Source organism: Rhinolophus hipposideros (assembly GCF_964194185.1).
Source record: "Rhinolophus hipposideros genome assembly, chromosome: 4".
Taxonomy (NCBI): Eukaryota; Metazoa; Chordata; class Mammalia; order Chiroptera; family Rhinolophidae; genus Rhinolophus; species Rhinolophus hipposideros.
The window spans coordinates 13,264,927-13,553,284 of NC_138050.1; the positions used below are offsets into that span (position 1 = coordinate 13,264,927).

General features: G+C 37.9%; 3 protein-coding genes across 8 annotated transcripts; 1 reads left to right on the plus strand and 2 right to left on the minus strand.

Annotated features, from left to right (window-relative positions):
- Positions 1–15,673: 15,673 nt before the first annotated feature.
- On the minus strand, positions 15,674–131,845 carry LOC308496833 (spermatogenesis- and oogenesis-specific basic helix-loop-helix-containing protein 2-like). The gene is made up of 19 exons (XM_081046639.1): positions 131,669–131,845; positions 130,107–130,186; positions 118,716–118,826; positions 118,588–118,628; positions 95,127–95,225; positions 94,849–94,902; positions 90,288–90,364; positions 83,437–83,488; positions 66,156–66,284; positions 51,350–51,561; positions 43,249–43,310; positions 43,064–43,168; positions 41,415–41,514; positions 39,601–39,711; positions 22,711–22,858; positions 22,466–22,557; positions 21,714–21,835; positions 18,172–18,428; positions 15,674–16,772 (listed from the first exon to the last, which is right to left on the minus strand). Exons 1-19 carry the CDS (start codon positions 131,749–131,751, stop codon positions 16,752–16,754), a joined length of 1,956 nt encoding a protein of 651 aa, XP_080902765.1. The 5' UTR covers positions 131,752–131,845; the 3' UTR covers positions 15,674–16,751.
- A 2,984-nt stretch (positions 131,846–134,829) lies between these two features.
- SPART (spartin) lies at positions 134,830–203,912 on the minus strand. Of its 4 annotated transcripts, XR_013993253.1 has the most exons (10): positions 177,949–178,245; positions 164,122–164,927; positions 160,456–160,653; positions 155,030–155,197; positions 151,787–151,910; positions 148,203–148,397; positions 146,905–147,063; positions 146,717–146,807; positions 136,022–136,500; positions 134,830–135,761 (listed from the first exon to the last, which is right to left on the minus strand). XR_013993253.1 is itself a non-coding variant. In XM_081047049.1 (9 exons), the coding sequence occupies exons 2-9, from the start codon at positions 164,923–164,925 to the stop codon at positions 136,239–136,241; spliced, it is 2,001 nt and encodes a 666-aa protein (XP_080903175.1). In that variant the 5' UTR covers positions 164,926–164,927; positions 203,878–203,912; the 3' UTR covers positions 134,830–136,238. The 4 variants fall into 4 exon arrangements, 3 of the variants coding, with proteins under 3 accessions (XP_080903175.1, XP_080903174.1, XP_080903173.1); XM_081047049.1 differs by lacking the exon at positions 177,949–178,245 and adding an exon at positions 203,878–203,912 and having other exon boundaries at positions 134,830–136,500; XM_081047048.1 differs by having other exon boundaries at positions 134,830–136,500; positions 177,964–178,252.
- A 28,584-nt stretch (positions 203,913–232,496) lies between these two features.
- CCNA1 (cyclin A1) lies at positions 232,497–243,592 on the plus strand. Of its 3 annotated transcripts, none has more exons than XM_081046308.1 (9): positions 232,497–232,898; positions 233,657–233,845; positions 238,454–238,700; positions 238,882–239,006; positions 239,451–239,674; positions 240,723–240,927; positions 241,881–241,994; positions 242,850–242,983; positions 243,330–243,589. In XM_081046308.1, exons 2-9 carry the CDS (start codon positions 233,681–233,683, stop codon positions 243,379–243,381), a joined length of 1,266 nt encoding a protein of 421 aa, XP_080902434.1. In that variant the 5' UTR covers positions 232,497–232,898; positions 233,657–233,680; the 3' UTR covers positions 243,382–243,589. The 3 variants fall into 3 exon arrangements, with proteins under 3 accessions (XP_080902434.1, XP_080902433.1, XP_080902435.1); XM_081046307.1 differs by having other exon boundaries at positions 232,707–233,303; positions 243,330–243,592; XM_081046309.1 differs by lacking the exon at positions 232,497–232,898 and adding an exon at positions 233,207–233,303 and having other exon boundaries at positions 233,660–233,845.
- Positions 243,593–288,358: the final 44,766 nt, after the last annotated feature.

The window sequence follows — 288,358 nt, forward strand, 5'->3', positions numbered from 1 at the left end:
GGTGCCTACGATGAAGGTAATCAAGACTTCAGCCTTTGCTTTGCTTTAACCCCCTCTTTAACCAGTGTCTTTTCACATGGTACATTAACTGGCTCCCAACCCTCTTGACCATCTTCTTCTGATACAGGTCCCTCACCCTTTCATAATTATTGTGCGTCTTCTTCATATCCCCACTATGCAGGAAACATTTGCCAAACATTATTTTCAGAAGTTGGTGTCATAAAAACATTGGGATTGTATTTATTTTTTTATTTTGGACACCAGTCACTGAGAAACACTGCCCTCACCTGAGCAATTCCTGTTCTCTACACAGGTTCTGATTGCTAAAGAGAAAGAAGGAGACCTTTAAGCTCCTTTTGGTAAGAAAGGTTCTGGTCCTGTAGGAGGGTGGAGCTGAAAAGGCCCTGTACCACTTGCTGGGAAACACAGATAAATCTCCCCATGTTCTCCTCATCCTACCTCCTTGTAGATCCTGGTGTCACTGTTTAATCATCAAACCCAGAAAGCTGCTCGTTAAAATGGTGAAGAGTATCAGTGGGAGGTGTTAAAAGTAACTTATTACTAACCATAAATATAGGCTTGCAAATTATTTATTTTTTTGAAAAGTGAGTGGGAGCAAACGAAAATGTACTCCTATATTAATGTCGTTCTTTCTTGCATTCTAGAGAGAGAGAATAGGGTGGGCTGATAGCTGGCTCCTGGGCTGGGAATATCACAGAATCTCTGGCATCCCCAAGAGGGTGAACGCTCATGTGAATGCTGCCATTACGTAAAGGGCAGAAAAAAGACTGAGAGCAGCTGACTTAGCTACCTAAGGACAGCAGTGTTCAGGGTCTCGGAGGAAACAGAAGACACCTTCTCTGTCTTTGCAAAGCTTAAAATTTTATTAGAGACTCCAAATGTAAAGAGACAAAGGCCAATTTAATGCTAGCATTTCCTACATCTGTGCAGGTGCTGGGTTTATAGACCTGCCCATGCTTTTTCAGCGATCACTCCACTCTCTTACCATCTCCCTCCCCTGCCTCAGCTCACACACAAGAGCAACAGCTATCATCAAACTTATTGATTGGTGCCTTGAGCAGGCAGCAAGTCCAACAAAGCCACTGGATAAAGAAGCAGAGGCAGCTACATACCCAGTAGGATTAGTGGGGAGGAATCTACGGCACAAAACTCATGTGCCCCCACTGGCCTCAGATGGTGTGGGGACAAAACCCCAAAAAACAGTTTCCAGGCTCTCGGCCTCACATAGAAAGGTGCTGGCTCGGGTAGTAAATGGCCATCAACTGTGATCAGATGCCAGCAGCTGTGGCTAGTTGGCCGTCAGCTGTAACCCGTAGGCCATTGGCCACTAATATAACGGCTGTGGCTACGCTAGCAGAAAAAAGGAATGGGGGCTAGCGAGAAGATGGTGGCTGGCAAGCGCGGACTGCTGTTAGGCAGATTATGTAGATCCTGCTTCCTGTGTCTCCAGCCCAGCCGCCAGCGAGAATATATTGGTTTGACTCCCCTACTTATGGCTCCATGGGTGTTCCTTTTTGGCCTTACCGTGTCCTGCGTTCTTGGGCGGGGAGTGGGAGCTGAGACCCTGCACGACAAATGGCGCAGCGAGCAGGGTCCCCCGTGTGACACATGGCGTAGTCGGCAGGATACGGTGCTGGCGAGAGCTTTCCGAGGGGCAGTGGAGCAGTTTGTGCGTATGAAAGCTCAGTCTGAGGAAGACCAGGAGGAGCAGCTGCTGGAGAGCTCGATTCCCGTGGAGGGGTGGAAAGATGTGGATGGTTCCCCAACCAGCAGAGGCCGGAGAAAGTGGAGAAAGCGGAGAAAGCGAAGGTTGTTGCCGCCCTGTGGGCTGGGAACTGCTTGCTGAGGCAGCCCGGACGCGGGACTTCTCCCAGGAGGAAACGCTTGCTGAGTCCTCCGTGGGAGATGAGGGTGAGGTCAAGGTCATCATCCCTCACCCCCAGGACAGCCCTGGCGAATGACTATGGACTATGGGGAATTGCCTTCTATCCCTAATTTAATGGACGCTTGACTGTTTGGGAACATACCACCATGTAGTGGGACTGGTTTGATGTTTGCTTTTGTGTCTTGACTGGCCGCCATTGATAATATGTAAGCACCTTGATGTGAGCCGCTGTTGTTCCAGCACAGTACCCCGAGAAGCCCAGAGAGAGAGTGGCAGTGCCCTGAGGCCCTGGCTGTGTCCAGGAAGTCTGGCTGTGTCCAGAGAGTGGCAGTGCCCTGAGGCCCTGGCTGTGTCCAGGAAGTCTGGCTGTGTCCAGAGAGTGGCAGTGCCCTGAGGCCCTGGCTGTGTCCAGGAAGTCTGGCTGTGTCCAGAGAGAGTGGCAGTGCCCTGAGAGGCCCTGGCTGTGTCCAGAGAGAGTGGCAGTGCCCTGAGAAAACCTGGCTGTGCCCGGGGAGACAGGTGGTACCCTAAGAAGCCCAGGAAGTCTGGCTGTGACCAGAAGTACTGTGGTGGTGCCCTGAGAAAAGCTGGCTGTGCCCGGGGAGACAGGTGGTACCCTAAGAAGCTCAGGATGTCTGGCTGTGCCCAGAAGTACTGTGGTGGTGCCCTGAGAAACCCTGGCTGTGCCCAGAGAGCCTGGCTGTGTTCAGGATAGTGCATTCACCTCCAGGCTCCTTGCACAGGGCCCCTCGCAGAAGACGCTTGTCGCGTAGATTGTGAGGCGAGACCCTGTAGGGGTGGAGTGTGGGGACAAAACCCCAAAAAACAGTTTCCAGGCTCTCGGCCTCACATAGAAAGGTGCTGGCTCGGGTAGTAAATGGCCATCAACTGTGATCAGATGCCAGCAGCTGTGGCTAGTTGGCCGTCAGCTGTAACCCGTAGGCCATTGGCCACTAATATAACGGCTGTGGCTACGCTAGCAGAAAAAAGGAATGGGGGCTAGCGAGAAGATGGTGGCTGGCAAGCGCGGACTGCTGTTAGGCAGATTATGTAGATCCTGCTTCCTGTGTCTCCAGCCCAGCCGCCAGCGAGAATATATTGGTTTGACTCCCCTACTTATGGCTCCATGGGTGTTCCTTTTTGGCCTTACCGTGTCCTGCGTTCTTGGGCGGGGAGTGGGAGCTGAGACCCTGCACGACAGATGGGAATCACAAGACATCATCAACAACCATAACAGTAGCAGTTAAAACACAAGTAATGGTTACTGTGCGCCATGCTCTTTCTATCATTTAATTTTACCAGTCTTGAGAGGAAGGTTCTAGTAACTCATTTTCACAGATGAGAAAAACCAAGGAGGAGAGAGGTAGCTTGTTCATAGTCACCCACTAGTAAATGATGGATGTTGGACTTCAGCTTAAGTGTGTCTGACAATTTGGTGTGAACATTTAAGTTCCACTCTTAGCAAATTTCAATTTGCAATACAGTGCTATCAATTATAATCACCATGTTACATATTAGATCCTTGGATCTATTTCATCTTATAACTGCAAGTTTATACCCTATTACGAACCATTCCCTATTTCCTCCGCTCCCCGCTCTCACCCGTGGCAACCACTTTTCTACTGTTTCTACGAGCTTGACTTTTTTTTTTTTTTTTTTTAAGATTCCACATGCAAGCAATAGCATGAAGTTTTTGTCTTTCTCTGTCTGGCCTATGTCACTTAGCATAATGCCCTCCAGTTTCATCCATGTTGTTACACATAGCAAGATTTATTTCTTTTTAAAGAATGAATATATATATACATATATATATATATATATATATATATATATATATATATATATATATATATACATATAGTCTATATTATCTCACATTTTCTTTATCCATTCATCTGTTGACAGACACTTCAGTTGTTCCATACTGTCATGCAGGGACTCTGGTCCCGCTCGCGTTCTCAGCGGGTGGACACCGAGTGTGATGAGGCCAAAAAGGAACACACATGGAACCATGGATAGGAGGTTCATAACACTATATTCTTGCTAGTGGCTGGTCAAGACACAAAGCAAACATCCACCAGTACCCCAACATGGGGTCTTCCTGCACCCTAGTCTCGCTGGCAGCTGGGCAAGACATAAGTAGGATCAACATGACCTACAATCCACAATCTGCTTGCTAACCGCACTTGCTAGCTGCAATCCGCTGTCTGCTTCTCTACCAACCAACCAACCAACCCCACTGCCAGCCATAGCAGTTATATTCGTGGCTACTGGCTAACCAGTAACAGCTGATGGCCACCTGCTACCTGAGCCAGCACCTTTCCACGTGAGGTCGAGAGCCTGGAAACTGTTCTGCTGGCTCTGTCCCTACACATACCTTGGCTAGCATGCTGCAATGAACACGGAAGTACAGAAATCTCTCTGAGATAATTGTTTTATTTCCTTCAGATATATACCCAGAAGTGGGATGCTGGATCATATGATAGATAGTTCTATTTTTAATTTCTTGAAGAACCTCCAAACTCTTTTCCATAGTGGTTATACCAGTTTGCATTCCCACCAGCAGTGCACAATGCTTCCCTTTTCTCCACATCCTTGCCAACACTTATCTCATTTTGGTAACAGTCATCCTAACAGGTGTGAGGTGATAGCTCATTGTGGTTTTGATTTGCATTTCCCTGGTGTTTAGTGACGCTGAGCACCTTTTCATGTACCTGATCGCAATTCGTATGATTTCTTTGGAGAAATGTCAATTCAGATTCTTTGCCCATTTTTCAAGTGGGTTATTTATGATTTTTTGCTATTGAGTTGTATGAGTTCCTCGTATATTTTGGAAATGAGCTCTATCAGATACATGGCTTACAACATATTTTCTCATATGTTGCTCTTTCCTTTTGCTCTTTCGGCTTTCTTTGCTGGATAAAAACTTTCGAATTTGCTATAGTCCCACTTGTTTATTTTTACTTTTGTTGACTTTGTTTTAGGTGTCAAGTCCAAAAAAATCAATACCAAGACCAACATCAAGTTGCTTACCACCTATGCTTTCTTCTAAGATTTTTACGCGTTCAAGTCTTTGACCCATTTTGAGTTGATTTTTGTGTGTCATGTAAGGTAGGGGCCTATCATGTTCCTAGATTTAAAATCCATTAAGTTCCAGCCTCACTTCCTGCCCAGAGTGCTGTGAAAACCAACACAGCACCAAATATTTGTGTCTGAGGAAAAATGTTAAAACTTCCATTTCCACCGAGTCATTTGAAAACACTTGTTACCAAGAAAAAAAATCTTTGCAATTCCAGAAGTGCTAAGAATAACAAAGATAAATGTAAATAGTAATGCAGAACCGTACAGTTGGAGAGTGTGTTACTGTATGTTGGAGAGTATGTCACTGTATGTTACTCCAATATGTATGTCCAGACAATCCATATACTGAACACTGTTTATAAGTCACCTTTGATGAGTCATCACCATCCTGTTCTTCCCCGTGGAGCTGAAATTTGGCTTTCTGACCTTGAGTATGCTTTTTGTGATTGATAAAGTATTACTTTTAAGACCCAAAGTTTCAGATTTTTGAAGCTTCTATTTATTCTCAGCCATAAATTATCCTATTTTAATTTTCAAAATTACAGTTGCTTCCAATGGCTATTTTTGTTGTGAGGTTGTTATTTTCTGGGCCTAAATTGTGGTAGCTGGCCTAATTATTGCAGGCCCAACACTGCGCTTGATTTATTATTGCTTTGTTTAGCTTCACTGAGGGACTGACCTAAAATGCCTTTTCTAAAAAGAAAAGCTGGAGAATTTAATAGTGTGATTGGATTGTTGTAATGGCTTCCTAACCAGTGTCTCTGCTTTTATGTTCACCCTCATCTTTTGTGCAGTCTGTTCTCAAGGTAGAAGCATTTTGGTGCAAAAATTATATCATATCATTCTCCTGTTAAAACTTCCCAAGGGCTTTATTTCACTCAGAAAAAAAAATGAATAAATCCGTAGGCCCTATTAGGCCCTGTGTGGTCTAGTCCCTGCTACACACCACAACTTGAATAAATACAATGTTAGACAAAAGAAAAAACTCACAACAAAAATACAATTGTGTTATTCCAAAGCAATTTTTCAAAAACAGGCAAAATAATGTGCTGTGTTAGAAGTAATAATAGTAGTTATTTGGGGGGAGGAGGGAGTGTAGCGGGAACAAGGTTTCTGCACTGTGGACAGTGTTCTCTTTCTTGACCTGGGTGCTGGTACACAGTATATTCACTTTGTGATAATTCATTGGAATTGTATTCGTATTTGTGCACCTTCCACAAGAGTAATTATACTTCAATAAAAATATTAGCTAGATAGAATGTGAGGTGAGGAAGTGAAGAAAGCAATCGTAAACAATTCTTTCAAGGAGGTTTACTCTAAAGGAGAAGAGAGAAATGGGGCAGTAACTGGAAGGAAGTGAGGTAGAGTCGAAAAAAAATTTTTTTAGTGTTGTTTTGATTTTTAAAATGGGAGATATTAAAGTATGTGTATTGTGTTATGGGCTCTATCCTGTATAAAGGGACTATTCAGTGTTCAAGAGGCACAGAAGACATTTGCTAGAGGAATGTCCCTGTACAGTTAATAGGGGATGTGACCCAGCATGGGACAGGAGGGGTGGCCTAGACGGGAGCATGGTTTAAAGGGACAGAATGATCATGACTGAATTTCAGAAGAAGAGTCTGGGGGTCCAAACAGATGTCACGTGCTATAATGGTGGGAGACTGACACGAGAAGCTTAGACTTCTAGCGGCAACTGAATTAAACAGGCATGGAAACAGTGACAGGACTAGTCCCTGTACCGTTTTAGGGGAAATTGGGCAATCATTTTTAATTATAACCTCTTTGGAGATTGGTTTCAACTTACAGTGGTGGGGCCAATTGTGTTGTGATAGGAGGAAGAAAGGACAACGGTTCTCTTTGTGGCCCTATGTCACCTATGGAGGAGGAGGAGGTCTTGAACTTATAATGAATTCCTAGATATGGAATTGTGGAATTAAAAGTATGTAGATTTAAAATCTTGATGATGAATGTTGCCAAAGAGGTGATGCAAAATTAAACCCCCATCCACACATGTCATAGTTTTTCCCCCACTCCCTTGCCAACACTGTGTTTAAGTTTATCCTCGTTGCCAACTCTAGTAGAGAGAAAATACCTAATTGTTTTATCAGTGATTATTGTAAACATCTTTTCATGTTTGTTTTTTGTGAAATGCTGTTCATGACCTTAGCCCATTTTTCTCTGGTTGCTTGTCTTTTCCTTGTTAATGTAAAGAGCTTTTGTATACTAGGAAACAAGTCGTTTGCCAGTCATATCAATATGAAAATATTGAAATCATGAAAATATGGCGTGTGTGTGTGTGAGTGTGTGTACGTGTGTTTAACCACATGGGGCTGGGTTTCATTGGCCTTCTTTAAAAGGAGTCATCACTTCAAATTTATAAAAATATATGTCGGTTTCCTTTAATGATTGTTTTGTTTTTTAATTCCTAAATCTTTACTGTATCAGGAATTAATTTTGTTGAGGGAGGTAGGAATGCAGCTTTACTGCTTCTATTTTTTTCTTCCAAATAGCTAGCAGTGGTCCCATCACGACTTCTAGAATAATTCACTTTTCCTTAACCTACTTTAAATGCTAACTTCATCCTCCTCAGTTTATAAAGTGCTCACCATTTAACTCAAGACGAAGGCTCATCTGGATCCAGTCACACTCTATCAATCTAAGGATTTCTTCCTCCTCAGCATATTCAGTACCTGGCACTTACTCTATAGTTTTAAACTCTGCATCTGGGGTTACATTATTCTGAGTCTCCTATGTTTCTTAATCTTTTACTTCTTGCTATTGACTGAAAATAAGAGTGAAAAGCGAATAATTAATTAGAGTCCCCTTCCTACATCTGTTATAAAAATAGAAATTTGTCACCCTATAAGTGCTTCGTTAACTCACTGGAAGTGGTTTATCTTTGAACCTATTCACTGATGGTAAACTCTTCCTTCAAGTTCTCACACAGGCTCTCACTCTCTTGGGCTCTTTCTCTGTACATATTCTACTCAAGTACAATCTTTCTTAGTAATGTGACTGAATCTACTCAGTTATCCGGCCATGAGAAATAATTCTATCAAAATCATTACAATATATGCTTTTTATATTTGTTTTCTGGAACGTTCACATGAATGAGATTCTCAGTTGCTGGCAATGGTGGATAACGGGGACCTTGCTGTAGTTATGGATTTACGTGTTCTCCCAGTAACGTCATATGCTCACACTTCACTTTTCCACAAAGAAGGAACACTCGCAATGTTATACAAATTGCAGTACCCACTCACATTCACCACGCTGAGCATCTCATTCTGACCTTCACATCTGACATTGCCCCCTGCCTTACCCTTTCATCTCATCCCTCTGTTTAGTGCTATGATGCCAACGGTTTCTCACGCAGACAGAACCGAGATTTGGATCCACTGACCCCCTTTCTAGTGCCTCCGCACCCTCCTTCCCTAGCCAACATTCCCTGGGTCTTCATTATCCTGACTCTCTTGAACATTCCTTAACTTCCTGGCCCCCATCTTCTCTGTCCAAGTGCTCAGTGAAAACTTAGTTAAATCTCTGCCTATTAAACACCAGCATCCAGGCAGCCAAATCTGTCTGGAGAAAAACACGCAAACTTGTTCCGACTGCTCTCACGTTACATTCATGAACAGGTACTCAAGTTAACTCTCGTGCTGCAGAGCAACCCTATGGAGCCATAGTTTATTCATTCTCCCGCTCTCCTAGAACCTTATTTCAAACTTTCTCCTCTCTTCTCCACCCTCTCCTAACTCCCACCACCAGTTGTCATCTCTCCTGCATCTGAGCCCAGGGATGCTGCCTTCTTTCCTATTACAGAGAGGGCCACACCTGCTGGCCTCCACAGCCGTCTGGCTTACGCAGGTACCTTGCTGCAGCAATAACCTTCCTCTCTGTGTATTATAAATTCTTTACAGAATAATTTCTATAAGCATATAGACACACAAAAATTTCTCCTGTTATAAAAGCAACTTATTCTAGCCCCATATGCCCCAGCAACTGCCCCATTTTTCAACCCGTTCATAGCAAAACTTCATTAAAAGCTGTCTTTTCTTCTCAACATCTTCTCCCGTTCTCTCCTTGACTCCTCCAGTCAGGATTGTATCCTCTATCAGGCCACCAAAACCATTACTTTTCAATCACTGCTTTTCATACCCACAATGAAAGTACCACCACGAGTTGCTAACTTCTCAAAGAATCTCCCCTGGCCTCCACTGTAAAACAGGATCCCGACTACGCCCTGCACCTGCTTCCTTTCGTCCTTATTTACTGCAGCTCATGACTAGCTGATGTGGCATTTTGTAGTTACTTATCTTAGAAACTAAGTTCCTTGAATTAGGGAATTTGGTCGAACAGTACCTGTTACATAGAAGGTACTCAATAAATATGTGTTCTCTGAATGTATCATGCAGATATATTTTCATAACTGCAAAGATGTACTTGTGATATTTATTGTTATATTGTTTGTAAGAGTTAAAAAATGAAGAAAACCTAAATCTCTGACATTGGGAAACCAAATAAATATATTTTGCAATAGTCTTAAAATAGAGCACAATTGTCAGTTATTAAAAAGAGTGCAGTTTGACATACTGGTATGGAAAATGTCCACAACTGAGTTCAGTAGAGGGGAAAAGAAATGACTGCAGAACAATACAATTCCAAATTTTGTAATAAATCTAAATGTTTCTACATTTGCATAATGTATGTTTTTATGTGCATCAAAGATAATCTGGAAGGAAACACACCACTTTGTTAAGAGTGGTTACTTCCAAAGAGTGGAAATTCAGGGGAAGAGGGATGTTTTACTTTATTTTATACAATTTTGTTTTGTTTCAATGTTATAAACCGATATTACTTTTATAACACAAGTTAAAATATCTTTCAAAAAATACCAAAGAGTAATGTTGTTTGTTGGTGGTGTGTACAGGTCTGAGTAGGAGATGCAGGGGGTGGAAGGTAAGGCAATGAAGACTGGGATGCCGCATGCTTTCAGCCAAGGAGACAGCAAAGCTCATGCAGAAGCATGTTTAAAGAGCAATACGAAGTTCTGATAATTACGTTCGCGAACTTGCTGCAATGATGTTGCTAACTTTTCTGATAGAGAGATTATTTATTACGAATTTGTACCAACTGAAAAACAGTTAACCAAGTTTCGGGAAGTGCTGAAAAGGTTGCGTGAAAAAGTTAGACGACCTGAACTTTTCGCCAACAATTCATGGCTCTTGTATCACGACCATGCACCAGCTCACACGGCACTGTCTGTGAGGGAGTTTTTAGCCAGGAAACAGATAACTATATTGGAACACCCTCCCTACTCACCTGATCTGGCCCCCAATGACTTCTTTCTTTACCCCAAGATAAAGGAGATATTGAACGGAAGACATTTTGATGACATTCAGGACATCAAGGGTAATACGATGGCAGCTCTGATGCCCATTCCAGAAAAAGAGTTCCCAAATTGCTTTGAAGTGTGGACTAGGTGCTGGCATCGATACATAGCTTCCCAAGGGGAGTACTTTGAAGGTGACTGTAGTGATATTCAGCAACGAGTTATGGAGTACTTTTTCTAGGATGAATTTGTGAACTTAATTGTCAAACCGCATATGTTTACCAGCCTGTCCTATGGGTAAACTGCTACCTTAATGACATGTTGCGTGCATTTCCTCTCTAATCCTCAGAATAAACTTTTAAGGTAGGTATGAGCTCTACAGAGAAACGTGAGGCTCGAAGAAACCAACCGCTCAGGAGCCCTGAGTAAAGACCAGAAGCAGTGGAGCTGGGATTCAAATCTACCAGGCTGCCTCTCAGGTGAACAGCCCCTAAGGCTGAGGTGTGATGGCGGAAGAGAAACCCTGGACTTGGAGATTTCCAAGTCAGGAGCAGGCTCCTTAGCAACCTCAGGATCATGTGGAAAACACACAAACTGCCTATTCCCTCCCTGCTAAAAAATGCTTTTGCTTGACTCTGGTGGGAGGTGCAGGTAGTGGCAGAGGGTGGGAAAGACGGTGTCAGATGTAAGTGTTCTGCTCTGCTGGGTGGAGAGTCACAAAGGAACAGAGGCACCTTGCGCCAGACTTTACAACTCACCATTAGAGAGTAAAGAATCCCAGCAACTCCTGGAAACCTAGGCACCCTTGCTGTTTAGGATCCTACAAAGCTGAGGAGAGTGACATCAAATGACACGGAGCATGGTGATTTTCCCTCCAGCACAGTGTCCTGGTGAGCAGAGAGGCTCCAGGAAGGAAAGGCAGCAAGATAATAGCAGCTACCTTTTGGGGGAGGATCTACTGAACGCCAGGAACTTTATAAAATATTCTCTAAATCTTCAGAACCTGAATAAGTAAATGAATATTGTGACTACCATTTTATAGAAAACAGGTGCCAGGAAGCAAATAATTTACCCAAATATATGCAGCTAATGAGGGATGGCACTGGGCTACCATTACATCATTCTGACTTCTAACTTCTTGCTCTTTCCAAGACACTAAGCTGCCTCTACGGGTAGCTTAGGGGCTCAGAGCTGAACAGTGAGCAAGCGTATCAGGCATTGATGATGAAGAGTGGAGGGCCAGGGAAAATGTAAAGAACAAGCAGTACTAGAAACACGTTGGGGGAGGCTTGGACTGGCCATGGGGGAGTCCCCAATGGTTTTGCCTTGCCTTTGTTTAGGTGGTAGCAGAATATCCATGTGTAGACAGTGAAAAATAATTTTCAGTTGGAAGCTTGCCTCATCTAACTTGGCTTTACCAGGGGGATCTGATTAGTATTCCTGAGCTTTCATTAGCATTTGAAGGAAATACCCAAATGACACAAAGCCAATTCTAGCAGCTGAGATTTAACATTTTAATTCAATTTCTCTAATGCAGTTACCCTGGTAAGGCACTGTTTCACAAACTCTTTTGGGCCTCAACAAGCAAATCATTTATACAAGCACCTTCGGTTCACCTCCACCAAACCAGGCCAGAGGATGTGCAGCCTCGGAGAGTGGATTTATATCATTTGCTGCTGGGCTGGAGAACTGGGAGTATTTTTCCCAGCCTTCGCTGGACCAGAGCCAAGGTTGTAAGTGCAAATCCCTTAACATGATCTCCCTATAACTACCCCTTGGGCTGACACAATCCTGCCCCAGAGAGTGACATTTTATTGCATCGTTGTAGGTTTTCCATTTTCTGGAGAATTGATAGTGATATTAAGTATAAATAAACACTTTCTCTGCCAGTCAAATTCTGTGGCTAGGTTTTTAAAAAGGAGCTGAGAAATCTTGGGGCCAGCAATAATATTTATACTGAAACTCAGCTCTTGCTTCAGAGGGTGAGGGCAGTGATGGTCAAGAAAGGAATTCCCTTCCCATAAACAACTTGTCTCACATGACTCAAGAAAGCAGGGGAGTGTTTGGAGCTCAAAGCAAATCGTGCAAGAGTTTCTGAGTTGCCTAGGATTAGGATTAACCTTTTAAAGTCTTCTGTGCAAGGCACTATGTTCATATTCAAATGTTTCCAAACTCTACTATTTCCTTCTAATGGAAAAAAAATGTACTTGATACCTCACCTTCCCTTGACTCTCTCAAAGGCTTAGAGGCATTTTTGTCCAGGTTTTGACTCACTAACTTTGTAGAAAGAGTTGAACTTCCTGATACACTGGGGGCGGCTGGGGGGGGGGGAGTCTGGAGTGTCTCCTTTAGCAAAATATTTAAAATCATTATTTTACCAGTTAAATGTCATAAAAGGGTAGTTCAATCATAGTGCTACATTAAGAGATAAAAATCAATGCTTAAACCACACTAGCCTTCATTTTGATTATAATGCAATCTAAAAATATTAAAGAAAATAAGTAATTACTCACAGGAAAGTGAATCCTATGGGTTTTCACCCCTTAATGCTTTCTAAACAGTAGGTTCAGGAATATTAGAATACCACATGAGAGAACTAGGATTAGTCCGAAGCAGGAGGGAAAACCCGTGTTTATTCTTGTTCCTGTGCACCCACCCTAATGTATACACGACTATGATAAATATTGTCTACTTTCCAATAGTTTCTAGTTCAAAACTGAGATCAACTTTAGGTCTATGGGGAAAATAAACTGCCAGCTTTCAGTGCTTGTAATGCTGACGCCTGTTATTGAGGATTTAAAAAGGGCGTGGAATCTCCTAAGTCCTAAATCATAGAAATTTTAAAATTTGGCTATTATTTGAAGAATGCAAGAACATAGCCTGAGAGAGGATGAAAGGAGTTCAGCGTTTGAGACACTACACCACTCCTAACATGCTCACATAGCCTTGACTATTTGGAGAAGAAATAAGTAGAAAGGAGTATCTGCTTGCAAAGATTTCTTCGCAGACCACTTTTCAGAATGAGTTTGTGCGTTTTAGAAGTCTAACTCCCTGAAATTTCTTCCAGCAGTACTCATCCCACTTAGGTTATAATCTGACTTCTCGAAATCTTTGCTTTGAATAAAAATGAGCATGTTTACTGGAGTCTGATGTGTAAAATTCGACAGCATACAACATACTCTGTGTGTGTGTGTGTGTGTGTGTGTGTGTCTTCCTGTTGTTTGTTTTCAGAAAGGACATTATGTTGGGATGCAAAACGACCTTGAAAAGTACAGATAAGAGGCTTCTCTCTCTTTTCCATAGGAGTGTCAAGTTTCCCTTGACGCCACTGATTAACCATGGTGATCTGTGGGCTTCCTGCTTCCTCATTCCATGTAACAAGGAGACAGCCAGAGGGGAAGGGGAAAACCAACCACATGCCTGGTAGCTGGACAGAAAACTGCCAGGAGGCTCAAGTTCCAGTTTCAAAATTTTATGATATATCAGTGCCAAGTATTCAGAGAAATGACGTATTTTACCAATGTCATTGTTTTGCAAAAGTGACATTCTGCTTTTAACAATACTTTGTGAGTAATTTCATAAAACATGAAAGATTTAACAAAAATATGAAAGTACCTCCCTTCACAGAAGGCGTTTCCAGTACCATCTAGATAAACTGAAGAAAATGAAGCCCTACCTCTTTCTTGTTTTCACTCACCTTAGTCACACTTACTCCAAACTCCCGGGGTCGGCTTCTATCTTCAGATTTCCCCACAACAATACTCTGGGCACAGAACGTTCTTACCTAATCACCTTTCTAACTTACCAAAGCAGCACAACCTTCAGTCAACCAGTGCGGACGGCATCATCCTCTCCGAGCTGAACTGTCAAGATTGAGGAGGGCTGTGCTCCTTGGGCTTCCTCTCTTGATGTCAAGCCTTAACATGAACGTGGTCAGCATGGTCTAACCTCACAGGGCCTTCCAGACCTGGCTGCACATCCCTCATTTTATGCAGAGGTCTAGGCCCCACTCTAGACCTGTGACATCAGAATCTCCAGAATAAGGTCCTGGTATGCATGGTTTGCATAAATCTACAAGTGCAGGCTGGGGAGTCTACCATTATGGCTTCAGTTTGTGTCTGTTTTTGTGTCCCTTACGGGTATCTGCATCCATTTACAAATGTGCACTGGGTGTTTTTAGGTAGGATCTTCAGAGACCTGCAACACATCTGGCACCAGCCAAGTTTACCAGCCTGACCCTGTGGTGTATGACCTAGGAATCTGCACTTTAGTATGCTGCTACAGCCCCCCCCCCCACCCCCAGTGGTTCCCCTGTATAGGAGTTACACTAGATATGCCTATAGGGACCAGGCAAGTTACTTCCGTGAATGAGGCAAGCTGGGAGTGACCAGAGGGAAACCGATGCCCTGTATAAAGAGGTTGGTCCTACTTACCTGAGTGTGTTGCTATTTGACATATTAGAAATAGATCCAGTATTGCCTAAGTTTTGTATTTTTCTTAAGTGAGAAATTTAACCACCAGAAAAACCACCAGTAAACAAACACAGCTCTCCTGCTCTGCTTTCTCATAGTCATTACCCAACATCAGACCCTTCCTTCCTCTTGGCTCATTCACCCAGATATCCATCCAAGAATCTGCATCCATCCATCTAACGAGCAAGATGGTCGACACTGAGAATATAACCATGAATAAGACTAAACCCTCTCCTCAAGGAAATATCTAATAATTTTCCGGGACCACAGAAAAGGCTTGATAAATGTTTGTTTCTGACCCCCTACCACCAGTGAAAATGCTGCAAGCTCTCCCTTTTCTAGGCAAACACCGTACATCTTTTTCATAATGAAAATAATACTGGCACTGTCTCATGACCAGCCAACTTGATTTTATAAAGGAAAAAAATTCTGCTCTTTTGCTATGGGCTAAGGCCCAACTAACCTTTCCTCCTTGGCTGAGAGTTGAACTTACCTGGAAGAATATAATTTATTAAAAATGAAATTTTAGTATTAGAAATGAATTTGGACACTGCATGGAGTTTGGGATCATGGGAACCAACTCTGAAAAAAAAAAAACACCAGAGCTTTAACAATAGATCTGGTGGCCTCCTCTCCATGTTGAAAGAAAAAGGGGACTGAGACTTGCCAGTAGACAGGATCTATGGGTCATACTCTATAGGTCCCCTGTTGAAGTACCAGCCATAGTCTGTCTCCCCCGGTCCACAGTGGAAACTGTGATACAAAGCCAAAGTCCCAGTAGCAATTAAGACCAGCTGTGAATGTAGGAAGTCATCTCAGTGCCCAAAATACCTCAACAGGTTCTCGCACAAAGCCAAAGCAATTACTCGTAACGGCAAGAGTATGAAGAGTCAGCACACATTTATAATAATAAGCATAGAATCTTAGAAACTTCTAGTTCCTTTATAAAGTTTGTCAAACATCTACAGATTCCATCATCAAGGCATCCTCAAAGGAAAACTATACAATTTAACATGAAAATTAGGCTGTGCCTAAAGTAATTTTTAAACTTCTCAAAAGTCTAGTAAAATTAAATTCCCTACATAGGATTACTAAAAGAGGGAACACATATTTATTAAACAAAACAAAAATGGGTTACCATTTTCAGGGTCAAAACTGAATATTTAACAATAAAACTTATATTATGCATAAGAACACTTCACGGAAATATAAAACAAACATTTTTCTCCTTTTACTTTCAATAGTCTTTTCTAATACCTATGGGGAAGAAGAGATGAAAAACAAAGAAGCACCTTCTAGTCTGTAACTAAAGGTCCAGAAAGCAAATTTTACCTATTAGCTATTATTTCACTCAAGGGATTATGAAATATAAAACAAAATATGTCAATTTATTCATTAGTAGTCAAGCAGGGAGGTAAACACCTCTCTCAAACTAAGACATCTTAGTTTGTATGGTGAATAACGAAGCTCTCTAAAATGTGAAATCTACAAAAGAAACTACCCAGAAATAAGTGACAGTAATTCAGTGATACTAAAAATAAGAGTCAAATTGCAATACCTGTACTCAGGGACACCAGAGTATCAATGCACTTCCCCACGTTTACCCCTTTATCAAGTCTATATGGGTATTTTCTATAATGCACTTTTTTTTTCATAAATTGTGGAATACTTTTTGAGAAAAACAAAGAGTCTAGGTCACCTGGGACATTTGTTCTTGTAGCTTTCTGGGTGTGGGAGATCCAAGTACGTAGGAAGATAAGTGAAGACGTGTGGCTAGCGCTTTTGCTGTCTTTCTGTCTGTAGAAGCTTTTAGCACATTTATCAGAAACCATGCAATGCAAACTCTTTTGATATTAGGCCTCTGGATGTAGCTTTCAAGATCATTCTTTGTTCCATTCTTCATGTATTATCAAACTGCGCCCAATAGGTGGTCTAGAGTGAGAATTTCAAACATGTGCTATTAATATGCCCAAAACTGTTGCTGCAAAGAGGCGGAAAAAAAAAACACATTAATTGAATCCTGGCCTGTTCTTACTCATAATGTCATAAATATGTTTTCTATGTCCTAAAGCAATATGAAATGATTTGTAAAACCACATGAAATCTTCACATCAATAAACCTACAGGTTTTAAAATATGTACTATTTATTGTTATTAAAAGTAATTTTTTTCTTATAACAAAAACGATAGGTCAACAATAAAAAGTTAATGTTGAAATCCTTTTTTCATTTCCTTGGGTTTTCCTGTTGGTACCCTGATGATCGTCAGCAATAGTAATATATTTGTAGATACTTCATATTGTAAAATTTCTCTACGATTCTGAAAAATATTTTTCTCAAACAATTGTTCTGGTAAGGTCACTATTATTCCCATTCCATACATGTCATGGAAATAATAATAGCTAGCTCAATGGATTGTTTCATATAGTCACCAGACCATCCACATTAAGGACATACAAGATTAGGCACCGTTCTTTAATTATTGAGTGCTCAAAACATGTTAGCTACTATTAATATGCAAAAGTATTAGCAACTATATTAAGATTATCAGAAGTACATGTTAAGCAGGCCAGTCTGGTGTGGGTCTTCCTCTAGAACTGGACAGTTCTTCCAAAAAAAACCAACAAACGAAGACACTACTATTTATATATGCTGATCCATCTGCCTGGAATGCTCTTCCTCACTCCCAACTCCTACCGCCCTACCGGGCTAATTCTTACTTCTCACGTCTCGGCTTAGACAGTACTTCTTGCAGCGGTATGCAGTCCCTAACCTCTCCCAACGCTACATTATATTATATATCCGAGGTATTCCTCCTACGTGCTCCAATGTGCATCACAACTGCCTGCCTCTGTGACACTAAAGCTCCAAGAGGACACGGACTGTGCTATCTTTATACATACACTACATTCTCAGTGGTTAGCGCAATGCCAGAACATCATGGGTGCTCGATAAATATATGTGATATGAGGACATCTGGGATCTGCAAATAGCCTAGCTGGTATCAGAAGAACAGGTTTTCATCTAGTGTGAGTAACTGCCAGCCTAGAAGACAGAGCAGCAGCCACTGATGGGGCAGGCTGAGCAAGAGGCTGGGAAATGGGATGGGGCATCGGGGAAGCAGAGGGTCCGAGAGGAGGGGCTCTCAAGGAAATCATGTTCCATCTGGTCACTTAGGGTCAACCAGCAGAGCCACCTTCAGATGCACTGACTCTGGGTACACAGAGTCCTGCAGCATGCAGAATGAGAGCCTGGGTTAACTGCTCCTGGTCCCAGTCTAAGAGATTTCTGACCAGAGTATTAGCAGCAAAATGCAAGTCAGGAGCCTTGCTGGCTGGAATGATAAGAGTCTGATGTGATCCGAGACCCCAGAAGACTTACCAGGCAGTTGGCATGTGCTGTGCACGTCTGGCCCAGCACAGAATTGCAGTGCTGAGGAAGAAACTTGGACACTTTGGGCACAGCGGATGGAAAATGAACTGAGATGTTCTGATTTGTTACGGCTGCTGCATCATAGGAAGGGATGACTTTAGAATAGTATCTGACAGCATGGAAGGAATTGAGAGAGAGAGCTGTGCTGGGAACTAGACTTTTATACATATCACCAATAGCATTCTCTGAAGTGGAGCTAGACTGACCTTTAAGAAAGAAAAAAAAAAATCTGTCAGTATACACGACTGTAACTCTGAACTACCATATGAGTATATGAAATGAACTGTCCTCTATTTCATTCCCTCATGTTACAAACTTATACTACTGCTTCACTTAAATGCTGTCGGAAAAACAGTGAACTTTTTAGTAGTGACATTTAATTCAATATATACACTACAAATTAGTGTTCACATGTCATTAAAAGACAGACTTTAGAGGAACATCAGATCTCTGTGCCTTTGGGAGTGTGTGTGTGTGTGTGTGTGTGTGCGCGCGCGCGCTTCTATCATAATCGAAATTGTGACCATCCCTATGAAGCAAGAAAGCATGTTGAAAAGAACTCCATTCAGCCATGAATAAAGTTTGGTTGATTTTCTATTGGTGAAGTGGCACAGAGTATATACCTATACTCTGTACAGTACACAGAAGGCAGAAAAATATTTTGAAATACATAATGAATGTTAACAATGTAATCTCAACATTGTGAATACTTACTTTCTTGTGGACATTAATATTAATAAAAGTAATTTTATTTCCACTTTAAATGCAAATGTATCTGGAATGTTTGTGAATATTTGCATTTCAGCACACGTGTACATGTGCTATACACATGTGCACATGTACAGATTTATGGGAAAGGACAAGTCAGGTCCACCTAATGAAGTCTAAACACTGACTCAGATCAGCATTTCTGTGTCACGAGTCAGACTTGAGCACAGAAACCTGGTGACCTCAGGTGGTTATTTAACTTCCCCAGCCTTCAATTTATTGACCAAGGTGATGAAAGTGAAATTTGAAAGACATAACTGATTTTAACTGTCCCAATCCTCTTTCCAACCCAATTTGGTAACATGGGTTACGAGCTATATATGTGCTCACATCACAGACCCATTCATCACAGACTTCCACCAGGTGGCCAGTCCAAGGAAAAGTCCAAAATACAGAAAAGTCTGTCTGTGGGGAAATATTTCCTGTCATATTATATATAAAAGGGCTCTCTCCATAAAACGGGAAACATTAAATGTCGCAATTGGAGGATGGCTAAGAAAATCATTCTGTAAATCATGTGATAAACTACTAAAACAATTAAAATGGTGATGAGGGCTGCATAGTAAAAAATTAAAGTATATATGACATGATCTTAAGCAACAAAAGCAGAGACAAAGTTTGATTTTCCATATGATTACTACTGTAGAAAAATATGCATAAAATACTTAAAATGAAGAAAATACATAAAAAATGAACAGAGTTATTATCTTGGCTGGGTTAGTAAAAGACTAATATTGCTTTTCAAATGGTAAAATGTACATAAATAAAAATGGGGGGGGGGGTTGACTCAATGACCTTTAGGCTGAATGTGCCACAAGTCTATGGCCCTCGTTAGCATACCTGGGTCATCCCGGGAGCAGCTGGTTTAGGTGCTGTGATACAAGAGAAGCTGGGACACAGAAGGCCTGCACTCACTACCCTGGCAGGAGTATTTCAGAGTGTCTGCAGAACATAAATAATGAGAATGCCGAAGTGATGCACGTACAGGGGTACCTCGAGTTTCGAACGTAATCTGTTCCAGACCGTTCGAGTTCTGAAACGTTTGAAAACAGCCGACAGCTCAGCCTTAGGGTCTTGCACTCAGCGGAAGCCGCATGACGTGTTTGACTTCCGAGGCGTGTTGGAAAACCAAAGCACTTACTTTCGGGTTTATGGCGTTCGTAAACCGAAACGTTCGCCAACGGAGACGTTCTAAAACCAAGGTACTACTGTATAAGAAGTAACACTGATAGGCGTATGCCTGTGCCCTGACCGCTGTGTGATGTAACCACTCAGGTTGGCATCCAGGCACAGCTACGTTAAGTAGATTAGCCATAGCTCACGGCTGCTGTTTTCCTACTCTCACTCCCCTCGCCCCGAGTCAGGAGAAAAGTCTAAATCGCTAACAAAGCACCCCGAGGCTGACTTGATTACATGAAGAAGGAGGGCTATATTCTAGTTTTGGCCTCCTCTCTCTTTCGACTTTAGACACCACTCCTAGTCACCTCATCGGTACCTGTGGCATCTGCTGTATCCCCGTAATATGCACAGTACCTCCATGACGGCACTTCAATTACTAGAGGAATCATAGGCGGCTGTGGTGACCCTCTCTGCTAGAAACTGTGCGCTCCGTAACAACAAGAACTGCATCTTGTGTGTCCTTGTGTCCCCATCTGTGAAGGAGGGACCCGAAGGCAAGAGCTGGGAGTTCCTCAGGGAGAGTGTAGGAAAGGGCATTCCCAGCACAGAGAAGGTGCTGAAGGGAGAGAGCGCAGTCCCTTGGCAAAGCCAGCAGCAGGCTGACCTCAGACCAGGGCACTGAGGAGGGGCATCAGTCACCCAGCGTCTGCCCTGCAGGGTGGCGGTGCAACCACACTGGTTTCTCCCTGAAGAGTAACCTTCAGGGATACCAAGGCACAAACTGCTGGCAGTGTTCTTCCACTCGGGCCCTGCTTTCTTCCATCTTCTTACTTCTACAAGTGTGCGGCATGTCTAGACTATATAACCCCAGTAGCAAAACGCCTTGTGGTGGGCAAATGTTTGTTCCACAATGAATACGCATGTAATGGGCGTTTCTTAAGCACCGATTGTGAGCCCATCATTGCTCTAGGTACTAGAAATACAGCAATGAACCAAACAGGCAAAAAAAACCAAAAAACAAAAAAGACACTCCTTGTCTTCATGGAGTTGTTACGTTAGTGGGAGACGACAGGCAATGAGCTAAGTATGCAAGTACAGAACATTAGGCGGTGAGTGCTGTGGAGGACACAGCAGAGAACGCAGTGAGTAGCTCCCCCATGTGAGGTGGTGCTGCCCAGGACGGCGCAGTTTAAGTTGGGCGGTTGAGAATGACCCTGAAAAGGTGACATTTACGCAAAGACAGGAAGTCAATAAATGAATGTGTTATGTGCTCAAGACATAGTTAGTCCTACTGAATTAATACGAATACTTCCCTTCCCTTTAGATTCTAGTAGTCACATAAATAAAGTCACCAGTGTACTCCTCATCAGTAATATGAGCTTTCTGGTAATGATGGCTGACTGTGAGCCCCATTTCTGGGATACAGGTGCCTGTGGGGCCTGCGGCCAGGTGTGCTCCCAGCGGACAACACCAGGACTCCTGGCGGAATCTGCCAGCCTCGCTCCTTTCCCTGTTTGTGGAGATGAATGCCTGGGAACCGGGCTCCACACACCGGGCATGCAGACCCAAGCGCGCCACAGCGGCCCTGGGCATGTGGTACTCACCTCTCATGGCGTCATCCAAGGAGCCCCCTGAGGCAGGAACGGAGTATACGTTCAAGCACTTATTAGCCAGGAATCTGATCCCTCTCACAGGTGAATACGTGCTTGCCAATACACTGTTTTCCCTTAAAAGGACGGAAAAAGCACACAGTTCTCAAGGAAGACAACACGAACGTGGCTCAGTTCAACTGCTCTATCATTCACATTCTAAAAAACAGACAAGAGCCTAAACTATGGATTATTTAAATAAAAGAACAAACTGCTGAACAGGACTCATGATAATTCTTCAAGGTTGTAAAGGAATGACCTGCTTTTCCTCCCTCGATTTCCTTTGTTTACATATTCTAATCAATTTAAATAGGAAGCATTCCTTTGGCAGGTCCCGTTGTACTAGCAACGTAAGGACTCCCGGTCGCAGCAGGACTGGACTGCTCCAAAGCCTCTGACCACCTGTGACAGAGGAATGCCAGACTCCATCACGCGCCCACTGGATCGCTCCAGTCATAACCAACTACTGGTAAAGCTCCATTTTTAAGATCCTCAGAAATAACAAAAGAAGAGTAAGGCAAGTGATGAAAGGATCATGAGCCTGAGCAACTACGTATTTTATCACTGTGATTCAGTGGCACACGTCGGCAATGGGAAAAGCCCACTGATTGTTAACACATGCCTGAGTGCTCACCATGGCTGGGTTCCATGCCTGTCTACACTTCCGGCCCTAGCACTGAGGGAACTAACAGGGGCCCTTATCATACCTCTGGGCCATGACCGTGCCTGGGAGAGAGACCTGGACAGGCATCGGTTGTTTCTTACAAAACCTCCTATTGCTCTGAAGTGCTTCTGTAATCTAAAAAGTAGAGAGAAAGATCTATTTAGATAGAGATTTTTTTTTTCATCTATACAAACACATACATTTCCAGTGATAAAAAAAAGAGAAAAAAATTGTAGCATTAAAGCATGATCTATGACAATAAAATTCAAGGGCTGGGGAGTTGAATACCTGGCCCATCACGGCTGGAGGGATTTTCTCCCGGATATACTTCACATAATCAACTGTTGCCTCAAGAATCGAAGCAGCATCGTTCTTTCTCCCCTTTATATATGGCAACAGAGTACGCAGCTGTTCACAGCAATACTTGATTCGTTCTCTGAGCGGGGAATGGTAATAAAGAATAATTAGTCTCATTTTCTTCCTTGAACACAATTCTTCCTCTTGGGTTTACTTATAACAGAAGTGCCCCCTCTCTACCCTGTCTCCCTTTCAGAGGAAGCTCGAGTCCCCACAAGACAGCAGCTTCACAACCCCTGGAATCACAAAATCCTGGAGTGCCCACTGACACGGCTGCCCAGTACAACGTCTGTGCTGATGGCAGCCCCAGCTCACTCGCCCCAGGCCTGCTGCAGTGCACGGCGTGCCCTGCCCCTGGGCTGATTACAGTCGTCCCCCCTTATCTGTGACTTGGCTTTCTGTGGTTGCAGGTACCTGCAGTCAACCCTGGTCCAAAAATATTAAGTAGAAAATTTCATAATTCAACAATTCATAAGTTTTAAAACTGTGTGCTGTTCTGAGTAGCGTGATGAAATCTCACACCATCCTGCTCTGTACCATCTGAGACATTGTGAATCTCCCTTTCTCTAGAATATCATTGCTACATATGTTACCTGCCCATTAGTTACTGAGTAGTTAGTTGTCTTGGTTATCAGATTGATTATGGGAGGGAGGGAGGGAGGGAGGAAGGGAGGGGGAGAGGGAGAGGGAGAGGGAGAGGGAGAGAGAGAGAGAGAGACAGAGAGACAGAGAGAGAGAGAGAGAGAGAGAGAGAGAGAGATCCCGTATTCACATAACTTTTATTACAGTATATCATTATAATTGTTCTATTTTATTATTAGTTACTGGTGTTAATTTCTTACTGTACCTAATATACAAATGAAACTTTATCATAGGTATGTATGTATAGGAAAAAACACATATATAGGGTTTGAAACTATCAGGGATTTCAGACATCCACTGCGGGTCATGGAACAGTATCCTCTGTGGATAAGGGGGGAAGATTGTACACATTTCGCTGCCTATGGAAACCTACAGACGACTCTTTTCTCAGAGGAGAGAATCACACATTATATATGTAAATCCTTTTGCAATTCACACTAGAAGGCTAAGAGTAGTCAGAATATTCATGCCACATTTCCAGCAATAGATCAATTAGCATGTTGTAATGCATGGGCTTTACGTGTAACTCTGTGTTCTGAGCCAAGAGAAAATCAGAAGCAGTAGGTGCAGACAGAACAAAAAAAAAATAATATGCAAATGAGAACAATGTCCTGGCTAGATCAGAAAGAAACCAAACTGTTTCGTACTTCTGAAGGGAAATACATAGGAAATAGAAATTTAAGTTGATATAAGCCTTTGGTACCTTCATTTTTCCATGTGTTCACTTAATAAACATTATTAAGCACCTGTTTTTACGCTGAATACTGCCTGGATACATGTAGTATCCAGTGGTAGTTCTGCCAATTATTAGCTAGGACCATCAACAAGTTACTAAACCTCCCTGAATGTGAATAACTAAAATATTCTAGCTCAGTGGTGCTTTAACTGGCTATTGAGTTCTGGGGGTCTGTGAAGGTGTCTCAGGAACTGGATGGAACCGTCGATAATTTGACAATGTGTATGAAGGGCTTTGAAACTTTTCACACATTTTAACATGGTATTTCCAATTAAAAGGATCTAAAAACAGAACAATGTTTCTGTTATCCACTGTAGTAGTATATCAGTAAAATATGAAAAACAATCTAAACATGCAAAGTAAGTGAATGCTTAAGTAAGCTTTGTATACTAGCTCAATCGAATATGATCTCACAGTGGAAATGATATGTTATAAAGCTTATTGGGGAAAAATAGGATATTTTTATAGGATACAAAACAGCATATATTAATAAAATATGATCATAGCCATTAAACAAAGCAAAAATAAAGCACAGAAAAAAGACTAAAAGCAAAAAACAATAACAGTTATTTCTGAATGGTTCGGCTATGGAAAACATTATTTCCTCCTTTCATTTACTATATTTTCCAAATATTTTTGCTGAGCATATGTCATTTTTATCATGAAAAATCATATTAAATATTTTCTAACATTTATCATAAAAATGTCCAAATACATAGATTGAAAGAATTAAGAATTCTTAACTCTTAAAAGTTGAAAGAATTAAGAATTTGTATAGGGAGTACTTATATACTCACTACCTAGAGTCTGCAATGAACAGTTACTGTCCTTGTTTTGTCATATATGAGTCATCCCATGGGACATATATTAATCCATTTTATTATATTGAAGCATTTCTAAGTAAGTTATGGACTTCAGTACACTAAACCCTAAACATATCATTAACTAGAGTTCAAGTTATTTTATTTTCAGGTAAAGGTTACATAAAATAAAATATGCATAGCCTAAGGGCACCATTCTATAAGTTTTGACAAATGCACAAAATTATGGACCACAGCCCTAATCAACATTATCTTAACTCCAGAAAGTTCCTTATCTTCATTCCCCCAGTCAATCGCATCCCATGTAAGAGGCAACCACGTTTCTAGTATTTTTCTATTCCACATTACATAGTTTCATCTGTCGTTGAACTTCGTATAAATCAAATCTTACAGCCTGTGCCCTTTTATGTAAGGTTTCTTTCACTCAGTATAATACGTCTGAGACTTGTCCATGTGGCTCTTATAATATCAGTAGTTTGTTCCTTTTTATTGAGTAATACTATAGTATCCCATAGTATAAATATGCACAGCCTATTTATCCATTCTCTGATGGATAAACACTGTAGCTGTTTCCAGTTTTGGGTCATTCTGAATCAATCTGCTGTATCATTCTATATGTCATTTTGTGAATGCATGTTATTTTGCCTGGGTAAACGTCTAGGAATGGAACTAATGAGTTATTCATAAGAAACTGACAGAACTTTTCTCAAAATAGTATCATTTTACACTTCCACTATCAATGTATGAAAGTTCTTGTTGTTCCAAATCTTTGACAACATTTAATATTGTCAGTTTTTAGTATTTTGGCCTTTCTGAGGTACATATACTAGTATTTTATGCTTTAATTTGCATTTCCATGACAAATTGTGTTAAGTACTTTTTCTGGTGCTTACTGGGCACTTGTCTATCTTCCTTTGCAAAGTGTCTGTTTAAATATTTTATCTAATTTTAATTGGATTGCAGGTCTTTTTATAATTGAACTTCAGGAGTTCCTTATATATCCTTAATATCAGTACATTATCAGCATATTTGTTTTGCAAATACTTTCCCAGTCCGTGGCGTGCCCATTTATTTTCTTAGTGCTGTCTTTTGATAGTAAAAGTTTTAAGTTTTGATGAGTAAATTTACCATTCGTGTATGGTTATTGCTTTCTGTGTCCTGTTTAAGGCATAGCTGCCTACCCCCCAGCTTGTGAAGTCATTCGTCTATACTTTCTTCTAGAATTCCACTGTCCAATACAGCAGCCATTAGCCACATGAGTATTTAAATATAAATAAAATTTAAAATTCATTTTCTAATTGCAATAGCCACCTTTCAAATACTCAATAACTACATGTGCCTAGTGGCTACCTTACTGAACGACGCAGATAGAGGCCATTTCTATAATACCGCAGAAAGTTCTACTACACAGTGCTATTCCAGAAGCTTTATACTTTTAGGTTTATAGTCTACCTCTGACTATGCTCCATCTTGAATTAACTTTTATGTGGTATGAGGTGAAGTGGGTCATACAAAGTTCATTGTTTTTCCATATGGATACTGTGTTTCCCCAAAAATAAGACCTAGATGGACCATCAGCTCTAACGCGTCGTTTGGAACAAAAATTAATATAAGACTTGGTATTATATTATATTATACCGGGTCTTATATTAATTTTTGCTCCAAAAGACGCTCATTAGAGCTGATGGTCCGGCTAGGTCCTATCTTCGGGGAAACATGGTATACAGTTGTTCCAGCAGCATCTGTAGAAAAACTTGTTTCCTAATTTGTATGCTTTGGTGACTTGCTTAAAATCAAATCACCATAAATGTGTGGGTCTAGTACTAGGTTACTGTGTTCCATTAATCTATTTGTCAACCTTTATGTCATAGCATACTGACTATTGCAGCTACTAAGTCTTCAAGCAAGATAGTGCAAGCCATCCCAATTGGCTGTACGTTTTCAAGATTGCTTTACTCGAAGTCCTTTTATATTCTAAGTCTTTGTCATAGATTTTTAAATCAGATTGTCAATTTGTACCAAAAAAAAAAAAAAAAAAGCCTGCTGGGATAACGATTTAGGTTCAAATAAAGTTTTATTTAAATTTAGTGAGAACTGACATCTTAACAATAGTGAGTCTTTCAATTCATGATTATGGTATAATGCAAGATTTAGGTTTTCTTTAATTTCTCATAGCAATACTTTGAGTGATCAATGTATAGATTCTCTGTCTTTTTGCATAATTGTTCCTAAGTATATTCTTTTATACCCTGCTGTAAGTGTGATTATTTTTAAATTTTCATTTTTCAAATGTTTGCTAATCTATAAAAATACAGTTGACTTTTGTACATTGACCTTATATGCTGCAACCTTGTTATATTTATCTTGTAGTTCTAGCAATTGTTTTGTAGGTGTCTTAGGACTTTATACATACGCAATCATGCCAGCTATAATAGGAGAGTTTTGCTTCTTCCTTTCTAATCTGTATTTCTTTTATTTCTTTTTATTACCTAATTGCAATGGCTAGGATAGCTCATTTAATAATGAACGGAAGTGGTAAGAATAGGCATCCTTATTTTGTTCCAGACCTTCTTTTTAAGGAAAATGTGGTCACAATTACATTATTAAGGACAGTGTTAGATATGTTTTTCATAGATGCCCTTTAACAGAGTGAGGAAGTTCTCTTCCATATCTAATTTGCTGAAAGTTTAATTTTTTTAAATCTTGAAATGGTATTGAATGTTGAATAATTTTTCAGAATCTGCTAATCATATGGGTTTTCTCCTTTATTCTGTTTAATGTGACGAATTACATTTTTGTTTTTGTTTTAATGATACATCAGCCTGCTTCTCAGGATAAAGTTGGTGTAGTCATTATGGATTATGTCTCTACATATTACTTAATTTGATTTGCTAAAATTATGTATTTTTATGTCTCAGTTCATGAGGGATACTGGTCTGTAATTTTATGTTTTTATAATGCCTTTATCACGTAAAGGTTATGCTGGCCTTGTGAAATGGGTTAGAAACTGTGCCCTCCTCCTCCATTTTCTGTAAGATTGTTTAAGATTGGTATTACTTCTTTAAATGTTTAGCAGAATTAATCAGTAAAATACCTGGGCTTCGTGTTTTATCTTTGGTAAGGTTTTTCATAGCAAGTTCACTATCTAATCTTTTCTAATATTTTTATCTTTATTAAATTTATTGGGATGACATTGGTTAGTAAAATTATATAGGTTTCAAGTGTACATTTCTATAAGTCATCATCTATTTATTGCACTGTGTGTTCACCATCCAGAGTCAGTTTTCCTTCTGTCACTATATATTTGATCCCCTCTATATCTTTTATCTACACTTTAACTGGATTGCAGGTCTTTTTGTAATGAGTATTCTGTTAATATATAGTGTTATTCATATTTGCTGCTTCATCTGGTATCAGTTTTGATAAATTGCGTTTTTCAAGAATTTGTCATGTCATCTAAGTTGTTGAATTTATTGGCAAACTATTCAAAATATTTTATATTAAAATGTTTATAGGATCTATAATGATAATCCCTCTTTCATTCATATTGGTAAAGTGTTTTCAGTCTCTCTCCTCACCTACCTGCCTTGCTTCCTTTCTTACTTTGGATTTACTTCACTTTACTTTTCCAACCTTCTTAAGATGGATCCTAGGGTCACTAACTTTTTGACCTTTTGCCTTTTCTAATATAATAAGCATATAAAATCATAGGGTTTTCCATAAGCTTTGCTTTAGTTAGAACTCACAAATTTTGAAAAATATTCTATTCTCATAATCAGTTTGAAATATTTTCTAATTTTTCTTGTGATTCTTTTTCACCCATTATTTAGAAGTGTGCTTTTTAATTTCCAAATATTTGAGGTTCTTCTTTGATTTCTAATTTCTTATTGATTTCTAGTTTAATTTCATTGTGGTCAAGGAACATACTCCTTGTGAATTCAACTGAAAAAATGTATTAAAATGTATATATCCCCAGCATACAGTTTATCTAAGTGAATGTACAGTTTATCTAAGTGAATGTACCATGTGTCTTTGAAAAGAATGAGTATTCTGTTGCAATTTTTTGGGTACAGTGTTCTATAAATATCTATTAGATCAATGTGGATAATAGCGTTCACATCTTCTATATCTTGTAAATTTTTGCTGTCTAGTTGTTTCATCAGTTGCTGAGAGAGGGATGTTTAAACTTCAACAATGCTTGTAGATATTTGACCCTTTAATTCTGTGAATATTTGTTTCAAATACATTCAAGCTTTGTTATAGTCACATACTATTTGTGATTGTTATAGCATCTGAAAGGTGACACTTTCATCATTATGAAATTCCGCTCTTTCCCTCAAGTGATACTGTTTGTGTTGAAGACTACTTTATTTCGTTTTAACATAGCTAATCTGATGGTCTTATACCTACAGCCTCATGGTATAGATTTCCTATTAATTTACCTTACTGTACCTGTATATTTAAACTTAGTCTCTTCAGACAGCAGATTGGTCTTATTTGTTCATTTATTTTTATCCATTCTGACAATCTGCCTATTAGATATAGTCTGATAAAGGTTCACCATTTTACTGTTTACATAAGTAGCAAACTATTTGACATTGGTCTTAGTAATATCTTTTTGGTTATGTCTCCTTGAGTAAGGGAAACAAAAACAAACAAATGGACTTCATCAAACTAATAAGCTTCTGCACAGCAAAGGAAACCATCAACAAAACCTAAAAAACAACTTACTGAATGGGAGAATATATTTGCAAATGATATACCTAATAAGGAGTTGATATCCAAAGTATATGAGGAACTCATAAACTCAATAACAAAAAATAAATAAACAATTTGATCAAAAACAGGCAGAGAACATAAGGAGACATTTCTCCAAAGAAGACATACAAATGGCCAACAGACATGAAAAGATGCTCAGTGTCACTAATCATCAGGGAACTGCAAATCAAAACCAAAATGGGACACCACATCACACCAGTCAGCATGGCTATTATCAAAAAGTCAACAAATAACAAGTGTTGGTGAGGATGTGGAGAAAAGGGAACCTCTGTACACTGTAGGTGGGACCGCAAATTGGTGCAGCCACTATGGAAAACAGTATGGAGTTTCCTCAAAAAACTGAAAATAGATCTACCATACAACCCAGCAATTCCACTTCTGGGTATTGATCTGAAGAAAACGAAAACACTAATTAGAAAAGATATGCACCCCTATGTTCATTGCAGCATTATTTACAATAGTCAAAATAATGAAAGCAACCTAGGTGTTCATCAACAGATCACTGCATACAGAAAATGTAGTATATATACACAATGGAATACTACTCAGCAACAAAAGAGAATGAAATGTTGCCATTTGCAACAACAGTGATAGACCTAGAGGGTATTATGCTAAGTGAAATAAGTCATACAAAGACAAATACTATATGGTTTCACTGACATGTGGAATCTAATAAAACAAATGCACAAAGCAAAAACAGACTCATAGAGTGATCAAACTGATGGTTGACAGAAGGGTGGAGGATTGATGAAAAAGGTGAAGAAGAATATACAAAATCTGACAACTGAGTTCATGAATTCATCCAAGAAAAAAGTGCTATATACCTCATTGCTGAATATCACTATGGTCACCTCTGAAGTACTCCCCTTGGGAAGCTATGCACCAACACCAGCACCTAGTCCACTCTTCAAAGCAATTTTGGAACCCTTTTACTAGAATGGCCATCAGAGCTGTGGTCGTTTTACCCTTGATGTTTTGAATGTCATCAAAATGTCTTCCTTTCAATATTTCCTTTATCTTTGGGTAAACAAGTCATTGGGGGCCAGACCAGGTGAGTAGGGAGAGTGTTCAAACACAGTTATTTGTTTAGGGGGTGAAAACTCCTTCACAGACAGTGCCGTGTGAGTTGGTGCATTGTCGTGATGCAAGAACCAGGCATTGTTGGCAAACAGTTCAGGTCATTTCGTTTAACTTTTTCATGCAGCCTTTTCAGCACTTCCAAACAGTAAACTTAGTTAACTGTCCTATTGGTACAAATTCATAATGAATAATCCCTCTGATATCAAAAAAGGTTGGCAACATCATTTGACTCTTGATTTGGACTGACAGAATTTTTTGGTCATGGAGAGTTGGCTGACTTCCATTGTGCACTTTGACGCTTTGTTTCAGGGTTATATTCATACGCCGAAGTTTCATCAGTGATAACATGGCCCAAAACATCATCTTGCCTCTCCAAAAGGTCTCGGCAAACTTTGAGTCTTCTTTGCTTTTGTTCCTCAGTGAGCTCCTTCGGAACCATTTTTACACGCACCTTTCTCATACCAAGATTTTCAGTTAAGACTTTCCTAACTGTTTCTCTATCGATGTTTACTTGGTCTGCTATGCTTCTCACAGTCAGCCGACTATTTTGATGCACAATGAGATGAATTTTTGCAATGTTTTCATCAGTTCTGCTCATTACTGTCCGCCCTGACCTCTCTTCATCAGTGACGCGTTCTCTCCCCTCAGAAATCCATTTATACATTGCCGTTTTCTTCATGGCATTATCCTCATAAACTTGAACCTCATTTCACTTCCACTCAAGTTTAACAAGAAATTTAATGTTTGTTTGTTGCTCTAATTCAAGCTCAGACATTCTCGCATCAGCACACAAAACCACGCAAAAATAAGGAACACCACTCAGAAAGATACCACCACATATTGACACAAACACAGCTGTGAGACACTGATATACAGAGTTTATGAAACCTTACTGAGCTATTTGTACAGTGCTGCCAATGTAAACTCACGGTGGCAAGTTCACGAACTTAACTGTCACACCTCATAGTCGATAATATTGTGGTAAGTTTGCACAGTGACAGATGATTACTAGACTAAGTGTGGTAAACAAATTGTAAGATATATAAATGTTGAATCACTGTATTATACGTGTAAAACTAATATAATGTTATATACCAACTATACTTAGTAAAAAATAATCTGAAGCATTTTAAGTAGGAAAAAGGTTTCTTTTCTAATATTTATCATTTTTATGATATTTAGCTCACATATTTATCATTTCTGATGCTATTCAGCCCTTCGTGGAAATCCCAGTTTCCATTTGTTGTCATTTCCCTTTAGCCTAAAAAATTTCTTTTAACTTTTTTACCCTGCAGGTTTGCTGGTATCAAACATCTCTAAGTTGTCTTTTATCTAAAAAATGTCTTTATTTTACTATTTGCTTTTGGGAAGTAATACCTAATGGAAATATGATTTAAAGCAAAACAAATAACACGAAATTGATAACATATGATAACATATGCATAACAACAATAACAAAAAATAGGACAGGATAAGCAGAAATACACTGTTGTATATTAAGTGTTATAATGTCAATCAAAGTAAACTATGATAAGAATGCATATTATAACCCTAGAACAACCTTTAAAAAAACAGTTCGAGCTAAAAAGCCAATAGAGGAGATAAAAAGAAACGCTAAAACATACTTGATTAATCCAAAAGAAGGCAGACGATGAGAGAAAAAGTAAAAAGACAATAGATTAGACTAAATGAAAACAAAATCATGGACCTAAAATCAAACTTAACAGTAATTATATGTAAATAGACTAAACACTCCAATTGAACAGCAGATATCGTTAGTATATGCAAATAAAAATAAGACTAACCTATACGCTATTTATATAAGATACTTTTAAATGTAAACACATATTAGGTTACAAGAAAACTATGCAAAGATTAATCACAGGAAAGATACATTAATATCAAAGTATATTTTAAGACAGAAAGCATTAGCATAGGTAAATTAGCATTTATCATTACACAATGATAAATGCTCAATTCATTAAGAAGACAGGCTCCTCACAACAGAGTTTCAAAATTCATGAAGCAAAAATCGACAGAAATAAATTGCAAAAAAGACCAATTTATGGTTAATCACTGAAGATTTTAACATTCAAAAAATCAATAAGGATACAGAATATATGAAAAACACTACCAACCAATTCTACCTAATTAATATTTATAGAACACTATACCCCCAAACAGTATATACATTCTTTCAAGTACATATAAAATATTCATCAAGGGAGACCATACTTTGGGCTATAAAACAAGTCTCAGAAAACATAAAAAATAAAATAAAATAAACCTTACAGAATATTTTGTCAGTTGACAACTGTAATTAAATTATAAGCTAATAACTGGAAAATTTCCAAATGTTCATTACACGCTTCTCAATAATCATTGGTCAAAGAAAAATCCCAAGGGATATAAGAAAAATATTTTGAAGTGAACGATAGTGAAAATATATCAAAATTTATGAGATGCAGCTAAAGTATCTTAAACTACAAAACATTGCTGAAATAAATTAAAGAAGACCTTTAAAAAATGGAGAGACGAATAGGAAGAATCAATATTGTTCAATATTAATTTTCCCACAAACTAGATCTATAGATTTACAACAATCCTAATCAATATCCTAGCATGATTTTTAAAAAAGAAATCAACAAGCTTATTTTAAAATTTACTTGAAAAGTTAAAGTACCTTTAATAGCCTAGACAATTTGAAAATGAAGAACATATCAGACTTTATCTTATTTCACAACCTATTGTAAACCTGCAGCAATAATAACAGCATAATATCAGAGTAGAATAGATACATAGTTCAGTGGAGTAGAACAGGGAATCCAGAAATAAACTGATAATTATATGGTAATTGATTTTTATGAAAGTACCACAGCAATTATTCACTGCAGAATAGAAAGTTTTCTCAACAAAATCTTGAAACTATCCATCTGAAAAAGAAAAAAAAAAACCTCAACACTTACTTCATTATATATATATATATACATATATATATATATACACACACATATATGTATATATATATGTATATATTTATATTTATATATGATGATTAAAATAATCATAAAGGCTAGAACTATAAAGCTTCTTGTTGACAAGACAGGGACATATCACAACTTGATGGTAGGCAACTGTAACAGGATAGGGAAAGCATGATACATATTTTTAAATACTGATAAATTGAATTTCATCAAAATTTTAAAAAAACCACAAAACTTTTGTTCAAAAGACACTGTTACAAAAATAAATAGTGAGCCACAATGTAAGATATATAAATGTCGAATCACTGTTATACATGTGAAACTAATGTAATATTGTATGCCAATTTAATATACTTAATACAAAAATAATCTGAAGCCTTTTAAATCAAAAGGACAATTTTCTTTTCTGGAATAAAATATTTCAACACATAAATGTGACAAAGGATTTGAATCCAGAAAATTAAAGGGCTCATAGAACTCAATAATAAACACACAAGCAACCAAGTATTTTTTTAATGAGCACACGATCTGAATAGACTGTTCATAAAAGAAGATACACAAATGGCCAAAAGCACATGAGAAGGTGTCATCAGGAAAATTCGAATTTAAAATCACAATTAGATTACACTCCACGACCACTAGAATGACTAAGATGAAAAAGGCAAACAATACCAAACACTGTTAAGGATATGGAGCAACTGGCACTCTCATATATTGCTGGTGGGAGTATAAATGGTGCTACTGTCTTGGAAATCTGCTTGGAAGTCTCCTAAAAAGAGAAACATCCATCCATCCTATGATATGCAATTCAATTTCTAGATATGTACTCGAGAGACATGGAAATTTAGATTCACAAAACATACATAAAAGAATGTTAACAGCAGCTTCTTCTTAATAAACAAGACCCAGAGAATGATTAACCACATACAATGGGGTCTGTTTACACAATGGAATACTCCTCAACAATAAAAAGGAACAAACGCTTGATACATAACAACATTAATGAATCTCAAAACATTTGCTATGTGAAAGAAGCTAGACATAAGTGTATATATTGATGATTCCATTTATACAAAGTTCTAGAACTAGCAAAAGTATGGTGATGGAAGTCAGAACAGTGGCTGCTTCTGGGGAATGGGAAAGGATAGACCAGGAAAGAGTACAAGGTGGTTTAAAATGTACGTCGTATTATTATTCAAATATGGTGAGACCAACAGATCAGGAAATGAATGCCATTAAAAACATGGTTACTCACAGTTCCCAACAGGAGGGGCACCTCATGCCAGCTACATGGGGAAGCCCTGAGTAATGTAATGTACCCCTCTTCTTGTAACAAACCATCTCTTCAAAACTCACCAAACACATACAACTTATCTCTCACAATTTGCTCTTCTGCTATCTAGTAAATGTAACTATCCTAAATTCCCTAATATTGCTGAGACTCTGAAGGGTATTAGTAAACAGTATGGATCTAGCCTTCTTCATTGCTTCTGGAATCTTTCTGGCTCTAACATCAAGGTTAGGAACTTGAGGCTCGGGCAGGGCTGGGGAGTACGTGACCTGTGTCCTTCAGTGGCCATAGAGCAAATACATGAGTGAAGTGTCATCCTTTTGGGCATAAGTCAGAGTAACCTCTAAGAGCAGAATTTCATCCAATTCTTATGTATTAGCTAAAAATATGTGTATGTCAGCACACAGTCTGAGAGAAGATATTTGCAATATAAATATTTGGCAAAGGGCTAATATCCAGAATATCTAATGAATTTCTAAAAATCAATAGGAGAAAAAAACCTAGATAGAAAAACCCAATAAGAAGATAGACAAAAAATGAACACTTAACCAAAGGAAATTAAAGAAAAACCATATGCTTAAGATTTCATTGTGTATTAATTATGCTACAATGTTTTAAAAAAGAAACAAAAAATTAGAAGAAAAGAACAAGGAGGAGGAACTACTTAGTGAAACTTTTGGAAGGACGTTAGCGTTGGCTCAGGAGCAGGAAAACAGGCTGCAGAGGCCCCATGTGGTCCTGTATTTTCCTTTGCCCATGGTGTATGGGGCAGCAGTAAGCAACAGGTCAGGGTGCGTTTTGTCTTTGTAATTTAGCACAGAAGCCAGATCGGTTATGACCCAATCCACATAACAGGAAAGAACCAACCTGGTTTCATTCGTTCCCAGGTGACAGTGATTGTAAGAGGCTTGAAAGAGATCTGAAACCAGAAGTCTTGGTCCAAACCACGTCCTTGGGCCTCTGCTCTTGACAAATGTGTCTCAAGCAAACAAGAACTCACAGCGCGCGGTCTCTCAGTCAGATATGTTGGGACCCTTTGAAAACGTCCTGTTCCACCTTCCTTGAATATCTAAGACTTGACCAGTCCTGGAAAAACTTTCATTTGTCATAGTTTCTACTACGGAAAACTTACTTTCACTTCTTTTCAAGTGAGTAGACATCCTGAAAATGACTAAACCACCATTATTTGGACTCATGGACACATAAAATGATGGCATCACTTTGAAAAACATGCACCTTACCAAGATAAAGACATACATATTTATGTTTCTAAAACATGAGTGATGAAAGGGATTTCACCAAGAATATTACATTATGTAGCTAATTTTTATTAATCTGTTCTGATAAAGAAAACAGAGGTATTTTAAAAAGAAATTCCCAAATGCAAATATTCACAACCATCGGCTGGGACCATTATCTCCTTCACATTAGCAAACATCAAGTTACCCTATGTTGCTTTACAACAAAACAAAGCAAAACACAACAAAAAAGACAAAACCATATATAAAACAGCTGATTGGGAGGAGGAGAAAGAAAGGAAATAGACTAGAAGCATCTATTTGAAGATTCATGGGCATAATCAGAAGGGTTAGGAGGAAAAGGCAAAATATTATTTATGATGGATTGTGTACTTGCTGGTACTTCTCAAGAAAATCTCTACAGGGAAACAGAGAGGGTCCTTGTTACAGCTTTTATTTTTGGGAAACAAAGATTTTTAGTCCTTTAAATAAAGCCACAAAAATGGACACCCCCCCCAAAGTGTAATTTTAGTCTACTAGATGAGTCGTTCTCCAATGTTAGTTTTCATCAACCATCAAAATTTAAAAATGAAACGCAGAACTTTGGGGGACCCAGAAAGCATTGCCAACATTAGATCTGGACATGAAAAACAATGAAAGAAAGGTACCATCTCCCAATATCATTTTGTGGTCATCATTTACTAATATTACCACAGTTTTAGCACCAAAAGAAGTATGGCAAACACAATCTGAGAATATAAATTATGCAATATATAGCTTTAAAAATACACATCACACTGTACTTTTCTCATTTCACTGCAGATCAGTGAACTCTATAGGGAAGCACTGGCCAGCAGGCCCTAAGTTTTTACTTGGCCAAGGCAGCGGACATGTGAGTGAAGGGTTTGGACTAGACTCTCCCATCCATTGGCCCATTTTATCAAGCCCCAAACCCCACCATCTTCCCACTCATCTTCAACAGATAATGGAAGCCATTTGGCAGAACTTGCTCAGCTCCTTCCCCCTATTTGGCCCCCATCAAAAGACTCATCTTTACCTACACTTCCTCTTGGCTCCTTCCCTCCATTTTCAGTAGAAAAGGTTGACTCCTCAGGGATGCTAAATCCATCCACAATCCCCTTATCAGCTATAGGGGATTAAAATTCTTTGACATTCCTCTTACTGAGGGGTGGGATCTATGCACCCTTCCCTTAGATCTGGCTGAGCTCTGTGACTGTTTTAACCAATAGAATATGGCAGAAGTCGTCCTGGTCCAGTTTCCAGTCCCAGGCCTTCAGAGAGAGATGGGCAGCTTCCTTTTCCTGAGTCTTGGAACACTTCCTCTAGGAGCCCTGGGCTGCCACATAGGAAGTGGGTAACCCTGAGACTACCATGCTGGGGAAGCCTCAGTTGAGGGCACTCGTCATGACTTGGACCTTCCTGACTAGACCAACCACCAGCTGATTAAATACTAACAAGCGACCCCAGTTAATGTCATGTAGGCAGGAGAACTGCCTAGCTGAGCTCTGTTCAAACTGTTAACCCATAAAACCACATCTCAAGCCAACAAATTTCAGTTTTTCTTTCTTTCTTTCCTTCCTTCCTTCCTTCTTTCCTTCCTTCCTTCCTTCCTTCCTTCTTTCCTTTCTTTCTTTTTTTTTTTTTTTTTTTTTTTTTAACACAACTACAGATAACCAGAACAGGAATATCTTCAAGATCTCTCTCTCTTCTAGCTATTTTCTTTGGAATACAAATATAAACATATTCAAGTCTGGCCCAGCCTTATCAAAATTTCTCATTTTACCTTAAATACCCTTTATCTTTCTTTCATCTATGCACCCACATTTCATTCTCCATCTTTCTGTAATGGTGTCTCTTCCCTAACCATGCCAATAAAATTATTTTTGCCAAGATCGATGACATTTAGGTTTTGCCCACTTTATCGGCTCTTACCTTACTTGACTTCTGTGTCACATGATAACCCCAGACTCTCTTCTCCCGTGGTCTCCTCAACACCACTCCCTCTTGCTTTTCTTATCTTCCTAGTAACTTTTTCCCCTGATCTCTTCTCAGCTGCCTAGGCCTTAAATATTGAGATTTTCCCCAAGGTTCTCTTCTCCACTTGTCTCTTCCCTCCATGCTTTTCAAAGTCATCGTATCCATCCTACATCCATGCTTCAAACAGATGCTGCATCCTGATGGCTCTGAGTCTATATTTCCAGCCCAAATCCTTCTCTAGAACCTAAGGGCCAACTCCCTACTGGACAGCTAGCTCCATTTAAATCAGGAGGTATTCAAACTCAACAAGAGCAAAAATTACCTCCACTGCCAGACTGCCATTCCACTGGACTTCCTATTCAGGTGATACTTGAAAGTTACACTTGACTCCTCCTTCAGCCATGCTCATACTGATTCTACCTACTTAATACACATAAAACTGGCTTCTTCCTTCCTATCCCATTTCTAACACCACAGTTCAAGATTTCATCTTTTCTTACTACAGACTCTTCTGGCTTCCAGATTCAACTCACTTTCTAATGTTCTCCTAGAGTGTTCATTCTAAGGTATAAATCTTATATCACTCCTTTGCTAAAATCCTTTAGTGCCTCCCCAGCAGTTTGGGTTAACTTCAAATTTCTTAACATGACACAACCAGTCCTTACCTACTACTTCTTATCTCTTGCCTCCTTCCACTTGTGCCATCATAGCCAACCATGTGAAAATACTTCCAGTTCTATAAATTCACCATACTTTCTCATAATGCCAGCCTCTGTACTTGCTACTCCCACCATGTAAAACATCCCTCTCTGATTTCTAAACCAAATTAATAGTAACTTTTGGTTTCAAACTCAATTTCTCTTTCACCTTCTCAAGAAAGCCGTCCCTGCCCCTTCATTCTATTGTAGGTAACGTTTCTAATGTGCTGTATGTTCCTCTCTATCGTGACATGTATTAAAACACAGATTTCTATTTAATAGTTGCTTCTTTAGAAGTCTGTCTGAGCACCAGACTAAGACCCCTTGAAGGTGAGGATTTATTTTTTATCGCAGGTCTCTCCAATCATATTCTGGTACACAGTAGATACTCACAGCTACCTATTGAGTGACTAAGTGACTGAATGAGTGGCATGTATTTAGCTGCCAGATATACCAGTTTCACACAGACTTTTAACACTATTACAAAAAATTACGAAATGCATGAAAGCAAATTCTTCCTACCAACACATAATGCTAAAAAGAGCTGTATTCACCTTCTCAGCTTTTCTTTGCTTGAATGAAGAAGGGAAATCTTCTTGCTTTTCCCAAAATCAGACAACGGAGTGTTTAATTGAAGCCCAATGTCATTTCTTAGAGAGTCAGAGCTAGAAACAAGAGAAAATCATACTATACATTTAAGAGGAAAATTGTCAGGCAATATTAAACAATAAGCACCAGTACATTAGTCAAGGTGTGCTTCTCTAAGTCTCTCGCTTCATACAAAGATGCAGTAAATATCAAATCACTTTACCTTACATGTTTGGTGCAGAATATTTTATTTCAAAATTTCAAAAGAATTTATTGTCAAGATCATCATAAATTCAATGACTGATCAAAATTCTAAAATATACTGATAAACAGACACAAGCAGGCTTAAAATAATCCAACCTCACTGATTACAGCTATCCCAAATCATACAACTTATCCAAAGGTGCATTACAGGAAAAAAGAACAAAGGATAAAAGGGCCCAAGTATACTATGCCAAGTTGATCAGCAAAGGGTAGGTTACTTCCATATCAAAATCTGTCAATTAACGGACATTTTCTAGCTCTACAATTCTTCTAAAACTTTTCCAGGCATTTTGATTGACTGATTTGATTGAATTTTTTAAAATTTCCCTAAGAAACTTACAAACTAATTTCTTTTTATCCCAAGGGACATAACTTGCTTTGAAAGTTCACTTTTTAGTGCTAGGATTCTGAGGAAAAACAAGATTCGAGATGAGTGGGGCTCAAAAAGCAGTTACAAGTAATACAAAAATATCACAAAGCCTTCCAAAAACCTTTCCCAACCTCATATTCCAGTTAAGGTTGAACACAGTAAATCTCTTTGAGATTAAAACATTAAATAAAATCAAGAAAGCTGGTGCTATCTCTGCACTGCTTAAGTGAGTGCATCTTTGGTTTAACCCCACTTATTGGTTGCCAAGTTTCCTCCTTGTTTAAAATAGTAGACGGTCGCATTTCTACAAATAGTAGACGGTCACATACTACAAATTCCAAGAGTGACTGACTCACAATTTCCACGATCACCACCCATGTCCTCAGTAGTTATGTCTATTGTTTGTAGCCTTATGCTCTATTCGAAACCTCCTTGGAAGTCAGTTTAAAGTGAAGGAAAGAAATTCACGAAAACTCAGTTTCTATAAGCACACAATGCTAGCATTAGAAGAGTCTGACCTCCAGTTCAACTGCCTATCCAATGCAGGTTTGAATGCTATCTCTGATATAGAGAAACACAGATGGAGAGAGAGAACTTTTTAAGGGTTATTTTCAATAATTGGGGGGATAGGTTAATGAGTTCAAAAAAGATCAGGGAGAATAATAGTGGTAGGTGGGTAATAGCCAAAGCTGTTCTTACCTGTTGAAATATTGGAGTGTGCGTAAAATTTTTGTTTGAAGAGTCTACTGTGTTAAGAAGGTTTGAACACCACTTCTATCATTTAACTATGATTAGTGATAATCCAGACTCTACTTTAACACTTCCAGTGACAGGGAACTTACTACCTTACAATTCACCTGCTCCCTGTGGACAACTATGATTGTCATGAAGTGCTTCCTTATATTGCACTCAGTACTTTGTAATGTGTACCCCTCTCCCAGCTCAGGATTCTGAAACACAGGAAAAGTTGCATCCCTCTTCCAGAAAACAGCCTCTTCTGTCTTTTACATCACCCCCAGCACTTGAGCTAGTGTTCCACAATCATTAAGTTCTCCATAAATCTCTTAATGAAATGTACACAGTAAAAATCGCTCTTTTGAAAAAGTAAAAAAAAAAAAAATAATAAACAAACAAACAAAAACTAACCAAGCAAATAGATCAGTAGAAAAATATCCCAGGTGTTCACTGCTGGTTTTCTGCAGGGGCAATCCAGATTGCTCAGGCTTCATAGAATTTTCATTCCTAACTGAAAGTTTTAAAAGGGGGACAATTTTAATTCAAAAATCAGTGGTGCTGTTGATGTTCATCACACATACACACCCTAATCAACAGCAGTTGTCACATTTGATTCGATAGATTTTACAAAGCAGTATCCTGAAAATAGAAAACAATTTACAGATTTCAGCCTGTGAAGCATGAAGCCACCCAGGTTAGAAAGCAAAATTAAAAGACTACATACTGTTAACCCCAGGACATCCTCTATCAACTGGATTCTGGAAACTTAGTGACTGGTTTGCTTAAACCACATGCAACTAAGTTTACCTAAGTTCTTATTTATAGATAAATAGTATGAGGCAGAAAATATGTATGAGTCTTCAGTAAACAGCTGCATTGTCAAAATATGGCATCTGATGGTTTTATTGAAGATGTTTTGGTTTGGGGAGTGTAGCTTTGTTTTCTTGCAGCTGCTCATCCTCGGAGCAAAGATGAGACGACTGGAAACAGACGTCATTATGACCAATAGGAAGGGTGCTAGACAGGTGGTGATGAGCAGCTGCTCTATTTCTACTGAGACTCGAATAAGAAGAGTTTGCAGAAAGAACTTGGTCACCACAGTGAGCCATTCCCGGAAGAACTCTGAAACTGCAGGGGCTGGGAGCCAATGGAATGTTACAAAACGGACTTACCAACCTTTCCTCCATATTAAAAAAGAACATAAAAAAAGGAGGGGTGTACTGAATCCTGTATCATCTGAAGTGTGAGCTTACACAGGATAATCCTGAAGGTGTCGTTCAGGCCCATTTTCAGAAAAATATCACCTTATTTTTAAAGTATTTCCTAGCTACTAATCCGGGCCTAGAAAAACCATAGTCATTGACCGACAATGATTCCAATAGAATTTAATTTCAGAAATTGGAGCCTGTCCTTTCACAAGACAAATTAAAGCTAATTTAATTAGCTTAAGTGTTTAGATGTTGGCAATACACATAATACAGAAGAGGTGAAGAGTTTAGACATGTTAGGTCTAATTGAAGCACAGACATTATCTATGTCTAAAAGATGTAAAAAAGAAAGGATAACCACTCTATTAACTTAAAGAAGTAAAATAATTTATAAGCATGTGTTCTGCAAAGCACAAAGTATGACAGGGTCAAGGTCAGTGGCCCTGGCTTTTAGATAATCATACAAGGACACAGCATAATTAATTCCACTTTGATGACTAAGACATGATGGCAGTCATTAGGCTACCAAAAACAAAGTAACAATCTCACTATCAGAAAATAACCCCTACGTCTACTATAACACTATACTGGTTCTTGTATAACACATTTTAATCCCCATAAGACATAAATTTTTTCTTCCCAGGTAGAGAACAAGCTTCCCTTTCTTCACACTTGTTTTCCTCAGACTGTGATTAATAAGGATTACTTGTTCTCTACAGTACACACAGCAACCGTTAATCCTTTGCAAATAAAAGGCTTAAGTGGAAATCCAATTTTAAAAGGTATAAATACAGTTTTTGTAGTATTTTAATCAGAATTTTTCAAACTTTTGGAAATTGGTTTTTCACTCACCGGTATTTGAGAAATATGTTTTCCAGTATTTTACCACAATACTCAGTTTCTCCACTGTCAGTGGTTCAGTTAAAGTAATATCAGCTCCGTGCCCTGAAATACAACCTAAGCATCTTTGTATTAAATATTGACCTATGGTTTCTATTTGGAGGAAAAAAACAAGTAATATATGCAATAGCACATACCTTTAAAATTTTCAGGGATTATAAAAACAAACAGCAAATGTGTATTTTTCTTCTTGCCAAATCTGAGAGAGAAAACAATGTTAAAGTAAAGCAAAATTGTCATTCAAAAAATTGGTATTCAATAGTTTAGCTTATTAGGAATTAAACTCGAGTGATTTTTCTTTATTTCTTTAGAATCTAAAATGACGGCATTAATATAGAAATTTAGTACAAGTCTTTGCATGTTAGAAAGACCACTCTGCCTGCGGTGGGATACCCTCAAAGCAGTGAGGGTAAAGATGGACCCCCCCCCGTTTTTGTTTTTTTTTTTACAACTTATAAGGATTGTATTTTTATTTCATACAATTGCATAAAGAGAATACTGACGTGTGTGGCACAGGTGGATAGTACAATTAGATTTTCTTGAGAAATACACGGGAAAGAGATACTTAGCTAAAACTAATATTTACTCTGTTTAACACTTTATTTATAAGAGATGCTTAAGGTTCTCTATTTCAGTTTAATAGACAAGGAAACCCAAATTCTGAGTCTTCAGTCAAACCCATGGCTTCTCTGAGCAGGAATTCACTTTGTTAATAAGAATAGTCCTTTTATGATGCATGTCTGTGGCAACCACGGATGTCTGTTCTTTACAACCGGGGAAGGGGTGAGTGAGAGAACAGATGACTTTGTGAAAAAAAACCTTTAATTTTATAATAATTTTATATTTACAGGAAAAATATGAAAATAATAGAGTTTCCATGTATCCTAAACCCAATTTCCTGTATTGTTGCCATCTTACATTAGTATGGCATATTTTTCACAATTTATGAGCCAATATTGATACACTGTTATTAATTCAAATTCACACTTTATTCAGATTTTCTTAGTTTTCACTTATTGTACTTTTTTTTTTCCTATTCCAGGATCCCATCCAGGATACCACATTACCTTTAGTCATCATGTCTCCTTGGTCTCCTTTAGATTGTGACACTTTTGCTGACTTTTTATTTTCTTTTATGATCTTGTAGTTTCGAGCATAGTGCTCAGGAATTAGGTAGAATGTTAAGACGGACCTTCTTTTTTCTTGCTTTAAAATAAATGAGCCTAAATCTTATCCAGCTTCTTGATCTAACCACCAGTATACAAGACATTTAAGGAAAAGAGGAATATTTTAAAGAATGCTATGAGGGTGAAATGAGCAAAATCCAGAGTGTGGGAATTCTATAAGAAAAATAACCCTTTTTAAAAACATATATAAAGAGCAAGATAAAAAATTAGAAAAAAAGGAAGTAAAAAGTAAATCCTGATTTGTAGAAACTCGCAGTTTAAAAAAGAAGAAAAACGAGAAATTTCAACATTTGGATATTTGACATTAAGGAATTGTTATTAATTTTTAGGTGTGATATTGGTATTGTGGCTATTTTTTTTAAGACTCCTTATCTTAGAGGGTACTTATTGAAATATTCTGGATGAAACGACATGGTATCTTAGATTTGCTGAAAATAATCCACCAGTGAGCAGGGGTGGAAAGACAGGAAGGCGGGGGAGGGCAGAGATGAAACAAGCCTGGCCATATGTTGATAACTATTAAAGGTACATTATGGGAACACGGGTGTCGATTATACTAGTCTTTCTACTTTTATACACTTGAAATTTTCCAAAATAAAACTTAAATTGTGGCATTATTAATTACACTTAGGAGTTCAGTAAGTAGGAATTTCTGATAATTTGATGGATACAGAGCATTGACAGTAGCTAGAAGAAAATGATTTGCCAAGGAGACTGTTACTGTGAACCTGACTTTAAAGAGGAGAGTTAAAACTGTCTTTCAGAAAAGCAAACTGCTCTTAAATATGTAAAGCATCATTTATTAGTATGTGGTTATATATGGTTATTATTTATTCCTTAAAACAAGACCCAGAAAACCTCCACTGTATACTATCTTTAGATTATCTTCTATATGCATTTGAAGGTAAATATACATTACTCTATGTATGACTCAGATATATAAATTGGTTCTAATGTAATTTATGAGTAAGTTATATATCAGTCATTTATACAGTATAGAGAACCTACTGCATGCCAGACTCTGCGCTATGCTCTGGGGGACACTGAATAGACAGAGACAGACATGGTCCCTGCTCTCACGGAGTTAACAGTTTCTTGGAGAGGACAGACATTGAACAAATCACTGTAGATAATTAAGTAAGTGGCCAAATACGTGCCCAGTGCTGTGAAGGAAAAGCTGCAGGGTCCAATGGAAGCACATACCTGGGCACCAACCTACCCTGCAGCCTCAGGGAGGCTTTCTGGCAGAAATGCCCCAGCCGTTGGCCAGGACTTAAGCCACCTAAATGGTAGGGGTTGGGGGAAGGGAGGAAGCAGACAGCAAAGTACATTCTGGGCAAAGGGAACAGCAGGTGCACAGGTCCTGGGGTGTAGAGAACAGGTGAGTTGGAGAAAGTGAAAGAAGTCCAAGATGGCTCCAGCACAGAGCATCTTATGGAGACACAGAGACCAGTAGGGCTGGAGTCTGATTACTGTAGCCCAAAGGTCAAAGTAGATTTGATATTTAATATTTAATCATAATGGGTAATGGGAAACTATTAAGCTTGGGAGTAACATGATTATATTTGCATGTTAGAAAGACCACTCTGCCTGCAGTGGGATGGACTGAGGGTGGCGGGCAGAGGGTGGATTTTAGAGCACCCTGCAGTTATCCAGGCGCGAGCTGATGGTAGACCAGAGTAGGCATATCCAAGAACTTTCTTTAAAAAATAAATAATTCATAATATTTGCTAAGTTAATTGCTTCAAATAAGTAGGATGTTGCTAAAATTCACCTAATTGAGGTCTATTCAGACGTAATTCTATTCTATGAATCCTGAGGAGTTTGGGCGGAAAGAGAAGAAAAGCAAAAATGTGTGCTTTCTACGAGGAAATGAGAAGCTCAGGCAGAAGTACTACCATCCACACAGGGAAGCTAGGAGGGAGGCTAGGATGTGACTAGCAGACTGAATGTGGTAAGAAAGGCACATTAGGATACTGGTGCCATAGAGCCCGGGGGGAATGGGATGAGAAGAACTATGCTTGCCACAACGTAAGCACTGCAAATATAGTTTTTAAGTGATGAAAAAACACGGGGTACGATGAAGGTATGGATGAGGAAAGAGAGGTAGGAGGGGGAAATGGACTAAACAGGTAAGACCACTGAAAGAAACTTGTTGGGTAGTTTAGTCCAACTTTTGAAATAAAAATATGCTTTTCAAATTCACAAAAATTAATATATCATAAGTTAAAATACTCTAGAATTAAAGAATTTTTAAAAACAGATTCTTTACTTTTAGAAATAATCTTGTATTTTTTTTTATTTTATAAATGTATTTTATGGACACAAAAACAGGTTAGATTTGGATATATGGATATATATGCCTTAATGGCATTCACATTTCAAGCTTTACATCAGACAGAATTGAATCCCTGGATTTTTGTCATTAGCACAGAACCAATACCAACCCAAACACTTCCCTTGCCAGTGAAACCGTAATTGTAACACTGTACAGAAGTCCTGCAATCAAAAGTTCCCAGAATCCAATAATGCTCTGGCCTGAAGCTCACCTGCTCATTCACATTCTCTACAAATCAATAGAGTTTCTAGTTTCCAGGATCACCATCCCCCTTCCCCCTCACAAAAAAAAAAAAAAAAAAAAAAAAAAAAACACCTTTTTTTAAAGTCATTTTTCTAATGAATGAATGTTCCTTAAGAGAAACATCCCAGCTCATACCTCTTCTTCCATAGAACAAGACCAAATTTAAGGTTCTGAGACCTTATGAGTACCTTTCTCAACTGAAGTCTCTTGGGTTTTAAAAATTTATATTTCTCATGTTTCACAGAATAGACTATTTAAATTCCATGATGGTTCCTGAGACTATGCTCCACATACAAAACTGAATATTGATATTCAAGTGTCCCTTTCTATGCCTGTCTCCAGTACCCTCCGGAACTGGAGGCAGCCGTAAGCTCAAACTGCAGCAGTACCCATTCCCAGCCTTGCCCCCATCCCCACCTCTGGTCCCTGGTAGCTGGAGGGGGGCAGGGGAAGATCATATAAAAGTATTTTGAGCTAAGCTGCACATTCTGCTGACCAAAGAGCCTGAGGAAAGTCCTGGCTTCTGAAATCTATCATGTAATAAGATGATCAAAGGAGTCTTATAAGTCCCTATGAAGCTGGGGAACATTGCTAAACTCCCTTTAGAGCCTCAAGGACTTCTACGTACAAAAGCCAATGTCATTTTGGGGTTACAGACCTCTTGAATACACTTATCCATTATGCTGTCTGTGGCCCAATGCAGCCAAACTAACCTGGTGTGGCCTATTTGGGACTTATAGCAAATAATGTTCGTTAATTAATTAAAATAACCATTTTCAATAAGAGAATTGAGAGTTTTACTATAAATTTGAAAACAGTGAGTTCACTTTGCTTCTAATAAGGCACCTGCAATAAATATGGTCAAGTTCTGAGAGTTTATTCTGGTCAAAGTGAAGGTGGGTGAGCCCTGCCCCAACTACGTATGCTGTTCCTCAGAAGAGTGCCTGCTGCGAACCTCCTAAATCAGGGTCACCATACAGCATGATGCTAGAAATTGTAAAGATCTAGATTTGTCCTCAGTTCCTATTTATACCCACCATAATTTATAGACTAATGTTTTCAGTAAAACTACTTAGCTGTTTGGTTGTTATTGTGTATATTGCCAAGTATTCAGGGGATTAGGTCATGCAAACTGGCTAATCAGATTTGCTGAGTTGCATGGTCAAGTCCAGGAAATTTTGGAATCAGGGACATAACAACTTGTTAGATCCCTGTGGCTCACAAGATTGAATTTTCTTAGTGAACTAGTAAGTTAACCAATCAAATAAGTAAAATTACATGGGGAAAAGTGAAGTCAGAGCCAAACTTGTTTTGCAGATTGAGCAGATGGAACCACATTTTGCATTCCTTTCCTATTGCTGAACTGCTCTGAGCTCATGAGAATTACAGAAGTTTAAGAACAGGAGAGACAGTTCATGGAATGGAAAATCGCAACTTCAGACAGGATCCAGACAATGTTGATGAGTTTGAAACATGTTTCAATTTTCCCTACCTGCCTTTGGAAGATAAAGTCTGAAGTATCAAGTGTCTGCTCTTTGCAGGTGGCTCAATTCTGAGAAATGATCTAAGCCAAGAGTCAAATATCCCTGGAATTCTGAAGCAAACCATATGAATCTTAGGACAATCTTAAAATATTTTACAATTGGGTAGTGCTTGAGTGCATCTGGCTCAAAAAAAAAAAATGTATTCATGAAATGAAATCTAATTAGAGACTACTATTAGGAATGTTAACCTATAATTGAGTTGTACCATAACTCTTGAAAATGCTAGTCTGTAAAGTGCCATGATTAAAATTGATCAAAGATTAGCTACAAGCTGAAAACATAGTTTTTCTCTAAGAATAAATTTAAGAATCTTTTTAAGGAGGCTGCTTACATTTTATTCTAAAATAAGCCTAATGTTATAGTTACCAGGCTATACTTCATTCTCATTTTCAATAGCAGTCTATATATCTTATATAGATTTATGATCATGTATGCTAATACTTAAAATATTAGGTTGGTGCAAAAGTGCAGCTTAAAAAGGTTAAAAATAACTGCAAAAACCGCAATTACTTTGCACCAACCTAATAAGTGTGGTACTCTATAGTAAGTTCCTCATTCACTGGCAAGGCACATCAAGTACGCAGAGAGAGGAGAGTAAGGTCAATCACATATTTTCCTGTACCTATCCAGATTTTGAGATATTACAAAACAACGAAGATATAAGGGAAAATCTAAAATACAGCAGAAGAAAAGCTAAACCAAGACCTTTTATTTTGGTTTAGTCATTAAATGTCAGTGCTTTAGGAAAGGTAAAGATTTAAATGCCTTATAAATGGGGCATTTATAAATGTTTATAGGACTAATTACTCTAAGAAAAACTACAGCTCTAAAAATATAAACATGCCGTACGAGGGTTTAAATAATTCATAAATCATAAACTCATAACAGTTCTGAGGGAACGAGAAAGGGAATTTCACAGCTATTTCTAGCCTCTGAACCATCATGAAAGCTTCCGCAAAGAAAGCTTTGTCCCTTTTTCAGAGAGGAACACAAAAGCCTGAACTCGTTATCTGCCCTAGAAAGGCATTTCTCCCACTCGTCCACCCACACACTCGGTCATACCTCCAGGCGCTGAGTACCTGCGGTTAGTCAAGACCCACCCGGGGCACTGGGAACAGAGGAACAAGAGACAAGAAAATGAAACCCAAGTTTATTCCACATATTATCCCGGTTCTTTTTAAACAAATGCTTTTACAGCAAACTAGTAAACCGGCCATATGCATGTCTGTACAGTTAGTACCTTCATCTACTTTCCTTTCCCTGCTAAGAAATCGTAAGTGGTGCTATTCAGAGCAAAGAAAGCAGCAATGGGGAAAGCCACAGACGTGAGCAGCGGACGAAAACTTCTGTCCTCTAATCTCCTAGCTTTTAGTACCGTGACTACACATAAAGCTCGCTTCTTAACGGAACTCTATTCGTATCCTGTTCAAAACGTAGCTTCAGTAATGAGCAAATCCAAAGGCTTCACTACATTCAGAGAGCGAGGCTCCTACTCTGGAAATGGGACAGAGATCAGCCCGACTGACTGGTATGTCCAGCGCTCTTCCAAAACCGTATGTACATTTAGTTTATACTAAGTTTGGCATATACTGAATCTCAGAGGTATAAATGAAGGGACTTCAATATAGAATCCAACTAATTACAGACTTCCAGAAAGAACAAGAAAAGAGTTCTAGTCTAGGTTGTATGAAAACAAGCTGTGTGGTCTCCAGAAAGTCACCTCAGCCTCAGTTTCCCAATCTGTCAAGTAAGAATTATGAAACTCTGCTCTGCCTCCCTCATAAAGCCATTACAAAAATTTAAAAATACTACAAAAATGAGATATTATGAACCCCCAACCAAGAAACTCTACCTATAGGAGGTTTTTTATTTGCTTGTTTGTTTTTTAAGGTATATAATAAAACAGGCATATCTTGAAGGAGGACAGTTTACATGTTTTGGAGTGAAATCCACTTTGATGTAGTTTGCCTGGTTTGTGCAGATTTCATATTCCCAGTAAAAAGCCAAAAGAAATGCAGAAGACCAACTGTTCTAAGAAACCCCAGGAGTAATGTCTGTCTGTCTATCTGTCTCTCTTTAACAAGTGGCTTTGACTTCTTGTTATTCCAACTTTCTTTTGCCCTAACCTAATATGCTTGCTCCTTTTGATTCAAGGGTCACAGTATTGTCTCTGCACTTTCTCCTTTAGTCGAAGAAGGCCTATTCTATAATTCTGAGAAGTCCTTATATATTTGAAAATTATCTACAATTACACTTTCTCTATTAAGTCTTCTTGTAGAAGGGGAACAAATTTTTTCTAACCTAACCCTGTTTAAAAACATCCTAAATGGCTCAAATCCTTGGTAGTCAGGCCAGAAGAACCTAACTGTCCCACCACCAGGTTCCAAATCTCTAGAGTGAAGTGGGTCAAACACAAGCAGAACTTCTACAGAGTTCCAAGAAGAAACAGAATCGTGGTGGTGTTGGTCAGGACTCAATGGATCCAGAGAGTTCAGGGCTCCTTCACATTAGGATATCTCCTGAGAGAGACACCTTCAGTCCACAGCTAACATGACATGGAGCTAAGAGCACTCACCTGCCTTAGCATCTGCCGTAACAATTACAGAACTCTGAAAAGATATACCATTTTCATGACATAGTTACTAAAAGGGGAGTACCCAAAGGATTAAGGTAAGTATTATATACCAAATAAACTTCCACGGACAATTAATTCTCCCATTCTTACCCACACCTATAACTTTTTAGGTTAAAATGATCATTGTTAGTATGCCAAACTGGCAATAAAAATAACATGTATGTAGATTCTGCCCAATCCTTCATCTTAAAAATTAAAGTAGAAATAGTATCATCTTATAAGGATTTTTATAGAAATAGGTTCTAATAGAAGCTGGTTTAAAGGTATAGAGTCAAGGTTTTTGGAGTCTACCTAATTAATTTGACAGCTTCCAGCTCCTGGACAGTCGGTAGAGTCACCTTCAGGAAAACCATGTTGAATGCACACGCATCCAGAAGTGCCGCCGCCTTCCTCACATCACTAATGGTTATGGTGACTTCCGCCATACTGTAAAAGAATTTCTGTACAATATCAGCCAGGTACTGAGCCGTGACATCTCCAACTAATAAGAGGTCTATTTTTGCCTGAAAGAGAAGGAAAAAAAAAAAAAAAAACAACACACACACAAAAAACAACAAACCAGAAGTACCACATAATTAATATCTGGGCACAGAGTAAATGTCATAGATGAGAGGATAGAACCAAACACGGTTATAAATAACGCAGTGACTGAGTATGCAGATGGAATCACTGGTCAGCTATAAGCACCTTAAAGGCAGGACCTATTAATTTCACATCCTCAGTACCTAGGGTAGTAAACGGATTTGAAGGCCATGCTATTTTAAGAAGTTTTGCCTACAAATACCACTCTACTGTGGTTTTCCTGCCAGTTTCTTTCTCATCCTATAACAATAGATAGGATTCTATGGCCTAGTCTCCCAATCACCTATTCTGCTGGAAAATCTGTTTACTTATGAGAGAATCAAACTGGTGACTCTCCCAAACTATTTTGATGAAACACACATTCCATAGAACAGAGTAAGATCTAAATTCCCAAATCTTAAGAAACACTCAAATAAAGTCCTTTATTTGAAAGAATTACATGCTACTCAAATCCTAATATTAGGAACCAAAAAGCTTCTTTATTTCCATCTGGGGATATTTTCAAGCACATTCAATTAGGAAAAATATGAGTTCCATCTTCATCTTCTATTTCTCTATGTTTTATTCTCTACAGCTACTGAACACAATCCACTGAAACTACTAAAGAATGGGGATGCTTGAATTAATGGAAATTGTAAGCAGACAGTTGGAAATGCCAGGCCATAGACAGCTTCACATGAAAAAACAAATTTGGGAATTGACCAGAATTGAAGACATAAGAGGAGGTGAAGGAGTTAGAAATACCTGTGTGAAAAGAAAGGCAGCTTGCCAAAGATAGAACTCTCTAGGGCAGGAAGCTGGTGTGGGTGGCCCGCCATGGGGCTTCCCTTCCCCTTCAGCCTGGTTTCCCAAGGGCTGCTGGAAAGAACACGTGAGGTGCAAGAAACTAGGCAAGTTCAAAGTAAGCAAACCTTCTGCACTTGCCACTTCTGCCTTCTAATTTTCTTCCTTCTTTTGTTAAAGAAAAAAGTTAGTCTTCTATTACCCATCACTCATATCCAACCTAGAAGCAACAACTGTCAATAGTTTGGTCTATGTCTTCTCAGACAATTTCTTTGTCAAACGTAGAACACAAATATACAGCTTTTTGCATGAATGAGATGGTATATAGTTTTAAAGTAAATTGCTTTTCTCACTTAATACAGTTCAACAACTCCTCAGAAATTCTGGTTCACTGGGAACATTCTCATTTTTCCAGCTGTTACAGATTTATTCTCTTAAGTAAATGTTTTCTTTCATTTGTTGTGACCTGGGGTGGAAGGCAAACACGTGTTCATCTGTCACATCTTGATCCAGCATCCTCATTCATCATGATAATTTATCGAGTCATTCTCCTAACGTAGAATTTTGATGTTATTCCAGGCTGTGATGAATACCTTTGTAAATATATCTTTGTGCAAATAAGTATATATCCTAGAAGCAAAACTAAGTTTGAAAGGTAAGGTTTTGCTTTTGTTTTTCAATTTAGGTACCACCAAATCGTTCTCCCCAAAAGATACAAAATTTTACATCTACACCAATAGTATATATGAGTAACCATTTCCCCAAATCCTTAATAAGGTTAACTTTTGTTTTCCATTTTTGCTGATATCGTGGGGAAAAAAAACCCTCAATTTTCCTTTTCATTCTCATTTTTCTAATTAATATTGCTGTATCTTTTCATTTTAAGGATAATTTTCATTTCTATTGTTGCATATTCTATTTATTATGCTTACCTATTTATTACATTTCTTTTTCTATTGCTCTGTGAGCATTTATATATTCTGGACGTAAGACAACTATTTTTTTCTAGTCTGTTATGGCTCTTAATTTTTATTATAAGGTCTCTTGTCACGAGGTATCTTGTCACAAACATATATTTAATATTTAGTAATAAATCTACCAACTCTTTCCTTTAGAGCTTTGGTGGATTTTGTCTTGCTTTCAAAGCCATCTCTATTTATATTATAAAGATACGCTTTTCCTAGACAAGAAAAAAAATAAAGAAATTATGTTAAAGGAACTTCTTTAAGAAGATAAAGAATATGAGTCAGAAAATATAGGAAAAAAGTTCTCAATGACAAAGGCAAACACATAATAAAAGCAATGAATCAACCAACTATAAAGCTAGTACAAAGGTTAAAAGGCAAAAGTAGGAAGATCATATGTAATTACAATATTTTAAGGGATACACACACATATGCAAAAGATGTAAAAAAAAAAAAAATAATGACCCAAACATAAAAGTGAAGAAGGTGACTTTAAAACCTGTCCAATCTTAAGCAGCCATCAACTTAAAATAGACTGCTATAAACAGTTTGGTATGTAGGAAGCACATGGTAACCACATACCAAAAATCTACAAGATATACCAGAAATAAAGAGAACAGAATTCAAATGCAACACTATAAAAAGTGATCAACATACAAGAGAATAAGAAAGGAACAGAGAACAATAAAAACAATTAAGAAAATGGCAATAACTACATACCTATCAATAATTACTTTAAATGTAAATGACTAAATGTTCTAATAAAAGACATAGGGTGGCTGGATTAAAAAAACAATACCTATACATGCACTGCCTATAAGAAACCCACTTCAGATCAAATGACAGACATAGACTAAAAATAAATGGATGGAAAAATATTTCACACAAATGGTAACGAAAAAAATGCTGGGATAGCAACACTTATATCAGACAAAACAGACTTTAAAACAAGGGCTGTAACAAGAGACAAAGAAGGGTATTTCATAATGATCAATCCAACAAGAGGATATAACTCTTGCAAACATCTACAAACCCAAAGTAGAAGCACCTAAATATATAAAGCAAATACTGACGAACATAAAGTAATATAGTCACATTAGGGGACTGTAACACCCCATTGATATCAATAGATAGATCATCCAGACAAAAAATCAATAAGAAAACAGCAGCCATAAATGACACATTAGACCATATGGATTTAGTTGATATTTTTAGAGCATTTCACCCCAAAGCACCATAATACACATTTTTCTCAAGTGTACAAAGACTGAAGTCGTATCAAATATCTCCTCTGACCACAATGGTATGAAAATAGAAATCAATTACAAGAAGAAAATGGAACCATACAAACACATACAGGCTAAATAACATGCTACTACACAATGGATGGGTTAACAACAAGGTCAATGAAGAAATCTAAAGATACCTTGAGACAAATGAAAATGAAAACAATGACCCAAATCTATGGGACACAGTTAAAGCAGTATGAAGATGAAAATTTTGAGCAATACCTCAAGAAATAAGAAAAATCTCAAATAAACAATATAAACTTACCTAAAGGAACTAGAAAAAGAACAAAGTGAGTAAAAGGAGGACATAATAAAGATCAGAGCAGAAATAGAGTATAAAAAAACAACAGATCAATGAACTCAAGAGCGGGTTATTTGAAAAGGTGAACAAAATTGATAAACCTATAGCTAGATTCATTAAGAAAAGAAGAGAGGACCCAAATAAATAACATCAGAAATGAAAGGAAAAGTGACAACTAGACACCACAGGGATTATGAGGAGGTACTACAAACACTTATATGCCAACAGATTGGACAATCTGGAAGATATGGATAAATTCCTACACACATACAACCTTCCAAGACTAAATCAGGAAGGAACAGAAAATCTGAACAGATGGATAATTCCTAATGAAATTGAATCAGTAATCAAAAAGCACCCAACAAACAAAATCCCTGGACCAGACAGCTTCACAGGTGAATTATACCAAATATTCTAAGAAAAATGAATACCTATCTCTCTCAAACTATTCCAAAAATTGAAGAGGAGGAAAGGCTCCCAAACTCATTTTCCGAGGCCAGCATTATCCTGATTCCAAAACCAGACAAAGACACTAAAAAAATAAATAAATACACACATACATACATACATAACAAAAAAGGTATAGGACAATATCCCTGATAAACATAGATACAAAAATCCTCAACAAAATATTAGCAAACCAAAGTCAGTAATACATTAAAGAGATCATACACTACGATCAAGTGGATTTAGTCCCAGGACGAAAGGCTGGTTCGATATCCATAAGTCAATTAACATGATACACCACATAAGCAAAATGAAAGATAACAATAATATGATCACATCAATAGATTCAGAAAATGCATTTGACAAAATTCAACATCCATTCATGATAAAAACTCTCAGCAAAGTGGGGATTGAGGGAACATTCCTCAACATAATGAAGGCCATATATGACAGACCCACAGCTAACATCATACTCAATAGTGAAAAGCCGAAAGGTTTTTCTTTAAGATCAAGAACAAGACAAGGATGTCCACTTTCACCACTCGTATTCAACAGAGTATTGGAAGTCCTAGCCACACAGCAATCAGACAAGTAAAAGAAATAAAAGGCATCTGAATTGCACAGGAAAAAGTAAAATTGTCATTATTTGCAGGTGACATACATATAGAGAGAACCCTATTGAATCCACCAAAAAGGCTATTAAAACTAATAAGTGAATTCAGTAAAGTAGCAGGATACAAAACTAATATTCAGAAAACAGTTGCATTTTTATACACCAATAATGAACAGAAAGAAAATATTAAGAAAAGAATCCCATTTACAACTGCATCAAAAAGAATAAAATACCTAGGAATAAATTTAACCAAGGTGGTAAATGACATGTACTTGGAAAACCATAAGACATTAAAGAAAGAAATTGAAGAAGATACAAATAATTGGCAGCATATGCTGTGCTTATGGGTAGGAAGAATTAACACCGTTAAAATATCCATACTACCCAAAGCAATCTACAGCTTCAATGCAATCCCTATCAAAATGCCAATGGCATTTTTTACAGAACTAGAACCCTAAAATTTATGTGGAACCACAAAAGACTTCAAATACCACTGCAATCTTGAGAAAGAAAAACTAAGTTGGAGGTATCATGATATCAAACTATACTACAAGTCTATAGTAATCAAAACAGCCAAGTACTGGCATAATAACAGACTCATAGATCAATGGAACACAATCGAGAACTCAGAAACAAACCCACATCTTTATAGTCATTTAATCTATGACAAATGAGGCAAAAATATACAGGGGGATAAAGGAGACAACACTGGTAAAAAGATGTAAACTGTGACATCAAAAACGTAAAATGGTGTGCAGAATAAAAATGTAGAGCTTAGTTAATTGTTAATTGTTCATAGTTAATTGTCAGCTTAAAATAGACTGTTATAAATGTTTTATGTAAACCTCATGATAACTGCAAAGCAAAAACCTATAGTAGACACACAAAAGATAAAGGACTAAGAATACAACTACAGGAAATCATCAAATCACAAAGGAAAAGAGCAAGAGAAGATAAAAGAAAATATGAAACACCCAGAAAACAATTAAGAAAATGACAATAAGTATATACCTATCAATGGAGAATGCCTGTGCACTGTTGGTAGGAATGCAAATTGGTGCAGCCACTATAGAAAAGAGTATGCAGGTTCCTCAAAAAATCAAACAGAACTACCATATGACCCAGCAATCCTACTAATGGGTATTTATCCAGAGACATCCAAAACACTAATTCGAAAAGACATATGCATCCCTACGTTCATTGCAGCACTATTTACAATAGCCAAGATACGGAATCAACCTAAGTGTCCATCAATAGACCAATGGATAAAGAAGATATGGTACACATATACAATGGAATATTAGTCAGCCATAAAAAATGAAATCTGGCCATTTGCAACAACATGGATAGACCTATAGGGAATTATGCTAAGTGAAAACATCAGACAGAGAAAGACAAATACCACATGATTTCACTTTAATGTGGAATGTAAAAAACAAAATACACAAACCAAACAGAAACTCATAGATACAGAAAACAAACTGATGGCTGCCAGATGGGAGGGGGTTAGGGGGATGGGTGAAAAAGGTGAAGGGATTAAGAAGTACAAATAGGCAGTTATAAAAACAGTCATAGGATGTAAAGTACAACATAAGGAATATATAGTAGTCAATAATATTGTAATAACTATGTATGGTGTCAGATGGGTACTCGATTTATTGGGGCAATCACTTCCTAAGTTATACAAATGTCTAATCATTATATTGTACACCTGAAACCAATATATACCGTGTTTCCCTGAAAATAAGACCAAGCCGGACCATCAGCTCTAATGCGTCTTTTGGAGGAAAAATTAATATAAGACCCAGTCTTACATAAACCCGGTATTACATTATATTTATTATATTATATTATAAGACCCAGTGTTATATTACACTATACCTGGTCTTATATAAGACCAGGTCTTATGTTAAAATAAGTAAATCCCATATCTATGTTAAAATAAGACCGGGTCTTACATTAATTTTTGCTCCAAAAGATGCATTAAAGCTGATGGTCCGGCTAGGTCTTATTTTCGGGGAAACACGGTAGTGTGTATCACTGTAATTAATTTTTTTTTAAATGTCTAAGATATGTTTTGATATTGTATTCTAAAACTTTTATGGTGCTACTTTTGCAATTAGTTTTTTATCTCATCTGGGATTTACTTGGTGATTAACATATATGTTTTTCTGGGCTTCATTTTGATACATTGATCTATTTCCCTATTCCTGCTTAACAGCACGCTGTTTAATTTCTAACTGTTTATAATATATTTTATGTTTAATGGAATGTATGGTTCCCTCCTTGCTGTTTCCAATTTAGTTCTTAGATATTTCCCCACAATTTGTCTCTCAACAGAATTTTAGCATCAGCTTGTCAAGATCCATAAGAAACCCTGTTAAAACTTTTACTACAGTTGTATTTATTTTAAAGATTAATTAGGAAATATCATTACTGCATTAAATGGCCCTATTTAGGAAGTATGATTCAGAGAATTCAGGACTTTTTTTTATGTCCTTCAATTTTACAGTTTCCTTCATATGAATTTTGCATATATCCTCATATATTTATTCTTAGATATTTCAAGATTTTGGAGTTACTATGGACGGGATAGCTTTTCTCTTTCACATTTTGAGATTGATTATAGCTGACATAGAGAAATACTATTGATTTCTGTATAAGGAATTTGATTCAAGTTCTTTATGATACTCTAGTTAGTTCCACCATGTTTTATGATTCTTCTGAATTTCCTAGGTAGATAATCATCCTGTCTTCAAAATGAACTCTTTTGCCCCTGTTGCCAGAATTTATGCCTTTTATTTATTAACCTGTTGCCAGAATTTATGCCTAATATTTGTAATAATAATATAATTGTAAATAATAATTATTACATAATAAGCATTGGCTAGAACATCCAAAACAATGGTGACTAGCTGAAGTGACAGTGGGCATTCTTGCCTTGTTCCTAACTTCAGTGGAAATATTTCAAATGCTTGTACCACTAAATATGACACAGAAGATTTCTGGTCAATACCCTTTATCAAATTAAGGAAGTCTCTTTCTACTTGGAGGCTGAGAATTTTAAATCAGAAATGGGTGTTGAAATTTACCAAATGCTTTTTCAGTAAGCAACATGATCATGTGTGTGTGTGTGTGTGTGTGTGTGTGTGTGTGTGTGTGTTTAATCTGTTTAGTAAATTACATTAATAGATTTTCTACTGTCAAGCCATCATTGCATTACAGGGATAAACCTATACATAATGTGTAATAAATTCAATTCATTCATTTTATTTTAGATTTTTGCATCTATACTCGTAAGTGAAACCAGAGTCAATTTTGTTTTATTGTGTGTACTGTCTTACCTAGTCTGAGTATCAGGGTTACGTCAACCTTGAAGAATGAAATAGAAGGCTCCAATATCATTCTATGAGTAGAGTCCTGAATATAGAAACTATCTGCTTTTTGAAGTTTAGGTAAAACGTGTGAAATCTGGGCCTGAAGCCATTTAGAGAGGTGAGTTTTACTACCTTTTGTTGTTCCTTAGGATTATTAGTAAATTTAAGTTTTCTACCTTCTTTTAAGTGAACTTTGTTCATATATATTTTTAAAAATTCACTTATATATCTTTTCAAATGTACTAGTTTTTCAATGTATATAATATTTATTACTTGCATGGAGTTCATCTTGCTTTCTTTCTAACTAGAGATTAATATATAGTTATATTTTTTCTATCTTCTTTCTCTGGCAATGCTATTAGAGACTATAGAACTGTGTGGTCCAATATGGTAGCTACATGAGGCTATTTAAATTCATGTTAATTAAGATTAAATAAAGTTTGAAATTCAGTTCAGTAACACTAGCTACATTTCAAGTGCTCAATATCCACATATGGGAAGGGGCTACCATATCAGACAGTGTAAAATATAGAACATTTTCATCACTGCATTAAGTTCTATTAGATGACACAGTTCTCCAAGGGGCGCTCTGTTGTAGCCTACAGATTTTGACATATATTGCATTCTGTTGATTCTTTGCCAGTTTGTAACTTCAGTTAATATTTCCATTTTAACCTAAGAATTATATAAAACATGTATCTAAAGATGTTTTGAATTTTTAAGAGGATAGTGTTTCTATTTTTGGATTTTTTTTCTTTTTCTGGCTATTGACAAGTGGCTCCTTTCTTACCTCAGTGCATCGTCAACAGTGGATGTACCCCACGACTTTTACTTTGTAGAATCTGTTGATATTTTGTGGCCTAATACATAGTCAGTTATTGTTAATGTTCCGTGGATACTTGAAAACAATCTGTATTTTCTGTTGGGCATATATTCCTTATACATCTTTGAGATCAAACTTGTTCATTGATTTCTTGTTTATTTTAGGTCTACTTGATCTTTCAGTTTGTGAGACAGATGTGTAAAAATCTTCTGTCTCTAATCATGGTTTGTAAATGTATTGATTTCTCTAACTACAGACTCTATTTCTAATTATGGGTACATAAAGGTTCACAATAATTATACAAATAAACATATAACAGATAAATATATAAATATATAGTATTAAATATATACAATATGATCTACAATGTTTATAGTTTATATTAAATAATATATATCATATATTGATAATTATTAAAAAACTATACATCTATGAAACATACCTCTGTCCAATTTTAATCCTTTTCACCTGAAATTATATTTTTTCTGATATAAAGCACTTAGTTTTTTTACATCCCTTTACTTAGAGCCTTTCTGTATAATTTTGATTTTGTATAAATTTTGTAAATAGTATATATTTGAATTTTTACTTTTTCTTCACAATCTGAGATTTTCATTTTTAATATAGGAATTTAAGTTATTAAATATATTCATGACATTAACTAGTATCATTAATTCAATGTAATTAACTATTATTAACTGTGAAACATTTACAACTTAATGTGAAATGGTCATATTTATTTCATTTATTTATTCGGGTTTCCCATTTACTGTAATTTTATTTCTCTCATGCTTTCTGTTAAGCTGATCACATTTTCCCTTCTTCCTCCTGCTGCTCTTACAATACTGAGGGAGTTAAATCCCTTATTTCTGTTCTTTAAGTGGCATTAGGGTTCACAATTCAGTGCTAGTTACCTGATAAATACTTCTAATGGTCAAAATTTCTGTTTCTGAACTTTGAAGCTATTGGGCCATTTTGTTCTAGCATGCAGAGTTTCTGATGAAAAGAATAAATTGCTGTTTTCCTTTTCATGCTTTTCTTTTATGCTGTTTTCTAGGATGTGTTGGGAATGGATCTCATTCATCCTACTTGGCACTCGGGATCTTTGGCTCGGGAAATTTCCTTCTATTATTTATTTGATTATTTCCTTTTCTCTGTTTCTCTCTCCTTGGAAGTCTTCTATTAGATGTTGGACATCCTAAATTGATCCTTCATGTCTCAACTTCTGAAAGACTTCCTTAACTTTATTTTTCATATCACCAGCTCAGTTTTCAGTCCTTCTAAAGATTTTTACAATTTCAATAAATTTAATGTGAGTTGCTCATTTCGAAGGTGTGTTTGGTAATTTTTAATAACCCACTATTTTTAGGATATGATATCCTCCCTCATAATAAAAATTAGAATTTTAAAACTTTTTTTCTACCCCCTCAATAATCTGTCTCTGGAAGAGTTGTGTCTAATGTCTGTGACCTTGGTGTGATTGGTGTGGCAATGGAAGCAGAGGCTGGAAAGCAGAGTGGTTGGGAATAGCTATTTGTCAAAAAAAGCAGGCTTTACTCTGAAAACCAAGCCTTTTATTTCCCTTCTGGGCAGAACTATCTTTCCTTTAATACTATTAGTTACAGAGGTCTGGAAATTACCGACACCAGGGACCTGGGTCCCTCATAAAGCTCATTTTCTTTGGAAAGAGTAGTTCCCAGGTTTTATCCTGGGGTTAAAAAACTATGGCCCTGGCTGTAGTAGGAATGATCTGGAACTAAAGAAATCCAGGGGCCCAACTGACCCAAGTGTCTGGTATACAGCTAACTCACACCAGGTGAGCACCCTCTGGCCCAATTCATTTTTGTTTCAGCTAATATTCTGCCTGCACTGTCACTAGAATTGTTTTACCTCTGCATTTCTTCTCTGTGGCTTTTAAGCTGTGGTTTTTCTACTTTTGTTTTACTGGCAATTTGATCCCATCTGTTTTCTAAATTTCAAGTTTCCCTGTGGATGTTTTTGTTTTTTCTGTTTTTGTTTTTTTTTTAATGTTCAGAGAAAAGCTACTTTGTTCAAACCAAGATCCCATTAGGGACTACACACTACATTTGATTGTTCTGTGTCCTTGGACTTTTCATTTGGAATCCCCCACTTCCCCCTGGATATTTACTTGATGAAGGCATCACCAAGGTTTTTCAAGTATCTCCTTCCAGAGCCTGGAGTTGATGGGGATATTGACATGTGTGCTCAATTCACTATCATAACCCAATTTCACTCACCTGCCCCACTTTATTTTGAAGAAGATAAAATTCAAACTCCTTAGCATGGCCTTTCAACCCAAACATCAACCCATGTCAGCAACCTTATTTCCTTCTACTTCCCTCAAATATCCTATGTTCTAACACGACAGCATAACACTTGCAAATGACCTTTGAAATTTAGAATTTCTACAGTAGTGAGCATCAGGACCCTTCTAGAGGGTTTCCTCCTCATTTTATAAATATTTTTCGTTTTCAATGGCACATTAGCAGCAATGTAGGACTCTGAGCCACCGCAATGCTTCTGCATGCACACTGCGAATCTCCATCGTAGCACAGGATACCTTCTATACCAATATAGTATATACCCTTGTGAATAAAACACCAAGCAGTGAAAATAGTCATTAACAAGTAGTCATAAAAGGAGTGATTATAATTTTGTTTTTGAATTAACCGGGTTAACCAAAGCAACCTATAAATGTCCCATTGAATTTACATTCCAAACTGAGGCACTTTTGAGAATGAAAGGGGGGTGCTATTAATAATTACAGTAAAATAACACATATAAACCAGGTATCCTGGGCTATGAATAATTGTACCACTATTAGATTTATTTACTTTTTCTTCAACACAACCTGTCACTTTGCATTTGCTTAAATATGGCTGATACCTATTCATCCTCTCCATAGATTTTTATTGAGCCCCTACCACAAGGGAGATGCTATGCTGAGACTACAAAGTGAACAGAGAAGGCCACTGCCTTCATGGGGCTTATCTGCGAGTTGTGTTTTTTCCTGCTGATAATAAAGGATGGCTTTCAATCCTTGAAGAATAACATATGAGCTTCAGTTCTACCAAAACTGTTATTACTGATCCTCTTTCTTTTTTTTTTTAATTTATTGGGGTGACAATTGTTAATGAAATTACATAATTTCAGGTGTACAATTCTGTATTACATCATCTATAAATCCCATTGTGTGTTCACCACCCAGAATCAGTTCTACTGATCCTCTTTTAAACACTCGATCCAGTGGGAAGAGAAGAAAGGCTTTCAAGACACACAGACCACGGTATGTTGCCCTAGTTCAGCCACTTACCAGTGGCTTCCAGTAATGTGATCCTCACCTGGAGAACAATAATACATCGCAAAGCTGTTATCAGGAGAAAGGATTATACGACGCCCTGTAGGTGGTAATTATTGCCATGTTTTCTCAAGTTATACCAAACCTGAGCACAAGGAGTACAGAAAATGTCAAATCAACCTTAATGCAGAAAGAGACAGGTGGAATTAGAGAGGAAAACGTGTCCACATCAGGCAGCGAAAACAGCCCTAAATCAAACTGCTTTCTGCATTACTTGAGTCATAGGGCCTGGGAAACAAAGCACTGAGGAGCAAAGGTAAGTTTTGAATAACAGACATCAGCTGCTAACTCGAGCCCTTCCCTAGCTAGTCCTGGTGCTTCTGGGTGCAGTATGCCCCTCAGAGGCTCAGTTCCGGATTTGCCCAAAACTTTTCAGCTACTCTTTTGGAGCAAAGGGCAGAACACAAGACACAGGTCCTGGATGGAGGGAGGGGGAAATCTGAGAGAAGGTGGGAAAAAGATCCAGAAGGATGAGGAAGTGTATCCACTAACCAGTCCTCTATGTGCCAATCTAAAAAGTTCTACAGAGTGCTTTGCACCAGGACAGAGGGAGCACGAAATAAAGCAGCTTTGAAAAGAACTGATTTGCTCTCCTGCCAAAGGTTTCCTTCCCTGCCCTGCAAAATCAGTGCCAGCACACTTGAAATCTGCATCAAATTAGAACACTCACTGCCCTAGCCCACTATCCCAAGGTAATTCTAATTAATTGAAAGCTTCTAATCAACTTAAACTGAACATTTATTCAGTTAAAAATATCTTGTTGATGGTGTAATGTGAACACACTTGATGAGAAGGACCCACTGATAAGAATAATAAAAGGAAAATGAATAAAACTTCCTAGGATATGCTGCTCTAGAGAAACTGCTTTTGAGTACGACTAAGATTTTAACCTGTAAGCTCCACAACTTGATCTGATGCTAGACTTTCTTTGGCACAAGTTTCTTTTCCTATTTGAATTGCTTACTGCACCTTTTTTTTTTTTAATAAAAGCAATACATTTTCATTGGGAAATGGAAAATTTAGCCTAATGAGAAAGTAAAAACCATCTGCAATTCCAACAATCAGGGATAAACACTAACACCTTGGTGGAGATCTTTTAAGTGTGGCAGCTTTTATAATGCAATTCCCTCATCACAAATGCTCTTTGTCCACTCCCTTAGATTTCTGAAATCAGTAACTCCAGGGCACTTCAGTCTCTACAATTTTTAAAACGCTGGATTTCCATTTGCAATCTGTGGCAGGTTAAGCCCTTAATTAGTAACAGCAGGTGCTGAAGGGCATCAAGCCAATCACCCTTACATTTTAGTGAGTTGTTATTTATGTCACTCTTATCAGCCGGAGCAGTGCTGACACTCAGCAGCAGCTGGAGGGGCTGATGTTCCCACAGGGCAATTGTTGGCCTCCAGTTTCCCCAGGGGCCAAGGGGCTTAAACAGCTCTATCTGGAGAGACTGAGCAAGCTGCATACAAAAGGTTCAGTGGGGGCTTCAGACTGTCTTAGGGATTGAAAGCCATAATCATTTACTACGAGATTTTTGGACAGCTTTGCCTAATTCTACACCATAAAATACTATTTCTCCTGAGTTTAAAAAGTGCCTCCACTTTTAAAATAATTAAGAAAACTTATTAAATTGGCCCACTTCCAAGTGGCCACAATTCCGTTTCAGAAAGTTTGTTCCTAAGAAATGAGGATATTTAAGTATGTAGAACATTCTAAAACTTCACACAGCACAAAGGGTTTCCCTCTCACGTTTGTCTATCAAGGTATGTGAAAAACTCGCTAAGAAGAAAGCCAACACCATTTGCCTTGCTTTCTGGGGTGGTGAGGTTTTCTTTATGCTTTTTTCCTAGTGGATTAATAATCACATTTCATTTTTGGTGTCTGTAAAAGGCCGGTGGGCCTTGGGTTCCCATGGAGGGTGGGAGGGTGTGGGGGTGAGCTGCGGAGGAACGTGCAAGGACACTTTGGGACGCCAGGAAGCAAATGGGAGAAGAGCACGCCAAGTTGTGCAGAGAATGCTGAAAATAAACTTTCCTACCTTGCAAATACTGCCCTATATCCAAGCTCAAAATTGTGCACATTTTGTCCGGCCACCAGCCCCAAATACCTACTGACTTTTGCTCCTAAGTAACTACCAATGGTTTCCTGCCTGAAAAATGATTTTAAGGCTGGCAGGCGTCAGGGCTGGAGGAGGGTTTCTCTGGGCAAGAGTTCAGTCCACTTTCCTCCTTTGGTCTCCTTTCCCCGAGGGATCCAGCCGCATCCCCAGCCTCGAGGGGGCGGTGGCCCAGAGGGGCCCTCCAGGACCTAGGGCTGGCCAACCTCAGACGCCCGGTCCACACTTCCCCTCTCGGGGCACTGACCCAGGACTCGCTCGCGCCGCGGGAAGTGGCCCTTCCTGCCGCCGCCCTCCCGGGCTGTCCCCGGAACGAGGAACGTCCGCGCCCGTCGGTGCGGTCGCGGGGGCCACCGCGGACCCAGGGCCCGCGCGCCGTTATACACGCAGCTGCCTCCCGTTCCTCCTCCTCCGCCTCTTACCTGGCCAGAGATTTGGCCCAGCTCCTGGCCGATAATTGAGGCCGCCATGGCCCGTTGCCCACGTGCCGGGTGCCGGGCAGCCTCCCAACAGGAGGAGCTCGCCAACCCAGCCGCGTCCCGCCCGCCGCGCTAATGGCTGGGGGCCAGCACCTGCGGGCGCGCATGCCCCGGCCGCCCTTAAAGTGGCCCTGCTGCCCAGCCCTAGGCACCTGGGGGAGCAGCAGGGGGTTCCGCGGGGGAGGGGCGCAGCTGGGTGGGGAGCGGGAAGGGAGGCGTGCTGCTGGGGTGGGGCTGCCCAAGGTGCCCTGGAGGCCCCTAGGGGAACCGGTCACTGGCAGGCTGCCCAGCCTGAGCTCCATTCCCCATTCCCTGGGAGATCACGCAGGTCTCAGAACTGCCATGGCCCTGCCTGGGGAAAGGTGAGCTCTGCCCTGCCTCAGCTTGGTCTAAATATCTGAAGGCTATCTTATGAGGAATCTTTCAGGTTTAAATATTATGAATTAGAAAACAGGTGTTTGTTTGTTTGTTTCTTTTTCCTAGACAAACGTATGGTACCGGATAGGGAAGGGGAATGCTCTTATGGTTTGTTAGTGGTTTCTTTCCAAACCACTAATCAATTAAAAATCTTAGAAGCATTTCATTTTGTCCTGTGATTCAACAAATATTGTCTGTCCCATTTTCTCAACTGAGAAAGTGAGGCAATAACATCTCCTGGTGGCTGCTGCTAGCTACCGTGTTTCCCTGAAAATAAGACCGGATCTTATACCATATTTCCCTGAAATAAGACCGAGACATATTAATTTTTGCTTCAAAGGATGCATTAGGGCGTATTTTCAGGGGATGTCTTATTTTTTCATGTACAACAATCTACATTTCTTCAAATACAGTCACCTCATCTTCTTCTGGAACATCTCACAACATACTAAATGTACCCGTCTGGCTGACAATTTTAACTAGGGCTTATTTTGGGGGTAGGTCTTTTTTACGGGGAAACACAGTATCTAACCCACTTTGTTCAGCCTTCACATTTTATTGAGATCTATTGAGTGCCAGGACCTGTGGGGGGTGCTTCCTCTTGTCGATCTTTATTACAGTTCCTAATTTTTCCGTCGCTAGAATTTGTGGGGGTGGAGACTGTGGGAGGTGGGGGAGAGGATGGTCTCTGATAGTGTTTGTCACTTTGGATTTGTCTAGACTCTTGATCTCACTTGAACCATCAGTACCCGTGATCTCAGGGCAAACTTCCTGTTTCCTGAGCAGGTGGTGGTACGATCTGGGGACCTGATTTAGATAATGAGAGCATGCAAAAAATATTATTGTGATTCTGTAGGACTTTGGTGGGAAGGAAAGTTGCAAATAAATTTCTGATGACATCATTCTGCATTATTTTTGGAAGCAAATGTACACATATTAATAGATATGAATTTTGGCTCTTTATTGCTTTTTCAATTAATCAGGAATTGAGAGTATCCACATAAATGTCTGTGAGGTGGGTGATAGTTTGTTCATCAATATAGGACAAAGGCAAAGTCATGCCCAGACACAGTGTGGAGTGTGAAGTGAGGCAGTTTTGAACATTTCCCCCTTTTTGGTAACCAGGTTTGCATTGCCCCATTGGGCTAGACTAGCAAGTCTGATACAAATCATAGGTCTAAACTAGGAAGTCTGATACTAATTGTGACAAAGACATTGTTGAAACTGACAGACTCATTGCTTTTAAATTTGAGTGGACAATACCCCTAAGTTTACGTGAGAATAAGTAAACATTCCTATGTTGAAAGAAGCAGAAAAAGATAATAAATCTCCAACCTTCATAAGCATCAAGTTAAGGATTTTAATAGTTTCCAATCTTTGTCACTATTTAACTTTCTTGAATCACACTCATTTATATTATTAGAGACAAATGGGCAGAAGGATGCTTTTTGTGATTCCCAAGAATAAAAATATGCTACTTATGCTCTTGATGGAAACTTGAATACTATGGATTAGGAAATATGACAAAAATAATTCTACATAGAGAAATATATTTTAAAACTTGTACTCAAAATAAATAATTCAAATTTATCTCTTAGAAAATAGTTTTTGCATCACTTAAAAATTATCATTCGTAGTATATGCTTTATGTTATTTTCCCCCAAAATTAAATTATAATTGTGTATTTTTCACAATATTCATATATCCTGAATAGTTTTGTAAGTAGTACCGTATACATGGTCCTTTCAAATTAATTCTTATTAAGAACCTGTACTTAAAATGTTTGGAAATTTGCCACCTAGCTATTTTAAGGAACTGTTGTATATAAGCTGTGTCCAATATTGTTGCTTACTTGGCTTGTTCTCAGAATTACAGAAATTTAGAACTCAGTGGGGCCCTGGAGATTACCTAGCTGTCCTTCCCTTTTCGAGCTGCTGAGGCCCAGAGAATGTTCTCAGAAGGACTATAACCACAGAAGCTGAAGTCAGAGAATTAACTAATTTCAATCATTTTTACTAATTATCTTTACATTTAACAACGCACTAAAGTCACTATTTAAATACATACGCTTTGAAACACCATGCTTTCTCTACCTATGGAATATTAAATCGAAGAGTGTATCATAACTCGACTAACCATTAAGTTCCATTACAGAATTAAAAACAAGGGCATTTTCTTAATGTTAGCTGAGATGGTGATTTTTGCTTCCACTTTTGCCATCTTTCCCTCCTCCTTTCAGACAATTCATCATAGAATACCCAGAACGGTCTTCTAAAATACAAATCAGAATATTAACTTCCTTTCTCAAAACCATCCACTCAGAAAAAAAATCCCGATTTATTTCCATATCCAACAAGACTTCTCTGACTCTACCTCTCCAACCTTATCTCTTGTCATTATTACGACCTTTCATAACCTCTCATCACAGTGCATTCTTCTGAGAAAACCGAAAAAGTGCAAAGCTACACTGCCTTTTTTCTTCCTTCTGTTTAGAATGTTCTTCCCTGTTATGCCTTCTGATTTCTTCATTTCACCTGAATTTCTTATATGATGTCACCTCCTCAAATGCTCCCTCTCAGAATCTAATCTTTTACTCTATTTTTCTTATATCATTTTTCTAATGTTATATGATTGTCAGACAATGAAGTTCACGAACTCATCCTAGAAAAAGTGCTACATACTTCATTGCTGAATATCACTACAATCACCTTTGGCATACTCCCCTTGGGAAGCTATGCACCGATGCCAGTGCCTAGTCCACCCTTCAAAGCAATTTTGGAACTCATTTTCTGAAATGGCCATTAGAGCTGTTGTCGTATTACTCTTGATGTCATCAAAATGTCTTTCTTTCAATATTTCCTTGATCTTTGGGTAAAGAAAGAAGTCACTGGGGGCCAGATCAGGTGAGTAGGGAGGGTGTTCCAATACAGTTATTTGTTTACTGGCTAAAAACTCCCTCACAGACAGTGCCTTGTGAGCTGGTGCATGATCGTGATGCAAGAGCCATGAATTGTTGGCGAAAAGTTCGGGTCATCTAACTTTTTGATGCAGCCTGTTCAGCACTTCCAAATAGTAAACTTGGTTAACTGTTTGTCCAGTTGGTACAAATTCATAATGAATAATCCCTCTGATATCAAAAAAGTTTAGCAACATCGTTGCAACAAGTTCTTGAACTCAATTGTCAGAGCTTGTATCACAGACATATTTGTTTTCATTTGTCTTTCTCCACCCTCCAGAACAGAGAATTTGTCACCATCTCCTTGACCTAGAAAAACACATGTACATAGCAGGCCCTTAAATATTTGAATGAATGAAGGAAAGAGTTCCCTGTAGATGACTGGTATATGTTAACTAGGATCCAGGTCTCTCTGGCTCCAAGCCTATGATCTGTCCTCCAATCATAATACCACTGATTTTGTAGTGGAAAGAAAAAGATAAGGTTTGGAGGAAAGGAAAAAATATTGCATGCTCCAAAACAACAAGCTAGGTATCTCAAGGTTGCAAATGTGTTTGTGGGGGCACAAGAAAGACGGAAAGGTCAGTTTTAATCCTGTTCTTTCCTGATTTAAAAATGTGCAGGGTTCTTCTGTTAATCCATTTATCTCTTGGTCTTCTTTGGTTCTGACCTCAGCCTAAAACCTTTTTCTGCCCCATTTTCCCTGTGTCAAAGAGGCTAGGACCCCAGCCCTCATGCCTCTTTTTTGCCTCTGGCTTAGTTCTCCTAACCATCAGCTGGGACAACTGCATTGTGTAAAGCGTAGCACACTTACCCCTGAGCATTTTCATTTGTCCTGGCTTGGGGGTCTCTCCCACACTACCCTCTGACTCACATTTTCCTTTTGTGGGTAATCTGGGATGACAATAGGAAAATTCTCAAAATACTCCTAATTCCATCTCATGCCTCTGCTAGAGAATTAGAACTATTTCAGTAGCATAAGGCAGAGATTTTTTTTTTAACTAGACTTCATCTATTTTTTTAACTAGACCTACTATCTATTATATAGAGATAAATATATCTATATCAATAAATACATGACCAATAAATACTTCTGTTCCCCAGTGAGTTAGGGAACCATTGTCCTTAGGCCGTAATAAAGGTCAAAGAATAGTACCAGCTTCTAATTATGCCTAGTAATCATTTGTGTGAAGATGTGACAGTTTTCTCATCATCCAATATGCAATTCACTTTCAGCAACAGGGTTTAGTTTTACTGAATTTAAAATGATATCTGCCTCATTTTAACCACAAGTCTTTGCTAGGAAATGTGGAGCTAAAACAAAGATACACTGTAACTCTGTGTCACACAAGGTCTAGAGTGAGGCTAGGCTCTGCCACCTTGATTAATTTTAAAGAAGCCCACCCAGGGTAACAGCACAACAGAACCATGAGAAGCCACTCAAGTGGAGTCATTGATTACCTACTACCTGACGAGATCACGTAGTTACAAAGGAACTAATTTTCCTTTAGCCACAATGCGGAATGGAAGTCGGGAGGAATTTATACATTACAAGCAAGTCAGACAATCTTAAAGGAGAGAGGTTTCCGGTATGTGAAAGTGGGGAGTGAGGTGAAGAGGAAAATATGTTGTTCACACTTTTTTGTGAATACTTAGATGTATACTAACATGATTGAAAAGTCAACTGGGGTAATTTTTATTATGAATAATGTCATGCATTTCCACGAGCACATATACTACAGCCGTACAATATAAAGTATATGAACATAGATGTGCCTTTCACCTACCAATGATTTTGAAAAATCCCTTATGCCTTTCCCATTCCCAGTCCACTTTCTCTCTCAAAATATATAGATTATTTATCCTTTATCTTTTTTTAATGATGAAACCTGAATAAATTGTGCTGTGAGACAGAAATAAACCTTTGTGTTAGGCCTGTAAGGCCTGGAATTGTTTCTTATAGTAATAATACAGAGATTGATAACTTGTCCTTAAGTACTGCACTAACAAAATACTATAATAAAAAAAAAAGTGGTCTAGTCTTAGCAGATCTGGTGTGGACTCAGGGAAACAAATATGCAGGTGGAAGTCTAGACATCCCTGTGATGCCAGAGCAGACCAAGTGCTCACCAGACCTGTAGGTCAAGGAAAAGATGTTGAAAAAAACCTAATAATAATAATAATGTGTGCTGGATGTTACTGGCTGCCCTTTACAAGGCAGAAGAAAAAAAAAGAGCTTGGAATATAATTAGCCGGTTTGCAAAGAGAAATAAAACGGAATAAAGAGAGTCTAAAGAAGAACCTAGAAATGGTGGGCATCGAAGGGCATTAAAGGCTTAAAAAGGACAATGACTTCTAGAGGAAGGAAGAGGTAAGAGTGAGAAGGGTTTTGAGCAACAAAAGGCCACTACGACAGCCTGTGGCAGAGATCAGACTATGGGTGTTAACTTTACACCCGAACTTATTATTTCAAATACTACAAGGTAGCTGTTATTAGGTAAAGAGAACTATAGGCCAGAGAAATCAGTCATACCCTGCTATTATCATTATTACATATGGAATTGGCTAGAATTTTGATAAAATTATGTTATCCAAGAAACCATAAATTGGACTAAAAAGCTTTTCACTACTTGAACTGTCACCTCTGGGCACTAAAGTCTGTTTAACCAGAAAATGAACTCTAAAAGCTGTACTCACCTTCAAAGAAGCTTGAACAGGGAAGAAACTGCCAGGGAGTAGAGCCAGAGGCAAGTGGACGAGAACATTCCTCCTGGGAAGCAGAGTCAGAGACTGATGAAGGGACCTACCCCATTCCCAGGGAAGAGGGCTTTCATCATGTCTGTCCAATGGGATTCCATAAATGCATGGACCAGGGATGCTGTGTGTGCCCCCTTTTCTGAGTGAAAGTTGTTATGGGTATCCTTCCCTGCTCAGAAACTAGTACATTTCACAATTATTTGGGCCCAGCCTGTATTTGGCTGTCACATGGTAAATCATTTGGACCAAGGCTTCAAAGAGCAGTAGCTTAGAAAGACACTGATGGAAATGTAACAAATTCTGCTTAGTAAAAAAACAAACAAACAAAAAGATTCTAGTTATGTTCAACAGACTAGAATAGAAAATACGCTGCATTAGAATCAATTTTAACTGTCAATCAAAGTTCTAGAATCTGGCTCAATGATCACTTTCAATGAAAAGCTGAATTTATCTCTGTAGTTTCAAAGAAAGATATTATTACCTACTGAAAAAAAAATCCAAATGTCTGTAAGCCTTACTGAAAAGATTGTTTGATATTGTATTAGTGAGCAGTCTGACTGCTTCAACAAGCAAAAGCCAAATTTCAGTCATCATACACATACTCACTTACAAAAGGATTTTACCTTTCACACACACCACAATCAAATGAAGGTTAGCAAGATGAGAGAAATGTATCTGCTATATGCAATGATTCAGGTACCCAATTTTCTTCCATCTCATGGCTGAACCATCCCCTGGGGCCTGGAAGTCAGTCACGGGGCCACACCTAGCTACAAACACCTATATCTCTACACACAGTAGCATATACACCACATACTATTAAACTGAGTGTTTCACATATATATCACTAAACAAAGTCGTGTGTGCACCATGCACACATGGAAAATGTAACCTACTTCTGTGTCCCATAGAAAAGGAAACCATTCGGTAAGCACACGGCAGTTTTTGCCACTGGCCATCAATTTTATCGCCAAATATCCTTTCTTCTCAGAATGTACTTACCTCCCCATCAAGAAGACAAGACAAAACCCTGTCCATTTTATCTAGTGCAAATTTCAATGATTAATGTGAGAAAAAATATATTTAGGTGATAATATAAAGAAAATGTTATAGAATCAAAGTAAAATGAATTTTTCTATTGGATTTAAAAAACATTTTCTTGCTGTTTTGATGGTTTAAGTTTAAATGGATAGATCTTTTACATCCAGCCTTCATGAGTATCAAAGGCAATATTTACCCTCTTCCTGTGAAGAAACAGCAAACTGGACAAAAGATATGTGAAACAGTTATTTGCAAACAGTATGAAACATGCACCATAAGACTGTGATCCCTGAGAGAAAGAAAGTGGGCCTTACTTTCACTCTAGATTTTCGCCATGAGGTCCATTGCAGACCTCATAGCAGGAAGGAGATCCCAAGCAAAGCATCGTAGCTTCACATAGTTGAGGTGACAGAGATGAGTTCACAGAGCCCAGAGTGACTAAAGTTGCCGAGTGCTGAAGAGCAAGGAGCTATGCAAAAACAGAACTCCAGAAATCTACACAGGTGTCTCTGGAGTCTGCTGGACACTAAGACACGTAAGTGTAGAGTGAAACTCTACAAGATCAGACAGAGTACTCACATTATTAGGCTCAGAGGCACTTGAGTTCCAACCAGCCAGAGTTGAGTGTCCCTGTTGCTCACTCACAACATTTAGTAGGGACCACAATAGCTAGGCCTTAGTGAAGGGGTTAAACTATCTCTAGGGCAAAGATTATACACACACACACCTTAGCAAAGTTCTGAAAAGGTTAAACTTAACTGCAAGTAACCTAACTGCCTATAAGAACAAAGCCCCATGAAAATCTATAACTAACAACAAGAAATTACCCATGTCCAGCATCAAATAATAAATCAGTAGGCATAACAAGAAGCAGAAAATGAGACCCCAAAAACAGGAGAAAAATCAATCACTAGAAATAGACCTAGAAGTGACAGAGGTAAAGATAAAGGAATTTGCAAATAAGCGTGTTAAACAGCTATTATAATTATATTATTATTCAAAGGAAAACATAAAAACAGTCAAAAATAGAATATATAAAAAAATAACCAAATGGAACAATATCAAGTGTTCTACCACAGGTTGTAATTCAAGTCCTGGAAGGAGAGGAGGGGTGGGGCAGAAAAATGACTTGAAAAAAATGACCAGCTAAGTGAAATAAGTCAGACAGAAAAAGTAGAGAACGATATGATTTTAGTGATATGTGGTATATAAACCCAAAACAACAAAAGAACAAGACAAACAAATGAGAAACAAAAACTCCTAGACGCAGACAACAGTTTAGTGGTTACCAGAGGGTAAGGGGTGGGGGCTGATGGTAGATGAGGGTAAAGGGGATCAAATATATGGTGATGGAAGGAGAACTGACTCTGGGTGGTGAACACACAATGTGATATATAGATGATGTAACACAGAATTGCATTACCTAAAATCTATGTAACTTTACTAACGATTGTCACCCCAATAAACTTTAATTTTAAAAAATGACCAAACATTTTCCAAATTTGATGAAAACACAAAACCCACAGATCCAAGAACCTCAATGAACCCTGTACAGGATAAATGCAAAGCGACTAAGGTTAATTATAAGCAATTCTTGAAGACCAATGAGAGAAAACCTTAAAATCAGCCAGTTATAAAAGCCAAATTATATATATAAAGGAACAAAGAAGTCCAAACATTTCTCATCAGAAACTGGATGCCATATGACAATGGAATGGAATCTTTAATGTGCCGAAAGACAAACTAACCCTTATGTTCCCTTCTCGTCCAGGATTCCTCCTCTCCCTCTCTCCTGCAACCTCTAGAATCATCAGTTAGGACCCACTCCTCTTTCTCTGTAGAGTTGACCATTAAACTGTACACACAAGTAAAAATATCTTTTAAAAATGAAGGTGAAATAAAGACTTTTTCAGACACACAAAGGGAGATTCATTGCCAGCAGAACTTCACTTCAACCAGTGCTAAAGAAAGTTCTCCAAGTGGGAGGAAAAGAATGCCAGATGGAAACTTGGATCTACAAAAGGGACTAAAGTGTGCCAGAAATGATAAACATGTGAGTAAATATAAATTTAAATGGATGTATTTCCAAGGCAAGTTATTGTGGTTTATTAGAATAGGTTTATTATAATACAATAGTTACTGTGGTTTTTTAGAATAATGAACTATAAGAATAATACTTTGTTATCAAAGTAGATTTAAAAAGTGACAGTAATAGTACCTCACATTGGATTAGACTTGGGTTTACAAGCACCTTCATATACATTAACTTATTATATCCTCATAAAACCTGTAAGAGAGATATTACCATCCCTATATTATGAACGGGTGTGTAGTGAAGAATTAACCTTACCCCAAAAAAGGTCTGGCCTTTGTTCTCAGCCCCTGGCAGGGGATTTCTAGGCCCTTAGGACATTTTGCCTGATAGGAGTATCTTCTTTTGCCTACTGGCTTTGGCTACCAGACAGTCTAACCATGTAAATTATGATGTTTCAAGCCATATGGTATCAGCTCTACCTCTAAAGGTCAGCCATGCAGCGAATATGTCATTGAGCCCCAATAAAAATCTCTGGACATCTAGGATCGAGTGAGCATCCCTAGTTGGCAGTACTCCATGTATGTTGTCAAACATCACAGCTGGGAAGAGTTATCACTGTCTAAGGCTCCACGATGAGAGGACAACTGGAAGATCATGTTTGGATCTCTGCTGGACTCTGCCCTATGTGTGTCTTTCTTCTCCGATTTTAATCTCTATCATTTCTCTATACTAAATTGTAACCATGAGTATAAGAGCTTTCACTGAGTTCTATAAGCAGTTTCCAAATTATTGAACCTGAAGGTGGTTATGGCAACCCCTGAACTTGCAAGTAGTGTCAGAAATGAGGGCAGTCGTCTGTGGACAACTGTTCTAACTTCTCAGATGGCTAATGTCTCAAAATGGAGCAAATGAAAGGATGGTAATATCAAATGATTATACAGCACTTCTTATGTGCCAGAACCTCTTTTAGGTATTTTATATATTTAAGAATATAAAATGGACCCAGTGCAGTTACTAAATGGAAGATACTCACAATGGCTAATTATTTGTTGCCACCTCTCAAGAGACAAGGGAAGATTTATCTTTTAAATCAGTATCCCTGCATTCATTGTTTTCCCTTTCACTTCTTTAGTGCTCTTTTTTACCACATTATACAGACTAGAGCTTTATTTCACATAAAATTATTTTACTGCAATGTCCCCATACTTCTCCGGTCACTTTAGCTCTTGGCATATTATCATTATAAGAGTTACTCCCAAACTGGGGTTCCTATGCTTAAGGTCTTAATCCTTGGGTTGTTAGTTCATACTTTGGTACTCTCGTGTTACAAGGTTGGACAATTAAAATCGTGAACTCATCCTAGAAAAAGTGCTACATACCTCATAGCTAAATATCACTATGGTCATCTTTGAAGGACTCCCCTAGAGAGGATATGCACTGACACCAGCACCTAGTCCACCCTTCAAAGCAATTTTGGAACTCTGTTTCTGGAATGGCCATCAGAGCTGTCGTCATATTACCCTTGATGTTCTGAATCTCATCAAAATGTCTCCCTTTCAATATTTCCTTGATCTTTGGGTAAAGAAAGAAGTCACTGGGGGCCAGATCATGTGAGTCAGGAGGGTGTTCCAATACAGTTATTTGTTTACTGACTAAAAACTCCCTCACAGACAGTGCCGTGTGAGCTGGTGCTTTGTCGTGATGCAAGGGCCATGAATTATTGGCGAAAAGTTCAGATCATCTAACTTTTTCACACAGCCTTTTCAGCACTTCTACATAGTAAACTTGGTTAACTGTTTGTCCAGTTGGTACAAATTTATAATGAATAATCCCTCTGACATCGAAAAAGGTTAGCACCATCATTGCGACAAGTTCAAGACTTAATTGTCAGACCTGGTATATTTCTTATGCTGCAAATCTCTTTAATTCCCTAGGTCCTTAAGGCTCCTAATGGAACTTTTACCTTGTGTGTAGGTCTACCTTTTCATTGCAAACATTTACCGAGTGTCCAAAATATTCAAGTCCCTGCTTTAAGTCCTGATGGAGATGCAAAGACGAATAAGACATGGTCTTACCCCCTCACACCTCACTGCAGAAGCTAACTCTCTTGTAACAGAGAAAGTCATGCAAAACATAACAAAATTAACCTATCTTTAGGATAGAAAATGATTAAAATCACAAAAGTGGTATAAGCAAGGAAGTTAATCATAGGAGTTCAGTTCAATTCTAGTTAAGGAGATTAAGGATTCTCCATGTCCATCATCAGTAAGTATTATTAACTGATTCTTAACACCCCAATATGACATTTTTACTGCCTTTTTTCTCCTATGCTTAGCTATGAGGCTATAATAAAGGCTTCAACTAAGTTGCAGCAGTGAGAAGAAAAAGGAAAGGATGGAGGTAAAGGAAAATACTTTCCTTGAAAGCTCGTAAATCCTAGTGTGGTTATTTCATTGATTAATAGTAGGAAGGCACTATTTACTTATTCTTTTCTCCCATTCCTTTAACATTACCTAGACAAATTACTGCTGTTATCTGCTTTCAGGACTTTCTGAACTATTTATACACTGGCAAGTCAATATATGTTTTCTAGATAACTTATGACATTCTATTCATTTCTATTGCTTATTTTTATTACATTAAGATATGAGAATAGTTTCAACAGAGGTTTGCTACCCCCCTTCCTTGTCACACACACATATCTTTAAAATCAATTAGTTTTATCTTCATTCTACAGAGTAAAACGTTAAGACAGAAAAATTAAGGAAGCTTCCCTAAGTTATATAGCTTGGTAGAACATGTTCTCTTCTACTTCACAAGTCTCCTTTCCCTTTCCACCCATCTCTAGGTCATCATTTGGAGCCAACCTCTGTAGAGTTGTGTAACAGAAACACATCTTTTGCATCAGCAGTAGACTTAAGTGGTCTCTTTGTAGCCTCTCTATAGATATTTTTAAATAGTTAAAATCATATAGTATGTATGACTTTGTGCCATTGTGTTAACATTCTAAGTCCTTCCATCATATTATAACTCCATTTTGCAAACATCCATTTAAGTTAAACAAAATAAATTAATATAATAGATTCTAAGCTATCTGATGACAACTGATGAATAAGATGGCTCATTACATTAAACTGCTGAAGATAAATGACACTGCAGTGCTTCAGAATGCAGAATATATGAGAGAAAGAACTTTAATACAGGGTGGCAAGTGCTAATTGTGTTTAATATTTAGCCATGTGAAAGAATATGCACTCCCCTATAACTGTACACTGAGGAAGGCTCCATTTCTTGGTACTGTAAATAATGATGATAAAATGATTGTCCTTCTGTGTTTTTATATGCAGGAATTTTCATTAGAATAGATTACTAGAAGTACAAAGATTGAGTCTATATGTAAATATTAAGGCTATTGAAGAATATAATCAAATTGTTTGCCAAAAGAATTATATTAATTTACACCTCTACAAGCAGCATATTAGAACTTTTTAACTTCGTATTAGCATTGAAAATTTTTTGAAAACCACTGTTTATTTTATAAATGAAAACTAGCATCTGATTTCATTAACAAATGGCCATTAGTAATTTTACACTTGATTTTGTTAGTTTTGACCATGAAACAATGTTTTTGAAAGTCCATATTTTCAGTCTATATGATGCAATCCACATATAGTTTAGGAAGTTATTTTTGTTTCTAGTGGTAAATAATAAATGAGCAAGGAATCACAGCATCTTAGCATCAGAAGGGATCTTGGCCATCATCAAATCCAACTTCCAGCCACTGCAAGAATCCCTTTATAATATCCCTGACAAAGGGTCACCTGGCCTCTGAACAATTCCAATGATGATAAATGCACTGTTGGATAGTTCTCCAGATAATAATACTTTCCCTGTAACTGAGTTAGTAAATATGAAATTGCTTTGAAAAAGTGAAAAGGATGCTCTATAAATTTAAAATTTTTCTAATACATAGATCAGTTTAATCTGATGTTAACTTGTTTTAAAAATAGTGCACTACTGTCATAATGATATGATTTTACATTTAAACAGTTCTTTATTATTTTTAAGATACTTTTTCAAACCTCAATCATGTTTAGTTATTTTAATAGCAAGTTTTAGCATTCTGGCATACTCTGCTCTCTTTCAATACCAAAATCCTAGCACTGTTATTGTCATAATTCTGTTATTCTAGTATTTCTAAAAATCTAAATTATTTACATCTTGAAATAAATATCTATAACTCAATTACTCAACTTATAAAAGAAGCATATAACATGTGGTCTATAAATCTATACATGTCCTTACTTGTGTGCATAGCAATAAGAAACCAAATCATGTTATTTATAAGCTTCTGTTGCAAGAATAAGTCTTAGTCCAAAAATAAAGAATTTCTGGTCCAGTAAAATATGAATATCATAGTACAAAAATTGATATATGTAACTCTGCTATAGAATCTCCAGCTATACATGATAAAACTAATGAAGATAATGAAAACTAGAAATAATTTCTTTGAAACAAAAACTATATAGCTCTTAATAAGAGGGTAAGGGGCCTGGGGAGAGGGAGATGAGGGTAAGGGGGATCAAATATATGGTGATGGAAGGAGAACTGACTCTGGGTGGTGAACACACAATGGGATTTATAGATGATGTAATACAGAATTGTACACCTGAAATCTATGTAATTTCACTAACAATTGTCACCCCAATAAATTTAAAAAAATAAAAAATTTAAAAATTAAAAAAAAATAATAAAAATTAGAAAAAAGTAAATTTAAAAAATCAAATCCTAGTCAAAAATCAAAAGGTGTTTTGTAAATATCTCCACAAAGTTATCAAGTAAGAGACAGGGAGATTCAAAAGTCAAGAAAATATTGGGGAGTAGCATATAATTATTATTTTTCTAACTAGTGTAGTATGTGAAAAAGCTTTCTAGTTGAAAAAATTATGCTCCAAATTCTGCTCTTGACTTAATCATGGCACAAATGACAAATGTATTTTAATTTTTTTAAGATCACATTTTCTGAGAAAGATCAAGTAATATTTCATTAAAATTTATCTGTTAATTTATATTAAAATGTTGACATATGTTCAACGCTTTTTTATAACAGCTTTATTGAGGTATATATCATATAACATGAAATCAACCCATTTAAAGTGTACAATTCAGTGTTTGATAGTATATTCACAGTGTTGTGCAACCACCACCACAATTAAATTTAGAATATTTTCATCTGCATTAGCAGTGATTCCCCATCATCTACCCTTTCTCTGGCCTTGCCATGCTTTGGCAACTACTACTAATCTATTTTCTGTCTGTGTGTATTTGCCTATTCAGGACATTTCATATCAATGGAATTATACATGACATGATCTCTTGTGACTGGCTTTTTTTACTTAGGTTCATGTTTTCAAGGTCCATCCATGTCGTAGTGTATGTCGATATTTCATTCCTCTTAATTGCTAAATAATATTCCATTGTTTGGATATACCACATTTTATTTATCCATTCATCAGTTGATGGGCATTTGGGTTGTTTTCACTTTTTAGCTATTGTGAATAATGGTGCCACAAACATTTGTGTACACATTTTATGTGGACATTGGTTTTCATTTCTCTGGGGTATATACAGAAGACTGGAATTGTTGGGCCATATGTTTACCCTTTTGAGAAATGAACAGACTGTTTTCAAAGTGGTTGTACCCTTGTACATTCCCACTCGCCATGTAGGAGGGCTCCAATTTCTCCACTTCCTCATTAGTACTCATCATTATCTGTCTTTTCACTATAGCAACATTTGTTTTTGTAAATGGTATTTCTTGATATTTTGTAATGCATTTAGACATATAAAATATTAAGTATATTAAATATTGTTTACTTATATTTTGCTTTATGAATTCTGAACTCTTTAAAACAAAAAAACATCAAATACTGAGGTTAATACATATGTCAGTATTAAAATAAATACACTAAACTATCATTTTTGCACTGGTTATTTCAATAATAATTGCATTTTCTTATAAAACTTTACATGATAAATTACCTTCAGAATTTAGAATTAGGTAAAACTCTATACCTGTATATTTCTCATTAAAAAAAATGAGAGCTGTAAAATCCATTCTTTCTTTGTGCCGATTGCTAGAAGCTTAAAGCTAGAGCTTTTCTTAGTTGAGAATTCTTGCAAAACTTTAACTTTTACTTTCATATTTTATCTTATGGGTGTTGTTTTTATACCTCTGTATTTAGTAAAAGCAAATGCAATCCTTTTTAGAGGGAAAGAGTGTATAAAAAAATAAATATGTAGTAACTATCTTTGATCTGCACAGCGATTTATTTCCAACTCTATAAATGATGAAAGTTAGGCAATGAAAAGTGATTTACTCAAACTCAGAAGCTTAGTGCAAAACTACTACTAGAGCATAGCTCTTAAAGAATGCCCCATTTAAGTCCCTTGTCCTACCCCACCAACAGTCCACCATTCTGCTACAGACAGACATTTTCTGACATTGGAAAGTATCCCAAAGCAGCTCCTGCAGAAATAACATTGAAACATGGTAGAATCCCAGTAATACGGTGTTCAACTAATATACCATCCTAGTGATTGAGATCAATGCTAATGCTTTCCCACAGTGGCTTGGGCCTGCATGATAGAAACACAGCTGTTCATTTTTTAGTGATGACTCTGTGATTATTACAAATATTACTAATATTTAAATTATCGATTTGCTGCTAATACTAAGAAAGATTGTATAAAACCTAAAAATCTAATATGTGTTTAATAATAAGGGTACCTGATGTCTGTAGTTAGCTTAAGAACGGGGAAAATATTTCCAAACAGTACGCATTTGGAATAATTTACAGGAAGTTACTTTATATTTCTCCGCATTACTTTTAAAGTCACCTAAAAGAATTATTTGGCTATATGAAACTTATGCATTCTTCCTTAAAGAAAGTGAAAATCTATAGAAATAGTTATAGAAATACATTTGGTTTTCATTCCCTGTGATGCTGAATAGAATTTAGGTTTTAGTGCCAGATACAACATGAGAACATCATTAGCTGGAAATTATACTTAACTTTGAGTGATTTCTGGAAATTTAAAGTCCAATAATTTCACTTATTAAGTTAGGCAAATAAATCATATGTATATTCCAGACCTAGGTGATAGTTACAAAACAATCTAAACATAAACAGGAGAATTCAATGAATTGTATAAATGCCTTAAAAGAACATTTCTCCCATCCTCATTTTATATCCACTTCTAAACTTGTGTATTGTGAACACTTGCAAAGTTAGGTCAAAAGAACTAGGTAATCGCTATGAATTAATAAACATTAGAAAATGACTTAAATCACCATGTGCTAAGTGGCAGTACCTTGTAGTTGACTAAGTGCTAGTATTCTAGTAATAAATCTTGTTTGCCTCAATCATTTCACAGATGCCGGGGAAAATAATGAGGGAAGGAATTTGCCCAAGATCTCCTAAGTTCATGGCAGGATGGGAACTATCCAAGCTGTTTCCTTACCGAAGCCTTTTTACACAGCACCATGAAAGTCCAAAACAAAGTTTAAAACGCATCGGACTTGCAGCTTTGTTTAAACTATAAGTTTAAAAAAACTCAACATGATGTAGCCGAAAGTAGCAAAAAGTGTTAAACTCATATTTTTAGTTGATAGCCAACTAGAAACCAAATATGATAGGAATGTTACTATTAGAGCAGATCATGGGTGTATTGTTAAAAGCAAGTATAATAATGTCCACCTTCAAGCTTTCTAAGATATTTTAGGGTCACTTGAGAAAATTACTTTCATACAGACAAAAGAACAAACTTCTGCAAGAAGAGCTAAAGAGAAATTTGATGGCTCTTTCTTATCTATTTCATTCCCTGAAAATTGTATTGATCATTCACTTTACAAATGAATATACAGATGAAAGAAAGGAAGATATACAGAAATCCACCCAGTTCTGGAATCACGGATTGAGTTTCGGAAGATAATTAGAACTTGTAATATTTTTTACTGGTCCTCTCTTGGCATTCATTGTCTTCTGAACAACAGGATTACATCTTCCCCTGAAATAAAATAAGTGTTTATCATGATTTCTCAGTTACCATCGTGTACAACAAAAAACATTATATGCCATATAGAGAGACCTGTATATTGTACCTAGTTCACCCAGCTAGAGCTTCACAGGGAAATCTCCCTGTGCAGATTTTCTGCTTACAATACATCCTAAACAGCCATACATTATACCAAATCATCTTGTAACAGCTAGAGAGGCAACCAACTCGGGGGCAGGTAACCCAAAGGCTGGGAAGCAGCCCAAGAGGTTGCCTAATGTGGAGAACTCTGTCCAAAGAGGGATAAGTTGGATCATTCTGATACTTGCCTCTGGAAATATGAATTAAAGCTAAGAAAATATATAAGTAAAGGCCATGAAGTAGAGTGGGGACAATAAAGAAATAAGAGACAATGCATGAGTAAACCAAAGATATGTTATCTAAAATTACAATAAAATTGATACTATAATATACTATGGTTTGTGATATAAAAGAGATATAGAAAGTAAAGATGGCAGTTGGTAATGAGAAGTGAAGCAGAGACTAAATTAGTGGTTGATTGTACTACAAATAATAATAGCAACTTTTATTTAATCTGTGTCAGGGGTTGTTCTAAATTGTATGTATATATGTATGTATGTATGTATGTATGTATGTATATATGTATGTATGTATGTATTTGCTCATGTCAACCCCACAAAATCCCTATGATGTAGGCACTCTTATTAGCCCTGTTAGATATATGAGAAAACAAGGTTATGTGGTTAGTAAGTGGATCTGGAATTTAAATTCAGGAAGGCTGAGTTCAAAGTCTTCCTTTAATTACTGTTCTATATGGCAGACCACTAATGTGAAGACCTGTGAACTTCTGCGGTCTTTAAAGCTTCCTGGAATTCTAATATCTTTGGGCCCAGTTATATTGAAACTCCTGTTTTCGTATTTCCATGGGACCACCTTTCCCTTATTGACTCTGTCTTTATAAAGCCAAAATCCCCATACTCTTATTTTAAAAAGTAGGAGTCAACTTCAATTTCCTGCAAGGTCCTTTAAAAAAATATTTTACTCAGGGAGTGATGGAAGCACAAATGACAGAATAAGAACCTGCAAAAATTCTCTCCTCCATAAAAGCAATGAGAAAATTGCCAAAATGGTTAGAAGCAACTTTTTCAGAACTCTGGAAATTAACCAAAGGCTTGCAGCAATCCTGGAGAATTTATTAAAGACATGCAGACACATACGTGCGCACAAGTGTGCATAACTAAAACTCGCAAGAACACTGAGCTTTGTAGCATATTAGCTCCGCTACTCCCCTCCCCCCACCCCTGTGGTATCCCTGTAAAGAAATTGCCAACCTGGTCCTAAAATTCATATGAAAATTAAAGGGACTCCAAACAACCATAACAATATTAAAAACAAAGTTAGACGACTCACACTTACTGATTTCAAAACTAACTGAAAAGCTAGTCATCAAGACAGCATGGAACTGACATAAGGATAGACAGACATCAATGGAATGTAGAACCAAGAATCTAGAAATTAACTCACGTTTATGGTTAATTGATTTTTTTAAGAGGTGTCAAGACAATTCAATTGAGGAAGGATAGTCTTTTCAACAAATGGTGCTAGGACAACTGAATAGACACATGCAAAAGACTGAAATTGGACCCTTATCTCATACCACATGCGTATACAAAAATTCACCCAAATGGATCAAAAAGGAGCTAAAACTATAAAACTCGTAGAAGAAAACATATGTATAAATCTTTGTGTTCTTAGGTCAGGCAACAAATTCTTAGACATGCTATCTAAGCACAAGCAACCAAGAAAAATAATCCTAGGAAGCCCTGATCAGTTGAACCTCATCAAAATCAAAACTTCTATGTTTCAAAGGACATCATAAAGAAAGAAAAATAAAACAAAGAATGGAAGAAAATATTTGCAAGCCATATATCTGGTAAGGTCTAGTAATAGAATATATAAAGAATTCTCCAGACACAACAAGACAAACAATCCAATTAAAAAATGGGCAAAGGTCTTGAACAGACATTTCTCCAAAGAAGATAATACAAATGGCCAGCAAGTACATGAAAATATGCTCAACATCATTAGTCCTTAGGGAAGTATAAATCAAAACTACAAGATATCACACTTCATATCCTCTAGGATGGCAAAAAAAAAATAAAAGACAATAACAAATGTTGATGATGTAGAGAAATTAGACCTCTCATACATTGCCAGTGGGAATATACAATGATGCAGCCACTTTAGAAAAAAGTTTGGCAGTTCCTCAAAAAGATAAACAGTTACCAATTGACCCATCAATTTCATGCCAAAGCATATATCCAACAACCGAAAACACAAAATGTTTAGCATTATGCACAATAACTCATGCAGCAATGTTCATATTCATAATACTCAAAAGGTGTAAACAACCCAAATGTCCATCAGCTGATTAATAGATAAACAAAATGTGGTATATCTAAAAACTGGAATAAAGTACTGATACATGCTCTTACATGGATGAACCTTGAAAACATTATGCTAAGTGACAAAATCACACAAGGCCACATATTGTTTGCTTCCATTTATATGAAATACAAGAATAAAAAAATCCATAGAGACAGAAATTAGATTAGTGATTGCCAGGGGCTGGGGGAAGGGAGAGATAGGGACTGACTGCTAATGGCCATGGGTTTTCTTTTTTAGGGTGATGAAAATGTTCTGGAATTATATAGTGGTGATGGTTGCACAGCCTTGTAAATATACTAAAAATCAATGAGTTGCATGCATACTTTTAAAAAAGGTAATATTTTTGGTATGTGAATTATATCTCAAAATATTTTTAAAATGTAATAATTTGGAAATAAACCACCTCCCGTGTTAATTTTTTTTTTTTAGTTAAATAATGTTTCAGGATAATTACATCTTCTGGTGTAATATGGAATTAACCGCAAACATTCAATTATATCATATTTTATTAATAGATTATAGAATATTTGCTTTATTGTAATTCATGGAGTTGTACATTTATGTTTTGTGCACTCTTTTATATGTGTTATACTTAAAGCAGTGTTTTAAAAATCAAGTTTTAGTGGCTTTTAATGTTCGGTTTGGTTGCTATTCTGACATATGCTAATGTTAAAATATTGATTTATGAAGTTTACTTAATGTTCAGAATAAACGAAAGCATTAGAAAATACCCATTTGACTGTGAAATTCTATTTTAAAAGGTCTGTCATGGTCAACAAAGTTTGGAAACCATTTTACACTGCTGAGCAGTGTAGATTTTAAACAAATGACAGTGGCTAAAACCAATGCAAGATTATATTAGCATAATAATGTGGATTTGTCACTTGCCGTTTCAAATCATTGTCGTGTGTCTTATTCTCTTTCCACAAATCAATTTTTTTTTTTACTTTGCTGATTATTTTTATTCAACAAAGTACTATACATTGAAGAAGAAGAAGAAGAAGGAAAAGGAGAAGAAGGAGGAGGAGAAGAATCACTAATGTTTATTGAACTAGAAATTTTTCAGTAATCTCTAATATGCATACTAACCATTAATTTGGTTTCACCATCCGCAAACTGAGTCTGAAGAAGGTTACTTGTAGAAAACCTCATTAAATAATAAGTGGTGAAAGCAAAAATTGATTCCAGTCTATCTGCTTCAAAGCCATTGCAAATTTGCATTTACCACCTTATTTTTCACTAGTTTAAGAAATACTGTACTGTATTAACAACACAAATATTTACACTGCTATTTTGTCTTGAGGGATTCCATAGTCTGTTTCTAGTAGACGGACTTTAAGTTGACTTTTTTAATTTTAATACAGAGGGTGCCAAAAAAATGTATACACATTTTAAGAAAGGAAAAAATGTATTAAAATTGTAATACAATGAATGACGCTAGCATTCATTTGATTAATGCCATCTTTTGAGTGAACGTCATACTACACATTGCTACCATAATTCAATTCAACTTCGAAAAGTAATATATAGATAACGTCTCTTAAAATGTGTATACATGTTTTTGGCACCCCCAGTATAAAGTAAAAATAACTGCAAAGAACACATTGTTTTTTTATTGGCTATCCCAGTCCTACCGTAGAAAAACAGACATTAACAATTAAGACACAAGTAGTTCAATAGTTATTACTTTGACTTTTCCTATATTTGAGTATTAAGAAATTCTCAAGGTTAAAATTTTTTCTGCACCTATTTAAAATCTTTCTTGTTTTTTCCTTAGTACAACCAAAAGAACCTTACAAAAATAACTTCATTTCTTGAATAACTTTTATGAGCCGGGTACTTTAAATTGTGTTAAAAGTCAACATATCTTATAGAAAATACTAAAAATGTAAATAAATATGTCATCCATAATCCCACTATACTATTTTGTATTACAATTTTTATTTATTACTCTAGGCAAACATTTTCCTATGTCAGTTATATATTTTTAGAACATAATTTTTTGTAACTTCATGATACCATCATAGTTTATTAAATTATTCCATTAATGTTGGATATTTCAGTTGTGTTTTCTCTACCTAGCTACTTTTCTTATAAAAAGGAGGTTCCCTGAAAAATATCTGTCTCATAATGAGTCCTAGAATCCATTTCCCTCAGGTTCTTTGATTCCAGGGCATGAAGGATTGCCTTGTTTTTTTCTTCCTCCAGGGCCTTGAATTACTCTAAAATATTTCATGAACAGGACAAAAAAAAAAAAAAAAAAATGAGGCTGTGCCTTAAAAAAACTAAATAAATTGTACTGTTTCCTATTTTTAGGAACCACTGCTTGTGGTATCAGCTTTTGAGTCCTTGCTTGCAGGAATATGATTTCTCATAGTTATTACATGCCATGGTCCATAGTCAATAAACTTACCTATTAACTTGTCCAGAAGCTTTTGGCAATTTCCAAACCTCATCCTAAAGAGACTATTTCTCTCGTTTACTTAAAGAGCCTTTTTTCAAATCAGTATACATAAAGATCTCTAGAATATATCTTTCAATAGCAATACAGATAACTTGTTCATTTGTAGCCATGGTTCCACAAAGTAGGAATATAATAGCTAATATTCAATCAGGCACTATCCATCTTTGATAGACCTTTTAGAATAGAATTCACAGTCAAATGGGTATTTTCTAATGCTTACATTTATTCTGAACATTATAAAAACTTCATAAGTCAATATTTTAACATTAGCATATGTCAGAATAGCAGCCAAACCGAACATTAAAAGCCACTAAAACTTGATTTTTAAAACACTGCTTTAAGTACAACACATATAAAAGAGTGCACAAAACATAAATGTACAACTCCATGAATTACAATAAAGCAAACACTCATGTAAACACTACTTAGCTCAATAAACAGAATATTGCCATCACGCTGGAAGACCTCCTGGTGCCTTCCCAACTATCCCCTTTCTACTTCCCTTTGGTAATCACTGTCCTGTCTTCTGGCACCACAGCTTCGTTTTGCCCATCTTTCAACATTATGTGACATTATCTGAATAGAATCACATTGTATGTTTCGTGTTATTTCTTGCCTTTTTCACCCAACACTGATAATTATCCACAATGTTGTATAAGTGGTAGTTTTTTTTTATTGTTGTCATCATTCACATATAGTCATGTTATTCACATATATATATTATTATTTATGTATATGGATAATATATATGAATATTTGTCTTTATTGCTGTATATAAATTTCAAAAGTCTTTATCCATTCTACTACTGGTAGACATTTGAGTTGTTCTCAGTGCTGTTTTGGGCTGTTATGAATAAGGCTGCTGTGAGCATCCTTGCACAGGTCTTTTGGTAGGAACGCATGCACCATTCTGTGAGGTATATAACTAGGAACTGTTGGGTCACAGAGTACGTGTATGACACCAGCCAAATGAAGAAAGCAATACTAAACAGCATTCCAAAAAGGTGGAATAAATTTACAGTCCTACCAGCAGAGTCCTTTTCCAGAATTCACTTTAAATGTTTTAACAGTATTATATTTCTATTGATGAAAATGTACAAAGATAATGAGTTATAACGTAAAGTATTTATGACTACTCAAGGAAGAATAGGCTTTCATCCATCTAGCCAAATACTGGACAAACATTGCTATCCCATGAATCTCCCCCAATGAAACTTGATATATTGTGTACACATCGAGTACTTGTGTTTGGAAAGGATTCTGACTTATATAGGTAGCTTATATTTTGTTTTGCTTTTCTTACATTGTTAAGTTATATATGAAGAGATTCCCCTAATGGGATAAGATCATTTAAGACAAAGATTGCCTGACTAACTCTTCTGTATTTAGTACAGGACTAGGAAAAATTGTGTGAGATATAGCCTCCTAAACCTAGAAAACATTCCTCTGCTCTTTATTCACCCTAAATTGTTTTTGTTTCCATAGGAAAACATAGTTTGAACTTCACTGTCATCTACATTTATTTCAGTGTCCACATTTGCTCACCAAAAATATTAAGGCTGATATTAACAATTTAATTGTATTTATATTGCTGTTAATGGTGTAGTTTTAAGCCCTCCTTGGATACAGTATTGTTTTAGCTTAGAAAATATGAACTCATGTTGGAGGACAAACAAATGTTCCTGGGATCTACAAAAATGTATATAAATAGTGAATAGAGAGCAGAAACATCTTTAAATTCTCTTACCATCTGCTACTTTATATAACTGCTATACAATCTAGAAGTTCAACGTCTAAAATATAATGGACACCTGTTTTGTCAGTCCCATACACATGCAAATGTAATTAATTAGAATGGAAAGATAGAGTTAGACTTACGTTTTCACTAGATTATCTTTCTTTCTAGGTAGTTGATCCATCTGTTGCCTTTTAGAAACATGGTATGAGCCTGAGACCTAAAATACAAACATCTGAGCATTTATCCTGTTATTTCAAAATTGATTTTGGAGATAAGAGGAATAGTCAATTTTCAGCTCTTTCATAACCAGGTCCTTTAGTAGCATGTATAAGAGAGGCTAGGATAATGGAGAATTCTAAAGAGTATGGAAACCTTTTTATCTCAACCCTACAGTCCACATGATTTTTAAGATAAACATTGAGGAAAATTGTGAAAGTCATATTATCCATGTGGTATAGATGATTACAATTTTTTGTAATAGCCTCTAAATATAAGTAATGCATGCACTCTATCATTAAAGTAGGTGAGACAATAGAAGCTGGGGTTTGTTAAATGGAAAGGCAAGATCATATTTTCATTTTTATCTACTTTGAAATACCACCAGGATACAAAAGTGGAGATTTCTGGTGGGTGGTATAAATATAATCTGGAACAAATATAATTCAGGAACAATTGGGGCTGATGACCTTAGAGATGGCAATTGAAGCCAAGTGTAAATGAGATCATTTGTTAAGAGCACACAGAGAAGAGAACTGATGATGCAAATTTGGGAAAGCAATTTTTAAAGCATAGGAAAATCACTAAAGATAGAAAGGGCCATAATTTAAATACTAGGAACAATAGGAAAATCCAGGAAAACATACTGTCATGGAAGTCAATAGGGGGGAACATTTTAAAAAGTGAGCATAGTGAGCAGTCTGAAATGCCTCAGAGATGTCTACTACCAGGAGACTTAAAAAGGACTCATTGTATTTGCTTGTTAAGCCGTTTGACCCAACGGTAGGGTCAAAAAGGAGCTGAGAAGGTCAAGGAGTGAAAGACAAAGGGAGTGAGTATATCCACTCGTTTATGAAGTTTGGCTGAGAAAAAGAAAACTAAGGTAGTATTTTATGAGAACAGTCAGAGTGAAATGAAAGTTTATTTTTGTGGAACAGGTGAGCATGTTGCAAACAAAGGACAGCCACAGCCAATGGAAGAGAGATTAGAAATATAAGAGGAATAATAAGTAAGTTTTAGAGGCAACAGCTAGACTTGGAAAGAAGTTGGGATATTTTCTCTGTAAGACAGGAGGAGGAACAAGAATGGAGGATAAAGATGTGAATACATTTGAAGGCAATAGACCATTGGATTTCACATCCAATGAACTCTCTTTGTGAAGATGTTAGACCATTTGCTAAGAGTGACAACTTTGGGCACTTTGGACAGAAGGTGGAATTCACTCATTTATTCACTCAGCACATGTTATTGAACATCTCCTATGTGTCACCACCAGATTAGGCATCTGTATAAATCCAAGTCATGGCTCTATAATCTGTCATGGAAACAGCAAAATCAATAGCCTGTAGGGTTCAATGCCTTGGCAGAGGTTTGCACAGGTGCTTTGTAAGCATACAGGAGAGGGAACTGATTCAGGCTGTGGGTGCTCCATGTCGAAGAGTAGCCATTTAAGCACTAGGGAAAGGGCATTCCAGGCAGAAGGAGCAGCAAAGGCCTAAAGGTATAAAGCAACATGATAGATGCCATTGGTCTGGCTGCAGGACAGGTTGTGAGTAGGGACAGGGCCGAGAGGCAGGCACTAGTTGTCAGAGAGGACCCTGGAGATCACACCAAGCAGTTCTGCCGAGACCCTTTGGACAATGCAGTCACTGAAGGTTTTTAAAAAGGGAACGACACCAGAATGTTTGTATTTCAGAATGATTGCTTGGGCAGCAGAGATGAAAAATGAGCATGGTGGAGACAAGACTTTAATAGCTATGCTGTTGAGGTTATATCTCATGTCTGGATTTGAGATTTCGAGAGCTCTATTTTCAAATGAACAATAACAAAATGAGTTGTCCAAAATGGCAACAGGAATAGCTGGATAGCCTAGAAACTACGTTATGAGGAATGGCTAATATAACAATATTTTAGCTCAGAAAAAAAGAAACAATGGGAAGACTAATCAAATTCAAATCTTGAAAAACTGTCATGCAGGAGGAGTGTAGACCTGTTCTGTATTCTTCAGAGGATGGAACTAAGCCCAGTGGGTTTTAAGGAAGTTTCAAGGAGGAGAATAAGGAGCAGCATATGAAGCTTCAACAAGTCCACCAGTTAGAACTGCCTAACAATGACAGAGAATGGCCTCAGGTTCCTTATCTGCAAACCAAAGCATGACATTCACCAACCTCCCAGATCCATCGATTCAATTCTATGTGTTAAGTTTACAATGTGTTGCAACAAGCTCTAGTCAGTCTTTCTGCCTGACTTTTAAGTAATGCAGTGTACCTGCATGTGCTTCTAAAGCTATGTGTGTACTGTATACACACTGTATAAACTAAAAGAATCCTGAGATGTGGAAACTCAGTTGCAGTCAAAAGAGTGAAGGCAGCAGAAGAATAAACAACAGACTCAGCAAATAGCTCTTCATCTACTAAGGAATCAATTATTTATGTATTCAGTGTGGAAAGAATTGCAAATTACCCATTGACCTTTCTAGTCACCAGAGTATCCACATGGTCAGAACCATCTTTGACTATAAAGATTAACAATTCACTCTAGAGTGAAAATCCTTATTAACATGTATACTGGAGAACAGGATTAACATCTTCTTGAAAAGCTGTTCAAATAGGCTTTGATTGTAAGTTCAGTGATCCTGTTTAGGGCTAGGAAGTATTCCACCTAAATAAATTTTTTGTAAAAACAAAGGTAAAGGAAAAAGGCTAAGCAAGTAGAAATTCTGATGCCCCTGTCACAGAGAAAGAGGGTAGGGAGATCGGGGAGGGAAACAAAACAAAACAATACAAAACAGGAAATTAGTATTTACCATTTAGAACCTGGAATTTAGAACCTGAATTCACTGGAATTTAGAACCTATTGTGTGCCAGGCATTTCATTCAACACTTTACATACATGAGATCTCTAAACACTATAAACCCCCTGCAAGGTACTACTACCATTTCCCTTCTACAGAGAATGAATAAAATGAAGACCCAAAAGGGTCTTTGCGGTAAATACAAAGTTGGAATTCAAATCCAAATTTGCAATGGCTCCAAAGTCTGTGGTCTTCCATCATATCATGGCCTCCTACCGGAGGTAGCATTTATGCTAGACATTGAAGGAAGAAAAACTGGCATGTATGAGAAGCAGCATTTTCCAAGTGGAGTCCATAGTCTAGGGAAAGGCACAAGGGTGGGGTGCCTGCATTGCATGAGGAAGCAGGGTTTCCAACCAAGTATCCAGGACCATAAAGTTAGAACCGACTGTCCATTTTTATGGTTAAGTGACTACAAGGAGTGATCCTATTTTGTCTCAATTTCCTGCTTACCTCAGTCAGCACTAGAAAGCCAAGCCTCCCTCTTTACTAGCTATTGCCCTGATGTTCATTCTCAAATTGTTCCCTACATCCCCTTGTCAGCTCCAATCCCCAATCCTAACTCCCTTTCTCTCAGTCCTTTCCTTGATCTTCTGGAGTTGTCCATATCAGTAGTTAGCAGATTATCTTTATGTCAAACCCAGCCCCCGTCTCCTCTATCTCCTTGCCTCCTCTAGCTATGTCCTGAAGTCTCCAACCCTCTTTTTGGCTTTTCAACCCTTGGCTATCACTGTTGGAACTCTTCAGAGCTAGACCATCTATCCTTCTTACCCTGTGTGTTCTCCCTGATGCATACCATTCATTCACATGGCTTCATTTATTTTCTACATGCTAATAACTTTCAAGTCTCTATCTCCAATCTATATCTTTTTTTTCTAAGATTCATATACTCACCTGCTCTTTGAACACTTCCATTTGGATAATACACATTGAAAACTGAACTCATATCCTAATCTTAAAGCACACACCAAAATAAATAATAAGGATTAAATGAATAAGGATTAATTTTTTTCAATGTCAAATATTAAGCTATATAACTACGAAAAAAATATGAATGCTACGAAACATTGAGATGAAGACAAATCTTTTAACGTACGGCATCAGAAGCCATAAATAAAAGATAGCTCTGACAACATCAAAACAAAAACTCTGTAATACCAACAACATTATAAATAAATCTGAAAGGCAACTGAAAAATGTGTGTGACATCTTTCATAATTTACTGATCACTTTTCTGTCCTGTCCTTTGTAAATAACACCCTTTCTGGCAATAGCAATGCTGTATCTGTCCTGGACCTCACCATGCATAATAATGAAGTAAAATGCCTTGAATTGCATGATAGCAGAGGGAACTGCTTGAATTCTAGCAATTATAGATTAAAAGGATAACTAAGGAAGCAAATATGCCAAATATTCTCTTAATTTGGAAATGTTTATCTCCTTTTTACCTTTTTGTAAAAGTTTTATATTTTCCTTTTCGCCCTCCATCTTTACAAACTTGGTAACTTTCCTCTCATAAGTCCAACATTTCTCTACCAAACCAAACCAATTAAAAAATCTAGAAAAATTAAAACCATAATTTACAGGAAGAAGAAAGTCTTAGAATTTGGAAGTACAAAAACAAAGATCACCTGAGACATTTCAGCTAAGTACGCACGGCGCTCACTGTTGGTCTTGTGGTAAGCCTACATGAAAGATAAAAAGTACAGAACACAACATCAGAGAAAATGTGCGATACTAGCAAGACTAGTACTAAGTTAAGTTAGATCTCTATTCTGTTTTTATATTAAAATAGTGTAGGAAATAGTTTTCTAAGTGTTTTATGATAATTATATAGTAGGTTTGTATCTAACATGCTAAAACTCATGGCAGTTTCAAAGGAATTTCTCAGTATAGAATAAAAACAAACCTTTGACTCCTGTTCCAATTTCAGTGCACAGACTTTCACTTGATTTTCAAGACTCCTTTTTTCTTTTTCTAGCTGTTTAAGTAATGTATTTAAGGATTCCTGAAAGTATAAACAGTAAATTTTTACATGGATTTACATTCTAAATGACAAGAAATGACCATCAGCTTCTTCAATGGCAAATGCCTTCTCCCCCACATCATTCTGTGATATTAAAATTCAATAATATGTACCTTTTGAGTAACAGTAATAGTAATAACTACAATATTTATTGAACTCTAACAATATGCCATGCATTGTGCTAAGTGCTCTGCACAGATTACTGTATTTCATTTAATCCCTATTGCAGCCATGGAGATGGCTAATATATTTATTTCCATTTTACTGTTGAGAAAATAGCATCTGACAGAGATTAAATAACTGTCCCAAAGACACACAGCTAATAAATGGTAGAGTTGGAATTAGAACCCAGGTAACCTGACTCCAAAAGCCACATGTGCTAAATAATGATTCTATGTGTATTCGTATGATTGCTACCAGTGTACAAAAGTAGTGTGGTAAAAGAGGCAATAAGGTTGATAACCAGGGGAACTGTAAGAACACTGCCGAGTAGGACAGTTCTGGAAACTGGGGCCTCAATCCAGATACCCACCCTCATCAAATAGCTGACGCTGAGTAACAGGAGCAACAATGCCTTGCACCGGTTTCGTTTAAATTTTTAATCACCAAACTAATAACTGATCATTTCAACAAGTCTGATTATTTTTCATTTTCTTACACATTAAGTAAAAAAATCTCCAAGTCGAATTTTATACAACTCTTGGTCATGATCTAGGCCACTGAATCTGTTAAAAGAAACATTCGAAGAAGAATGGAAGCAGCTGATTTAACTCTCCACAAAGCAAAACTCCAAGATATTTTAGAGCTCATACTCTTCTCCTGAAACAGCTAATTCTCTAAAAACTTCACTTATTTTCTCTTAGCTACTTGTTAATAATTATTAGAATTTTTAAAATTGTATCCATAGGACAATTAGATCAGCTGAAACAGAACAAGCTCTGGTCTCTAAAAATAACACCAGTGGTACAACAAATCCCTTGGAAGTGACAGTTCTCCACTGTGCATATCTGATTAACATCCCTGTTAAAACAATCAACTGATGTTTCTCAGGCAGGCATTATTTGTCTTTAAAGATTATGCACAGCATCATAAATGGCTTTCAGTCTCCCTTCCCCAAATACAAACTTGCTCCAGAAGAAAAATCAATGAAAGCTTAACAAATGTAAGAGGCAAAACTGGGTTACTTTACGGAAAATTTAACCCTTGTGAAATAAACCACTGCTTGAGTATGAAGAACGTTCGAAGGATAAGCAGACAACAATAAAAGTAGCTCAAAATTTTTCTGCCTGGACCCTTGCTCCAAGGAACCCAAACTTAGCCAACCATACATAGTAATACAATTCAGTTACATCATTTCATAAATACATTTTTACAGATTTAGAAGAGAATCTAATACTATTTAACGTTTTTTCAATGGGAAAGTGCACTCAAAGTTCTAAAAGAAATTAGCTTACAAATAAACTACTAGAATGGAAATTATTTTTATATTAAAGCTAACCTGAATGAGCTATGATCCAAAACTCTAGAAGCTTATACAAGAAATGCACATACGAAACAGGTACAATTCACGGTCATATGTGATTGAATGCCAAAATGTGAAACATCGACAATAAATGCTTCACAAGTTTTTAGAAGAGGTCAGTTGATACGGGCTCGAGCATTTAGGGTCCCCCAAGTGGGAAGGATTAGATGTGCAAAAAGGAGACGGTAGGAGCTTGAGTCAGAAATGATCAATCTGTGGTAATGAAAGAACTGAAGCAAAATGTTTAAGCAATAAGCAAGAGGTGGAGCAAAATAACTAGGGAAGGGCCTGGTGACAGAAGGCTTCGAATGCTGGGCTCAGGAGTCTGAACACTGGAAGCTACGGGAATTAGTAAAGGAGTCACGGGATGAAAGCAGGGGTTTAGGCATGTTAACCAAGTGGCAGTTTCTATGACATATGTTTTGTTGTTTGTTGGTGTGGATTTGCACTTCTAACCTTTGAGGCTTAAACGTTTCTAACAAACGTGCTTTGTGTTAGACTATATCTTGCTGCTAGTCCCATCCTGACTAGGTTCCTTGTCTTGTTGCCTAATTTTACAATTCATTCATTTATTCATCAAACAGTCATCACATACCTCCTGCCTGCCAGGCATTGTGCTGGGGGTACCCCAGTGAGAAATACAAACCCTGAACTCCTCCTCATGAAGCTGAGAGTCTAATAGGGGGGCCAGAATGTCGTTTCTCTTGGTGAATGTTATACGTGAGCCTGAAAAGAATCTGTTTCTGCTGGTGTTAGATGGGATATTCTATAAATGTCAATAGATCAAGTTGATTGATACTGTTCTTCAGGTCAACTATATCTTTATTGATTATTCTGCTGGCTTCATCTGTCAGTTACTGACACAGAGGTGTTGAAGCCTCCAACTTTAATAATAGATTCGTCTATTTTCCCCCCAGTGATTCATCCCAATTACCATGTAAGTGTTGCTACCAGTTTATGTTTCCAGCAGCTCTGCTCCAGGCAAGCAGATTTCGGTGACTGACCGGATTTGTCTATTGATACAGATTTCAGGGTGGGAGTTTGCCCTGCAAACTCAGTTCTCTAATGGATCAAGAAGAGTCATTGACGAACAGGTTATCTCCCTTTCACTGTCGTGAAAATGGCAGGATCAATAACTTCTAAGTGCTACACGTATGAGAGGTAAAGCCAGAGGTCGCAAACTATTTTTGACCCTATTTCTAATTGGAAGGGAAAGATCACATCCTGCAAATCAATGGCTGCACTCCCTGTACCTGAAGATTTATCAGTCTGCTTGAGCAGTGAGACTACATCTGGCACAGCTGCTGCCATTGGGGCTACTAAGTGGTCAAGTCTGCGGGAGCCTACAGGCTTTCTCCAATATCCATCCCATGTTGCAGGGGCCAGACTGGCAACTTAAACAGCTCAGATTGGCACCTACACCCTTGCACTTTTTAGGTCTCTAACTGTAGGGCCAATCTTTGCTGTCCTCCCTGGTGTGAGGAATTGTTTTTGGTTTACGATTTGTTCTTGGGTAGGGAGAGCACAGTTTTCAAAGTTTCCATTTGGTCTTCCTCTCCATGACAGCTTTTACTTCAGTGATGACAGCCTGATGTGGCTGTCAACTTCAACTGCCATGTGTATCTCTTTCAGTTACGTCCTTGGGAACTGTGGAGGGAGGGAGTCTGTGGGCACCTGGGCCCAGAGACTTGGACTTAGGGTATCGATTCCCATTCTGGCAATCAATGTCAACTCAGACCTCAAAATGCCTGGTTACTTCCTTTCCCACAATGTACGTCACCTGTATAAGTGGCCAGAGGTCCCTTGGCAGGAAAGACCAAGAACACTGTCATGACATATACTCGGACTGGTATAGAACAATAGTGTCCCTTCTCCTAGGACCCCAGCCACCTCTTTGGTCAATGATGTCTGGATCTGAAAATACATTCAGGTCTGGGAAATGAACAAAGAATTATGCTTTCCATTGTGTTAACCGTCCTGAGCCTCCTGAAGGCTTTCTTTCTTTCTTTTTCTTTTTCTTTTTTTTATTATAGGTGTTCAACAGCACCCTCATTAATTGGCCTGGCAGCCAGGAAAGAAGGTGGAGGCAGCTCCTGGTGGGAACCTGTTGCCTTGTTGAGAAGTGGCCTCTGCAGCATCTTCCAGGACAGCAAGTGTTCTAGCCCTTAACGGTGCAAGAAGTGGGCCCTCTCTACACACCCAGAGGGTCCAGGTAGAGCTGTAGGGTCAATAGCCTCAGGGGCATCTATCCAGATGTCCTGTCCTGATTTTCAGGACCCCTGTTTGTCCCTGCTGGGCCCTGCCATTCACATAACAGACCTGCAAGGCCTGAGCATTCAAATGCCTCCGAAGCTCTTCAGCCTTGATGTTCTATCGTGTCTGCCCTTCCACTCCTGGTACAGGAGACCACTTTGGTACAGGAGGCCACTTTGGAGGCTAGTACCAAGACTCTGCCTTTCACTCTTCAATATTAAGTGCTTGTCAACTGTTCTCCGTCTCTCATTATCCTTACGCAGGGAGTCAATACAACTTAGCGATAACCCAGTATTTTCGAAATGCCTGCATCATGGCTTCTTCCACAGCACACCCCTACACCAGAACATTTTCTGAAGTCCCCATCAGTGAAACCTTTAGCAATTGAGCTGTTACACTGGTGCCACTTCTACCAAACAGAACAGCATCCTCTGCCTGCCATACAGTGAGCAAGTCAGTCCCAAATCCCCATATTTCCTCCAGTTTTCTCAGTTGATCATCTGAGAAGCAGACAACAAGAGGGGTTAAATGTGATTATCAGAAATGCCTGCATGAAAGGGACTATGGAGGGGTAGGAGGAGGCTGGGAAAGCAGTTCATTGTGATGCCAGTCTGAGCCCTGGTGAAGGTTGTGTGGAAGCAGAAGTATCCTAGGCTGCATGTCACCTAAGCAAAGTTTGGTGAAGCCATCAGGGAATCTGTAAGCCCATGTCAACCAACAATGGAGTCCCTTGTATCCCAGGAATGGGTCTGCCTTAGTATCCCCACTGCACTCGATCAAGGGCAATAGCCTGTGGGAGGTGTGGTCTTGATGCAAAGGCAGTGATGGATTTTGAAGCCCAACACTTGGGGTCCTTCCTTGTCCTGGGAAATCTGTGAGGTGTATTTTCTGGGCCACCACACTAACTGCCTTTTCTTTAGGCATGTAAGTTTTTCAATTGAAGAATCCCCCAATTTCCTAGTGAGGTTTAATCCCAGCTGCTGGTTGTCTGGGAGTTAAGGCAGGGGGAAGAGAAGTGAGAGTTCCACTATTCAGATGGCATGTTTTTACTTAATTCCATCATTCTTAGACGTGTATCTCACTCTCACCCTTCTGAAGCCTTGCAGCCCCAAAGTCCACAGCTATTGCAGGTTAATTTCTCCAGGAAATAGACTACTGACTAAAGGAGAATATCCTGCCATGTAGGGTGGCAGAGGCGTCCCAGTGGTCTCCTGCTTCCTGTATATATGTACAACTAATCTCCCAGTTTCCAGGTCCTTCCTCACCCCCACCCATTTTTTGGTACCTAGTGCAGCCCAGTTCTAAAGCACGAAGCAGTTTTGAAAAGTGACCACTTTGTTTTCACTGATGAATTCCTCTCTGCGGGCACTTTGTTGTTGCTTTCTCAACTCTGTCAAATCAATGACTATTCCTCTCACTGTTTAAATCTTCATTTGCTGAGATCTGTCTTTATTCTTTTTATCCATTCATTTCAGTTATCAACTATCATTTCTCTGCTAATAAATATCATACGCAAGTCTAAAAATAGAGTACTAGGTGCTTATGCCTGACATTTTCTCAACACCTCAAACTCGACCAAAACCACAATTTTTAAAGCACCATACTTCAATAATATTCCTTCAATAATTTTATACTCAAACACTATGAATTGCCAAATAGATCACATTTGAGATATTAAACAGCTGTCCTGGTACTTTAGGTAGGAATTCCTAAAAATTTTTTAAAGTTAAAAAAATTTTGCAATGTATTAATTTCATAAATCATATAGACACTATGAGGAGAATGTATTATGCAGCAGCTTTTTAAATTTATTTAAAAATTTTTTTTATTAGTTTCAGGTGTACAAAACAATGTAATAACTAGACATTTATCATTTATATCCCTCACACAGTGATAACACCCTCCCCTAAACTACTACCCCTCTGGCATCGCATACAGCCATTACATTTCCTCCCTCAACTCAACTCCAAAAAAACAAACAACCCAATTAAAAAATGAGCAGAGGACATAAAGAGACATTTTTCTAAAGAGGACATGCAGATGGCAAACAGATATGAAAAAATGCTCAACCTCACTAACCATCAGAGAAAGGCAAATAAAAACCACAATGAGATACCACCTCACCCCAGTCAAAATGGCTATCATCAATAAATCAACAAACAACAAGTGCTGACGCGGATGTGGAGAAAAGGGAATCCTTATGCAGCAGACGCCTTGCCTCATCCTCCTGACTTTCTTCATTACCACCTTCACATTAACAGCTTGATTTCTCCTCTGTTTAGCCTCTAACACACCAATTTGTCTTGAGCTCTGTGTTTTTTTGTATCCTGTAGGCTCGTAATAGAGACACAAACTATTTTACCTTCTCTGTTTAGCTTTAGTACTGCCCCCCACAAGCAGAATTCCTGGGACCCATCTCATTCTCTTTCCCTGCACCTGCTCCCTACAAATTGAGTTTTAGACACACTGTACTTTGAAATTATGCTATAACTCAGAGAATTAGGATGGCTCATTGGGCCGATCTCATGGGAATAAGGCAAATACAAAAATAAACTGCCTCAATTAATATACCCATTCACATCAGCAGCTAAAAAACAAAAACTGAATGAGCATATCAACAGATGCAGAAAAAGCATTTGACAAAACCCATTCATGATTAAAAAGACAAAACAAAACAAAAAAAACTTTCAGTAAACTAGGAATAGAGGGATATTTTCTCAACCTAATAAAGAATATCTGCCAAAATCCTGTAGTAACAATGTACTTAATGGTGAGAAACTTGAAGCTTTCTCACTAAGATCAGGTACATGGCAAAGATGGTCCTCCTTCACCACTCCTTTTCACATTGCACTGGATGTCCTTGCTAATGCAATAAGGCAATAAAAGGAAAAATGTATATAGATTAGAAAGGAAGATAAAGAACTATCTTTGTTTACAGATCACATTATCTTCTATGTAGAATATCCAAGAGAATCAACAGTAAAAACCTCTGGAACTAATAAGTCATCATAGCAGGGTTGCAGGATACAAGGCTAATATACAAATAGTCAATTGCTTTCTTATACACCAGCAATGAACAAGCATAATTTGAAATTAAAAACATAATACCATTTACATTATCACCCCCACCCCCAATGAAATCCCTAAGTATAAAACTAACAGTGACTATTGTGAGGAAAATTACAAACTCTGATGAATAAAATCAAAGAACTAGATAAATGGAGAGAGATTCCACTTTTATGGATAGGAAGACTCGATACTGTCAAGATGTCAGTTCACCCCCACTTGATTAATAAATTCAATTTTGGAATCCCAATCAAAATTCTAGTGAGTTATTTTATGGATATCAAGAAACTAATTCTAAAATTTATAGAGAGAGGCAAAAGACCCAAAATAGTCAACACAGTACTGAAGGAGAAGAACAAAGTTGAAAGACTTACACTAACCGACTTCAAGACTTATTATAAAGCTACAATAATCAAGACAGTGTGGTATTGGCAAAAGAGCTAACAAATAGATCCGTGGAACAGAATAGAGAACCCAGAAATAGACTCTCAGGACAAATAGATCCTTTGTCAACTGATCTTTGAAAAGTAGTAGAGGCAATAAAATGAAATAAAGATAGTCTCTTCAACAAGTGGTGCCAGATAATGGCACATCCACACGCAAAAACATGAATCTAGACTAATGTCTTACACCCTTCACAAAAATTAACTCAAAATGGATCACAGACCTAAATGTAAAATGCAAAACTATGAAACTCTTAAAGATGACATGGGAGAAAACATAAATACCTTTAGGTATGGTGGTGCGTTTTTAAATACAACATCAAAAATACTAGCCATGAAAGAAATAATACATAGCTGGTTTTCATTAAAAATTAAAAACTTTTACTCTGTGAAAGACAGTATCAAGAATCAGAAAACAGGCCATAGACTGGGAGAAAATATTTGCAAAAAAAACACATCTGACAAAGAACTGTTATCTAAAACATACAAAGAAACTCTTAAAACTCAAAAACAAATAACCCAATTAAAGAATGCACCAAAGATCTTAACAAACACCTCACCAAAGAAAATATATATGTAGATGATAAATGAGGATATGAAAAGATGTTCCACACCATACGTCATCAGGGAAATGAAAATTAAAACAACAATTAGATACCAATAAACACCATTAAAATATCCAAAATTTAGAACACTGACAACATTGAATGCTGATGAGGATGTGGAGCAATAGGAACTGTCATTCATTGCTGGTGGGAATGCAAAATGGTGCGGCCACTTTAGAAGACGGTTTGGTGGGTTTCTTACAAAAATAAACATACTCTTACCATATGATCCAGCAATTGCTTTCCTGGGTATTTACCCAAAGGAGTTGAAAGGTTATGTTTACACAAAAACTTGCCCATGGATGTTTACAGCAGTTTTATTCATCGCTACCAAAGCTTGGAGGCAACCAAAATGTCCCTTAGTAAGTGAATAGATAAACTGTGGTACATTCAGACAATGGAACATTATTCAATGCTAAAAATAAGGGGGCTATCAGGCTATGAAAGTTCATGAAAGAACATTATGTGCATACTACTAAGTGAGAGGAAAAGACTTTTTCAATCCGAAAAGGCTACATAATGTATGATTCCAACTATATGACATTCTGGAAAAGGAAAAACTATGGAGGCAATAAAAGGACCAGTGGTTGCAGGGAAAGAGAAGGAATGAATAGGCAGAGCACAGAGGATTTTAGGGCAGTGAAAACACTCTGTATCTGTAGTATAATGATGGATACATATCATTACATATTTGTCTGAACCTACAGAATATACAGCACCAACAGTGAATCCTGAGGTGGACCTATGGACTTTGGGTGACAATGACGTGTGGTGTAGGTTCATTCTGGGTGATGTTGATAGTAGGAGAGGCTATGGCTATGTGGGTATGGGGGTAAATCTCTACATCTTCCTCTCAATTTTGTTGTGAACCTAAAACTGATCTAAAAAAAATTAAATATTAATTAATTAACTAATTTAAAAAGGTATCCAGGGAGAAAATGAGAACACATTCTGGATTTTGTGAAAACTACGTTAGTCATTAAAAGCATTGTGATTATCCACTTATAAAATTGTTACACATATCAGAAGTCCATTAAAAATTAAGAAATTTTAACAATTTTAAGGTTCATTCCAGATTTTGATTCTTTATTTTACTAACTCCAAAATTAACTAATTATTTTGTTTTTATTTTATTCATTTATTTTTTAAATAATATTTTATTTTTCAACTGCAGTTCAGATGCAATGCTGTATTAGTTTCAGGTGTATGAACTAATTATTTTAAAAATGATTTTATCAAAGACACATACTCTCTTATCCCATCATTTCCAATTTATTGGAAGACCTTAAGGTTCTTCATCTTCCCAAGGAGCTGATTGTATCTGATTATATAATCAGATGGTCACATACTAGAAAACTGTAGCCTGAAATGACACACTAAAGCTTTAGCCAAACAGCAGTACTTTACAGTGAAGGCCATTACAACAATGGAGGACACAGCATCCTGCATGCTTAAATACCAGTGCCCCCTTGTGGACATTTTTATTAGATTTATATATAAAATCTGTTTATTAACTGACTTTTCTCTGATTTGAGGCTACACCCTGCAAACTGATCTTTGAGGAGAACACAAACCCGGTGATATCTGTGACAGAATGTCTCCGGAGGCAGTGTCATTGATTTTACAGATCTACCACCAAAACTAGCCGAATAGCTGTGGGAATTCCACTTCTTGTTTTGTTTATATCACGCCCTTGAGAATCCAAGATTCCTTCATTAGGTAATCTTGTAATATGGCCGATATATCATTTAATCACAAATATATTTATGGGTGTCAATAGTGCTCTAAGGTCATTAATTTTAATGTCTGGTTATCAGGTTCTAAAATGTATACATGTGACTTAAAAAAACAAAATTTTAAGAAAGTTCTGACGGTGGAAATGACCAGTGAGAGCCAAGTGGGGACGACTGATTAGATGCTGCAATGAGGTAGTGGTTCCCAAGAAGGTCCCAACTGGGCTGGATCTTTGTCCAGGGTCCCATGAAGCAGCATAACTAGAAGAACAGTGAATTACAATAAAGGAGGGGAATAAACATCACAGTCAGGAAAATGGCACGGAGCATCAAAACAAATGGATGAACAAAAGATAAAAGAGTAGGGGGATGAGTAAGGAGGTTGGAAGTCAGTGTGTGGAACATAAATGGACCAAAAATAGAGGATGATATTGGGAGACAGTCTTGTTTCTCTTGTTGACTGGCCAAATAATTCCCCAGATAATCCACCAAAAGAAAACAGTTTATTCAGGAAAAGAAAAAGAAACAGAACCACCAAGGAGCGCATGCTCACTCGCCTGCAGGTCTGTCTACCAACCACCCACATGGGAAAAACGATTCAGAGCCCAACATGGCTTGTCCTTTTATTTGCATCCCTTCCCTGGAAGTTACCATGAAGTTCAACAGGAAGTCAAGACTAGAGAGTTAACAAGGGGCCCAGCTCCACCTATAGTCCTCCCAGCTCTATGGTTAAGAAGCCAGTTCACTTTTATCACTCTGAAGGGTCAGGTGCATGAAAAAGAGACTAATGCAATTATTTGAAAGATTTTTATAGGACTTAAAATCATCTCTTCAAGTCTCTCCTGCTTAGCAGGGCAAGCACAATTTGTCCTAAGGAAACCTGAAACATACTTCGGAGGGGAAACTAAACAAATACCCAAAATTAATGTTTCAAACAGTCAACTTTTCAAAGGACTAATGTACAGACAGGCCAACTTCCCTAGGATTACAAATTTATCAATTTACCAAAAACTTGCTTTTTGGGGAATTCTTCACACATGAACTTATGTGTGAACTTATAACCTGAACATATTCTTTTTCTAAATATATTTTTCAGTGATGGCAGTACATGCTAAACCATTTCCAGAAATCTTAGTTTTTAACAAGTTGAACATTCCTTAAAATGCTACTAAGATTATACCCATAAGACGTATGTATTCAAGGATTTGGGTTTCAGCAAATTGGCTTCCTATGAATTGATTTTCTACAAATTGATCAAAAGTCCTCCAGAGAACCTTTGATGTGAGACTAAATCTCTTCCTAAATTATGTTTCTCTGTTTCTACACCTTCTCCTCCAAACCTCCCACAACCAGCTAGTCTTGTTGGCTGTGGGAGCAGGATCTCCTGTGCTTATCCATCAGACTGACAGAGTGTGTGTGCTGGTGAGAGGTTCCTTAAAGGATCCAATTTGTCTAGATACAGTGGGAAAACAAGGAGGTGTGCACTGGTGGGGAAATTAGAAGCAGAGAGGAATAGAGCACTGTGTTCTGAATGTTTGCGTTCCCCCAAATTCATATGTTAAAATCCTAATGCCTCATGTTATGGTATTAGGAGGTGGGGCCTTTGGGAGATGCTTAGATCATGAGGGTGAGAAATAAATTTCTGTTGTTTACAAGCCACCTGTGGTCATTTTTCAAATAGCAGCCCACGCAGACTAAGATAGGAGTCATCAATTTTAAGCCTCTGAATGAGTCAAGGAACAGGACTGCCACTTTGCAATAGAGTTGACTGCAGAGATAGAGTGGGACTTGATAAAGGCTTTACAGTAATGCTTGTCACAATAGAGGCTGCCTTGCACAGTTTTCTCTGAAGGATACAGATCCCCTATATCTATTTTTTTTCAAACTGTGCTCCGCAATAGACCTTATTGGAATGTCTACTAAAAAAATACAATGCCTCACAAATGAGAATCTCTGGGGCTAAGACTAAGAATGAATACTTTTAACAAATTATCCATGTGATTCTTATACAGTTTGAAAATTAACACAACCCTATATCCCGTATTTACCAGCAACTAGGGATGTGGCAGTGCCAGAGAGTAGAGGGAAGCAGATGGCCAGTAATCTTTCCCATTTGAGGCATAGAGTCATACATACAAAGCTTGAGTGGGCCTTAAGAAGCTGATGAAAGAAAGAAGACATGCACCACAAAATGCTAGTAGTGACAGCAAAGCACTGAAAGATTGCTCAGAATATTGTTGGGGAAGCAGCCGTGGGGCTGTATACTGGGCGCATCGAGTTCTGACAAAGAGGTCTGCTGTGGCCAGACCTTCATATGCTAAATGGAGATTAATGAAGAAACCTGGAGTGGCTATTTTTCAGTCAGCACCTGAAAAATAGTTATTGGTCATCAGAAATGACAGAGCCTCATTAACCTTAACTTTTAGTTATTAGAATTGCTTAAAAAACATTCTGGCCTTCCAATGGACAGCCATAGAACATTTGGGAACACACCTGGAAATTCTTGGAAGGACCATTAGGTAGGCACTAGGTTCTTTTCCTGGTGGATGCAAACAGAAGGGGCTAGAAAATGTATACTTAGCTAATTCAGGAAAGTAAAGTTTCTGTGCTTTTCTTAAACACACACACACACACACACACACACACAAATTTATTATCTTAAAGTTCTGTAGGTCAGAAGTTTGACATGGGTCTCACTGGGCTTTATTCAAGGTCCTGGCAGGACTGCATTTCCTTCTGGGGCTGCTAGGGAAGAACGTGTCCTTGCCTTTTCCATTTCGCAAAGGCCACCTGCATTCCTTGGCTCATGGCTGTGTTTTGAATTAGAAGTACTAAATCTCTGCTGAAGCCCCTGCTTGCTGGACAAGTACTAAGAACCACAAAATCCTACTATAGTTTTAAGAAGGTACCAGGAGATTCACAACTTACATAACAGCACCGTTTAATAAGTGAAAACAGGCTGCACATCTTTGGGCCTTAACCCTGCCCATATTCCTCCAAATGGATTAAGGTTAATTTCACAACAGACTTGTTTTAATGAAATTTTTACTTCACCTTTATCAAGGGAATGAAGGAAGGAAACTAACACAGTGCTTACTATGCCAGGAACTATGCTATTCTTTGTGCATCTCTAATACTCTTCACAACAACCTTAATTAACTGCATTTTACAGATGAGGAAATTAAGCCTCAGAGAAGTAAAACAATTTCCTTAGTGTCCCATAGACTGAATTTGAACTAGGACAGTCTGATTCCAAAATCCATGTGTCTAGGTAAAGTAGGTTACACTAGTTCCATTTTCTCACCCCTACTTTTCCACGACGCCACATTTCTCCCAATATCCTATCTTCTAATTGGCACTTGCTTAGTTTCTTTACCTTTGAATAATTTTGCCTGAACTTTGGACTATCAGCTTTATCTTACCCTGCACCAGAAGCTTCTTGGAGAACATTCTGCTGTATTTTCATAAAACCTTCTCCTCTCCTGGCTTCTGAGATGCCACTCTTTTCCAGTTCTCCCCTCACCCTTTCTTAATATTTTTCCTTCTCAGTTGTCTTTACTGAATTGCCTCCTCAGCTAGCACTTGAAATGTTCATATTTCCCAGGGTTCCATGTTCAATCCTATTTTTCAGACTACATATTTCTTTCCTGATCTCTTACAGATTTTTTTTCCAATCTCTTATAAATTCATGACTTCAAGTGACACTAATAACTCCATGCTCTTTACTTTCAGAAACTACTTCCCATAATCTGAAACTATTACCAGTTATTTACTGATCATTATCAACTACATAATACACATAAAGCTAAACTCCTTATTTCCTAATATCCCAAGTAGTTCTGATTTCTATCATCATGTTCACTGTAATTTACAAAGTTATTCAAGTTAGAATCCTAAATTGTCCTCAAATCTTCTCCCACTTGCACCTCGGCCTCCAACTATTCATGAAGTTATCGCTCCTAAATATCTCTTTAATCTGTCACCTTTGCTCCATCCCCATACCCTACTGGCCATGCTAAAAAACTCACCTTTCCTTACCTGGACTATTACAAAAACAACATAACTGGTTTTCCTGCCTCAAGTCTGATCTACCCCTCGGGTGGGGGGAAGGCTTTTCAACTCTATAAAATACTTCAATAGCTTCCATCACACATAAAAATATTCACACTCCCTAACATGGATACAGAATCCTTTATTATCTAGTCCCTGCATATATTTCCAGCCTCATCTCTTATCACCTTTTTTATTTATCCCAGACATACTGAACTAACTGTAGACCTGGGTGTCTTTAGATAGACTGATCAAGGGACTTCATTATTTGAAAATTTGAAAATGTATCTGTTCCACGATCTAAAAATTCCACGTTAAGTCTATGTACGCCAGAGCAGTGGTTCTCAGACCTTGATGTGCATACGTATTTCCTGGAGAGTTAATAAAGAACACAGAGGTGGCAAACTGGATAAAGGACAGTCTGGCTCTTATGTTTGTATGAAGTCCCCTTACGTAGTTCTGTTACCTACCAAAGTTTAAAGCCAGGGTCAGGAAACTACAGCCTAAAGACCAAATCTGCTGTGGCCTCTTTTGGTAAACAAAGATTTGCTAGACTACAGCCCCATCTATTTGTTTACATGTTGTCTGTGGTTCTGTTTGCATTACAACAGCACAGCTGACTAACTGCAACAGAGATCAAATGGCCTACAAAGCCAAAAATATTTGCTATCTAGCTCTCTATAGGTACGTGAACTTAAGTTCACATTCGTGAACTTAATTGTCCTACCTTCGTTAAGTTAGCCAACCTTAGAAGAACTCTGTTCCAAGAGAAATGTATATGGATGTTCACTGTGGAAGTTTGCCATTGTGAGATTTTTAGAAAAATTCTCAGTGTAGGGGTATAAAATAAATAAGGATGTATCCATACATGATCTGACAATTAAGTTCGTGAACTTGTTGCAATGATGTTGCTAACCTTTCTTGATATCAGAGGGATTATTCATTATGAATTTGTACCAACTGGACAAACAGTTAGCCAAGTTTACTATTCGGAACTACTGAAAAGGCTGCGTGAAAAAGTTAGACGACCTGAACTTTTTGCCAAAAATTCATGGTTCTTTCATCAGGACATCAATGTACCAGCTCACACAGCACTGTCTGTGAGGGAGTTTTTAGCCAGTAATTAAATAACTGTATTGGAACACCCTCACTACTCACCTGATCTGGCCCCCACTGACTTCTTTCCTTACCTGAAGATAAAGGAAATATTGAAAGGAAGATATTTTGATGACATTCAGGACATCAAGGATAATATGACAACAGCTCTGATGGCCATTCCAGAAAAAGGCTTTTAAAATTGCTTCGAAGGGAGAACTAGGCACTGGTGTTGGTGCATAGCTTCTCAAGGGGAGTACTTTGAAGGTGACCGTAGTGATATTCAGCAATGAGGTATGTAGCACTTTTTCTAGGATGAGCTCGAGAACTTAATTTTCCGACCTCACATAACAGAATACTATACAGCAGACAAAATTTACTAGATCTTTATATATTAATATGGACAAAATAAAAAAATAGAAGAATTATATGTACAATGATATTTTATATGCATTTTTAGACATAATATATGTAGAAAAGTATTTTAAAATAAACTGGAATGACATATACCAAATCCATGATAATACTTGCCTATAAAGAAGAAACAGAGGGAAGGAAACAGGGAGACAAACAACAAAAAAAGGACCTCAACTCTATCTATAAATTATTTTCATTAAAACATTTGAAATCAAAAAGTGACAAAAATCTGAAGATTTGCTAATACTAGAACATATTATTTACCATATTAGCCTCTGTGGATTTTGTTTCATTCAAAATTAAAACCAGCAAAAACTTAAAATACTCAACTATAGGGAAAAATAATTGTGAACATTAATAATCCAATGCAACGGAATAGAATGTAGCCTTTAAAAATGTACATGAACAGGGCCGGCCCGGTTGCTCAGGTGGTTAGAGCTCCATGCTCCTAGCTCCGAAGGCTGCCGGTTCGATTCCCACATGGGCCAGTGGGCTCTCAACACACACATACACACACACACACAAAAAGGCAAAAAAAAATGTAAAAAAAAAAAAAAATGTACATGAACAAAACATAAGAAATAACTAATTATCCATGATTAGTATAGGACACAAAATTGTCCATGAAATAAGGTGAAAATTATATACATATAATGCTGTCCTTTCTTGTTCCCTTTTTTTGGCTAATTTATTTATTGAATTATTTTTTAATCAATTTATATGTGTATAAAATTACTAAAAATAATAAATAAGCAGTAGGTATGTTTGATTTAGTAATATTTTTCTTTGTCTTTTCCTTTCCAAATAATATTAAATGAATAGATATTACTTTAAAATTAAATGGCATTAATTTTAAATGACATTGTGTGGCAGATATAGCTAATTACATGCCCAATATCCATTCTGCCCTCCTTCCTACTATGCTCAGTAAAACACCATATTCCCCGTCATCTTTGCAAATAACAGGTGGTCATGTGAGACAGCTCTAACCAAGGAGAGGTAGACAGCATGGAGCAACGTGTTAGAAAGTTCCTTGAAAGGAAGCTGCCTTGGCTGGCCCTCACATTTGCCTTTTACCCTTCACCTACTTCTTCTTTTAGTGAGAAGCAGGTGAGAAGGTGAAGCAGCCTTCTTGTGAGCATGGAGACAAAAGTCACAATTTAAAGAATGGCAGAGGGGAAAGTCAGGAGGAGCCTGGGTTCCTAAAGGCATTAGAAAACCACTGTACCAACCCTGGACTACATACCTCTAACACTTCCTGTCATGTGACAAAGAAACAAAATGAAACAAAAAACACCTTATTTCACATCTCCAGTCTTCTTTGTCTTACATGCAGCCAAATGCAGCCTTTAACTGATATAGCTTGCCAAAATTAAGTTTTAACAAATTACACCACTGAAAGTCACTTTAAAGAGTATCTAATCTCTATTACCTTAAAATGAGAAAATAAATCTTCAAAAAGGCTGAGGGCTTGAAGCTAGTCTGTCAGAACAAGGACTAGTACACCACTCTCTTTTTAAAATATTAAAATTAAGTTCGCTTTAGTGATCCTGTTTGAAAATAACTGATTTAACATTTAATATTTTTTCAAATGATAAGATTTTTAAAAATTACACATCCAAAACCTAGTTATTTATCCCTTTTGTGGCCCATAAGCAAACCTGCAGTGTGAAGTTACTCAAAATCAGTATTCAAATGAACTGACATCCATTTCTTAAGTATGTGTGTATAGGTTACTGCTAAAGACTCAACAATCTACAAGGTACATTTACAAAGTGTTTGAATTCATACTCTACCCCTTAAAGACAACTAATATAAGTCATTTTCTCTAATTATCAAACTAATAGAAAACAAAAAAATGTTTGTATTATACAAACAGTACATGTCTGAATTTCACAAATATAGTTTTAATATAAAGAATATGACTTATATCTATGGTCCTTGGATAAGACAGATTTCTTTACTGGATGGTTATAGGATTCTTGGAACCCAGTGCTTTTTACTTAGTAGTTGGCTACTTCCATCACCAGTTCCCTGGCTAGGTTCGTAATCCCTGTATTCCAACAAAACCTCCTGGATCCCACTGTGTAAGAAAACCCAAGTCGTTATGCAGGACTCCCACCCAGATGATGGACAGGACCGGCTCCTTAACAGCCTGGACTTTTATCATCATTCCTCTCTGCTGGGCATGTGGCCCCACTCTTAGCTCTTCTTACATATCTTTAGTCTTTTACTAAAGAGAAATATAACTCTCTGCCACCAGATTGAAGCCTCTTAGAGAACCACATTTTCTTTGAGAATAACACAAACTCATCAAGAGAAATAAATGCATTTTATGTAACATGAATATGTTACAGAGTCTAAGGTAGCAGTCAGAAAACTGATTGAATGTTTCTTAGATGTGCTATGAAGTATTTCACCATATTACACCAGCACTTGTCGCTACCCTTCATGAAGCCAGATACCCCATTTCCTGAGTTGGACTGGGGATGGGTTATCAAGAATCAAGTATCCAGAAATTGTATATTCTGTAAATAGTATTTGATAGTTTATACTCTATAGGTTCTATTAAAATTCTACCTATAGCTAAGAAATATTAAGCTTAAAATAGCTTGCAGCAATTTTGAAATACCACAAGATGGAGATATGGCTCCATGCAAGAGGGCAAAAAACGTTACCAATTTTCCAAAAAAGCAAAACAAATATTATTTTCCTGACTTCCCAAGATATAAATAAGAGTATATCTGGGTTGAAAATAACAGAGAGGTGTGTAAAAAGTTTCTTTCTCCCCCAATCTGTTATTAAAAAAAATACAAGAAGCTTTGCAGTTAATCAAAGAGCAATAAATGCTCCGGTCCTCAGAATCTCTGTGAATATAGCAATGTACAGGAATAAAAAACCTATAGCTATTAAAAAACCTGTAATTGAATTCTCTTTCAGAGAAATCTAAGGTGGATGAGTATATAAACACTGTGCCTGCTTCCTTCCATGAACACATTGAAATTACAACTGAACTATAAATGATCACCCTGGAGGACCATCTGAAGTCTGACTAAACAAAAGTTTTATAACAAAGGATATAAAGAAGAAGCCACATCAAGACTTGTAGAAGGGGCAGAGATGTGAAATGGGCTGGCCCCAAACCCTTTGTGGCAGTTGAGAATCAGGAGGGTGTCTTGGCAAAGGAGGTCCTCCCCAGAGGAGCAAAGGACCCCAGCCCCACACCAGGCTCCCCAGCCCGGAGTACAAGTTACAGGAAGAGGAGCCCCCACAACACTGGCTGTGAAAAAGAGTGGGAATTCTGACCATCCAGGTGAGACGAAAGGCTTCAGAAACCCAGATATCCTCTTAACTGGCCCATGCAAGAATCTTTCACCTGGAGGCACTTACCCTGGGCTCTGGCAGATGGACGGTGACTTGGGGGGCATCAGAGGCATATAGGGAGGCATGTGAGGTGTGTGGCTTCAGGGAAGCACTAGAGGACAGTCACAGTTTTTCCTGTGTGAGGTTCTTCTCCCATGCAGCCAGCAAGTGGATGCCATCTTTCCTATATTGAGTCCTCCCCTTCTGGCCAAATCTGAATCTGATTGGCCTGGTGAGCTCTGTTGCTCCAAAATGCTGACTCATGGGGAACCCACCCTACCCAACTCCCCCAACACCTGAGGCTCTTTCTAAATAGCAGCTTGCCCCACTTACATTTCACTCTTTCTTGGAAAATGATCAGAGTCCACAGGCCGCAGGCAGGCAGCATATGGCCACAGTGTACTCTGAGACTTAGGCTGAGTAACTTTAGGCTCAAAACTAGCATGAAACCAGAGTCTACATTAACCTGGTGACCACAGTTCTTCCCACTCTAGTGACTCCCTGAGACTGCCTCACCCAACTTTCGTACCACATGAGCCTTTATTAGTGGCTGAACCTTAAGGGAGCCAGCAGGTGACAGGAGGCCTTGGGGTCTACTGGCTTTTTGCGGAATTACTGCAGGCCTGTACTGGTGGTAGCCATCCTCAGTTCTCAGTGTATCCTCTCATACTGCCTCCAACCTTAGCACAGGCAGTGAAAAACTTAAGATAACTTTATAGCTCCTACCAGGTAGTCCCCCAGCCAGTCACAGGCAGTGGGTGACCTGGGCCTCACTGCAGCCCCTCCCAAGAGGCCCCAGACCAACATACTTGGAGGTTGGCTTCAGATCACTGCAGAGCACTGTCCAATTAGGCTTACAAGCAGCATACAGAAAAGGCAGTCTCAGCAGGCACCAGAGCCCACCGGGACAAATCCCACTCAGTGGAGTAAGCCCCCTGCACAGCAGCCCATAAGCTACACATGTAGCCAAACCCCACAGCCAATCAGCCTGAGGACCAATTCTACCCAATGACATGCCAATAGCAACCAAGGCTTAATTATAATAGGAGGGCACACATAACGCAGACAAAGCACACTCCTGGAGCACCCAGACCAGGTGACCAGGGAGACTGTGCCACTGGGCCCCACAGGGCACCTACTACATAAGACCACACGACCAAGACTGGGAGACATAGCAGACCTACTTAATACATATACACACTCATATAAATAATCAGAGAGGCAGCCAAAAAGAGGAAACAAAGAATACGCCCCAAATGAAAGAACAGGAAAAAACTCCAGAAAAAGAACTAAACAAAATGGAGGCAAGTGACCTACCAGAGATAGTTTAAATACAATGGTTATAAGAATGCACAAGTAACATAGTGAAACTTCAACAGAGAGGTAACTAGCATAGAAAAGAACATGGAAACCATAAAAAAGAACCAGTCAGAAGTGAAGAATACAATAACTGAAAATGAAAATGCACTAGACGTAATCACCAGCAGCTAGATGAAGCAGAAGATGGAATCAGCAATTTGGAAGACAAGGTAGCAGAAAACACTCAATCAGAACAGCAAAAAGAAAATCAATCCAAAAAAAAAAAAAATGAGGATCGTTTCAGAGATCTCTGGGACAACATCAAGCATAACAACATTTGCATCATAGGGGTACCAGAAGGAGAAGAGAGAAAGCAAGGGGTTGAGAACGTATTTGAAGAAATAATAAGAGAAACCTGTCCTAACCTGGCAAAGGAAATAGACATTCAAGCCCAGGAAGCACAGAGAGTCCTAAACAAAATGAACCCAAACAGACCAACACCAAGACACATCATAATTAAAATGCCAAAGGTTAGAGACAAAGAATCTTAAAAGCAGCAAGAGAAAAACCGTTAACTACAAATGACCTCCCGTAAAATTGTCAAATGATTTCTCAACAGAAACTTTGCAGGCCAGAAGGAATTGTCACAAAGTATTCAACACGATGAAAAGCCAAAACCTACAACTAAGGGTACTCTACCCAGCAAGGCTATCATTTAAAATCAAAGGACAGATAAAGAGCTTCCCAGTCAAGAAAAAACTAAAGGAGTTCATCATCACCAAACCAGTATTACAAGGAATGTTAGAGGGGCTTCTTTAAGAAAAAAAAAAAAAAAAACCTAAAAAAACACAAAATTATGAATAATAAATGGCAATAGCTATATATCTGTCAACAATTATTTTCAATATAAATGAATTAAATGCTCCAATCAAAAGACCTCTAGAGGTGGTTGAATGGATAAGAAAACAAAACCTTTCCACATGCTGCCCATAAAAGACTCACTTCAGATTGGAAGACACGCACAGATGGATAGTAAAGGAATGGAAAAAGTTATTTGAAGAAAATAGAAATGAAAAAAAAAGAAATATGTCGCAGCAATATTTATGCCAGACTAAATAGTCTTTAAAACAAAGGTTACGACAAGGGACAAAAAGGACCCAGTAATCACACGTCTGGGTATTTATCTGAAGAAACCTAAAACACTACTTCAAGAGGACGTGTACATCCATATGTTCATTGCAGCATTGTTTACAGTGGCCAAGATGTGGAGGCAGCCTGGGTGTCCATGAATAGAAGAATGAATAAGGAGAAGGTGGTACATATATACAATGAAATGTTGCTCAGCCATGGAAGGGAATGGATTCTTGTCATCTGTGGCAGGATGGATGAACCTGGAGCGTATTGTGCTGAGTGGAGTATATCAGACAGAGAAAGACAGATGCAATGTGATTTCACTTATATGTGGAATCTAAAGAACAAAACAAACAAAAAGAACAGAGACAAATTGATAGATAAGAAAAACATTTTGATGGTTGCCAGATGCAAGGGGGGTTGGGGGTGTGGGTAAAACAAACGAGAAGGGATTAAGAAGTACAAATTGGTGTTAAAAAGTAGTTATGAGGATGTAGGGTATACCGTGTTTCCCCAAAAATAAGATCTAGCCGGACCATCAGCTCTAACGCGTCTTTTGGAGCAAAAATTAATATAATACCGTATTAACTTTTGCTCCAAAAGACGCGTAAGAGCTGATGGTCCAGCTAGATCTTATTTTCGGGGAAACACAGTAGCATAAGAAATATAGTCAATAATACTGTAATAACTATGTTTGGTGTCAGATGGGTACTAGATTTATCAGGGTGATAGGTGGGAGGGGGTTTGGGGGTAGGGTGAAAAAATGAAAGGATTAAGAAGTACAGATTGGTAGTGACAAAACAGCCATGGGGATATAAAGTAAAGCACAGGGAATATAGTCAATGATATGGTAATAACTATGTATAATGCCAGGTGGGTACTACATTAGTCAGGGGGATCACTTCTTAAATTATATAAATGTCTAACCAGTACACTGTCCACATCAAATTAATATAAACTAATATTGAATGTCAATTGTAATTGAAAAATTTTAAAGGGGAGGAGTGGTGAAGGGAAATAAAGGTCCAAATTTCCAGGTATAAAACAAGTAAGTCATGGGGATGTAATGTACAGCATGGGGAATATCTTCAATAATGTGATAGCTTGGTACATTGTCAGATGGTCTCTGGACTTATGGTGATCACTTCTTTAGGTATATGAGATGTTGAATAACTATGGTGTACCCCTAAAACTAATATGTTGTATATTAACTATATTTTTAATAAAAATCTTTTTAAAAACCCTGTTATTTCTGATAAGCAGGACAGAAGGCCTATGTATTGTTATAGCACTGTGTAGTTAAGTGGGCACAGATTTTTTTAGATGGAGGGAATCTGGCTCCACATTTCCAGGTTGTGTGATCCTGAGCAAATCACTTAATTTCTTTAAGCTTAGTGTCACACGTATTAAAGGGAATAATATTAAATTTTATCTCATAGAGTTGTTGCATGACAAATTACATAAAATTTGCATATAATACATGCTTAATTAAGGTCAAATTACTATTATTATTAGTGTAATGTTAAGTCCAATTTAGCTGAATATTGTATGTTCATTTTCATATAAATTACCCTTGATTTTTTTTTATATGATTTCCATGTTGTTCTTAGTATTCAGAATAAAAATTCAGCAAGAATTCTGAGGAAAAAGCTCTTTCTAAGCATGCTCTGGACCTAGTGTAAATCATGCTTTGGGCCTTCTCTACATTTTAAAAAATAAATATTTGAATGAATGAAAACCAAATGAATGTGCTTTGAAAAAGTGTAACACATACAAATTTAAGTAATTTATCAGGGATTATAATTAACTCTCAAAGGAGAAAAGATGTCACTAGGGTAACCAAAAGAAAAAGTAGGTGGACCAGTCCAATGAGGTTTCACATTATAGGGTAATTTTATGGGTTCTCTGTTATTGGATTTTGTACAGTTTGTACATGTGTGTGTGTGCGTGTGTGTATGTAAATGTGTGTGTGTGTGTGTGTATGTGTACACGTGCCTGTATATTCCAGAGGGACTAGAACAGAAATGTCTTGAGATATATATAAGATAGGTACTTCTGTATTAGAGAGGCTCTTTTAGGCGGCAAGGAAGAGAAGCACTCAGGTTTCCACCCAGTCCGACCATTGATATTCTTTGTATTTCATTTTGTTAGTACCTGCAACAGAATCCTGGCCCGGCTTTATAAGGGGGTAATAAGCTGAAGAAAGTCCTTTTTATAGAATGCCTCGCATTCTAGGAACTCCAGTGAACAAAATATTTTATTTGGACCTTGCCACAGTCTTTAAACTTTTGCTTGGAAACTGGGTAACGCAGGGGGTGTCCATAATTTCCTTCAATTATTCTTTTTATTTAACCATCATTTACTCACCACTGGCATTCGTTCATAGACACGAATGGAAGACAGTCTATCTACAATAAAACAAATATGAGCATTGATATTTTATCAGTTTTAACTCAACTTAGGAAACATATAATCCATATACTTTCTGTGTTTACCTGAAGGATTTCCGCGGATTTTTTCTATTTTCTCTTTAAGAGAAACAATTTGCTTTTCTAGTTGACCATTCAGTTCAAGTTGAATCTCATAACGAGTTTTCCATTCACCACCTGGGTGAAAACAGGGGGAAACCAAGATCACCTCACCAAATCCCATTTGTTCACTAAAATAATATTAATCACCTCAATGTTGCTCTGTTACTATACTTGACTTTACTAGCAATACAGACGAACGACAGCAAACCAGTTTTTAACATGTATTTCTGTTAGCTAGGATCCTTCAGACTGCAGAAGCTAGCCTCACAGTCAGGCTCCCAGCGACCAGACCTCACTAGGACTATTATGACGCCTCGTCTTCTCACTTCCTACCACTCTTTTCCCTTTAGTTCATGTGTCCTCATAAGGAATTCTACCTGAGGGAATATCCAGAACATGTTTCTTTCCTTGTAACTTGAAATACCCATATGTAAAAGCCCAAACAATATTAGCTTCCATTCAATGTCATTGTTGTGCGGGGCGGCAGGCGGGGTCTCAGTTCCCGCTCCCCACATAAGAACGCAGGATATGGTGAGGCCAAAAAGGAACACCCACGGAGCCATAAGTAGGGGAGTCACACCACTATATTATCACCGGCGGCATCCGCCTCTCTGCAATCCGCTCTTGCTAGCTCAGCCACCATCTTCTTGCTAGCCCTCATTTTCTCTGCTAGAGTAGCCACGGCAGTTATATTAGTGGCCAATGGCTCACTGGTTACAGCTGACGGCCAACTAGCCACAGCTGATGGCCATCCAATCACAGTTGATGGCCATTTACTACCTGAGCCAGCACCTTTCCACCTGAGGGCAAGAGCCTAGAAACTGCTTTTTGGGGCTTTGTCCCCACAGTCATGTTCATTATTTTTTTCCTTTGCAGAAGAATTCTGAAGTCCATTTAACATCCACCACTTACAAATTTGCTATGTGTAAAGCACACAGTACTTTACAAATATTAACTAATTTAATCCTCATTTTTAAAAACTTAGTTACCTGTTTTATAGGCTCAGATATGTCACATAACATTCTTAAGATGACAAAGCTATAAATGGGGGAACCGAGATTTCAACCCAGTTTTATCTGACTTGAAAGCATATCCTCTTACCTGCTATGCCAAGTAACATTACTTACATTTAGCTACCTATTCAGGCATCTTTTCTTACCCTTAAGTAGGTTTCTGTCACTCAACCCCATGTGTCTTATTACTCTAGTCAAGGAGAAGAACACAGCCGAAAACTAAAATGTCTTCACTAGCTTCAAAGCCCAAAGCTAATGTTTTGGAGCCTTGAAAGTCATGCTTTGTAGAGAGAAAAAGAGCTGGCTTGTTTCTAAACCTTAAATACTCTTTACGTGTATGAGGCAATTTCTGCTACCTACATACGTAAAATTGATGACAGAGTCTAAGCAGAAAGAGTATGAGCACACACAACTGCCCGCCTCAACACTGCACGGGTCTCCGTATGCCCTCATCTCGAAGCAAAGGCAGCCTACCAGAGAGAGGGGCAGGAATACCCTCCCAATCTGAAGCTGAACGTCATTAATCCAAATGCTTTAGGGAATAAGACAGAAGGAGAAGCCCTAAGAGACTGTCATTTATCCAAAAGATGCCATGGAGCCCGAATAGATGGAATTATCTTTATAACTGACAAGCTAAAGTTTCTCTTTGTAATCAAACCCCTTTCCCCACTATAGGAATGGGGGCTTCAGAACAAGATGAGAACAGCTACCAAAAAAATCAAGAATGCAATTAATTTTTAGCACATCTGAGTATAGTTTATAAATGTTTGACCCTCCTTTACTTTAAAATACTATTAACCTAAAGATGATCAAAAGCAGCCAACCCTAGCAGTAGATGTGATGTATTAATGTTAATCCTAAGTGAAGGCCTTGAAGGTAATGACGTCTATATACACATTCTCCAGTGTGGTGAACACAAACGTATAATTCCTTGAGTGTACACAGATGGCTCTGGATTATAGAGGACAAAGGAGCAAAGCAAAAAGCATATGGACCATCAAATTGAAGAAGAAAATTTCAAAACAATAGTGGCTATAAAAAATGGGAAGAAAAAAGTCATGTTGCTCTGGGACCACATTGGGACTTTCCTGGGCCCTGGGCATCTTTGCTTTTGTGGGCCACTTCCTCCATAAAAAAATACTTAAAATTCTATTTTATTCCTGGGTGGGATAAAGATGAATACAGTCCTGTCTGGGTCAGACTCATTTTTTCTTCTGATTTTAAAAGATATTAAAACATCTCATGGGCCTGTAAATGTATCGTGGGCCCTTTATAATGCGCCTACTGTGCCTAATGGATACGTGAGCCCCGAGTGGAGGAAGAGACAACTGTGAAAGCAAACTTAACTCATTCCAGTTTCCAGGTCAACTTTCTAATAAAGAATACAAACTAATCAGTTTACAGCGAACAATAATCTGTTCCTAAGCTATCTCGGTTATGGGTAATCATTGACACTGGTTTCCAGAGTTAACTTGGAATACCTTTGACATCTTTGCAAATAGTTCATACCTACATCTGACCTAACCTACCTGTACTAATTATTGTACATCGCCAAAATTAACCTGAGAGTGCATTTTCTGCTGTCTTGATCTCACTATGAGATGAGAGACACATAGAACGGGAGACTCTGCTTTAGAAAAAGCTTAAGAGGCTTTAAATAATGGGCCCAACTGGTCAGTTGCTGCTGTTGAACTGAGAAAAAGACAAGACAAAGCTTTCAGTTAAATCCATATCATTGATTTGTCCCAGGCCAGTTACGTCCCTAACCCTGGTAAGATAATGTGTACATTATTAACAATTCATTAACTAGTGATTAATTAAACAACTAATCAATTAACATTCAACTGCATAAAAATAAAGACTATATAACTTACCAAAATCTGCAGCCATTACTGATTTACATGTGTTAGAATTTCTAATTTCTTACCATTTAAATGGAGGACCACGAAATGAGATTAATATTTTTTTCTTCACAAAACAGCATTGGATCTTACAGCTCAAGTCAGCTTCCTACTTATCAACTATTTTCTTTTTCTTAAAAAGGAGTACATAGCATTTTACCTTCCCTACCATACTGTGTTCTGTGATACCCCAAAAGTACTAAAATTACTAAGGTTTGTAATTTTCCCATCATTCTTCATGTCTTTAAAATGTAATAATTTTAAATTGTTTTCAGCTGGGAATAAGATTGGCTGTTAAAAATAGCAAGTTTTTGAAGTGGTCTTGATACTAAGGGAAGTTAAGAGCCCTCTGAAACCAGCCCAAGTAAGAGATGAGGTACTGTCATTGAGAGAACCACAATAAACCTGACACCAAAAACAATGAATCTTGACCTTGGGCAAACAACAGCCCACCTATTAAGGCCTAAGATACACTTACAATATGTCATTATTTAAACTATAGATTATGGGTATAAAAATCCAACAAACATTTGTGTCTCTGGGGAGAAAAACAGCCTGAGCAATAACTCCATGAAACCATTGCTCCTGCAGTAATTCTAAAAACAAACCAACCAGAAGAAAGAAAGAAAAAAGAAAAAGAAAACACGCACTGGGATTTTTAAAAGAAAAATAAAATTGCTTTGCAATCCCAAAGAAGGATCTTGGCTAGAATCAGTATGATGAAAAGTAAACCCAAATCAAAAATTGAAAAATTCTGGAAGTTATGGATTCACAGTTAGATTTATGAATTTACCTTAGAAGGGGAAGTTCATACAGTAAGAGAAAATTAGGTGGAACGCTGCCCTATCTTTTAGATATGGATTTTTTTCTTTTTCTTCTTTCTTTTCTTTCTTTTCTTCTTTTTTTTTTTTTGGCCAGAAAGACAGCAATGTTAGCAAAAACAAAACAAACAAAGCTCTACGTAACAACACCATATATATTTTAAAGTGTGAAAAAGAACACAGTTGAATTGATTGAAACTTGACTCTATATGGAGTTTAATAATTCAGTCATGTTTCATTGTGTTGTTCACTATAATGATTACAAATGATAAAGTTATGTCAATTTGAAAAGACTCTGTAAAGTAAGAAAATGTTAATAAGGAAAGGAAAATGCCTAATAGGTGGCACTGTACGGATATAAAAATAAAACAGACATAGTCCCTGCTGTCAACCATCAGTAGAACAAGTGTAGGGGAGGTGGGAGACATATAGCCAAAGCACCTGAGAAAAGTTTTGGTTAAGTGGATGTTAAGGAACAAACAGAAGGACATCCAATCTGCAAGATGGTAGAAGGGAATGACAGATGGAAAGATCAAGACTGAAGAAGGTCAAGAAATGCTTCTTGGGGGAAATGATACCTGTTCTAAGCCAGAGAAGGTGAGAAAGGATATTCAAGCAGTGAGAACATGAATGAAAAAACAAATGTGTCAAAAGAAGAAAGAGAACACAGTGGTGCGAAGAGTACCTTTTGTGAGTAAAGTTATCCCCAATCAAATTTTCAGACGACTTCATAAGGAAAAAAGAAATTTACTGTAAAATTGTTTTCCGAAAGGGTAACATTACATTGCTACCAGTAATGTGTAAAGTTCCTATTTCACTTAAGAAAAAAAAAATCTCTACTTCTTCGATAGGTAACAAATTCTATTTCAATTCAAAATTTATTTCAATTCAAAATTTTTGACTAAGAAACAAGGTGGATATTTTTTCCATACTCATGAATTGTTTTATATTCTACTCATATTTATCTACTGGAAATTCAATGTTGTTCTAATTGAATTGCAGAGGATATAGATGCAGTGAAAATATAATGACACACTAACAGAAAAGATAGTTTAAAAAAATAACAATAACCTAGCCCTGAATGTCACAGCATTATAATATGGTTTTAATAAACTAGAATCTGTTTCTATTCCATCTGTGATGGGCTGAATTGTGTCCCCCAAATTCACATGTTGAAGTCCTAGTACTCCAGAGTCCCTAGTACTCCGAATGTGACTACGTTTAGAGAAAGGGCATTTAAAGGGGTAATTAAGGTAAAATCAGATCATATGGTGGCCCTAATGCAACATCTCCGTGTAAGAAGAGATTAGGACACAAACAGGTACAGACATGTGAAGACACAGGAGGAAGACAGCCATCTACATGCCAAGGAGAGAAGCCTTGGAAAAACCAACACTTCCAACACCTTAATCTTGGACTTCTAGCCTCCAGAACAGTGAGAAAATACATGTCTATGGTACTTTGTTATGGAAGTACCATAGACATGTATGTGCATGTCTATGCACAAACCAGTACACATGTGCAACCCAGTACACTAGCTATCCTGTTGTATTGATTTGTTTCCAATTTTAATAACTGTAGCTGCATTAGGTGTATCTTGTAGGAGTCCCTCCCCCCAGCAATTTTTTATCAGTTATCTCTATTTATTCAACCAGTTAACTTTAGAATAAATTATTCAAATTAAGAAAAAAATCTGTGTAGTTCAATAAGAATTACATATCAATAAATTAACTGGATGAGAATGAGCGTATTTATAATATCTGGTTCTCCCATATAGGAAAAGTATATGTCCCTCTTGTGATAAAAATCTTAATAATGAAGATGGTAAGAATCGCTACACATTGCATATTTATTCGTCAAACAATTCTATGGCTAATGTATTTTTTTTCACCAATTTACCGATAGAGAAATGAGACCAAGAAGGCTTTAAGTAACTTTCTTCAAGTTACACATTTAAGTTCCACAGCTGTGTTTTAAACCCTGGGGCTCTCTGATTCTAAGTCCTGGGTTCTTTACACAGACTAACTTCTGGCAATTTTTCCTCTCCAGCACAGGTTTTCAGAAGCACAGGGACTTGAGCACAGCTGAGGCTGTTACATATTCATTAATTCACATGGCGTCTCTACAGCAGAAATTTCCTGACATTTAGTAAGCAATGTTTAGCTCATTAACTTTATAAGAAGGCTCACAGTGAGTTTTTGGTGTTATGTGTGTCAACCACTGATAAAGATATTCAGAAGCTCAGAAAGACATGTGCTAAGGCAGCAAACTTTCCCAATTTCATTTTATTCTAGTGTTTCTCTCCAGTATGAAATCTCATAGATTGAATAAAGTAAGAATTCTGGCTGAACTGTTATTACTCCCTTATACCGGGTTTCCCTGAAAATAAGACCTAGCCGGATCATCAGCTCTAATGCGTCTTTTGGAGCAAAAATTAATATAAGACCCAGTATTTTATATTATTATATTAGATTAGATTATAAATACCCTGTCTAATATTAAAATAAGACCCAGTATATTATATTATATTGTATTATATTATATTATATTATTGTATTATATTATATTAGTATATTATATTATATTATACCTGGTCTTATACTGTATTATATAAGACCTGGTCTTATTTTAATATATTATATTAATTTTTGTTCCAAAAGACGCATTAGAGCTGATGGTCCGGCTAGGTCTTATTTTCGGGGAAACACAGTAGTCATGGTCTTCTGTTATCTCTTTGCATATGTTCTGCCTATCAAGGATATTGTCAGATATTTTATGGCTTAGGGCTGGAATTGTGGATGGGATCATTTAAAAACCCTATTTTCTAACTTGTTATTGCTAGTGTTTGGAGTTTTTAAAAAACAAACATTTCATCCATTACTATATCCACCGATTTTCTAATTCTTTACTAGTATATTAGTTTTTCAATCAGTCCTCTGGATGTTTCTGCATATCAAATTTTAGAGGTTGAAAATTATAATAATTGTATCTCTTCCTGTCTAGAGCTATGACTCATGTTTCTGTTTCATATATTATTGCTTAACACTGGAACTGTCAAAACATTAAGTTTAAATGGTGGCAGCAGGCATCTTTTCTTTCCCAGGAATGGAAATACCTCCAATGTTTCATCATTAAGTATATGCCAGTTTGAGATAAATAAAACTATTTTTTTGTTTTAAAACAAGGAAGACTAATTGAATTTTATCAAAACATTCCTTAGCATTTACTGAGTTTTTAAAACATATTTTATCTATTAATCTATTACTTAATAGCCAAAGAAGTTTAGGGATAGAAATCAGCCTATAAATGAAGGCTCGAAAGAGTTCAAAGGAGAGGTCCAAGATGAAGGTGTAAATTTGTGTGTTGCCAGTGTACAGTCGTATTTAATACCATATGGCCAGAGAAGATCACTTAAGAACTGGGTGCATGGCTTGAAGAACAAGTTTTCAGAAATCATGATGATGAAGAGAAATGAAGAGTGCCCAATAGGTACGAAAGAAACCAAGAGAGTGTAGTGTCCCGGAAGCCAAGTGAGCAAAGGGTTTCAAGGACGAGGGTGATCGGTTGTGGCAATATTGCTGATAGGTAAGATACGGACTGAGTGTTGACATTGGATTTAGCAAATTGGATGTTACTGGTGACCTTGACAAAAGAGCAGAGCAGTTTCAGTTGATTACAGGCAAAATGTCTGATTGGGAGGAGTCAAGAAAGAATGAGACAGTCACGCTTGTGCTGGGCAAATCCTACCCATTTCTATTCCTAGATGAGCAAATGTCATGGAATCTCAGTAAATCAAGGTTCTACTGAGAGAGAGAGAGAGAGAGAGAGAGAGAGAGAGAGAGAGAGAGAGAGAGAATCTTAAGAGCTGGAAAGAAGAAGAAGCTAAGAGTGTGAGATTTGATGCTAGAATACCTGTATTCAAATTCCCTCACCAACTCGGTAGCCTTGACAGAGACATTTAGAGTCCATGGTCTCAGTTTTTCCATCTGTAGAATGAGGTAATACTTTTTTCAAAGGGTAGTTGTGAGGTTTCAATTTTTAAAAGTGCACTGAAAGCTCTACACAAATACTGACTCTTTTCAGTTTTGGAAAAAAAAGTCACCTGAACATCTTCTTTCCAGCTCTTTGTCTTGTCCCTGAGCTTTAAGATGATGAAATTCAGATTTCATTAAAACATAAATCACTTTTTCTGTATATAGTTTTCTTTGAATCCTAAAGGGCTTCAAGAGGCCACTATGGGAATGTGAAGCCCTTTGGATCTGGTTGTGTTCGCTGTTTCACCTAAAAATTAATCCAGTTACAATTAATCCAAACACATTACATAAGAATAAGCAGGTAAGAGTGGAAATAGAGCACCACTCTTTTGAAGAGTTTTGCTGTACATGGAGCAATGAAAGGGGGTAATGGAAAGGGAAATGTGGGCAAATGAGGTTTGTCATGTTTTTTAGATAAAATAAGTTCAGCGTGTTTGTATGCTGTTGGGAATGACCAGTGGAGCAGGGAAAACAGATGGTGGCAGGAAAGAGAGAAGATGATTGCTGGAGTGATAAATCCTTGAGTCGGGGAGAGGAGAGGAGCTCTATCACACAAGTGGAGGGATTGACCTCAGATAAGAGTAAGGGCAGACCATGCGCAAGGACAGGAGGAAAGAAAAAGGATGAGAAAGATGCAGATAAGTGCGTAGCTTTCTTGGTGGAAACATATGGCTCTCCTCTTCTGATTGCTTCCCTTTTCTCTTTGAAAGAGGAAAGTACGCTTATTAGCTGAGAGTGAGAATGGGGAGAGAGGTGGCAGAGATTAGAGGGTGGAAATTTCTATAGTTGTCACTTGTGCACGTGTAATGTTAAAATAATAAATTTATTTGACAACTCCTTTAATATCACCCCATTGCCTTCCAGATAAATATAAATTCATTAGCATCATATTAAAGACTATTCTCCATTTGTCTTCTTCATAAACCTTCATCTCATCTCCTATCACTTATGTTCCTTCTTTATCAATTACCTAAGAATTCTCCTCAAATGACATTGTTTCATACTCCCTGTGGGAGATGTGTTTTCCGAAGATGACTGCAATAATATATCCCATTTGACATGTAATGTAACCGTCACAAGCATTGTTTACTTCCCCATCCCCTTGAATTTGTGACTGTTTTGACCAATGGAATTGAGTAGAAATGACACTGCACCAGTGCTGGCAGTAGCCCTTCAGTGGCCTGGCAGTTTCTGTCACTGATGTCTTTCAGAATGCTTATTCATGGCTTACATCCTCTTAGGAGCCAAGCACCATGCTGTGAGAAGCAAAAGCTACAAGAGCTATGTGGAGGCACTCTGGCGGGCAGTCCCAGAGGGGCTCCCACCCAGCAGCAGTGTCAGATGCCAACAGGATGAGTGAGAGGCATCCCGGAATGTCTAGCCCAGCTGAACCTTCAGGTGACTAAGACCGAGACAACATCTGACTGCAATCACATGAGAAAACCCAATTAAAAACCTCCCAGGTAAACCCAGTCAATCCACAGAAAATGTGTTATTTTGAGCCCCTAAATGATAGAGTGGTTTACTGTGCAGCAGTAGAAAACCAGAACTGTTGAGTGTTGATGTGGTGATAGTAGGAGTGGTAGATAGTAGCTAAGGGTGCAATCATGGCTCTGCCACTCCCTGGCTATATGACCGTAGCAAGTTATTTAAATTCCTGAACTTCATTTTTCCCTAAATGGGGATAATAGTAATAACCTCACCTCACACAGTTCTTGGCCTTAGTTAAATTTAAGAAAGGGGTAAATGTTTCTGCCCTTGGCCTTAGGCTTTAGTGTCAGCTCACTGAGGAAAGAACTTCCTCACCTACCGTTTACCTTTCCTCTTTATATCCATTACCAGCTCCTCTGCATGACAAGAACTGTTGATAATAAGCCTTCTGGGCTTACATTTTACTAGTGGGCATATTTATTGCATTGCATGTGTCTCTGTGAGCATGACCTGTTTAGTCAGTAACCAGATAGATGAGGAAATTCCAGCTATCTGTGCCAATGCAACTACTGGGTAAGTGTACTCACAGTCTGCCCCCACAGAGCCAAGTATATCTAAGATACAGACATGGAGACATAGGAAGGAAGCTCCTTCAGCCTTGGAACAAAACAGCATTTTCTTACCAAGCTTTAACAGAGCACTGAGTACTTATAGAAATAGCCCTTTTATTTCTTAAATGGCTACTAATCCTTTTTGTTCATTGGCTTCCTCGGTAGAAGAAAAGAGAAGTATAAACGGGTTTAAGAACCAAAGCCCACCACCCTAACCCTAATAAACTCTTACTGTTTCTTAGCATTCAGTTCAGGTACTGCCTCCTCTGGAAAGCTGTCTGTATGCCCTCATTCGAGTTGTATTAGGTCCCCTCTACTTGAGTTTCCATTTCTCCTTATGCAGAACTTAGGTCACTTCTCATATTCATATTTTAGTTTGAGACTTTCTCCTAATAGTCAGTGAACCTCTTTAGAATAGGGAAAAGAAAGGTCTTCTACTCAAAATGTTCACATATGGCAAGGTCTCAATCGATATTTGTGGAATGAATTAATGTCTTACATACATTATAAATTTTAAGTACACGGGTATGTGCATGTGTATGTATGTGTGATGTGTGTTGTGTGCAACACTCACACTCCCATTCTTCCAACACAAATAACCAAAACCTAGATAAGAATTTTAAGTTATACCCTAAATCCAGAAATTAAGATACGAAGGGCATTACTTGAGTTAAATAGAAAACTTATATTTTATTATTTACTAAGGAACTAATATGTTGATGTCATGTAACAAAAGTTTTGCTAACTGAAGAACAGTTTGAACTCATAAGTAGAGTACAAGGTCTGACAATTAAGTTCGCGAACTCATCCTAGAAAAAGTGCTACATAGCTCATTACTGAATATCACTATAGTCACCTTCGAAGTACTCCCCTTGGGAAGCTATGCACCGACACCAGTGCCTAGTCCACCCTTCAAAGCAATTTTGGAACTCTTTTTCTGGAATGGCCATCAGAGCTGTTGTTGTATTACTCTTGATGGCGTGAATGTCATCCAAATGCCTTCCTTTCAATATTTCCTTTATCTTTGGGTAAAGAAAGAAGTCAGTGGGGGCCACATCAGGTGAGTAGGGAGGGTGTTCCAATACAGTTATTTGTTTACTGGCTGAAAACTCCCTCACAGACAGTGCCGTATGAGCTGGTGCCTTGTTGTGATGCAAGAGCCAGGAATTGTTGGTGAAAAGTTCAGGTCACCTAACTTTTTCACGCAGACTTTTCAGCACTTCCAAATAGTAAACTTGGTTAACTGTTTGTCCAGTTGGTACAAATTCATAACAAATGATCCCTCTGATATCAAAAAAGGTTAGCAACATCATTGCAACAAGTTCACGAACTTAATTGTCCAACCTCATATGTACAACAGGTTTGATACTCCAAAACTTCAGTTTTATAAGCCACTATAATAAATTATTACTAATGCTGCTAAAAAGTAATACTGAAATCTTGGTACTATTATTCCACATTTGTAATTTAATGTACTATAGGTATCTTGGTAAAATGAACAGTATTTATACAGAAGTCACATATAAAAATATTTACTTATATACCTTCATCGTCAGTATTGAGTTTGGCTTCCAGTTCCGCTATCTTGTTTCTTAATTCAAGTACTGATAGTTGTACCTTAACCCTATTAAAAATATCTTGTTAATTACAGTTCAGTTAAAAAATAACACGAGAGGAATACAGAGTAACCCACCACTATTTCAGGAACAATTTATTCTGAACCATCATTTATTGAAGACATGGTTGAGAATCGGGAATCAGACAAATGGAGGCTTTGATTATCCAGTTCCAGAAGGACATGCACTAAAGCTCAACATCCCCCAGGTAACAATTTACTCTTAAATATGATCCAAAGAGGTTTCTCAAAGCCTAGCAAATGAGCTGCAAATCATTATAGAAAGAAATAGCTACGGCAACAAGTAACAACTGACAACCTGAAACAGAGGAAAAAAGAAACACTACCAAAAAACAAAACAAAAGCAAATAGCATTCCAGAGATTACCTACTTAGGATATCATTAAATAGCACATTATCAAAATATCACAACCATTTATTCAATGCATATTTTGAAAGCCTGTTATGTTCACAGTACTGTGCTAAGTGCTGAAGATACTACAGTGAATAAGTGCACAGAACAAAAACAACAGCAGCAGCTAACTTCCACTGAATGCTTATCACAAGCCAATGCTAAGCGCTTTACATACATTTTACTCACTTCCGGCAATAACCACATGAGGTATGAAAACAATTCGTACACCAATCTTAGAGTTAGGAAAGCTGAGGCTTAAAGAGGTTCATTAACTTGCCCAAGGTCATATAATTACTGAGTGATAAGAGCTGGGGATTTTTGAATTTATGAAAGATTCCTCTAAAGTACTTGCTCTTATACTCTATTCCCTCAGGAAATATAGAACCTGTCCTCAGCATCCTTATAATAAGCACCAGACCAAGAATTAACCGAGCAATTAAAATAGCGTGGCATTCAAGCCTGGGAGAAAAATGTTAAATAAAAAAATAAATTAAAAGCGTGGTTGGAGCTACAATAGAGGAAAGCACGGGAAACTATAGGGCGCACAGGAGGGTCTACATTCTCGTGGCGCTTGGCGGTGGGGCTGGAGGCATCATTAAAAAATACTTGAAATGTTTGAAAGATTTCATACAAAGCACTGACACGGAATATTAAATATATATATGGCATCATTTTTCTAAAATGCCACCATTTCTGAAGTTCTTCCCAAAGGATGAAAGAGAAAGCACAAACGAGAACTTTGTAATGGGAACCAGAACATTCGAATTTGGTGGTCCATGAAAACCAGACGCATGTCTTAGCATCACAGGTAGTACATGCAGACGAAGCGCTCCGTGTGATTTGACCCGAAGGTCAGCGCCTCCTACCTCAAAACCTGTCTATTTGTAATACTAAGTGCTTCATCAAGGAAGCCGAGGAATCTTTCCTGCGAGTTGTTAGATGTCGCCAAACCAGCTCGGGTACTGAGTACACCGCTGGTGTCCCTTCCAGCTCGGGGGCCGCAGCCGGGAACAGCAGAGCGCAGCCGGGCGGGCGCTCGGGCGGCGAGGCCCTGAACCTGCGCGTCCTCCAACTCACTTCAGGTGGGTTTCTTCCAGTAACTCCTGTTTGAGGCGATCGGTGCTCACACCGTCGAAGCTTTCGCCTCTTTCTTCCTCCATAGTGTCCTATCAGAGACCTCCCACCCCCTGCTTTTCTCACAGCTTGGAACGCGAGACCGACAGGGACGCCCAGAAGCTGGGAAGAAGAAAGCCTCGTCCGTCACGAGCCGTCGCCATGGCGACCTCGCCGGCGCCGGCGCCTCGCGGTGACGTCACAGGGCAGGGACGCAGGGGAGGGCGGGGCGGGGCGGGGTCGCGCAGTGCCCCCCGAAGCCGAGAGGGTCCCCGAGCCCCGGAACGCGCCTCGGAGAAGGGCTGCGGCCCGTTCCTTTTCCCAAATGGGTGGCGGGGCGAGCCCTGTTCTGGGATGGCGAGGGGTTGTGCGCGGGCTACGTGGCTGAGAGCAAGCGGGTCCAGACTGCTGGGTTGGTTGCTGTCTTCAACGCTGACCCTCGCCCCGCGTTTCCTTTACGCTTAGTCCTTCCTTGGTAGGAAAATGCCGAACCCACGAATGGCGGTGCCTTTTTCTGCTTCCGTTGACCGTGCTGAGGAGTGTCTGATGAGTAGATCTTAAAGCACTGCCCGAATTGAGTTTCCAGTTCAGATCACTGAGTTTAGACGAATCTGAGAACTGCCCACTACAACTTGAAATTCCCTTGTTGTGATTGTAATCGTTAGTTTTGCATTCTACTCATCTGTACAGTAGTGTCACTTCCGGCTCGACCTCTGACTTCTCTGGTACATTTCTCAGACCTTGAATCAATTTGAGAAGTGTGAGCATGGGACCATGGTGTTTGAAATCAGCACAACTAGACTGTCTGCTAAAGAATTCCTTTCTTCTGTCTACTGCTCCCTCTTTCGTGCTGAGAAGAGCGATCGTTAGTGGTCAGTAAATATGTATACGCCTATAAAAGAAAACTATTTTTAAAAAGCACATTTGGTTAATGCTTGTTTCATTTGGCTTTTGTTTACCAACATTTTTTTGGAAAACTAGTAATTTTGGGGAAAAATATTAGAAAATGACAGCAGAAAATTGGGACCCATGGTTGCTATATTTAGTTTGTATAAACTGTACAATGGCTGGTTCACAAGGTAGATGTTGAAGCTAAGGAAAGTCTTCACTTAGCAAGTCTTTCAAAAGAGAAAGGAGATTCTGGAAATTTGGAGAATCTCTGTATTGGGACAGGTTTTAAGCGTGGGAGTTGTTTGGAATTGAATTGAATAGAAAATAAACATAGTAGCCCATTAGACTGATTAGTATGTTTAATGTCCCAAGAAACCACCCAGATTTGCAGGCAAAAAGATATTATTTGGAGGTGTTTTTTTAAATCTGATCTATGTTTTTAAAAGATTTTATTCATTTTTCTGGATCTGTAAAATATATTGTGAATATAAAAAAAAACTTTCGGACGAAAACAAGCTATTCAGAAACAATGCAATGTTCTCTTTTAAGCATTTCTGTTGCTAAATACAAAATGGAAAAATCCATTAGTAAGTCCATTTAAAATCACCTAGTCTTGAGTTCAACAAGAATAGACCAGAAAACTAGTTTCTGACTGAGCAGAGCAATATGTATCAGACATACCTGAAAAGTGCATATAAAATTACTGGATAACAAGCCCTAATGCTGGCTTTTCTTAGCTTATGCTAATACCTAGTATGAAGACCAAGAAAAAGAAAAGCTCACACTATGACCGAAATCTAGGGCTGATGATCTATTTGCTAATATCTTGGGAAATTTTCTACCATCAAGCCAATGGAATTATAATAAAAAGTACTAACAGTGTTAAGCAGCTGGAATCAGAGGAAATCTATAAAAAACCCTTTATCCTTCCCTACATACCTCAGTTTAAGGAAGACAAGACAGGTATCTGGCCTAACAATCACTCCACTATGTAGGTCCCTCCTTTTTGATGCTAGTGTGTGACTACTTCTTTCACACTGCTCTCCCATCTTAGGAAAGTTACTTAACCTCACTATACCTGTTTTCTTATTCTGTAAAATACAGATTGCAAGAGCATGCAGAATAGGCACCTCATAGGAATGTTGAGGTTAAAATGAGTTAATCTGTGTAAAAGCACTTACTTAGAACACTACGGTTCATAGTAAGTACTATGTAACAGTAATGTACATAGTAAGTACTTTAGCTAATATTATTTCTATAGCTAGTCAGTTCCTGGAGGCACTCCCAGAAAACTACCCAGCACAGATGGGGAAGGGTCTCTGTAGAAGCAAAGTGAAGAAAATCCCTGGTAGCAATAAATATTAAAAACTGCCATTTTTCATCAACTGTATCTGTTGAGCCTCAAAGAGCTCAGCAGAGTTAGGTGAAAGGCCTCTAGACAATGAAAACTGGGATAAGAAGCTGTGATGGTTAATTTTATTTGTCAGCTTGACTGGACCACAGGATGCCCAGACATTTGGCCAAATATTATTCTGGATGTGTCTGTGAGGTTGTTTTTGAAGGAGATTAACATTTCGATCAGTAGACTGAGTAAAGCAGATTGCTCTCCCGAAGGTGGGTGGCCCTCAGCCAATAAACTAAATACCTGAATAGAACAAAAGGCTGAGTAAGAGAGAACTCCTCCAGCCTGCTTTAGTTAGTATGGTCTTTTTGGCCTTTGGGCTCAGACTAAAAGGCGCTCTAATTCAGTCACCAGCCTCCAGCTTTCAGATGAACTGACACCATGGCTCTCCAGTTCTCAGTTCAGATATGGACTGGATCAACAGATCAGCTCTCCTGGCTCTCCAGGTCACCAATTGCAGATCCTTGAGCCTTCTCAGCCTCCATAATCATTGAGTGAGTTATAATCAATCAATCAATCTATCTATCTATCTATCTATCTATCTATCTATCTATCTATCTATCTATCTATCTATCTATCTATCAATCTCTCTCTCTCCCCCCTCCCCACACACACATTCTATTTCTTTGGAGAACTCTAATATAGAAGCTACACGTACCAAAATTTTGTCTTGCTGTTAATCTGAAAAGGCAACCCATGACCAAGTGAACAGAGTAATGAAGTGAAACAACCAACTAGACAGATACCTGTTGACAAATCCAATTTTGCTGACCTCTGGTCTAAGGTTACTTTTAAGCTCCACTATTTGTCATTAAACACAGCAGAGACTGACTGGAAGCTATTTACGAATTCAATTTTATTTCCATTTTAACAACTAGTACATTATCCTTTGCCTTAGGGAAAGACTCCACCAATTCTGTGTTCCCGAAATACAAGGCCATGAATACATTTGAGACAAAGTAATTCAGAGACAGTTTCTTCACAAAGTGCATTATTCAGACAGTTTAAAATAAGGTCTAATAACCTAAGTAGCCCATTAGAGGTTCAAAAATATTAGAATTGATGATAGCTATGAAAACCAATACCATTCTTTTAAAATCAGTAAACAAAAATAAAATGCCATTAGGTATTTACCTACATATATGTAGCATATATAGGTCTGTGAGTATTCTTCCTCCGGCTAAAGTGGAAACTGTTATGCCTGCCCAGCACAGATTACACCTCAAGTCTTCACATTCTTTACCTTGATTATGAATAAAACCTTTTCTGTCTAATAATTTATTGGCTTTTTAATATATAAAATTTCAATGACTGAAATCCAAAATAAAATTAATTTACCATTCATAAACTTAATACTGTTTATATTTGTTTTTATGAAATTTTAGCCTTTTGGAAAAACTTACAGAAGTAGATATGGTAAAATGATTTCATAAAGTACTTTTTGGTCCAATTAAGTTGATTAATAACTTCAAATTTTAATACAATACCAATCATACCCCCAAATTCCTCAGGCTCCTGATGGATCAATAACAGTCTAAATCCAGAAGATTTAAAAATGTATTTGTATTCACTTTAAATTAAAAAAGCTATCACATTTCCTTCCAAAGAGGTAAACTACTAAGTAATTTTATAGAACCTCATTTTATTTGTCATGATTAGTCTACTCCCTACTTTGACAAAGTGTTTTAAATGCTATCTGAGAATTCTTTTAGTTTAGGAATATAGTTTTTGTTTTGCTTACATACTGGAAATTCTGACAAGCACCTAAAAAACAAAAAAATCTACAATTAGTGCAAAAAGAGGAAACAATATTTTAAGTCATTCCTTTCCAGTACAAATAAAACTAAGGTTACTAAATGCCAAATTTTATGTAAATATATAATTTCCTACTTTGCTTTCTGAAAGATAGCAAATATAAAAATAGTTTAACATTAGATATAATGAGGTTTATATAAGCACATGTATTATTAATCTTATTTTAACTGCAAAAATATTTTTTAGCCATTTAGAAAAAAAAAACTTACTGAGAATGTAACTTTTTATTTCTGAAGGCCAGATGAAAGAATACTGATTATTTTCCTTGCAAGTAGAATATATGCCATAAAGCTTATGAACTGGTCACTTTGTACAAATGAGTATTTTTTAAATACTGGTTAATCTGTGGGGAATCCCACATTTGCCTATTAACACAACTGCATCCATCTTGTAAGGCTTTGGTATAGGTGAGGCACAGCACTTCCATCATTTATCTTTCTTCTTTGCCTCATTTTTCTCTAGCTCCTCCTTCTCCCCTTTCTCGTTTACATTTGCTCTCCCTCCTGGACTTCCCCCCTTTGAATTATCAACTATTTTATAGTCCTCCAGGATGGTATGTCCAGTTTGTTTTGCAGTCTTCTTCACCATCGCTTTGATGCCAATGTTGTCTATATTATAGGCAGTTACACCAACATTGATGGCAGAGTCTACTGCAGCATGTGTAGCTTCTCCCGCAGGATGCCCATATCTTTAAAAGAAAGATTAGAAAAAGTACAATGAAATTATAAATTAAGGTCTTTTGAATTAGTATTAAATAAGTCACATGATTAGCATGTTATCCCTGAAAGCAAAATGAAACATTGTTTCAATTTAATTAATAACTTAGAACATAGTAAAGAATAAAATCACAGTGTGCTAAGGCTGTATTTTCTCCTTAGCAAAAACTATGTGAAAAAGAGCTATGGAAGGTAGTGTGGAGGTTCCTCAAAAAATTACGAATATAATTACCATATGTCCCAGCAATCCCTCTCCTGGGTATCTACCCAAAAAATCTGAAAACATTTATCCATAAAGACAAGTGTGCTCCAATGTTCATTGCAGCTTTGTTTACAGTGCCCAATACATGGAAACAACCAAAATGTCCTTCGATAGATGAATGGATAAAGAAGTTGTGGTACATATATACAATGGAATACTATCCAGCAGTAAGAAAAGATGAAATAGGACCATTTGTGACAACTTGGATGGATCTTGAGATTATAACGCTAAGCGAAATAAGTCAGACAGAAAAAGCAGAGAACCGTATGATTTCACTGATATGTGGTATATGAACCAAAAACAACAAAAGAACAAGACAAACAAATGAGAAACAAAAACTCATAGACACAGCAATAGTTTATTGGTTACCAGAGGGTAAGGGGGGAGGGGGATGGAAGATGAGGGTAAGGAGGATCAAATATATAGTGATGGAAGGAGAACTGACTCTGGGTGGTCAACACACAATGGGATTTATAGATGATGTAATACAGAATTGTACACCTGAAATCTATGTGATTTTACTAACAATTGTCACCCCAATAAACTTAAAAAAAAAAAAAAAGAAAAGAAGCCCAGGCTGACTGGCTGAGGTTAATGTAATAAAGACTGTTTATGCTGAAGACTTTGGTTAAGTCTTTTAAACTATGAGAATCTGAGTTTGTCTTTATGCAGAGATGGTACAACCACTCTCCCTCACTCCATTCCACTGCAGACTCACTGATTGGCTGCGGCTGGTCTGTGAGCCCACCAAGCACACGTGTGCTCCTCAGGACCTCTGTCCTGCCTGGTATCTGCCTAGGCTGCTCTCATCCCAGGTAGTCAACACGGCTAACTGCCTCACCTTCAAGTCAGCAAACTATTATCTTCTCAGTGTCTAACCTATTAAATTGTCTGAGGCCACATGCCCCACCCCACTGCCAGAGGATCTGCTTTCTCCTTCTGTAATTTTCTACCTGCTATATACTTAAAGAACTTATTTATGCCCATTGTTTTTGTTTTGCTTATTGTTTGTCTCACTAGAATGTCAACCCCATTAGAAAAAAGAATTTTTGCTTTCTTCATTAATGTATCCTAAGCACTTAGAACAGTACTTGACATTCAATATTTGTTGAATAAATGAAACGAGCAACAGCTGCCCTATCCATCTCAGTTTCTTGAGCATCAAATGTATAGCAAAGAGCTTGAGAATTATAAAGCACTATATAGAAGTAGTTATTAACAATATTCAATATTTGTGTTTAGTATCATTTTTATGAGAAAATACAATTCGAGGTCCTATACAAGGATACTAAAACTTATCCTTTTTTCCCTCTTTACCTTTTTGTAAATACCAGCCATTTAAATCTTTTCTTTTTTTTTTCTTTTTTTTTTTTTTGTATTTGAAAATTTATTATCCAATAAAGATGGCACCAGAAATAAATGAAGAAAGCTCAATTCTTTAATGAATGGTAAAGGGGAAAATGATTCAATTTATGGGGGAAAAAATCCTGGATTCTTGCTTAACATCACATTAATGGATTAGTCCAAATGTAAATCTTTTCTTGTCCACAGGTTTCCTCATGTAAAGGACTGCTTAAATAAGCAATAACTACAAAAAGGCAAAATTGTATCATTTTCTCCAGGACACAACTGAAGTATCCTAGGTGCTTTGTGATCTGTATCTGGACATTTTATACTAACCCTAGATCTGTCCCTTTGCACTAACAAATCCTCTATCACTGTTAGCCTGAGCTAGAACAGTGCTTTGTGATCCTACTGGCTTGCTCATGCTTGACTTTTTTCAACCTCAGTGCTAGAAAAGGGAAGTAATCTTATTATGTATGCCCTTTGCCCTTTGTAGTGTTAACTACAGCCAGAGCACAGCAGAACCTACAATCTGTCAAACCCTACCAGTCAAATCTATACCAGCCTTGATTTGGGCTTTCTCACTAGTTACCAGACAAAAAAGCTTCCTGAACTGCTTTCTGCCAATCCCTGTTGCTCCACAATCACTCAGCATTCCACAGGGTTTGCTGATGTTGCAGAAGACATGGGCATTCTCACTGTCACAAATACTATCTATCATCAAGTGGCCATGGCTAAGGCTAACTGAGAAGAAAGGGGCGGTGGCAATTTCAGCAATGGAAGAGTTAACCATAACAACTCATGGTTAAGCAGGTTTTTCTCTCAGGGTTTATCTCTCTAGGACTGTAAGCTACAATGAAGTGACACGATTAGTTAAGAATTTGGCCATATTAATGTTTCTGAGTATAGGAAATTTTTTCCAGAGTCATAAACTTTCACTTCTGAATATTTGGAATGTCCCCTATTCTACCCACACAGCTTGATACCTCTAAATGCACTCATAATATTTCTGTATGTACCCTGTCTCCCCGAAAATAAGGCTTAGCCAGACCATCAGCTCTAACGCGTCTTTTGGAGCAAAAATGAAGACCAGGTCCTATATTATAGTAAAATAAGATCAGGTCTTATAGTAATATAAGACCAGGTCTTATATTAATTTTTGCTCCAAAAGACGTGTTAGAACTGATGGTCCAGCTAGGCCTCACTTTCGGGGAAACACGGTAACAGAATTCTAAGGCGATGTTATTTTTAATAATGTACAAAAAAAAAGGGGAGACTGTGTTGGTGCCCTAATAATCCTGTTTTTCCTTCTCCACTTCAGCAGCAATTCCTGTTCATTTGGAAAAAAGTGTGAAACGAAGAGTCAGAAATCTAGAGTCAAATACAACCTGTGTCAGTAACTAGCCACATGACCTTAACGAAGCTCTTTGCACTTCATCAATTTCCTCCTTTATCTCATACAATGAGAAGTATACGTTAAAGCAGTTTAAAATTTCCATAGTACTAAATGTCTACTTGTTTTTAAAACTATGTCTACTTGTCTACTTGTTTGTAAAATGGCTCAGCAATAGTGTTCATTTATTTTTTTAGTATATCCTCACCTATTACCCCTGCTTCCCAATACGCCTGAGAACCAGCATTCCTGGCAGGCATCGACCCTTCTCTTCCTTGACAGGTAACTGGTCACAGTTCTTTTTTCATTCAGATTGAAACTATACTGCTTAAAACTCCTAGGAAGCTATCTCTGGCAAAAAAAATAAATAAATAAAGCTTATTTTTGATTTGTTACTTTTTAAAAAGTTAACTTTATTTAGAGCTTATTAAACAAATTTTATATACTGAATAACAGTACCATACCAATTGAAGAATAAAAAGTGAATATAAAGTATGCCCTAAACAAGGCATACTTTGGGATTCAATTTATAATTTGAATGCGATTTTTCAGAAACTTCCAGTGCACTCAGTAATATCTACAAAGACATACTGACAATGATTATAGATTTCACTAATTTTAACAAAATGTCAGTCATATTAACTTTCAAATAAATCTGCCTAAAATTCAATTTGCATACAGACTTCAAAACTATTCTGCCTCAGAGTTAGTGATTCTGTTGGTGGTTTTTTTGCAGTCTTGCAGCAGAAGGACATAGCAGCTGTGAAGACCAGAGAGTAATAACAGATTGTCTGCCTTTTTGGAGCTGTCTTGAAAGACTGACAACTTCTGGGGCTCGGCGCATTCATGGAAGCTGCAGCTTTCTGTTCAACATTTTCTCATCACCAGGGCATAAGTGCCATCAGGGGAGGTGATCATCACTGAGAACGAGTCCTTCTCAGCACCAAGAATATCAAAGTATTTACTCTGAAGAGCTCTGGAATGGGTATGGAAATACCTCAGTTACAAGTAGACAGCCCTCTCACTTATTATTTGAACCCCTTCTTTAAATTATTGGTATATAAGAACAAATCTCTGAGACTCTTAGGAGTGTGGACTAAATCTTTTTTTTTTAAATTTTATTGGGGAATTTTGGGGAACAGTGTGTTTCTTCAGGGCCCATCAGCTCCAAGTCATTGTCCTTCAATCTAGTTGTGGGGGGCGCAGCTCAGCTCCAACTCTAGTTGCCATTTTCCATCTTTAGTTGTAGGCAGTGCAGCCCACCATCCCATGTGGGAATTGAACTGGCAACCTTGTTGTTGAGAGCTCGCGCTCTAACCAACTGAGCCATCTGGCTGCCCCTCCGGCAGCTCAGCAGCAGCTTGTTGTCTTCAATCTAGTTGTGGAGGGCGCAGCTCACTGGCCCACATGGGAATCGAACCAGCAAACCTGCTGTTCAGAGCTTGTGCTCTAACCAACTGAACCACCCAGCAGCCCCTAAATCTCATTTTTGAGGACGATTAACTGAGGATTCCATTATCCTCGAAGAGAAGGCACTAAAAGGCCAGGGCTCAGGGAACCCAATTCCAATCATCCTATTGCCAAACACTTTCATTGAGAAGGACATCAGGCATTACATAGTCAGACTCCTTCAAATTACAAGCGAGGAAAACGAGATTCACAGAGCGAAGGGCCATTTCCAGCTCACACAGGGAGTCCTACCATAACACTATCTAAGTCCCTTTTAGCACTGAAATGTTTTCTTCAGCAAATAATTAGCAGGAGACAAATCTGTACCTTCCCATTTACTCTGGAATGGGTTATGGAAATACCTCAGTTACAAGTAGACAGCCCTCTCACTTATTATTTGAACCCCTTCTTTAAATTATTGGTGTATAAGAACCATGCCCCAAGAAGCAGACGGCTGCAGCCCACAGAATGCACTTCCCTTTTCTCAGTTCCATTTTTTTTTTTCTTTTTTTCACAGAGGACCAAATGTATGATGGAGAGTGAGCTAATACCAGGCTTTTGGGCTATATTAAAAACAAAACAAAATAAAACAAAAACAAGCGTCCAACAAGATATGTCTACATAATGGAGTCTGTTCAACAAGGGCCAAATTGACCTACTGGCAATTTTTGTGGCAAATATCTCATTTTGCACCTTTCTCTAGACCTCAGAAAATATGTTTTATAACAATGTGCAAGTTCTGCCACACCAAGGGCCCCGAGAATCTGCCGTCTTCACTCCTTTGGCAGAGAGCACCCACTGAGACCTAGAGACCACATCCAGCTTCCTGGGGGGCTTTCTTTCCCTCATTTGAATGTACTGGCTTCATGTGTGCAACAGATTGAAAACATTACAGAGACACCCTGCCAGGAAGGTGTCCCAAAGACATGTTCCAGATTTAGAGGACAGAGACAAAAGACCCCACATGCCCCATGGAGACAACCACCTGCAAAACTCTACTTCTTAAGTGGAGTCAAAGTTCAGGCCCTCTGATGTTAATACTAGCTAGTCAAAAATTACAACTTCACATGTTCCAAGCACAGAAGTTGGGGGCTGCATCAACTGTTCGGTGTGATATAGTGCTCTGAACTCATATACTGAAAGGCCAAACTCTCTCACGTCCAGGATGGCAGTTCTGTTTTCCACAGTGGTTCTCAATGGGGTGATTTTAGTGCCTTGGGAAAATCTGCCAAAGCCAGAGATGTTTTAGAGACCAGAGATGCTGCTAAGCATCGTACAATGCACAGGGCGGCCCTCTACAACAAAGAATTATCTGGCTCAAAATGTCTACACAGACAGTGTTGAGACAGTCTCATCTAGATTTAATAAGACAGACAATAAATAGACAGACAAGATATTTCAATGGATCTGTCAGATGATCTATGTTCAAATCCCTGTTCAAGATGTATGAATGTCGAGAACTGGGTTTTTTTAAACCTCTCTTCCTCAGTTTATCTTTAAAACAGGAATAAGAATACATGTATATCCCTAACACATGGTAAATTCTCTATAAATCTGAGAAATTATAATTATTGATAAAAAAACTATTCTCAGAAATATTAACCTTAAACATTTAAAGTAGAAATAACTTCTAATTAATCTACCACCAAATAGACTAACAGTAGATAGGTTGTGGCCAATTTATGAAGAAACTTGTAGAGCTGAGACGTTTAAGCTTTATCTTCAAAACAATGGGAATGGTAGGACCAAACTTATGTTTTAGAAAAGATCTAACTCAGGTTGCATTGTGAATTGTGAGGATTTAAGACTGCACACAGAGGAACCGGTTAGGAAACAAGCTGTGAGCTGGATGAGAAATGATAAGGCATATTTTAAGGTAGTGGTAAGGAGGCTGGAGGAAAAGGGATGAATACAAAAAAAAAAAGAAAACAGGACATGGTAACTAATGATTGTAGTGGTTATGTAGCTGGGACAGCCTGAAGATTAAAAGTTAATAGGAAACAGAATTGAGAGTTGCTGGTATATAGGTGGTAACTAGCCACAGGTACAGATCATATTCAGGAAAAGGAGAAAAAGACAGAACACAGAGTAAAACCTTAGAACCAATATTTAACAAATGGGTGTGGAAGACGACAACCCTGAGCAGTAGTTTGATTAGACAAAATTGAAAGTTGAGCTAAATAAGAATGCTGTTAGGAGATCTGTAGATACCAATGCTAACTATGACCAAAATAAGAGCGGCAATCCGACGTATTCAATCTGGTCACAGCACATTTGGAATATTAGATTCTATTCTGGGTTCCATATTTTGAGAAAAACACTGATGAATGAAGATCTGGAAACCATACTATATAAGGAATTGTTAAAGGAACTGGGAATTTAAAGGACAAGAAAAAATAACCGAAGGACATAATGATGCTGTTTAAATATTTGTATAGTTACCAAATGAAGAGACAGATCTATACAACTTCAGAGCAGATATTATACAGAAGTGGTTTTGGATAATATGACATCTGCCAAATCAGTTACCCCTCAATGGATTTGAATTTGCCCCTTTACCCAGTGCAAATTTAAGGGGAATTTTAATTAAAATTCACTAAACAAACCAATAAAACACTATTATCTTAAAAGAGTAAATTCCTTATAGGAAAATATTTTTACTAAGCTTATCTTTCACAAATGTGTGCTCAAAGATAAAGTATTAGCGAGGGAAAGATAAAGTATTACTGAGGGGAAAACAAAACAAACCTAACTTACTTAAGTTATATTATTTTCCTCTAAACAATTTAAAATGGAAAAAAGGTGAATTTAGAAGCTATGTAGAACAGTGATGAATTATTTAGTAGATACTATACTGCAATTAAGTACAAAAGGTTTAAAATTACTTAAAGGTTTTCATTGTTCCTATAGGTTTCCATGTTCCTAAATCCAAAATAAGACAAAAGTATTAATGTAACTGACAAAAATAAACAGTCTATTATGATATATAGGAACTATTAGTGAATAGTTCCTATATATTTACCTAAAAATTTTAAGAGTGTCATTAATTATATAGATCTTCAGGTAAACCATTTATAATCAACGAACATAGTCCTGAATCTTAATCAAAACCATAAAATGCATATAGAATATACATCTCTTAACACAATCTGCTTCTAAACAGGCCTAAGTAAAAAGACAATCTTTTCTATTGGCTTATGCCACCAGAAATCAGATAAGGAAATTTATATAAGACATTTGTTTTTCTCTAACCATAATGCATAGAATTAAGGCAGACTTAAAATAACTACTTGGGAGAATAATTTATCCCAGTTAAAAAAAATATAAATTTTCTTTATTATACTATCATCAGTTGGATTAGAAAACCACAAATGCTCAATCAAATACTTTTTCATAGTGTACATAAATGTAAATTCACAAATGTAATTAATATAACTTTATTACATTTACATTCATAAATGTAACTAACTACAAACTATGTAAATAAATGAGAACAAAATTAAATGAAAGAACAAGCTCTTCCATTTCTTCAATGATAAATATCTGGTTTAATACTTGCAGTTTCTTCTTTTAAAAGACAATTTCTATTTCTAGGCCAGATTATTCATCAGTGAGAAAACAGAATTTACTCGGACAAAACTCTTTATTCCCCACTGCCCCTCCCATCTTTCCAAGTTTCCATTCAAATTACTGTTATGTCTAAAGTAACCTTATAGTTAGAAATAAAAACCTACTTAACTAAATTCTCACTTGCTTGCTTGTTTTTACTCCATGAATCTTTGGAGGAAAGGATAAAAAGAACAGCAATATACACAATCACAGAAATAAATTAGCTTAGAACCACTGTTAAAATATCCTATTCATCATATTAAGTTCTCCTCACTAAGGACCAGAAATACAAAATCTACACCAAAACCCTGTACTTCTTTAGTTATGTGAATCCCAAACCTTTTAATAAGGCTCTACTTAATAATAGGAAATGGGCAAAGCCAATAAAGCACCTCCTATTTCTAATATGATTACCTAATTATCTGTCCTAACAAATGATACTGATAATCTAAAAATAATTCACTTTTGGCCTAAAAGCTCTTCTGACCTTCTGCTCTTACAACAAAATAAGAAACTATTTTTCTAATTACAGCTGATCCATCCAAGTAACCTCAAAGGCACAACACAAAGAGTGAGAATTAGTCAGAAGTCAATGCCACAAGTAGGGAGAGGTGAGTAGAGTTCTGCATGCCATCAAAAGAATCTCAGATCTACTCTATATTTTCTTTTCCAAATCTTTTGGTAAAATTGACACTCAAAGATGATGTGACACGTTGCTTTAATTCAAAGGAATGCATGCCTCAGACTGAACAGATCAAATTAACTTATGAAAATTAAGTTAGTATTTCCCAAGCTAACAGTAACGCACTGTGGCGGCAGGGAATCTAAATATGCTCGATAGTGGGGGGAAATAACTCGAAATACTAAACTTGCACAGATGCCCCATCAAGGGCAGTGGTGGCCCTGTACCATTCTGACACTGCATAACAGGGAGACCTGGCTTTCACTCCAGCTCTACTAGTTACTAGGGGTATAATCTTTAACAAGGTATGAACAGCTCTATGCTTTGGTTTTCTCATCTGTAAAGTGGAGTTAACAGTGCTAAAGATTAAGTAATACACATGAACAGCACTGAGCACAATGTCTCATACATAGGTATGAACACCAATGTTGTCAGTGGATATAGCACAAATAACCAAGAGTTGAGAATACTATTCATATTACTTTTCTCTCTTAAAATAAACATTAAATATTGGGATCTACATTAATTCAAAGCTAAGAAAGCAACTCAGGTCCTTCACACTAGATTTAATTTTTAGATCTTGATTCTCCTAGTACTTGTAAGGACAGAATAGAGCTAAATTCAGAAGATCGTGTTTTAAGTCCCATCTTTAATACTACTTATCAGATGAGCTTGGGCAAATCATTAATTTCTCTGTCCATTTTTAAATATATGAAATAGAAGGCATACTATCTGTTCATTCTAATACAAATGTAGAGTCAAATAAGATATGACAAAATTTAACATTTTTTTGTGCACAGAAGGGGGCTAATTATTAACTAATTATTAACAAGGTACAACAGTTTAATTATAATTCAAGTTTTCCCCATCAAAACTACAGGGAAACATCACCCATCAAGAACATGCAGTTAAGAACAAGACAAACAAATGAGAAACAAAAACTCATAGACATAGACAATAGTTTAGTGGTTACCAGAGGGTAAGTGGGGAGGGAGGGGGGAGATGAGGGTAAGGGGGATCAAACATGGTGATGGAAGGAGAGCTGACTCTGGGTGGTGAACACACAATGTGATTTATAAATGATGTATTACAGAATTGTACACCTGAGATCTATGTAACTTTACTAACAATTGTCATCCCAATAAACTTTAATTAAAACAAAAAGAACATGCAGTTAATAAGTTATACAGAAATACTAGGTTTTTATAAAAATTAAACTTATTTTTTGCATTAATGATGAACAAATATTTATAAAAATTACTAATATAAGGTAAGATTACAGTAATTCTACTAATTTGCTAAAAATATTATTCTCCTTAAGAAAAACAGCAAGTGAAAAACAATTATCAGATGCTTAATAAAAATAACTACATAATCACTTTAACTGTCCTGGAGTTTTACACATGCTATAAAAGATTCAGTCATTAAAAATGATAAAATTCAACTTACTTGTATCTGACAGTTTGAACAGTTTCTGCTGAAACATTGTTAACAATGCATTTAGCGGCACACTCCAATCCCTGCCAGACAGTTGAAAATCCTGCAAATGTATTCAAAGTAAGTAAAACTAGCTCTAAGCAAACCGACCTTCCAGGTTAAATTTCTGGGCCTTTATTAACAGGTTAAATTTCTGTTACCTTGAACACTACTAGCTGCTACGACCATGGCACCATCCAGAGGAGACTTCCCATTTTTGTCTTTTTTAAGAGATTCTGGAACTAGTTTGCTTCCATGCTTCTTGACATGTGGAGCTAGTTCCTTTCCAACACAATTTGCTACAGTGCAAACTCCATCAACTAATATAACCAGGAAAAACAACAACAACAACAACAACAAAACACTTAGAAAAAAATGTATTCTTCCCCTGATTTTACCATTCTTATTTAGCAAAATGCTTATAGAGCACCTAAAGCTGTTGTACTGCATAATGTTACCATTTCTATTTAAGGATGTGGACCAAGGCTGGCTATTTTAAATGAAGGCTATTGTTTGGTTTAAGGATGTGTTTGCAGAGCCCATTGATATTTATACTCCTGCCTCATATATATGTATATTTCATATATATATATATATATATATATATATATATATATATATATATACACACACACACACACACACACACACACACACACATGTTCTTTTTGGCAATTTGCTTAAAAAAAAATCATCCACCTTTTCTATATGATTGCTGCAATACAAGATGGATAGGTCCACTGTGTTTTCCAGCTACTATGCGTATTTGTATTTTTTCCCTATTTCAGCAAATATCTCACTGAAATAGTGGTAAGGTATGTAAGTCTATATAAAAGTAAACAACCGAAAATCTGACTCAAAAGAAAACTAACAAAAAGATAATCTTACAAAATTTAAAGGTAATCCATTAAGAAGCTATCTGACCATCTTAAAATACCAAACTTCAGAGCTGTCAAAGGAGGAGTTAGAAGCATATAACATGGGAAAGCTGACACCAGAATCACTAAGTCAGCTTTTCTCGAACAATATATCCCTCCCTCTTGGCCCTCAATTGCCATGCAGTAAACAGAATGTGTCCTATTCGAGGACAGCAAATACACTCAGGACCATTCCTTTCCAAAGGCACAGACACCTTCCTCTCCAACATATCCAAACAACCCTAACCAGTGTTTCTCAAACTTTCATATGCAAATAAAACTTACCTAGGGATCTCATAAACATGCAGATTCTCAATCAATAGGTGTGTCAAGTGCCTAGTTCAGAAAAATTGCTGTAAGGCTCTCTGATAGGTTGATGTGGCTGGTCTACAGGTCCTACTATGAGTAGGAAGGTGAAACTGCTTTGTCTTAATTCTTTACTCTTAAAGTTAAACCATCTAAATGAGCATTACGATTAACCTGGATTAAGAGATTAGTTTTCATTAACTGAAAAGAAGTAAAGTCATCTCAAGTTACTTTACCCAGGAACTGACTGACTTTTGCTGCTCCTCCTGTGGCCTGCTTTGCTATATGAAGTCCCCTGGTCACAGCGGGACTAACTTCCACTGGTTTTTCTTCTGGTTGAATCCGTTCTCGGAGTTTAGAGGCTCCCTTCTGGATTGCTTTGCCAGTATATTCAGCACCTTTGACTAAGCCCCAACTCACCCAGGAAGCACCTTTATAAAGAAAAATTTTAGAGTGTACAAATTAGGGCTGATTCTATCTTTAAACCTTTTAATAACTAACTAAACAGCAGGAAAAATTTCAAGTAGTTCAATGTTTAGATCCTAAACATGCCATAAACTTTCAAGCCAAGTTTGCACTTACAGTTTTCTGCCTAGAATCTCCACCTTTTCTAAGCAAATTCACCTTTCAAAAATGAAATCATATATCGCTCAATAACAGAGTTGTGTATCACTCTTTGCTGTTATTACAACTTATAGGTATCTCTACATGTTACCACAGTATAGATGTCTATTCAAAAAATATATGTATATACATATATATGTATATATATACATATATATGTATACATATGTATGTATGTATATATATATATATATATATATATATATATATACACACACACATTATGTATTTTTAGAGTTAACCTACAGGTTCAAAAGTTTCAAGAAGTGAAAACCAGCTGAACCTGAAACTTAGAAATCATACAATAAATCATAATGAAACAAAGGAGAGCTCAAGTAGACTAAATGACTACAATGCAACTATAACCAAGAAACAAGGGATGGAGTCCACTGATGAGTGAGGAAAATAAATGGAAATGAGATAAATGAAAAGTCATAGGACTCCTAAACACTAGATGCAAGTTATAAACAAGCTTTCACTGTGGAAGAGCATTAGACGTAATAATACGTTAAAACTGTAGATACTGCAATAGAAGGAAATATAGTATTTCATGGGTAGCTATTAAGATCTTTTAAATGGTGTGTATAGTACAAGATACAGATTTATTCTATCCAGGTTTGCGTCCTATGCACCCAGTCAGTGCTGAGACACAGCAGGCCATGAATGTTTGCAGAATAAATGAGAGTTTGGCAGATGACTTAAAATGATCTGACTCAAACCTAACCTAATCAGTTTTTGTAACCAATCCTCTACCTCCTCCCAAATTAATTTACCAGACTCTACTCCATCTAAAACGTCTGGCAGCTTAACATGTAAGTCTAGGTTTCTCAAGCCAATATTCTACACAGGTAAATTTTAAGTAGCTATGTCACTTTTTTTACCTTTTACATTCATAAAACATCAGACTGTATCTTTCACTGATCTTTACTTTGACAGTGAACAGGAGTCAATCATGGGCTATGGTGAATGAGCTCAGTTTAGACCCTTGGTTACCCATCTTTGTACAGAGCCTGAATGACTCAGGTAGAAATAGTCCCTTGACAGATCAGGTAATTTTGCCCGGGAGTAAATCTTACATATTTTCTGCACCTTTCTTTGTTACTTGTGCCTTAAGTGTTTGACGAGCTAGTTGTTTTTCATTCTACCTACTAAAAAGCACGTAAGGAGACATACACTCTGGTCGGCAGTTAAATGGTTTTAATGTCACCAACTATCAGGGGTATTACTAGAACTCTAGCCCTAAGAGTAAAGGATGGAAAGGAAAAGAGTTACAAGTCAGAAGACATTGACTGAAGTCTCAAGTAATAAAGAAGGTCTCTTAAGTGTTACCAGAATGTAGTTCTTGCTCATTTTCAAAGATTCACCACTGAGAATTCTTCTGAAATCTACAAAAGAGCTCTCTCCCTACGATTAGCTGGCTTTAAGACTGTTTCACCTCTCTGAGTAGATCCAATGTGTAGAATCTGTAAAACACCTAGGAGGCCTAAGACTGTGGCAAGTGATATTTTCCAAAGATGGTCCAAAACAGTATCTCTTATTCCACATGAGCTTTCAACATGACCTTGACATTCCTCCCCCTGAGAAGTGGGGTCCATGTCACATCCCCTTCAGTATGGGCAGGTTACTTGCTTGTAACAAGTGACAATGGAAATTTCCAAGAATATGTCAAAAAGGGTAACGCCACTTTTGCCTGTTTGCTGGACCATTCACACTTGGAACCCTGAGCTATCAAGTAGAAGCCAGACTAGCTTGAGGCCGCCATGCTGAAGAAATCAAGCTACATGGAGGGTCCACACATAGGCACTCCATTTAGCAGTCCTAGATTTTGAGCTCTCCCAATCCAGATGTGTAAGTGAAGAAGCTTCAGATGACACAGCCCCCAGATACTGAGTCACTAGTCAGCCTTTGAGTCTTCTAGCTGAGGCCCTGAAATCATGAAGCAAATACAAGCCATCCCTGCAGTGGCCTTCTGGAATACCTGGCCCACAGAATTCCTAAGCATAAACGAATGTTTATTGTTTGATGAGATTAAGTTTGGGGTGGTCTGTTACACAGCAATAGTGAATGAAACAGTCTTATAGCAGTATAAACTCAAAAAAACTTAAGAAAATGACCTTTGAATTTATCCACACATGTGTGGATATAGGCAAGTTTTCTGAATACTGAACTAATAATAGCTTAGCAGCCTATAAAGTTAGGGACAGGATAATGAGAGAAAAGGTTTTTCTTTGCACTTCTTTGAAAAATCTCTTTCAAGGGACAATCTTAAGTGTTACAATTATACTTTTTAAAGTCGGCTTTATTTTTTCTTGTCTCAAGCAGCATTTTGACACTGGGCAAGATATTTTGTTAGCTCCTAGCTAACTGATTATTTTTCACTCATTTGAGCTTGTTGGTTTTTCATGTTTAAAATTTCCTCTGCTTTAGACACCTTTATTATTTTAACACATTTTTAGTACACAGATGGAAATCTGTATTGATAGTCTTTTAAATGACTGGTGAAGATCCCTTTTTGGGGTTATGAATTTGGCTTAGTGAATAGTGACACACAATGTTTTTTAAAAACAAAAGAGGTAGCCTAAATTTGAGAGCTACTACAGTTAAAAAGCTAACATGTTAACCAACCAAAGCAGAAACTTATGTCAGTAATGATCACTCAGGTTTTAAAATAATTGATTTAAAGCCCTTTCTAACCATAATTAAACAATGGGGCCTACTTCCCAAACAGCTCGGCTGTAATCCTCATATCTTCTCACATGCTTGCATTGCTGTGTGGTTACGGAGTGCTGATTTGCTTCCAGAGATATATGAATATCTTATAATTTTTTGGTGGAGGAGGAAGGGAAAGAAGAGGGAAAACAGAAAAGAATTAAGGGGGAATTCCAAAGGGTAAAGGAAAATAACTAATTTTATGTACAGAACTACTTGAGAGATTGGGGATTTCACTACCCAAAGCTTCACTACTGAAGCTTTTCACTACCAATTTTCCAACCAGCAAAACAGAGTAACAGGCCAAGAAGAACTTACACCTCCATGACAACATGTGATGTTCTAAAAACTAGTTCCTAGTCTTGTTTAAGTATTTATAAACCGATCATTTAGAACCAAAATATAAAACATCATCTTTCTAAGTATTCTCCTAAGGGTTCCAAAGGTTTCACATTGAAAGGGGAAAAAGTTAACATTACTATAATACCTGACAAAATGTTTTGAGCCACTTTCTCACTCCATTCAGGTAATTCCTTTGCTTTTTCTTCTGCAACTGGCTCATAGGGTACCATGTGACTCAGATTAACTTCTTCACTTGAAGTACCTTTAACCTAAATAGTAAAAATGTTTCAAAATGTGAAACAGTAAAGTACTAAAGGAGGGAAAAATTATAAGCTTTATGTAATAAAATATTAAACCAACAAACACTAGATATCATTAATGAAAATACCTTCAGCCAACTTAATCCCAGTACATTTTACAACATAAAGTGCAATGCCGTAACTGCCATGAAGCTGAAAACTGTTCTGGCCTTATACACGGTCCCACTGGCAAGGAAGATTTAAAGACCAACATACGTCCAATACAGCATTTATCAAGTCATATTTAAGTTGACTTTTTTCTGTCCTTTACTAGACCATGAGTTCCTTCCTGTATTCCCCTGGGTATTGATATACACAGGGTACTCAGTAAGGTTAGATTTTTTTTAAGTTACTCAATCAGTGAGGAAGAATGTATCCAAATAAACTGGTTTTGCAAGTAAAACTATATAAAAACACAGAACCTGCCACTCCAAATGAAAAGAAATTGGGAACACAGAAATACCTGTACTTTGCTAATTTAACAGCTGTTAGGAGACCTAGAGCCAACACTCAGAAACTCAAAGTTATTAGAGGTTGGTGCAAAAGTAATTGCAGTTTAAAAAGTGAAAAAGCAACTGCAAAAACTGCAATTACTTTTGCAACAACCTAATAAATTTATTCTTTCTAATAAGTTAGGTTCAGGCTAACTCAGACCTCATATCATAAAATAACTTGAAAAGCAAACTGCCTAACAGAAATACAAAGAGAACTTCATTTAAAATATGAAACATTAAAAACGAAACAAAAAATTTACGTGGGAGAAAAAAAACACTTATAAGTAAAAAGTAAATACAAACTGAACAAAATATTTGACAATGGCCTGATGTCCCTAAAATGTCCCAACCTCCTAAAAATTGAGAAGAAAAAAGAAGAGGAACTCAGTAATAAAAATTGACAAAAAACATTAACAGACATCACACAGAAAACAAAGTTCAAGGAACCCTTAAGCAGATGCTCAACATCACTCATAATAGAATCCATGCCAATTAAGATGTTCCATTATATCCTTTCTCATATATCAGGCTACCAAAATACAAAAATCCTGACCATGCAACTCTGCAAATCAGGTTATGGGAAAAGACACTCTCATACACTGCTGCTGGGCGTGCCGAATAGTATAATCTTCAGGGAGGGCAACGCAGCAAAATTTATCAAAATTACAAACCCATTTATCTCGTGACGTAGTAACCCCACTTCTAAGAATTGATCTGATAAATTACCTACAAATATATAAATGAATGGATCTACAAAGTTATTTCCTGAAACACTGTAATAGCAAAAACTGGAATCACGCCAAATACCCCTCAATAAAAAAAATTGGTTAAAGAAACTATGATGTATTCATACAATGAAATATAAAGTGGCTGTAAAAAAAAACACACAAAACACACACACACACACAAATAAGTTAATTAATTAAAAAACAAGCAAAACAAGGAAGTGCTCTATTTACTGACATAGAAAGATCTCCAGAATTTATTATCAAATAAAACATGAATACTCCTTATGATGTTACTTTTGTAAAGAGAAGGAGAGAATAATAACAGTTTTTATTTGCTTTTATCGGCCTCAAGAAACCCAATGAAGAAACACAAGAACCTACAGTGGCAGGGGCATGCTATAGATAGACATGGACAAAGGTCGGAGTAAAGCTTTTCAGTGCATGTATCTTTTTAAATATTTGCTTTTTTAAACCAAGATACTAAATTTTTTAAAAATGAAGTTCTAAATGATACAGAAAAATTTCCAAATACATTGTGAAGAGGAGCAAAATGTCTTACATGGTGTCATTTGTATTAAAAGTTATAAATATGTGTACATACATATATACCCACAGAAAAACGTGTGTGAATACATATTTTAATATGCATAAAATGTATCTGGAAAAATAATAAGCTAATAACAACACATCCAGAGCTAGGAAGCTGGGGGACAGGCATGGGAGGCAAACTTACTTTTCTATGTATCTTTTTGTACCTTTTGAATTTATTTTTTTGTACATTGACTTAAAATTTTTTTTTAAATAAATATATTACTTAGAACCATTTTGGACTCCCAATGTCTTCATAAAGCTGGTCTAAGATGTTCAACATAAACCAGTGACACTTTACAAGTAAATGTAGAGTACTCATCCAATATTCAGTAATTCCAAAGATAGTTATTGAGCACTTACAATATGAATACAACAATGAACAATACCAAACTGCTTGTAATTCAGTACTCACACAATGCTGTTTTCTTTCAGACATTTGCTTCTATTACTACCTCTGCCTAGGATCCACTTCAATCTGCTACTCGTATTGCCAACTCTTCCTCATCCTTCAGGGCTCATCTTAACGAGCATGCCCCTCTAGGAGGAGCCTCCTCACTGCTCCCCCATCACCAGGAGCCCACACTGATCTATGAGACCATGTTACACACCAGATAGAAAGTACAACCTAGCTTTCTATATATCCTATATACCTTTATCTAATGATCACCCTGGATAAAAATGATCTCTGCTAATCTGTCCTCTCCATTAGATGGCCAATTCCTTGAGATGAGAAATTTAAACTTTTTCCACTATGCTCAGCATTCTAGCACTTCAAATATATTTACTTAACTCTAATCCAGATTTATCATTTACAGTATATCATATACTCACAATCTAAGAAATGAAAAGAACTACTAAATATATTGGAAATAATCCATTCTCTGTCCTGTTGACCATCCACGAAGAAATAAGAACTGAATAAAAATGGCAGTCTAAGGAAAAGCATACCTAACCCCAAGATCCCAGTGTATGTAGGAAGGTGAAGAACACAAAACAAAAAAGTATCTGCATCATTAACATAAATATAAAAAACTTTCAAATAGTTGCAAAACTAATCTATCCCTCAAAATATGGAATATCTTTTAAAACAGTTTAAATAACAAACACCTAAAAAGGGAAGTATTAAAGCCACTAATTATTTTTATCAGCGATCACTGTCACTCTGCAAGTTGTTTTCTTCAGTAAATGGGGATAAGATTTTACAAACAATTGAAACTGGTGAAAGGTACATTAGAGCAGAACACACACACACCGTATTGCTCTTTTACTTACTTACCTTTTTCCCTCGTTTTCCTTTAAGACGTGCATCCTTATTGCCCTGTTCCAATGAAGGACCCAATTGTCCCACATCAGAGCCACTGGCTTCCTTCAATTGGTCAGAGGGGTGTCTTGCTCTGCCAGGGATTTGGAATTCGTTCTCTCCTTCAGCCCGGTTCCAGTTGGCCTAAAGAGTAAAGGACTAAGCTTAGCTCAAATCCAGCTTTTCCCAGGTGACTTTTCCTCTATGGTACATTGTGCTCTAATAATACACCTGGTCAAATGTCAGTGTTTGACAGTCTTTTAAGCACAACTACTTTAATTTGTCTTTCCTCTATACTTCTTTTTATCTCTTCACTAAACCTCAAACCTTTAAGTCCTTTGGTTCACAGCATATGACCCAAAGCAAATTTCAAAACACAAAGCATAAAAAACTTATAGAAGTTGTTGGTACATATAAATTATCATTAAATCACATGCAGCTACATCTGAATTTAATTATATAACAGTAAGTTTTAGGGAATATATAAAAGATGAATGAGTTTAACAGCAATTAACAAAACTCATATTCAGTTTAACTATGCTGCATTTTTGGAAAACTGATTGCTCTGTTGATGGGTTTTGGGGTGTTTTTTTTTGCACTTAATACTAAAGGTATTCTGTTTACATATACTTTTCTGAATGAACACTTAAGAGCAAAAAAAGGTCAAAATTATAGCTATTAACTAACTTTTGTTTACCGTTGGAGTTCTGAGACAATAGAACCAACTGAAAATTACATGCAACTAAAAAATAAAACTCAACAGAGAAGTAAACATATAACCTAAAGGTCGGTTTAATTTCTTTCCTAAAGCCCAGTAATACAGATTCAATGAATGCTGGAGTGAATGGAGAAACAGCTTCATGATAGGTGTAGAGTACTTAATAACGTCACTTCATTCTGCTAATAAACAGCAAAGCTAAGGCTGAAAACTTCCCTAACCTGGCAAAGCAAATAAACATGCAAGTCCAAGAAGCTCAGAGAATCCCAAACAAGATGAACCCAAAGAGGCCATACCAAGGCACATCATAATTAAAATGGCAAAGGTTAAAGACAAAAAAAGAATCCTAAAAGCAGCAAGAGAAATAAAAATGGAGCTAGTTACAAGGCCACTCTGCCAAGACTGGGAGATGCAGCAGATCTACCTAACACACAGAAACAAACACAGGGAAGCAGCCAAAATGAGGAGACAAAGAAACATGTCCCTAATGAAAGAACAGGACAAAACTCCAGAAAAAGAACTAAACCAAATGGAAGCAAGTAATCTACCAGATGTAGAATTCCAAACACTGGTTATAAGGATGCTCAATGATCTCAGGGAGAACTTCAACAAAGAAAGAGGGCACATAAAAATGGAGACAGAAGCCATTTAAAAGGAAAAAGAAACAGTCAGAAATGAATCATACATTAGAGGGAATCAACAGCAGATTAGATGAAGCAGAGGACCAATCAATGATTTGGAATACAAGGTAACTGAAAACAAACAGAATGGCAAAAAAGAAAGAAGAATTAAAAATATAAGGATAGTTTAATGAGCCTCTGAGACAACATCAAGTGTATAAACATTTGCATCATAGGGATACCATAAAGAGGAGAGAGAGAGAGCAAAAAAATGAAAATCTATTTGAAGAAATAATGACAGAAAACTTCCCTAACCTGGTGAAGGAAATACACACACAAGCCCAGGAAGCGCACAGAGTCCTCAACAAGATGAACCCAAAGAGGCCACACCAAGACACATTATAATTAGAATGCCAAAGCTTAAAGACAAATAGAGATTCCTAAAAGAAGCAAGAAAAAAGCAGTTAGTTATCTACAAGGGAGCGCCCATAAGACTGCCAGCTGATTTCTCAAAAGATGCAGGCCAGAAGGGATTGGTATAAAATGCATGTTCCATGTGATAAAAAAGAAAGGACCTACATCCAAGATTACTTTACCCAGCAAAACTATCACTTAAAATCAAAGGACAAAGAGCTTCCCAGACAAGAAAAATATAAAAGAGTTCATAACCACCAAACTAGTATTACAAGAAATGTTAAAGGGACTTCTTTAAGAAGAAGAAAAAAAGATCAAAAATATAAATAATAAAATGTCAATAACTACATATCTATCAATTACCTTCGATGTAAATGAATTCAAGGCTCCAATTAAAAGTTATAGAGTGGATCAATGGATGAGAAAAGAAGACCCACACATATGCTGCCTACAAGAGACTCACTTCAGATCAAAAGACACACACAGATTGAAAGTAAAGGGATAGAAAAAATGAAAATGAAATTTTTCATGAAAATGAAAAACAAAACCGAAAAACAAAAAACTGGGATTGCAATACTGATACCAGACTTCAAAACAAAGGCTATAACAACAGACAAAAAGGATCCAGTAATTCTACTCTGGGTATTGATCCAAAGAAACAGTAATTCGAAGAGACACATGCATCTGCATGTTCACTGCAGCATTATTTACAGTAGCCAAAACATGGAAGCAACCTAAGTGGCCATCAATTTGTGAATGGATAAAAAAGAAGTGGTACCATATATATACAATGGAACATTATTCAGCCATTAAAAAAAATAATGAAATCTTGCCATCTACAAGCAACACGATAGACCTAGAGGTTATTATGCCAAGTGAAATAATTCAGACAGAAAGACAAATACCATATGATTTCATTCATATATGGAATCTAAAAAAAATAAAACAGAAACAAAATTAAAGACAAAAAAACATTTTTGGATGATTGCCAGAATGGAGGGGGTTAAGGGGAATGGGGGAAAGGGTTAAGAAGTACAAATTGGTAGTTACCAAATAGTCATGGGGATATAAAATATAGCATAGGGCATATAGTCAATAAAATTGTAATAACTACGTATGGTGTCAGATGGTTACTAGATTTATCAGGGGGATCACTTCGTAAGTTATATAAATGTCTAACCACTATGTTGTAAACCTGAAAATAACCATAATATTGTATTTCAACTGTAATCAAAAAGTAAAAAATTATTTTTTAAAAATTAAATAATTGAAAATGTACAAATTAGTCATCTATATTACAATGTTCAATTAATTCAGTATAAATCCAAATAAACTAGCTTCCAGGAACAGGAAGAAGGAAGGGAGGACAGGAGGGAGGGAAGGAGAGAGGTAACAAAAACAAAAGAGCAAAGGTTAAAGACCAAGAGAGAATCCTAAAAGCAGCAAGAGATATGCAGCTAGTTACTTACAAGGGAGCTCCCATAAGACTGTCAACTGATTTCGCAACAGAAACTTTGAAGGCCAGAAGGGATTGGCAAGAAATATTCAAAGTGATAAAAATCAAGGACCTATAGCCAGGATTACTCTACCTAGCAAAGCTGTCACTTAGAATCAAAGGAGAGATAAAGAACTTGCCAGACAAGAAAAAGCTGAAGGAGTTCATCACCACGAAACCAGTATCACAAGAAATGTTCAAGGAACTTCTTTAAGAAGAAAAATAAAAATAAAAATATGAGTAAGAAAATATCACAAAGAAAAAACTTCTCATTGAAAAACAGAAAATAAAAGCAGTGGATCAATCAACACTAAAGTTAGTACAAAGGTTAAAAGGCAAATGTAGGAAAGCATGTATAATTACCACAGTAAATTAAGAGATGCACACACACGTGCACACACAAGAAGTAAAAAATAATGACAAAAACATAAACGTGCAGGGGGTAAGTAAAAATGATTGTGATTTTAGAATGTGTTTGAAGTTAAGCTACCATCAACTTAAAATAGACTACTATAAACATGGCTTGGTATATCTGAAGCACATGGTAACCTTACACCAAAAATCCAAGAGAGAGATACAAGAAATAAAGAGAAAGGGATCCAAAAACAACACTGCAGAATATCATCAACATACAAAAGAAGAAAGCAAAACAGAGGAGAGAGCAACAGAATAAGAAAGGAACAGAGAACTACAAAACAACCAGAAAACCATAAAAATGGCAATAACTACCTATCTACCTGGTAGATCGGCTGACAAAGGAGCACACGAGGTCAAGCAAGTTAAGAAAGTTTATTGTAAGAGAAAGTCTCTGGGGCTGCGTAAAGACTGCTACAGCCCCTGAGGGAGGGCATGAGGAGGGTTACACAGGGCGCGGTGCTGACAGGGTAGCACTGTTTGAACAGAAAAGGCTGACTGCCTATAAGCCAGTAGCTGTTTGGTGGCATTTTCTGTTATTCCAACTTTAGCTCTGTCTGCAGGTGCAGGCCAACAGACATTCTGTTGTTTTCTTGCAGACATGGCACTATCTGTAAGTCAAGGTCTCTGAGACCTAACATTCAGAGACCTAACACTACCAGTAATTACTTTAAATGTAAAGTGATTAAATGATTCAATCAAAAGATGAATCGATAAAGTGATACATATATACAAAGGAATACTACTCGGCCATAAATAGGAATGAAATCTTACCATTTGCAACATGAATGGACCTAGAGGGTATTACAGTAAGTGAAAAAAGTCAGACAGAGAAAGACAAATACCATATGATTTCACTTACATGTGGTATCTAAAAAACAAAATGAACAAACACTTTGAGGGAGCAAAGCACGTTTCCCCCGATATTTATAAAGGATGTCAGAGTTATACACGGCAGTTACTCAGTCAGTGGGTTTGTTAGGAGGGAGGCAGGCTGCCATCACTAAAGGTTTGCTCACTCCTTGTCGGGCAACCTCCCGTGAGCCCAGGCCTCTGAATTCTCTACCCAGGCGCATAACTGTACCTTGCAGTTAACATTGTGTGGGATTGCTACTGCATGCACATGTACCTCTGGCTAGATTCCAAGCATCTAGCGGACAGAGCTCTGCACCCTACGCACCTGGCACAGGGTACCCAACATGGTGGACAATTAATACATGTTTGATGAAATAATGAATTGATACAGACTCTAAAATCTTGATTAATCTCTGCAAAACAACGGGGTGCAAAACACATGGCTTCAGGCCTCCGTGTGGTCTGAGAAGCAGGCCAGGCCAAGTGGTCTGCAAGATGAACTCTGCGTCCTGACTGCCCTTCGACAGCCTGTCGGCCAGCCTCACGGGGTGGTCGCACGGCAAGCCTTTACCTTGCGTCCATGCACCATCACTGCGGCATCACGTATCATCTCCATGACGCCCCTCGGGTCACCCTACTTACACCTGCACCTGCCCCACCCACACCATGGCTCCTGTGAACTCTTACCCTGCTCTCCCCCTGCTCTCCATTCTCTTCTGTAGCTCTTCTCTCCTTCTAATGTGTTATCTACTCATCTGCCTGTGTGTTTATAGATACAAGTTTGGAATTTGCTATAAATAGTGATTAAGATTGTGGGCTCTGCAGACGAACTGTGTAGGTTTATGTTCAAGTAAATTTTCAGCCTGAAGATGATCACACAAGTTACCTGGAGTCGAAGATCACACATTTGTCTCAACAGATCCTCGAAGAGTTCTCTATCATCTTCTGGTAATTGAGAAGACAAGACGACCCCTACAAAGCATCCTGATGCTTGTAACATTGTATCAGGAAACATGTAGGCGCCTGCAGTACACTTAAGAACTGGAGATCGATCAGGAACTAGTGGATACAACCAGTCACAAACCTGAAAGGATTAGTAAAAAATATACATGTCAATCAAGAGAACTAAGTTTTCGCTAAGATTTTAAAACTGTTATACCAGAAAATAAACATTTCAAAGTTTGAAATGTATTTTACAAGGCTTTATAGAACCATGAGCATCAACAAGTCCCCAATAAAAATTAGCCATTTACTAGTCTGTTCTTCCTGTAAGAAACTCACAAGAACTGTGCTAAAAAACGTTATTGCTCCACTATTGTCTTAAAACTGGTGGCCTTAAATTAGCCCACTGTTAACCAATAATGAGTCTAGCTTTAAATAAATAATGGTCAAAGTAAATTAAGGTTTTCTTCATCATTCAAATTAGACATCTCTTTGTGGAAATAAAAATCAAACTGTTTTCAAGTACTTTGCATGTATTTACTCATTTAATCCTCACAGCAATTCCATTAAGTTGGTTAGTCATTTTATATCACAAGAAAACTGAGGCACAGAAAAGTTAATTACATTGTTCAGAGTAAACTATTATATTAAAATATTAAAATATATATATATTATAAAATATAATAAAATGTGGAGCTAGGATTTAAATACATGCAATCTGGCACCAAAGAAGCCAATTATTTTAGTCAAACTCAGAATTCACAATGTTGAATAATTTTTTTTATTAAACCCAAGAGAACGTGACATGACAGGCTAGAATAAAACATTGAGTTACGTTTATGGATTCACCTACTATCTACTCGGAAGTTAAATCAAAATGACACAAGCTGTGCTCTTCAGTGTCATCTGGGGAGGTCATATTGTCAGTACACTGAGACTTGAGACTTAAGCTCACTTCCTGGAGGTCTAAATTCAGAAGAGACTAAGTTTAACTCAGAATAGCCAAATGTATTCATTTCCATTGAGATACATTCTTTGAATGATCAAATTGTTCCCCTCACCCAGGACACTGCTCTTCCTAACATTAAGAAACTTGCGTGAACCATCTATTATCAAAATACTGTGTGGTGAACATGAGTCAAAAAGCACAAAAATTTCATAAAATGGAAAATTCTAGTATACGGTCATCTCTGACCAACAGAATACAAATGTGTAGGGATGAGAGTACTCAGGTCTGACTCTTTCCTAGAAAGTGCTTAATAAACATTTTCAAATTCTTTTTTTTTCATGGATTCTCTTTTTTTCAGTTGTCTTAAAAGCTACTCTTCGTCTTTTATAAAAATCAAACTTCAGCCAAGTTACAAACTGATTACTGTGTTTTCTAAAGTATGATATATAACGATCTGTGGTATGTGAAATGACTTCATACACAAGCTTCTTAAACTTAAGTAGTTATGTATTTTAATAAGAGTGTATTAAGAAAAACTACATCTTTCCCTCAATTTCATGGTTGTTATTGTTTAGGATGAAATTAACAAATGAGACATCTAAATAAAAATATTAAAATAGCAACAAAGGTATAGATTTGACAAAAAAGTGTAAAGTTTATACTGAAATAACTAAAGTTTGGGAAAGGTTTGTTTTACTATGCCATGATATTTCTCTAATATTAACTACATTCTGGTCACTTTGATTAACTGGCGTATCCCCAAACCTTCTCAAATAAAACTTTACAGACCTTTCTCACGGTAGATTATTAGAGATTTATGAGCTCATTTACCATAGGCTAATTTCTCCCAATTTCACTTTCAGAGGGCAATTTCATGTCCAAGTTCTGTATGAACTGACTACAAATTTAATAGGCTTAAAAAGTATTTTAAAACTAAAAACAAGAGAAAAATAGTTTTTAGGAGCCCTAGAATTCTCAGTCTGCCTACTGAAAACCAAATTAATTTCTAATTTCCTATACAGGCCAATAGTGATTTTTGCAGCATAAGAAATTATATCTAATTTCTAATACTTAGTTGGTTTAGTGTTTGTTTTTTAGAACATACAAATGTTTAAGTAAACACATGGTAACTCCCTTTTAGGACACTGCTACAAATATGTGAATACATGTAAAAGAGACAAGTTAAATTTGCAGTGCAACTTTACTTTTTATTTAGGACCAAATATAAAAAATAGTAGAAAGATTAAAAACAAAATTGAAAGCACTAAGACAGGACACATTTTACTAGACAATGAGTCATTTTAGTGGTTGAGCTCATGTAACCAGGTCCAGTGTTTCCGATGTTCCTTTCCCACACCTCCAGTAGCCCAGGCCCCAGGTTTTTTAAATTCCACTGTTACAACACAGCTCTTTTCCAGATCAACAGAAACTATTAGCTCTTATCAGCCTCCTCACAATCCCAATCAATACGCCTACTCTTTTTAAACCTCAAAGCTTCTTTCTTAAAATAACCTACAGGAGTCACAATATTCTTAATGTCCAATAATTGAGTCTCCCTTTTAACAACACCCCAAAATATCTGTCATATACCCTAGTAAATCATCAACTATCTGTAAACAATTTTCAAGTTGACTCCATGTAAAAGCTGCACAAGAATTGAAAACAGTACGTCAAAAGAGAAAATGAATCTGGATAACCAGTGCTGTAACTAAACCACATCTGGACTCTTGACAAAAACACCTGCCTTGCTCAAACAGGTATCTCCTTCCTTACATGTAAACTCTTTTGTTAGACCCAATGTATAGAGTCCTTGTTTCTAGAACCCATCTCTCTGTACTAATGTCCCAACTTTTAAAAACATTGTTATTGGACGCCCACCCTCAGAATATCTGTAATCCACAACAATGCCTAACAATAACCTTCATTCAGCACCAGTCTTTGCTCTTGGACGAAGAGCAGCCCGGTAAATTGATCTGCGTGGAACGCTAGAATTGCATCCTAAATTAACATCAGAGTCTCTTCTTCTAGACCAGGGTTTCTCAACTTTGGCATGATTCACATTTTGGATTGGATATTTTTTTTTTATTGATGGGCACTATGCTGTTTAGCTGTTGACAGTACCGTCCTCTACCCACTATGTGCCCATAGCAGTAGCACACTCCCCCCTCCCAGTTGTGACAATGAAAATTGTCTCCAGACATTGCCAAAATGTCCTCGGGAAGGGGATGGGGTGGGGAGATAGCGCCTTGCTGAAATCCACTGTTCTAGACACTAGGCTGGATTTACCCAGGTTCGGCCCCTCAGCTGGAGCTTAACATCCATCATTCATGGAAATTTACAGTTACACATTCACAGGTTACATAAATCCCTTTTGAAATTTGTTATTAGGTTTCTTTTTCCGACAAAGAATTAAAAATTTAAGGATGAACACCCTGATCTCCTCAGGACCTGTCATCATAAATTTAATACTAAAACAAGACTTTGTTAAAAAAACGAAAAGCTATTAAACACAAACATAGATGTTCAAGGCTCATAAATTTCGTGAATATATTTAAAAGGAAATAGAACTTATAACGATCTTTTTGCACATACTGTCTTACACACAGTATAAATATTAACAAACAATAATTCAAATTACATTTATGTTTTTCTCTGGCTTACCTGAAGAAACCCAGGAGGACGGTTTAGGACAGTGTCAAGAGAATTATCCAAGAATCGCACGATTCGAAGGTACCCAGGGTATGAAGGTGCACTAACCTCCCCTGCAGGATTTACAAAAAAAATCTGTACTCCATTTGGTATCAAAATCAACTCATCTGCATCTAGCCCTAAGGTCTCCAGAGGAGGTGGCTGAGAATGATTTCTGTAAAAGTCTTCTCCAACTGATGAAAATTCCCCCGACTCTGTTCCATATGACACAGTGTAGTGACCCTCCGCAGCCTGAGGAGTGTAGGCAGGCGGTGCGTCTGCTGGGTGACTCTGAGAAGGCAGGGGCAGGGAGGCAGCTGCCGGAACCCACTCTGCACCTGAAGTGTTTCCATCCGCTTCCGTGTGCTGAGGAGGTGAACTAAAGGACTGAGGCTCTGCCGACTTGTCAGACATGTCTTTAGGTGGAAATTCTGGATATAACTTGGGCACCTCCTGAAGATCATTCCGCAGAGACGTGGCAAGACCCTTCTCTAGAATTTCCAACCTGGTACGTACGTTCTGTAGTGTTTCTTTCATTTTCTGTTGCATCTGTCTAGCAGATTCCCACCCAGGACCTGTGTGCTCAGCGTCTGTTGATGAAACGCTGATTCCTCGGAGCAGGTGTCCTATTCCTTGCTTATAGTAGTTCTTCGCTTCTTCCTTGTGACCCAATTCATCCGTACTCAATCCTTTATTAACAAATATAAAGGCTTTCTTGTATGCCTCCTTGATGATCTTAATTTCGGCAGGTTCTCCATTTTGTGGCTCTTGCTCCATTTCTACAAAACATGAAATGCTATCTTTATTTATCTTACTTAGGTATTTACTTATTTATTATCAATTTCTCCTACCTGAATATATTTCAACAGGACAGGAGACTTGCTTGTCTTGTTCACGATCATATCTTCCAAGCCTACTATCAGGTCTGGCATAAAGAAACCATTCAATATGTATTTGTTGACTGGATAAACAAATAATACTCTTGGTTTTAAGTATCTTTTTAATTAAAAAAAGAAGAGAATAAGGCAGAATACAACTACCGAATAATTTTGTTCCAGTTTCTCATGAGAAATAAAAGTTTCCTATCACATATCTTTAAGGTTGAAACCAAAGAATGTCATTCTAAAATTCATTGTAATATCCAGATTATACCCAGCTGATTCAAAATGAGGTTGAATCACACATTGGCGACAACAGAAATCAGAAAAAAAAATATCTGGATGAAGCTTTAAAGTCATCACTTCCATTTAAAGGTGGCAAGTTACTCACATGCAATTAACCCTGTTCCCTCCCAAAACTCCATTAAAACAACTCTAACAAGATTATTAAAAAGGCATACCATTCTTTTTAATGAGAAAAAGGCATACACAGGTATTTCACAAAAGTACATATTTAAATGTGAAATGCTATTCAATATACTATTCCCTCAGGGAAATGAAACTAAAATCCACAGTAATGTGACTATACTTATCAGATGGCTAAAACTGAAAAGACTGACAAGTGTGAGAGAACACAGAAACTGAACTCTCATACTTTGCTGATGTAAGTGGAAAATGGTACACACACTTTGGAAAACTGGCAATTTCTGCTAAAGCTAAACATTCACTCACTCTTGACCCAGCACTTGCCCTCATCAGTATATAACCAAAGCAAATGAATGAATATACATACCACCCCACAGGAGAAGAGATCAACAGCAGTATATTTATACAACACAATAATTCACAGGAACTGAAAAAAAAAAAAATCTGATGCCTGCCAACACTGATGAATCTCATCAATCCCTGGAGAAACAGAAGCCAGATACAAAAGACTTCATACATACTGCATGAATAACTCTATATAAGTAAAGTTGAAGAACAGGCAAAACTAGTGTATGATGATAGAAATCAAAATACTTAGGTTGTGGAAATAGACTTGGAAGGGACATGAGGGCACTTTATAGCATGTGGAAATGTTCTCTACCTTGATCTGAGTGATGAGTACACATAAAAAATCATTAGGCTATAAGCTTATGATTAGTGCACTATATGCACTTTATATCATCCTTTAATAAAATAGATAAATAATGCCATAACTCACAAGCACAAAGAGGGAGAATGAAGAGGTAACAGTACTTTGGTTCCGAAAAAGGAGACAGACAAGTGGTAACTCACAAAACAGACCCAAGACACTGAAATCTAAGCTGTCAGTTGAGAAAACTGGAGAAGCAGCCCTATTTACAGCACATCACAGAACCTCTAAAAGGCACAGGAATTGATTGATAAGATTCAATTCCTGAAAGAGGAAGTAGAGGAAGAGCTAGAAAAAAAAAAAAAAGGACCGATTCAAAGCTAATTTACAAATTAAGACCCTCAGATCTCCCTTACACCAAGCACCTAAAGTGCTATTGCACCAGCCCTGATAGAAGATTGAATGTTTTAATTTAAAAGAGCATAAAATGTCTCTGGACAGGGGACTATTAGCATGATTAAGGGTAAATACCAAAAGCAGAAGGATTAAATGGAAAATTACATACCCCCAGCCTTCTCTCCCCAACTTGGTTCTTAAGAGTCCTAGCAGCTAGGTACCCTTCCACAAAGCAGACTGGAGTGCCTTCTCCGCGCCATCTGATCACCACCAAGAGGAAAGACCTAAAGATAGTGGTGACAGTATCTTTTTCCCCCAAGAAAACTCTCCAGGTAACTAACTCCCGAGAGAAGCCACAGTTAATACAGTCTAGAGAGTTTCCAATTAGCTTTCTAGTGCTCCCATCTTATATGTAAGCAGACAGTCAAGGATAACAAAACATATGAGGAAAACATCCGGTATTAAAGAAAAAAATAAGAGCAATGCAATTTGATTCCTGTGGACAATACACAGGGAGAGGAAAACTTAAAAGAAAAACTATCATATATGTCAACATAAAGAAAATACTGCATCCATAAAATAAAAACAGGGTATACATATACACAAAAAAATATTCAAATAATTAAAGGAGCTTTTAGAAACTACATATAAAATAGCTAGAAATAAACTCACCAGAGAGATGAAAAGATAAAGTTATAAATTATAGAAAATTTCCAGAAAACAGAGGTAAAAGACAGAGATGAAAAGTAGAAAAGAATAGATAAGAAAATTAGAGGACCCAAGCTAGAAGGCCTAACATCTGACTAATAAAATTTCCAGAAACAGAGAATACGTAAAAAGAGTTAAAACAATTCAAAGAATTTTCCAGAACTGGAAAACATGAATTCCCAGATTTAAAAAGACCAACGATCAAAGAATTTATAAAAAGACCTACACCAAAGAGTGTACCATAAATTTGAGAACATGATGCTCTAAGGGCCCATCTTTAAAAAAATACGGAAAAAGACTGCTAAAGAACTTCTTAATAAAGACAACAGAAGTTAAAAGGAAATAGTACATATTAACTCATAATTCTGAGTGAAACTAACTTCCAAACCCAGTCCAGAGATTGTTCAGATACTGTATCTTCTGTTGCTTGGATTCCATGTTTGGTAAAAGGCATCCCAAGGCTGATGATAGGAATTCCCAAGACAATAATGATGTAACCAGTTCACACTGGAGTAGAAGGCAGAACTGCACAGATTTCTCCAAGAAATGAAAACTGACAGACTACTTAATGTGTTTCAAACTTTTGAGAAAAGACCTACATAACTGTGGGAGGACTCAGAGTTTAATCAATGATAAACACATGGAAAACTAAGGAAATAAAAATCAGGACAATTATTAACTCCAAGGGGAAAAAAATGCTGAGCTAGAAAAAAAAAGTAATCATAAAATACTGCGTGTTTCAGTTTTGATTCGTGTTATAACGTAAATAACGAACCCTGATACAGCAAAATTATGATACAACCATACTGAGACGGAGTGACAGAAATTTGTGCACATGTGATATAGTATGAAGTAAAACTTCACTTTCCTTACTGGAAGTGACAGGACAATGCTTAAAACTGAACAATAAAATGTAGTAATATATGCATCCTGTTTAGAGATTAACACAGACAGACCAAAAGAATTGGGTAAGAAATTGACAAAAGCTGCCTTTGGGAGGAAGGGGTAAGGTTGGTGTAATGAGACCTCTGGTTTTCACAGCAAGCCTTACAAAAATATTTAATTCTTAATACTATGTGCATGATAAATTAATTACCATTAATTACCAATTTTAAAACGCCAAACAGAAGGTTTAGAGCAGCTTTGTCTTATGCAATGTGAACCACATACGTAATTTTTAATTTTCTAACAGCCACACTAAAGAAGTAAAAAGAGAGAACTTCCGGTCAAGAACTTCCGGTCAAGACAGAAGAGTAGGTAATCGCTCACCTCCTCTCACGACCACATCAAAATTACAACTAAACTACAGAACAACCATCATTGAGAACTGCTTGAAGTCTAGCTGAACAGAAGTCCTACAACTAAGGACATAAACAAGAAGCCACATGGAGATTGGCAGGAGGGGCAGAGAGGTGGGACAGGATGGTCCCACACCCTCATGTGTGGTGGTTAAAAATCAGGAGGGATATCTCGTTCTGTCCACCAAGAGACACCTCCCTGAGGAACGAGGGGTCACAGCCCCACACCAGGCTCCCAGCCCAGGATGTGAGTGCCAGGAAAAGGAGTTCCCATAACTTCTGGCTATGAAAACCAACAGATTGTGGCTGATGCGATTGTGGCTGAGTGAGACAAAGGGATGCTGGAGGCCCAGATGTTCCTCTTAAAGGGCCCACACACACCTTACTCACTGACAGACTCAGTCCTTCTGAGTTCCAGTGCTGGGACAGCAGCTCAAAAGGCACCAGGGATATACAGGGAGGAAAACTCTGTTGTCTGGCTTCAGAGGGAGGGCTAGAGGAACAGCTTTCTCCCAGACAGAAGTGCTGGCAGAATCCACTGTTCCTTTGTTGAGCCCTAGCCCTACCCAGTGTGCAGACGCAGACGGGCACAAAGTCTGAGTCTCCATCAACCTAGCTAATAATGCTCATTTTCCCAGCCCTGCTGATACCTGGGACCCCACCCCACCCAAGTTTCCCTCCCTCCCAAGACACTTCCAGTGGTTTTTCCATACAAATGGCCTGTCTTAACTCATGCTGTGGACTTTCCTAAAATCTCTCAAAGGTTCAAACACACCAAACAAGCAGCATCTGGCCTCAGCATGTCCTGTACCTCTTGCTAAGCAGCCCAAAACCTGGCACTAGTGGCAGCTGGATTCAGTTCCCAGCTTCACTTCTCCCAGGCACCTCCAAGCCCAGCAGAAGAGGCAACCATCTGATGATCACTTTGTAACTCATACCAAGTGGCCACAGGCAGTGGCTGATCTTGGTCTGCACCAGAGCACCTCCCTCAATACGCCCCAGGACCAACACACCCGTGTCAGCTTCAGATCACACCACAGCACCACCCAACCACCTCCACAAACAACACACCCAAAAGGCAGACTCAGAAGGCACTAGAGCCCTGCCAAAGTGCATCCTTCTCCATAGGGTCAGCCCCTAAATAACAGCTCCTCTGCTGTACTCATAGCCAGTACTCATAGCCTGAGAGTCAATCCCTCCCATTGACGAGCAGACAGCAGCCAAGGCTCAACTATAACAGGAGGGCACACACAACCCACACAAGGGACATATCTGGAGCGCCCAGCTCAGGTGACCAGGAAAACTGCATCATGAGAGCTGCCAGGACACCTACTACATAAGGCCACTATACTAAGACTAGGAAACATAGCAGATCTACTTAATACATAGAAACAAACACAGGGAGGCAGCCAAATGGGGAGACAAAGAAATCTGTCCCAAATAAAAGAACAGAACAAAGCTCCAGAAAAAGGACTAAACAAAATGGAAACAAGCCATCTACAAGATAAAGACTTCAAAACACTGGTTATATGTACACTCAGTGATTTCAGTGAGAACGTCAATGAAAATACAGGAAACATAAAAATGGAGATATGGAAATAGAAAACATAAAAAAGAACCAGTCAGAAATAAAGAATACAATAACTGAAATAAAGAATAGATTAGAGGGGATGAACAGATTAGATGAAGCAAAGGATCAAATCAGCGATTTGGAAAACAAGGTAACATAAAACACCCAATCAGATCAACAAAAAGAAAAAAAAAAAGAAAATGAGGATTATTTAAGGAGCCTCTGGGACAATATCAAGCATACTAACATTCCTATCACAGGGGTACAGGAAGAAAAAGAGAGAGCAAGGGATTGAGAACCTATTTGAAGAAATAATGACAGAAAATTTCCCTAACCTGGTGAAGGAAAGACACACAAGCCCAGGAAGCAGAGACCCAAACAAGATGAACCCAAAGAGGCCCACAAAAAAACACATCATAATTAAAATGCTAAAGCTTTTAAAGACAAAGAAAGAATCCTAAAAGCAGCAAGAGAAAAGCAGTTAGTTACCTACAAGGGAGTTCCCAAGAGATTGTCAGCTGATTTCTAAAGAGAAACTTTGCAGGCCAGAAGGGATTGGCAAGAAATATTCAAAAAGTGATGAAAAGGACCTGCCATCAAGATTACTCTACCCAGCAATGCTCTCATTTAGAATCGAAGAACAGATAAAGAGCTTCCCAAACAAGAAAAAGCTAAAGGATTTCATCACCACCAAACCAGTATTACAAGAAATGTCAAAGGGACAAGAAGAGTAAGGAGAAGAGGAAGAAGAAAATAAAGAAGGGGGGTGGGTAAAAAATATGAATAAAATGGCAATAGCTACCTATCTATCAACATTACTTTCAACGGACTAAATGGACTAAATGCTCCAATTAAAAGACATAGGGTGGCTCAATGGATAATATGCTGCCTACAAGACACTCACTTCAGATCAAAACACACACAGAGACTGAAAGTAGAGGGATGGAAAAAGTTATGTCTTGGAAATGGAAATGAAAAAAAAGCTGAAGTAGCAACTACACTTATATCAGACAAAACAGACTTTAAAACAAAGGCTATAACAAGTGACAAAGAAGGACCCAGCAATTCTACATCTGGGTATTTATCTGAAGAAACCCAAAATACTAATTCGAAAAGACATATGACCCTTATCCTCATTACAACACTGTTTACAATAGCCAAGATATGAAAGCAACCTAAGTGTCCATCAATGGACAAATGGATAAAGAAAAGGGGGTACATATACACAAGGGGATATTACTCAGCCATAAAACAGAATGAAATACTGTCATTTGTGACAACATGGATGGACCTAGAGAGGATTATGCTAAGTGATATGGGTCACACAAAGACAAATGCCATGTGACTTCACTCGTATGTAGTTAACTACGAAACAAAATAAATGAACAAACAGAAACAAACTCATAGATACAGAGAAAATTCTGATGGTTTCTAGATGGGAGGAGGGTTTGGAAAATGGGTGAAAAGGGGGAAGAGATTAACATGTGCATGCTGCCAGTTACGAAAAGAGTCACGGGATGTAAGGTAAAGCATAGGGAATAGTTAATAATATTGTAATAACTACGTATGGTGTCAGATAGATACTACATTTATCAGGGTAATCACTCTGTAAGTTATATAAATGTCTAATCACTATGTCGTACACATGAAACTAATATTGTATTTCAACTGTAATTGAAAAAATTTTTTAATTATTTTGAAATAAAAAGAAACAGCTGAAAGTAATATCAATAATAGCATTTTATTTATGCAAATATATCTAAAATATTCTTTCAGCCATGTATTCAACATAAAAATTAGTAAGATCGTTTACCTTTTTTTTGTGTGCATTGTCTTTGAAACCTAGTATATATTTTATACTTGAAGCATATCTCAATTCCAACTAGTCCCATTTCAAGTGCTCGATACCCACATGTGCCTACCATTATTGGACCCTGCAGTTTTAGAGATTCTTCTTCTGTGATCTTGTTAAAATTAATAATGATAGGATAATTTAAATGGTTTAAGACTGTTTCAGCAACAATCTACATTATGAAGACATCACAGAAACTGTGGCCTAAATTCTGATAAATATAACTATACTTTCTAACCTGAAAACGAAACAAACTATTTGTCAGCCTTATTACACAGCAATTTCGTGATAGTCAAGAGAATTATATTAAGTCCCCAATTTCGAAAACATCATAGACAACTGACCACATACAGACCAACCTGACCTGTCTTACCCCAAATCCCCTATCAAAACTGACAAACCCTCTCCCTGGAATTCTATACTTTTGTCATTAGAATGCCTCTCTCTTACACAGATCCTATCATTTCCTTCCTTCAGAAAACATGGGATAGGAATTCTGCACTCCAACTTCCTTAGGGTACAAGGAGGCTCAGAGTTTAGAGAGCAAGACAGTAGAAGTTAAATAGGCTTTGTGTGCTGCTCCGGGAACTTAACCAGCATCATTTAGTTTGTCCAATTTACTTGAACACCATCTTGAATGACATTGTGACTTAGCCCCCACTTTTCTGCTACATGCTACAACAAATCACTATTACCAGGCACCATTTACAGTGTTTAATGGGTGCTGGACACTATGCTAGATGTGTATTTCATTCAACCCTTACAAACCACTGGAGGCATTATTACTACTTTGCAGAGAAACAAAATGAGGTTTGACAGTGATGACTGCCCAGGATCACCTGTTTTTGAAAGACTCTGAAGCTAAGAATTATGTTTACATTTTTAAAGGATCATAAAAACAAATAAGGACCTAAAGTTTATATGGAACCACAAAAGACCCCAAATGGCCACAGCAGTCTTGAGAAAAAAAAACAAAGTTGGAGGTATCAAACTACCAGATATCAAACTATAATACAAAGCTATAGTAATCAAAACAGCATAGTACTGGCATAAAAACAGACATATAGATCAATGGAACAAAATAGAGTCCAGAATTGACGCCTACACGGTCAATTAATCTATGACAAAGGCGGCAATAATTTACAATGAATAAAGAGTCTATTCGATAAATGGTGTTGGGAAAACTAGACAGATACATGCAAAATAATGAAAGTAGACCACCACCTTATACCATATAAAAGAATAAACTCAAAACGGATTAAAGACTTAAATGTAAGACCAGAAACCATAAAACTCCTAGAAGAAAACATAGGCAATAAACTCTCTAACATTATTCGTAGTAAAACTATCTTGGACATTATCTCTTCGGGTAAGAGAAACAAAAGAACAAATAAATAAATGGGACTACATCAAACTAAAAAGTTTTTGCACAGCAAAGTAAACCATCAACAAAATGAAAAGACAACTTACTGAATGGGAGATGATATTCACCAATGATATATCTGATAAGGGGTTAATACCCCAAATTCATAAAGAACTCATACAATTTAACACTAAAAAGACCATACAACCCAATTAAAAAACAGGTAGAGGACCTCAACAGACATATGAAAAGATGCTCAATGTCACTTAATCACCAGGAATTGAAACCACAATGAGATGTCACCTCACACCTGTCAGAATGGCTATTATTAATAAATCAACAAACAAGTGTTGGCAAGGATGTGGAGAAAGGGAACGCTTGTGCACTGTTGCTGGGATTGCAAACTGGCACAGCCACTATGGAAAACAGTATGGAGGTTCCTCAAAAAATTAAAAATAGAACTATTTTATGACCCAGCAATTCCACTTCTGGGTATTTATCCAAAGAAATCCAAAACGCTAATTGAAAAATGCCCATCAATGGATGACTGTGGTACATACAAGTTCTGACAATTAAGTTCATGAACTCATCCTAGCAAAAGTGCTACACACCTCATTGCTGAATATCACTACGATCACCTTGGAAATACTCCCCTTGGGAAGCTATGCACAGATGTCAGCACCTAGTCCACCCTTCAAAGCAATTTTGGAACTCTTTTTCTGGAATGGCCATCAGAGCTATTGTCGTATTACCCTTGATGTCCTGAAAGTCATCAAAATGTCTTCCGTTCAATATCTCCTTTATCTTGGGGTAAAGAAAGAAGTCATTGGGGGCCAGATCAGGTGAGTAGGGAGGGTGTTCCAATACAGTTATTTGTTTACTGGCTAAAAACTCCCTCACAGACAGTGCCATGTGAGTTGGTGCATTGTCGTGATGCAAGAGCCATGAATTGTTAGCGAAAAGTTCAGGTCGTCTAACTTTTTCACGCAGCCTGTTCAGCACTTCCAAACAGTAAACTTGGTTAATTGTTTGTCCAGTTGGTACAAATTCATAATGAATAATCCCTCTAACATCAAAAAAGGTTAGCAACATTGTTGCAACAAGGCAGGGAACTTAATTGTCAGACCTCCTATATACAGATTTTATACATACACACACACACACACACACACAGTGGAATATTACTCGACTATAAAAAAAAAGAATGAAATGTTACCATTTGCAACAACATGAACGTACCTAGAGGGTATTAGGCTAAGTGAAAGAAGTGAGAGAGAAAGACAAATACCATATGATTTCACTTATATGTGGAATCTGAAGAACAAAATACGTGAACAAACAAAATAGAAACAGGCTCATAGAGAACAAACTGATGATTACCAGATGGGAGGGGGATTTGGGGGCTGGGTGAAAAAGGTGAAGAGATTAAGAAGTACAAATTTGTAGTTACCTAACAGTCATGGGGATGTAAAAGTACAACATAAAGAATATAGTCAATAATATTGTAATAACTATGTATGTTGCTGGGGGATCACTTCATAAATTATATAAATGTCTAACCACTAGGTTGTACACCTAAAACTAATATAAAATAATACTGAATGTCAACTGTAATTAAAAAAACAACAACAAAGATATACAACAGAAATCACATGTGGCTCACAAAGCCTAAAATATTTACCTGGCACTTTACAAAAAGGTTACTAACCCATTGCTCTAGATTATAGAGTTAAATAGTCTGATTCCAAAACTAAACCTGTAAATCAGGGTTTCTCAACCTTAATATGATGGACATTTCAAGCTGGATAAGTCTTTGTCACTGGACGCTGTCCTGTTCACTGTAGGTTAGTAGCATCTCTGATCTCTATCTACTAGATGCCCTATGACAACCAAAACTCTCTCCAGACATTGCCAAATGGACCCTGGGCAGCAAAACCATCCCTGTTGATAACCACTGATCTCAATGGTCTTCAGACAGATGGATGTGTACCCCTGGGGTACATGAAGACTTTTTAAGGGAACATGTTTTCCAATATGCATAATTTTAAGAAAAAGGCTTCCCGATCCCTCCCCCTTCCATTTAGTACTCCTCACTGAAAATGACTTGCCTCAGAATATGCCTGCAGTCCAGTAGTCAGGCTGTTTGTTTGTTTTTTTCCCTCTCCTAGGCTCTTTTCACAATCTTCCCACTTTACAAAATAAAGTGATACCTTTCACCCATTCCTATTTTTACTATGGTTCATTACCCCAGGATGGAAAAGCCCTCTAGAGTGGAACAGCCTCAAAAAAGTCAAAGGTGTCAATTTTAATTTAGGCACAACTCCAACTATCCATCTCATTAAGACATAAATTTCCACTGAACACCTACTTTTCATATTTAATTACTATATCAAAATCCATCAGGCATGATGATGCTCTGACCAATTATTACCACTTCTATTAACTCAATTGAGAAGAAAAATAACTCCTAGAGCTAGTCATAAGAAAATTTTAAAACTAGTTTCCACTTATACAAACATTTTTATTAAAGACATGTATAACAATAAAAACCTTTCAAGCATAAATAAATGACATTAAGGTAACTTTCTGGGGTGTGGGGGGTAAAAATCAAAGTACAATTTCAAGAAAAAGGAACCATGTAAAATATCATTTTTTAAAAAATTGATGGTGATGGATATGAAAGTGCAGTATTTCACTCCTTTGGATACAGTTAAGAGTGATGTACCAAATTAATGGTACATAAATGTCAGTATCAATACTATGTGGAAAAATGCATCCTTTGCAGCTACCTAAAATAGGATGTAAAATATTTTAAATCAACCTAAACGTGCAAGGGGGGCAGTTTTACAAAAATTATTTTGGGGGTTCACAAGTAAATTAAAAGTACTGCTCTAAAACCACTTACTATTATATATTGCAAACATAAAATGCACATGGTCTGGCCCTTAGAAGCACCATAATTTACTACCTCTTTGGATGTGTGTGGCACTGTTCTAAGCTTCATTTAATTTCATATATTTGGAGGTTAAGATCTGATTTATAAAATGTTTTACAAACACTGAGCTGCTTGCCCAACGACAGAGCTAGTAAATGTAAGAGACAAAAAAGTCAGGCTCCACAGACATTTGTCAAGAAAATGAAAATGTTTGATTCGAAAGGTAAAGCTGCTACTAGGCTTACAAGTTAGCGGAATGAGGGTGGGGTGAAGGAAACCTGGGAACGTTTTAGGGTAGAAAGGCATTTGGCTTAAGCCTTAAATAGGTACCACTTGAAGGCAGAAGGCGGTATGATAAAGGAACTCTAGATAGAAACATTAAATAAATTAAACATTACCTACACCATATATTATTATCATATAATCATCTTAAATCACAAATCAAAACCTGGTTCCAGATACCAATGGTGCATTTATCTTTTTAAATGTTCTAATAAAAGTAATAAAATGTGTGCTTCAAACAACTGTGTGTGCGAGCGCGTGCTTTGGAAAACAGGAGCAAAAGTTAAATTCTGAACCGAACACCTGACAACTTAACTCAGTCCCATAAACACAGAAAATAGTAACAACCATGCTAACGGTCAACATCACAAGTAGGCTTTAATAATACAGCATTTATCTCCCTAGAGCGAGCAGCAGATGATGCCCTAACTGACCCTTGCATCTCAACTCATTCGGGCGGGTGAGGGGAGCCCCACCAGTGAGCCGGAATTCACATAAGAGAAAAGTTTCCAGTTTCAAACAGGTTTCTTATCAAGTCACCAAATGAGGTGTGTTATTATGAAGGAGAGCGAATCAAACCCCAGCTCCATGTATAACTGGGGACATTCTTATATTACCTGTTTTGGGTAGTGCTTTTGTGAATTTCAAAAAAAAAACCGTTGAGTTCTTAAATACTTAAAGCAGTATTTCAGAGGCAACAACAGTCTTGAAGGCAAAATTCATTAAATTACAACACAATAAAGCCAATTTCCATGATCCTCGAGAGACAGTAGAGCAATTCATTACAATTAGAGTGGAAAACTGAGCCAACCCCACTGTAACGCAATAATGCCGCGTCACGAACAGCGTGCATTCCAAGAGAAACTTTTTCCAGACACAGAAATTAGGTCGGAGGGATCCCCTGCGGAGCTCAACCCCTAATAAACACAAGGGTATTCGAAGGGTAAAATCGCGCGCTGTCCATTCCCAATATCACTGCTGTTAGTTGCGGACGTTTTTGTAAAGAAAGGATACCAGCTTTCCACGAAGCTGTAAGCGCTGGGTGAGGGTGAATAATCACAGCGACTTTCGAAGCCAAAGTAAACAGCGGAGGCGGGGCAGCAGGACGGGTCCCCAGAGACGCATTCCAGGAATAACGCCATCCTAAGACCTGGGGCAAAAGGGCAGAGCTCACCGGCCCATCAGTAACTACGGGGAGGGGGCACGGAGGGAGTGCGAAGGTTCCAGAAATATGAGACAGGAGTTAACTACCAACTTCTCAAACTATTCGCTCTCGACATTGCTCCTTTCAACGAAAAGTGTCATCTCTGAGCCTTGGACGCTGGCCCCTGGCCGCCTCTGCCCTCGCCCCCCCCCCCCAGTCCACCGGGCCAGGCCGCGGGGCCCCCGGAGCTCACACCGCCGCCCGCCTCGGGAGGGGGCCCCCACCGGCCGCTGCCCCACCTGTGCCTTCCAGACCTCGGGAGCTTCGGCGCCGTCCGGAAAGCTCCGCGAGCCCGGCCGCGGCCAAGAGGCCGGCTTCCCCAATCGCAACGCCGCTGCGAAGCTCTCTCTCGAACCGGTGTCGTCGAGGTTGTCAGCGCCCCGCACGCATGCGCGCGCGCAGCCGCAGGCCCGCACTCACAAAGCCTAACCAACCGCGCGTGCCCGAGCGCGCACGTCACGCAACCGCGGCCGCCGTGCGGGGCTGCCCTCGCTCCGCGTAGGGGCCTGGCGCGCCGCCGCCACCGGTCCGCGCTCACGTGACGGGGTCCGCGCTCACGTGACGGGCCCTTGGCCGTCTTCCCAACCGGCTGGTTCCCGCCAGCCCAGCCTAACTTCTGTCTGCTCGGACCTTGTAAATGGTATATGGGGTGACGTCAGTCCTGGAGTCACCGCAAAACCCCCGGGGGATGAAAAGGGATGAAGGCGGAAGGCCCCAAGAGAACTACGTGAGCCAGCGGCTCGGCGCAGAGCCACAGTCAGGGTCCTCCAGCGGCCACAGCGGCAGCCCCCGCGCCTGCGTAATCTCTTTCAGACCCGCGGAACCGGGAGCGTGGAGTGACTGGGACAGAGGCGTGGGCGGTGCGCGGTGACGGCTGGGGGGCAGCCCTGGGCACAGTGCGCGTGGGAGAACGAAGGCTGATTCTCTCAGCCTTTCTGGAACCTGTATGACTAATGTCTCCAAAAAGGACACTTCCCAAAGCCCACATGCACAGCATGATAAACGGCTCAGGGTGTACACGTGTTGTGTGCTGAAAGTCTGTTCAATAAGGTGAAAAAAGAAACGGAAAAACCGCTGATTTCCTGACTCCGAAGTATAAAGGGCAACTGTGCTAATACCATTGATGATTATGGACGGCTGAAAGGGGAAAATCAAAGTGAACATACTCTGCCTTTCTTCAAAAGTTCTTTAAAATTAGTAAATGCTGTAGATGACAGATTTTATACTCTTGAATAGATACGTTTTAAAAAATTATATATGTACACGTATATACATACTTATATATTTAGTGCCCTGAGCATTTAAGACTAACTTGTTTAAGAATGGCAGTGACTTAATTCCAGGTGAATTTTTAGTCCTCTCAATCAAAATTAGTGATTGTGACTGTTGGATGACCACTGAGGAAAGCTTGTAAATTTAAAATTAGTCATTCGGTAGTTCCCACAAATCTCAGAAAGGTAACAGTGGGTCATCCCAAAGGGAAAAACCTATTAGGGAGGTATACATTAATACTGTAGTTTTCAATCATTTTGCTTTTCTATCCCCTAAAAGAATTCTGAAAAACTGTGACTATGTACCTTCTCCCTCACCTTTTAGAATGACCAGAATTTTTCATCTGATTTAAATAGTTGCAAAGGAGGCAAATTGTTTTACTGTATATTGACATTTTAAAATAAACCAGTTACATAACTCTTAAATGTAGCCAGTGGAACCTAAACAGCAGGCAATTTGATATCCACCATCAAGTTTTAAGCTTTTCTTTCATAAGAGGAAATTTTACATCATTTTATTCTTGAACTAATATTTCCACATCACTTCATGAAATTTTATCCCAATATAATATTTCTTTATTCTGGAAAATCTTTTACTGATCACCTACCATATTTTTCTGCATCATAAATAAGTACATAAATTTAAACCTAAAATTTTTGCAATAGCCATAAAAGTTAAAACTACCTAAAAATGTAACATTTCTATATACAATATCATTTTATATATAGAAAACCCTAAAATTTACTACAAAGCTACAAAAACTAATCAAGTCTGTTAAAGTTGCAGGATAAAAGACCAATATACAAAAATTGACAGTATTTCTATACAGTTACATTCCAAAAATGAAATTAAGAATTTCATTGACAATGTTATCAAGAACAAAATACTTGAGAATAAATTTAACAAAATAAGTGCAAGACTTATACACCCAAAACTATAAAACATTTTTGAGATGATTTAAAGAAGACCTAAATGAATGGAAAGACACTTCATAGTCATTGATTGAAATAAATATTGTCACAATTGCAATACTCCTCAAATTAATCTACAGAAGCAACACATTTCCTACCAAAATCCCAGATGACTTATTTTTCAGAAACTGGCAAACTAATTCTAAATTCACATGGAAATGTAAAGGATCCAAAATAGCAAAAACAATCTTGAAAAAGAAGTTGGAGGACTTATACTTCCTTATTTCAAAATTTACTCCAAAGCGAAAGTAATCAATTCAGTATATTACTGGCATAAGGACAGACATATGTGGGATAGAATTAATCAATGAAATAGAAGAGCCCAGAAATAAGCCCTTGCATTTATAGTTAACTTTCAAGAAAAGCACCAATAAAATGCAATGGGAAAGAAACAGTATTTTCAAGAAATAGAACAATTGGAAATCCACTCAAAAAGGTGAATTTGGACCCTACTTCACATCATACTCAAAAATTAACACAAAATGGATAAACAGACCTAAATATAAGAGCTAAAACTATAAAACTCTTAGAAGAAAACATAAATCTTTATAAACTTAGGTTAAGCAATGATTTCTTAGATGTGACCCGAAAATGTAAGCAATAAAAAAAAATGGTAAATTGTACTTCATCAAAATTAAAACCTTTTGCTCTTCAAAAGACATCACCAAGAAATTGGAAGTACAACCCATAGCCTATAAAAATATTAGTAAATCATTATATCCAGCATGTATCTAAAATATGAAAGAACTCTTATAACTCAATAATTGATAAGTAATGCATTTCAAAAATGAAAAAATAATTTGAATAGACATTTCTCCAAAGATATATGAAAGGCCAGAAACCACATGAAAAGATGCTCAATGTCATTAGTCTTTAGGAAATGTAAATTTAAAAAAAAAATTTTGAATGACACTTCCCCACTGGAATGGCTGTAATAAAAAAGGTAGATATTAACAAGTATTGGCAAGGATGTAGAGAAACTCAAGCCCTCATGCAATACTGGTAGCAATGTAAAATGATACACCCATGTTTTTGATAAACAATTTGCCTGTTTCTTAAAAAATTATACATAGTTGTATACATATAATATGTGACCTAGCAATTACACTTATAGTTGGAATTGTATAAACGTATATTTTCAGTCCTCTTGGTTCAAAAAATCAAGTAATGCTGCTGTTATAAAACTCCTTCCACTTCTATTTATTAATTTGGTTTAGGTGGATAGAGTTTCTCAGCTTTCATATCTATAAATATGAAAATTGAAAAAGAATTGATGCTAAATCCTGTTTGTTCTGGAAATAGAATACATGTAATACAAATAATAATACAAATACTTGTACATACATATCAAATGGACAAGTATACTTGACAGAAATATTCATAGGAACATTGTTTTAAAACAGCCAAAAAGTGAAAACAACGTAAATGTTGATGAACTGATGAATAGATTTTTGAAAATGTGGTATATATCCATACAATGGAATATTGTTCAGTCCCCAAAATGAATGAAATACTGATATATGCTACAACATGGATGAACCTCAAAGACATTATGCTCAGTGAAAGCAGACATGAACATATATTGTATTATTCCATTATTATGAATATTTTTTAAAGGCAGTTCTACAGAGGCAGAAAGTGGTTGCTTAGGGTTGGGTTGGTAACTGGAATTGACTGTAAATGGGCCAAAGTTTTCTTTTTAAAATATGGAAATGTTCCAAAATTAGATTGTGATAATAGTTGTACAACTCTAAATATAATAAAATCATTGAATTGTACATTTAAAATGAGTGAATTTTTATGGCACAAAATTATACTTAAAGCAGTTTTAAAATGATCACCTGGATTGAGTGATTATTATAATTATTTGTATTATATGTATTCTAAGCTTGGATAAATATTTATTGAATAGAAGTATATATTTATTGGAAATACATCTTGAGGTGAAAGGGAGTTTTTCATTGAATTCACATATTTGTGGATGATTATCATTTATTTCTAGAACAGGACAGGATTCAGCATCAATTCTATTCTAATTTTAATATTTATAAATGTAAAGGCTGAGAAACTCTGTCCACATAACCAAAATAATATCAACAGAAAGAATTTTATAACAGCATTGTCACTCAATTCTTTGAACTACAGATGGTAACCACCTTATGATGCTTTGACTTATGATTTTTTGACTTTATGATGACACAAAAGTGATATGCGTTCAGTAGACACTATACTTCAAATTTTGAATTTTGACCTTTCCCAGGCCTAGCAATATGTGGTACGATACTGTCTCACGAGGCTGGGAAGTGGCAGCAGGCCTCAGCTCCCAGTCAGCCTCTCAATCAGCAGGGTAAACAACTGCTACTCCTCAGTACTGTGTTGCCAGTGTTTTTTGGATATCGTGTTTTGTGTGGGCAAGATAATCGCCCAATAGTAAGACAAAGCCAAGGGTTATATTGCTTTCTGAAGGTGTCCTACAGTGCACAGCGTCAGAAATATGTGGGTGGAGGAGCAACAACGTTTGATACACGGGGCTAGAAGCTAATCAATGGAAAATGTATTCCAGTCATCAGATTTGTAAAACTGTAATCAAATAATTTGGTTCTCATCAATAGTCAATACCTATATTAGTGGTTTGTATAAATTTGACAGTTATAAAAATTTATATGACATTATCAATATTGAATTATGAAACTAAAATAAACATTCCTATATTGTTAAAACTAATCTTGATAAACCATGCTAGAGGAAAAAACTGAATTCTCCCTTTATTTGCTCTATGGAATATATTGCAAAATCACAATCAAGTAATCAGAGTATAGAGCCAAGAAAGATAGGAAAACAAGTTGTCGAGCGGGGCGGCCTGCGGGGCCTCTAGTCCCGCTCCCCACATAAGAACGCAGGATATGGCTAGGCCAAAAAGGAGCCATAGGTAGGGGAGTCATACCACGATAGTCTCCCTGGAGGCTGGAGTCACACAACCTGCAACCTGCCGTAAGCTTCTCTGCCTGCCAACCAACCGACTGACCCACTCGATTCCCAACTCTCAACTCGACTCACCAGCGCAGCCCCGACAGTTATATCAGTGGCTAATTGGCTCACTGGTTACAGCTGATGGCCAATTAGCCACAGCTGACGGCCATCTACTACCCGAGCCAGCACCTTTCCACGTGAGGCCGAGAGCCCGGAAACTGCTCTCTGGGACTCTGTCCCACACAAGTATCATGGGATATGTCAAACACCTAATTAATAAAATAATTATGGTTTTATTTCTGAATTTGGTAATGTCTGTAGTATTTGTCAGCTTTTTAAAATTTGTAATTTGTGTGATTTATTTTTTCATTCAAAATAAATATTTACTTTTGTTTCTAATTTTGTATTTTCTCAGAAGGCCACCCACATTGTAAAAGCAGCAAGCACTACACACCTGGATCTTCCCCTGTGGCTTAGGGTGAAGTGGTACTTGAGATTAGCAGAAAATAATTGCTTATATTTAAAAACATGTAAAAAGCCATTTTTAACATACATTAATCTTGCTGAGATAAAAACAAAGAGTCAAATAGTCAAAACAAACTAACAAGGATCAGAGTTTTCATCCAGTGTTAAACTTTACTAATAATTTTAAAGAATACAGGTGACTATGAGACACACAGAAATAATGGAGATGTCTGAAACCACCAACCGAGCTCCCAGGTTTTCCCACACCACCTAAGAAATCTGCCTGGCCCAGATCTAGCCCTCGAGGTAGCTAAGAAAGGTATCACATAAAACTATTTCAGTCACGAACTCTCTCCAATTTATACTGAGATAATTACATGACAGACACTGACATTTTCCAGTGGGCCATTCCACGTGCATCCATAAATTCCAGGTTTCTTTACCTTAAATCATCATGTACACAGAAAGCAGATGAGGCATACCCTGCTAAAAGCATTTCATAGGTAAGAACTCTCCATTATCTTTCCACCAATATATATCTTGTGAAACCGAAGGTCCTAATTTAATGCATGCTTTTACTATGTAGCCCCAGCATGCTATTCAGTTTCTTCACAGCATGCCCCATAAGCTTTAGCCCTTTCCCTTACTAGTCATTAACCCCCTGAGGCAGCCACAAACTATGGCCGTACCTTGCCTAAGGGTCACAATATATGGGTTTGTAATGCCGGGTCTCAACTCCCAACAGGTGAACGCAGGATATGGTGAGGATAAAAAAGGAACAACGGAACCATGGATAGGGGATTCATACCACTATATTTTCAATGGTGGCTGGTTGAAACACAAGAAGCAAACATCCGCCAGTGCCACAAGGGGTCTTCCCGTACCAGTCTCGCTGGTGGCTGGGTGAGACAGAAGTAGGATCCACACCATCTGCAATCTGCAATCAGCGCTTGCTAGCATAGCCATGGCAGTTATACAAACAATAGTGGCTAATGGCCAACTGGTTACAGCTGATGGCCATCTAATAATGAAGCCAGCACCTTTCCACATGAGGCCGAGAGCCTGGAAACTCTCTGGAACTCTGTCCCTACAGGGTTTCTGTTAAGCTAAAGACAATATCTTGGCCTAAGTTATGTTTCAGCTCCTGAGCCCTAAGGTGGAAGAACCCCCTGGGTACTTTTCCATGAAATCAGACATGGACGCAGAGCAGATCTCAGAGCTGTCCTCAAGACCTGAAGAAATAATTCATTTCTCTTACCCCACTTCTGACCAATCAGCTCCCAACACAACCACAACCCACGGTGTCTTGTGATTTTGCAACATACAATCTGTACCGTACATGACGTCGGGCTTTTGAGGATTATCTTCTTGTTTTCCCTGGTGGCGCCATTCATAATAAAATAGCCAGTCTTTCTCCACTGCAGTTCTCAATGTTTAATGTTTGGCTATGCTAGCGCTGGGTGGATGAACTCCTTCTGTTTGATAACATTTGGTCTAATTAGCATGTTTGCAAGGAGATTTGATTTGGTTATTTCCACCTGGGCAATGCACCCTGGGCTGCGTATTTCTGGTGTAAAGGGGAATAAGCTTTAATATGAAAGGACAAGTAGGAAAAGAGATGCTAGGAAATATCACATAAGAAATTGAAATCTGGAAATTGACTATCTGAAAACTTTTTTGTCCTTGTAAAGTCTTCGCATACCTCCAGTGGTATGTGCACCCCCACTTTTAAGATGTTAATACATATCACATACCTGCAGCTGAGTGACTAAGACCACTGCTTCTGGAATCCAAGCCACTGGGTTGGAATCCACCTTCATTTCACAGTTGCTATTATTATACTTAACCATTCAGAGCCTGTTTTCTCATCTGTAATATGGGGTAAGACCTATCTCATAGAATAGGTACCTAACTTAACTGAAATAACTCATTTAAAGTTGGTGCTCAATAAGTATCACTAATGACATTTATATTCTCTTGATAAAATTCTTTAATGATTGGCAGGTTTTGTTCTAAGCAAACCTGAATACTTTGTTTGTCTTCATTAAGAGTGATGAAGGTATTTTCTTTTATTCAAGAATTTACTTCACAGAGGCAGCCGATTAGTTCAGTTGGTTAGAGAGTGAGCACTGAACAACAGGGTTGCTGGTTCGATTCCCACATGGGCCAGTGAGCTGCACCCTCCACTAGATTGAAGACAATAAGCTGCTGCTGAGCTTACGGAGGGGTGGCCGCATGGCTCAGTTGGTTAGAGCGCGAGCTCTCAACAACAAGGTTATTATCGGTTCAAACTGCGGAAAACGGCGACTGGATTTAGAGCTGAGCTTCACCCTCCACCACTAGATTGAAGGACAACTACTTGGAGCTGATGGGCCCTGGAGAAACACACTGTCCCCAATAAAATTCTTTTTTTTTTTAAAAAAGAATTTACTTCACAGTAAAAAAACAAGTAAATGTGAGTTCCATTTTAACCCTGTCACAGTGCCACTAATAAAAAGAGTAATACTATATACATAGCATTGTTTTGAAAACACAAATGTTCTCAGAAGAAAAATCTACTTGTTAGTGGACTTTATGAATGATATATGCCTAGTTAAGTATTTAGGCATGTAAGAGCTATTACAATTACAATTCCTGGGTGATAATGTTAAAGACTTTTGAGTAGAAGCCTGCATTTTAGTTAGATGAATGTGCTAAATCTTTTATCATAAATTATACTCCATTCAGTTTTATCTGGGTAGTCCAGTTTATTTTATCCACATACTGAAAATACATTGCATTTTGTCTCTTCATCTATTACATAATATTGTCAGGGGGTATTAGCAAACCCAGAGAATGTATCACATAATTAGGAATATCATTTAAATGAAGACTGTCCAAATTACTTTAGACATGAATTGAGTTAGATGTTAGTGCATACATCTCATGAATGGATTAGGTTATCGCTGGTGATATAATCTAATTGCTCCAAGCTCCTGCTGAAATCAGTAGGATAACTCAGTATAAAATAAACTTCCTGGTAAGTACATTACATTGAGAGCTAACGTGATAATAATATTCTAAAAGTCCTACATGAGGCTAGGTCTTCAATCTATGATTTCATTACATTTTTCTTCCTTAAACTGTTAGTACATGATAAGCATGCATTTGACAAAATATCAATAATTGTAATGTTCTTAGTACAGTATAATTTTCCTTTTGCAGACCAAATAGTGGATGATGGACAAATGCAATATTTTAAAGTTGAAGAATAAAGAGATAAAAGTAATTTCTTACTCTTTGATTTAGAGATACATATGTAGACTTTGTAAATTCCATACTTCCAAAGTATTCAGTCTGTTCTTTAAGAAAACAATCTGTATGTTGAAGTATAGAAAAGAATTCCTTTAACATTTCTTACTAACCTGATTTGGCTTTGTTCCAGCTAAATCGATATGTTTTATATTATGTTATAAATATGAGTGTGGATGGAAAAGGGGCCACATGTTAAACCTGACAAGCTCAGGAGACGGAAAATAACCACATAGGATGGCATGAATATAAAAATTCCTAACTAAGGTGGGCCATGGCGGAAAGTCACATCTTTAGCTTACAGCTTCCTTGATATAGTCAATCTTTATCTTAAGTGAATCTTTCTATTGTCTTTTGCACCTAAGATAACATCCTTGGGATGTCAGTAATCCCTTGCTCCAGACCAGAGCAGGAAACTACAGAATACCTCATTATTATTCTTGCCCCCTGATTACCATCTTTATGTGCTATAAAAAGCAAACTACTGTGTTTTCCCGATAATAAGACCTAGCCGGACAATCAGCTCTAATGCGTCTTTTGGAGCAAAAGTTAATATAAGAACCGGTATTATATTATATTATATTATATTATATTATATTATATTATATTATATTATATTATATTATATTATATTATATTATACCTGGTCTTATAGTAAAACAAAATCGAGTCTTATATTAATTTTTGCTCCAAAAGACTCATTAGAGCTGATTGTCTGCTACGTCTTATTTTCGGGGAAACACAGTATGTAAAATAAATACCTGTCTCTCCAATTTACTTTTATCCAATCTCAGAAATTTCCTCACTTTGCTTTCTTTGACCCCCTTAATCTACCAATGGATTTCATGTAACCCTCCTTCTTTGATTCTATGTATAAAATAAGCTGCAAACTGCCATTTTGCAGATCTTTTTCTCAATCTGTTCAGATTTTGCTTCCCAGCAATCGTTGTCAGTTTGGCTCCAATAAACTCATAAGCTTTCTCTTAGGCTGGGTTTTTTGTTTGTTTTTTTGTTTTGTTTTGTTTTGTTTTGTTTTGTTTTGTTCAACAAGAGGCTAATGGCTTCTTCAGTAAAGTACCTTATTTACTCAATACTTAGATGCATAACAGAGTGGTGGGGTGGAGTTCAACACAAAACAACAAAATTCTCCTCACAACAAATGTGTTGCTTTAGGAAACCTTAGTAAGCCAGCTAGTCAAGATGAGTCCCCGAGGACACAGGCAAGTAAGAGACAAATAAATGAAAGAATACTCAAAGCATTTTTTAATACTGTTACTACATAAAATGCACACATATTGGCAGCAGGTGGAGTGGGAAATGAGAAGCAGTGAAAACAGAGAAGATAAGCCAAGCAACATGGTAGATTAACAAAGGACTCAGAAGAAAACAGTTGCCTAATTTTGCATTTGAGGTTGTTTTTGCTACTATGATGTAAGAAGCCTGAATTTCCTGAATTCTTTAGCTTAGTTTGCAAAAGTGTGTTTTGTTTTGTTTTGGCTAGAAATTTAGGAAAAGGGATCAATATCCATCTCATTTACACAGTGCAGAACAAGACAAATATGTGAATTATGCTGAGAGAATCCATGAACTAAACTCAATGAGGGAAAACAGAGACTACGGATCAGAGGTGTCCTTGAGATTGTAAATGCCTGAGGAATTTTTGGACATTTTGAAGAAAGCATCAGATTTTCCACAAGAAATAGACATGGAGGCTCAAAGAAAATGTCAATGCCCTTCAGTCCGAGGTCAAGAATACACTTGATATATGAACTTTTGTTTAAACACTGCTTGTCTATTTATAGAAGAAACCTGCAAGTGGAATGTGAAAGAACCCCTTGATAAAACAGCAAAGCAGTTACATTTTCTATATTATGAAAATGGTGGTTATATTTCAGTATTCCATGTATACTTATAAAGGTTTTCCAAGTTCTGTGTAATGAGGAATTAGAAGAGGAAAGAGAAGAGGATATTTTCAGTGTTAGTTGACTGTAATGTCCGTTAGACACTAGCCCCTTCTTCTTCCTTTTCAGTATATCTCCTATTGGCAAGCTAAGAAGAAAAATGTGTAAAGAATTGCTGGTAAAATTCACTGACAGGGCGGCCAGCTGGCTCAGTTGGTTGGAGTGCGAGCTCTGAATGGCAGGGTTGCCGGTTCGATTCCCACATGGATCAGTGAGCTGTGCCCTCCACAACTGGATTGAGGGATGGCGACTTGGAGCTGATGGGTCCTGGAGAAATGCACTGTTCCCCAATATTCCCCAATTAAAAAAAATTCACTGAACAACAGGGATTCATTATTGGACATCCTTGATTGTCTTGGGGAAGGGGGTCCCATTCCAGAACAGCTAACACTTTTCTGGCAATGTGCAAGGCAATTTGGATGGAAAGATCGAGGTCCAGAAATTCTCTCCTCGGCACTCTCAGTTCTTGGGGCTAGCCATCCAGCCTGATTGCTCATGACCAGAAACACGAGACTCAACACAGATTTGAATGTATCAGTTTATAGGCAAAGATGCTGTTCATGGAAAAAGAAAAGCCTGCTATTTTATGAGACTTTGAAAAACACACTAAGAGTTACATTTTTATAGTTACAACTTTCAAACGGTTCTTTCCAGAAATTCTTTCTTCATTGTTCGATCATATTTATTTCCTGAATAGTCTGTGTTTCTTAATCATTTTTGCATGTCTGGATTTCTAATTGATGTTGTTTATTTAAAAATAAATTTCCTTTTTCGAGAGCAATACAAACTTTAGAAAACACTCACCTCCCTAGCTGCAAAAACTTGGTGTCATGACTAATATGTGAAGATGAGAAATCAAATAAATTTGAATTTATCTATTTTTCCCTACAATCTTAATTTGTCTTGAACAATTGGTATTGTTATTACCAACAAAAAGAAGTTATTGACTATTAAAATATCACATTCAGGACAGAAGTAGATCTTGAAAATAGCTGTTTCTTTTAAAAGAGCCATTTCTGCCATCCAAAAACTTTCCGTACTATAATTTACATATAGAGAAGTCTCTACGGCGTCAAATCACAGCATAGCTAAGAATCACCAAACTGTCGCTGGTTGCAAGACTTGATTACAACAGTGGGGTGGGGTGTTTCTTATGGAGTCCTGAAGTGACAGAAATTAAAATGCTAACAAAATCCAGTTTTAAACAGCCCACATAAACTATATATATATTAAGCCTACTCTCTAATTTTATAAATTATTTCATCAGAATAAGTCAAGTAAGGACTTTAAAATTTTTGATTAACTCTCTTAGATAAAAATAGTTTCCATTACATTTTCTTGAAAAGTTAAATTTAGGGCAATAGCAATAAACATTATTATTTTTTTTAATTCAACTATGTGGAAAGTCCTCTACTGACCATTTTACTTCATTTTATTTCACCCCCTGCCCAATGAACCAATAAGGGAAGTTGAGAACACTTAGGTAATATATTCCAACCCATACAGAAATGCCTGACAAAGCCAAGATTCCCAAAGCTTGTTTTCAGAATTCTTTTGTTGAAATTAATGTTTTGTTTAATAACTAATACGGTATGCTCAGTATGACTAATTTCCATATTATCTTTGAATTCTCCCCAAAACAATATGGAATGGAATTTATTAACTTTAAGTAACATGATCAAAATCTCATGGCTAGTTAGTGGTAGAGCTAAAATTTAAACTAGAGTCTATGACTTTAAAATCTTAGTGTTTTCTATTACAACACAGTGTCTTACTGTTGGTTATCCAGTTCCCAAGATGTAACATACTTTTGAAGAATCTGAAACATCCTAGAAAAAGAAATTTTGCCAAGACGAGAAATTTGGTGGTTTCTTCAGGTTAGTTCTAAAAATAGATATATTCTTAGAATCATAGACTACCAAACGAACTTTTGTTTGAATACTGGCAGTCTTGCCTACTACTACCTACATAAACTCTCGAAGCTTCAGTTCTCACTTTTGTATAACTGATATAACAATAACCACTTCATAGGATTGTGCTTACAATGAAATAAAATAATGTATGCAACACTCTGTACCCCACAAGAGGCAACAGGTTGATGTGGTTAAGAACACAGACACTAAAAGCAGCTGCCTGAGTTCAAATTCTGAGTCTGCCACTGATTGGCTCTTGGGCAAATTTACTTTATCTGTCTGTGCCACAATTTCATCACTAGTAAAAAGAGGTAATGATAATAACTACTTCATGAGTCGTTTGCATTAAATTAAATGTGCCTGGCCTTTCAAAATGAGAGGGAACAGGTATTTATTTGAGATCGAAGAATAGCTATTTGAGAAACACTGACTCGGGTAGAAGCCCAAATAATGTTCTGATTAGTAGACAAAGGGAAAAAGTATTTAGGAGAAAGGGAAGGAGAACAATTACATCAATAGAAACAAGGCATTTCTATTGGTGCAGATAACAGATGTTAATTCTAGACAAAGTATTTAATTTTCAGTCAGTCATCAGTCCAGTAATCATAATATCTGCTCTCTTGTTATCTTTGCAAACACTTCCTTGGGACATAATATTGCTTTATGCCCAGTCCAAATGTTATTTTGTCCTGTTTAGGTATTCCAAAGATTTGAGGCATGAGATGTACAAGTTGGTTCCTCTGGGATAGCAGCCCTGGCTCCATTTAAAAGTGACTCCATTTATTATGATCTTTTTTACTACATATATAGTTATTATTATTATGCCTACATATATATTTTTAATGGAATTGAAAATTTTGATCTTTGGAGATAATTCTTTCATTGCCATTAAAGAAATATGTAAAATTTCCTGGGAGTTGGGAAGGGGGGAAGAGAGGTAGAGAAGAAGGTGTTGAAAATGTCATTCAGATTTTGGGGCTAAGCAACTGGATGTGCCCTTAAATGATATTTACTGAGATGTGGGACACTGGGGAAGGATTACACACAAGAGAAAAGGAGGGAAAAGAGAATTAACAACTGTTTAGTATCTTCCAGGTACCAAGCATTGTGCTAGGCATTTGTATGCATATTCCCTCATTTCACTCTCAGAACTATCCTATGGGTGTTACTCAATCTGTTTTACAGATTTGTGAAAATCTTTGAAGAAGTGCATTGTCCCATATAGGCAAGTAAATCAATGGGTCAAATAAAAGTTTTTTTGCATAAACTGGTAAGAATTGTTTTTTTCTCCTGCCCCCTCCTCCTACTCTTAAATTTCTGAAATTTCCCATTAATACTTATATTGGTGTGTTAGAGTAGTCACCACTTTCAACCCAAAGCAATGCTTTCCTATTCCCTGGAGTCCTTTAAGACCTCCATAGACAAAGAACCTTTTGAGATGCCATGCAGGTTCTATAGGTTCCTTGGAAATAACTTGGAACTCTGTATTAGTGAGATGACTCAGCCCAGAAATGTCATGGGAGAGGCTGTATTTCTCTAATACTTACATTAGGAACAGACATATTATCATGGAGATAAAATTCATGGTGTAACAATATTGCATTCACCTAGCACTGTTGTCTATTCAATTTTGATATTAACATAATGTAATTGGTTCCAAGTGGAAGCAAATCAAAGTATATACATTTCTATTCCAGTCTTCTTAATAATGCATATCTGAAACTTTTGGGAACCAAATGCATTAAATTAAACAGAACTTCATATGATCAAAAGAATGTCTTTTTAAGGATGCTATTTCTGAACCCTCTAACAAAAAAAATCAAGTTCTGAATCATAGAACCCATGAATTTTCAAACAAAAGCACCACCAGAGAAAATTGCCATTCATTTTAAAAATTTACTATAGTGAAAATATTAGGTGGAATGATATGAAAGTCCTGATATGAAAATTTCCATCTAATAGCCCATAAAGAGCATAGTTCTTGAATCTCAGAGAACATTAACTATCATAGTTATTTTTAAAATCCCTACATCCTTCAAAAACCCACTTTCATTCTGATGGAAAACCAAAGATGAAAACTTTCTAAATTTTACCAAGTATTTATTGCTAGTATTTACATTTTAAGTTATATTACAACATTCTTGGTAGAGAGATCCAAGATGGCAGAGTAAACATTGTGCCTGCTTCCTTCTGTGAACATACTAAAATTACAACTACGTTATAAAACAATCAATCTGGAGAACTATCTGAACTCTGTTTGACTGAACAGAAGTTTTATAACTAAGGATATAAAGAAGAAACCACGTTGGGGCTGGCCCAGTGGCTCAGGTGGTTGGAGCTCCATGCTCCTAACTCGGAAGGCTGCCGGTTCAATTCCCACATAGGCCAGTGGGCTCTCAATCACAAGGTTGCTGGTTCAACTCTTCGAGTCCCAAGGGATGGTGGGCTCCGCCCCCTGCAACTAAGATTGCATATGGCACCTTGAGCTGAGCTGCCTCTGGATGGCTCAGTTGGTTGGAGCGCATCCTCTCAACCTCAAGGTTGCCAGTTTGACTCCTGCAAGGGATGGTGGGCTGTGCCCCCTGCAACTAGCAATGGCAACTGGACCTGGAGCTGAGCTGCACCTTCCACAACTAAGACTGAAAGGACAACAACTTGACTTGGAAAAAAGTCCTGAAAGTACACACTGTTCCCCAATAAAGTCCTGTTCCCCTTCCCCAATAAAATAAAAACTACAACAACAACAAAAAGAACTACTAGTCACTTAAAAAAAAAAAAAAGAAGAAGAAATCACGTTGAGACTGGTAGGAGGAGTGGACATATGAAAGGAGCTAGCTCCAAACCTCCATGTGGTGGTTGAGAATCAGGAGGTATATCTCAGCCAACGAGGTTCCCCCTGCAGTAGCGAGGGACCCCAGCCTGCCTGGAATACAGGCACAGGGAAGAGAAACCCCTACAACATCTGGCTGTGAAAAAGTGAAGATTTTGACAATCCAGGTGGGACAGAAAACAGTGGGAAACCCAGACATCCTTTTAAATGGCCCCCATATGGACTTTCTTACCCCCAGGCACTCACTCTGGGCTCCGGTAGAGGGACAGTGACTCGGGAGGTGTTGAAGTCATATGAGGGACAGATTAAGGTGTGTGGCTTCAGGGCAGGGCTGAAGAACAGTTGCCATTTCCCTGTGAGGAGGTCCTCCTCCTGTGCAGCCAGAAGACAGGAGCCATCTTTACTGTTTTGAGCCCTCCCCCACAGGACAAATCTGAATCTGATTGGCCTGGTGAGCTCTGCTGTTCCATCCTGCTAACTCACTGGGAACTGGCCCTACCCAACTCCCCCAATGTCAGAAGCACTTTCTCATGAACAGCCAGCCCCACCCACATTGCGCTCTTTCTTGGAAAACTATCAGAATCTGCGAGCCTCAGGTGGGCAGCGACTGGCCTCGGTACACTCTGAGACTTTTGCTGAGTAGCTCAAGGCTCAGCACTAGCACCAAACCAAAGTCTACATTAACCTGGTGACCAAAACTCTTCCCACTATAGTGACTCCCTGAGACCCTGCCTCACTCAACTTGCGTACCACATCAGGCTTTATCAGTGGCTTAACCTTAAGGGAGCTGGCAGGTGGCAGCAGGCGTCAGAGTGTCCTGGCTCTTTGTGGAGCTACCCCTGGCCTGGTACTGGTGATACCCATCCATGGTTCACAGTGTATCCTCTCCAATGTGCCTCCAACTTTAGCACAGGAAGTGAACAACCATGGATAGCTTTATAGCTCCTACCAGGTAGTTCCTGGCCAATCACAGGCAGTGGGTTACCTGGTCCTGCACTGGAGCCCCTGTGAAGAGGCCCCAGAACCAACATACTTGGAGGTTGTCTTCAGACCACAGCAGAGCACCACCCAATTAACCTTACGAGTGACACATAAAAGGGTGGTCTCAACAGGCACCAGAGCATGCTGGGGCAAATCCCCCACATGCGGGGGGTAAGCCCCCCACATAGCAGCCTGTAAGCTGTGGACGTGGCCAAACCACACAGCCAATCAGCCTGAGGGCCATTTCCACACACTGATATGCCAATAGCAATCAAGGCTCGACTATAACAGGAAGCCACACAGAATCCACACAAGGGACACTCCTGGAGCACCCAGACCAGGTGACCAGGGAGACTGTGCCAAGGCCCCACAGGGCACCTACTACACATAAGGCCACCTAGTCAAGACTGGAAGACATAGCAGATCTACCTAATACATAGAAACAGAGAGACAGCCAAAATGAGGAAATGAAGAAATGCATCCCAAATGAAAGAACAGGAGAAAACTCCAGAAAATGAACTAAACAAAATGGAGGCAAGCAACCTACCACAGATAGAGTTCAAAACAGTGGTTATAAGGCTGCTCAAGGAACTTAGTGAGAACTTCAACAGAGAGATAACTAGCATGAAAAAGGACATGGAAACCATAAAAAAAGAACCAATCAGAAGGGAAGAATACAATAACTGAAATGAAAATGCCCTAGAATTAATCACGAACAGACTAGATGAAGCAGAGGATGGAATCAGCGATTTGGAAGACAAGGTAGGAAAAAAATCCAATTGGAACAGCAAAAAGAAAAAAGAATCCCCCCCCCCCCGCAAACAAAAAATAAAGGAGGATAGTTTAAGAGACCTCTGGGACAAAATCAAGTGCAACAATATTTGCATCATAGGGGTACCAGAAGGAGAAGAAAGAAAGCAAGGGATTGAGTTTCTATTTGAAGAAATAATGACTGAAAACTTTTCTAACCTGGCAAAGGAAATAGACATACAAATCCAGGAAGTGAAGTGTCTCAGACAAGATGAACCCTAACAGGCCCACACCAAGACACATTATATTAAAATGGCAAAGGTAAAAGACAAAGAGAGAATCCTAATAGCGGCATGAGACAGGCAACTAGTAACTTATAAAAAAAGTTTATATCAGCCTCCATAAGATTTTGAGCTGATTTCTCAACAGAGACTTTGCTGGCCAAAAGGAATCTTCACAAAATATTCAATGTAATGAAAAGCAAACACCTAAAACCAAGGGCACTCTATCCAGCAAGTTTATCATTTAAAATCAAAGGACAGATAAAGAGTTTCCCAGAGAAGAAAAATCTAAAGGAGTTCATCACCACCCACCCAGTATTACAAGGAATGTTAGAGGAACTTCTTTAAGACAGGAAAAAAAAAAGATCAAAATTATAAATAATAAAATGGTAACAGCTACATATCAACAATTATTTTAAATGTAAATGGGTTAAATGCTCCAATCAAAAGACTGGGTGGCTGAATGGGTAAAAAAACAAGACCCTACATATGCTGCCTACAAGAGATAAACTTCAGATTGAAAGCACACACAGACAAAAAGTAAAGGCATGGAAAAAGTTATTTCATGAAAGTGGAAAGGAAAAAAGCTGGAGTAGCAATACTTATGGCAAACAAAATAGACTTTAAAACAAAGGCTATAGTGAGACAAATAAGGACCCAGTAATCCCACTTCAGGGTATTTATCCAAAGAAACCAAAACACTACTTCAAGGGGACCTGTGAGTGTCTTTTTGTGAGTGTCTTTAGTTGAGCTGTCATGGCTGCCTCGATATCCTGAATTGATTTAAGATGTTTTTCTTTCATAGTTGTTTTGACTTTGGGGAAGAGCCAGAAGTTGCACAGTGCCAGATCCGGTGAATAAGGTGGGTGAGGATACACCATAATGTTTTTATTTGACGAAATTACTGTACCAGAAGCGATGTGTGACACAAGTGTTGTCATGTAGGAGGATGAAGTAAAGACAGTCATGAAAGAGGACTTCCAAAACTGCTTCAGAAAGTGGCGAGAATGATGGGATAAGGTGTTTGAAGAGAGAGGTAGTATTTTGAGGAAGATTATGGCAATGTCTCTTTTACTATAATAAGTTTTTTTTTAATTTAAACATTCACCTTATTTTTTATCACACCTCGTGTACTGATTACAACAGACATATTTATAATTGATATTTTTTGCTCTTGGTTTTAAGATTAATACTTGATATCATGAATATCAATAGTAAGTACATTTTATGCTTGTGTGATGCTTCTGGTTGTCAGCACGCACTTCAGATGGGCAATATTATCACTCCAGCTGTGATACCCGACATGTGGCAAATACTGCCTGTGTTTATGGAAGAAGAAATGGAGGCTCAGTGAGGTAACTGGCTGTGAAGGGGCTTGGCAAAACCCAGATCTCCTGAGTCCTAACTGACTGCAATGTATTCACTATAACTCTGTTAAACAACCTGTCCAGCAGTGACTCAGTTATTGAAAAAAAAAAATGCATTACAATATCTCACTCTGAAGGAGGCATTGCTGTCAGATAGGGATATATCCCGGGATGTAGAATGCCCACTTCCTCTCCCCCTCTGGGCTCTTCCTGTGTTCCCACTTCTTTCAGTTGGCCCCCACAACACAGTGAAGAGGAAGCTCAGGGGCCTGGTGGAAGCTGTAGGGGCCACAGGTGTGGGCCCCTTCTCTCCACCAAGCTCATCCTTGGGGTGCTTGTGCCTGAGAAAGCCCCTTAGCCTGCTGACTCTCGGCTGCCAACCCAAAACCAGCAACAAGAAAGCAGATCATAATGTGGAAATGGAAGACAGTGAAAAGTGAGATTTTGTTTCTAGGGACTTTGAAAATTAATATCTTATTCCATTTTTTTTTTTAATTAAGTGAGGTTATTTTCCCAAGTGCTGACAGTAATTGTCCTCTTAATTACCATATTTTGCCATGTATAATGCTCACATTTTTGCCCAAATTTGTGAGTGAAAAATAAGGATGTGCATTATACATGGGTAACACTAATTCCATATCTATATAAATATTTTAAATTCTTTAATGTATGCTTATGAGTTAAAAGTGTAACTCTAGAAATCAATAATGATATCCATATGCAAAATAATACGCTGGAATATGATAATCGATTTTGTTGAACTTACAACGAACTTGCAACAACAGAGAGTTCTTGGCCTTCTATAATACGTAAATATTGTAAACTTGTATAAATATTGTAAATTTGTTACCGGTACATAAAATTTCTTGTACCTTTTATGTGTTCTTGTATTTTGTAATTATTTGTTACATAAAATTTCTTGTACCATAATATGTTAAAAATAATTGCGAAAATTCCTTTACAATACAAAAAACAAATACCTAAATGTAAACAAATAAAAATTTGAATTAAAATATTTTTTTCCCTGAACGTTTGGGCCAAAAGCATGGGTGCACATTATACAGAGCAAAACACGGTAGTTTTATGTTGGTGCTTATGAATATGGTGGAAAGGAAAGATACACATCCTCTGAATACTTCAAAAAAATACAAATTCAGATTCAGTGGGTCTGGGTGGGGACTGAGATGCTGCATTTCTGGCAAGTCCCCAAGGGATACCAATGTTGCTGGTCCACCGACAACATTTTGAGGAGCAAGGAACTAAATCATTTCAAACAGTCCTTACAGCCCCAAGGATCTATGAGAATAGGATAAATCTAAAGGTTAGTAATAATTCTTATTTTTTCTGACAGCAACAACAACCAAAAGAAAATCTAGCAGAATTTGTTTTTCCTTTATCAGTTTTTCTCTGGAAGTATGTGAATGAAACAGAATTCTTTCTCCTAGCATCTGGGAACAAATCCCGTGTGGGGATGAGCAGGCGGTTCTCTTGCAGATTCCACAGAGCAATGCTGAGCTGCTGTCTCCTGGTTTGCCTCCTGCTCAGAATTTCACATCTAGTCTTCTCTGTCTCTGCTTGATTTTTTTTTTCCTGTAAAGATTTAGGGTTTTTATCGACTGGAGACAGATTGTAACTGGAATGTTACAGCTGTTTAAACTTGTGCAGTTGGTTGCATTCTTTTGAAATTAACCTGAAATTAGATCACTGCTCAAAAAAGCCATAAAATAATATCAGCACACCATGTCTTACTCTCCTTTATCTGGAAACTTTGGGTAGGCCCTATTTAAATGCGCATGTCTGAAGCTCTCTGCAGTGATTCTGCTGAGCCCAGTTGTTTCCTGTTTGCTTGTTTTGCACCATTTTGTTTTGAAATAAAGATTCAGAAGAAGATGCAAACATAGTAGTCTCATGTACCCTTCACCCAGCTTTCCCCAAAGACAGCATCTTACATAACCACAGAATATTATCAAACTAGAAAATTTACACTGGTACAGGACTATTAACAACAAATCTTAATTTGAAATTCACAAGTTTTTACATGCACTCTTTTTTTTTTGATCTATGAAATTATATAGATTCATGTAACCACCATTACAATCTAACAGATTGTTAAAGGTTGGTGTCCCCTGGGAGTCTGTCTTGAGCCCTACGTAGTTTTCATTCTTCACAGGCTCCCTGGACCTTCTCATCAATAATTGAGAAGTTAATTATCTTCTGTATTTGGATAATTCCCAAACTGATAATCCTAATCTCTCTCTCTCTCTCTCTCTCTCTCTCTCTCTCTCTCTCTCTCTCTCTCTCTCTCTCTCTCTCACCTTATAACTAACCATTTCAGTGCCTACTTCTGGATACCCAGATATTTTGTCTGCACTTTAAACTTCAACATATCCAAGATCGAATCAGTATTCCTTCATTTTTAAACTAAATAGTTTCTATATGGGGGAATAGCAGCCCAAGAAAGAATACACATGGATCATCCTAGATGTATCTGTCAGCCATATGCCATCTCTGCATAATAGAAACAGCTGACATTCCTATGGCAGGTACCATGTGCCACACACCCAACGTGCATGAGCTCATTTCATCCTAAGAGCAATCCTAAGCATTGTCAAAAATGGCTCTAAGTGTCCTAAGGCCTGAATCTTGCACAGTTTTAGAGGTCCTTTTATAGTAAAAAAATAAAAAATAAAAAAAATAAAAACAGAAAAGTACAAATATCAGGAAAGATGAACCATGAAGAAAAACATTATTCTAAGTAAAAGAAGCAAGCCACAGAAGGACAAATATTGCATGATGCCACTTATATTCAGAGATATCTGAAATACTTAAACTAATAGAATCATAGTACACTGGTGGTTACTAGGGGCTGGCAGGAGCGGGAAATGGGGAGTTGCTAATCATTGGGTAGAGATTTTCAATTACGTAGAACAACTAAATCCTAGAGACCTGCTATAGCACATTGTGCCTGTAGTTAACAATACTGTGTTGTACAATTAAAATTTTGTAAAGATTTCTCATGATAGAGATCTCATGGTAGATCACATCTTAAATGTTCTTACTACAAGAAAACAAAATAAATTTTAAAAGATTACAAATGTCAAAATTACTATAGTCCCTACAAAGTAAATACTTGGAATGCTGCAAGTGAGGGGTCCTGAAAGTTGACCTTCATCAGTTTCATAGTGCATCTGCCTTTGAGGCAGTTGTTATTCTTACTTCCATCTTACAATGAGAAAACTGAGGCCTAGGACGTTTGCATAATTTGACCAGTCCTCCTGCCATTGGAGGTCCTGTCACCTCTTGGCCCCCTATGTGATCCCCTCACTGTTAACTAATCCTTGTTTAGTCCATTCTCCACTCTGACCCCAGAAGGAATGGCCCATGGGACCATGTCTCTTTCCTGACCAGAAGCTGTACCTAGTTCCTGGTTACTTGTAGGATACGTGCCTAAACTTTTTGCACAACTTCCAGGCTGTCTCTAACACTTAATGCTGGTGTGAGGCTGAGCTGCTAGTGGCTTTCTCCAAAACTCCATGCTTCCTTTCCAAATTCCCTTCCCGCTGCCAGGACTGCTCTCTTCCCATCAGCTCTACACTCAATACTCTTTATCATTTTTTCCAAAGTAGAAACAGTAGAAAAATTAGTTATTTTCAGCTTATAGGAGTAATACATAGTTAAAAATTTAAAAATTATACAACACAGAAAAAGCACAAAGAATGAAATAAAAACCACCAGATCTGTAGCCTCATTGCCTGAGAAGAACCACTAATTATTTAGTATATATACACACTTTCCATTTTTCCTACATATCAGTGTATGTGTGTGTGTGGGGCGGGTAACTATAAAATTAGGATAAGTTACTATGGTGTCATCATCTTTTTTATTTTTATCAATATGCCAGCCTTTTCCCTCAAAACGTTTTTGTTCGTTTGTTTGTTATTGTTGTTGTTGTTTTAATGCACATCTCTGATTAGTAAGAAAGCCAAGCATCTCTTCATGTGTTTCTTTTCCCGAGAACTGCCTATTGATATCTATCCACTTCTCTGTTGAGCTTATATTAAGGATATTGGCTATGTAAGTTATGATATTTTTTCAACTTTATCCTTAGTCCTTTGGCTTTGTAAAGGTGTAAGTTGTAGTAATGTAATTATATATACATTGGCATCTTTAGAATAATGACCATATCTTTTTCTCTCTGTAGCAATAGAGTGTAGAACAAGCCTACAAAAGAATAGGTAGTCAAAGAATATTTGGGGAATGAGTGAGTGTACTAAAGACACATCAGTTTACTTTAGAGTGCCCAGTGTTTTGGGGGTAAGATCTCATCCTCTGATTTCCTTACCCTTTCTCACACAGAACCAATGACCAAATTCTGTGAATTCTATCTTCAATGTGTCTTTAAAAATCCCACCACCACTGCCCTAGTTCAGACTATGGTCATTTCTTACCTGGATTTCCTCTTTCTGGTCTCTCTAACCTAATTCTTTCTCCACCTGTGACCAGAGGTTTCCAAAACACAAAATGTTCATGTCACTCTCCTGCTTAAAAACCTAAATGATTCCATATTGCTTGGAGAATAAATCTAAACTTTTTAGAAAGGCAACCAAGACCCTTGATAAAATCTGATCTGACTTTCCATCTCTTTCTTCCCTCTCTTTACATCTTCTATACTTCAGGCACACCATACTTTCAGTAGTTCCAGAACAGACTTTTCTTTCCACAACTCTTTGTTTGCTAGATCTGTCTCAAATGGCACAAATTCCATGGAACTGTGTCCTATCCCACCACCAAAATGATCACATAACGATCACCACCATCACCACTACTACCACTGTTGCTTTGCACACTTCTAGCTAAGCCTCTACACCTCCTCATTATTTCAAAGATAATCTTGTGTTTTTCTGCATGGGAATGTTAGATCAACAATTTTAAGGAATCAGTCAAATACATACGTACGTACCTACTATGTGCAAAGTACTGACTCCATTTATGGTGCTTAGTTTCCGATTCAAATTTTGAGCGCTGTTGAGTTCTGAAAATATATTAGTTATAAAAGGCTGAAAACTTTACTTTTTTTTCTTAACTAGTGCAATTTCAGCTCCTCAGAGAACAGGGGATCTGACAGCACACGGGGAGGTAGATGGCAGTGTTTCCTCAGCCTGTTAGCTAAGCAGGCGAAGGAGAAGCAGAGCTGCTGCTTTCCTGCTGATATCACACTCATCAGTGAGATGACATAGTCATGGGTACAGGGTTCTAGTTAAATTAAATATATCCTAAATAATTTTTAGTCCAAATAGTAAAATTATTTTTGTTAGGCTTTTAAAGAATAACACATCCTGTGAATAAGAATGAATGACCATCTGCCTGTGCAAATTTACAGTGCATGATTTATTTGTGCATTCCCTATTCTTGCTGCAACATACTTTAGGTCTGAATATTATAAACAAAAAAAGGATTCTATATGTGTATATTGAATATTCATAAACCCCGGACACTCGCAAAATTATCATCAGGCATATTGCTTTTCTTTCAAGGAAATGATCGGTCAAAATATTTTATACTCATCAACAAAAAAATTCATTTTTTTGTTCCTTCCTTTCTCCCTTCTATTTTACCAACATGTGACAAGCATTTCATTAGCTGTTGAGGATATAGGAATAAACAGCACGGCACTGTCCTCACTGGGTTGACACGAGCTTCCAAATAAACACAAAACAATCTGGTAAGCTTCTGGGGAAGAAGGGCCATCAAAAAAGAAACAGAGGATTTCAGCATTCAGATCATGCTTATCATTCACCAAAAGAGAATATTACTTCTCCAAAGTTTCCATGATTCTCAGCCAAGGTATATTTATTCCTCCTTACTTTACAAATATTTCCAATAGGAAATTATTTCTAATATGTCATTTATATGGCTTTCCTAATAGAGTTGCAAGCCTAAGTGTTAGAACTTAAAACACCTTGTCAGTTATCTGTTGAATACTAGGTGTCAAATTCAACATTTAGAGAAGTCAAGCTATCTACCTACATATTATAGCTGTTTCTTTTACATTTTCCAATCAGTTATTACTAAAGTTAAAATTTTAAATCCTTATGTATTAAAGCATACATTTTTGTGCACATACACAAGGATTAAAAAAATAAATCTTTTTCTTTAAATACTTCTATTTTTCTCTAAATTAAATCACCTCTTAATTGCTTCCAAGGTCATTTGCCTCATGTCTTTTTTTCTCCCATGTGCAAACGTCTTGCTCACTTCACTGTCTATTAAGACTTTAAACAGCAAGAGGCCTAGGCAGAATAAAAAGACATATTAATTAATTTAGTTACTTAAAAGCTACCAGGGAGCTATGGTAGGAAAAATATAATAAAATTATTAGGAGTATTGCATTGGAGTTTATCTGACATTTTAGCTTTTTGCTTTTCAGGATAATAAGTTTGACCTATCACAGTATTAGCAGACACCCTGGTTATGTGATGGCATATAACATAATTTGTCTCCAAATCCTGCTCTGATTTCACCATTGCTGTTCTTGTTAGCTCTGAGTTTTCATTTTCATTTGCGGCCATCACTCATCCCAGTTGTGAAGACTGCCTGGACGCTGGTTTGGACTGTTTCCAAACCCAAGGTACTTTCCTGCAACACAATACAGAAGATTTCCCTGCCCAGACTTGAAGGCACATACGGATCTGGTTCGTCATGCTTCAGGGTGAGCCTAATAGGACTCTTACTATCTTTACTCCTAAAAGGAAAGTAAAAAACAAAGCATTTAACTCTCAGGATCTATCCCTCTCATCTGACATACTTTTTCTCTTTACCTTCCATTGCCAATTTCTCTCATTCCTCTCTCACATTCACTCAGTAATTCACCAAATATTCATGGAGTCCTTAACTGTGTGCAGAGCAACGAACTCAGTGTTGCAGGGAGAACTGGGACATGGAGCTGAGTCTAATTCTTCATCCCCATGTCTTCTGAAGGTATTGAGGCCCATAGAGGATGACCTGCCCTTAAAAACGACGTCCCCCCTTAAATACCTCCTGAAAGAAGGAGGAATATAGTGCATAAATAAAACAATAGTGATTCATAATTATAATAAAGTTTATTCCTGTACTCACTCAGGAGCAATCCTCCCTGGGCAAGTTGCTTATGATTTCCTCCCAGAACTGAAGAATGCCTCATGGAAGGGAGATGGGGGCTGGGGCTATGCCTGGTATGGGGGAGGGAAGAAGCAGGGAGTAAAAAGACTCTTTTATTCCGCTGGAAAAGGCACCCACCCTTGCAGCTGGGGCCACAGACTCACAGCTGCGTCTGCTGTGCTGATCCATGGCGTCCTAAGAGAGTATGTTCCTCTACTAGGAACTTTAGCCACCAGCCTCTGGCAGCAGCCAGGAGATGGGGAAGATGGTGAAATGAGCCATTTTATTTCATAAAACATGGGTAAATATTTTATTCCTCCCTCCCCCAAATCAAGAATACCTATTCATTTTAAACTTTTATGTGTGATCCCTCTTCCTCAGATCTGGGCGTATCAATAAATCCTTACCCGTCAGGTCCACATTTGTAAAACAAGTTCCTAAGTTTCCTTCCAAATCAAAAATAAGATTTTTTTAAAAATGTATTGGGGTGACAATTGTTAGTGAAATTACATACATTTCAGGTGTACAATTCTGTATGACATCATCTATAAATCCCATTGTGTGTTCACCACCCAGAGTCAGTTCTCCTTCCATCATTACATATTTGATCCCCCTTACCCTCATCTCCCTCCCCCCAACCCCTTTACCCTCTGGTAACCACTAAACTATTGGATCTTGAAAGTGTAATGCTAAGCGAAATAAGTCAGACAGAAAAAGCAGAGAACCCTATGATTTCACTGATATGTGGTACATAAACCAAAAAAAACCCCAAAAGAACAAGACAAACAAATGAGAAACAAAAACTCATAGACACAGGCAAAAATAAGATTTTTAAATCAGTAGAATTTCAAGGGACTTACCCACAACCATTAGGAACATAAAAAAAAAAAACTGCTTATTTTCCCTTTGACCTTTTTTCTATCATTTTAGATTACTTATGGCTATTTATTGAACCCACCTTTGTGTTTATTATTCCCTTCACTAATATTCCTGGATTAAAACAAGAAAAAATTTTACTATCCAGCAACTTAATAAACTTATGTCGTCATTGAAGCATACAAAATAATAATTGATAAAAAGTTAAGTGAAATTTATTATACATATTATAACCATTTAAAACTAAGCATACACAGAATTAAAAATCATAATGCAAAATATGTCTATTAAGGTGAAGAGAACGGGGTTATATTTTCCTCTAAGATTATTTAAACTTTAAATGACTTTTGTCTTTTGAGAGAGTGTCATTCCCAGGTGTACTGATTCTGCTGACCACCAGTCTTGCAAACTGAAGTTCATGCTGGCAAAACTCAACTCCCATTAGTCATGCAGATTGAGACAATTCATATTCTTCATTTCCTTGTCCTGTTTCCACCAGAAAATAATTGACAGTGGAAAAAACCTAAACTAAACCAACCAAAACCTCTGCTCGCCTGCCCTGCAGGGGGCACTGTGGGTTTGTAGAAATCAAAGACTGGTGGTGCCAGCCCCAGGCAAAGCGGTAAATTAGCACAGTGTGGTACTCACAGACTGCCTTCAAGGCCCATTTCTCTATTGTCAGACTCCGAGCATTTCATTCTCTCCCTCTGCTCCATCTGACCACTCTGATATGATCCAAGTATAAAACACAGGTCATTTGAAAAGTGTGACTTTTCTTAGGGTCGTTTGTGTCAAATCTCAAAATCTTGATCTTTATGGGAAGTGGAGACACTAAAACTAAAGGGAATTTGAGGCAGTGCTGAGAAGGCAAGGGAGATAGACCTAAAGCTTGTGGATAAGTGCCTTCCTGAGGGGCTGTATCCTTTTTCTAATAACAATTTCTAATAACAATTCTAGTGTTTACAACTTTCATGAAAGAGTGAATTTTGAAAAGCAGACTTACCAGAGTATATAAAATAGCTTTGTATGCTCACATGCCAGTTCGGTGTGTTTTTTTTTTTTTTTCTTACAAGAAGTGCCTCTTTCTTCTGAAGGTGCATGTGGATTCTCTTAGTAGAAAACTGGGGTGAAAGTTTAAGATCTACTCTCTTAGCAACTTTCAAATATGCTATATTATTAATTATAGTCATCATGCTGTACATTATATCCCAGGACTTATTTATTTTATAACTGAAAGTTTTGACCCCTTTTACTCATTTTGTGCACTCCCCACCCCATGCTTCTGGCAATCATCAACTCTTCTATGTATCTATGAATCCATGAGCTTGTTTTCTTTTGTTGTTTTTAGATTTCACATGTTAGTGAGATCATACAGTATTTGTCTTTCTCTGTCTGATTTATTTCACTTAGCATAATGCTTCAAGGTCCATTTTGTCACAAATGACGAGATTTCATTCTTTTTTATGGCTGAATAATAGTGCATTTTATATATACATACAATATTGCTGTGTGTGTGTGTGTGTGTGTGTGTATGTATGACATTTTCTTTATCCATTCATTCATCGATGGACACTTAGGTTGTTTCTATATTTTGTGGATTGTAAATAATGCTGCAATGAGCATGGGAGTACAGATAACTTTTCAAATTAGTATTTTGGATTTCTTCAGATAAATACCCAGCAGTAAAATTGCTGAATCGTAAGGTAGTTCTATTTTTAATTTTTTGAGGAACCTCTGAACTTTTTTCCATGGTGGCTGCACCAATTTACATTCCCACCAGCAGTGTCTGAGGGTTCCCTTTGCTCCACATCCTTGCCAACACTTGTCGTTTCCTGTCTTTTTGATGATAGCCATTCTGACAGGTGTAAGGTGATATCTCATTGTGATTTTGATTTGCATTTCCCTGATGACTAGTGATATTGAACACTTTTTCATGTAACTTTGGCCATTTGTATGTCCTTGGAAAATGTCTATTTAGACCTTCTGTCCATTTTTAATTGGATTTTGGTGTGTTTTTTTTGCTATTGTGTTGTATGAGTTTTTTGTATATTTTGGATATTAACCCCTTATCATCTGCAATTTGAAAATATTTTCTCCCACTCAGTAGGTTGCCTTGTTATTTTGTGGACAAGTTCCTTTCCTGTGCAGAAGCTCTTGAGTTCCATATAGACCCACTTGTTTATTTTTGCTTGTGTTGCTTTTGCTATTGGAGTCAGATCATTGTAAATGTTCTTAATGCCACTGAATCATACACTTGACAATATTATAGTTAAAATGGTAAATTTTATGTTATGCCTGTTTTCCCACAATAAAAAAAAAATTGAAAAAACCAAGATCAGTCTTGATTGCATCCTTCTGTAGACAAGTTTGCCATTTTCAAACCTAAAATATCCTTCATGATATTTGCTCTTTGCCAGTTTCTTTGCCTCTGTCTTCAACTCTCCCCACCCACCCTGACCATGCATGTGTCAGAATCATGCTCAAGCCCATAACTGCCTGACCAGTCAGGCTCTCACTCCCTTCATTTGGCTTCACCTAACTCCCTGGAATGTTACCTTTCTAATACAGTAACCTCTATTTATGTCCCTAACTGTCCTTCTGCCCGTGATTAGGGGATTGAATATCATGCTCTACTCTCTCTCTATGCTTTAGCTCTCCTTCTTGTAGGAGCTCAACTTTGCTACCCTGTTCAACTGTCAACACTGAGGGTTGGCAGCACAGATGCCCGTGAGACACACTTCCTCTGCTCCAGATCCCCGCACACAGGCTGGAGGCACGGCTTGAAATTGCATTCTCTTCTTTGCAACAGATTCAGACTTTTATGGAAAAATTGTCCTTAACATTTAGGAGGAAGTTATATATTTACTATATTCTTCATCTACATCAAATGCTAATCAAAAATCTCAACTCATTTATGATGGTTGGAGGTAACTACATTCCCATCTTGGTGACACGTCTCTATTGCAGGGGTAGAAACTATTGCGTCCAAATGCTCCGCTCTCTCCCCTCCTAGACCACTGAGTTGGTTGTTATGAAATATGCCAAGCCATAATGATTCATTGTTGCTAAAGAACTATAGGTTGTTATATGCTTAGTTGGAGAAGGCATTGCCTTCAGAGGAAAATCTTTTGATAATGAAAGTATTTTGGGCTTGATAAAGTATCCTATACATCCTGACACCTCAAATATTTGTTTAGAGTGATGGTGATTCCTCTAGTAGTAAATAAGCTTAGTGCTATTTGGACATGTCATTAGTTCTTGGAAAAATATTCAGGGCAGCAACCCCTTTCATATTCATTCATTTATGCACTCATACGTGCATTCCACAAACACAACTGAGTGTCTACCACATGTCAAACACTCTTGTAGAAACTACAGTTACAGTGGCAAACATATGAAGGTGAGTTTGAGGTTCTTTTTCCTTTCTGTTTTAAGAGTTTATATTTGGTTTTCATTTGAAATATTATTGACCTCAGGCCCTCCTAAATCTCAAATTTTCTGGAAATTGTTTGAGGATAGCAAAGAGACCAGATACCGTGGAAACCCTCTTCTTATCCCCAGTCCAAACAGTCCTATTTCTCTTTCTTAGGCAGTTTCTCTGATTCCTGACAGTTTCCCACATCCACTCTGAACAATGTCCATAAGTGAAGTCTTGTGGGGAAAAAACAAAAACAAAAACAACAAAGACCCCCACCTGTTTAAATTTTAATACAGCTTGTCTGCCCCCAAATAAAACTGACTGTTCTTTTCTCTTTCTGAAACTCTATCAGGAAAACTATGAATTGGAAATTGAAGGGATTTTAGCAAAAGGCAAGTTTATCATTATCACATTAGGATTTATTGGAGGTAAAAATGGCACCATAAATTAGAAACCACAGCATAGACTATATTTTAGCTGTTTATACCTTCAGTGAAACTGTAAATAAAGCAAGACAACCCTGCTGGAAATGTTAGAGTAGCAGGATGATTTTATGATCTGTGAAGTCCATCCCACTAGAGGTTTTTGCTTTTGTTTTTTTTTTAAATAATTTTTATGAAATTCTAGTCATCCTTAATACAGGAATGCTAATTAGTCAAGGAGTAACTAAAACTTTGTCCAAGCCCAAGGAGATTGCCTATTTACACAACTGAAAAAGTAGAAATTTCCCTTTGTAGCTGTGAATTTGGAAAGAAAACTTCTAAACCATACGAGAACAATTTGCAGACACTTCTTGCTTCCTCTTTAGGAAAAGACTGGGACTTGATATTAGACCTACCCGATATTGTGAAATTTTTAAAAATTTTCACCAAGACAACAGCAACACAGACACTGTGAGTGATGAGAAACAAGCATATCAGTCCTACTCTGGCACTGAAAACACTGAACACAAAGCATTTCCTGGGTTCATTACTTATCTTGTTGCTGCTATAACAAATTACTACAAACTCAGTAGCTTAAAATAACGCACACGTTCTCTCACAGTTCTGGAGCTCAAAATCCCAAAATGAGCCTTACAGGGCGACAATTGAGGTTTCCACAGGCCGGTTCCTAATGGATCCTCCAGGAGACCATCCATTCCTTGCCTCTTCCAGCTTTTAGAGGCTCCTGGCATTCCTTAGCTCATAACTGTCATGCAGGGTGTCATGTGGGGTCTCAGCTCCCGCTCCCCACATAAGAACACAGGATATGGTGAGGCCAAAAAGGAACACCCACGGAGCCATGGATAGAGGGTTCATACCACTATATTCTCGCTGGTGGCTGGGTTGGAGACACAGGTAGCAAACCTGTCCGCAACCACCATCCTAACTGCAATCCGTGCTTGCCAGCTCAGCCACCATCTTCTTGCTAGGCCCCATTTCCTGCTAGCGTAGCCACAGCAGTTATATTAGTGGCCAATGGCTCACTGGTTACAGCTGACGGCCAACTAGCCACAGCTGATGGCCATCCAATCACAGTTGATGGCCATTTACTACCTGAGCCAGCACCTTTCCACATGAGACCCAGAGCCTGGAAACTGCACTCCTGGCTCTGTCGCCACAATAACCATTTCCTCTCATCCCTTTAATCTTTTACTTTTCTCATCACATCTTCTACTGCTCTCTCTTAAGAGAACTCCAGTGCTTCTATTGGGCCCACTGAGATAATCCAGGACAATATCTCCATCTCAGAATCTTAGCCTTAATCACATTCATGAAGTCCCTTTCACCATGTAAGGTAACAGTCACAGGTTCCAGGTATTAGGGTGTGGACATCTTTGGGACACCACTATTCAACCTACCACGCTGGGCAACCTCAGGTCAGTTATTTAACTTCTGCAAACTTCTCAAATGGTGAAAGAAAAAAAATAAAGAAGATATTTTGTAAACTCCAGCAGGATGATACCCAACTGTTAAAGTTAATGTAATCTCTAACTCTGTGGATATCACCCCAGTTAGAAGAGTCTGCATCATTTATTGTTTTAGCTTTATTAAGGTTGAACTGACAATTAAATTGTACATATTTAAAGTATACAATGTGATTATTTGTCATCCGTATAACTTTGTGAAATGATTACCACAATCAGGTTAATTAACACATCTATCACCTCATTATAGTGACTGTGTGTGTGTGTACTTTTAGCAAAGTTCAAGTATACAGCACAATGTTATTAATTATAGTCACCATGCTGAATGTTAGATCTCCAGAGCTTACACGTCTTGCAACTGAAGGCTTATACCTTTGAGTAGCGTCTCTCTATCTCCCCCACTCCTAAGTTCCTGGTGACCACTGTTTTGCTACTTGTATCTATGAGGTCAATTTTTTAGATTCCATATACCAGTGAGATCATATAGTATTTGTCTTTCTCTGTCTGGCATATTTCACTTAACATAATATCCTCTTGATTCGTTCGTGTTGTTGCAAATGGCAGGTATTGCTTGTACAGCAGTTCTTTCTCAGCTGGAGATTCTCTTTAAACTCATATCAGTCATTCATCAAGGAAGCGGTGAGGGGTCTCTGCCTGATCTTAAAAAGAGAGGCTAGCATGTCACTGCCCATAATGCCAGGACAAGCTGCACAGAGAGTAGGGCTCAGCAACCACTTGCAGTGGAATGGAATTGCACACCACTTGCATTCATATCTCTTCTGCTTGTCTGCAACCAAGCCCAGCCCAATGGGGGCGTCAAGGTATCAGGGTTGAGTAAGAAATCGCTGAGATTATAAGAGGAGCAAGATACATATCCTGTAGCTTCTACTTAAACCATAACATATTCAGATATCCCAGAACAATTTTTGTTCTCACCATTGCAATATGCCAACAGTTCTAAAACCAAGAGTTCTAAATTAATCCAGTTTGGAAATATGAGGGTGGATGTAACAGAATAGAAAGAGGGACATGTGGGTAAGGGAATGAATGTTGAAGATGGTAAGTGGCTTGGAGAAGGAATTAAAGGACAGGGAGGTACAGATCAGCTATGCAGCTAGTGATTACTAATTAATACTATAGCTGTGAAATTAATAAAAGGAAAAATGTGATAGCAAGTCAGTGATTATTTCAGGATGAAAGACTTACTAGCGTGTTAATTATTTGTTTTAAGCATTTGTTTCAAGCATTCACAGAATATCACGCTCATTAACAACTTTAAACTGACAAGATTCAGGTACATTCTGAAGTTGATAATTAGTTGGTACCATATATATCTTGTAATATAACTAAAAAGAAACCTGGATTTAGCTGTAGAAATATAATTACACACAAAAGTTGCAACTTCTTTTGGGAGGTTGACTGATGGTTTGAAATGCTTCCAATTATTTTAAAAATGTACTCTTTGTTATAACATGAGAAATTTGAGGATATTTAAAAGTAAATATTAAAATTTTGAAAGCATGAATCAGTAGAACACCTAAAATTTCATAAACATTTGATTAAAATCTATGAAACACTAATGTACAGTAAACTAGATCATGGCCAATGAATAGAAATTATTAAGATGAACCTGGTCCTAGTTTATCATAAAGCCCTCAGATCCAAAGCCCATAGATTCAAAACAGGTATCTGTAAAAATCTCCCAGTGAATTATAAAATCTCAACATTGGTTTGTTGGGTAAAAGGCAATTAGCTCTTCAACCAGTCAAAGTGTGAACACAGTACTCCAGGAATAGAAATCCAGAGAAATGCTTTTCTTTATGTCACATAGTTGGATATAGACTGGAGGATCTCAGAGGAGAATGGGTGTTTCTTAGGACGTTTAGATAATCATACCTATTATAGCAATAGAAATATTTCCAAGAAGAAACTTCCTGACAGGTGAGCATTATCTTGAATGAATCCATAGTCCTAAGCTTTGTTAGGCTCAAAAAAATAAATATTACCAGTTTGTTGGAAGTTGATGAAATTCTGGGGGATTGATTTAGTCAAACCATAAGGGAGACTAATGAATGTGGAAATTAAATTATTAATTTACAATGGGTGCAATAATTAGCAGGATAATGTGGTACCTTCCCTTTGCTCCTTGACTCTATCCTAGAATCTGCTCAGAAGAGTGAATCAGAGACGAAGCACAGAAGCGGAATAAAAGGAGTGAGGCGTTGACCAATGATGAATGCTCTTTGCAGCTCTGGAGATATGTACATCTAAATATTGACTCCTCTGTTTTAACCTGCTGTTTTCTCAGGTAGTTGAAGGGCTTGTCTGGTCTCCTTGATATATGTATATTACACCTCTACTAAGTTTCTCTGGCTGATGAAACAGATATTTAAAAAATATTTTGAGGTTGGCTGATCTCATCAGCATTTTGTCAGTTCTCTATGTTTTTTGTGTTAGATTGTCATATTTTTTGACCTTACCCCTAAATTTTCAGATGCTTTCTTGTACTACTCTACAGACTGGCTGTGTATCTTACCCGTCTTATGGTTTACGTGCTATATGGATGGCATGTGACATATCTAAAAGGCAAACCATGTAACTTTCCAGCTTAAAAACCCTTCAGTGGTTCCTGCTGTACAGGTGCTAAAGCCTAAACTTCTTAGGGTGGTAGAGCAAGTTCCTCATGAGCTGACCCCTGCCTTTCTCTCCCACCATATCTTTTTTTTTTTTTAATTTATTTATTGGGGTGACAATTGTTAATGAAATTACATAATTTCAGGTGTACAATTCCGTATTACATCATCAATAAATCCCATTGTGTGTTCACCACCCAGAGTCAGTTCTCCTTCCATCACCATATATTTGATCCCCCTTACCCTCATCTTCCTCCCCCCACCCCAACCATATCTTTAGTTGTGGCCCCATCCCCTCCTTTTTCATGCTAAGGCTATGTGACACTTTTTGAGGTTCCTCTAACATTTCATAAGAGTTCACACCAACCCTCTTGGCACACACATGCATCTTCTGCCTAGAGTGTCCTTGATTTCCCCTGTCTTAGAAATACTTGTTTTATGAAGTCTTTTTCAATGTCCTCAGGTTTCAGAATCAATCACTCCCTCCCTCCTTTGTGAATATTTTTATCATGGCATCTCTATCATTGTATTTCCTGTATTCATTCACATATCTGTCTAGTCATCAAGAAGTTTTATATTTCCAGTGCCTGGCACAGAGTGAGCATGTTTGTTGAAAATATGAATAATAGTCCTAAATTTGTGGATTTTAAATCTACAACACTGAAACAAGAGAGGAGAAAAGAGGAGAAGGAGGGAGGCTGCATGTTAAAATCTTTGAAGGATGAAGCCTAGGACTGTTCAGATATTGGAACATCCCCATGACTGGAGAAAGGATTATAATGGAGGAGAAATTTCTGGACTAGATTAAGTGCTTTGATAACCCTGCCATATTTTACCCCTCAAATTATGATGTTATAATATTTGTGTAAATTTGTCCACATTTGCAAATTTCTGTGTTTACTATTCCTTCTTTTATCTCAGATTTATTGTGCTTCCTGAACCTGAGGATGGATACCTACCTTTAAACAGTTCTAGAAATTTCCACACATACACATTAAGATATAATTCATATATATTAAATTTCTCATATATGTAATATATAATAACATACATACATGTCAAGAACTACATACTAAAATAATTTATTGAGGTGAAATTCATATAATTTGAAATTAACCATTTCAAAGCAAACAATTCAGTGGCCTAACTCTTTTTCTTTTCTTTTTTTTTTTTTTCAACCTAACTCTTATATTTTGAAATATTGTCTCTGCCCTCTTTCAGGAAGGCCAAATTATATTGGATCTTCTCATTCTGCCCTCTATGATTCTTACCTTACTTTTGTTTTTTTCTGTCTCTTTGTGCTATATTAGCGTAATTTCTTGAGTTCTATCTTTGACTTTAATAAATTTCTCTTCATCTGTGACTATTCTGCTGTTTAACCCATATACTAAATTAATAATATTTTTCTCGTGATGAGAACTTTTCAGATTTACTCTCTTTGCAACTTTCAAATATACAATATAGTGTTATTAACTATAATCAACATGCTATACATTACATCCCCAGGATTTATTTATTGTGTAATTGAAAGTTTGTCTCTTTGAACCCCTTCATCCATTTTGCCCACTCCTTCTGGCAACCACCAGGATGTTCTCTGATCTAAGAGTTCTTTTTTTTTTTTTGTAAGATTCCATGTGTGAGGTCATACAGTATTTGTCATTCTCTAACTTATTTCACTTAGCATAACACCCTCAAGGTCCATTCACATGTTGTCACGAATGGCAAGATTGTCTTTTTTTATGGCTAACTAATATTGCATTACACACACACACACACACACACACACACACACACACAAAGGTCAGACAATTAAGTTTGTGAACTTTCCACTGTACACTTATATGGTGTGTGTGTGTATGCATGTGTATCTCACATTTTCTTTATCCATTCATCCATTTCTTTATCCATTCATCCCAGCAACTTATGTTGCTTCCATCAACAATACTACTTTTAATTTTTAGAAGTTATATTTGGTACTTTTCCAAAACTTCCTGGTCATATATGATACTGTTATTCTTCATTCGTATTTTTGATACTGTTAGAGGAACCACTGAAACTGACAGCTGACCTAATTTATTTTATATTATCCTTGTGATGATTTCAATGTATGAAATTCTTTGGTTTCTTTTTCAGTCATTTTTAATTTCTGAAGACTTTGGCTCATAGTGGCTGATTTGAGGAATCCTGTGTTCTGGGTCGAGGTGATATTTCTCCATAGAAGACTTGTATTTGCTTCTGTCAGATGTTTTAAAACATGACCAACCTGATATCCCTTTAAATATTTAATGTTTCCTGGACACTATAGGTAGTGTAATTGGAATCACAAATCCAAGTGAAAAAGTCATAGTTAAAAATTCTCAGGTAAGAATTCCCAGTTTTTATTTTACTTTTTGACCCAGAGCAGGAATCAGAAATCAAAGTTTCCTGGTTTTCTGCCTTTGCCCAGGGACAATTTTTCTTCTTCTAATTCACCGTTTTGATGAGGGTGTGGTCTTTTGAGTGCACCAATGTGTTCTGGGGCATTGATTCCAACTCTGTGTTGCTCAGGCCTAGGGCCTTTCATTCTTGTTCAGAACATTCATTAAAACCCAAGGCTCTTTTTACTATACTTGAGATGTTTCTGTGTGGGAATAATTTTGCAGTATGTACCATATCACTGAAAGGAGCTAAAGCCTCTGACAGTGGACATAGCTCCTGGGCCATTTCATTTTGTATATGTAAATAGATCAGGGATTATGATTTAAAAATCATATAAATTCTGGTTATACTTTCCTTAACATTTTTGGGTAAAGAACAAAAATATAAACTAGTTGATGTATGATAAAAGCAATGCATGTAATGAAATTTTGAGAAGAGCTGTATTTTAGGATAACACAGGGATGGTGTTTATTCTACTATAATGGCCACAAAACTAACAGTGCAAATTTAATGCTTACTAATAGATATCATTACTTAGATTGAAGTGTTCAGTTAGCATCCTAAAAATTTACCTTTTTATATATTGTTATAGGAAATTGGCTCCGCTGCATGAGTATATATGTGTACATTGAGTAGTTCACAGAATTGTTCCTTTATACCATGTGAAGCCAACACATATCTTCCTTGTAAAGAATTCCACTGAAAAGGAGCTAACTATTCCTTAATGGTTATTTAGTACAAACTTCATCTAATTTGTGATGTTTAATGAAAATTCCATTCTTATCAATAGATTGGTGAAGAGTATGCCATGTTTTTAGATGGCAACACTTATTTTTTACAGATTGCTATTAAATGGAAGAAAACCAGCCACTTTGTATGTAAATATTTTGATAGAGATTATAGATCTCTCTAGTTCTTCATCAGTTTCTAGGATAGAGTTCAGCAGTAGAGTAACCGAAAACCTCCTAAGGATATCTAGTTTAGATTTACTTTGGGGAATCACTAATTCATTCATGTTGGGCCAAAGGGAAAGTAGGATCAGAGTGCCATGAGCCATCTTCTCTATTTCAGTGTTTGTAGAGCTCACCAGGGAGTGATGGGGAACCCTGACACATCACAGTGAAAAGCTCCTTCTCTGTAAGCATGAAAGGTGAAGCACATGCAGATTTTCAGTGTGCAGATTAATAAATTAAGTCCATGGAATAAGAATAATAATGCTTAGAAACAAGGCTCTACTTCCCTGCTGTCCATATACCTTGAGATCAGCAAAGGCCTTGTACTGTGTATTTAAAAAAAAAAAAATCTGTCTTATTGCCCCAAGCAAACTATCTTGTATCCTTTGTTCCCAATTTTTAGTAGGTAACTAATATTATTGTTAAATTCAAAAATAAGCACATTTGTCAAACCATTGTTAAAAATAAAAGTGAGAGAGCTATATCAGGTTTATTTCTTCAGTATTTCATCCCAAATATATGCATTTTTTCAGCTGACCTTTTTGTTCATTGGTTTTGAAATTTCAAGAAAACCATGTAAGTAAGAGGCATAACATCAAAACACCTCCACATGCCATTAGTTCTCTTTCCAAAACAAATTTAGATAATAAATTGCTGTTTGTAACTTGGTACCTTTTTCCAGAATGCTTTTCTTTGCCTTATCAAACAAGTAACAAAAATATCTGGGAAGCCTCTAAATATTTCTTCTGGAGCTTCTGTGGTATCTCCTTAGCATAAGTAAATCTGAAAAGCATGGTAGATAAATATTTGAAAATGAATTTTATATCACTTCCGAAATATGGCAAGAGAAATTATCTCTAAAGAGATCAATCTCATTGACTTGGCAGTTTTATTAAACTTTAATCAGTTTTCCAAATATTTTCATTGTTGAGGAGTACATGTTCCCATAAATCACCTTGAGCTTGAAAGATAAATATCTAATTTTCATATAGGTCTTGTAATCCTTAGACACTGGTTGAGTAATAACAGAATTAAAATAGTTCTGTCAGCACTGAATCTATCAGTGAGAACAAGAGTCATAACAGGTGACATATTTAAACAACATACCAGCAGAATAAATATCATAAGAAGACTAATTTAGAACAGTTGGGAAGACAACCACTCATATCTAATTAATCAAATCAACTATTATTTAACTACTCAAATATTATTTCATTTATTCAAATCAATTGTCATAATAATTCCTGTTCTTTATATCACAGGGAAAGGAGACCAACGGGGGGGGGGGAACAGTTTATCGAGGTACAATTGACATAAAAACATTACATATTTAATGTATTCAACTTAATGAGCTTTGGAATAAGTTAAAAAACCATCACCATAGTCAATGCCAAAAATATATTCATCACCGCCGAAAGTTTCCTACTACCATACACCAGAGTGCCAAAAAATGTATACAAGTGGACACTTTGGTCAGCATTGCTCAAGCAGTAGTTTGCTGTAATCAGAAGTGTCTGGACACTGATGGTAACCACTTTGAGCACCTCTTGTAATTACAGAAGTCATATGTGACTTGTATTCACCATTTGTTATTGGTATGTAATGAGTATTACAATTTTAATAGTTTTCCTTTCTTAAAATGTGTATATGTTTTTAGCACCATATATATTGCAAAAGCATTCTAAGCACCATAGAAAGATTAGGCCTCAAGAAGCACAGAGCTAGAGCCTACAGCTGCTCGGGTAGGCAGGATGATGACAGGTAAGGAACACTGAGTGTAAAGATGCTCAGAGAGTCCTGTTCTACAGAGGACACAATTGCACTAAACTTCTGGTTAGAGTGCTGCCATTGGACTGCTCTATCATGCTTCTAAATATCCAGGGCTAATTTTGGCCTTGGATCCAGACTAGAGGTGATTTCCTAGCTGGTTGGGGCAGGAATGAGAGGACTTGTAGAGGTGATACTCTCTGGGAGTGAATTCAGGGTGGAGTCACTGCAGTACCTGGTCATGTTGTAAGGCTGAAATTCGGGAATCAATAACGTAGTTAGACTTAGCTAGTTTACAGTTAGAGCTACCCTTATATTCAACTGTTTTCTCCTTGTTTCTCCCCTCACTGATTGACTTAAAAACTCTGTTTCCTAAGTCTACACATAGCTTGTTTCCCCGAAAATAAGACCTAACCAGACAATCAGTTCTAATGCGTCTTTTGGAGCAAAAATTAAAATAAGACCCAGTCTTATTTTACTATAAGACCCGGTCTTGAATGGAATGGAATGGAATGGAATGGAATGGAATGGAATGGAATGGAATGGAATGGAATGGAATACCGGGTCTTATATTAATTTTTGCTCTAAAAGGCACATTAGAGCTGATTGTCCAGCTAGGTCTTATTTTCGGGGAAACACGGTACCTCATTAATCTATTTAATCAGCAGAATCCTAACCTGAAAAAGGCAATTTCTTTTTTTTTAATTTATTGGGGTGACAATTGTTAGTGAAATAACATAGATTTCAGGTGTACAATTCTGTATTACATCATCTATAAATCCCATTGTGTGCTCACCACCCAGAGTCAGTTCTTCCATCACCATATATTTGATACCCCTCACCCTCATCTCCCTCCCCCCACCCTCTTTACCCTCTGGTAACCACTAAACTATTGTCTGTGTCTATGAGTTTTTGTTTCTCATTTGTTTGTCTTGTTCTTTTGTTGTTTTGGGTTTATATACCACATTATCAGTGAAATCATAGGGTTCTCTGCTTTTCCTGTCTGACTTATTTCACTTAGAATTATACTCTCAAGATCCATCCATGTTGTCACAAATGTTCCTATATCATCTTTTCTTACTGCCGAATAGTATTCCATTGTGTATATATACCACAACTTCTTTATCCATTCATCTATCGAAGGACATTTTGGTTGTTTCCATGTCTTGGCCACCGTAAACAAACCTGCAATGAACGTTGGAGCACATGTGTCTTTATGTATAAATGTTTTCAAATTTTTTGGGTAGATACCCAGGAGAGGGATTGCTGGGTCATACGGTAATTCTATTCGTAATTTTTTGAGGAACCTCCACACTGCCTTCCATAACGGCTGCACCAGTCTGCATTCCCACCAACAGTGTATGAAGGTTCCTTCTTTTCCACAGCCTCTCCAACACTTGTTACTATTTGTCTTATTGATGATAGCCATTCTGACTGGGGTGAGGTGATATCTCATTGTGGTTTTTATTTGCATTTCTCTGATGATTAGTGATGTTGAGCATTTTTTCATATGTCTATTTGCCATTTGTATGTCCTCTTTGGAGAAATGTCTCTTCAGGTTCTCTGCCCATTTTTCAATTGGGTTGTTTGTTTTTTTGTTGTTGAGCTTCATGAGTTTCTTGTATATTTTGGATATTAGCCCCTTATCAGAGGTACTGTTTGCAAAAATCTTCTCCCATTCAGTAGGTTGCTTCTTTATTTTGTCGATGGTTTCTTTTACTGTGCAGAAGCTTTTAAGTTTCATATAGTCCCGTTTGTTTATTTTAGCTTTTACTTCCATTGCCAAAAAGGCAATTTCTTAAACCTCAGGCACTGAGACCGGAATCAGTTCTGCAACTCCCTTGCAATTTTTACTGGTGACACTTTATGGGCTTTTATGCCCCAGGTTTTATGCCCCAGGAAGCCAAGTGCAAGTCAGAGTCCAGAGATAACAGACCAGATCCCAGGAAGCAATGTCAGTCCGCAGACCTGCCTAACTGACTCCCTCTTTCCTTTGTTCTTCTTCTCATGTACCTATAAAACCTTCTGTTCAGGCTAGGAACGGGGAGATGGCCTTTGGACAGGAGTCTGCCATCCTCCCAGAACGCCGACCTTCTGAATAAACTTGCTTTTCTTTCCACAAACCTTATTTCTGGATTTTCTACTTTTTCAAGTGGCAGGGAGCCGGACCTTACCATGCTGTCGTCAGCATCATGAAGCTCATGGTCTGGGGAACCATGTGTGCTCCAGAGGGATGAGCTTGGGCCTCTGTGCAAGAACAATGGTTATTTTAGGAAAGATAGGAGTAGGGGCCAAATTTGGGGGTATTTTAGAGGCATATCTAGAAAGCCATTGAGGAAATCAGAATTTTGCAGGGCTTATGCCTATTTCTGTTCTGAAAAACAGTATTTAATAATAGTAAAATGATCCCTATTTATTATATATCTAGATTATAGTGATTTTCAATTTTTAAATTACTATATTTTTCCAAAGATAACATGCAGTGTACATTTCTTTTCCTAAAGGAGCATGACAATATTTAGAAAAATAATTTGTATGCAATTTTGTTTTTGCATAACTCAGAACCCTCTCCCCAAAAGTGCAGTTTCAAAGTGGAAAATGAAGATAGGGGTGATATATTGCCTGTAGAAAAAAAATTACTGAACAGTCTTTTTGATTAATGATTTAAATCAAAATTTAAATCAAATTAAGTAAATATGTTTAAATTGATTATTTTGTTGTAGTTGTTAAGATGTTTCAAAAATAGCAAATATTGCCAAACACTTTCTTTGGTTTACATTTTTATATCTGCTTTTAAATAACGCTTAAGCTTCAGTATACATTAACTATTACATACCCTTAGAATATATTGCTACAGATTATTAATTCACTCATATGGGTTAGAATTTGCATTTTATTTATTACATAGCACCCATTGCTACTGTTGAACTGACAGATGGCTAGGTCTCAACAGATTGCAATTTATTGACATTAGAAGGAGGGTGGAGCATTGCATCCCAGCATATCTGGGGACATGCCCAGTCCTGTTCCTCTGGCTTGAGAAGCTCTTCTACTTACTTCTCCTGGTGGGATTCAATTCTTTTGGAGCGTTTGCTTTGGTCTTTTTTGAAATCAATGGAAACTTTAATCAGGATTTTAGAGGTTTCCATATTGTTTATTCCTCTGGACTTACCAACAAAACAAATTTTTATTTTTTTCTCTATTTCTTCAGTAAAAGGATAAAAAGCCAGCTTCCTACAGAACAAAGACAACTTAAAAATGGTTCGATTCTAGTGGGATAAAATACTGACTGTGAGTGAATTCAAAGCAAGCAAACAAAAACAAAGAAAATATCTATTGTTTTTATCACCTCAGATATTGCTCAGAGTATTTCCTTATTTTCAAATCCAATTTACAAAGTACACATTACATCATCACTGTTTATTTGAACTTGTTTTCATTAACTGGGTACATAAGTTTCCTGATGATTTTTCCAACAGGTTGGCATAGCAACAAGCTGTTAGACTGTCGATACTACTACTGTATTTCCCCCAAAATAAGACGGGGTCTTATATTAATTTTTGCTCCAAAAGACGCATTAGAGCTGATTGTCTGGCTAGGTCTTATTTTCGGGGAAACGTGGTAATAACTTCAGTATCTCCCAGCTTGAAGTGTTGTTGATCTTAGAGACAGTTCATGGCGCTGAAGGAAGCCATCCAGCCAGTGTTGTGATGCTTTGAATTCTTCTGGGGATATTTCTGTGATGCCATTGCAAGGGCAAATGCTTGAATATTAGCCCTGTGCACAACCAAAGCCTTTGCTCTCCTGTCAGCAATCCATTCAGATAATGTCTTCCAGCTCAGGAAATAATGGTTACTGATCTGATCCACACTTGCGCTTCTTAGCATTTCCCTCGTTCACCTGTTGACTGAGGTTATCGTACTCTGCTTGCCATTTTCGGACCATTCGGTGATCCAACTTCTTCTTTTTGCAGAAGATTCTTGCCCCGGGAGTCCTCCATGATTCCTTCCTTGTACTTGACAGAATAGCTCTTTCTTTTTGCACTCATCTTGTCCGGGTGGTCTATATATTATTCCCTTTAAATCTATCATTAAATCAAGTGTTAATTGAAGACTTACGAGACAGGAGTGGCAACAAAAATGATGACAGTTAAGAATGATGGTCCACACAAAAGCAACAAAAAAATTGCAGGCACCAAAATTCAGAAAACATTTCTTTATTACACACAAATGCATTAAGTACGTCCATTACAACACACGACATATTGAATTATGAAGATTCATATTAGACACAATCATGTCCGGTCGTTATCAAGTGTGCACGTTATTCATGCGTTGTGTCTGTACTCCAATTGGTCATTTGGCAATAAGACTCAAGTTCATCTGTTTACATAGGTGTTTACCTCTCGTCCGAAGGCACGCACTTGGGTATTTACAAATACTTAATTATAATTTGTAATATCACTTATTTTAAGTATTAATGTCAATAATATTATTTATTTATATTTAATTATATATTATTATTGTATAATTCAATACGTCAGTCATGTGTTGTAACGACGTACTAAATGTGTCCCTGTGGCTGACAATCTTAACTGGGGCTTATTTTGGGGGTAGGGCTTACATTATGAGCATCCTGAAAAATCAGGCTAGGGCATATTTTCCAGTTAGGTCTCATTTTCAGGGAAATACGGTAATTTCCTTCCTCTCCTCCAGCCTGAATTACAAACTCTCCATTTGTCTTCCTTTTAGCAACTGTTTCTTCAGTAAAAAAATTGTAATTCGTTCAAAATGAATTCTCTTGGATTTGAAAGCCTAAATAACTCATAATTCTAGCTGTACATCTTGTATATTCAGTATAATTGTAAAGATTCCTCACAGAAAACTTCTATTTGAAAAACTTATCATCTTAATAATGTTCCTAATGTTATTCCCAGCACAACTCTAGAATTTTTAATCACTATAGTGTCCTTGCTTTATCGAATAAATTAATATATGAAGGAAAGGAGTATGGAATCTATCAAAAAGCAACCCTACTTAATTAAGGAAACTAGTGATAGAAATTATTTGTTTCCAATGGTATCAAGAAGTAGAACTGTGAGCACACTGTTGCATAAATTAACTACTTATTTTTCAAAAAGCGAAAATCTGTTCCTACAGATAAAGTATCTCTTCAGTGTAGAAGCAAGAAACAAAATAATAGATCCCCAAAAAAGACAGATTTTGGGTGCTGATGAAGTGCTGGTGGAGAGATGAAGATTTCACAAATACTAGTAGCAATCTAAGAGGTGAGTTCTAAAATTAGGAAAGGAGCGTATGAATTGGGTCACAAACTCAACATACAATTTTAGTAACAAAAATGAAGTATAAGCTGCAATATACATTAACTATTATATAGCATCCAGCAAATTGAAGTAAATTGTCACACCTATAAAATTAAATGGTGAAAGTTTGATTAATTCACCAGGCAAATAGAACCCAATTTGATCATTTAGCTGGTCTGGTTTTCTCTCTGGAGTATTGCCCGACCAGGGAAAAGGATGAGTGTTTCATTTTAACAAGGAAAACATAATTTCTGGATAAAGTCTCCTGCTCAGTTATAAATGTTTCTTTCTTATGAATTACATGGTGAAGTCAATGTTTCTGAAAGAACCTATGCTGAATAGATGGTTTCATGCCATTATTTATTGGTGTACTTTATCCCAAATCATAGTAGAATAACTTAGGAGGAAGCTAGACAGTTAACATTCAAATTTGCATACACATTAGAATTAGACTGTCCATGATGTCTCTTAATGTGCTGTGACTGTTTTCAACCACCAAATATTCGATCCTACACTGACCAATATGATGGCCGTTAGCTACACGTGACTATGTAAATTTAATTAAAAATTCAGTTCATTTGCACTGGCTACATTTCAAATGCTCAATAGCTACATCTGGCCACTCATTACTGTATTGGACAGTGCAACTATAGAACATTTCCATCATTGCAGAAAGTTCTGTTGGACAGCTCTGTTGCTCTGATATTGCCAGGATAATTTACTTCTTTAATAATGTCCTTTTTCTTACTAAGCAATTAATATTGATTATTATGGAGAATTTAGAAACTATAGCTAAACCAAGTAAATTCAACCATAGTCAGCTAACCTATGACACACAGACAACTACTTCATATTTGGTATTTATAGTTGGTGCTTTTTCTAAACATAGAAAAATTTTAAACAGAAAGGCAATATACTCACTTTACTGCTCTTTACCTTATCTCATAAAAGATATTATGAACATTTCTGTACGCTGTTTTTAAACGTATTATTTTACACAGCTGCATAACAGTTATATAGACTATCGCTGTCTTTGAAGCTATATTATCACTTTTTTAGTATAAATTCTGGAATTAGAGTTCATGGGTGTTAATTTATTTATGAATAGAATTTTGAAAGAGAGAGGAATCTGAACCCAAGTGTTTCACCTATACAGAACAGGATTTAATGAAATGACCTTCAAGTACCCTTCTAGCTTTCCAGGTCTAAGAATTTTTCAATGAGTACCCAAATATGAAGCTACTAAACAGGAATAAAGAAAAAAATACATATAGGCTTGAGAAAACAATGTAAAGAAATCAGTGTTTTTGCTCTATTGCACACATACAGTATTGCAGTGAGTTCAGGGATTTGGGAGGTGACGAGAAAAAAATATGACCACAAGGTGGCAGTAGCACACAATGAGCTTTATTGGGGGGCTGCTTTGAGAGGTTTGCCAGAGAAGTGGGGTAAAAAGGGGTGGATGGGAAGTCCCTCCCATGAGGAGACTTTCCAGAGACAATGGTATGCGGCCACCACCCAAAAGAGGAAGAGAGCAAGGGAACTAACTCCTTGGAGAGAGAGGAATCAGAGAGGGGAGGTTACAAGTCTAGGTAATGTCACTGCAGCATGATGGGGAGTCTGGCTCAGAAGAACTACAAAGGGCAGCAGTGACTTAGGGGCTTTTATAGTCCCAGGGTTTGTTTATCTAAGGCTAACAAATGTTAGGTGCAGTTTTCATGCAAAGCTGGAAGAATGTAAATGACTGAAAAATATCCTTATTTGGGCTATATTTAAGACAATTGGATGTACCAGAATTTGAGTTTGGTGCCAGCGAGTCTTTGAGCTAATGGTCCTGGACTGTTGTGAAGAAGTAAACAACATAGGGCTTATGTACAGGGACGATCTTTGGCCCTTTTATGTAACAAGTGTAAATTACACCTTATGATTCAGTCATTTAATCAACAAACATTGATTAAGTGCCTACAATGTTTGGGGCACTGTGCCAGGAAATGATCTTATCCCTGACCCCAAGGGGTTTATGGTCCTGGAAGAGGGCCTCCTGAATGGAAAAGTGGGACCCCAAAATAGCAGATAGGAGGCTGTGGATCTTTTATTCTTCATGGGATTTCCTGGAAAAACCATCTAACTACTAATAATTACTTTACAATGGGGATACTAGATAAACATGTGAAAAATGTGTTACAATAGACCTTTACCTCCAACCCTGACATAGGTAGCTTAGGAAGTTGACGACCCCCCTCTAGGATACAACCTGAGGCGCCTCACTGGTTACACAAGTAACAAGTGACCTTATCCGGCACCTGCAGCTGGAGAAAAACAAGAACCAGTTTCATCCAGCAAAGCTAAACCCTATGACTGGAACGTGACCGTTAGCTAATTTTAATGTCATTATAATGTCATTTTACGTTATGGTTACTACAACTTCCATCATGCATCTGATATCATAACAGTTCCGGAGAAACCAAATAAGGAAAAAAAAGTGGGAAACTGAGGATCCCACCTACTGGAAAAAAACGCAGGAGCCACGTCAATGGGACATCACCAACTCCCACTCCTAGGGGAAACACCCCTGGTCAGGACTTCCTGGGCATGACTCAATCTCTGACTTCGCCCACATTTCCCTCTCAAATGTGTACTTTTGTTTCAATAAACTCCCTGCGCTTTTCTGCATCTGTCTTGCTCTGAATTCTTGCTTGTGAGAAGACAAGAACCCGGTCTGTCACGTCCAGTACAACAAGGGCAGTGAGGAGGCGAGAAGGGGAGGTTTGGCTTAAGTTTTTAAGAACGAAACAAACAGAGACTTAATGCTGTTAAATCTCTCAGAAGGCCAGGGGTCTCTCAGTCTCAGAGGACTGGAGCCCTGAACAAAGCCGACTGGAGGCTTTTATTGACCAGTATGGAAGGGAGCAACAGTGTTTTATGGCACGGTCTGTGAGACTCATAAACATCCCAAGCCAATTTATCTTAGTCTCTAAACAGCCGAGGTACAGGGTCCCACTATACCTAACTTAAGGTAAATATCTTCTCAGAGTCAAGCTTCTCAGATATTAGAGATAACTGGTCTTTGTTCTCCTCGTTATATTTCTAACTGACAGCTATGAGGGAAAAGTCAGAGCCGGCAACAGACTTTCCCAAGCAGGGGTAAGGGGAGGCAAAGCCCTTTCCCATATTTGTTTAAGGCAGCTCATTGGGGGTCCCCACTCGGTTCCGCGTGGCTTAGGTTGTATCTCCCGTGAGATATCTTATCCATCTTTGGCTGCAAACTATCTTTTGGGGATCAGACAGAGAGGCATAAGGTGTAAACACAGGATGGAACAGAGTCCCAGAAAGGCACAATTTCACAAACTCTTTTTTCCTTAAGGAAAGACATGGAGGGACAGTTGGCTAGGCTGTTGTGCGACTACACCGGTCACCTGCTCTGATTGACTCATCTCTTGGATATCCCCCGGAGTATCCGATGACAAGCCCGTCATCAACCCCTGAAAAATAAGTACAATTCAATACAATCATAATTCATACATATACAGGGGTGGAGGTGGAGGGAACAGTTGATGGTACTGGACAATTATTAGAAAAGGCTTCTACCATTATAATATCCAAAATTAAATTCATTCTTCACTTCCTTTTTCCTCTGAATTCAGCTAATCTGGCATTTCTACTTCTGTCAACCCCACCATTCCGACCTAGATATGCAAAAGTACATTTGCCCCCATCTTCTCCTTCAAATTCAACATACAATCAGTTGCTAAGTCAAATAGATTCTATGGTCATAATGATCTTACAGACTGAAGATCTGTAAGATCTTCACAGACTAAATTCCATAGAGTGTACTGAGCCTCTTTTCCTCTCTGTGCCCATGGCGTGGTCTTGGTTTAAGTCTGCATTTCCTCTAGCATCTAATGCATTTCCTCTAACACATCTCCTACTTCCAAATCTTGGGCTATTCATTGCTCTCAGAATGTTTTTCTATAAACATAGTTGTAACATCATCATTCCTCTGTTTAAAGTCCAAAAGCAAACTCCTTACTCTGGCATTCAAGACCCTACATGATGTTATCCTGATGTTCCTGATTGTCTATCAACTGGATAGACAATGTATAACCTGAGGTGGCATAGAACACCAGCATTCCCCAGCGCCTCAGTGTTCTCAGTGTCTTTACTCACACAGTGTTCTCTTCTTAAAATATTCCCAAACCCAGCCTATCAAAACCAGATCCAAATTTCAAGGCTAAACACAAAACCAACTTCAAGAAACCGTTCCTGCTTTCCTTAATTAACTGAAAACGTATCTGGATTTTAACCAGAACTTTCTCTGGACTTCTTAGACAACAGCCTTGCTCTATCTTCTGGCGAACCGTTTGGTTGTTTACTTCCACTGTAAGACTGAACTTTGAGCAAGACTTTCTAACTCATTTATGTAATACCTATGTCTATCACAACAATTTAAAATGTTATGTTCTCATAAACAGAACACAATGCACTTCAGATGAATACAGTGTTTTTGATTGTTGACTAAGTAAAAGTTTCTTTAATGATAATCATTTGGGTAATGTGGACAAAACCAAACTGCCTCATTTAGTCAGAAACTATATTAAATACCTAAAAAAGAACACAAAACATGCAGACTTTATGACTTTATGACTCATGTTTGTTATAAGGAAAAGTTATATGTGTTTTGAGATTTCTTCTATCCAGATAGAATTTTCACAAGTGAGGACTACATAAATTCTGTAGGTTACATAGTTCTGATAGTAATAAAAAAGTCATAACAAGTCTTCAACAAGGTTGGGATTTTTTTTTTTTTTTTGTCTTTAGCATGAAAAACTTTCTAAAAACCTAAGTTTAGAATGGTCATTTGTTGTGACCACTGTTGATGTTAATTTATAGATGAGCAATGAAAGCACTGAGGTAATGCAAAACAAATTTTACACATATTCTGTGGTTTATTGGCAGTAGGATTTAATTAACAAAAAAAAATTAACAGGCCAACCACATTAATAAATGGTTGCTGAAGTGAACAGGACATGAGCCTGTCTTCAAATATGGGATTCATCCAGTCAATCAGACTCAGGTAGGTGATGTGGAAATTCCATAATATTTTCAATTAGAGATTGAGATAAAGATAAATGTAAAACACAGGAAATCCATTTTATGGAATCAACTGTCATAGAACTGATGGTACAATAATTGATTTGCACAGAGAAACTGGCATATACAGGACTATTAATTTAAAAGATGTAACTAATAAATGACAGCTAACTTTAATGATGCAATGACTACATCAACATATGAGTCCTCAGATGAATTTTAGACCTCTGAAAGATTGTATAAAATCCAGGTTCTTGACTCCCTCTAATAATAGATTTTCAGTAAAGGTCTGGCAACTTAAAGCTTTTCAAAATGTTTAAACCATAAAGGCTCCATTATTCCACTGAAACTTATTTTTCCCTTGGGGCAGAATCTTGAGGCAGCTACTGCCAGAGATCTCAACTCTGCAGTCGCAGGGATCTGATTTTAGTAGTGCACCTCTACTTGAGCACATTATTACGGACACTCATAGTAACTAAAAGTCACCAGAACTGTCTTCCTCTCATCCAAGCTCTTGGGAGGTTGACTTCTACATGAAATTGTTGCTGTGGAGTCTGTCCCAGAGCCAGGAGACAATCTTGAAGGGTATTTTTGGAAATCACAGTTTATTACTCTCCTTGGAAGGTACTAGATAAACACAGCTGAAAATTCTTGTACTTTGGGCTCCCCCATTTCTAGGATACACTGTATATGGACTATCCCATCTGCCTGTCAATTTTTTTTTTTTACTCTAATCATGTTTATTGTCAGATCTGGATACTGCTTCCAAATCTCCACAGCAACATGTTCTTCCGTATCTCTAGGCTCCAACTGCTCCGTTTATACATCTGTGTCTCCCACCCCTATGAAATAAACACTAATTATGCTGCACTCTAACTACCGTTTCCCTGAAAATAAGACCTAGCTGGACAATCAGCTCGAATGCATCTTTTGGAGCAAAAAAATCAGTGTAAGGCCCAGTCTTATATTAATTTTTGCTCTAAATGACGCGTTCGAGCTGATTGTCTGGCTAGGTCCTATTTTCGGGGAAACACAGTATCTGTTTACCTTCTTCTTGCAGGGAACACAAAGCTCCTTGAAGGCAGGGATCATTTACAATTTTAATCCCATCCCCAGCTACTGCCTGGTATAAATGGATGTTCAAATATTATTAGTCAAATGAGTGAATGACTAGGAAACTTTGGTTACTTTCATGTATATATTAAAACTATATTTGCTCAAAGAAAAGTGACTACAAATTTTAATGGAAAGTTGTTTCATCTGTTATGTACTTAGGGCTCCACTTTGCACCACCTGAGGGTATATGCTTCCTAACCCAGCAAACTTTCAGTTGCTTCTCAAACTGGACTTACTTGATCTGTTGGTCATCATTGTCCCTGGAGCTAAAATGTCACAAATCGCTCATCACCCTCAAAATCTGTTCCTCATCTTACCACATAGCTATGTTCTGAAATTAAATGTATACTTAAAATGGCAGAACATGCCCCTGAACAGACAAAATATATCTCTAAGTAGACCCGTCCTTAAAAAAAAAAAATTGGCTCTTCTACTTTTTCATCTCTTTTTCAGCCCTATGCTGAAAATCAACTTGATTTCACACAAATTAATGAAAACTGAGATGTCTGAACAGGACGTTAATTACTAGCTACAATGAGCAAATGTAATAGAAGTAATAACAGCTTCTGAAATGCCAGGTAATTGCTGGCAAGCAGAAAAGATTGTCTTTGAATTGTAATTTGGAGGGAGGAGGAGTCAATTTTAATAGGATTATTGGATTTAAAAAATCCCTAGTAAAGAATTCAGCTGTCATCCTTATTATGGAAATCAATCCTAAAGTCAACACTAGCTGAGCATTATCAAGCAGTAAGTACTGACCAAGATTAGGCTAAGAAAGTTTTATTATGTAAGTTACACCAAATATTTTAGACATTAAAGATGTATTCATAATTATGTTGTTCACTTCTCAATATAATTTATACCAAATGCACAGTTTACATAAAACATGCAGACATTTAAAATCTACTTAACTTTGAGTTCTAATCCTGATTTTGTTATAATAGCAAAATTATAATTACACGTTTCACTAAAATGCATAATTTATGAGAAAGTCCGTTCTATTCTGTGCCCTATTTTTCTTAATTATAAGACCAAGTTTTTTGTTTAATTTTTTAATAAAAATTTTGCATCTATTTATCAGCTGAGTTTATTTTTATGCCATAAATCACTACTCAAACAAATGTTTAGTGATTTTTTAAAGTCAAGAAAGCCATAAGTATTGCACAAGTTATACAAACATCTGAACTCATACCTACACACATATAAAAATATATTCATTCATCTGAATTACTCTCTAATTTAAAATCTAACCAGAGGAATGTAATGATTCAATACTGAATTTTAAGGCAGCACAGTAAAATCATAAGTCACATGTCATTTCCCTTTGCCAAATTAAACAAAGTGGATGGGGAGAGGCTAAAAATGATAACATATAATGGTAACAATAATATTTTATATGTGTTAACACTGAATTAGGCTGCAGCTGTTCACAGGAGTTAGAGAAAGCAGTATGAAATAAGCCCAGCGCCCTACCTGGTTACTTTCTTTTATAAAGGCATTTTTCAAACTAAAGGCAGCAGAGAGACACTAGACACCCTAGTACCTCCTCTGCTGGTCTTGAACCAGATTTGAGTAGGGAACACCGAACTTCAAAGAGCTGCCCTGCAGGAGCCCAGCGCTATGCTTCCCCAACTCGAGCTGCAACCTCAGAAAAGAGGATCAAACCGACAGGCTCCAGGAACATACATTACACTGGCTCCTTTGTTTTGGAAGAAAAGCAGAGTGTGAGGTTTTCGGACCTTTTTGTCCAGGAAATCAGGTCAAAAGGGACGCACAGAGAGGGCCCGATCACGTGAGCGCAGGGAAATCTTGTCTCTGCCAAAGTAACCGGGACTCTGGGCAGGCAGGCAGGCCTTGCTCCCCCCAGTCCTTGACGTAGTGCACCACTGAAGCCTTCAGCGTCTCCAGAAATCACAACGACGTCGCCTGGTGATGGAAGGCTCCCGGAGAGACTTCCAAAAGCAGCGCGAAGCTGGAGGCCAGAAAGACTCTTCCTTCACCAAATAGAGGCACCTTGCGAAGCGGAGCACTTGGTCTCTGCCTGCCTGCCTCTGACTCGTCATCTGTTGCAGCAATCTACATGTTCCCGGGTTGCCTTCATATTCAAAGGCATAGAAATCCAGGGGCGCAAGGGGATTGCTGCCTCCCAATGAATGAAAGTCGGTGATAAACGCAATTATTATAGTTTCATATTGAACAAGACCCGTTTCTGCACTCCTGCATCCAGCACTGGTTTCCAACATGCTTCTCAACTTCCTAATGTCTGACTCTATCAAATGCTTTCATCCGCACTTTCTGTAGAATATTTAAATTTACCTATCAAAATAATGCATACTCAACTTGATGGGTGAAAACACTAATAAAAAGCACTTAAGAGATAGGGGGAGGGTAAGATTAATAATCATTTCCACTCAAAATAAGGAAGTTATAATCAACCATTTCTTTTAGTGGCCATTTGAATGGCCTTGGAGGTGGGTTTATAAACAAAAGCAGTCACATTATATATACTACATATAGGTATATACACACACATTTAAAAAAACAAAGATTCTTTTACATGGCTTGCCAGTTGCCAGTCGCCTCAGCAGGTGCTTCGTTGCAAGGACCCCCTCTCTCCTCCCCGCGTGGCTCGGGCCCCTTCCCCATCTCTACCCTCATATAAGGCCTCGGCTGCTTCCTACCTGTGCTTGCCACCCCCCCCAACTCTGGATTTACTTCCCCATGTGGGCAGGCCGCCTGCCCAGCCCCCGATTTCGAGCCCGACTATTGTCCCCCGTCAATGTCGCAGGCCCCGTCGCTGCCACCCCACCCGCGTTCCTTCCTCTTCCTGGCCCACTATCTCCGCCTTCCTGGACCCGCTCCACGCCCTGGCGGCCGGAACCCGTCGGGGAAGACCTCTTGCGAGGATTGCAAGCACCACGTGCGACCCTAAAACCCCAAATCTCCGCTCCCGCCCTGCCAGGACACGTGCACAGGAATCTCGGCCGGCGAGGCGCGACCCCTGGTGCGCAAAGACCCCAACATGCCCGAAGGCACGCCGCCACCACGGATTAGGAGGCCCCGGCTGAAACTCGGGGCCAACTCGCTGCTTCTCGACCTGTCTCTAGGAGGAAGCGTAGGTGTGTGCACCGCCAGCGGGAGCGAGCCGCGGCGCCCTCCGGCGGGCGCTGTCGGGGGGCCGCGGCCTGCGCAGCCCCGAGGACCCCGCGTCGCTCTCCCGAGCCAAGGTTCTCAGGAGCGGGCGGCCGAAAAGACGTTAGCGGGCGGAGTTAGCGGCTGTTGGGAGAAACTGTCTCTTCCAAAGCCCGGGCCACAGCGGGGTCTGACTTCCTCCCCGCCACGCCGGGGGCGCGGGCCACCAGGGGCGCAGGGCTGACCGCACAGCCCGCCGAGCCCACCCGGACAGGACAGCGCAGGACGAGGCAGGGGCCGCCGCCCGTTGGCCCCGCCCTTTCCTGAAGGCCTAGGGGTCGCAGCGCTACCGCCCGGAGCTTGTCGGGTGAGGAGGTCGCCATGGCGATGCGGCCCCGGGCGCGTAGGCCCGCAGCGGTTGGCATGGAAGCGTCCCCCGCGAGGCCCGGGAGCGCCGCTGATTGGCTGATTCAACAGACGCGGGGGGGTGGGGAGTTTGAAAGTAATTAGCGCTGAGCGCCGGGGCGGTGGTCGCTGGGAGTCCAGCGCCCCGGCTGGAATCTATCGACATCTCGGTTCCCCCTCCTGCCCCGCCCCCTCCGGGGGCCCTCATCCCCAATCCTCGTGTGCACTTGTTAATTGTTGGACACTTTTATAAAGACATAAGGCTGAGAAGAGCAAGGCCTGCTGGGAGGCCTTGTGTCTGGTGGAAGGAGAGCCGCGGAGGAGCACCCTGCTTTTCGCTCGGGAAGGGGACGTACTTCTCCGTGATGTATTCTCGGTCTTTTGTTTGCAGGCGGGGCCGGGGATAAGCATCGCAGCGGGTGAAAACCAGAACTCTTATTGTAGGTTTAGACTCCCAAGTAACGTGGAGCTTAGTATCCTGGTTTGCAGGTTTGTCAGGCCGTCTCCTTCCAGCCGTCAAACAGGCCTTGGAAGAAATCCTTGACAGATTCAAATCACTGTTTTGGTTCCAAGCAGCTTGAGCTCAGTGGCTCGTGCCCTTTCAGCCCTAATAATTGCAGGGAAGATCAGATGTCTTAGTGTTCTCCCTCCCAGAAATTCGTGCCTTGTTGGAGCCCCTGGTGGAAGAGGTTGACTTGTGTGTTTCTCCTTCCCTGACAGCAGCAGCCTGTGCAGACTGAGGCCATGCATCTCAGCAGCTCCAAGACCGGAGTAGTCCTGGCGCCAGTGTCCCGAGGTCCTGATGCCTGTCAGATGATAACCAGAGCCCCGCTGGGTCAGGATCCCCCACAAAGAACAGTGTTAGGTGTGCTAACTGAGAATGGGGAGTACAGGAGGACCTGTGGCCAGGTAACAACCAAGAAGCCCTGGGGAAGCTGCTTGTTGAGAAAGGTTCTCCTGTCATCGTGATGGGAGGTGGGTTTCTCTTGCAGTTTTACCTGCAAACTCCCCTTGAGTATTCCTGGACTACTGGGACATTACATTTTTTAAGGATTATCTTGTCGTGTCCCTTTTCCGGCTAGAAATAGTGAATACTTCTCCCCTTCTCTCCTCTCGCCCCTCCACCCCCAATCGAGCAAATAGGTCTAGGAATTGTTTGGATTAAGTATATATAAAGTCATTTACATGCTGGGCTAAAAGGAAATTTTTTCACATTTCCTTCTTGGGTTCCTCCAGGTCTGAGTGCTGTTCAGACTGATAACTTGCTTGAAGCAATCCTGGATAATCTTTGCCACGTTCATTGGAGGGAGTTTAGAATCAAGATTGGATCAGGCTAGACTAGATTATTTCAAAAAGGGATTTGAAAGCAGCATTCTCCCCAATACTGACAGGGCAGTTGGGCAAACAGATAATGGGCCATCAGACATTGTTTATCTGACCCCTTAACAGATTGAAAACAAATTCACATTTAAATGCAGATGAGGGCTTTGGATTCTTAAGAATGGATTTTGAGGTAGAAAAAAAGCTTCCCCAAGTCTATTATTAGACAAGCTCCTCATAACAATGCTGTAAGCCTGTGTTGCACATGTGATGCTGGCAGTGAAGTAAGTAGGCTGGGTATCCTTTCCATGTTATAGTGAGAAAATTTAAGAGGGTGAAGAAAGGAAACAAAAAAAGGTATGGTGGAAGAGGCCAGATTAGAAGCTCCTGATCTCCTGAACTACTGACCTGACTGTTCAAGCCTTTTGGTGACATCTGATTAGTGGCAGAAAAATACCCAAAGTGATCTGTTTAGAGTTGGAAAATTGAGTGAAGATACCGTGTTTCTCCGAAAATAAGACCTAGCCGGACAGTCAGCTCTAGTGCGTTTTTTGGAGCAAAAATTATATAAGACCTTGTCTTATTTTACTATAAGACCCAGTATAACATAATAATATGTAATATAATATAATAATATAAATAACATAATAATATAATAATGGGTCTTATATTAAATTTTGCTCCAAAAGACGCATTAGAGCTGATTGTTTGGCTAGGTCTTATTTTGGGGGAAACTAGTTTTAACAAAGCTAATTTGCCCAGCAATGTTTACAACTTTCAAGTTAAAAACCTGGTTCTTACAAATTGGCAATTACGTCTATGCTGACTGGTCTCACTTTAAATTCACAACCATTAGTTAACCTCATACGTTGCCTGGCACTTCCTCTACATTTCCCTGCTCTATTCTACAACCTGAGAAATCTATTTTACAACTCTGCTTCTCTCTTTAATCCTCAAAAACTTCGACCTCTGTCTTCACTCTCAGTTAATGGCTTTGTACCCTATTTTCTTAAAAATATACAAGCAACCGAAAGAGTTTCCATATGCTTCTATGTGCCAAATGCCACTGTCATCCCTATCCTGCTCCAGGACTCACGTCCCTGCTCTTATGCAAGGTGAACCCCCACGTGTGCAGTACACTCTATGCTCTCTTGCCTCTTCGAGGATATTATTCCAGCAACTTCTTTTTTCTCCTCAGTTTTCTCTTGTCAACTGTGTCAAAGCCATAAACATATAAATACAATTTTTTCCATCTTAAAAACCTTTGAACTATAAAGTTCTTTGCAGTGATTTGTAGCAATATTTATAGCAATATGTCTTAAGAGTTTGTCTATCTCACTATACTATAAACTCTATCAGGATGAGGATTGGGGATGTCAGGTTCACTGCTGTATTCCCAGTGCTTGGAACAGTGCCTGGCCAGGGTAGCATGCCAGTGTTTGTTGAAAATCATCTCTGTCTCTAGTGCTGCTCTTCACTTTTGACTCAATTCTTAGTCCTTCCCTTACTTAACTGACATACTGGATCATTCTTTATTTCTTAAGATAATTTTTTCTCACACAGCCTGAAGAACGCCATTCTCTCCTGGTTTTGCACCTAGCTCATTGGCCACTCCTAGGTATCCTGGTTCTTCCTTATCCAGTCTCTCAAAATGAGAGTGTTTCAGGGCATAGTATTCCATCTGAGTCTTCACTTATTCTTTTGGCAATCTCTTCAAGTCTCTTAGCATTAAATACCATTGATCTGTTAATGGCTCATCTATCTGGACCTCTCAGCTATATTGCAGGCTCACAATTTCAGCTGCCTACTTGACATCTCCATTTGGATCCTTGGGTCACAAAATGGGCATCTCAAACTTGTACAAAATCAAACACCAACCCTAACCCCAATTTGTTCTTCCCAATAAATGGAATCTCAGTAAATGGAATATCCATCCTTCCTATTATTCAGCTGAAAAAGCTTTGTCATCCTTAACTCTTCTTTTTCTCCCACCCCACATCTATTTTGCTGAAAAAATACTATTGGCCCGACTTTTTTAAATGTCTGGAATCTCTTCATTTCTCATCCTTTACTGATACTACCCTGGTTCAAACCCCTATTGTGTCTCACCTGGGATTTGCAAGTTTCACAACTGGTCATCTTACTCATCTTACTGCTCTCTATATCTATACTTAGCCCTAATGAGCCTTTTAAAACATAAATCATATCATACCACTCCTTTGCCTAAAACTCTGCAGTGGCTGCCCGTCTCTGACTAGAAGATAATCTTAAAATGGCCTGTTGTAAAGTCTACATGATCTGGCTTTTCTTTTTGACTAAATGACCTATGCTTCTCTTTCTCACTCTGCCCTGTCTGCTCCTTGCTGTATTTCTAAGACATTCTCCAAAAATCAGGACATCTATCTACCCATGCTGTTCCCTCTACCCAGAATGCTCTTCTTTTTCTGTGTGACTTACTCCCTTATGTAGTTCATATCTTTGCCCAACTCTGTCCTCTTTGTTGGGGCCTTCCCTGGCCACACTGTTTAAAATGGCAATGATTCTCCTTTCCCCGTGGTGTTCTTCTCCAAAGCACTTATCACCATCTGACCTACTCTATCTTTTCTTGTTTCTTTCCCCTGTTCCCCCAACTAGAATGTAAAGTCCATGAGGGCAGTCCTTTTTGAACGTTTTGTTCATTGTTAAATTCTGGGCACTTAGAACAATGTCTGGCACATGGTGGATGCTCAGTAAATAGTTAATGAATGTATGTCTCAACCCATGTATATATATCTATGTAGCAAAGGTCAAACTTGGTAGTAATTTGAATTATCTGCTTATAGTAACTTGTGATTCTGGTCCTTTATAGTAACTATGATTGTGGTCCTTTATAGTAACTGTGATTTTTTCCCCCAGTACTATCATAAAGAGTTTTCTGTGTTTTTTTTTTTTTTTAAATAGAGTAGACATAAGGCGCATATTTAACTTGCTAGGTGGAAAAGAAAGTTGTGGAAACACATAATAATTTGGAAATGGCCTCAACAGTAAACACCAAGATTAATTATAAACACTAAAATGTTCACGCAGTAGCTAGATGTAATGCATTTGATACATTATGCTTTTTCACAGAGGGGACACACACAGTTCCACTGTTAATGCTATAGGAATAAAGAAAAGGGAGAAGGGAATGAGACTTAGATTGCCCTGGGGTAATTGCTTTGTCATACAAAAAGATTCTATGGCTTGTAAGATAATTTAGTAGTAGGAGTTTCTAAAATCATCATATTTCTAAAAAACTGGGTATAAAATGGGAACTTATAGGGGCCTACTGACTAAAAATTAACTATTTAAGGAGGAGGACTGTAGGAACTCAGTAACTATTGTCATACAGGGGGTCTCAGCTCCCACTCCTGCATAAGGACGCAGGATATGGTGAGGCCAAAAAGGAACATCACGGAGCCATAGATAAGGGAGTCATACCACTATATTCTCGCTGGCCGCTGAGTTGGAGACATAGGAAGCAGGAGCCACACGATTCGCAAGCTGCCGTCAGCTTTTCTGCCAACCAACGTCACTGGCTAACTAACTGCAGTCCGTCCTGCTAACTGCAATCCTGCTAACTGCAATCGGTGGCTGCTAGCTCAGCCACCATCCGCTGATAGCGTAGCCATGGCAGTTATGTTAGTGGCCAATGGCTCACTGGTTACAGCTGACGGCCAACTAGCCACAGCTGATGGCCATCCAGTCACAGTTGTTGGCCATTTACTACCTGAGCCATCACCTTTCCACGTGAGGCCGAAAGCCTGGAGACTGCACTCCTGTCCACACACTATGCTATGTACTTATAAAATCCTGTAATGCTATAAGCACGAAAGCCAGTTTATACCCCACCTCCCCCACACACACACATTGGTACCCATTTCATTTTGGAGAAGACCTATAGTTTTTCTTATTTCTGTAGCTATGAGTTTTCTTTGATAAATATGTGAGGAAGATGACACATTTTAGCTAGCTCTTCTTCCAAATGTGAAATGGAGACAAAGATGAGGGAGAAGTCACACTTTGGAATCTTCATTTGCTGAAATTAAATTGCAGGCATAGATATTTCAATGTAAGATTCCTCTCATCTTCCCAGCCTGCCGGTTTGAGTCACACAGGTTCCTATCACCTATGTGGTCTTTGGGGTGGCCTCTAACACAAAACTTAACCCTTTTCTAGGGGATCACAACAATCAGGTGTTTCTCTGGATCAGAAAATGTCTTTCCTGAAGCCGGAAAGAAAGCCCTTTCTGACTGTGGGGTGCCCGTGCCAGCCAAGGCAGGATTTGATATCTACATGGATGAGCCTGAGCCAGAGGACAGAAACAGCTCCACAGGAAGAGAGGGGATGGCATTTGAGGATGTGTATGAAGTAGATGCCAGCACACTCAAGTCAGACCTTCACTTCCTGCTGGATTTTAGCACAGGTAATCTGACTCACCTGTGGTTGATGGTACTCTGTATAATTGCCTACGGTGTCCAACAGCAAGTAACTAGCCAGAGAAAACCATGAAATAATGACTGTTTTCACAATTGCCTGTGGAGGGTTTGTGGATGGAACGAGTTTTTAAATTAAATATCTTACCTGATAATGTTGAACCCCTGCAGTTTCCCCTATGCTGGTAGATTCATCTCTCCATCCCCAGTCTGAAGAAGCATCCAATTTTGGTACAGACGTGATAAATGTGACTGAATATGCTGAAGAAATTCACCAGTATCTTAGAGAAGCTGAAGTGAGTTTTCACAAATTCTACTTCAATTTCCAGCACCCCAAGCATTTACTATTAAGACAGTTATAAACTCTTGGTCATAACCACTAGTGAATGGCATTCTTATGACATCTAAACATAAGAATATTTATGAAAAATAATAGTTGTGAGGTGAGTAGCAATTACTTGGACTATTCCTCTATAACTCAGTGGATTTATATATTAAGTATTTCACTCTTAGGAATAATCTGTATTGCCATTTCCCCCCTCCTTTAAGTTATTGATTACTTAATTGCGTTACAGAACCAGAATTCACACTTTCTTCCATATCATAGTAAAGATTTATTTGGCGCTCGATCAGTTTCCTCCTAACCTTTGCTCATGAGATTTTTAAAAATAGCGACTGTATCCTGAAGCGATCTTTCTGATATATCAATGTTTAAATGTCAAAACTCTTTCCCCAAACAGATAAAATACAGGCCCAAAGTACACTACATGAGGAAACAACCAGACATCACAGACGGCATGCGAACGATTCTGGTGGACTGGCTGGTTGAGGTTGGAGAAGAATATAAACTTCGAGCCGAGACACTCTATCTGGCTGTCAACTTCCTGGACAGGTTTCTTTCATGCATGTCTGTTCTGAGAGGGAAACTGCAGCTTGTAGGGACAGCAGCTATTCTTTTGGCTTCGTAAGTGTTCTTCAGCTTCAATAATGTGAAATTTCAGCCTGTCAAAACACTTGATTTATTCCTCATTTATTGAAGATACGCAGTGCTTTATAATTAAAACTTATTCATGCCTCCTTTGATAAAATACCATCATGTTTACAGTATTTACTGAGAAACCGAACATTACCATGTGTTCACTCTTCAGTTCTGGTGTTTAGGATTTATAGCAGCAAGTTCAGTAGCATGACTAAGGAAGCCATCGGCTCAAACTCAGGATGCAATTTAACTATTTGTGGTGTAGTCTTTTGGCTGTATTCTGATACAAGTAAAACTCCTGTTTTAAGAGATCTTGGTTATATAAAAGCCATCTTCATCTGGGAAATGATCCATAGTAATACAGTTTTTATCTGGTTACAGTGAATACATTATTTTAGCTAGTTCCTGTTACTAGCAGTCATTGATTATAATATCTGATTGTATGGAAAAGAGCTGGGTTGTGGCTGAGTTGCCTTTCATTAAGTGGACTGTTGGTGAGTGGTAGTTTCCTTTCTCTTCTTCTGGTCTCAGATAGTCTAGTTATTAATGCCTAAAAACCTGCCAAAATTTCCCCACAGAAAGAAGAAATAAAAACAAAAGCAAAGAATTGGTAGCAATGAAATTACATATCTTTCTATTGGGTATACAGCATCATTTGCTAATTTAGTAGAGAAAGCTAAACACAATCTTTTAAAAAAAAAAATCTAAGACCCAAGACCTAATATTTTTCTACCACTGTGTTCAATATAACATTCTTTTCCACAAGATGATTTGAAGTCTATAGAATTAAGAGGAATTTACCTGTATGTCTGTCATTCAGAATCTTTCAGCGTATCAGAGGCCGAACCTGAAATACTCAGTATCTTTGTAATACTCATGTTCTGGAAACAAGCTTCTAATATTTTCACAGCCCTGTACCATTTAGTGATATTTAAAGTCTGCCAAGGCCATGTGAAAAGAATGGTTGTCATAGCACTGGGAGGAGAGCCAAAGGTTCCAAGTGTTACTCGCAAAGATTCTTTACCTTTCATAGGAAATATGAAGAAATATATCCACCCGAAGTAGATGAGTTTGTCTATATCACTGATGATACTTACACAAAACGACAACTATTAAGAATGGAACACCTGCTCCTGAAAGTCCTAACTTTTGATCTGACAGTGCCAACTACCAATCAGTTTCTCCTTCAGTACTTAAGGAGGCAAGGAGTGTGCGTCCGAACTGAGAACCTGGCTAAGGTATGCCTCGTGACTGCCCAGGACGTTGGTGCCATGTTGGGTAAAAAGTAGTCTTTCCAGTCATCCTTTAGTTCTTCCTTCCTTTTGAATTTTTGTCTTGGGCACAGAAAAACTTTTTAGCAATGAAAGAGAGCTAATTTTAAGAGCACATCTTCTGGTTACGAGACATTGCTATTTATCACGTTTGTCAGGCACGTGTTGTCTGATCACCCACCTCTTAAAGAAATTTAAGCTTGGAAACTGTTTCCTTGTTGGATACAGGCCACATGTAAGCAATACCTCTTAGGTGTACAGAATGGGAACAAAGTAAGTGTGGTTTGATTTGGCTCTAATCTCCTAACACGAAGTAATCAGGCATTATTTGGTCATTTGGAGTTACAGAACTTAGTCGAAGGCACTGTATTAATTTGGAAAACTTGAGTTCCAGCCACTATGATTTAGTATGTTAGGTATTTATGTGCTATATAAACAGTAATAAGGATGTCTGTATAAATTGCTCAATACATTCTAATCTGGTAAATTCCCACTGGTACTGTTCTAGTCTTTGAACTACATGCATTTACCTGATAAATTAATAGCTTTAATATGGTCACATTTTTGCCTTTGGCTGAAGTCTACAGTCCCACTCCAGTGGCCAGAACAATGCTACTTTACCTAACCAGCATAAACCTGTACTACTAGTAAAAGGTCAGAAAAGTAACCCGTGACATATATTGTGTGCATGGGCCGAAAACCTGTGGATTGAAATTTATTATAATGTAAATGTTATTCAGGTTGTGAACAGGCATAGCAATTGTTAGCCAGTGAACAACTCTGACCATCTATTTCTATGCTCATCACTAGATACAGGTTGAACAAAAGTAAGACACAAGTTGTTCCCCTGACATTTCTAAGTTTGTTTATAACCTTAGTCATGTTCCTCGTACCAATGATATTTTCTCTCTTGTTCTTAGTATGTAGCAGAACTGAGTCTACTTGAAGCTGACCCGTTTTTGAAATATCTTCCTTCACTGATAGCTGCAGCAGCATATTGCCTGGCAAACTATACTGTGAACAGGCACTTCTGGGTAAGATGCTGATTCCTTTTTTCTAGATGAAATTCAGGGCCCATCTGAAATCTGTTCAGTTACTCTCAAGGTGTAGAATGCCAGCCTCTTGAGTGTATTACCAGCAGACTACACCGGGCAGCTGAGTCTTGCAGGTCAGCCTCCGGAGCTTTGACTCAGTGGCTTTGCTCTATGGAGAGTAGACCACAGGAAGTCAAGAAGATGGTGTTGGCTTTGCAGGCCTGGAAACCTCAATGCCCACCCTCATGCAAGGAGGGTCCTTATAGTGTGAGCATTGACCACTTTAAGCCAAAGCTGTTGATTTTTCCCCTAGAAGCTGTTGACAACCTGGGCCCAATTAGGATGGTCAGAAGGTTAGAGCATGCTTTCACGGGAGCACAGCTTAGCATTGCCTTTTGGCCCAAGAAAGTGACAGGATTGAAATTGGGCCCCTAGGTTTGGTTCTGAAGGCTCACCTTTGTGCTGAAGGAAGTGGGGTGTCTACTTTTATTTTCTAGAATACTTATTTTTTATTCTACATCTGGCTAAGAATCTTTCATATTCTATGTGAATAGGGTATTCAGGTAAGTAGAGGCTCTTTAGAGACCAGTGAAAATTCTGCTCATGAGGGAATAGGTAAAGTAATCTGCCCCCAAATTCAGCATTATAAATGTACAACATGAGCAAATTTAGAACTCTGGATGTTCTTCCTAGTATTTTATCTCTGAATTCTTTGAGGAAGGATTACGGTTTCTTTTGAAATGGATGTGGATACTTATTAAGTGATTAATTTCCTTTATTTCACAGTTTTATCTTTAGATTTATTGTATGTCAGAAAGTTACGTGATGCAATTTTTTTCCCTTTTGTCTGATTAGCCAGAAACCCTTGCTGCATTTACAGGCTATTCATTAAGTGAAATTGTGCCTTGCCTGAGTGAACTACATAAAGCATGCCTTGATATACCCCATCGACCTCAGCAAGCAATTAGGGAGAAGTATAAGGCTTCAAAGTAAGTTCCTGAAATGTATTTTATGTAGGCTCACTATGTAAAGGTTTCATAGGTTATAGTAGCGTCGGAATTAAAAATGGAAGAACTTGTATACCTGGTGCTAGGCAGGAAAAGTAAGGTTTGTGTGTTAAATCAAGAAAATCAGTTTGGAGAGATCCAGATTTATAATTTATCAGCTTGTGGTATATACAGTCATATATATATGATAATGTAATCATATCATAAACTAAAGAAGCTAGTTTACTTCTTTTCCACTAAAACTACGAGAAAGTTTTCTGTGGCCTAACTGAGAATTTACAAAACTGAAGTCTGGCTCATGCTGAACTTGCTTTGGGTCTCATTTCAGGTACATGCATGTGTCTCTCATGGAACCACCTGCAGCTCTTCCTCTACAATAAGTTTCAGAACGGAGGCACTTTCGGAACTTCATCTCCAGATCAACAGACTTGGACCTAATTTTTATAGGCTTCTGCAGTTTGGATCAACTAGTGTTGCTACAATATAGATGACATGTTTTTAAAAATGTGAATGTATTTAGGTTTTCTTAGATTTAGTAGGTTGTAAAATAGTCTAACATTTAAAAAAGAATAAACAACTTGTCTTATGACCACGTGTTAGACTAATTTATTAATTAGCATGGCTGACACACTTGCCTGGAATTTTAGTCGAGAGTATTATAAATGTCATCTCTATTTTAAGAATTCTTCTAAGTTGGTTTTATAAATCTGGCATGCTATTAGGACTAAGTGTTCTGAGATATCCAGAGATTTTCATGTTTGGATAAATGGCTACCCTGAGACTTTTTCCTCCCTGTCTCTGGCCTCTTCATGTGGTTCTACATAAATTGGCAAAGGAAGGAAGTCCAAGCTTAGATTAGTGACGGGATATAGACAAGCATGGTCTGTTCTAGCTTCCTTCTAGGATCCCAAGGAGTGGAGACAGTGGATTGAGGACTAAATATCAGCAAGTACCTCTACGGGATGACTTACATTTAAGGCTCATCCAGGGACATGGTGCTCATTTTGTAAAGGGACACCGTTATGTCAGTGTTCGGTTTGATTTAGTCACCCATCAAGCATATATTTCAGCCTTAGAAGATGCCCAGAGAGGTAGAAAAAGCAAACTTCACCATAGGATGGGACTTCAGGATAATTAAGTAACCCCACATGTTTATCCCTTGGGAGACACCCATGCTAAACTCTGCTCTAGCTCATTATTTATGATCGTACAGTTTATCTCACCACACATTCATATATGGCTCCTTCCAACAGCATTTAGTAGAATACAAAAAATTGGAAAAACAAAAATGGGAAAAATTGGAAAAACAAACACTTGTTTTAACTTTCTTTTAAGGGTCGGAAGGGAAATCAAGAGTAGACTTGGCCTAAAGGGAAGGTGGTGCTTATTGGGGACTGAGTGTAAATTTTGTCAATCTCAGGGTTAGGAGCGCTGGACCAGTACACGCGGGAGGCACATGACTGCGTGTGTCCTGTCTCCAGGCCTGTCCCAGGGCTCAGCCCAGGTGGCTCTGTGGAAACAAGAACAACAGGAAATGTGCATTTTCCAGATCCCTTTACATAGAAAAGATTAGACCTAAGTAGTTTTGGAAATAGATGAAATTCACTCCAAATTTTATGTCTGTTTCAAGCTCTAATGAAATAATAAATAAATGCAACCATATATTACATATTTTTCCAAGACTTTTTAGAGTACCCACAAACTCTTAAAACATTTTAGCATTGCCCTCCCCTCTTTTCCCCGCAGATAAACATTCTCAAGGTGTCTCTGTTTCTGGTTCCATTGAAGAAAACATTTCCCTAAGTGTTTGTGTGTTATTGCCTAGGTTTCACAAAGGGGATACAGGACCTGTAGCAGTATTGAATTCTCTTTATGTTATGCAATCAGCAATTTATAAGCTCACGTTCTAACTTACGACTGGGTATGTCTTTCTAACTAACCCCTTGCACTTGGCAATGTAACAGACATGCTGTATATTCACCATGAAGCTGCCCCCTTCCAAGGAGACAGTGGCAGAGGGCAAATCTGGCTGAGACTTTAGTGGTAGAAGTGCTGTATTGTGCCTTTCAAGCTTCCGATATTTGAGGGATTGGCCAGGCTGGCTCCCTCTGGTTCGATGTCAGTTTACCCTGACTGACCACTGCCTTGGAACACGTGCCAGTCTCCAAATGCAGCAATTTGTATCCTAACACAATATATTTTCTTCCACTAGTAATATTCTTGTTTTAGAATGCTTGCTTTAGTTATAAGGGGCCCTGTAGAAATAGGTACTTCATTTTGAATTATTTTGCAAAGGTGACTTTTGTTTCTGAACCCGAATCCAAAATTTAACCTTGACTTTAGGTCACAAACCACACTACAATTGTCCCTTGTGTCTGCACGGGATTAGTTCCAGGACCCCTGTGGATATTAAAATCCAAGAATGCTCAAGTCCCTTACAGAAAATGGTGTAGTATGTGTATAACCTGTATTTGCATCTAGGCTCAGCAGGGTCTGCCTACACGTCACTTAATTCGAGTGGATTCAATGGAGTGCTCAGCACATGGCAAATTCCAGTTTTGCTTTTTGGAAATTTCTAGGATTTTTTAATTGCAAAACATTTTTGATTCACAGTTGGTTACATCCACAGATGCAGAAACTGGACACAGAGGAACCCCTGTACAGGACACAGAGGTCTGCACGATAGCTCTTATGTTCTTTGCTGCTAGTGATTAGCATACCCCCCATCCCCAACTGCCCACCACACCCACTGATTGCACAGAACTGGTCCTCAGCTTTGACTTCCTTCCCTTGTTACTTTTCTGGGTCCTTGCAACGCTTTCCTTACAAATAGAAATATAACTGTCACCTGTGTGCCTCCCACCAGCTTAAGAAAGAATATCAGCCTTTAGTGTGTCCCCTTTATCCCATTATTTTTCTTCCCTGAATTTGGTGTTGATCAAGCATGGCTTCTATACTTTATAAGAATATGTCCATAAACAATAATGCTTCTTTTTAAAATGTAATAGTTATTGACAAGCCTTCATATCCTTCGGTGATAATGTGTTTTAGGCAGCATTGTATTTTGAGATTACCTGTGTTGAGTAAGTAGAATCCTAGTTATTTATACTATTGTATAGTTTTAAATGAATGTACCATGATTCATCTGTTCTCTTGATTTTTCCACACTTTTCTTTCTGCCCCATCGCTCCCCACTATTCCTCAGCCAGTGATGGAAATGGGTCTGGACAGGGCTGTGGGTGTGAGTGCCACATCTGTCTGCCTTTGGGGGCTCTTTGGCTTGTGGATTCAAACAGATTCAGGCCTTTCTGATGGTCATGAATCGAAGGGCCCCTGTTGAAGTGGGCCATGAGAAAGGACTGTGGGAACAGCATTTGCCCACCCCTTATCAGGAACCCAAGAAAAGGGGTTGAGTATATCCAAATGTTCTGTTATTTTTGTTGTCCCAGTAAGCTTTCACCACCACAGAGTTAAAACATCTGGACCTGATTTACCCACTAAAACCTTGAAATTGGCTGACAGTTCCCTTGCCTATATTTCTGTCAGGCTTTCTGTTCATGTCCAGACTGAGGGGAATGAGATACACTCCTCAGAGTTCGTGGCTCCAGGGCAAGGCCCAGTGTGCATAACCCAGGGTCCCCCATTATGACTTTCTATTTCAGGGAGGACTTCCCTTTAGTCTCATGGGATATATATGAACTTACTTTAGGCAGCAAATTGTTTGTTTCTACTATGTCTTTCGTTAGTGATTGCTGGACCTGATGGTATTCTTTAAAAAACGGAATGGCCAATGCTCAATAGGCCCGATTAATGATGGGGGAGACATGAGTAGAAATGCACGAGGGAAAGGGGATGTTGGTGGGAGATCATGGGTAACTCAGATCAGTTACAGTGAATCAATGCAGGGTCTGTGGATGGAATGTCTGTTAGGAAGTTTTCTGAGGCAGATAAGTTGACCGAGCTTAAGGTCCTATTCACCTGGTGTTCACCTGGGCCACACATGGTCACTTCTCCTTAATTGTCTCCTCCTCTTCACTATGACTGGATTTCTTGCTGAGCATCTCAGTGAGTTTACTTACATCAATCAAGATATAATCATTTCCTTCTGTTATTTACTACCTGTAAACCTGATGGACTAGATACCTGGTGTGGCTGTTCCGACATTGCAATCAACACAGTAGAATGTTGGCTGGTTGTTATGTAGTTTTAGCCACACACTGAAAATACATAAATATCCCCAACTATTCATAATCACATTAACTTTTTACCCTAAATGTCTTCCTGCTACCCCCATGCTTCACCTTCACAGTGGCTGCTATTTTCCTACATCATAGTTACCCGTAGGAGGACACCCCTGTACTGACACCCCATCTTTATGCTCAGAGTATGGGCTGTCACATTCGAAGACAAAATCAACCCTCTCCCCCACCGCCGTTGGTAAGCAAAGGGACAAAGATACCAAAAGCTACATCCTGGCAGGGAGCCTGCTGTTGGGCCACAGTTGTTACGTATATACCCTGCTCTGTGCCAAATGCAATTCCTTTTCATTGGACAGTTGCTCAGCACATATGACTAAGTAGGCAGCTGAGACTGACTCCATGAAGCCCAGAGTCAGCTCATGGAGGCAGTGGGTCAGGACATTTGTATAACATTCCAATCCCACAGTGGAAGCCTGGATTCTGCAACCACCAGCTGCAGGAGCTGTGCTTATGGCTGATGTTGGATTTACAAGCTCAAGAATGAAAGAAAAGTACCACCAGGGTGCCTGCCCTGCTGCCCCAGCCTCAAACTGAACTGCGGACGGGAGGTCAGGTAAAGGGCTGCATCAGGTGCCGTGGAGAGGGCTCATCTAAGCTCAGCCCGACTGAAAAGGATTTTCTGGCCTTGGTTTAGTCTACAATGAAAAATAATTTCATCCAGATATCAACTTGTGGAGTCGCGTATCTCAGTCGTCAGAGTACTGTTTAAATCATGTCATCCCAAATGTGCTTTCTGCAATTTTGTTGGCTCAGCAGCTCATCTTTTATGGGAATTGAAACAGAGAAGCAAATATGGGGGAAGGCCAGCATTGCATCTCTCTTTTCTCCCAGGAACGCATCCTTCACAAAGACCCTGAGGAAACCAGGGTCCTAATTTCAATTTGTCTATTAGTGAGTGAGACCAGTTGTATTCACGTAAACTGATTGCTTCAACCACCCTCAAACCTCTGTGGCTCATCACGTTAAAGAGTCACCTCTCCGTCCCTCTCCAGTGTGCATTAGGATCTTTCACTAGGAATCCCCCGCTGAATTCTTGTTTCAGGTAAGGAAAGAGAAACAACATGGAGAAAGTACACCCATTTTCACTGCAAGTGGCTGGGGGATGTAATGTAGCTGTGAGCTCTGGGAGGAGAGGGGAATTCAGTGTGGACCAGACTTTGCCAGCAGCGGCTGTGTCCTGAACTTCAGTATCATCGTGAATGACCGGATCAGTATTTGACAATTTTGAATTACCCATTTTTACTATTCTGTCATGTGGAGCTATCTCCTTTAAAATGACTGAGTTTTTAAACCTAACCTATGCAGTAATATTCCTGAAATAATGGATATGATATGCTGGTTCCATATTTTCTAATACACATTAAAATATATAACTACTGAATGTGAGTCACTTAAAATTCTGTGCTCCGTCAGGTATGTGTCCCCCCTTGGGAAACACACATTCCAATTCTGTGGAAAATTTGTAATGCTTCAAAAAGTAAATACTGACAAGAACTCTTTTTTTATGGCTTAATCTTGAGGGTACTTGTGCAGGAATTTTTAAGGTAGGTCAGGAAGTGCATTTTTTACTGAGAATGGTACTATTTTAGGATGATTAAGGACCACAGAAAGGAGTAATATGGATTTGGGCATTTGAAATAATGGGATAGCATCTCATTTCAGTCTTATTTGTCCTCCCTTTCCTTCCCCCTCAAGCACTAAAAGCAGGAGCCTGGGAAGTGGGAAGATTGGCATATCTATTTGGAATGGACAATTTGATGTGGCAGTTCTGACCTTCAGTGCAAGAGAAGGACTGGGAAAGGTGCCTAAATTTGTGATGATACATAAAACTAGAATTTCTGATAGAAATAAAACAGGGGTTATTTTCCTGATGCCTAAATCCATCTCTGTCTTCCTGCTCCTACTGTCATGTCACCTCCTTAGCTTAGCCCCCTGTCATTTCTCATATGAGTCAATCACTGTAGCAACCTCCTAGTGGTATTTCAGTTCCCTATTCCCTGTTTCCAGAGTTTTCCAAAATGAAATTGATGATATCTCATTCCTGCATCTAATTCTTAAGCATCTCATAACCACTGGAATAAAACGGGGCATGCTGGCCCTTCATTCGTCAGACCCTGCTCACCCCTAACAGCCAGCTTCGGTTTTAGTAACCTGCCAAGTTACTGTAGTTCTCTGAATGGCCTTGTCCCTTCCTTTATTCCCTCCCATGTACTGTTCTCTCTTTGAAAAATACAATTAAGTTCTGACAATTATGGTCTGACAATTAAGTTCATGAACTCATCCTAGAAAAAGTGCTACATATCTCATTGCTGAATATCACTATGGTCACCTTCAAAGGGCTCCCCTTGGGAAGCTATGCACCGATGCCAGTGCCTAGTCCTCCCTTCAAAGCAATTTTGGAAATCTTTTTCTGGAATGGCCATCAGAGCTGCCGTGTATTACCCTTGATGTCCTGAATGTCATCCAAATGTCTTTTCAATATTTCCTTTATCTTCAGATAAAGAAAAAAGTCATTTGGGGTCAGATCAGGTGGGTATGGAGGGTGTTCCAATAGTTACTTGTTTACTGGCTAAAAAACACTCCCTCACAGAAGGTGCCGTGTGAGCTGGTGCATTGTTGCGATGCAAGAGCCATCAATTGTTGGCAAAAAGTTCAGGTCATCTAACTTTTTCACTTCCCTATACCACTGGGCTACCCCAAAGGTGATACCTCAGAGCTGATTTTAGCTTCACCTCCCCCCTCATCCTCAGGGTAAGTGTCCTCACTTCAACTGGCTGCTGCCTGTCGGTCTCCCCTCCCAGAGTGCACATGTCGACCCTGAACTCGCGGCATCTGGCTTTATGCTAGAGATCCAATAATATTTTATTGAATGAGTGAATGGATTATACTTGCTATAGACAATCATTGTCCCTTGATTTAGTCAATTATAAGGTAACATCATTGGGGAATATAAAGCTTTACAAGGCACATTTAGATAAAATGAAGTTAAAAGGAAAAATTGCAATTGAAGGTAAGAGCACTGATGTATTGTACGAAGTTCATTCTCATAATTCTTACATTTATTGTAACATACACACTGGAAGATGAAGGAAAATTTTCATTAGAGTTTTGAAACAAATGGCATTTCTTAGACAAGAATAAGAATACAATGGCTTTTTGAGAGACAGATCCAGGGTTTTGCTGTCTTTTTGGCCTTTACATATTTCTCCGTCTGCCTAAAAGGGAAAGTTTTTGTCTTCAAGAGAGAAGTCCTCTTGAGCTGTCATTTCATAAGCACCAACAGCTTTATTTGGCATGTGCTCTGATGTGTCATAAATCATTCTTGCTTTTGAAATGCATAAATCAAAAGCACTTTTAACTGAATGATTCACTCTTTGATCCCTAAAAAATAAATCACCTCATGGTGACATAAACCCCCAAAGCTTTGGCTTTGTGGCAGGATGATAGGGGGACATCTTTACCAAGGCCCACCAGAAACAGAGTGACAGAGGCAAGGTTATTTGTGCTTATGGAGCAGCTAAGTAGCGAAGTCCAAAGCAACCAGAACTAGCTCAGCCAAGGGAGCAAGGGTGGTGAGGACAGTGATTTGGGGGGGGGGGGTGGTAGGAAACAGGTGCAGCGAAAGCGATTTTTAGTTGTAGGGGAGAATTTTCTAAGAAAATTCATGGAAGAGACTCCCTTCTTCTCTAAATTCAGGGAGGTGGAGAGAGGCCTTCTCACCATAACAGCATAGAGCTAAGCTTTTAGGTTTCTGAAAGGAGCTTTGCAGAATTCACATCTCCGTGTGGATCCTACATTGTATAGATTGTGATGTTAGTCAGTTTAGGCTAAGCTATGCTGAAATAACAAATACGGTCCAAATTCCAAAGGCTTAAGACAAGTTTGCCAGCTTGCCTGTGTACTTTCTTTAAATAGGGATTCAGGGCCTGCCATCTTGGAAACCTTTGTTTTCAGATACGTTAATGGATAAAAGAACACGGAGAAAGTATACTGGAACTTAAATTTTGCAGACTGGAAGTACACATATTTCTGCTTACATTGGGGCAGGGAAAAGTAGCTTAACTTTTTGACCAGGAAAAGGAAGTGGTTAGATGAACACATAGCATGGGCTGCAACAGTTAACATCTCCCTGTAGATTCTCTGTGGAATTTGAGAGTTAGGAATTCATAACAGAAATAACCAGGGGCAGCAAATCTGTGCTTTCTAAATGGCAATTAAGGTAAAAAGGATATTCTTCAAGCATTGAACTCTGAACAATTGCAGACAGGGATGGCAGGCAAGAAAATTGAAAGAATCAAAATAGGCAGGGAGTGACGACACTGGAGTGGTGTTTCCCAGGCTGTGTTCTGAGGGACCCAGTGCTCCAACATGCTGGTAAGTGCTCTATTGTGGAGACTGGGAAGGGAAGCTTGTGTGCATGCACAGTGGTGGGGCACTTTAGGGTCCAATAAGCCTGGTTAAACAGTTTAAATGATTTCTCTATTGTTGGAATTCTTACAGCCCTTAACTGGCTTGCAAGCTATTGTGGTCATGATAAGGCACCGCTAGGTCTCCTATTGAAGGGAACATAACTCACCCAGGGCTTAGCTATGGTGCCCTGACATTTCTTCTGTGTTTGCATGGAGGAGGCTGTACTTCCCTCTGGCTGCTCCTAAGGACTGGACATAGCAGCGAGGACCCTTCCAAAGAGATATGGGATTTTCATGTGACCTTGGCTCAAGGACTCCTGGACTGTCTTCTGAATACTTTCTTAGCATTAAACCATCGTCTGAGTCTTCATTTTCAATCCTCCTAGCTCTCTTCTCTCCTTCACAGCGTTCAAACCTGCATCATGGTTTGAAAACTCCTTTTTCCTAACTCCAGCTCCCTCCCCTTTTTATCTCAAAGGCAGTTTCCCCAATAAATCTCTTGCACATCTATCCCAGGGTTGGTGTGTGCTTTTGGGAGGCCCTAAACTAGCACAGAAACCTTGTGAACCCTAAAGAAGGGAATAAACAGTGTTTCCCAAATGTATTTGACCTGAGAAAATGTTCTTTACACCAACCTGTCAATGTCTAAAAGGACACTATTATTTCAAGGAACACAGATTGGAAATGCTGCCCTAGGGAAAAGGGATTAATTAATAATTACCTAAGCTGATCTACACTTTAATTTTTATAATTTGATTTTTACACATATGCTTAAATGATCTCTTAGCAAATTTTGTGTCTTTCCTAATCTTATCCAATTATTTCAGTGTTCTGGGGTTAAAAGAATCCTTTAGATTATTATTAAGGACCCAAATGATATAGTTATTGCCTGGTACCCTGGAGATGGAGAGAGGGGGGAGAAGTGTCAATTCCAGCAAGCAGCCAACTTCTACCTCTTGTTCCCTGGAAGAAATCTGTCGAATGCTGTTAATGCAAATCACCAAGGTAGTGACTGACTGTATATTAAATATTGATGCAAGAGGGATATCTGGAATGCTTAAAAATGTCTAATATTTTATTAGACATTTAGTGATTTTATTATATTATCACATTTAGAAGAAACTGAAGTCTTGGTTCCTAACAAGTGACAGAATGGAATGCTGAAAATTTATAACTCCATGGCACTGATTTTGAGAAAGAAATTGAGCTCCCACAGCATATATGAATATTGCATACAGAGAATCGGGTGTTATGTTTTGAAAATTATTTAAAGATTCTTAAAATTATATGAAAAGCAGCATCCTGAAGGAATGTTTGTACACCTGTGTTGATAGTAGCAATAAAATAGCTAAGAGGGGGAAGCAACCCAAGTATCCATCAATGGATGAATGGATTAAAAAAATGTGGTATATTCATACAGTGGAATATTATTTAGCCTTAAAAAGGAAGGAAATTCTTACATATGCCACAATATGGATGAACCTTGAGGTCATTATGTGAAGTGAAATAAGTCAATCACAAGAAGAAAAATACCACATGCTTCCACTTCTACGTGGTATCTAGAGTAGTCAAAATCATAGAAGCAAAAAGTGGAATAGGAGATGCCAAGGCCTGAGGGAGAGGAAATGGGGAGTGGTTGTTTAGTGAATAGAGTTTCAGTTTTGCAAGACGAAAAAGTTCTAGAGATTGGTTGCACAACAATGTGAATATACTTAACACTACTGAACTGCATACATAAAAATGATTAAGATTGGAAATTTTATGGTATATGTATTTTTCCACAATTTATAAAAAGCAATCTGAGAAACTTCACACTGGTGCTTTCAAGTAATAATATAGTTCACCTTGTAGCAAAATACAAGCTTCCTAAGAAAAAAATAATATTTTATTTAGTTTCATATTCTCTATGGCTTTTTCGCTCAACATGTGATCCATGGCTGAGCAACAGCACGTCTCCTGGGAGCTTGTTAGTAATGTACAATGCTGGGCTCCACCCCAGATTTACTGACTCTAAACCTGCATTTTAATAAGACACCCAGGTAATTCACGTGTGCATTAAGTACTGCTTTCTACAGCACCTAACTCAGAAATCAGAGATTAATAAAGTTTGGCTATTGTTTGCAGACTAGAATCTTCAAGAATTGATAGCTGCATTCAGCTTCTTTACTTGAAGAAGGGTGGCTGTGAACACTAGACCTCACCATTATACATCTGCTAGAAAAAAAGCCAAGATTTACATAAATTTAAAGTGGGACTTTTATAAAAGTAACATTCTATTTGCTTCTCCACCCTGCATTTGGAATAAACACTGCACCTGAAGATGGAACCATCTCTGTCACCCTCTCTCTTTCTTTTGACCACTTAATGACTTCTGTGTGGCAGTATAACTGAGAAAGTTGTCAAAAAATTAGTATTTAGTCTCTAGTTACCATTTTCTCTTATCTGAGATGTCCGTCCCACGATCACATAAGGGAGAAAACACTATGGTGAGGTCTCTGCTTACAGCTGGGAGAACTTCAAAGATTTTCTTTCCTCCTTCCCTTCTTCTCTCTCATTAAACTCAAGAGGCCAGCATCGCAGCTCTGGCCACATCACAGTACTATATACTCCACTGCCCCTCTACCTCAATCTAGGAGGCATCACTAGAAAAGACCTCCAGAATCTGTAGAAAGGTCAAGTTCAGCATCCAGAACTCATAGCTCCTCCTCCTAGAGCAGCACCTAGGATTGGGTCTGAGGGAGCTGGTGAATGAACAGGTCTCAGATAGAATCCTCCAGCAAGTCTTCTCCGTGAGTAACAACCTCGTGGTGTTGCTTGTGACAATATGAGCTCAAGGTGTCACAACACTTGCAGCGTTGGAAGTGGAGAATGTAGGAAAGAATGGTTTGTATTCATGGATACGTGTCTCATGGTTGAAGAAGTCAACAATTAATAGATCCTCTGAGTGTTAAACATGCTACACCGTCACTCAGCGCTTTTGTTGCTCGGGGCTGGAGAGAATGGTCATTGCATGTGCTGACAAGGTGACAGTGCACAGTAAATCAGAGCTACAGTGGCTGGAAAATGAATGTGTACCTTGTATTTTTATTAGATAGATACTGTTCAAAGCACTATCAACTATGTTATCTCATTTAATCCTCATAAGATTTTGTGAGATGAAACAGAAGAGGCATCATTTGCCCCATTTTACAGAAAACTAATCCAAGCCTTGCCAGGCTTACAGTTTGCTGTGGTAGTTTGCGTTAGTGGGTCAGCTCCACTCACTTCACTCATTCCTTGATCATGAGCAAGTAACTTGCTGTGTCTGGGGTGCAATTTTCTTATCTGTAAATGGGAATGAAAAACATTGAGTCTCTCCTAGGCACAGACAGAGAACAAACTGATGATTGCCAGAGGATGGAGGAGCGGGGAAGAGCCGGGTGGAAAAGATGAAGGGATTACGAAGTACAAATTGGTAGTTTCAAAATAGTCACAGGGATGTAAAGTACAACATAGGGAATATAGTCAATAATATAGTAATAACTATGTATAGTGCCAGGTGGGCACTAGACTAATTGTGGGAAATCACCTTGTAAATTATATAAATGTCTAACTACTGTGCTGTACATCTGAAGCTAATATAAAATAATATTAAATATCAACTGTAATTGGAAAAATATATATATGTCACATAGAAAAACAAATGGGGTCTCACACACAGGGTCGCTGATGCCTGTGGAATGTACAGCACAGTCCCAGCCTGCACACCATCAGAAGTGTGCAGAGGTGATGCTATCAGCTAACTGCCAGAGATCACATGACTAATGTGTGATCACATCAGACCTGGGACTTGAACCAATCTCTTCTGGCTCTAAGTCCACCAGTCTTTTCATCATGCATCAGTGTGAAGGATTTTAGACAGATTTCAGGCACCATTTCCTTCAGGGAGCATTTTCTGATCCCATCCCATTCCCGGCCAAGTACCCATCTCTCTTTCCTAGTTGCACTCTGTTCATCACTAGCTCACCGCACTGTATAAATCCACTAGACTCTAATCTCCCTCAGGGCCGGGGCCATGCCCAATTTGTCTTGGCATCATCAGAGCAATATCATTGCCAGCACAACGTAAGCTCAATAAATGTTTGTTAGTCTGAACTCCAGTATGAATCATGGATATGAATTTTGATAGGAAGCAGTCTTGTGTTCAGTCTTTGCAGCAGAGACCACGCTCTATCCCTCTGCCTGTGTTTCTTTGTTCTTTTCAAATCCCTTTTCTCTTTTATCTCTTCTTCTGGAGGTCTATTTATTATCTATGACTATAATTCTCCAATTCGCGTGCAAAGTTTGAATAAAATCAGTTTAGCTCCAGCTTTGTAGATTTCTACAATCCAATATGAAGTTTCTGCCAGTTGCTGAGAAAACACAGATGAGATTTATCATCAGATTTCAGGGAACGTGGCACGTTGTCAAGGTTTCATTTCAGGACAGACAGGACGGAGGAACTAAAAATGGGGCTGCAAAACAAAACGGAAATGTCAGGTACTTGAAAGTAAGCATGAAACTCAGGCTCTAAACAACTGGATGATGCCACAATGGCCACAATATTTGCTTTTGTTTTTCTTTTTCTTTATTTAATTCAGAAAAAGTGAATTATACTTGAGCAAAACAAATTCATTGCAGATTACACATATGTAAATGAATGCTATAAATATACAAACACATACACATATATAAATATACATGGACATATGTCTTTGTTTTCTATAATTAGAAATTTTCATCCTATGTAGCAAAGCTTGATATACACACCCATCTTCTCACTTATCAATATAAATTGTTTAAAATTCTTACTATGATATAGTGAAGCTCATAATTATAACTCATTGTCAAGCTTTAGCTACTGCTATCTACTACATACAACACATTGAATGATGTGAACATTACTCATTCACTAAGTGGATCTCCGTTCTAATAAATTGAACACTTTTAAGGAAGAATTGCACAAGCTGAGGGGAGTGTTTCAGGGCAACAATTCATTAACTAAATATAAGCAATTTATCTTTCTCTTTCACATTAGAAACTTTGTTGCTTTGGACAATATATTAGAAAAATAATTTTTATGGTTTTTGCAAGTCATCCATGAGAAGGAAAAGACAGTGATTACTCACTTTGAAAATTCCAAAAGGATGGGATTGAATATTTAGAGCTACGTTAATGGACGAAATACAAAAAAGGACTTTCTGGGTTGGTACAACTATTTTTAAGTTCTTCTATCCTTATGAGAATTACAACCTTGCATAATTTAAAACATTACACCCCCTGTATTTCCTTGGTTTGAAAAAATATAAGCAGATTTGACTTCATGTTGTTTTGGCAAGAGTATGGTTAGCTGATGAAAGGTGGGATGTGACATGCTAGTAAATGAGAGCCCAGGTTAACTGTGTGTGAGATCATTGGATTAGTTTGAAAATCATTTCGTAACACAATCCCATGGTGAAGCGGAGTGATAATTTTCTCAGACACCTAATGTTTCAAAAAATGTCATGCTAGTAATTTTGATTATGCTTGCAATTTAAACTGGCTCTCCAATTTTAAAATGATTACATAAAAGCATTGATTTGGTGCCTATAACATCATGTTTGCTCAGGTAGCACATTCAGGTGAGGTGAGCAGTTTTTAAATGAGCAGCATAGATTTCCTTCTCACTAGAAAATAACTAGATAATACATTCTTCTCTTACCAATTCTATCAACCCAAAAAACTTTGATGCATTTGTCTTTATATTAATATACTATCACCTAACATCTGATGCTGGGTTAGCTGCGCTATAAAGAAAACATAAGTAGTTTGTTTTCTCTGGGTGGCCCTAACAAACTTAGAAGGCATGCTGAAAGCATTAATACTGGACCTCTGCCATCAGCCCTCAAACATACCCCCCTTTCACTGTGTGGGTACAGAAACTTGCAGTGAAAATGGGGAACACTTAGAATCCTTTCAGTTGTCTTTCATCTAATGTTTGCCCAGAGGCTGAGTTTAATTTGAGTGAAGGCTGCTGGGGTCTCAGTTTATGTAACTTTGATTGAGGTAAGGAAAAGAAGGAAGAAGCATTCGACCAAAAAGGTTTAGAAGATGTCTAGGCTTTTAAGTCACCTGGGGGACTATCAAAAGGGTTCTATGTTTCAGGAGTCCTAGAAGACAGGATTCCAGGCCAATTGGGAGAAAGGAAAACATGGAAAGGAAAAAAAGAATTCCAAGTGAAAATAACCTAAGCCAAACGCTGATGGGAGGTCAAGGGTACACTTCAGGAATTCTGTTTCATGAATAATAGGTTGTGTTAAGCCTAGTCTTAAGGAAAAGACTGTCAGAGGAGCCCTGGTCCAATCCTTGTTTTAGATTCATCCTGTCCCTAGACTCCTGAGTTATTGTTATGGTAGAAAAACACAATAATATTGCTAAAGAAGAAATGCTCACCAACTCACTGAATCAACTGGGATTTTTCCCATTTCCTAAGAGAGTTAAGAATGTAAAGAGAGGAGGAAAGGAACATAGCCAGTGATGTGCTACTAAATGTTAAATAACTGGCTCCCTGTGTGGGGGTGAAGATGAGGAGAAAATAAACCTATACGTATATATGACGTACGACAATCAAGTTTGTGAACTTATTGCAACAATGTTGCTAACCTTTTTTTGTTATCAGAGGGATTATTCATTATGAATTTGTACCAATTGGACAAACAGTTAACCAATATTATTATTTGGAAGTGCTGAAAAGGCTGCATGAAAAAGTTAGATGACCTGAACTTTTTGGCAACAATTCATAGCTCTTGCATCACGACAATGTACCAGCTCACCCGGCACTGTGTGTGAGGGAGTTTTTAGCCAGTAAACAAATAACTGTGTTGGAACACACTTCCTATTCACCTGATCTGGCCCCCAATGTCTTCTTTCTTTACCCGAAGATAAAGGAAATATTGAAAGGAAATATTTTTATGATATTCAGGACATCCAGGGTACAGCTTGATGACAACAGCTCTGATGGCCATTCCAGAAAAAGAGTTCCAAAACTGCTTCAAAGGATGGACTAGGAGCTGGCGTCAGTGCATAGCTTCCCAAGGAGGGTATTTCGAAGGTGACCATAGTGATATTCAGCAATGAGGTATGTAGCACTTTTTCTAGGATGAGTTCGTGAAGTTAATTGTCTGACCTCATACATACATACGTACATACATACATACATACATAAGTTTATTATAAATTATACTGGTGTAAAGAATATGTAGCAAACAATTTATAAACAATAATAAAATATATAATACTGTTTGTTGTATATCTCCTATAGCTAATTGATTCTTACAGAATACTTTTGTTGATTTTTGCCACTCTCTTGAGTCCATAGCCAATCTGTAGTTGCAGTGGAGAAATGGATATAGTTCTTACATGAATGTTAGTAGATATTTTCACTTAAGTCAATAAGTAAAACTAAGTAAAATGAGAAAGATAAATGTTGGAACTCACTGTCTGTCAAAGACTTTGAGTACTGGAAGAATATTGGAAGAATATTTCCTCAATTTATTATACTTCATAATGTTACAACAGAACATATGACACATTTAAAAAATTGAATCAACATTATTTACATTTTTTCTACCACTTTCTTAAGTCCAAACCAAGGTTTGGGCAACTTTTTCTGCTAAGGGCCAGACAGTAACTATCTTTGGCTTTGCAGGCTAGATGGTCTCTCTCTCAACTCTCTATCTATACAACTCAGCCATTATGGCATGAATGCATCCATAAACAAATAAGTGTGGTTGTACTGTAATAAAACTCTATTTATGGACACTGAACTTTCATATATCACGTGATATTCTTCTTTTGATTTTTTTCCAACAATTAAATATACAAAAGACATTACTTTATAAGCCATACAAAAACAGGCAGTGGGCTAGATTTTGTCTATGGACTGTAGTTTGCCATTCCATCCATCATATAAATGATCAACAAAAAAATAAGTCAAGCCCTGATAGTATTTGCTAATTTCCACGGTACAATTACTCCCAACATGGCTGATTTCAAGCTATCAATATGCATCGTTGAATAATGGGAAAAGATGAGGCATAGCACACCATTATATGGTATTTCTACCCAACAGATACAATAGATAATAATAACTTTAAGGGCAGAGATAACGGTAAAAAGTATGAAAATAATGAAAAACTATAAGGATTGGGTATTTATTCTATTATTATTATTAATTTGTAAGCTTATGTAATTTTATTTTTAATAATGGCAACAACCAACTAGCAAAATTCTCAAAAATGTATCAATTGGCTTCTGCAAGTTGGTACAACCTGGTTCTACCAAACTACTACATTTAGCACTTATTCTGGAGCATATTGCATCTCTTGATTCTGAGATTCTAATATCAATTATTCCACTATAGAGGCAGAATTGCCCACAAAGTAGAGAGAGCACCAAGAATCTTAGGCCCTGAGTCAACTAAGAAGCTGTTGCTGATTCTGCCTTCTACACAGAAATGAGATGAGGAAGGAGACCTCATTGCTGCAGGAACAAGTCGGCCTTGACTTATCTCCCAAGTGGAAAAATTGTTGTAGTTAATAATAGTAATGATAGCTAGCATTTCTTGAGTATTTTTTCTGGACCAGGCACTGTTCTCAACTTTTACCTGTACCAATTTACTTGACTGTCACACTCAACTCCAAGAGGAAGTTTCTCTCATCATCATTTCACATTTGAGGCTATTGAGACACAGCGATATGAGGCTGCTTGCCTAAGCTCATGAATAAGAAGTTCCAACTTCCCTAAATACTGGCTCATTTTTTTTCTCTGAATTGTACTTGAGGAGATCAAGTATCTATACTTTATTATTTACAGAGCTATTTATCCAAGAAAAGGTTGTCAATAAAATTCAATATGTCCCAAACTGGACCCTCCAAAATCTCCTTTTCCTGTTTCCTTTCCATGTGTTTGTTGTTGTTAATGGCACCAGTACTAGACACTTGACATCTTGAACACTTCCTCATTCCATGCAATTATCATTTAGTTAATTCAACCTCCAATAATATTTCTCATGACTTCTTTTCATTTTCGTTCTCCTTCTTCTAGGTTATGACTTTAGTACCTCTCACCCAGATAATTACAGAAATCCCCTCACCCTCTCACAATATTTGCACCCAATTACATACCGTATTGCTAGATTAAATTCCTGAAGACAGCATCAGGCTCTTGCTCATACACTGTAATGACTGCGTTGCTTACTTTTCCCTCCCTCCTCTTCACTCACTTTAAGTTCCCAGCTTACAGAATTTTTCACCATTTTCCACATACACTCCACGCTTGACCCACCTTCCTGTCTTTGCTCAAGCTGTTTCCTCTGCCTGGACTGCCCCTTCTCCGTAACTCTGCATATCCACTCTGTAGCCATCTCCCATCTTTCTTTTTTTTTTCCTTTCAATTTAAATGACCCAGAATTCACTTGACCTCTCAGCTAGAAATAGCCTCTCCCTCTGCTGAAGTCTCATACCACTTTATGGATCTGTGCTTCTTTTGTGGTACTTTTAACTTTCCCCATCCTGATTATTATTATTCATTGATTCTCTTATCTCTCCTGCTTGACTTTGAATTCTCTTAAAGCATGGACTATGGATTAATTTTCTTTCTATTGCCTACAGTTGCTTTTGAACTAGGTTCTTAGCCAATATCAGATAAATGAATTAATGAAATATGGCAAAGGCAACCTCTCACTGGGCCTCACCAGTTGTTATTATTGTTGTTTAATATTCCTCAGTTCAACATACTATGAACATTATAGAGTTGTGTTGCCCAGCATGGCAACCATTATCCACATGTGGCTGTTGAGTACTCGAAATGTAGTATCAGTCCAAAATACACACTGGTACGAATCGAAATGTGCTATAAGTATAGAATATACCTTGATTTTGAAGACTTAGTATGAAAAAAATCTCAGTAATTATTTTACATATTGAAACAATAACATCCTTGATATATTAGATTAAATAAAATATAAAAATTATCACTTGTTTAATTTTACTTTCTTAAATGTGACTCCTAGAAAGTTTAAAATTACATATGTGGCTTACATTGTATTTCTTTTGGACAGCTCTGCTTCAGAGTATTCTCATGATCTCCTTGAAATGTCTCTGTTTTCCAGAATCACAGTGTGATCATGGAAACAGTTCTGAGAACTTGTCCCAGTTCCTTAAGCTTTCTTCATCTCAGTTTCTCTAACTTTAAAATAGGGGTAATTGTGTCTTCCCTACATGGTGGTTGTGAGCATCTAATGAGATAATATACATTAAACTGCCTGATATCCATAGAAACTTGGTACGTAGTGGTTTCTCCGACTTTGTAAGCAGCACAAATTTACACTGCATGCACCATCTCCACCTGCCATTGACAGTGTATCAATATCACTGCACGAATCGGTACTGATTATTTTCCAAGTTCAACTCTATATTTCTTTCTATTATCTATTACTGTTGTTTTAAGTCTGACAAATCTAGTTGGAATACATGGGAAATGCAATTGTTAACCTGAAAAAAGGAGGAATTCAGAGTCTTCATCTTGCATACATTTTCAAGGTCTGGTTCCAAATCACATCAGAAGCAGCTTGAGGTTCACATCTTGGAGAAAAGAGACATCCAAGCCTTCCATGGTGCACAACTCAAGGAGATCAATTCACATTACAGTAGCCTATGTTGTTCACCAGCATACAATATAAATGGTCCTTTCTGGAACTGTATAACGCTGGAATGTTGGATAACTTGCTGCTGTTCTCATTGGTACTATATGACTGATTGGGGAGCAGAGTAGGGAGGAATCATATTATACTTTGTTCTTCATTTTAGGCAAGATCAGGAACCTAGGTTTTGAGGTCCTTAAAGATTGTAAGGTAATTATTGAAGAAGTGAAATAATTGTCAGTGCTATAGACAAATATCATCATTATTTTCAGAACATTATTTCAGATATTGATATTATAATATACAGATATCAATACTAACCAAGGATGTATGAACAAATTTTCTTATCAATAAGATTGTTGTTATTGCTGTCATGTTCTCTGAGGGAAGCACATCCTGCATCTGCTTGTCTCCTCCACAAAAGGGCTTATATAGAGAGAGCAAATGAGGTCTTCCATGTGGGAAGAAGGTTATAAATCTTCATTACTCAATGTAGGAATGGTAATTTTAGATCCCAAGATAACCCAGCAATAGAATGATGATGGTGTTCATTATTGTAGACTGTTGGTGTGCGAATAGTATTAATCATAAACTTAATCCTGGTATCTTGGGATTGCAGCAGTTTTCCAGGGTTTCATTTTCTAATGTTTTTGTCACAGCTGTAAATCTCAAAATAAAAACAATACTTGCAAGGCAGCCTCAGCAGCTGGGGTAATTAAATACTACTTGCCTTCTGTGATGCAGAAATTTGAATGAAGCAAAATGTGTGCCCTTCATTACAAAATAATTCTTTACAGGTAATGTTCTACAGTAGAAATGTTCCTTCTTCTGCCAAAAGGAGCAACTTTTCAGGGATGGTACCATCCTGGGGTCATCCAAATGGAGATTATCAAGTTCAAACGCAAAAGATAAACAGGACATGAAATTTTCAGGCACCTGAGGCCCCACTAATCAGACGATTGGGCAAAAAGATGAGTTTTCTCTTCTCAGATTGGAAATATAATTGCCATGGAAAATCAGCCAAATACTCAACAAGTATTTATTGAAGATAAACCACACGATCATTTTCATCAGCTACAACAAACATTTATTTTGTGTGTGTGTGTGTGTGTGTGTGTGTGTGTGTAATATAATACCCATATTAGAAGCAAAAGAACTATAGGATATGGATTGGGCCACAGGCAATCAAAAATCTGGACTGTAATAGGGGAAGCTAGATATGACATAAAGATAATAAGACAGATTTCAGTGGAAAGTATTACATGGTAAGAGATGATAAGGATAGCCACTTTACTGGTCATTATTCTAGATTCTATGATACATTTAATAAGATCTGATCTCTGTGCTTAGGGAAATCACAGTTTAATTAAAAGATGAGCTAAACATGAAATAGTGAGAGAACAGTAGAATGCTATAAAGAGCTAAGTTATAAAATGCAGAGTTGTAAAATGAAGAGCTATGAATATGGAAAGGAAAGAAAGAGAGCATGCAATATAGAGAGCATGTCAGTAGTTAGGGATGGCTCCATAGATGGGAGGAAATACTCTATGAATCCTTAAAAGTCAGGGAGAGTTTGGATAAGTGGAGAGTTCAGCCATCAGGTGAAAATCTCCTCAATTCGGGTAAACTTTGGAAAGTTTGCAAAATATTTACTCAGCATCAGTTCAGTGTTCTGATGGAAGGCTTGTACAATTTTGAATGGTAAATGAAGAGCAAAGCACTGACATGTATAACGATACACTCCACTGGTGGGCACGCTTGTGTTTGGGAGTCATGCTTCTGTTGGTTCAGTAAATGTTGACTAAGGACGTGGTACATGCTGTTTTGTTGGATGCTAGGCTACACAGGCAGGGCAAGATACACAACAAGAATATGGAAAAGTGAATAAGTTTAATTACATAATTTCAATGTGATCCATGCTCTGATAGGGATAAATATAGGGTTTTAGAGGAACACAGAGGAGAAACCCCAAGCACGGCTTGGAAAATCAAAAACAGTTGAGATATGGAGGATGAATAGGGGTTATCCAAACAAGGGACATGCGACATGTCCAGGGGCATGAGTAATTTGAGTAGTAAACCTACCTGTCTATGTTTAAGAACCCCAACTTGTTCTGTTTGTCTGGAGCAGAGAGGCAAGATTGGAGGCCGGTGATATAGACAGAGGCTAAATAGCAAAACATTTTTAAGCTGTGATAAGAAATTTGGACTTTATCTTTTTTTCTTTTTATTATTGGGGAAGGGGAACAGGACTTTATTGGGGAACAGCGTGTACTTTCCAGGACTTTTTCCAAGTCAATTTGTTGTCCTTTCAATCTTAGTTGTGGAGGGCGCAGCTCAGCTTCAGGTCCAGTTGCTGTTGTTAGTTGCAGGAGGCGCAGCCCACCATCCCTTGGGGGAGTTGAGGAGCCGAACCGGCAACCTTGTGGCTGACAGCCCCCGCTCCAACCAGCTGAGCCAGCTGGCACTGGCCCATGTGGGAATCGAACCAGCAGCCCTCAGCGTTAGGAGCACTGAGCTCCAACTGCCTGAGCCATCGGGCCAGCCCCTGGAGTTTATCTTGAGGACAGTGGAGAGTCAGTGAATAATTTTAAGCTGCAGATTGACATGATCACATCTGTTTAGAAACCTCATCCAGGCTGCGGTGTGGAGAATGGATTGGATCGCCCGGGGTCAAAGCTGATGTTATTACCACAGAGTTTTCATGTCCACACAAAATGAGAAAGGGAAAAATCATGCACTGTCCAGTCTCCTCGGTCCATGCCTATTGTCTGCCTCTTGACTCAAGATTACAAACTTTTTCCTTAGGGGTACAGGACTCTGATCCTTAATATCTATAGGAAGGTTTTTCTCATTCTACCGGGGTATACCTCAGCAACAGGCAAATGGCTGCTCAAATTTCTGTCTGCTCAAGTCCTAGCCTGGAACAACTGAAAGGAGGCCACTTGCTAACACATAAAGCGATCATATAATTCAGCACAATTACGTTGTGGAGGAGAAAACACCAGGGAATTATAGTAATTCCATTCAAAATCTGCTGAAAGCTTTGGTAAAGGTTTATGTGGCTGTTCAGAGAAATTGCATGAGGTAAGAAAGCTATCACCATAACCACAGAAGAACAGTTGGTATTTCGAGAAAATTAAAATGCCCTCTCAGGAAAGGCTTCTATCCTCCCCTTGAATAACATTTTAGCTCTTGAGATAAAGGCAAGCATTCAGCTTGTATTCCAGAAGTTCCACTTTTCCCTTTTCTTTTCTATTTTCATCTCAGTTATCATAAGAGCAAAACTAATCTAATTTCACAAATTGTACTCCTAGTAAATTTTAAAAGTACTTCAAATGTTATCTTTGAAAATGAGATAATAAAATGGGACATCTGTGCATTCTCTTTATTTCAGGATTCTGAAACAGTCAGCATTCCAGCACCACTCCAGGTTAATAGAATCTATATGTGACTGCAGTTGCTTAAATTGCACAATTAATTCAATGCTGATTCCAATCATCATGCTGCCAGATATAAATGCAATCTGGAGAGGGTTGTCTTATAGGATGACGAGACTAATAGTGCAAACGTTGCAACACCACTCAAAGGAGGAAGGAAACCATTCTGGAATTTTACACAAAAATACTCAATTTGAGAGTAAAAAGAGCTTCAGTTGAGGAAGACTAAGAAAATTATAGATTCTGGTATTTGGACAATAGATCCTTTCTTCCTTCCCTTCATGCAACTGTATAACTTTAATTGAATAAATAAGAAATTAGTGAAATAAATCAACATTAACAAGAGGGTCTAAGCATGAGAGACAATGAATTAATTCTGTATTATTTAATATGTGCTTAAAACTGATACACACACTTAATTTTGCTTTATGAACAGATTGTCTTTAGTTGAATTTTGGCAATCTTTTTTTATCCATTACTTTAGGTTTTATTCCATTACTTTAGGTTTTTAAACAGAAAGAAACATGTTCTTGAAAAGAGAAGATAGTGAAAGACTTTGTCTGCTATTCAGGCATTTACTAGAGAGTATATCCTGTTGGAAAGCAATTTATTTCTGGAATGGCAAGAATACTAAACTTCCTTCTTGTTGGCACATTTAATCCATTTTTGGAGTCCTTTGTAATATTGCATTTCTAATACTTGAAGCTAAACCAAAAACTGAAAACTTTCAGGGGGACAAGAGTTGAAGTGGATAAACCACTTTAGAGAATTTTGCAGCAATCCAGGCAAGAAATGGTGGTGAGAGAACAGAGATGGGAAGGAGTATGCTTACTTAAGATACATTTAGGAAGACACTGTGCAAGCAAAAGAGAAGAATCAAGGATGACTTCCAGCATTTGATTGAGCAGGTAGACAGTGATGGTGCTGTTTTAAAAGATAGGAAGATGTGTGGATGGGAGAAATGTTAGAGGAGAGTGCAGTTAAAAGTTCTGTCACGGCCTCCCTCCCTCCCTTCCTTGTTTCCACCCTCCCTCCCTCTCTGCTTTCTTCTCTTCCTCTGTTTCCTTCCTTCACAGTGGAGAAACCTGACAGAAGCCTTCTTCATCAACTAACCAAAGTTAAACTATGAGGAAATGCCAGACAAATGAAAGTGAGGAAAGACCGAGGAACTGTTCCACATTGATGGAGACTAGAGAAATGTGGCAGCTAGGTTCAATGCGTGATCCTGATTTGGGTCATTTTGCTATGAAAGGCGTCTCTGGGATATTTGGAGAAATCTGAATGGGATTTTTGGTGAGGCATGTTGGTGTTCAGGACTTTTTTATACTCTGTGTTCAACTATTCTTTAAATTTGAAATTGTTTCAACATAAAAAATTAAAAACAAATTTTGTTTGACAGGGTTTGTTTGAAGTAGGCACATAATGAGTGAGAAATATTTTCTTTCTTTTTTAAAAAAATTTATTTCTAGATTTTTTTTTCTTCATATATTTTACACAAAACAGTCTTAAAGTGGATGGTTTTTTTCAAATTTATTTTCCTTCAAAACCACTCAATGAGACTACGGGCCAGATGCAACAACATCACCTGGGAACTTGTGAGAAACGCAAATCCAAGGGCCCCACTTGGCTTAGATTCTCTGGGGAGTGACCAACATCTGTGTTGTATCAAGCTCTCCCAGTCATTGACACTTACTATAAGTTGAGAAGCATTGCTTAACTCTGTACATTGATCATCTTTTCATTTTCATTAAAAACACACACACACAAAAAAAAACCACATAGCTTTATTTATTTATTCTTATTTTTAAACTTTTATTGTTAGAACGTACATACAATAAAGCACACAAATCCTAAGGGTACAACTCAATGCATTGACACAAAGTAAACACATCTGTATAACCAGCACCCGGATCAAGAAACATGACATTACCTGCACCTCTGACTTTCAACACTATTGATAAATTTACTTATTTTTGAGCCATGTAAATAAAACCATGCAGTGAGTATATTTCTTGGGTGTCTGGATTCTTTTGCTCAACATTTCTACACACACCCCATCTACAGCTTTGTACAGTATAACTGACAAAACTGCGTATATTTAAGGTGTATGACATGATGATTTGATATACATACACATTGTGAAATGATTACTACAATCAAGATAATTAACAAATCCATCACCTCACAGAGTTACTATTTCATTTTGGTGTGCTGAGAACACATAAAATCTACTTTCTTAGCAAATTTCAAGTATAAAGTACAGTATTATTAACTATAGGTACATTGCTGTACATTAGATCCCTAGAACTTATTCATCTTATAACTGAAAGTTTATATCCTTTGACCTACATCTCCTTATTTCCCCCGCTCCCAGTCCCTGGCAATCACCATTCTACACTCTGCTTCTAGGAGTTGAAGTTTTTAAAATTTCACATGTGAGTGAGTTAATACACTATTTGTCTTTTTGTGTCTGGCTTATTTTACTTAGCACAGTGCACTCCAGGTTCATACACATCGTAAATGGCAGGATTTCCTTCCTTTTTATGACTGAATATTATTCCAGTGTGTGTGCGTGTGTGTGTGTGTGTGTGTGTGTATGACACACACACACGCATATATATGTATATATATATATATATATATATATGTACATATATATACCATAAAAATTATATATAATGTTTTCTTTATCCATTCATCTGTTGATGGATACTTAGGTTGTTTCCATTGCTTCACCATCGTGAAAAATGCTGCAATTAACATAGGAGTGCAGATATTTCTTCAAAATAGTGATTTTTGTTTCCTTTGGATGATAGGTCTTTTTAAAAAACTTTATTTACTTATTTTGACATTTAATATTATTTTATATTAACTTCAGGTGTACAGCATAGTGGTTAGACATTTATATAAGAAGTGATCCTGCTGACTAGTCTAGTACCCACCTGGCACTATACATAGTTACTACAATATTATTGACTATATTCCCTATACTTTACTATACATCCCATGACTGTTTTGTCACTACCAATTTGTACTTCTTAATCCCTCACCTGTACCCCAACACCCCTCCCATCTATCACCTCGATAAATCTAGTACCCATCAGACACCGTACATAATTATTACAATATTACTGACTATATTCCTCATGTTATACCCTACATCCCCAGGACTACTTTGTAATAACAACCAATTTGTATTTCTTAATCCCTTCCCATTTTTCACTCACCCTCAAGCCCCCTCCCATCTTGCTACCATCAAAATGTTCTTTTTATCTATGAGCGTGTTTCTGTTTTGTTTGTTTACATTTTTCTTTAGATTCCATATATAAGAGAAATCACATTGCATCTGTCTGACATACTTCATTCAGCACAACACCTTCCAGGTCCATCCATGCCGCTGAAGGAAGGCAAGAACTCCCTCCCATCCAGCACCAAGCAATATTCCATTGTAGATATGTACCACCTACTTTTTATCCATTCATTCATCGATGGACACCCAGGCTGCTTCACATTTTGGCCATTATAAACAATGCTGCAATGAATATACAGATGCAGTCATCCTCTCAAAATTGCGTTTTGGGTTTACTGGGTCCTTCTTTTCTCTTGTTGATAGCCTTTGTTTTAAAGTCTGTTTTCTCCGGTATAAGTATTGCTACCTCAGCTTTTTCTTTGTTTGTTTCCATTTTCATGAAATATATTTTTTCCATCCCTTTTCTTTCAGGCTGTGTGTGCCTTTCAATCTGAGTGAGTCTCTTATAGGCAGCATATGTAAGGGTCTTGTTTTCTTATCCATTCAACCACCCTATCTTTTGACAGAAACATTTAATTCATTTATATTGAATGTAACTGTTGATAGATACTTGTATGTATGTATGTTATTGCCATTTTATTATTCATATTTTTTCTTTTCTTCTTAAAGCAGTCCCTCTAAGATTCCTTGTAATGCTAGTTTGGTGGTGATGAACTCCCTTAGCTTTCTTTTGCCAAGGAAGCTCTTTATCTGTCTTTTGATTCTAATGATAACTTTGCTGTGTAGAGTAATCTTGGTTGTAGATCCTTGTTTTTCATTACTTTGAATATTTCCTGCCAATCCCTTCTGGCCTGCAAAGTTTCTGTTGAGAAATCAGCAGACAGTCTTATGGGGGTTCCTATGTAGGTAACTAACTGCTTTTCTTTTGCTGCTTTTAAGATTCTCTCTTTGTCTTGAACCTTTGGCATTTTAATTATGATGTGCCTTGGTGTGGGCTTCTTTGGGTTCATCTTGTTCGGGTTTCTCTGTTCTTCCTGGGCTTGTATGTTTATTTTCTTCTCCAGGTTAGAGATATTTTCAGTAATTATTTCTTCAAATAGGTTCTCAATCTCTTTCTTTCTTTTTCTTCTGGTACCCTATGATGTGAATGTTGATGTGCTTGATGTTGTCCCAGAGGCACTTTAAACTCTTCTTTTGGATTTTTTTTTCTTTTTGCTGTTCTGATTGGGTGTTTTATGCTACCTTGTCTTCTAAATTGCTGATTCAGTTCTCTGCTTCATCTAATCTACTGTTAATTTCCTCTAATGTATTCTTCATTCTAGCTATTGTATTCTTTATTTCTAACTGGTTCTCTTTTTTTATGTTTTCTAGCTCCATTTTTATGTTTCCCATCTCTTTGTTGAAGTTCCCTCTGAGATCATTGAATATCCTTATAACCAGCATTTGGAACTCTGCATCTGGCTGATTGCTTGTCTCCATTTTGTTTAGTTCTTTTTCTGGAGCTCTGTTCTCTTCTTTTATTTGGGACAAGTTTTTTTGTCTCCCCATTTTGGCTGCTTCCCTGTATTTGTTTCTGTGTAGGGCTGTTATGCCTCCTGGTCTTAGTAGAGTGACCTTATGTAGTAGATGTCCTGTGGGGCCCTGCAGTGCAGTCTCCCCTGGTCACCAGAGCCGGGTGCTCCAGGTGTGTCCCTTCTGTGCCCTCCTGTTGTAGTTGAGCTTTTGTTGCTCTTTGCATGTCAATGAGAGGGAATGATCTTCAGGCTGATTTGTTGTGAGGAGTGGCTGTGACTACAGTGGAGGAGCTGTGGTACAGGGGCTGACTCTACAGAGCAAGTTCACTTTGCAGGGCCCTGGTGCCTGCCAAGTCTGCCCTTTGGGTGTGTTGTCCTTGGAGGTGGCCAGTTGATGTTCCAGCTTGATACAAAGATGGCCATCAGGCATGCCAGCAGCAGGGCTTCCTGAGTTGGGCTCCACTGCAGGCCAAGTTTAGCTGCAGCCTGTGCCTCCCATCCCCGGGGCCACTTATTATGAGCCACAAAGCAATCTGCCGATGGCTGCTGCCCATGCTTTGCTTGGAGGTGCCTCAAGAGGCCAATCTGAGAACAAAGGCCAGCTGTTGTTAGTGCTGGTGTTAGGGCTGCTCAGCAAGATATACAGAATGTGCTGAAGCCAGATGCTGCTTGTTTGGGTTTTGTGAACCTTTAAGAGATTTTAGGAAAGTCTGCAGCATGAGCTAAGACAGGCTGTTTGAATTGAAAAACCACTGGAATTGCTTGGGTGTGCCTGACATTGGGTGGGTGTAGTCTCAGGAAATCACTAGGGCAGAGTAGATGAAAGGTGATAACCAGTTTGATGGTTATATAGTGGTTGCCTGCATCTGCACACAGGGAGTGGGAAGGCTCAACAAAGAAACAAATGGCTTCTGCCAGCTCCTCCCTCCAGGAAAAAGCTGCCCCTCCAGCTCTTACCCTGTAGTTAGACAATACAGTTCTTCCTCATATGTCCCTGGTGCCTTTTGAGCTGCTGCCCCAGCACTGGAGCTCATAGTGGATGAATCTGTCAACAGGTAAGTCTGTGTGCAGTCCCTTTAAGAAGGGCTCCAAGACTGCAGCTGCCCTCTGGCTCACTCAACCACAATCTCTGCTGGTTTTCACATCCAGAAGTTATGGGGACTTCTCTACTTGGCACTGGAACCCTGGACTGGGGAGCTTGGTGTGGGGATAGGATTTCTCGTTTTTCGGGGTAGGGAACCCTGCAGCTGAGATATCCTTCCCAATTTTTAATGGTCACATGTGGGTGTAGAGCCATCTTCTTCCATGTCTCTGCCCCTCATACCAGTCTCAAGGTGGCTTCTTCTGTATGTCCATAGTTGTAGGGCTTCGGCTCAGCTAGACTTCAGGTAATTCTCAATGATGGTTATTCTGTAGTTTAGTTGTAATTGATGTGGTCCTGAGAGGAGGTGAGCACAGAGTTTACCTACTCTGTCATCTTGACTGGAAGTATGGTATGTCTATTTTTAACTTTTCAAGGAACCCCTATACTGTTTTTCATAATGGTTGTATTTATTTACATGCTCACTAACAGTCTACAAGTTTTGCCTTTTCTTTACATCCTTGTCAGTATTTGTTATTTCTTGTCTTTTTAATAATAGCCATTTTAACTGGTGTGAGGTGATAGCTCATTGTGGTTTTGATTTGCATTTCTCTGATGATTAGTGATGCTGAGCATCTCTTCATGTACCTGTTTGTTATCGGTATGTCTTTTTTGGAAAAAATGTCTGTTCATATTCTCTGCCCATTTTTTAGTTGGATTATTTGTTTTTTTTTGCTATTGAGTTGTGTGAATTCCTTATATATTTTGGATCTTAACTTATTATATATGTGGGTTGCAAGTATTTTCTCCCATTCCATAGGTAGCCTTTTCAGTTTGTTGATTATTTCTTTTGCTGTGCATAAACTTTTTAGTTTGAAGCACTTGTTTGTTTTGCTTTGGTTGTGTGTGCTTTGGTAGCATATCAAAAAAATCATTGCCAAGATCGATGTCAAGAAAATTTCCTCTTTTCTTTTTTTCTAGGAGTTTCATAGTTTTAGATTTTACATAAAAGTGTTTAATCCATTTTGAGTTATTTTTTGTTGTCTAATGATATGGTGGAATCAAAGAAGGTTGATTTAGGTTGTTCCAACTCACTCAAGCACCCTGAAAACATTGACTGTGGCAAGACTTAACAAGAGCTATCTTTTTGAAAATAGGGATAAATTATGAAGAAGAAGTTTACCTTTGGACACACAGTCATTGAGAATATAATTGACCTGCAATTCTGATACAGAAATTGTTGTATATAGAAAAGCAACAGAAACTCAGTATTCTAGTAAAAACAAAAAGGTGGGACTGTGATCATGTTATAAAATTATCTAACTGAATGTGATAGTAGGATTACCCTGTAAACATAAGAAAGGTATGGTTCTATTTTGAAGATATTGTGGATTCAGTTCCAGTCAACTACAATAAAATGATGATTGCAATAAAGCAAGTCACATGAATTTTTGGGTTCCCCAGTGCATAGAAAAGCTATGTTGATGCTATACTGTAGTCTACTAAGAGTGCAATAACATTGTGTCTAAAAGTGTGCATATCTTAATTTAAACATACTTCATTGCTAAAAAATGCTATCATTTGAGCCTTCAGTGAGTTGTAATCTTTTGGCTGGTGGAAGGTCTTGTCTCAATGTTGATGGCTGATGACCAATCAGGGTGCTGGTTGTTGAAGTTTGGGGTGGCTGTGGCAATTTCTTAAAATCAGACAACAAAAAAGTTTGCCATATAAATTGACTTTCTTTCATGAACTATTTCTTTGTAGCATGCAATGCAGATTGACATTTTACTGTAGAACTTTCAAAATTGGAGTCAATCCTCTCAAAACTGCTGCTGCTTAATCAATTAAGTTTATGTAATATTCTCAATCCTCTGTTGTCAGTTTAACTATTTTCACAGCATCTTTACCAGTAGATTCTATCTCACAAAACCACTTTCTTTGCTCATCCATAAGAATGATGAGCAATGATTTGCTCATTCATTAAAGTTTTATCATGAGATTGCAGCAATTCAGTCATATCTTCAAGCTCCACTTCTAGTTCTAGTTCTCCTGCCATTTCCACCTCATCTGCAGTTACCTCCTCCACGGAAGTCCTGAACCCTCAAAGTCATCCATGAGGGTTGGAATCAGCTCCTTCTAAACTTCTGTTAATGTTGAGATTTTGACCTCTTCCCATGATTCACAAATGTTCTTAATGGCATTTAGAATGGTGAATCCTTTCCAGAAGGTTTTCAATTCACTTTGCCCACATCCATCAGAGGAATCAATCGCTATGGCAGCTATAGCCTTATCAAATGCATTCCTTAAATAGTAAGACTTGAAAGTTAAAATTACTCTTTGATCCAGGGGCTGCAGAATGGATGTTTTATTAGCAGGCAGGAAAACAATGTTAATCTCATTGTACATCTCCATTAGAGCTCTTGGGTGACCAGGTGAATGGTCAATGAACAGTAATATTTTGAAAGGAATATTTTTTACTGAGCAGAAAGTCTCAACAATGGGCTGAAAATATTCAGTAAACCATGTTGTAAACAGATGTGCTGACACCCAGGCTTTGTTGTTCCATTTATAGAGCACAGGCAGAGTAGATTGAGCATATTTCTTAGGAGCCCTAGGATTTTCAGAATAATAAATGAGCATTGGCTTCAACTTAAAGAACCAGCTGCATTAGTCCCTAAGAAGAGATTCAGCCTGTCCTTTGAAGCTGTGAAGCCAGGTTATTGACCTCTCCTTTCTCACTATGACAGTCCTAGCTGGCATCTTCTTCCAATATAAGGCTGTTCCATCTACATTGAAAAATCTGTTGTTTAGTGTAGCCACATTTATTAATTACCTTAGCTAGATTGTCTGGATAACTGGCTGCAGCTTCTATATCAATACTTGCTGCTTCAACTTGCATTTTCATAGAGACAGCTTCTTTCCTTAAACCTCATTAACCAATATCTGCCAGCTTCAAATTTTCCTTCTGGAGCTCTCTCTCTCAGCCTTCGTAGCATTGAAGAGAATCGGAGCCTTGCTGTGGATTAGACTTTGGCTTAAGGAAATGGTGTGGCTGGTTTAATCTTCTATCCACACCATTCAAACTTTCTCCATATCAGCAGTAGGGCTGTTTCACTTTCTTATCATTCATGTGTTCACTGGAGTCATCACTTTTAATTTCCTTCAAGAATGTTTCCTTTGCATTCACAACTTGGCTAGTTGTTTGGCTCAAGAAGCCTGGCTTTAGCCTCTCTCTGCTTTCGATTTGCCTTCTTCATTAAGCTTAATCATTTCTAGCTTTTGATTTAAAGTGACAGATGTGCAACTCTTCCTTATAGTAGCCCTAATAGGGCTATTCATTGGCCTACTTTCAATAATGTTGTGTCTCAGAGAATAGGGTGGTCTGAGTGCAGGAAGGAAGATGGCGGAATGGCCAGTGAGTGGAGCAATCAGAACAGACACAACTTTTATCAGTTAAATTTGCTGTCTTATGGGTATGGCTGTAGTGCTCCCAAAACAATTAAAATAGTAATATCAAAGATCACTGATTACAGATCACCATAATAAATATAATAATAATTTAAAAAATATTTAAATTATTTAAATATTGTAAGAATTATAAAATGTGACACAGAGACATGAAATAAGCAAAAGCTGTTGGAAAAATGGCACCGATAGACTTGCTTGACATATTGCCACAGACCTTCAATTTGTTTCAATATCTGCAAAGCACAATACAACAAGATATGCCTGTACTTTGTAAGCTATTCAAAGAAATCTGTATAATATGGTACTTAAAAATCTGGTTTTGAAATCCAACATAACTAAAAAAATAATGTTTAAACATATTGTAATTATAACCATTAATAAGAGGAAATGAGAACAGAAGTTTTCTTAACCAACTTCCACTGAACCGACTCATTATATTAAAGTGTACTCTCCATTCCCTTTGTAAAACACATTGATGGATACTTTTAGCCTATGGTCAGAATGATCGTTCGTGGGTAGAAAGCAAGCAACACTAAAAAAGTGTTGTTGAACTTGATGGCACATTACAAAATAATTCTCAGGTTTCTGCTTAGAAGTGGTACATGTCTCTTCCTCGCACATTTTATTGTCCAAAGCAAGTCACATGACCAACCCTGATGTCAACAGAGGGGGTATAATATAATCTTTTCATAGAAAGGGGCAGGAACTTTTTTTTAAATAAAAATGCTTGGTAAATAACAATGCAGGTCATTCATGGAGAAATCAAAAATTGGGAGGATGGCTGACAAATGACAAAAGTTTTGGAGACACCAATTTTGTTTATCAGACTGACTAGTAATTTTCCCACTGAAAGGGAAGACATGTTTATGTGGTGGTAGAGATGGAGGTGGGAGACTGAGTGTCTAAGGATTAAGAAAACATGTCGGCACAGCATTCATAATCAGGGGGTCATAGAAGCTGAGGAGAACCACAGAGATGTGTCATGTAGAAAAAGATCCTTGTTTTTTCATAGAGTTGTACAGGACTAGCCTGGCTCTGGTGAGATGGTGAAAGGCGGGCTTTCTCCTCTATGCTGAATGTCCAGCTTATGTGAGGAAGGAATATGTCTTTATGGGTGTCTTTGCAATTAAGATAAACACTCATTAGATTGGGATGACTCAGGTACTTGCCTAGCGCAAAAGCTGCCCAGGCATCCTCAATGGCATTATGGCTGTGGCAGACTGACAGATGAGCATTCAGTAACGACCAGAGTAGGCGAGAAGAAATGTTACATTTCTGTAATAGTAGCTTTAGGATTTAACAGACAATAGCCTTTTCCTGGCTGCCAGTTTATATCACAAGTGTTCTTAGAGTCTTGGAAAATAAAATGTCCCAAATTTGTAGAGGCAGCTAGCCCATACTGAAAGGAGCAGCAAAAAGTGCCTTTGAAGCTTATCTTCTCCAGTGCCTTATGACTTCGGGTTTCAGCAAACAAAAGTTTTTGTAAAGTATTCCCAAGCCTCCCTAGAGCTGTCCTTAATACATGGTGTGCTGAACAATAATCTCAGTTTTGGAAGCAATCTTCTGTTTCTCACCCCCAGCGTTCAGCAGACTGCGGCAGGAATGGCCTCAGCAATGAGTGCCTTGGAGCTCCAGGCAGAGCAGGGGACTTCTGACCTCCCAGTGCAATGTTCTGAAGTGTGGATTGATGATAGGAAAAATGGTATTCGTGACTTGACTGCTTAAGGACAGTTGGTTATAAGGTTCAGGTGTTCCCCAGCCTCTCCTGTCCGTCACCCTTCGCCCCATCCCATAAACAAGATCTGAAAACCAAAGGTGCTCACTTGCAAATAAACTGCTCCAATTTGGCTAATGCATCTGATGTCCTTTAGAGGAATGGCATTTTTATACCTCAAGGTCAGCAAAACTGCATAGTTAGAGTTTGGGTTTTGTGAATATACCAAGAACTGCCAGGCTATGTCAGGCATAGCCATTAACTAGCTGTGAGCCTTAGGTGAGTACTACCCTCTCTGGACCTTGGTTTCATCATTTTAAAGTTAGACATTTCAACTAGATCATTAATAACTGCTCTCCCGCCCCCCGCACTGTAATATGCTATATGCCAGCACCTTTCCAAAGGAGATTTTCAATTTGTTCTAGTGTGTCAGGTGTAGGAAACTGGGACTAAGGCAAGGAAACGGAGAAGATATTTATTTCTCATACATAGGGAGGTAAGCTTTGTGCATGTCTAGAAGTAGCTGTCCAAGATCAGTCCAGTACAGGGTCATTTGATATAGCAGGTATTTCCTTGCAGGCAATGAATAAATGAATGGTAACAAAATGGAAGAACAACTCTGGGCATAAAAGTGGCCTCTAGCAATGACACAGGTGGATAACTGCATCTTATTACCCAAGGCATCATTCAAAATAGTAACCCTAAATCTTTTTTGTTTTGTGTCTTAGATTCTTCCATTTGTCCTTGTATCTGGGAATACTCAGTCATTATCTGCCTGTTTACTCTGAGTAAATTTGTACCCTAAGGCCATGTGAGTTTGTGTTCATTCTGCTTGAACGGGTGGACATTCTGTGTTAGCTGACTGCCCATTCTCATGAGGGAACAATGCCCATGGCAGCCTTTGAGGAGTCAAGTGCAAGCCCTGCATCCCTGGCAGAACTTGGAGCCTGAATAAGAAACACAAATACCTGTTCCAATGAGCTTTTCCTATAATTTCAAGAGTTGAATCCCCTACTGCCTGTTATTTTGGAATTTTCCTTCTCTACTCTGAGGTCTTCAAAGAATTTGCATTTGTTCACGTATCCATTCATTTATGAATAATTACATTTCAGTTTGGGGCCAGCCCCTGAGCAGCACCAGGGGTACAAAGGCGATACTGCTACAGTCCCTGACTCTGAGTACTCACCCTTGATCATAGGAGGAAGTCATGTAAACAGCTCATTAAAGAACTATATTAGTCAGGACTTGTGGTTTGCTCATGACAGAAACTCAATGTCAAACAGCTCAGGCCTACAGCGAAAATTTGTCAGATCAAAAAGAGAATGAAGGGCACGCAACATTCAGATTTTGTTTTTACCTAAAAGTCTAAGTTTCTGGTCTTTTTGGGGAAAAAAGAAGAAGAATATAGGAAGACTGGTCTGCATTCCTGGAAGAAAACTATAAGCTATAGCTTTAGAGCGGGTGTCCCTTATATATGGTACAAGGGTTTTCTCCTTTGCCCCAACTCCCCATTTGCATTGTATTTGCATATGTAATTATACTCAGACCTGGTCATTCATTTGTGCTTTTTATTTCTTCTCCTAAAGCATCTGAATTATCAGAATTTTGGCTCAGAAGGTCAAACTGGAGGTGGGAAAACCAGTTGGTCAGTTATTGCAACACTGTCTTCAAGAAAAGGTGAAGGCAAAGCAGATGGAGAGTCAAGAATAGTGGTGAGATATTTTGGTCATGGTGACAGAACTTGGTCACTGGAGGATTACATATTTTTACTTCTTCAAAGATATTTTTGGAAGCTTCTGGATTTATTTCCTTGTTGTATTTATCTCATACTGCTTATAGAAATCTTTAAGACATTAGGTTTTTGTATGTTTTTTTTTCCTCAAGAAACAAATCGGGACCCTAGAGAAATAATGGAGAAAATAAGTCATGCCTGGTCAGGAGGGGTCCTGGCAAAGAACCCTGCAAACAGTAAGCTGGTCCAGGCCCAGGTCGAGTCCAGGGGGACCTGCTAAGGGAGGAGCAGGCAGCTCTTCTGGACTTAGGAAAGCTGAGCAAGAGCCAGAGACTCAAAGGTCAGGCACAGTGCCAGGGGCCCAGGGAAAGTCAAAGGCAACAAGAATCAGGCCTTGGCTTTGGGGTCAATCATGGGTCAGAATCCATCAAAGAGTCCAGGTAACAGTAATGAATGGAACGTGCCTGTCTCTCTCTCTCTGTGTGTGTGTGTGTGTGTGTGTGTGTGTGTGTGTGTGTGTGTTTGAGGAAGATCTGTCTGAGCCTTCAAATTAGGTAAGAGTGAGGACCTGGGGGTTTGGGGGGCCAAGAAGCGAGGCAGTTCCTGACATTCGGAGGGCCTTCCTGAAGATTCTGCTTGGAGGTCCCCAGGTGTACCACTTATCCTGCTTGTCAGGTCACATCACCTAGACACCTACAGACCAAGCTCACTGGTCTGATTCTCCCAAAGCAAAAGGAAGAGAGGAAACCATCTTTCATTGAGTCCTTTCATTCTGTCAGGCATTTTCTCATTTAGTCTTCACAAACAGGCATTATTCTCAGAGGTAGGGAACTTGACAGAGATCATATGCCAAAGCCGTGACAGAGCTGGGACTTGCACACGGGTTTGCCTGCCTCCAAAGCCCACAGCCTTTCACACATCCCATGTTGATGCTATGGCGGTACACAGCTCAGTGTCCCATTTGTTCACTTGATTCTAGAATCAAACATTTCTCCTTTAAAATATTGTTTTCAACCTATGTGTAGTGTTCATCACATTTTACCTTTTCACAATGTAACTAATGATATTTTTAAAATTTCAAATAGAGTGTGACATTCTAAAAAACAAAGACAATGTCTCATTGTCTTATCTCTGTAATCCCCAAGGTGTTGGTAATAAATGTGTTTGTGGGGGGAGAGAGAGAGAGAGAGAGAGAGATTGAAACGACGTTTTGTTTTCACCTATTCCTGCTCCCTTTGACCGTACAGGTTTTTTGGCCCCCTGTTCCTACAACTTCTGAACTTCTCCCAGAGCTGTCTACTACACAGATTTTGAAATCCCCACTATTTGGCTTCCAGAGACTATTTTCTCTTGATTTCTCTGCATCTGCTGGATTGGTGACCCATGGGTTTCCTCTATTTTGCACATATTCTGTTTCCCTATGGATATTGTCTCGTGGGATCTTGTACCCACTGGGTGCCTAAATGTGGATGTGAGTGACTGCCTGAGGGGACAAGGAAGACTTCACATAGGGTGAGGTGACATATGAGGTAGGCTTTGAAGAGGAGAAGAAATTTCAAGGTCCAGATGAAAATAGAGAAGAGCTATTTTAAGGAAAGGAAAAAACATGTGTAAAGGGCATGGATTATTTGGGGAACTGTGAGAAGCTGAATGTCACTGTAGCTAACGGTGAGTAGTAACAGATGAGGTCCAAATTCACTCTTCAGTGGACAAGTTTCATTTTCTACCAGTCTTTCAGCATGAACCAATGGAACGTGAGAATGATTCTCCCTGGTTGATGTCCACAGACATTGGAGGACAATCGTAGCTGTGGAGGAGAATGTCTCAGTTCTCAAACAACCACATGGAAGAGCTTGTATTTTTTCTGAAGAGATTCAGGGAGCTCCCCAAGATTCTCTATAATTCTTCCCAACTTTTCCTGACTCTTTTTGTCAAAAGTTTCTCCTTTTTTCCAGCTAATATCTAATTTTAGGTAGAGTAAAAAAACTTTCCAAAAAGTTTATATTTTTCCTCTAAGGGTTTAAATATTTTAAACTTATTCTAAATTTATACTTTTATTAGAGAACATTGAGAAATCATTAATAGTCCCGCCATCTAAATGGACCTATTAACACTGTCGAGTATTTCTAGTCATTTTTGTATGTTCAATGATTTTTTAAAACTAAATTTAAATCATTTTAATATCACATTCTTAAATTTATAAGTAATGTAAATATCTGAGAAGAAAATTTTGGTTCTATTTGGTATGATATAAGTGTTTCAGAATAAAATATACCTTAAGCTTAATATCAATTTCCGTCAATTTTGGATTTTTAGTAGAGCTTAACTAACATAATTTCTGTCAATTTTGGATTTTTAGTAGAGCTTAACTAACATAACATGGTTCAATGATTCCATCTATAGCTAAAGCATATGTGTTAAATCTTCTCCATTTATCTCTACGGAGGATTTAATTTATCCTGGCTCTACTATTCAGTATCTGTATGATTTTGGACAAGTCATTTAACCATTTTGTGCCTCAGTTTTCTCAGTTTTGAAATGATAATAATATTAACTATAAAGATTGAATAAATTAATATGAAGTGTGTAGAACAATGCCTAACACTTAGTAAGTAGAGTATTTCCTCCTTATCCGCAGTTCTGCTTTCTAAGCTCTCAGTTACCCAAGGTCAACCTCAGTCTGAAAAGAAAAATTCCAGAAATTAACAATTTATAAGTTTTAAATTGCACACCACCCTGCTCCATAGTGCCCAGGGACATGAATCATCCCTTTGTCCAGCATTCCCCACTAGCTCCCTGTGCATTAGTTACTCAGTAGCTCTCTGGGTTATCGGGTCGACTGTCGTAGTATCACAGTGCTTGTGTTCAAGTCACTTGTATTTTACTTCACAATGGCCCCCAAAAATAACAGTGATGGTGGCAATTTGGATAGGCCAAAGAGAAGACTTACAGTGCTTCCTTGAAGTGAAAAGGTGAAAGCCCTAGACTTAATAAGGAAAGAAAAAACATTGTATGCTATGGTTGCTAAGATGTAAGGTAAGAATAAATCTCTATCTGTGAAATTGCCTAATTCATACATTAAACTTTATTACAGGTATGCATATACTCGTATGTATAGGAAAAAAACATACTTTATCTATGGTTTGGTAGTATCCCCATTTTTACACATCCACTGGAGGTCTTGGAATGTATCCTCCATAGATAAGGGGGGACTACTGTATTCAATAAATGTTAGTTATACGTATTTTTAAAATTTTTACCTTAGACTCCTCCAAAATTATTATGTGCTTACTGCTATTGTTGACAGTAGTAAAATCCCAGAGGAAAAAATTGAATCTAATAAGGTCCAGAAATACTCTGAGTATTACATTTTTGAATAATTTGTTAAAAATAGATTAAGGTTTTCCTAATGTCTTCCCACTGGGGAGAAAGCTTTCCCCTCAACTGACAGGGTCAAAGAATGTTCTCCTTTCCATTGGTATGCAGGAAAGTCTCTAGCTTCCTAATCCGACTGAAGAGACAGGAATATAGCCACGTTCTCTCACATGCATATTCCCAGCAAATGAAAGGTAGCAAAACCCAGAACCATCTCTTCATTAAATTTAGGAACAGGACTCACCCTTTAATTGAATTCTTATCTAATGACTCACAGCTTTAAAGTAACAAGAGAACTTTAATTTTGAAGTTTATTATCTATGTTAATTAAGACAAAATTTTACCTATTGAGTTTTTGCCTGCTTCCTTATATACCATATCACTTCTCGTATCCAAATATGTTTATTGTTGATCAATAAGGGGGAACATTTTTTTTTTTTTAATGAGAAGCACAAACTAGAGCTAAAGGTATAATTTGTCCTCCTTTCTCATGGGATTGGTGATTTAGTCTCAGGCTGATGATGACTGAGTTGAGAACAGAAGCCATGATATTGGTAAACAGCTGTGATTTGGGGATTCTAAAAGCACTAGTGTTCAGGGAAAAAGTTGTACTCTGAGCGGGAATAGATAGTTTAAAGTTTACATGACATAAAAAGTTTACATGACTCTACACTGCTAAGAAAATATGTACCTCTCAAACAATAGCTGACACCATAAGATCTTAAGAAGCAATGTTTCAGTGAAACTTTCCAGGGTTGGATGTAATGGGAAAAAATACTGCCAAGCAGAAAGTAAGTGTACACAAGCTCCCAAAGAGGTAGCAAACTATACATCAAAATAAGCCTGCAGCCCAGAAATCCTGATTTATTAAAAACCGCTCACACTTTGAAAGGCTGAGGTATTCAGAGTCTTTGAGCAAGTCAGTTTATTGCTAAGTGCCACCTGACGTGAGATCTTTGAAATTTGGGATTTTGTTCTCAGGGAAAAATGTATAAATGTTTTCCTGACAGTATACATCACAGTGCTAACAGTAGCAGTGTTTGTTTAAGCTGTATCTGCTAAGATCTGTCCATCTGTGGAGTTTAATTCTCTCCCTGCAATTTAGGACCCCACGTTCTTCCTCTATTCATCTTACAATCTCTGAGGTAATGGAGCTTTACCTAATAATTCCTGCCTAGTTCTGCAGTGGTTGTGATGGCTCTACTTTTGGCTACTGAGAGACCAAGAGTATCCGTTATAAATGATGATTTGTGGGTCATGAGAAATTATTGAAGGAAACAGAAGTCCTAAAGCTGCCGTATTGTAACTCAGATTATTCAGCTGCATTATAAGATTGCCAAGCATCACCTGTATTAGCAGGCATCAGTGTGCCTGCTCTCAGGTTCACTTTATCCTGTTCTCGGAAACAGGAGCCCTTTCCAAGAAGCTACGGAAGCACTGTCCAATTTAACTTTCTGTGACAGTGGAAACACTCTATGAGCACTACTCCATGTGCGAACCACTAGCTAGATGTAGCAATTTATATCTTCCAGAATTTTATATAAATGGAATAATAAAGTATGGACTCTTTTTCATCTGGCTCCTTTTACTCAGCGAAATTATTTTTAGATTCATCCAGGTTGTAACATATATCAAGAGTTGATTTGTTTTTGTTGCAGGATAGTATTCCATTGTGCAGATATACCAGTTTCTCTAGTCACCTGTCGATGGACACTTGGACTTTTTCCAAAGTTAGACTATTATGTGTAAAGCCATGAACATTCACGTACAAGTTGTTGTATGGACACATGTTTTCATTTCTCTTGAGTAAAAAAAGTCTAGGACTGAAATGGCTGCATCATAGACTAGATACCGGTTTAAATTTCAGAGACTGCCAGCCTATTTTTCACCTGCAGTTTGTGAGAGTTCCAACTGGTATGTCTAATCTTAACTTTGGCCATTCTGATAAGTATGTAACCGTGTCTCGGTGTGGTTTTAGTTTCCTTTTCCCTAATGAATAATAGTGTTTGGAACCTTTTCATGTGCTTAATTGCCTTTTGATTATTTTTAGTGAAGTGGTTAGGATCTTTTACCTCTTATTTTTGGGTTGTTTTCTTATTAAGTTTTATGAGTTCTTTATATATTCTGGATATTAATACTTTACTGGATATATGCTTTTCAACAAATTTATCCTAGTCTGTTGCATGTCTTTTCATTTCTTAATGGTATCTTTTGAGAGATATATGTTTTTAATTTGGAGGAAGTTCAAATTACATATATAATATATATTTTTTATTTTATAATATATAATATATACACACACACATATATATATATATTTATGCATTGTGCTTTTATTGTTGTGTCTAAGAAATCTTTGCCTAACCTAAGGTTACAAAGATTTTATCCTATGTATTTTCTAGAAATTTTCAAATTTTAGATTTCACAGGTCTGTGACTGATTTTGTGCTAATTTTTTTATATGGTACAAGATACAGATTCAAGTTCTTTTTTAAATTTGGATATCCAATTTCCCCAGTGCATTTGTTGTAAAGACTATTCTTTCTCTACTGCATTGTCTTTGAAACTTTGTCAGAAATCATTTTTCATATATGTGTGGATTTATTTCTTGATCTATTTGTCTTTCATTACGACAAAACCATGTTGTTTTGATTCCTGTAGCTTTATAATAATTCTTAAAATAACGTATTATTAGTTCTCCAACTTTGTTCTTCTGTTTCAACTTTGTTGGTTATTCTAGGTCATTTGCATTTACACATGAATTTTAGAAAGTTTGTCAATTTCTATTTTTAAAAGCCTCCTAAGATTTTTATAGAGCTCATAACATGCTTTTTTAAAGTTTTAATATATGAATTACATTAATTTTTGAATGTTAAAATAGACCTTACTTGGTTATAATGTATTATTAATAAATTTTCTTTACAATTTTTGCATCTGTGAACATGAGGCCTTTTTTTCTTTTTTCTTTTTGGTTTCTTTTTCTTCTGATGTATTTGTCTGGTTTGGGTATTAGGGTAATTCTGGTCCCATAAAATGATTTGCAAAGTATTTCTTCCTTTTCAAATCTGGGAAAAAAATATATTTATATAGAACTGGGATTTCCTCCTTGGGAAAATTTACCAGTGAAGAGATCTGGGCCTGAAGTTTTCTTTGTGGGGAGGTTTTAACCTATAAATTGGATTTCTTCAGCAGATATGGGGCTATTTAGGTTGTCTATTTCTTCTTAAGTGAATTTGGAGGTTTGTGTCTTTCGAGGAATTTGTCCATTTCAACTAAGCTGTAAATTTTATTGGCATATATTTGTGGTAAATATTCCCTTATTATTTTTTAAATATTTTTAGAATCTGTAGTGATGTCACTGTTCTTTCCTATATTGGAAATTTTTTTCTTCATTCTTCTTTTCCTGATAAATTTGGTGAAGTTTACATTAATTTAATTAAACTTGAAGAATCAGCCTTTGGTTTTATTGATTCTCTCGTTTTTTTTTTTTTCTGTTTTCATTGATTTCTACTCTGATCTTTATTATTTCTTTTCTTCTGCTTACATTCGGTTTAATCTGCTCTTATTTTTTCTAGTTAAAATACTTTCCTATTTCCCTTTTGATTTCTTATTTAAAAGCCTGTTATTTAGTTTCCAAATATTGGGAGGAATTTCCAGAGCTTCTCTGCGACTGTTTCTAACTTAATTATATACCTTGAATCCTTTTGAACTTATTGATGTTGTGTTTTATAGCCCAGAATATGGTTTATTTTTGTAAATGTTTGGTGTGTGATAAAAGTATGTATTCTGTTGGTTTGGGGGAAATTGTTCTTTAAATGTTAATTATGTCATGTTGGTTGACAACATTTTTTGACTATTCTATATCCTTATTGATTTTATGTCTATTTGTTCTATCAGTTGAGACAGGATTATGAAAATCTCCAATTATAATTGTGAATTTCTTTAGTTGTCTTTGTAGTTCTATAGTTCATGTATTTTGGAGCTCTATTATTAGGTGCATGAACATTTAGGATTTTTACGTACTTTTAATGAGTTGACCATTTGTCTTTATGAAAAGCCATCTTTATGTCTGATAATATTCTTTGTTCTGAAATCTACTTTGTCTGATATTAATGTAGCCACCCTAGGGTTTTTTGGGGGGTTGTGTTTTGTTTTTATTGCTTAGTATTAGAATAGTATATATATATTTTTTACCATTGTTTTACTTTTAATCAATTTGTGTCTTTATATTTAAATGTTTTTCTTCTAGGTAGCATATCGTTAGGTCTTGTTTTTGACACATTCTGATAATCTAGGTATTTTATTTGGGATGTTCAGACCATTTTTATTTAATGTAATCATTTATTTGGTTAGTTGTGCATTTATGATCTTGCTATTTATTTTTTTTGTCCTATCTTTTCCTTTTTTCTTTATCTTTTTGGATCAATTGTATATTTTTTATTATTTAATTTTCTCTCCTTTATTGTCTTATAAGTGGTAAATCTTAGTTTAGTTTTTTCAATTATTACCTTATGGTCTATATAGTACACCTTTTACTTGCTACATTCTAGCCTCAACTGAAATTATCTGACTTATCACTAATAGCAAAAGAGATTTACAATATATGTTTACTCTTCTCCTCTCCCATTCTTTGTGCTATTGTTACCATGTATTTTTATTTTATGTATATTATAAATCCTGCACTGCTTTGTTACTGTTTTTATTCAGAAAGTCAATTATCTTTAAAGATATTTAAATAATAAGAAAAAACTTATATATTTACCCCTGTAGTTATGATTTCCAGTGCTCTTCATTCCTTTATGATTTATGTTTCTATTTGTTATTATTTTCTTTCTGCCTGAAAAATTTGCTTTAAAATTTCTTTTCTTTACTTTTCTAATAGTCTGGGTGTGCTTCTGAGGATTTTCAAACTTTCCTAAGATTGAAAAAGACTTTATTTTGCCTTCAGTTTTAAAAATAATTTTTGCTGGGTATAGAATCCATGTTGGACTTTTTTTTCTCTTTCAGTACTTTAAAGATATTGCTTCACTTGAATTGTCCCATGTATTAAAAAGCATTGTTTCTTACACTTTGTCCATTTTTTGTTTGTTTCAGGTGGGGCAATAAATCTATTTACCTGTTATTCCTTGTTGACAGGAAACATAAATCTGGATCTAAAATTTTAATTTGATTTAATTTTAATTATTTTAAATTTAAATAGTCATATGTGGCTAGTGGCTCTCATATTGAACAGGATAATCTAGGGAATGAAGGAAGGTGAACTGCCTGAAGTGAAACAAGCCTATGATTTGGTTTCATGGAATGCATTGAGAGTTAGTACATTGGACAGCTCCCTGTGACTTGCTTCCTTGGCCGGTGGCTTTGAGACTAGAAACTACATATTCCTGTGACCATGCCTAAAACGATTTCCTGATGCTGAGATGAAACCAATTGCTCCTTCTACATGTGTCTCTACTAGACCGATAGCATTAATTTGAAGAAATCTGGCTTTCTTTCTCTCGTCAGCAATCTGGTTTGTAAACTCTCTGTAGGCTGTGTCTAGTTATTCTGTTATGACCCTGGGTCAAATGCCCTCCATGGGAGCACTCAGGAGGAGTGCCAATCAACCGACAGGGCAATATTATGTTGCTGTGATTTCATGCTTATGAAATGAAAGCTCATCTTTTTCTACATGTTGAGTTAAGAATTGACATTAGTAAATGAGACGCTGATCATTTTTCCAATCACAAAGATTATTAGCCCCAGACAACTTAAAACTTTAAAAGAAAAGCAGCTTTTGTTTTGTTTTTAAAATCAATGAACCTCTAGTCAGGGATGCAAATAGCACTTACCTGCTTAACTTAGTTTTATTAAAATAGAGTTTGTTTGCAGATTTATAGTGTTGTGTCTCAGATTGTTGTCTAGGATTAAAAGGATATTATGTGCTTTTATGTGTTGATTTCTCTGTGCTATCTGTCTGGTAATAAATTTTTATCACAATTAATTTTACTGGCAGGAATAGTTCTATTTTTCGGTACCTCCACCAAAAAAAGTAGACGTGCTTGAGACTGATTCATTGATTTAAAAAGCTATTATCTATTATCTTCCAGGCATTGGAGATAAAATAATAAACAAAACAGACAAAAATCTCACTTCATAGAGATTATATTCTAATTGGAAGAAATTGTCAATAAACATAAATAAATAAAATATGTAGAATGTGAAATGGTAATAAGTGCTGTGAAGTAGAATAAAGCTGGAGGAGGACTAGGGAGTTCCAGGATGGTTGTAATATCTAAGAAGGTATTCTAGAAAGGCCCACTGAGAAGGTAATATTTGAACAGAGAACTGAAGGAGATGAAGGAGTGAGCCATTCAGATATTTGGGAAAGAACACAAGGGAGCATTTCAGACCTAAGGATACAACTTAGATTTTCCAA

Excerpts from the sequence above, each read along its gene's own strand:
- LOC308496833 (XM_081046639.1), bottom strand. The coding sequence starts at position 131,751 with ATGGAGGAAGAAAGAGGCGAAAGCTTCGACGGTGTGAGCACCGATCGC. Across the intron at positions 118,629-118,715 it reads AATCCGCGGAAATCCTTCAG|ATAGACTGTCTTCCATTCGT; the intron begins GTAAACACAGAA and ends GTTTTATTGTAG. Across the intron at positions 43,311-51,349 it reads GAAGCTGTCAAATTAATTAG|ATTTGGCAAGAAGAAAAATA; the intron begins GTAGACTCCAAA and ends TTTCTCTCTCAG.
- SPART (XM_081047049.1), bottom strand. The coding sequence starts at position 164,925 with ATGGAGCAAGAGCCACAAAATGGAGAACCTGCCGAAATTAAGATCATC. Across the intron at positions 155,198-160,455 it reads TGTGTGATCTTCGACTCCAG|GCCAACTGGAACCGGGCTGA; the intron begins GTAACTTGTGTG and ends TTTACTCTTTAG. Across the intron at positions 136,501-146,716 it reads GTTCAAACTGTCAGATACAA|ATATGGGCATCCTGCGGGAG; the intron begins GTAAGTTGAATT and ends TTTCTTTTAAAG.
- CCNA1 (XM_081046308.1), top strand. The coding sequence starts at position 233,681 with ATGCATCTCAGCAGCTCCAAGACCGGAGTAGTCCTGGCGCCAGTGTCC. Across the intron at positions 239,007-239,450 it reads AGTATCTTAGAGAAGCTGAA|ATAAAATACAGGCCCAAAGT; the intron begins GTGAGTTTTCAC and ends TTCCCCAAACAG. Across the intron at positions 239,675-240,722 it reads GCAGCTATTCTTTTGGCTTC|GAAATATGAAGAAATATATC; the intron begins GTAAGTGTTCTT and ends TACCTTTCATAG.